Source organism: Gigantopelta aegis, chromosome 15 (genome assembly GCF_016097555.1).
Source record: "Gigantopelta aegis isolate Gae_Host chromosome 15, Gae_host_genome, whole genome shotgun sequence".
NCBI classification, from domain to species: domain Eukaryota; kingdom Metazoa; phylum Mollusca; class Gastropoda; order Neomphalida; family Peltospiridae; genus Gigantopelta; species Gigantopelta aegis.
In genome coordinates this window covers 29,420,002-29,700,125 of record NC_054713.1, presented here as the reverse complement: position 1 = coordinate 29,700,125, position 280,124 = coordinate 29,420,002, and the positions used below count along the sequence as shown (strand labels likewise).

Here is a 280,124-nt window from a genome sequence, read left to right as displayed (position 1 = left end):
AGTCGCTTGAGTGTTCGCTTGAGGTGCTTGTGTCGCAGGATCGAACCACCTCGGTGGATCCATTCAACTGATTGGATTTTTTTCACGTTCTAACTGGTCAGAGCCCGTGGTATGTGTTTTCCTGTCTGTGGGAAAGTGCATATAAAAGATCCCTTGCTGTATTAGAACAAATGTAGGGGATTTCCTCTGACTACGAGTCAGAATTACCATGTTTGACATCCAAGAATCGATGTTGTGCTCTAGTGGCGTCGTTAAACAAAACAAACAAACTTTTCACATACAGTATCTTTTAAATTTCTTTAATTGTTTTTAATTATTTTTATTAAATACATGCGATTTGTTTTTTTTTTTTTTTTTTTTTTTTTTTTTTTTTTTTTTAGTCATGATTCGCTGAATCATCAGACTATGCTGTTTATCTAGGAATAAATTTGTTTTGTTTTTAATTTTAAACGGTTTTCAGCTGCCTTTATTGGTGTCTGGTCTCAAATTAGTGGTCCCGAAAATATTCAGCATCTTAATCAGGGCGGAACGCTGGCACCCACGCACCATGATCAAGCTTACCATAGGCAGGTAACTCCAAATTAAGTTATAGTTAGCGCAGTTACGGTCTCACTACACAGATCACTTCCGGGTGAGAGTTGATTGATCACGGACGGTCCACTATAGTTCCTAATTGTGACACACGTTATGGTTCACATATTCACTTCTAGGAAATGATGAAGAATTAAAACAATATGTATGTTTAATGGTAAGCCTTCTGGCTGTATTTTGTCCATGTTGTTGTGTAATATTGTGCATTGATCTTTTGGGATATGGCTATATAGCGCAGGAGACAGCCGAAGTGAATCGGTTAATGAACCACCTGTTCGGACCGGTACTTCAGCCAGATGCGGTCATATAGCAAAAAAATGAGACGGAAATGTTCTCAATTTTGGAGTGAAAATAAATGCTTATACAATGTATGTTTGCAATGGTGTATGTTGTTACTGCAAATGAGAACCCATTCTATTGGCAATCCTCATTTGAAGTTGGGCAATTTAACATGTGTTTCAATGGCAGATGACATCTGTGTAGTGAGACCTTAACTTCAAATTAAATTTGCTATTGGCAAGTACCTCCAAATTAAATTTACAAATAGCAGGTAACTCAAAATTTAATTTATTATTGGCAAGTAACTTCAAATTAAATTATATTTAGCAGTTAACTTCAAATTAAGTTTACTATTGGCAGGTAAGTCCAAATTAAATTTAATATTAGCAGATAACTCAAGATTAAATTTATTAGTGGCAAGTAGCATCAAATTAAATTTACTATTGGTAGGTATCCCTAATTAAATTTGATTTACTATTGGTAGGTAAGTCCAAATTAAATTTATAACTGGCACGTAACTTTAAATTAAATTAACTTCAAATTAAATTTACTGTTAGTAGGTAACTTCAAATTAAATTTACTATTGGAAAGTAACTTTAAATTAAATTAATTTTAAATTAAATTTAATATTGGTCTTTCCATATTTTCTTATTACCAGATCATCCTGATAATAAAATAATATTTTATTTTCAGTTTGACCTAAGTTACAAAAGCCCTTAGAAGCATAAACGAATATTAATGTTGTAATTTTAATTTATTCAGAACCACCCTTTTCTACATAGCCAGCCTGGTTGTCTTTATTTCTTCTCTGTATAACGTTACTACTGCCTGTATTGGTGAAACTGCAAATTCTACCATTAGTCAAGTGAGTATATTAGAACACTATATGATTTGGCGTTGGATACCATTTATCTTACAACTCGTTGTTTTACAAAACGCATCTATAAGAGAAAAAATCTAGCTGGATACGTTTTTCACGTTATTACGTTATGAGTGTTATCTGACTGACACAGGTTTAGGTCTATTCTAGCCCCCCTCCCCCCCCCCCCCGATCCGCCTCTATATCTGCTATATTCCGTCCCATCCTCCTACAAAGTTATTAATTTCAGTAAAGAAAAGTAAAAGCGTTTTAGAAATTAAACAACAACAACAACAAAAACCCCACAAAAACCAACAAAACCAACTATTTTTGTGTGCAAGTTACAAAAAAAATCGTCTCAGAAATAAATAATTTGTAGTAAATTCCATAGTATGAAAAAGGCGTTCCCCCCGTGTGTGTGTGGTGTGTGTGTGTGTGGGGGGGGGGGGGGTATAGTTAGCTCGTGATTCTGATATAGTTTAATTCCATAATGCTCTAAAATACATCTCCGAGGTGCTAATTTTTCACACACTGTTCCAGGCCCTCCTCTCACCAGCAGGCCATACAGTGAAACTCATCTAAACCGGACACCCTCTGGATCAAGTAAAAAGTCCGATTGTAAGACATGTCCGGTTTAGAGAGGTTCTCTTATGTACAGATATTTAAAAAGGGCCCATGAAAACGTCCGGTTTTGCGGGGATTACAGTTTACAGAGGGTCCGGTTTTGAGAGGTTTCACTGTGTGTGTGTGTATATATATATATATATATATATATATATATATATATATATATATATATATATATAGTGGGTTTTTTTTAGCGAAACATATTTTTTTTGACCTGCAATTTACCAGCAGGCCAGGTTACATTTTATTTCGAGCGCTGTCTTTCCATTAAGACAGCAGTATTTACCAACACAACAGCAAAACACGAAAAACAGCAACGAGAAATGGAAGAAAGGGAGGAAATGTTTTATTTAATGACGCACTCAACACATTTTATTTACGGTTATATGGCGTCGGACATATGGTTAAGGACCACACAGATATTGAAGAGGAAACCCACTGTCGCCACTTCATGGGCTACTCTTTTCGATTGGCAGCAAGGGATCTTTTATATGCACCATTCCATAGACAGGATAGCACATACCACGGCCTTTGATGTACCAGTCGTGGTGCATTGGCCGAAGCGAGAAATAGCCCAAATGGGCCCACTGACGGGGATCAATCCCAAACCGCAAAGTGCGAGGTGCACCCAACTTTTGATAGCGAAGTGAACACCACAAGTCCTGTGATTGGTTATAAATGTGAGTGTGTTGGTTGTAAAAAATAATAGTTTCATCTGGGTAAAAAAAAATTGCAATTTTATTTCATCTAGTACCAATGAAGTAGCCTTGTGCTTGAAACATATGGGGTACCTGTAAAAAAAAAAGCCCAAATTTTGTGCGAAACTAGGGCATAGACGCTACCCGATCGGGGCATCACCCCCATCCCAAAGTGTAAGACCGCGCGTTTATTGTCGGTTGATACGTTGGCAGGTAGCGAGAGCTATTGTCTCACCACTGGGCTATGTCTCGCCCACCAACGAGAAATGGGGTCCCAGGGCTGGAGCAACTCTTTAAAAAAGATAGAAATATTTGGTCAAAATGAGCTTGCCTGAAATCTTTTCATCAGATATTTCCAATATTCTAACCAAAATATTAGTTGTAATCCATGTAAACATATGTAGTGATTTGTTTGCAACCCAGTATAGCCATTTGGCAGTAATGCTAATAGGAATAAATGCTCTCATTCAGATTCGGGCTGGGTTTTTTTTTTTTTTAATTCAGTCAAAAATCAGTCTGCATACCCCCTCCCACCCCCACTCCCTACAAAAATTGGAGTCCGTACACCTAGATGACTTAATTGAGCGCAGGAGAAGAATGTACGCATAGGGGAACGATATTATAAAAAGTATATTTTTTAGTTTAAAAGCACTTTTGTTTTGTCTAGCTGGGTTATTTCAGACCAGGTACGATCTTGACATTTGAAGATTTTCTCTGATCGGCCAGTTTAAGCTCGGTGGCTGATAACTGAAATATACCTACGTAGTTTTGGTTTTGCAGATAAATGGATCCGAGTTTTGCTGTTGGGAAAACGAGGTTGGCGAGCAAGTCTTTAAAGTGTTGTTAATAGATCTAGGCATCAGCCTCTTGGTGGGCCTGGCATTTGACGTCACCAGCGCCATTTTAGCCAAATGCAGAATGCTTTTCAAGGTAAACCTTTCTGGATGGCTGATTATCCGCTATTAAAAATAAAGTGCTGTGAATATATATTAAGCCTCTTTCTTCATAGCTAATATCCGCTATTCATAAATCCAAATATTCTATCCAACATTATTTTAAATTGGTCTAGTAGCAACCATTCGCTAACCCGTTGAATATATTTCGTATAGCATACAGACACATAAAATAATTTATATACATGCATTTAGTAGGCCCACTAACCACAGTTTAAATTTTGTGTATAACTTCTAACCTACAAAGAAGCAAAAAAGGGGTCATGTTTGGTAGTAGAGTACAGTCAGTCATTGTTTGACCAATGTTTTCCATCACAAGATTGAATAATATGGTGTGTTTTGGAGAGTGTTGCCATTATTCTTTAAGTACAGTCAGTCATTATTTGACCATTGTTTTCCATCACAAGATTGAATAATAAGGTGTGTTTGGAGAGTTTTGCCATTATTCTTGTAAGTAAAACGCATGTTTAAAGCCGAGAGCTGGATTGGTTGATTGGTTTTGTTAATGTTATTTCAGTTTGTTTTGTTTTAGTTTCGTATTTTCTATTTTGCTGTCTTGTCGCTTTGTTTAATTCAGTTTGGATATCAAGAATTTGATGTACCTTCCGGTGTCCTTGACCTTATTTATGGCCAGGCGCTGATTTGGTTGGGTCTTTACTTCTCGCCGTTTCTCGCGCTAATTGGAGTTCTGAAACTGATCGTGTTGTTCTACTTCCGCTACGTCATTGCTCGGACGTGTAACGTCCCGCCCGCCAAGGTGTTCCGGGCCTCTAGATCCGGGAACTTCTACATGTTTGTTTTACTGGTCAACTTGTTCGTCTGCGTCTTCCCAATGGCGTATGCTGTCGTGGAGTAAGTCAAATCCAGTAAACGAAATTTATTTGTTAAAATTTGGGTCAAAATTCATCTAACTGGAAATCTAAAACCTTTAAAAGTTTTAAAATAATAATAATAATAATAATAATATGGAAAAAATACATAATTAAAAAGAAAACAAAACAACAACATAAATATGTGTACATAAAATTAAGTTAATCTTTTTTAAAGTGTTTTAATAACACTTTAAAGCGAACAGGTCACAGGCTACATTACACGTCTAGTTCAATAAAACGAATAGTTTTTATAAAGAAAGAAAAAAAGTACAAAACATTCATTTGTTACTAAAACTTATATCGGGCCAAAGTTCTTATACTTGTTTTCCATTTCAATATACCAACGCAAGATTTAACATTCTTTTTTACATGAAATAGCGTATTTTGCCTCTTACGAATATATATATATATATATATTAACATATATATATATATATATATATATATATATATATATATATATATACACTCTTCAAAAAAAAATAAACGCAAAAGGGTACAAATCGGTTATAAATCTCCGATTTTATGTTTCCTACCGGTTCATGATTTGTGAATATAAGGTCATTGCACGTCCCAAACACATTCCCACGGTTACATTCGATAAAACGCAGCTACTGTACAATAAAGTTCCAAAATGTGAATATTCGCAAAAACGCAGCCACGTGCAAACCATGTCACCACTGCACATGCGTTTGTCTGCACGTGCAACATGAACACCGACAGTATAAAAGTGCAGGGTGTTCGCTTGCCTGGCCTCTGTATCTGGCCGACAGTTGACAATCCAGGACATGCCACGTCTCAGTGAACCGCAGAGAAACACGTGCCATCGGCCGACTAGACACAGGCGAATCCAGAACGGCCGTTGCCAGGGCATTCCATGTGTCCCCAAGCACCATCTCCAGACTGTGGGACCGTTACCAGCAACATGGATCAACACGTGACCTCCCTAGATCCGGTCGACCACGGGTCACTACCCCCGGGCAGGACCGCTACATCCGGGTACGCCACCTTCGGGAACGATTGACTACTGCCACCTCCACAGCCGCAGCAATACCAGGTTTGCGCAGGATATCCGACCAGACCGTACGGAACCGCCTACGTGAGGTAGGAATTCGTGCCAGACGTCCAGTTCGAGGTGTCATCTTAACACCACAACACCGTCGACTCCGACTGCAGTGGTGCCAGATTCATCGACAATGGCCTCAAACTGCGATGGAGACAGGTGTGGTTCAGTGACGAGTCCCGATTTCTGCTCCGACGTCATGATGGAAGATGTCGCGTGTATAGGCGTCGTGGTGAACGTTATGCGGCAAACTGCGTGCAGGAAGTGGACAGATTCGGCGGGGGTAGTGTCATGGTTTTGGGCAGCCATCTCACACACTGGCAGAACTGACCTGGTCCACGTGCAGGGCAACCTGAATGCACAGGGCTACATTGACCAGATCCTCCGGCCACACATCGTTCCAGTTATGGCCAACGCCAACGCAGTGTTCCAACATGACAACGCCAGGCCTCACACAGCACGTCTCACAGCGGCTTTCCTACAGAACAACAAACATTAATGTCCTTCCTTGGCCATCGATATCACCGGATTTGAACCCAATTGAGCATCTATGGGACGAGTTGGACCGACGCCTCCGACAGCGACAACCACAGCCCCAGACCCTGCCCGAGCTGGCAGCAGCCTTGCAGGCCGAGTGGGCCACCATCCCCCGGGACGTCATCCGTACTCTGGTTGCTTCAATGGGCAGGCGGTGCCAGGCAGTTGTCAACACACGCGGAGGCCACACCCGGTATTGACTCCAGATGACCTTGACCTTGGTGGTGTGTCCTATCACTTACTCACAATGGACTAGAGTGAATTGTGAACAATCCTGCAACATTTGGTAATTATCGGACTCACCATTCAATAATTAAATCAATTCTCCAAATGTTACGACAATGTGGTTTTGCGTTTCTTCTTTTGAAGAGTATATATATATATATACACACTGGGGCGTAGCCAGTGAGGAAGAAGCGCCGAGGATAATCCAGACCTGTAAAATAAATATCAGGGTCATGGTGAAAATAAAATAAATCTGGGGAACTTCCAGACGAGGCAAGCGCCTCGTCTGCCTCATGCTGGCTACGCCATTGCTATATATCTACTAAATAAATATAAGGGAGTTGTTTAAACATTAGGCTACTATGGTATAACTCTTAGACGTCTGGAACAATTCTTCCCAACCTAGTAGCTGTGGCTAGTTCCTGTTATACACATATACCAAACTAGAAGGCCATCAGCTGAGCTATTTGGTCCGGACTCTTGAACGACTGGCCAATGTTTATGTTTAATCATCGTTTATGCCGAATGAATTTGTCTTTTCACAGAATGCAGCCATCGCAGGATTGCGGACCTTTCAGGGGATTGTTACGAGCCTACTACGTGATCACATCTCGTGTTGGAGGAGTTCCCGATTGGCTGGAAAGCACACTGTTGTATATTAGCACACCAGTCATTATGATACCCGTAATAATTCTCTTACTGTAAGTTTCTGAGGCGTCTTCTTAATGACTGTGAACATTTTGTACATTAATAAAGTTTACAAACTTATCGCGCATCTTCACTTGACAATTAAATAAAACTGCAATTGTATTATTTAGCCTAAAACCTATAGATCTGTTTTAAGAGGGAAGGAAGGAAATGTTTTATTTAATGATGCACTCAACACATTTTATTTACGGTTATATGGCGTCAGACATATGGTTAAAGACCACACAGATATATAGAGAGGAAACCTGCTGTCGCCACTTCATGGGCTACTCTTTTTGATTAGCAGTAAGGGATCTTTTATATGCACCATCCCACAGACAGGATAGTACATACCACGGCCTTTGTTACACCAATTGTGGAGCACTGGCTGGAACGAGAAATAGCCCAATGGGTCCACCGACGGGGATCGATCCCAGACCGACCGCGCATCAAGCGAACGCTTTACCACTGGGCTACGTCCTGCCCCAAATCTGTTTCATTTCAATAATCTATTTATTTCATTATTTAACCTAAAAGTCTATATTTCATTTGGATCATTATTTATTTCATTATTTAACCTAAAAGTCTATATTTCATTTGGATCATTATTTATTCATGCTTATTTCAAATTGAGCTTGGAACACAGTGCACCTAGCAAGACCTTCAACTTAATGTTCGCTTTCATGCAGACTGATACATATTTGATGATTTCATTAATTGCCTTGGTATGTGTAGTAAAATGGAATGAATGAATGAATGAATGAATGAATGTTTAACGACACCCAGCACGAAAAATACATCGGCTATTGGGTGTCAAACTATGGTAATTCAAAACATTAAGTGTGTCTTAAAATGGTTTCGACCCAATGTTTTGAAATAGTGCTATTGGTCTAACTTTTGAAATTAGACAGAGCATGAAATAATATGAAAAATACTAAGGGTATGACTGGAATTATGTATAAAACGTTACAATTATGCAATAATAGTAGTAGTATCATTTTATTCAAATATTTAGTCTTTAAAAAGAATTATAAAAATAGGAAACAAAATCAACTAAATTCCGGTTATGGCGTTTCGGCCCCTAATGAAATACTTGACAAAATTATATATGTATATTGTATGTAAATAAGCCAAAACCATGTTCATAAGTGTACGAGACAGGAAGCGGGGAGGGGGGGGGGGGGGGCAAAAGACCCCCCTCCCAGTGCTGGATCAAAAATTATTCAGATATCCGGGTAAAATGTGCTTAACTGAGACCTTTTTACCATGTAGATCCATCATTCTACCCTCAACATTAGTTGTAATCCATGTAACAATGCGTACAGTGATTCGTTTGTAACCCTATATACTTAGCTGTTCAGTCATAATGCTAATATGATTAAATGTTATTATCTAGTTTTGAGCATTTTCGTTTAATTCGAGAAAAATCCAGCCTAACCCCCAACAAAAATGGGAGCCCTGACGTCTGTGACCATATTGACTCCAGCTAGTACAGTATATGCTACATACCCATCGCTGCACTGTGAAATTTAATTGGTCTATAGTTACATTGCACTATTAAATTTAATTGGTCTATAGTTACATTGCATTATTAATTGACCTGTAGTTGCATGGTTGTATAGTGTTTCAAGATTATTTTGGATAATGAATTAAAAGATATTTATGTTATTTATATGTTTGCCCGACTAGCGGCTAATAGTTGGTTTACAAACATTCTTATTAATTAGTTAAATCGTAATTTTTGACTGTGGGTATCCGCAGGACCGCTTGGTGATCAAATATCACAGGCGTTGATACACAAAAACATTCAACGCTGCAACGCATACCATAGGTGGTCATATTTTCAAAAACTAATTGCCATTTTGCTCCTAAATTTTGCACACCTTCATAATATAATGTTGTAGTACTTACTGCTTAAGTTATGCACTTACTATGTTGTTGAAGTCTAAGGACTCATCTGGGAGCATATAGTTGAACACAAATGGAATCCCTCATCTAGTTATATTAAGTGAAATATTGAATATGAAGTGATTTCACGATTATGCATGTATGTTAATTTATGTGGATTTTGTTTTTCAAGGTTGATAATATTTTACTACGTGGCAAAATATGGATCTTATAAAGCTTTGACAAAATCCTTGAGGAACCAGTTAAGATTTGTAAGTTTATAAATTTTACCAAATCAGTTTGCTAATTTAAAATACTGGCTTTAATTTATTATTTTAAGACCACTGGAATAATTTAACTAGGGCAATTTTAAATACATACTTTTGTTTAAAACAGAAAGTTTAAGAAACCCAATATAATAATGTATAAATTTATTGTATTGTATTTTATTGTATTTTGGTGTGGTGTAGTGTAGTGTAGTCCAAGTGTAGTGTAAATAAAAACGGTTTGTTTTGTTTAACGACACCACTAGACCACATTGATTTAATCATTGGCTGATGGATTCAAACATTTAAGTCTGATACGTGGTCATCAGAAGAAACCCGCTAAAAATGTTCCATGAGCACAGCAAGAGATCTTTTATATGCACTGCCCTACAGACAGGACAACACATACCATAGCCTTTCATATACAACTCGTGGTGGACTGGTTGGAACAGGAATGAAATTTTTTGAACGGATAATTCTATTTATGAATCAGTCTGATGAATGCCTGACGAGAGAAAGAGAGAGAGAGAGAGAGAGAGAGAGAGAGAGAGAGAGAGAGAGAGAGAGAGAGAGCGAGCAGTATATCATTCAATCAACGATTTCATACATTAAATTAGCGCTAAGCAAAATATGAATCATTTATTAACATACATGTACATTATATACAATTCTATATTTATACAATTTAAATTTTTTACATTGTTGAATGATTTTATTCACAGGAAAGACGCGTTGAGAAAAGAAAAGTATTTGCCAGAGCAAGAGCAGTGCATAGTGGGTAACCGTAATTCAGCACATCACATGGAATATCCAGCACTCCCAGCTCCCATTCTGCACAATTCTTCCCAACATGTAATCATGTCCTAATGGTGACCAAAGTATGTTTTCCTTTCGTACAACAGACCGCCATATACTAGTACATTATACTCCTTAGTCATCCTTAAAAGGGTGAAAAGTGAGCCAAAGCCATGATGTCATTCCATTCCTTTGACCGAAAAGCCCAAGAAACCAAGTACAGACGTCTGCTATTGCGTGTATTTGTTAATTTCGAAAGCTCTGGCATCCCCCCCCCCCCCCCCCCTTATAATCAGCTACATTATGTAATGTGCCAGTCAAATGGGAAACGCACTCATAATGCCGTCAGGATTACATTATGAATTAATGTGCCAGATCAAATGGGAAACGCACTCATTCGGCAGTTCGTTCAAAATAGTGCCGTCAGGACGAAAGAAGAAAATATAAAGTGTTTTGGAAGTAACAAAAAAAAAAAAATTGTGCGCAAGTTACAAAACAATCGGCTCAGAAATAAGTAACGTGTAGTAAATTCCATAATATGAAAAAAAGGGCGTTCTCAGTGGGACGGATCATAGTCTACTTTGTGATAATTATTTTACACAAAAAAAGCTTAAAGGGACACGCCCTAGTTGTTAACCATTACGCCGTTGTTTTTCGCTATTAAACCCATTTTCTCACAAATAAAATTGCACTTTACTTACATTTTATTATTTAGAATATACATTTCCATTTACTTGAAATGTTTTTTGGTAATCCTGGTGTTTGTAATACTACAAAATGCATTTTTTGTATTTCTTAAAAACGCACGCGCGTCTGAGAAAAAACGTTGAGCAGACAAGGTCTAATCTATTTTTAGAGGGGATCTTCCCATTTCAACGTCACAGACGTTGATATACCACGTGACCGTTATCATTTTAGTTCGGTTTGTTTTCTCGTGCATGGTTCGCGCAATCAACATCCGATTTGTTATCGTTTGCTTGTCGTTCATTTGTGAGGTTTTCCTTCACAGTTCGTGAAAATTTTCATTAACAATAAAGTTCAGACAAGTAAGTATCTCAATACAAAACGTTACAAACCCTTAAAACAAATAAGTCTTATGATATCTGGAGAGGACAGAACAGTTGGAACATGCCCAGGAGAGGTGAAAGGAACGCACCCCAAGTCTGTGTGCACTCTGGGAAATTTGTCGTGACATAGGCATTTCTGTGCTTCGAGAGACATCTACCGGTGACATCAGAATACTAACTTTCAAAATTATGTCAAGTTATTGGGTCACGGGGATTCCCATGGTATTTATCGATATAAAACCTACTTTTTCACTCTATTTTATAAAAACGTGATCTAAGTGTGTTACAGTTTTGTAGATTAACCAAAATTATAATTAATTTTCGCGGGCTGAAACTAAGGCGTGCGACTTTAAATCTGACGAAAATTTTAAAAATCACATCCCTAACTGAAAGTTTCGTGATACCCCAACAGCAATAAAACATTAGAGTTTAGGCTTTTTTGTTTTCTTTTATATTTGTCGTTTTAGGCGAGTGAGGGTGTGTCTGGTCGATCTTCGTTTCCTACCCTCTCTCTATATACATGAACAACGGCTATAGCATTGCGCGTATCGGTGTTCCATCTACTTGAATTAATCATACACATATATCCGCAAACCAGTACCCGAACGCCCGTGATCTGAACTGGTACGAGAATAGCGGACTACATGGCAACGGAAAGAAGAAAGAAATGTTTTATTTAACGACGCACTCAACACATTTTATTTACGGTTATATGTCGTCAGACATATGGTTAAGGACCACACAGAGTTTTGAGAGGAAACCCGCTGTCGCCACTACATGGGCTACTCTTTCCGATTAGCAGCAAGGGATCTTTTATTTGCGCTCCCACAGGCAGGATAGCACAAACTATGGCCTTTGTTGAACCAGTTATGGATCACTGGTTGGTGCAAGTGGTTTACACCTACCATTGAGCCTTGCGGAGAACTCACTCAGGGTTTGGAGTCTGTATCTGGATTAAAAATCCGAACCCAGTACCTATCAGCCTGTAGACCGATGGCCTAACCATGACACCACCGAGGCCGGTACATAGCAACGGATGAAATCGTAATGTTGTCTCGTCTCAATCCGCTATTCTCGTACGACGCACTCGTATCGTGTGGCTTCGCCTTTAAGCAAACGAGCTTCCATTTGTAGAAGCGACCGACGTGTTCAGAGTGAATAATGTTCAGCAATATTAGCATTGCACTTTCTGCAATCCGACTGAAATCAGCTCCACTGGTAGATTGGCACTTTCTGCAATCTAGGATTTAATTTATGTAGTCTATATATTGTTTGCTGCTAAAACGGAATATCCATGTAACTTTATTTGATCCTTGTACTTGTAAGAGGAGAAGTCAATTTTAAAAATGTAAAGTAGGGGTGAGACATACAGAAAGAGAAGAACAGATGCACTACCAACGAATTTTCTAACAGAAAATTACTGCCATTGCAAGTTTGTAACTATAGCCCCAGTGTTCTCTGAATCATCCGTAGTAGGCTAACATTGATGTACATATACGTGTGCGATTCAAAATGAATGGGGAAAACATTTCTTCGCTTATTTAAGACGAATCTGCTTTATATATTGCAGGCGACACGATGCACCAGCGGGAAGCGTAAGACGATGAGAAAATGGCATACACACAGATGTTTAACACCAGTCTAATATGGTGATTGACTCTTACTGTACCGCAACCATCTCGACGAGTCGATGACGGAAACATTTTTCTTCTTTTTTCTTATTAACGACACCACTAGAGCATATTAATATATTAATCATCGGCTAATGGAAATTACACATTTGGTAATTTTTAGAGAAAAAAAATTTCCATTACGGTTTTTTTAACAACACCACCTAGAGCGTATTGATTTATTAATCATCGGCTAATAGATATCAAACATTTGGTAATTTTGACATATATAGTCTTAAAGAGAAAACCCGCTACATTTTTTCATTAGTAGCAAGGGATCTTTTTATATGTACCATTCCACAGACAGGGAAGCACATACCATGGTCTTTGATGTACCAGTCGTGGTGCACTGGCTGGAACAAGAAATAACCCAATGAGCCCACCGACGCGGATCGATCCGAAACCGACCCCACATAAAGTCAGCACTTTACCACTGGGCTACGCCCCCCCCCCCCCCCCATTTTTTTTTTTTTTACATCTTCATTAAATCTCAGTAAGCATATTCCTACATTTAGTACGATTGTAATCCATAAAGTAGCAACATCGATTTCAAACAGATTGGCGCAATCGATCATTTTCATTTTCATTTTAACATATTTTCGTGCTTCTATCCAATTAAGGTTCAAGCACCAAATCGATAATTGGGCCGAATTTACTAAATAAGCCTACAGTTGTTTTAGCATTGTAAATGTTATAGAATGAATGAATGAATGAATGTTTAACAACACCCCAGCACGAAAAATACATCGGCTATTGGGTGTCAAACTATGGTAATGCAAACAAATAAAGTGATGATCAACATCAATATAAAAATTCAAGATTTAAATAAAAACAGTATAAAGAACTGTGCAAAATACAAATATCACAGATAGATACTGACTTTTACTCAAAATGTGTGCTGTATTGGCCATTCTCAAAGAGAACGTTACACCCCTGCACCACGGTGAGGTTACAGCACGCGCAGTGGTGTAAATGTTATAGTTACACATGTGCAAGTCTAAAACGGGCTGTAAATTCGACCTATAATTATTATACTTTGTTGGCTTTCATTGGTTAAATCTCCTAGGGCAACATCACTTTTGATGGACCGGTGAGACCGTCTCGGGGCAATACCACGATTATGTGACTGGTTTTTCGACCAATAAGAATACAGATATATTCTCATTATGTAATAATATGGTATGTGTCAAAACAGCTATTCTCCCAATAGTCACTGCCTACCTAACGGCGATTCATTTTTGTCTACCCAGAGAAGTTCTATATTTTAACCACCCTCGTTACTGTTGGCTACTTACGGTCCTGGGCCCGGTAACACAAAGCACTCGTAACACTTACGTCAGACGTACAACACACATTATGTATGGTTTACGTCTGACGTAAGTGTTACGAGTGCTTTATGTTACCGGGCCCTGGAGCCATTTTCTGGACCTTCTGACAATGATTCCTTGAGACCCAGGGAACAAACATTGTTCACTAGGCTTTTCAACTTGTTCATATTATCTTGAAATGTTTGTTTAGCCACATAGCGGGCATCTTGATATTTTATTATAGATATACAGAAATATTTGTTTTAAATGGCCACACAGCGGCAATCTTGATAGTTTGTTATAGATATTCAGAAATATTTTGTTTTAAATAAACACACAGCGGCAGTCTTGATAGTTTGTTTTAAATAGCCACACAGCGGCAATCTTGATAATTTGTTATAGACATTCAAATGTTTGTTTTAAATAGCCACACAGCGGCAATCTTGATAGTTCGTTACAGATATTCAGAAATGTTTGTTTTAAATAGCCACAGCGGCAATCTTGATAGTTTGTTACAGATATTCAGAAATGTTTGTTTTAAATAGCCACACAGCGGCAATCTTGATAGTTTGTTATAGATATTAAGAAATATTTTGTTTTAAATAAACACACAGCGGCAATCTTGATAGTTTGTTTTAAATAGCCACACAGCGGCAATCTTGATAATTTGTTATAGACCTTCAAATGTTTGTTTTAAATAGCCACACAGCGGCAATCTTGATAGTTCGTTACAGATATTCAGAAATGTTTGTTTTAAATAGCCACAGCGGCAATCTTGATAGTTTGTTACAGATATTCAGAAATGTTTGTTTTAAATAGCCACACAGCGGCAATCTTGATAGTTTGTTATAGATATTCAGAAATGTTTTATAGATATTCAGAAATGTTTGATTTAAATAGCCACACAGCGGCAATCTTGATAATTTGTTATAGATATTTAGAAATGTTTTATTTAAATAGCCACACAGCGGCAATTTTTATAGTTTGTTATAGATATTCAGAAATGTTTGTTTTAAATAACCACACAGCGGCAATCTTGATAGTTTGTTATTGATATTCAGATATGTCTGTTTTAAATAGCCACACAGCGGCAATCTTGATAGTTTGTTATAGATATTCAGAGATGTCTGTCTTAAATAGCCACACAGCGGCAATCTTGATAGTTTGTTATAGATATTCAGAGATGTGTGTTTTAAATAACCACACAGCGGCTATCTTTATAGTTTGTTATAGATATTCAGAAATGTTTGTTTAGCCACAAGAGCACAGTGATTAACTAATCATCGGCTATTGGATGTCAAACATTTGATAATTCTGACACATAGTCATCAGAGGAAACCCGCTACATTTTTCCACTGGCAGCCAGGTATCTTATATATGCACCTTCCCACAGACAGGAAATCACATACCGCGGCCTTTGACCAGTTGTGGTGCAATGGTTGGAATTTCGAAATTCAATGAAAACAATAAATATCCCTTTGAGCAGGGAGAGGTCGACCCCTCTCCGCTAAATAACCGCCGGAAGCAAGGAGGGAGGATGTACTGCCATCACCCCCCCACCCCCCCACCCCCACCTCTAAAGCTGGAGGGGCTGGAGTATGCGTTTACCCCCCCCCCCCCGAAAGGCATCTAAATATGGATTTGAATTATTAGTTCACAAGAATGCAGCTCATACTCATCCTTGTTGCTAAAAAAATACGACCAGTTGATTACATTCTAAATTGCAGTGTATATATACAGTGAAACCTGTCTAAACTGGATCACGTCAGGGACCTAACCAATCTGATTAAAATTAGCTCTACTGGGTCTACCCTGGTAGATCTAACAGCATTGCGTGGACTCGCATGTTCAGGTGACATTTCATCTATAAATAACAATTCAAATATCGACCAATTACACTTCGCCGTTTATAGCGTTATTCGGGAGCATACAAATTCTAAAAATATCGGGCGAGACTATTTATGCAATAGGCGAACTTGTTGGTCTATTTCAATATTTAAAAAACCCGGGGGAAAGTGCAGTAATAAATTCTGGATTGTATACTAGTATAAACAGATTTTATGGCTATACCATCACGGTTTTTTTTTTTTCGTCTTGAAACGAATTTTATATAAAATTTTATATTGAAATTAGTTTCCGGCATACTTTGTAATTCACCCGAATCATTTCCCGAATGTTTTCAAATTCCTTTCAAATCACTGGCATGATTTTGCAAGTAAGGTTTTGATTGGTCGAATGAAAGGTCAAGTGGACATGAACTCCCAACAGGTTGCTGTTAGATCCACATATAATAGTGGAGTTAATTTTAATTAGATTCGGACCTAACATATATCCTATTTAGACAGGTTCCGGTGTTTAGAGGGTAGTATTTTAGAATTTATGAAATTTGGCCAGTTTTGACAGAATTCAGATTTGTTCAGGGTCCGGTTTAAACCGATTTCACTGTATATAAATAACACTATTGCCGGGATCTTCCGACGTCTGTGCTCTGCACACGCGCCTGATGATGTGTTTTAAAAGCAAACTTTCATATTGCCAATTCCAGAAAAAATTATCACTAAAAACCATCGTATTTTTATTACAAAAATTATTCTCAATATCCTTATTTTCATCCAAAAGAACAAAAGTATGTACACGACCAGGATATGGTAAAACATAATACATCAATTTAGACAACAACGGCATCATATGTCGGGAAATAGCATCTACGAGTCTACTATAAAAAAAATTAAAAGTTGTATTCGAATGTCAGAATTCCGATATAACTACTACTGTGCCAAAATGATAATGGCATCGTCTGAAATCAGCATACAATAAACTAGTTACGGTATTGTAACGGAAACTTTCGCCTACGTCTCGGTTACAGAAGACCGTGTCGATGTCAGCGCTACGTTATCGTATGTAACAATAAACATGCCCTAAAATATATCATGTTTTTATATGTGAACACACAAAGCTGAAGCAGAAGGAATATTGCTCGACGTAAAGTGAAAATCGACTGTTGGAAAGTTGAAGTGCTCCCTTATCACGTCCGTAGGAACCAGGGACCCGAGTTCCCTTTACCACACACTAGGCGCTCAAAACATGTACTTTTTTGTCCTAATATATATTATACCTCTATCACAGCAATGTGCTTGCATAGCTTATACATTACACAAACACACACACACGCGCACATTCATACACCCTTCACACACCGTTCCCACGGGCCTGCTTTCTGTAATATAGCTTAATTTGGAGGCTATTGTTGTCTTGAATCTTAAAACCTTAAAGCACTTATACCTTTTCAACTGTATATATGCATAATTGTAGATTTTAAAATGTGATGCAATTTTTAGGCTTGGTAAAACAAAAAATGTGTACTCAAATGGGTACATAGCGTATAACCAGAACAAATATGTACCCAACTGAAGTTTTTTTTTTTTAACGTCACCACTAAAGCACATTGAGTCTTTAATCATTGGCTATTGGATGTCACACATTTGGTTATTTTGACAGTCTTAGAGAGGAAACCGGGTACATTTTCCGATTAGCAGGAAGGGATCTTTTATATATGTGCTGAGTCTTTAATCATTGGCTATTGGATGTCACACATTTGGTTATTTTGACAGTCTTAGAGAGGAAACCGGGTACATTTTCCGATTAGCAGGAAGGGATCTTTTATATATGTGCTAACCTAAGACCTTTTTACCAAGTATTTTCCCTCAAAATTAGTTGTAATCCATATACAAATTTGTAATAATTCGTTGTAATCCATGTACAAATTTGTAATAATTATGTACAAATTTGTAATAATTCGTTTGCAGCCCTATGTAACTGGCAGTAATGCTAATGCAAAAGCCAGCCTGCCCCTCTACAAAAATGGGAGCCTGTACGCCTATGGATATTTTGCACCTGCCCATAGATAGGACAGTACATACCACAGTCTCTGTTGTACCATCAATTTTAGGTTACTTTCCCAGATTTAACAAAATCACTTCTCGTAACCTAAGCTACAAAAAGCAACACTAGAAATTAGGATACAGTATACCATGACCTTTGATGTACCAGTCGAGGGGCACTTTTTAGGATAAGAAAATAGGCCTATAATTTTAGGTTACTTTTCCAGCTGTAATGCTGGATTTTTTTTTTTTTAACAAGCATTCTGAGAGTACTGCTAAAGCAATACATGTCCCCTTTCGGGGATAGAACTCAAAAATGGATTAATTGCCATGAAAATCAAGCTTGACACCTATAACTACAATTATAGCTATACACACAATTCCTGCTCCATATCTTGAGGCATTGCCAAAAAATAGTCCGAAAAACTATACGAGAGCACTCAACACCAGTCACTAGTGTTGGAAATCAGCTGACATTTTGGGGAGAGACGTAGCCCAGGGGTAAAGCCCTCCCTCGATGCGAGATCAGTCTAGGATCAATCCCCGTCAGTGGGCCCATTGGGCTATTTCTCGTTCCAGCCAGTGAACCTCAACTGGTATATCAAAGGCCGTGGTACGTACTACCCTGTCTGTTGGATGGTGCATATAAAAGATCCCTTGCTGCTTATTGACAAGAGCAGCCCGTAAAGTGGCGACAGCAGGTTTCCTCTCTCAATATCTGTATGGTCATTAACCATATGTCTGACGCCATATAACCGTAAATAAAATGTGTCGAGTGCGTCGTTAAATAAAACATTTCTTTCTTTCTCTTTCTGTTGGCATTTCATTCATCATCGGTTATCACTTTCCACCAACCTATCGGATTTCAATTATACAATCAGTTAGAATTATATGAACATAAGACCGGCCTTGGTGGCCGATGATTAACTAATCAATGTGATCTAGTGATATTGTTAAATAAAACTAACTTTTAACTTTGGAACACACTTATACTGAACAACATTAAGTACGGGCCTGTAGAAAGTTACAGTTAAAGTTTGTTTAACACCACTACTAGAGAACATTGATTAATTAATCATCAGCTATTGGATGTCAAACATTTGGTAAGACGTCATCTTTTATATGTACTTCCCCACAGACAGGAAAGCACATACCAGGGCCTTTGATCAGTTGTGGTGCACTGGTTGGAATGATAAAAAAACCCCAATCAGTTGAATGGATCCAGTGGTGGTTCAATCCTGCGATGCAAGCACCTCAAACGAGCATTCCACCGACTAAGCTAAATCCCATCTCCTTCATGAAAACAAAGCCCAAATCTAACATATTTACATTGTTTCCATTATATAAACTACATGTACATTTACAGTTAACATTTTCCCATACAAACCGATTATGGACTTTTTATAACTGATCATCACGTAGTTTGTTTTGTTTAACGACACCACTAGAGCACACTGATTTATTAATCATCGGCTACTGGATGTCAAACATATGGTCATTTTGACACAGTCATAGAGATGAAACCCACTACGTATTTCCCGTTAGTAGCAAGGGATCTTTTATATACACCATCCCACAGACAGGATAGCACATACCACGGCCTTTGATACACCAGTCGTGGTGCACTGGCTAGAGCGAGAAATAGTCCAATAGGCCCACCGATGGGGATTGATCCTAGACCGACCGCGCATCAAGCGAGCGTTTTCCCACTGGGCTACGTCCCGCCCCACCAATGAATTTTCGATTAGCATTGATCATTGGAACAGCACTAGAACAGACAGACAGACAGACAGACAGATGAAACCTATAATCCCCTCCTGTTGGACTGGTAGGGGACTAAAATAATTACATGTTTGTGTGACAAATATGAGCGTATGTTTTTCCTTGGAGAATTTCTTCTCTCACAAACCTAGTGAAATATTTCAGTTTACACATTCCATTGATGACGTGTCCTTGACAAAAGCTCGCGTCTGGTGTAATGTTCCTTCCATTGTACAGCACCTTAACATAATGGCGGTCTTTCTGGCCAACTTGAGAGTACAACTCGAATACAATTCGGCTTGCAAGGTGCGGCCATTTTCCATCATGAATTCCAAGAGTAACTGCCAATGGAGTTATGGTCGTATCATGGCCTGAAAATAAGGAAAACTTGACCTTTGTTCTATTTTTTATGCTCAAATTCATTTGTTCAAGTACCTTCGCTAAAAAAGGATGCATCGTCACTTGTGAGTAGCGCTGATACGACTTTAAATTATTTAACTTCACGCCATAACCGTCCAACAAATCCCACAACTCTGCTATGACCCAAGGCTGAATGCACTTCCTGTTACTGTTGCATGGCAACGGTTTAACCTTGTTACAGGCATAACCCATAAACACATCCATCATGGCCCACATTGTGGGAAGTTGCTGTGGCTTCAGTCCAAACACATTACCGATATACTTCTGCAGTCTGAAGAGTCTGGTGTTGTTTCTGTTGAATTGTAGAGACTCTACATTGACAGTTTCCTTCAGTCTGTGTAACGCAGGGCAACTGCAGGATGAGTGGACAAACCTCTCGTCACAGAACAGGTTTGAAGTCTGTTCTATGTTCAGCTCGTTGAGATAAAATCGTGGAAGAAAGCTGTATAAGAAGGCAATGGAACTTTGATATGTCCTGGAATAGAGAGTGCTCACAACATGAACCTGTTCACCACGAAAAGACTCTCCAAAGAGTCTCCATTTCCTGACGTATTTCTCATGGAAGTGAAACCCGTTCAGCACGTGCTGCATCGATCCTGAAGGCATCAGCTCTGAGGGGCCGCACAGTTTGCGCTGAGGATAGAGCAACCAGCGAAAAAATGGACTGTTTGGGTTCTGCCTCCTTTCATTGGTCTTCATCGCTCCAATGAAAGACCTGATCAGATTGTTACTCTTGGCAGCGTTGTCGAACTTGCAGCTCAGTTGAGGATTGTGATGGTTCGTGAAGCTGTACATCGGGGAACGAGTACCATGGCGGATCATTACCTGTACGTTAACCAGCCTGTAACCAGGGGGAGCCTCTCCTGTGAAAAAGAACACAAAATATATTAGGAAAGGAAAGGAATGTTTGTTTATCAACACCTCAATCAGGGTTGGAAAAATCTCGTGCCAGGACTACCAGATTCCTAAACAGGCCAACCAGTTTCACCCATGCTGTAAGTCCGGCAGGCTACTAAACAAAAACAAAAATTTTAAAAAGAAATGAAAATCATATTCCGAAATTTTAAAATTAAATCCGAAACAATTAAAAGTGGTCTCGTCTTGAGTAAAATATCTGAAGTATCTAAAAGTAAAAACCATTCACTTACTTAAAGTTTGTTTTGTTTAACAACACCACTAGAGCACACTGATTTATTAATCATCAGCTATTGGAAGTCAAACATTTGGAAATTTGACATATAGTCTCTGGCAAGCCGGGGGTTACATAATACTTACCATGTCACGTCAGTAATTAGTCTTAGAACTGAAGAAACAAACACAATGTTCTGTAATAATATCCATCCCAGTAAGCCAGCAATAAGTATATATCATTTTTCAATACAAAATAAACCACCATTGTCAAAGTGTTCAAATAACTGTATTATGTTTTGTCCATACATTAACTCACTCACATAAATGATTATCAGAGCATTTTCTTAGTTAATTCGTCCTTTTGTTACTGGCCTGTACCTCTGGTTCCTGATCGGCAGGTGTATAATTGGAAGGTCACCAGTCAAGGTGTCTAGACACAAAACAATACACAGGGTATTATGGGATAACCTACCACCCCCAAATTGGTAATGGATTTTATCAGCCGTCTTGCTTTATTACTGTAAATAATTTTGTAAAACACTTATTTAACTTTAAGTAGACTTTCAAGGGATGTCATTAATAGCTGACTCCCAGCGATTTTTCGCCGGCTATCGAATCAATTGTCGCCGGGTATCGAACTTCCAATAAACAATGCTTGTCGACTTTCTGTTGATTAATGGCCACCTATAATTTGATTTTCACCTGCTATTTTTATTTTTAATGACATCACTGCTTTCCCATTTAAAATCACAAAACTGACCAATTATGTAGTCCCAAAGAAAAGAAAATTATCACTTGGGTATTGTGAGTGGTCGTTTTTTGCTCCAACGTACCCTACCAAAAGGCCTAATAATATGCATTTTTTCTTTGGATTGTTTAAGACAGAAAATTGTTGCAAATTGAAATATATTTAGTTAAATAATTTATTATATTATAAAGTCATTTAAGTTGTTTTACAAGTCAGGTTGATGAAAGTGCCTTGCCTTGTCGTAAATGACTGCGTTTGTTTACACTGCACATACAGGAGTTGGTCGCATGTAAAATAATTTTGTATATTGATTTTGCATTATTTACAATGTAGCCGATAGAAAGACCCGTTTAATAATACCAGAAATAAAAAAAGGTGACGTGAACGGTAGCATCCATGCTAGCTTTTAATATATGACCGGTACTTATCTTTGCTATACAAATCGGAAAACACAGGTTTAATGGACATCTTCAAAGACGTACCAATCCGATCAAAACTCTTTTGCCTATTTAATTTAGTATTAATCAGAAACAGTCCACTTTTGTAAGGTAACAGATCACAACATTTGATAAGGCTAACTCATTAATACTGTAGTTGTAAAAACAAAAAAAGGAATTGAATTAATTAGTGGCTTCTGTAGCCTACGCAAATCAGTGAAGTCTCGATTAGTTCATAACTGTTAGCCTACAAAGCTTACGTGAGGTCTCGAAAAGGGCAAGCGTGTAACTTTCTACTTTCTTTAAAAAAGAAATGAAATTTAGACAAAGAGAATTCAAAAGTAGACAGAATAATAAACAGAAGGAAAAGAAATGATAATAGGTATGTAGGAATAGGCCTAGGTCTCGTTTACAACAACAACAAAAAAAGAGTTGTTTTTATGTGTATTATTGTTCTTTTTTTTATATTTAAAAAAACCCCCAAAAAACTTCATTTAAATATTTGTATTTCAGCCAGACATTAATGAATGTACATCTGTTATTTATATATGTATATTTGTGTACAATATAGTAACAGTAAGCAATGATCATAGCCGACTGTTAAATTTTTGTTTGTTTCAATACGATTGTTAGAAAGTCACAGACCATGCGACTGGAACATGATTTGACGCACAGTACTCTGTGGCATATTGACCAGATTATTTTTACTCTTGGAACTCTGGCTGCATGCACACACTGGTCTACATGACAACTTGTTTCGCATTTATGATGTGTCTAAAATTAGTTTGTATATTTTTTATCAACAACATTGGGAACGTTCTAGATCAATAACATAACGCTGACTTGATGATAAATAGGGCCGTAGCTAGCAGGGGGCAAGAAAAAATATCCAGAAAGCATTATAGAAACTTAAAGAAAATTCTCTTCTTAACTGTTTAAGGAGTTTTAGATTATTAACTACTCACTTGCCCCCACAAACAAAAAATCCTAGCTACGGCCCTGATAGATGTCATAGCCGTTTGTAACTGGTAGTGGTAGGTCAAATGACGTGTTACAAAATGTTGAGGGAGGAAGAGTGGTTGCATAATTGTTGAATTAAAAATGCCATGTGAATGTCAATGCCACAACCAACACTGTCAATTAAACCAATTGTAGGCCTACATTTAACGAGTTATTTAAAACATAAAAATAATAATATGAGGGATCTAATTCAGTCAGTAGTTCTAATTGAACCACCTCCTCAGAACCAGTGGTTTTCCCCATCCTAACTATCCTAATCATGTTCGCTGTACATGAAATTCAAAACAAGTTGATTCCTACACGTTTAGCTGCACCTCTATCAAACCATCTAACACTGAAAAGGTATCTATAATTGTGTGCATCAAATTATTTGAATAGTACATATTGAAATTAAAAAATCAAATTATCTGCATCAGTGTATGTCATAATTATATTTCTATAGCGCACTGCTCCTGAAGTTTTCGAATAACTCCATTTCTGAAAGGGAAAAGAAGTCGGACTACACTAATGAACCAAACAACATAAAATTAGAAGAAAGAAAACATTACTGGTTTATTGGTTTAATTTTTGCCACAGATGTCTCTGCATTTACACATACTAATTACTTCACAAGTTAATAATGCTTGGTTTTCACCTGCCTTAGCATTTTCATGATTTTTCACTTGCCTAAGCATTTTGAGGTGTGAGATTTTTCACTTGCCACGGTTTTTCAAAAGCCAAGGACTAATATAAATCCTTGATAACATGTTGACCAGGGTCTCCACGAGTACTCGAGTACTCTGACATGGTCGAGTCTAGCAAGACTCTGTTCACAGGACTCGAGTAGTCCTGTAAGGAAGAGCACTTTCATTTAATTATAAAACGGGGCCATATCTCTGACGCCATATAACCATAATTAAAATGTGTTGAGTGCATCGTTAAATAAAACATTTCTTTCTTTAATTATAAAACATTTACATCATTTTGCCATATGCTTGCAGCTGGTTATATTATAGGGCTAATAGAATTTGTGGAATGTAATACAATGGCATGATTTGGCATCCATATTCAGCACTGGAATTAAGATGCATAATGCTATTTTACTTAAATATTCCTTAGTCTCATTATCACCAAGTGTTGGGTACTCAGGTCTGGGTCTCTCTCTGTGGGATGGTACATATCAAAGATCCCTTGCTGCTAATCAAAAAGAGTAGCCCATGAAGTGGCGACAGCAGGTTTCCTCTCTCATTATCTGTGTGGTCCTTCACCATATGTTTTATGCCATATAACCGTAAATAAAATGTGTTGAGTGTGTCGTTAAATAAAACATTTCTTTTTTTCAGGTCCAGGTCTAGTTCGACAAGTCCTCGAATCCCAATATTTTGGACTCGTGGAGGCCCTAATGTTGACAACATACCTTCTTCTCCAGTGGCATTCATTAACGGCACATTGCAATATTCCCTGATTCGAGCGACAGACAAAGATTCGTTAACATCTCGATGTAACAGTCTGTTTCCAAGTGGTGCATGTTTCCTGACAACCGTTCTACGATCAGAGAAGGCTCTAGAAGCCACATGCTCGCCCCAGTCCGGGTTTCGGGTGGAAACCTGTTGAAATCGGTGTCTGTATTTAATACGGGCCACTTGAGGCACACTTCCAGAAGATTCATCATTCAGGAAAATATCTGTAATCAGAAAAGGAAGGGAAAGTCACACAATGACAGGAATGTTTGCGGGGATCACACTGCCCATACCCAAATTAGCTAATTGTTAGATTTTATACAAAGTGCTTACAACATTTAGTATTTCGCTAATAAAATTATGTTTAAATTAGATACTCTACATATCTAAAAAGTAAAGTTTGTTTTATTTAACAACGCCACTAGAGCACATTGATTTTTTATCTTATCATCGGCTATTGGACGTCAAACATATGGTCATTCTGACACTGTTTTTTAGAGGAAACCCACTGTCACCACATAGGCTACTCTTTTACGACAGGCAGCAAGGGATCTTTTATTTGCACTTCCCACAGGCAGGATAGTACAAACCATGGCCTTTGTTGAATGGATCACTGGTCGGTGCAAGTGGTTTACACCTACCCATTGAGCCTCGCAGAGCACTCACTCAGGGTTTGGTGTCGGTATCTGGATTAAAAATCCCATGCCTCGACTGGGACCCAGTACCTACCAGCCTGTAGACCGATGGCCTAATCACTACACCAACAAGGCCGGTCTCTACATATCTGAAAATTGTCAGTATTACAACGGTCATGTATGTCAACGTCACAATGACACACTAAATTAAAAACCTACAATTATGGTAGGCCATTAAAATGTGTTGAAGGAAGAAGGAAATGTTTTATTTAACGACGCACTCAACACATTTTATTTATGGTTATATGGCGTCAGACATATGGTTAAGGACCATACAGATATGTAGAAAGGAAACCTGATGTCGCCACTTCATGGGCTACTCTTTTTCAGTAGCAGCTAGGGATCTTTTATATGCACTATCCCACAGATAGGATAGTAGATACAACGGCCTTTGTTATACCAGTTGTGAAGCACTGGCTGGAATGAAAAATAGCCCACTGGGCCACCGACGGGGATCGATCCTAAACCGACTGCGCATCAAGCGAGCGCTTTACCACTAAAATGTGTTGAGTGCATCATTAAATAAACCATTTACTTCCTTCCATTAGTAGCAAGTTATCTTGTATATACACCATTCCACAGACAGGATAGCACATACCACGGTCTTTGAAATACCAGTCATGATATCAGGCAAGCGCTTTACTGCTGGGCTATATCCTAACCCCATGTTCATCAAGATAAACCGCGAGCACTTGATTTTGTAATATTTGTTTATGCTTGTAAAAGGAAATGTTTTATTTAACGATGCACTCAACACATTTTATTTATGGTTATATGGCGTCGGACATATTGTTAAGGCCCACACTGATATAGAGAGGAAACCCGCTGTCCCCACTTCATAGGCTACTCTTTTCGATTAGCAGCAAGGGATCTTTTATATCCATCATCCCAAAAACAGGATAACACATACCACGGCCTTTGATATACCAGTCTTGGTGCACTGGCTGGAGCGAGAAATAGCCCAATGTGCTTAATAGCCTTATGCTTGCAAGTAATATCTTTAATACTAATACACATACTTACGAAATAATGATGCAGACACCAATATTGTAAACAGTATCAAAATGGCAATTAATTTTAGCTTGTTACATCGACCATTAAATATTCGACAGTATGACATGATCATTCTCTTTAAATGTAGCATGGCTACATTTTAATAATCTTTCAAGCTGAAACAATGTTTTAATATTGAAGGGGGGTTCGGATCGAACTTATGCCAAAATAAATAAATATATTTTCTGACGGTATCAATTTCATAATGGAATATTATATATCAATGGTGAATTGAAGTATACATAAACAAAGATCAGCTGGCATTGACACGATCACGTGACTGAAACTGGCAATGTTGACAGTGCTGTGACGGTAGAAACTTTTAACTGGTACATTCTTAATAACGATTAATTAATGTAATTGATTTCAGTTCAAATACAGTTATTTATAAACAGTGAACACGTGGTCAGTGATAAACGCGACATGTTTCATAAAGGTTTAAATAAATCAACCCGAACATATCTCCTCAAGGTCCAACAAAACTTAAGAACCGGAAACAACGCTATTTTTGTGAGTGATAACTTTCACCTATCGATAATAACGCTCTACAACTTGAGTTTTCTATTGAAGTTTAAATCACAAAAGTTAAAAAGTTTGTTTGGTTAACGACACCATTAACGCACAATGATTAATTCATCATCAGAAAGAAAGAAAGAAATGTTTTATTTAACGACGCACTCAACACATTTTATTTACGGTTATATGGCGTCAGACATATGGTTAAGGACCACACAGATTTTGAGAGGAAACCCGCTGTCGCCACTACATGGGCTACTCTTTCCGTTTAGCAGCAAGGGATCCTTTATTTGCGCTTCCCACAGGCAGGATAGCACAAACCATGGCCTTTGTTGAACCAGTTATGGATCACTGGTCAGTGCAAGTGGTTTACACCTACCCATTGAGCCTTGCGGAGCACTCACTCAGGGTTTGGAGTCGGTATCTCGATTAAAACTCCCATGCCTCGACTGGGATCCGAACCCAGTACCTACCAGCCTGTAGACCGATGGCCTAACCACTACGCCACCGAGGCCGGTAATTCATCATCAGCTATTGGATGTTCAACATTTGGTAATTCTGACATATCGTCTAAGAGGAAACCGGCAACATGTTCTGATTAACAGCAATTTAAGGGGTCTTTTATAAAAGCTTCCCACGACAAAACAGCACATACCACGGTCTTTTATATTTACCAGTTGTTTGGTACTGGTTGGGATGGGAAAAACGCAATAAAAGCATGGGTCAACTGAGGGGATTCGATCCCATGACCAAAGCACCTCATCATAATGTGTACAGAAACATGGAAATGAAATGATCGGTACTGTAGTAAAGAAATAGGAGTACTTCAATGGGAAAATGCATGATATTATATTTACTATACTTTGACTTTTATACTGTTTGACCTTTCTATATCCAATTAAGGTTCAAACACGCTGTCATGGAGACATATAGTTTAGGATCCTAGACTGTCTTTCAGGTCAGGTCAGAGGGTTTTATGTGCACACTCGGAGCAAGCTGTTGTAGCGCACGCCTGTCATGGGCACAGGTGTCCGTCTTGGACGGCTCTTCTGTCCAGAACAGACTGTCTTTCAAGAACAGAACATATATAAGGGAGGTCTATACTGTAGCGAGCGAAGTTTTTCGGCTGGGGGATGGAGAGTCTGATCATAGACAGAGACGGATCTAGGGGGCCCCAGGCCCCCCCCCCCTAAATTTTGCGATAGTTGTAATTTTATTATATATTAATTTTCTTTCTTTTTTTACGATCCCCCTCCAAACTTCCCCAAAAGTTCCCTTGGCATTCCACCTCATGTCACTGCCCCCCACCCTCAAATAGATTTTTTGGATCCGCCACTGATACTGTCCCAAGATTTGTGTTTTTTATATAGAAAACGTGCTGGAAACGTGGGGGGGGGGGGGGGGGGGGCTTCGACACCCAAAACCCTCCTCCTGGATTCTCGTTGTCACCAGATTGCCTTTCAAGAACAGAACATATATATTGTTTTCAGTCATTCAGTACGTAAACCTAAATATCATTATGAAACCGGTCCTTTTTCCTTTTTTTTTTTTTTTTTCTTTTCTTTTTCTTGTATTTAAAAATATACTTGACGTTAAAAATAAAAAAAAGTCTATACTTACAAACTAAAAACAGCACACTTATCCATACACCAACACATACGAGTAATTTCCGTTTTGTAACATAGCAGACTCGCATGATAAAAGTTGTTTATCTGTCACAATACGTTTGCGACCCGGTACAGACGATCGTACAATAACTCCGATCTTACAATATTTAACACCGATCGTACAATAACGTCGATCGTAAAAACTGCGTCCGAAAAATTGTCTCTTGGGATTCATCACGGCAGGCAAGTACATGCGGGGTACTTACACCGACACACAAATTAAATATTGATACTCGCTATCGGTAACATTCGATAGATATATCCAATACTTCATTTGTTACGGATTTCTTAATTTCTTTATCGACCAATAAAACCAAGATAAGAAATGCCAGTTGCGTGCGCACGAAATGATATTCACAGAGGGAGGTCTAGGGTGTAGCGAGCGAAGAATTTTTTTTTTGGGGGGGAGGGGGGAGTCGGATCATACTCTCCAGAATTTTTAGAATTTTAACATTTAAAATTTTCTTTAAGTAGGAGAGGGGGCTTCGATACTCAAAACCCTCCACTGCACACGCGCCTGAATTCTCATCGCCACCACGCATATCAGCTTCTATCTATCACCACCAGTGTCCACCACCCCCATGCATCATTTTATCCTCTATCAGAATTTGAGTTATACAAAGTTTATCAGAATTTGAGTTATTTTTGAGTCGTAGAAAAAAAGTTCAGTAACGAGAATTACATCCTCCCTCTCTTACCACCCTTAATACACACACTTTTTGTCACGCTGCCTTTGTGTGTATGCCTCCGTCTCTCTACCCTCGTTTCCCTCAACCCACCTCTCTCTCAATCTCTTTCTCTGTCCCTTTATCTCTCTCCCTCTCCCTCCCTCCCCCTCTCCCTCCCTATCTCCCCCCCCCCCCTCTCTCTCTCTCGCTCTCTCGCGGTGTTGTTACAGTAGCCACGGTATTTTGTATTGGGACCCAATATGCCTCTCCTTCAGATCCGCCTCTGCCACTCTATGGGCCTAGGGCGAGACGTAGTCCAGTGGTAAAGCGCCCGCTTGATGCGCAGTCGGTTTAGGATCGATCCCCGTCAGTGGGCCCGTTAGGCTATTTCTCGCTCCAGCCAGTGCACCACGACTGGTAGGCCTACACCAAAGGCCGTGGTATGTGCTATCCTGGCTATAGGATGGTGCATATAAAAGATCCCTTGCTGCTAATCGAAAAGAGTAGCCCATGAAGTGGCGACAGCGGGTTTCCTCCCTCAATATCTGTGTGGTCCTTTACCATATGTCCGACGCCATATAATCGTAAATAAAATGTGTTGAGTGCGTCGTTAAATAAACCATTTCATTTCATTTGTCTATGGACTTGACTCCCAGCGGTCCTTGCCCTGAACGTCAAGATCTACGTGTGGAGAAGTCGTCGGGTTCAACACATGCCCCGTTATGATCATTGGATGCGTTTGAACATAATGCTCGTTAAATATTCAAGTGATTTTCCGCCGGACCACCAGCTGTGTGACTAACGAACGTGGGAAAATTAGACCTCCTAGTAAATCAGCAACTTCCAATGTATTATTTAACGTGAAGTTTCTGGCCTGGGTTCATATAATTAACTTGTACATACGTTTAGACGAAACCATCGATAGTCAAGTATGGGTTATTTTAGGGACCAATTAAAAGACGGAGAAAGTGTGTTTAGTTTCTAATTATAAATACCGTTCTTGAGAATACGCTACGGTACGTTGTAACCCCCACGCACTCACTTCAAACTCATATAAAATTCTTTCCCATCCAGACAGAGCGCAGAGTTGGTTTTGTTTAACGACAATTTATTAATCATCGGCTGTTGGATGTAAAAAAATTGCTCTTTTTGTCTCGTAGTCTTAGAGGAAGGAAGAAGGAAGGAAATGTGTTATTTAACGACGCACTCAACACATTTTATTGACGGTTATATGGCGTCAGACATATGGTTAAGGACCACACAGATATTGAAGGAGAAAACCCGCTGTCGCCACTTCATGGGCTAGGGCCTACTCGTTTCGATTGGCAGCAAGGGATCTTTTATATGCACCATCCCATATACAGGATAGAACATACCACGGCCTTTGGTGTACTAGTCGCAGAGGAAGCCCGCAACATTTTTCCATTACCAGAGAAGGATCTTTATATGCACTTTCCCACAGACAGGACAGCACATACCAATCCTACGAGACGCGCACCATGAGCTACATGACGTACTTCAAATACGGAGCTCTAGCTCAGTCGTTTGTGGAATTGGTAGATACTGTGTAAGAAAATAGATGCTGGCAATAAAAACAATGCTGTCGGTGCCCAGGCTGAATCTAGAATTGAAAAAGTAGGAGAAGTGACTTCTCCCTTCCCAGAAGAAAGGAGAGAAGTGTGCTAAAAATAGGCGTAGTGAACATTTATCGGTACATGTCGTCTGGCTGGGATAAGAAATAACCCAATGGGCCCACCGACGAGGGTCGATCCTAGACCGACCGCGCATCAGTCGAGATTAATCTACTCAATAATTGTTTTTATAGCACACTTCATGTGTGTAATTATAGTAAGCGTAACATATATTATGATTATGAATCAGCGATTTGGATTTTCAAAGACGTATTTCTGCAAAAGCTGACTCAAAAGCAATTTAAGAATAAGGGTCGTGAGGGTATGCAGCATAAAAAAAACCCCACACCCTCCAAAACCTCCCACAAAACAACAACAACAAAACAAACAACAACAATTAACAAACACCAATGACTATTGTGTGTCAAGTAAAGGGAAATATATGAATGAAATGATGACCAACATAAAATTTCAAATGTTATATTAAAGGGATATACCTTAATTGTTAAACACTAAGGCATATTTATTTTTACTATATGAGCCGTTTTTGATAACTGAAATCATACTTTACTTAGTTCTACTGTTTAGATTATCATTTTCCGTACATTCGAAGTCTTTTAGTCATCCTGGTGTTTTTAATATCACAAAATGCATTTCTCATATTTTTAAAAACGCACGTGCGAGGTAACAGTTATGGAGTCGAGTTTTAGTCTATTTTAAGAGGGTATTTCAACATTTCAAAGTCACAGACTCGTGTTTCTCGCAATTGTAACTTTATCCAAATGTGTTACAGGTCTGTAGATTAACTAAACTTAGTGTTAATTTTCATGGGATGAATCTTGGGTTTGTCCCTTTAAAATACAGTGTAAAGAGTGGTGCTAAAAAAAATCAAAATAAAATTAAACTTTTGAGTATCTTTAAAATAATTTATTCATTCTATGCAACCAATTCATCGTTATTTACGTTATTTAAAGTTATTTCTTACACCGTGCTGTAATAAATAACCCATAATATTTTTTTCAACTTATTTTTCGTGATATATCCACTTACGGTTCAAGCACGCTGTCCTGGGCACACACCTCAGCTATCTGGGCTGTTTGTTCAAAACAGTAACTTAGTTGTTAGTGGTTAGTTGTTAGTGAGAGAGAAGAGTGGAATGGAATGGAATGATTGTTTAACGTGCACATTCAGAGCAAGCTGTTGTAGCGCACGTCTATCCTGGGCATAGGTGCCGGCCTCGGCCGGCTCCTCCGTTCAGAACAGGAACGGTGGGGGTGGGTGGGAAGGAGGGGGGAGGGGGGCGCCTGCACTGGCAGGTGCATGGGAGCACCAGCAGTCCGACCCGTAGCCGGTAACATGCAGAGGGTGGTTTGGTGCTATGGAATTTGGAATGTCCCGTAGGATTAAGCCAAAGAGAATGGGTGCGCATTTTGATGATGGAGTTTAGGCGCAATTTTGAACGGTCGATCTAAATGGAAAGGTAGGAAGCTACATGTAGGTTTGGAATTAATAGGCTGAGAGTAGCTCGTTGAGAGAAGAGGGTGTAGTGGTCTTACATCTACCCACTGAGTCGTTAAAACTCGCTCTGGGTGGGAGCCGTTAACGGGCTGCGAACCTTGTACCTACCAGCCTTATGTCCGATGGCTTAAAGAGACAGACCCTAGTTTCAGCCCATGAAAATGCACACTAAATTTAGTTAATCTACAAACCTGTAACACATTTGGATCGAATTACAATTTAGTGAAACATGAGTCTGTGACTTTGAAATGATGTAGACTAAAATTCGACTCCATAACGGTTACTTCTCAGACACACATGCGTTTTTAAAAATATGACAAATGAATTTTGTGATATTAAAAACACTAGGATGACCAAATGTACGGAAATGGATAAATTCTAAGTAAAGTATGATTTCAGTTATCAAAAACGGCTCTAATAGTACAAAATATGCCGTAGTGTTTAAAAACTAGGGTATGTCCCTTCAACGACGACACCACCGAGGCCGGTAATAACCCTTAAATAACCTACGCATCTTGGCTGTTTATGAAATGGGCCCCTGGATTTAGACATCAAATAGTTTGTCACTTAAAGTATATGTTAGCTATGCGCATTCATAATATTGGAATTTGCCATGATGGATTTTATTTGTAGAAATAGCATTTTAGAATAACGAATTTTCTAAAATGCCTCCCGATTTCCAGTCCCTCTTTGACGTAAATGCGCCACCAAATGAATCACCCCAGAGTTCAGATACATTTTTATATAAAGATAAAGTGCTTCATAGTAATTCGATTTTTTGTTATTCGCGATATTTGCTATTGTAACTGTAACGAAGTATTTGATTGGATCGTACAGTTGTGTTTATATATAGTCAACGTATACACTTGCATACAAATGTTATACAGCGTGCCCGGGAGAGTAGGCTTATGTTCCCGACCCCGGTAGAACATGTCAACCAGTCAGCTCCATTGTCAAATATTCACTTACTTTCACCATGCTTGCATATGCTTGTCCATACCTATGTTTTATATATAAAAGTACCAACATATTGTTTCCTCCTTTGAAAAATTCCGGCTGACGCGTATTGGGTACCAGAGCAAACATATTAGTGGCCTAAGGGCGCCAAATACTGAAATACGTCTCTGAATTTATCTTGCTGGTTTTAAAGGTTAGCCTAATAAGGTCAATAATTTTGCGACTTTGTTTTCAGTGTCGTGTTAAGTGAAAATGCAACAAAAATGTAAAAAAGCGCAATGCTTGTGATTCTTTTGGCGTCAAGAACTTTTAATTTTGTGATCAAAACACAAGAAATACAGTGTAAAGTGAAAACTATTATAATGTTTGGAAACTGCAATTTCCCCCCTAGCTGGAACCACCCAGCAGACGGAATTAAGTTATAAGTTTGTTTTCCTTAACGACACCACTAGAGCACATTGATTTATCAATCATCGGCTGTTGGATGTCAAACATTTGGTAATTATCACGACCGGTATAACTGCTAGTAGCAGACGTAAACATGTGTTTGGCATCAATTTCACGCAGAAAATTACATCATTACAGAAGCTGGAGTATTTTAAAAACGAAAGAAAATGAAATATATGTTCTTCTAACAATATTTGTTGAACTATAATAGTAATAAGAATTGTGGTTTTGTCGTAGATTTACGTTTACGTGCAAAACTAGGCTTACGATCTTTTGTGAAATTGGGCCCAGGAGTGGACAAGGGCCCCCTAGCCTCCCTCCTCCTCGCTGCGAACGCCCATGGTGAGAGTGGGTGGGTCGAGTGGATGATTATATAGAATAAAAAAATAGGTTCTACTACTAACTGGAAACATTTAGGATAGGGTTGAAAACGAGTGCAGGGATTCTAGTACTTAGTAGAAAGATTTTGGAATAGGCGGCTAAACATGAGTTGGAGAAGGTTGAATCTGATTAAAAAAATTACAAGATTTTGCCGCCCCCTAAAATTTGGCGGCCTGTGAACTAATACGACTCTGAAGATAACTTGATAGGTAATAGAGCGTAGTTGGAGTGTATGGATTGCCGCCTCGTTAAATTGGTAGAAAATAAAATACAGAATCTAATGTGAAACCTGAAATTCATTACCATAAACAAGACAGGCGGGAAGCTATGAAAATGTTACAAATGTCAAATCAGTTTCATTGACATCCTAAGAGTGTATAAAAGTTGGTAATAATACAGCTAGAAAACTGTTTAATGATATTGATTACAGTTTGGGTGAGCAGATCAAATCAGACCCGTAGCCTGTGTTGGAAGTTGAAGTTGGTAACGATATTATCAGCATCATTATCAGGGCTCGGTAACAGAAAACACTCGTAGAGTCGTAACACTTAGTCTTATGTATGGTGTACGTCTAACGTTAAGTGTTACGAGTGCTTTGTGTTACCGGTCCCAGGACTCTGGACCAGTCTGGTGGGTGATACAATCTCTAACGAGGGGCCACACTCTCTAGTGGGGGGGGGGGGGGGGGGGGTTGTCCTAAAGTACAGCAGATATCTGAAAGTTTTCACTATTTGGGGTGGAACATAGTTCGATGGGACGTAGAAAGTGTGGTTCTTTGTACGTTTGGATATTGTTACATACCCAATATATAGCTGGTATTCGAAATTTGTAGCACCATGTCTCAACTGAAATAGTGCAACAAATGGACACACAAACCAAAAATGTATAACTTACCTTACTCACTAAATCCCGATTGAAGTACTTGCTTCATCAGGGCTAGCTCTAGTGCATGGGGAACATTACGTCAATACTTTTCTTGGCGTGCATGGCGAGTTGCTTCCCTCTACTTAGCACATTTAAAATGGCGGGGATATTTTTTAAGATTGTCGTTGAAGATTTATTTTGTTAATAATGATGCAAGTACTTCAATATGGATTTTAAAAAAAATCATGATCCCCAATTTTTTTCAATCAGCAAACTAGATTCGGAACACACACAATTACGTTTTCTCGGTTTAAAAAGAGAAGAAAACGTTCCTACTTAGCTATCCTATTTTTTTCAAGGATGAAACCTAAAACACATTTCTTTAGGCCTTAGAAGAAATAAAAATTATGAAACTATTATCGAAACAGACTACGTTTATAGGTAAAGTAAGTCGTAATCACTGACAGCCATATTGTTTTACAAACAGCTGGAAAGAAATTCAAATCATATTTTGGTCCTTTCCTTTAAAAAATTAAAATATATAATATTCATATATTTGTGTAAGGCCTAGATTTATTAATTCAGTTTTTAATGAGCTGAAATGAGAGATTGCCCACACAGCTGTGACATGATAGGAAGGACGATTATATCATGTCGGACTTATGGTTAAGGACCACACAGATATTGAGAGAGTAAACCCGATGTCGCCACTTCATGGGCTACTCTTTTCAATTAGCAGCAAGGGATCTTTTATATGCACAGGATAGTACATACCACAGCTTGTTACACCATTTGTGGAGCACTAGCTGAAACGAGAAATACCTCGATGGGTCCACCGGCAGGGATCGATCCTAGACCGACCGTGCATCAAGTGAATGCTTTACCACTGGGCTATATGTGACATGATAGGTGCTGCTATGTAAGTTAAAAGCTTGCCATCTTGTCACTAAAAACTAAATGTTATCCTTTGATAAACCTCAGGAAATTATGTCCTTATGTCAAAATCATGGAAAGAACATTAGAAACTGATTTATGCATATGTTTTAATTAAATAAGCCGTGTTGTTTGTAATTATAAGAATTGTTTATATTTTTTGTGAATTTATTGATGTATTTAATAGTGACAAATTAAGTATAAAATCACTTCGCTATGCTATCCAATTTGTGACTTATGCATCAATAAATTTACAAAAAATTACATTCAGTTATTATAAATTTGACTAAATGTGTTAATTTGTTTTCAGAACAGCTTAAGATGAGGGCTCAGTGCTGCATCTGCGCTGACCAGTTTGAAAACGACGACAACATCAACATCGCTGCCGTGCCATGTGGTCACACATTTCATGAAGTATGCGTTATGAGGTGGCTGAGAACGTCAAACTCATGTCCGCAGTGCAGAACATTCATAAATCAAAGTCAGGTTGGTATTTTAAGGATTTTAATGAAAAAAGAAGGGTTTTTTTAAATTTCAAGGAACATTTTGTTTTTAAAACATTGATTAGCAATATTTTTAGTCCATTAGTTAATGCTTTAGACTTGTGTAGTGATCTCTGAAACTTGCATAGCGAATAGTGGCGCGATACTGAACAAAATGTTCCCTGAATTTGATGGAGGAATCTTATGTTTAAAATGCACAAGCCAAATACTGTGTTTCAGCACAAACAACTTGGTCTAGTACAAGTTCAGGTTTTGAGAGCAGATAGGGGAATGAAAGAAAAGAAAGAAATGTTTTATGTAACTATGGTCCATATATGATGCTAGACATATGGTTATGGGCTACATATAATTTACAGGGTGTCTGCCAGAGGGTAAAACGGGTATGGTGCCATACCCAAAACATTTGCAGATTTTATTTTTTAGTTAACTTTTGACACAATTATGATTTTTGTTTGTTTTAACCCTAACCCTAAAACTAACCCATTTTCTTTCTGGGTGGAGGCCCCCCATACCCTCTGTCGACTGTGGTTGCTTTCAGCACACACATTGTAAATATTCAATTCCATAGCGCCATACCCCAAAATTTCTGTCTGGCAGGAACCCTGAATTAGAGAGGAAACCTGCTTCCATTACTCTGTGGGCTCTTTTTGATTAGCAGCAAGGGATCTTTTATATGTACCAGCCTCGGTGGCGTCGTGGCAGGTCATCGGTCTACAGGCTGGTAGGTACTGGGTTCGGATCCCAGTCGAGTCATGGGATTTTTAATCCAGATACCGACTCCAAACCCTGAGTGAGTGCTCCGCAAGGCTCAATGGGTAGGTGTAAACCACTTGCACCGACCAATGATCCATAACTGGTTCAACAAAGGCCATGGTTTGTGCTATCCTGTCTGTGGGAAGCGCAAATAAAATATCCCTTGCTGCTAATTGGAAGAGTAGCCCATGTAGTGGCGACAGCGGATTTCCTCTCAAAAATCTGTGTGGTCCTTAACCATATGTCTGACGCCATATAACCATAAATAAAATGTGTTGAGTGCGTCGTTAAATAAAACAGTTCTTTCTTTCTTTCTTTTATATGTATTATCCCACAAATAGGAAAGTCCATACCATGGCCTTTGTTACCACAGTTGTAAAGCACAGGCTAGAATGAAAAATGGGGGATGGTGACCTGGATGGGGGAATATATGCTTGGAAGAAAGTTTATTTGCCTCTGGCTCTAACCTCAGGAGGTGGGGGGGGGGGGGGAGAGGACGTAGCCCAGTGGTAAAGCACTCACCTGATGCGTGGTCCGTATATTTTCATTTCAACTTATTTTCGTGTTTATATCCAAATAAGGTTCAAGCACGCTGGCCTGGGCACACACATCTCAGCTATCTAGGCTCTCTGTTCAGGGCGGAGGGTTAGCAGTTAGTGAGAGAGAAGTTGGTGTAGTGACTTTACACCTACCCACTCAGTCGTTAAAACTTGCTCTGGATGGGAGCCAGTACCGGGATGTGAACCCTATACCTACCAGTCTTGTGTCCGATGGTTTAACCACTATGCCACTGAGGCCGGTGGTCAGTATAGAATCGGTCCCCATCAGTGGTCCATTTCTCGTTCTATTCAGTGCACCACGACTGGTTTATCAAAGTCCTTGATATGTGCTATCCTGTCTACCCTTGATACATGTATAAATGGGAAAATGGAGCGTGTTTCGTGTCTAAGACTAGGTCAGAATTACCAAATGTTTGACATCCAATAGCCGATAAGTAATAAATCAATGTGCTCTAGTGGTGTTGTTAATCAAAGCTAACTTTAACTAACCTCTTAGGGGGGCTATTTCTCGTCCCAGCCAGTGCACCACGACTGGTATATTAAAGGCTATGGTATGTACTATCCTGTCTTTGGGATGGTGCGTATATAATAGAATCCTTGCTACTAATGGAAAATAATGTAGCGAGTTTCCTCTCTAAGACTATGTCAAAATTACCACACGTTTGACATCCAATAGCTGATGATTAATAGATCAGTGTGATCAAGTGGTGTCGTTAAACAAAACAAATTTTATTATCAATCCACCGTTGTTGACTGCTGACTTCTGTTCATGTACTTCCAGGTGATAAAGAAACTCTACTTTGACGCTGGAGATGAGCCAGTTACCGATGGCAACGACACGGCCAAGCTGGAGAACCAGCTGTCGACACTTAGAATGCGAGTCCTAGAAAAAGAGAAAAAAACAAGCGAGCTTGAAGACACGGTGCTGTTATATAAGCAACAAGCGAACGAGTGTCAGGAAAATCGGGAGGCCATAAACCTGCTATACAAACAGGAACAAAGCTTAAACACCACGTTACGCAAACAGCTCGGTTTCTTCGAGTGCCAGCAGAGGGCGCTGGAGGCCGAAAAGAACGAGTATAAGAAAGCGAAGAAACAGCTACGAACACTGAAGGATATCGAGGTGCTGCTATCAGGTAATTCTCGGTTTGGAAAGGAAAGGAATGTTCGTTTAACGCAGACCTGGCTATGGATGAGCAGAAACATTTCGCCAAATTATCTGTTAAAATTAAAAAATTGTGAGAAACCCATAGTTATTTTTGAACGAAATCAGGGCTATATCTGGTACTCAGCAAATTCTCCAATTGCAAACTTAAGAACAATTGGCAAATTTTATTTTAATTTGATGAGAACAATTTGTGTAATAATTGATATTTTGTTGGAAAATAAAATAGCTATGGGTTTTATATTTTTGAGATAATTTGGCGAAATGTTTTGAAAATATCCATTACGTGGAATAATTTTGCCAAATTAAAATAAAATTTGCCATTTGTTTTTAAAATTCGCAGTCGCTGAGTGGCAGAGCTAGGCCTTGTTTAACGCCACTGCAGCATATGTTAAGCTACGGCTATTTAGACACTAATAAACCCTTATTATTTATACATATAGTCGCGATAAGAGATGATGCCTGCTACCACCTCATGTGCTACTCCTTTCCTATAGCAGCAAGGGATCTTTTATGTGCACTTTCCCAAAAGACATATGACAACCTTTAGTGTACCGGTTGTGGGTCATTCGCTAGGGTGAAAGCATGGGGGTTCCAGTGAGGGGAATCAATCTTACAAGTAATTATCAAATATTGGATGTCAAACATTGGGTAATTTTTGACATACAGTCTTAGAGAGGAAACCTGCTACATTTTTCCATTAGTAGCGGGGGACAATATTTCGAAATCTGAGGTAACCGGAAGTCAGTTTGTGTGGTTTTTATCTAGGTAACCAATTGTTCAGTTACGTGAATTATATTTGCATAACCCGTGGGTTACCTAATTGGTTACCTTAAAGTTACGTTGAAATTAGATTTCAAGTACATAATTTTCAGCTCAAACATAAAGTTAAAACAAAATACAAAAGGAAACATTTTATAAAACAGTTTCTTTCATGCTTGCTAAAGTTAATAATGTTGTAAAAGGACTAAATATCAGCCCCAGTACTCAAACAGTGAAACCTGTCCTAGCGGCCACCTGTAATCAGCGGTCACCTGTAATCAGCGGTCACCTGCCTTAAGCGGCCACTTTTCTCCCTCCCAAACAATTTGTAATAAGCAGTTGCCTATCTAACGAGGCCAGTGGCCACCTAAATTGGACCCCAAATCTCTAAAATACCTATATTAAGCGGCCACAGTAAATGTTTACTGTTATATAAAAGGGATATTTTAACAACAGTGATAAGGTGCAGCAAATAACCAATCTTCACACCTTCAGGAATACTAATACCCATTCAGTCCCAACATCTCTACTGTGTATCAATTAAGAAAGTTTGACACTGGAATGCATCTAATTGCCTCTGGACAGGCTATGCTTGACATTTGTAGATTCACTTACTATGATAATACACTGCATGAAGTTGGAATTAAATAATTAAATTGAAAAAAATAAAAACCTGTTGAGAACAGTTAAATTAATACATTCCAGGTGCATTTTTACTGATGTCAAAAGTTGATTTATAGTCATCTGTGAAGCACACATCTGTTAATTAGCAGTACATACAGTAAAACAAACAAAAAACAAAGGTCTTAAAGACACTATATGTGGCAACCTGTAATCAGCGGCCACCTGTCTTAAGCAGCCACTTTTATTTACTCGCTTGTGTGACCACTTAAGACAGGTTTAACTGTAGATACGTTTGGAGGAATTCTTTTTTTTTCGTTTTAGTGGCCATTCTACTTTCAGTTTATCGCTGGTACTTCTATACTACAGTGATGTTTCAAATGTTTGTTGTTTAAAGCTCATTATGCGATATTAGTATTTTTCAACTTTTGTGACACTTTTGGATTCCTGTTTACGTTAAAATCATTTTCAACATTTGTAAAATTATAGGCAATCCAATATTATGTCTACATATATTCCTTTAGAGATAAAATAGCAGCAGATAATTAATTTAACCATCCTCAGTAGTTCATGCACATTTCTTTGAAATGTTTGGCTCGACTTTATACTGAGCATTTATAGTTCATCCCACACAGAATACTTTTTTCATGCTATGAAATTTACTACAGAGTTATTTATTTCTGAGCCGATTGATTTGTGAATTGCACACAAACATAGGTTGTTTTCTTTTGTTCTGGCTTTTTTTTTGGTGGTTTTTGCTATTTCCAAAACACTTTTACTTTTGTTCTTACATCAAACCAAACTGAAACATTTGCCGGAATACTAGTAGTCCTATGTCTGCGTGAATAAACTTACTGTAATCGTGAAATTTGCAAGTTTTAATTTCGGAACGTCTACAAGTCACGACATAACCGATTTGCGGTTCGCATAAATTTAATTTTGCGTAACTGACACGTGAACAGAATGGCGGATTGCGTGGAATATTGTTCCCTGTAGTAGTAAGGGATCTTTTATATGTACCATCCCACAGACAGGATAGCACATACCACATACTTTGATATAAGACGTGGTGCACTGGCTGGAACGAGAAATAGCCCAATGGTCCCACTGATGGGGATTGATCCTAAACCGACTGTTCATCAGGCAAGAGCTTTACCACTGGACTATGTCCTGCCCTACACAGGTCTTGGTATTTTAGATTTTATGGGAACCACTTTTTCACTTCCATGGCCTATGATCAGTGGCACCGACTGAAAACTGTTTTTCAATAATTATGGTAATGGTTGACTATATTACTTGATGATGACTAAAACTTTTGGATCCTTAATTGTATCGACACACTACTGGAAACTATTGTGTCCAAGAAATTCAAAGGCCTGAAACAGCAGTAATAGTGTCATTTGTTGTTGTTTTCTATAATATTTAAAAAAATATTTTCAAGAATTTTGTAGAAAGTTTACAAATGTGTAGGGGTGGGTTCGTCCATACAAAATTATTTGTGAATAAAATATATTAATCTTTATTTTTCAGGGTGCGAGAGTGAGAGTGAAACGATACTGTCGCAATATGGTGAGGGTGAGGCGGCTGCGAAACAGCTGGCACGATATTGTACAATCATAAAACGTGAATATGAGAAGGTGAAATCGGAAAAGCGGTCAATAAAAGATCATTGTGAAAAAGTGCGTAGAGAACTAATGTCCAACACCAATCTGTTGGAAAAAAGAACAAAAGAGTTGAGTGTTGTTACAGATCAGCTTCGGGAAACCGAACAGGAATTGACAAACTCCGAGCGTGAGAAAGACGTTTTACGTTGCAAGTTGAGTAAATTGAAAAAGGCCATTGCTAGTCCGTGTGGAAGCTCAAGTTTCATTGAAACGCTCACCGAAGAAAGCCCATCTATGAAGACTCCACAAAGCAGAAAGTTAGTGGACAAACTAAATCTTTCTGAAATGCCTGAACCAAAATTAAATCTTTCTCCCGATCTTTTCGAAGACACACCAAAAACCAAAGTTCGACGACACTGCGAAGATAACAATATTAAATTTGTGAAAATCAGCTCGGCACGGGAACACAAACCGGCAAAGAGACCAAAACTCGAAATTCAGGATACGAATAATTTGGCTTATCTGAGTGGATTAAACATCTTCAAGAAGAAACCGGGGTCAGGCTGTCCGAGTGTTATTCGACAGGGATACGACGGTCTGGGGGGTCACACGACATTCACGCAGCCTCTTGGTCCCCCCAAGTTTGGTGGACTCAAAAAAAGACCGTCAAAGTCTCAACCTTGCAAAAAACCTAAAATGACTTCGTGTCCTCCTCTGCCAACTATGGATGGTTTTCTCTCATGATTTGTGCTAAAATTTGGAAGTAGATTGCGTGGTGGAAACGGGTTTCTCCTTTATATCGTTTGTGTTCTTTTTCTTCAGTAATGTTGATGTTTTATAAACCAACAAGTTGGTTTAAAATATTTTGTATCTTCATAACTGCATGTATTGACATTTTACTATATTCAAATAAGTTATTTGTTCTGGGCACCAGCAATCATAAATATCTTTGAGGGATTTTTAAAAAGGTACAGCACCAATAAACATTTTAAAGTGCTGTTCCAGATGTATGATGTATTGAGCTATATCAATCAAGATATTATTTAATATGATTAGAAAATTAAAAACAATTTTTATAAAAAATTATATACCGGTATATTTTCCATTTAAAAATATTCCCCTGAAAAACAGAACCAGCTGAATTCGTTTCGGGAATTTCCGTAAGATTTGATCCGTGACGTCACGAAGGGAACTCCTTTCGATAGTCAGCGCCATGATTCATTGCTTCTTTTGTGTTTATTATGGTTAAACAGTGTGTTCTTGGCGGCTGTAGCAATACAAAAGCCGATAAATTTAGTTTTCACGCATTTCCTAGTAATGTTGCTGTGAGAAAGCTGTGTGTGAATTTGATTAAAACAACGTGGAAATACTGGACAGGAAGAAAATGCCGGAAACCGTTGCGACAGCAGACACTTTAGTTTCGATTCGTCCGAACTGGCTTGTCGTCTTTAGCGAGATATGGGAATACCATGTGTTATGGCTTTTAAAAAAAGATGCCGTACAAACAATTTTTCTGCGACACAAAACAAATGACAAGAAGCCGACGCCATCCATACCGAAACGACCTTGGGGTGCATATCGTCAATGTCCCAAATTGCGTTATGCTTTCAATTCCGGTCAGTTTGTTTTCTCATGCACGGTTCGTGCAATTATCGAGATCCGATTTGTTGTCGTTTGCATCTCGTTCATTTGTGAGATTTTTCTTTACAGTTCGAGAAAATTAAAACAATAAAGTACAGACAAGTAAGTATCTATAGCGTAGTCCGTCCCATCCTACAAAAATGTAGGGGTTTTTTTGTAAAAAAAAAGAAAGAAAAAAAGCTAGTTTTGTATGCATCTTAAAAAACAATCGGCTCAGAAATAAATGACTTGTAAACTCCATAGTATGAAAAAAGGCGTTCCCTGTAAAACAGACTATAAATACATTAAATTAATTTTACTTTACCTTCCCACAGAGAAAACCTTTTTTCATACTATGGAATGTGCTATATGTTATTTATTTCTGAGCAGACTGTTTTCACAACTGCACACAAAAAAATAGTATTGTTTTCTTATTTCCAAAACACTTTTACTTCTCTTTTTTTTTACGTCAAACTAAACTGAAATTATTCACACAAAAAAACAACATCTTCATAGATGGATGGGACGGACTAAAAGTCGTTTTTGTTTATTTCTTAAAATTAAAATAAGTTATTTATTTCTGAGCAGACTGTTTTCACAACTGCACACAAAAAATAGTATTGTTTTGTTATTTCCAAAACATTTTTACTTTTTTTTTTACGTCAAACTAAACTGAAATTATTCACACAGAAAAACATCTTCATAGAGGGATGGGACGGACTAAAAGTCGGTTTTGTTTATTTCTTAAAATTACTGATATCGGGTCCACTTGACTCGCAGAATTCAAGAGTTATTTATCGTCTTTTCTACTACATCATAAGTATTAGAACATACAGTGTAGCAAAATAATTCTCACGAAAAGCTAAAGAACAAAACAAGAATAAAAGTTATAAATTAGTGGTAAGCTGTCTCCACGACCATTTTCATCGTCATCTGTCAGGCCGGTGGTTCGTCGGAAGATGTTCCAGGTTCAAACTGATGAGGCATTATTTGTTGTGTTGCACAAATATTAGTCCAGTCGTCGTTACTACACTATTCATAATCGAACGAAAAATCGCATGATCAATGAGCTTGGCAGTCACTGTCGGTCCCACTTTCGCTTGCGCTGGAAGTCATCTCGTGGTAGGTTTCTGTGAAGCGCGTTCCCTTCGTGACGTCACGGCTATTTACAGGCAAATGTTTTTACCGAGAATTTTACTCTGTCGTTTCCGGCAGTGTTCTACGGGAGTGATGTTTTAATACTTTTATGGGGCATTTTCGTAATTATTGATTTACATATCGGTGTAAAATATTATTGCAATGAATTAAGAAAGCATTTAATTGTGGAATTTGAAATTTTAGTGTATGGTCTGGCACAGCACTATAGGGTGTATACTACCAAATCAAATCCCATAGACGACAATAGTAACATATGCAGCTAAAACTCCTACCTGCAACGTATCAACCGACATAAACGCCACGGATATAAATACTACCACCCCTTACACTTAAAGTGAATCAGAAAAAAATGGGGGTCAAGCTGCTCGTTTCTGAGATAACGGGTAGCGTCTATGACTACCCTAGTTTCGCACAAAATTCGAGTACTTTTTTTTACAGGTACCCCATACATGTTTCAAGCACAAGGCTACTTGACACATTGGTACTAGATGAAATAAAATTGCACATTTATTTTACCCAGATGAAACTTATTTTTTACAACCAACACACTCACATTTATAACCAATCACAGGACTTGTGGTGTTCACTTCTCTATCAAAAGTTGGGTGCACCTCGAACTTTGACCCAGCCGGAAGTTATTTGGTATAGTACTACCTTTAAAGACTTGTTTATGTGGCAACCTGTAATCAGCGGCCACCTGTCTTTTGCTTACTCCAGTCCCTTGTGTGGCCATTTAAGACAGGTTTGACTGTATATATACAGTGAAACGTCATGCTGATGTGCATTTTACAAGTCTTTGTAAGTTGGATCAACAATTTACTCCTGAGCCTATTGTTTCTTGTAATATCAGGAAGGAATTGTTTGATTCTCCTATCAGTATTTGATTTCCTTACAGTAGCCTGGTGTATCAAACATAATAATTATGTTTTGTGTAGCCTTGAAAAAAACAAGACTATCATGTGATCTGGACACTGGTGCTACAAGGGAAACCGAAATACTGTTGTATTCAGGGATATGAGAGCTACGCGTAAATGCGCTTTTCCATTTAGACTTAAAAAACCCCAAAACATGTTTAATACTGTTGACCACACATGGTTCATTTGCATGTGTTCACAGTTTCAAGTTTATGATGTGTCCCTTATATTATAAGTTATAACCAGTTTAGATTTGTTAGCACTGAATGCAATTCTTGGAAGTTCCAGGGGTTGCAAACAACAATTTTCCTTCAGGGGCCCTTGCGCAGACCCTGGCCGCAGTAAGCTTTTTTGTTCCTCTCTCACATCTCTGTGTATTTCTTTATAGTATCTTGGTGTATTGAACATAATAATTGTGTTTTGTGTAGCCTAAAAAAAAAATCACTATCAAAGTATCATGTGATCAGGACATTTTTTACCAGTGCTTCAAGAAAAACAGAAAGACTATCAAAGTATCATGTGATCTGAAAATGTTTTAACAGTGCTAGCCTGCTACTAGAGAAACAGAAAGACTATCATATTTCTTTATAGTTGCCTGGTGTATTAAACATAATACATTATAATTGTGTTTTGTGTAGTCTAGGAAAACCCCACAGAATGCAGGGTCGTACCCTAATCAAAATCCTAGAGGGGAGGTTGCACTACTCTTTATAAACAAATGAAACACTATATAAATTAAACCCTGAGATGTGTATGCCATTTTCTGGAGTGAAAAAAAAAAAAAAATTCTCAGGGGAGCAACTGCCCCTCCCCGCTGAGGGTACGGCCCTGGAATGACCATCCTGTGATCTGAATATATTGTTTACCAGTGCTGTGTAAAAATAATATATGTGAAATGCAATAATTGTGATAATACCAGTTCTTTCATTTGCAATATTTTGTAATAAATGCTGACAGTATGAGTTTTTAGTTATTTATTTTGATCAGTGTAGTTAATTACCATGTTATTTGGGGTATTTGATTACAGTGGTTTTTGGAGGGTATTTAATTACAATGTTATTGGAGGTATTTAAATACAATGTTGTTTTTTTAAATATTTTATTTAACGACGCACTCGACACATTTTAATTACGGTTATATGGCATCAGACATGGTAATTCTTTCCAATTAGCAGCAAGGGATCTTTTATATGCACCATCCCACAGACAGGATAGCACATACCACAGCCTTTGATATACTAGTCGTGGTGCACTGGCTGTGACGAGAAATAGCCCAATGAGCCCACCGACGGTGATCGATCCCAGACCGACCGCGCATCAAGCGAGTGCTGTACCACTGAGCTACATCCCGCCCATGTTATTTATTTATTAAGTCATAATTCTCTAAATTTCGGAGATCGCTACTAAATTTTAAAACGTTATGGTAAATAAATTGTCAAGTGTTCAGCAACTGTGACCAATTTAAAATTCTCAAAGCAAAATGAACACCCACCCCAAGTGTATTTCATCGTTATCAATGATGCATTTTCTTGTTAAAGGTTAAATTTATAATAAAATTATTAACCATCAGCTATATGCTTTAAATATAGAATATCAGGTTACTACGTTTTTTGATATCGTGGTTATTTGGCGAGGTTTAGATAACGGTTTAACAGGCGAGCTTCATGGGAGTGAATAATGGAGAATCGAAAAATAAGACGTAATTTGATGTTACAGGAAGTGTAAATGTTATATTTATTTATGCAGTCCAACAATTAATGCTGTAAATGAATGTTTGGAAAATGAGAAAACAATCTGCCTGAAAATTGAGCAAACATTTGTCATGTGTACAACTCATTTCCTGACATAACACTTAACACTTCCTAGTAACATGATAACACTTTGAATTATCAGGTAGGGGTCATCAGGTCAATAGGAAGCATGGTTGCATGATAAATCTATTTTACTGTATTATTTTTATTTTCAACAATGAGTAAAATATGTTATTCCTACTTTTGATACAATTACAAAGTGTCTTACAAAGTACTTACGTATGGTTCATACATGTTATTCTTGATAATTTTCAGCACTCATTACATGTGCAGTCGTAGAAAATTGCACAAAATGTGCCACTAATCAAGGGAGTTATCTCATTGGTACTTTGTCATTTTGCCCAAAAAGGAGTTTTAATGCAGGATTTTCAATAAACAATTTTTTTTATATAAAATTGATATAGCTTTTATTGGAAATGAAAATAATCTCATCTTGTAATGTGCTATAGTGTGATAATGTGCTATAGTTTAAGACTGCCAGCAGCTGTGTGTGTGCCAGCCCCATTTTAAATAAACAACAGGAAATATATACATGTATATATCAGGGGTGAGAATTGGTGAACTGTAAACAAAAAAAGAAGAGGAAATCTAGATGGGTCCTGGAAATTCTTGAAATCCTAGGTTAAAATCTGTGCCATCTGACACATTTTGGAGGAAAGAACGATTACAATGCAAGGAAACGCAATGTTCGATGAGAGGAAAACAGCTGATCCGAGGAGAATTTCCATCCCCGATATATTAATCAATGTGGGATTCTTTTAATAATTAATGTTGGTTTTTATAGAAGAAAATATATCTAAAAATAAGATCATATTTAGGCCTTATATACTAGTCGATTGAAAACTAGTTAACAGATACAGACATCAAAATACATCGGGCGTCTTTGCCATACTCACCAGACCCAGATTTTTTTATTTTGGGCCTTATCAATGCATTTTCAGGGCGGAACATAGAATGTAGATCAGTGGCAGAGCACTCAACTGAGATGTACTGGGTTCCATCTCAATTAGTTCCTTATCACTGCTACATCAACTTCAAGGGCTATTCTTCCTGTCTATGAAGTTTTCCAGATTTTTAATCATCTGTAGTGTTTGCTGATTTTTTGTCGTTTGTCCAAAATTTACAATAAGGTTTGGGCTGATGCTTTGCATACATTTTGAAGGGTGGATGGGGATGGAATCCACTTAATTAAAGAATGGGTCTTTAATAAATGTGATCGAACGATAAAAGCACCTCATGCAAGCATGAACACTACCACCCTTTCATCAAAGAACAAAGGAAGTTTTCTGGTCGTACTAAAATGAGTAGGATTTGTTTTATATCTTTGCTGAAATATTGACACAAAGGTAACAAAAGGCATGTATATCAGATGTTTTATTTACATAATTTACACTTATATACAAACATGTTACAATGAAGAAACATTGAGAGGGGTAAAAACAAGTGTCACATGGAGTCTGTTTTAAGAAAAGAAAAGAAAAGCAAAACTACCAGTACAATGTTAGAGACATCAAAAAATGAATATTAAAAATCACTGAGCAATCCAAATGATACTTACAAAAAAATACTATCACAGGGTTGAAAAGAAGAAATAGGTTTAATGATGGAAAGGTGAATGGGTACTTTGAAAATTGGAATATATAGTAAGATCGGAGTAGCACAGACAAACAAATGTGACGGTGAATCAAATTTACACAAATCTTTAATTTTAGAAAATAAATATTTATTAGACACTGGAAATTTGGACACCATCGGCGAATGTTTTAAAATAAATAAGTTCATATAGAAAGAACACAAACGTTTTTAATTTCAGCATTGAATCGTCCTAATGCTTGTTGTAGCTCAGACTTCATTTTATTGCCTAATCAATAGAGATTATTATACCAGCTTGTGTGTCGTACTGATTTTACGAAACGAGTGTCAGGATTGTTGTATTGCCCGAGCAAAGAGTGAGGGTAATACATGAATCCTGACACGAGTTTCGTAAAATCAGTACAACTCGCATGAGAGTGTAATAATATTTTTATTATGCATATTATTGTTGTTGTTCTCTTTATGAATAACAAGACCCAACACAAAATGTTTCGGCCACAACTGGAAGGAGATGACGAAATGACGTCATATTTCAAGTGCACAGTCTGAGCTAGGACTGGTGAAGCGACGTCATAACATCTAAAGCCATGGGATAAGTGATTTTCAAAATTCATTAGCCGTGATTAAAAATCCATTAGTCATGGGGTAAGTGATTTTCAAAATTCATTAGCTGTGATTAAAAATCCACTAGTCATGTGATAAATGATTTAAAAATCCACTAGCCTTTATTAAAAATCTACTAGTCATGTGATAAATGATTTAAAAATCCACTAGTCATGGGAACAGTGATTATCGAAATTCACTAGCCGTGATAAAAAATCCACTAGCCATAGGATAAGTGATTTTTAAAATTCACTAGCCTTTATTAAAAATCCCTAAGTCATGGGATAAGTGATTTTTAACATTCACTAGCCATTATTAAAAATCCCTAAGTCATGGGATAAGTGATTTTTTAAATTCACTAGCCATGATAAAAAATCCACTAGCCATGGGATAAGTGATTTTCAAAATTCACTAGCCGTTATGTCATTACACTTGTTATTACATGTGTGCTTCGTATGATTATTATTAACTCGGTTATGTTGAACCACATGGATAATAAACATTATTTTCCTCTGTGTACGAATTTACTTCAAAAGTAAAATCCAGTTTTGGTTAATTACAAAGACTAGAAGGAGCAAACACTCATTTGATATACAGACACTGGTATTCTAAAGAAGAATTAATTTTAAAATTTTAGTCATTAGAGCAGATATTTTTTAATGTGCGTATATACCATTAAGGTTTCACGCATTGTCACTAGAAAGGATTCGTTATTCAGAGAAACGTGTTACACAGGCAGCATAGTAAGGACAACGGTCTCTTTAACTGAAATTATTGATCTCTTTAACATCTTGGTTACATAATACAAAAGTTCAAAATTTAATCATGATGGTAGTGATCATCGATAGTGTTAATGACCACATGTAATTCTGACATAGTCTTACAGAAGAAACCCGCTACATTTTTCCCCATTAGTAGCAATAAACAAAATTTATGCAGTCTTACAGAAGAAACCCGCTACATTTTTCCCATTAGTAGCAAGAAATCTTTTTTATGCACCATTCCAGACAGGATAGCACATACCACAGCTTTTAATATACTTTGGTGCATTAGTTGGAATGAGACAAAATAAGCATAGACTGTTTCTGTCGGAAAGAAATTTTGGGGTATTACACAATGGAATTGAATGCAATCACAATAAACGGGGCCTCCTCTAGAAAGAAAATGAGTTAAGTTTAGGGTTAGGGTTAAAAAAATCATACAGTAATGGCAAGAGTAATTAATTTTGTCAAAAGGTTAACCATAAAAAATCCAAAAAAAATCTACAAACAATTTGGGTATGGCGCCATACCCGTTTTACCCTCTGGTAGAAACACTGATAGAATGTGGTAACACGTGTACAGGTTGCCATAAATTATGGGCTTGATAACCTGTAGGTTATGACACATTTATCCAGTTTACATCCTGATATGTCTATTTATTCATATCACTGTTTTTGGTTCATGTATATGTATTTTATATTTCAATAACACAACAATGATCCACAGTTAGGCAGTATAGTACCAATATCAACTTTCTTGACATGTTAACTCCCTTACCCTGAACAACCATTCTCAACTAAGGCCCATTTTCCATATACGTGATTTCCAGTGCAGGTTTATCGATGTAATACATTTACATAGTACAGGTATGACAATGACCCTTGATAAAAATCAGCGGAAAGCTTTGCGAACTGTGCGCAAAGTGGACAGTACACGGCCAAAGAAACGACCTAAATGGCTTTCAAATCTGCGGATCCGCGGAAGATTGTCATGCCTGATTAAATGTTTTAAATACAAGTATTTATTTCTCATTCACATCCACCCAGGTTTTGTAAACTTTAGCCAGTGTTGATAAACTTTTATAATAAACTCTAGAATGAATCAAGTCTCCAGACTTAAACTTGATGTTATTTATATGGGCGTGTGTTTGTTAAAGCATTGTAAGGGTGGATCCAGCAAATATTAAAGGAAGAAGTGAAGTGCACATGGACCAACTCCTTGAAAATGGCACTTCAATATAACTTGTAAATAAATTATTCAAAAAGGGAGCACTTAATTTTTTTTAGGGGTGACACTGGTCCCCTCCCTTGAATCAGCCCTTGCGAAGTCTAGACATAATTTTTTAAAAGCACGGGGTCGAACCTTACTAGCCACTCCGACTTCTTGTCTCCACCCAGTTGATCTAACACAGCCAATGATATCACATGTTCAGATGACTTTGAATGAAGGAAGGAATGTTTTATTTAACGATGCACTCTACACATTTCATTGAACATTTGGTTATAGACCACACAGATAAGGATAGACAAAACCTGCTGCTGCCACGCAAATGGCTATTCTTTTTTAATTACCATATCGGGATATTTTATTCTACAAACAGGATAGTACATACCATGACCTTTGTTACACCAGTTGTGCAGCACTGGCTGGAACAAGAAATAACCTAATTGGCCCACCGATGGGAGTCAATCCTAGACTGACTGCACGTCAGATAAGTGCTTTACCACTGGACTACATAATGCCCCCAGATTCGAACGAACCAATCAAAGCACTGCTACATAAATTTGACTTTAAAGTGTGATGCTTTCCAAAATACTTGTTCCCAATAAAGCATTGGTCGATTTAATCAATCTGATTAAAAAAGTCACTTTTGTTTAACACCACCACTAGAGCATGTTGATTTATTAACCGGCTATTGGATATCAAACATCTGATAATTCTGACATGTAATCTTAGAGAAAACCCACTACATTCTTCCATTAGTAGCAAGGGATCTTTTATATACATTTTCCCCCCCACAGACAGGACAGCACATACCACAGCCTTTGATATACCAGTCGTGGGTCACTGGTTGGGCAGGATACACACACCCCTAGAATAGATCCACAGTGTTTGATCCTACACAAGTCGTGGGGCACTCGTTGGGCAGGGAAAAACCCATTTAGAATAGATCCACAGAGGCTGTTAGATCCTACACAAGTCGTGGGGCACTGGTTGGGCAGGGAAAAACCCATTTAGAATAGATCCACAGAGGCTGTTAGATCCTACACCAGTCGTGGGGTACTGGTTGGGCATGAAAACCCATTTAGAATGGGTTCACAGAGTGTTTAATCTTTACCAGTCATGGGGCACTGGCTGGGCAGGGAAAAACCCATTTAGAATGGGTTCACAGAGAGTGTTTAATCTTTACCAGTCATGGGGCACTGGTTGGGCAGGGAAAAACCCATTTAGAATTGGTTCAGTGGGGATTCGATCCTACACCAGTCGTGGGTCACTGGTTGGGCAGGGAGGGTTCAGTCCTATAATCAAAGCACAAGATGGATTTATGAATAAGAATTATGACAAAGTCGGTGTATCTCAGACGGCGGTATTAGGACATTTCGCTTTGCCTCGTCCTCGCAGCTGCCGATGAACCACTTCGTGCACATCCACTGTTTCGGGGGTTTCGGGCAAGCTGGGCTGCAACAAAGAGGAGAATGTGTTAAAGACAAGGTTAGGATAATCTACAACTCTTAACAAATCCACTTGTCATGAGATAAATGATTTTCAAAATCCACTAGCCTTTATTAAAAATCTACTAGTCATGGGAACAGTGATTATCAAAATTCACTAGCCTTAATTAAAAATCTACTTGCCATAGGATAAGTGATTTTCAAAATTCATTAGCTGTGATTAAAAATCCACTAGTCATGTGATAAATGATTTGAAAATCCACTAGCCTTTATTAAAAATCTACTAGTCATGTGAACAGTGATTATCGAAATTCACTAGCCTTAATTAAAAATCTACTTGCCATAGGATAAGTAATTATAAATTCAGTAGCCTTTATTAAAAATCCCTAAGTCATGGGATAAGTGATTTTTTAAATTCACTAGCCGTTATTAAAAATCTGCTATCCATGGCAGGGCTAACTCTGAGTGAACAGAACATTTCTAATTATCTAATAAATTAAAAAAATTGCAGAATTCTAGTTATTTCCAAACAAAAAATCAATTATTACATGTATTTATTTTGTCAAATTAAAATAAAATTTGTCATTTCTTCTTAAAATTCAGCCTTTGATATTTGCCCACAAATGTTTCATTTCTGACCTTAGGCTAACACCTTTGGTCAAAAATGACAAATTTAAAACTCCATATGGTTATCTCCTAATTTGAGTTATAAATCAGTATTGTCTAATTGACGATCTCATGCAAGGCTGTAAACCCAGATAAGCTTCCAGAGACAGTTCTGCGTTTGCTGTCATTGTAACATGCTTTAAAGTTTTTTTAAAATTACATTAAATATATACATTAAATACATGTTCTTGTCTAGAATATCAGTGTCCATGTAACACCCCATAAAATTATTTAACACTTATCAATAATCCCCCAAGACCCCAGCCTCTCCTCCCCGCCCCGTATTCCGTCACTATGATGTAATTTGCCAAACATTAAATTTTCATTTTGTATGTATTTGATTTGTTTGGCAATGAATACCAGATAGAAAACCATTTGTTAAAGAAGAAAAAAGAAAAATAACTGGCCTCATTTTACTTCATAAATAACAATGAGACAAATGTTTTCAATTCATACGATTCATAACTCATAACAAACAACCCTTCCCTCCCCGATATCATTTCATAATACATGCCGCAATAGGCTACCCCTTATCCATAAAACGTGATGTAATTGCTAACCAGCCCCCAAAAGGCTAGGTTAATGGAACGCATTTCAACCAAGGCAGTATTACTAGCAGACTCAGGATAGTCTCTTCACTTTACTAAAAGTATGCGATATTTACTAACCATAAATGGAGCACAGTCAAAGGGTGCAGAGATCTTTTCTTTGTAGAGCTGCCGTTTTTTACTTCCCTTCTTTGGCAACTCGGGAGTTTCATTGTTTTGAGCAGCTGCAAAAATACTATCTACATCAATGTTCTTTTCTGAGCTGTTTTTGCTCTTTCTCGGTTTCAGAAAGTCTGCTTTAACACAGTGCCACATAATTGGGGAAGGAAAGATTAGTAAACGAAGAAACAAAGGAAAATTGAATTAAAAGAAAAGATAACAGAAATGTGAAATGGTTTGTTGTGCAGAAATACCAGCAGGGCAGAAGAACAATTAAAAGATGGTTGGTTCATATTAACAATCATTGGTGTGATCAATGCAGTTACAATTGAAGTCATTGGTTTATCAGTGCAGAAACAATCAGTCATTGGTTTATCAGTGCAGTAACAATCACAGTCATTGGTTATTAGTGCAGTAACAATCACAGTTATTGGTTTATCAGTGCAGTAACAATCACAGTCATTGGTTTATAAATGCAGTAACAATCACAGTCATTGGTTATCAGTGCAGTAACAATCACAGTCATTGGTTTATCAGTGCAGTAACAATCACAGCCATTGGTTACCAGTGCAGTAACAATCACAGTCATTGGTTTATCAGTGAAGTAACAATCACAGTCATTGGTTTATTAGTACAAACACAGGTCACCACCGAGTCCATCCACAAATGCAGACCGGATCCATCAGGTGCAATTGATGAAAAATGAAAAAAACAAAAAAACAAAAACAAACATGTTAGTAAAATGATAACAAGAATTCCACACAATTAAATGACTCGCCTGCCATAAACATATTCAGTCATTGATGGTTGTATTGACAGATATTCATCTCAATGAATGTTTTAAAAATATATCCCATTTTGTTTGTGTTTGCATTTACGTCTCTCAGTTTTTGTTGTTAAATTTGTAATAAAATGCTATTTTAATACAATTCATTACAACATTTTTGACAGAATAAATAGAACTTTTTTTTTTTTTTTTTTAAATCATAGCAATATTTTAAAAAAGTTAGTAAAGTTGTTAATATTGTTTCTATATAAATATAGTCATAATGAAAATAGAAGGTTCTTAAAGAAAAACAAGTGGTTGAGGTAATAAAATTTAAATAGAATAACAAACTCGGTACCAGTTATTATCAAATTTATTTCCCTTGTAAAATAATTTTCAGTTGTCACTCGCTAAAGTTCGTGACAATAGAAAATTATTTCATTCGGGACATAACTTTGATAATAACTGGTAACTTGTTTATTATCCTCTATTTAAATGCAGCATGCATAAATTCAGAAAATAAAACTGAAACATAATAAAACAATTTTGATATGTTGACCAAATGACAAAAAAAAAAAAAAAAGAACATGAATTTTACAAATGTATAACATCATATTCCAACAAATACAATAAGTACACCAACTGAACATGAAAAGAAATGTGATCACTAAATTTTGTCTTAAAGAAAGGATTAACATATATGGATATTCAAGACAATTACACGTTGATATACCATTTATTATTATACAGAACTGAGTGTTTGTCATTATTTAAACCTATTATAAATACATGGAGTGGGATATAGCCCACTGGTAAAGTAATCGGTCTGGGATCGATCCCCATTGGTGACCTCATTAGGCTATTTCTTGTTACAGCCAGTGCACCACAACTGGTATATCAAAGGCCGTGGTATGTACTATCCTGTCTGTGGGATGGTGCATATAAAAGATCTCTCGCTACTAATAGAAAATGTAGCAGGTTTCCTCCATAAGACTAAGTCAGAATTACTAAATGTTTAACATCCAATAGCCGATGATTAATAAATCAATGTATTTGAGCGGCGTCATTAAACAAAACAAACTTTAACTTTTTAACTTTATAAATTTGTACAAACTAACCATAAGCCCGATTTCTTTTCATGTTCAGCATATATCACATTTTAATTAATGGAGAATCCATATGTTAAAATAATACTAAAATTCTGATTAGATTAGCAATCAGACGTGGAATCGTTTTCTTTCTGGGGAAGACAGATTTCAGTTTATTTTTTAAGTTAGAATAATCAAATAACTGAAGTACTACAAAACACCTGGACCCCGTTCCACAAAGCGATCTTAGCCCTAAGATCACCTTAAGTGCATGGCTACCTTATGCACTAAGGTGATCTTAGTGCTAAGATCGCTTCGTGGAACGGGGCCCTGGTTGGCTAGTAATATCTTGATGAAAGTACAAGTTAAATTATGTTGTTGTTTTTTTGTTTTTTTTATCTGACCAACTTATGAATTGATTTTTCAAATAACAAACCTGATCTTGTGATAGGAGAGTTGCTTGAAATGATATTCATTATTTTTCCCTTGGCGATACTGGCCGCCTTTCGCTTCGGCCTTCTCTCTGTACTATCCTCGATCTAAACAGAGAAGCAGACAGTTAAACAGTCGGCAATATGGTGGTTACACTCGGCAGGTCACGGGATTTCAAATTTTATGGTAAACACTTTTGTGGTTCCATACCATATGAAATTCAGAACCAATCAAAAACTGTTTTTCAGTAATCAGGGTAATAGTCGATTATGTTACATAATAATATGATAAAAAATTAAAATTTGTCATGTTTTCCCCTAGATCCTACAAGAAAAGATTGTTTCCATGAAATCATGTGGCCTACTCAGGGTTGATATTAAAGTTCACATAAGATATTTTCCTCACAACCATGCAAGGTGATTAAGGAAAATCGCCTGCACATCAGAGCTTCTCTTTCTTTTTTTAAAACTTATTTTCGTGCTTATATCCAATTAAGGTTCAAGCATGCTGTCCTGGACACACACCTCAGCAATCTGGGCTGTCTGTCCAGGACAGTGGGTTAGTGGATACCTACCAGCCTTATATCTGATGGCTTAACCACGACACCACCAAGGCCGGTACATGAGAGCTATCATCTACCCCAACCCCTTGAATCGTTAAGCTCGCTCTGAGTGGGACCCGGTACCGGGATGTGAACCCAGTACCTACCAGCCTTATATCTGATGGCTTAACCACGACACCACCGAGGCCGGTACATGAGAGCTATCATCTACCCCAACCCCTTGAATCGATAAGATCCGGTACCGGGATATGAACCCAGTACCTACTAGCCTTATATCTGATGGCTTAACCACGACACCACCAATGCCGGTACATGAGTGCTATCATCTACACCAACCCCTTGAATCGATAAGATCACTCTGAGTGGGATCCGGTACCGGGATGTGAACCCAGTACCTTCTAGCCTTATATCTGATGGCTTAACCACGACACCACCAATGCCGGTACATGAGTGCTATCATCTACACCAACCCCTTGAATCGATAAGATCACTCTGAGTGGGATCCGGTACCGGGATATGAACCCAGTAGCTACCAGCTTCAAGTCTGATGGCTTAACCACGACACCACTGAGGCCGGTAATATGGGCACGAAGAAGGCCTGTAGATGTACCAACCTGCTCTGTTTGACCTTCTAGCTGGTGACATCTTTTCCTGAGAGATTTCTTCAGACCTTTGACAGCGCTCGGTGGAGTTGCATTGATGTTTATGTGTCCCATCGTGTCAATTTCATCATTCACAAACACTGGGGCAGGTGGAATACCCTGAAAGACAAATAATGCATTATCATTACAGTAAACTACAAAAAACATTAGGACAAAAATAGCGAAGAGAAAAAGAAGGCAGTTACAGTCACGTGACCAGAATAAGAGGGAGTATGCAGTAGAAGAATTTAGGCCATCCCATTGGTTAAAAAACGACACCACTAGAGCAAAATGATTAATTAATCATCGGCTATTGGATGTCAAACATTTGGTAATTCTGACTAGTAGACATCAGTGGAAACCCGCTACATGTTTTCATTAGCAGTAAGGGATCTTTTATATATGCATTTTCCCCCACAGACAGGACAGCATATACCAAGGTCTTTGACCAGTTGTGGTGCACTGGTTGGAACGATAAAAAAAACCCCAATCAGTTGAACATATGGTTGGAATCCTCTCAGATAATGAGAGACAAAACATGCCACACCCATGCCATGGGCTAATCTTTTCCATCATTTGTTTGTTACCTATATCTAATTACGGTTCAAGCACACACCGTAGCTATCTGAGTTGTCTGTCCAGGACAGTGGGTTAGTAGTTAGTTTAGTGAGAGAGAAGTTGGTGTAGTGGTCTTACACCTACCCATTGATTGTTAAACTAGCTCTGGGTAGAAGCCGGTACCAGAATGCAAACCCAGAGCCTAATAGGCATAAGTAGAGTGGCTTGACCACTACACCAGTCCATTGAGGCTGGTTTTTCGATTAGCAGCAAGGGATATTTTATATGAATACCCCAAGCCAATTGAAATACATTTTATATAATGTTTTCCCAAGCTTGTTTTAGCATGATGCGGTACCATGCCTCAGTAGCCGTGCTATCTTGCCTTAATCAGCGCCATGCTGCCCCAGGGTTCAAAACTCACCAAAAAATATGGTGGCCCAAAAAATTATAATTATGGTAAGCGAACCAAGAGTACAATTTTAATGTGGAATATAAATATTAATAGTGGCTCATATTTTATAGCTCTAAAGAAGATAATGTTATCTGGGTGACTAACGTCATTACTTTTTAATATTAAAGTCGCCCAAAGAGGACCTTGGTCGCATTTGGCGACCTGGGCACAGGCCGTTTCGAGCCCTGTGCCCTGAGATTAAACAAGTCTTTTTCAATAATTAATTATAATATTGCCATTATAAAACACTCAAAAAAGTATTATTAATTAATAAAATATGCTGTTACCGGTATATATTTTGCCATTCATTTATTAAAACACATTAATTACATTTATTTCTATTTCAATTAATATTTTGTCTTTAATAAAAACAAAAAGTGTCCTGAAAATGCCCCAAAAGTGCTTAGTCTACCATGGCTTGCCAGATGTCGAGGGAAAACACTATTCACAGATTTATGCAGGGTTCTTTCCCAGAGTCTCATGTCTGATGCGATTGGGAAAATGATTATGAGTAAATCATACTTGGGATATTTTTTCAGGCCACTGAATTGATGCTGTACACCACTGTTAAATTAATTTATTAGAGCATACATAATTAAATATACTGTATATACAGTGATAGAAATAAGCAGAAATTTTCACTTGTCCACCAGACAAATATATCTAGAAATCTACTTGTCCACCAATATTTTCACTTGTCCACTGGACAAATATATCTAGAAATCTACTTGTCCACCAATATTTTCACCTGTCCACTGGACAAATATATCTAGAAATCTACTTGTCCACCAATATTTTCACTTGTCCACTGGACAATTATATCTAGAAATCTACTTGTCCACCAATATTTTCACTTATCCAAATAAGTTTTTAGTTTTATTCAAGTGCAAGGATATTAGTTTTGATTATTCAAAATGAAACTGCATTAAACATTTTCACTTGTCCACTGGACAACAACCACTGAGGTATATTTTGCTTGTCCGAGCAGATTTTCACTTATCAGGACAAACGGACACGTGCTTATTTTGAACACTGATATATTGGGAATTTTCAGTGCTAATTTCTTTCGGGAAGGGGCCAATGTTCGGACCGACAATCGCCTGGATACATCCCTGCTATTTTACATCTATCTGTGACTGTATATTATTGGCCAGACAGTGACAGCCAGCCGTGACTACTAGTGGTGAGACAACCTGCAGCTTGGCCACCTGTTCTTGAAGCTGACTGTTGGAAGTCTTCAAGTCGCAGATGATCGCCTCGCTCGCCTTCAGGCTGATTTCCGTCTGTCTCTGCAGCGCTTGCCTCTCGTCTCTCAGGTGGTGTACCTGGACAAAAACAAAACACCAGATAAAACCAGGCAGGTATATACTGGCCAGGGAAAGAAAAAAAAAAGAAAATGTTTTATTTAACGACACACTGAACACATTGTATTTACGGTTGTATGGTGTCGGACATATGATTAAGGACCACACAGATATTGAGAGAGGAAACCCGCTGTCGCCACTTCATGGGCTATTCTTTTCGATTAGCAGCAAGGGATCTTTTATATGCACCATCCCACAAACAGGGTGGTACATACCACGGCCTTTGTTACACCAGTTGTAGACCACTGGCTGGAACAAGAAATAGCCCAATGGGTCCGACGGGGATCGATCCCAGACTGACCGCGCATCAAGCAAACACTTTACCACTGGGCTTTGTCTTGCCCCCATACTGGCCAGGGCTTCTAGATGATGGTAGCCCCACTCCCATGGCTAGTGATATTCCATGTTGGGCTAGTAAATAACTACTATTGCCATGCCCCATGGTTAGTGAAATTATTTTTGGTCAAATGCTGCAGTTAAGTCTATTTTGTAAATATGAATATCCTGCCTGTTTTTAAGCTCTATCTCCCTCTTTAGGTGACATATCAGGAGCCTAATTCACTAAACTCTCACAACTTTGCGATCTCGCAGTGCAGTGCTAAATGACTTGCAAAGAGGATGCTTTGTTGTCTAGCAGAGCCTAAGAGACTTTTGTGAATTAGGCCCCTGATTATTACTATTATTTAGTAAAATTGTATTAACTTATAGTGAAGTAGGGCTAGTGAATTTTTAATCGTGGCTAGTAAATTTTTTAAATCACTAATCCCATGGCTAGTGGATTTAACACAAATTCTTGAAGCCCTGACACTGGGTTTAATGTGTGCTCAAACACAAAAAGAAAACACCAGATAAACAGCAGTTAAGTCACATTGTAGGTACATACTGGGTTTAATGTCTGCTCCAACACAAAAATAAACAGTGGTTACATCACCAGGCCAGTAGATACTGGGGTCAGTACATGCTCCATCGACAACACAAAAATAAAATACCAGTTAAACTGTGACCAACTGCTGTTTAACTGGTGTTTTGTTTGTGTGTTGAAGAAGCAAAAGTTAAAAGTTTGTGTTGTTTAACAACAGCACTAGAGCACATCAATTTATTTTTTATCATCGGCTAGTGGATGTCAAACATTTAGTAATTTTGATAGTTTTAGAGAGGAAACCTGCTACTTTTTGTCCAATTAGTAGGAAGGGGTCTTTTATATGCACCATCCCAGACAGGATAACACACACCACAGCCTTTGATATACCAGTCATGGATTAAGAAATAGCCCACTGGTGGGGATCGATCCTAGATTGACCATGCATCAGGCGGGCACTTTACCACTGGGCAACTTCTGTTTAACTGGCATTTTGTTTTTGCGTTGGCAAAGCAATTGCTGTACGTGCCTTGTGGCTTAATGAAAAAAAATCTACAGACCTTTTTCTTGAGTTCTTTAATTTCCACAGCCTGGCTCTTCAGCAAGGTTTCCAGTTTGCCAACAAGTTCATCTCGGTTCTGTCGCCAACTCTGTGAAAATTATGTTAACACACCTGAGGAATGTTTTTTTGTTTTTTGTTTTTGCAGTCATGTGAATTTACAGCGGTAAATATGGAATGATCAATGAATTAGGATGTTCACTGTATTTTAAAATCAAAGGCTGCTTACACAATATTATGAAAAACATCATTAAAAACAGCGGAATTAATTTTTAATGAATATGAAAGGAACATTAGTTAAACGAGACGCAGTCATTTGGTGTATAGCATTGATTATTTTGACTCCTGGATGACAGACAGATATGCAACCTGTTCCTGCTATATGGTATAGAAAAAACAGCAAGAATATTGTATCTCCAAATTTTCAGACACCAAAAATTAGTTCTACTGGTCTACAAGGGGAGATCTAACAGCATTGCATGGACTTCCATGTCCAGTTGACATTTTAGTTATAAATAACAATTTAAATATTGACCAGTTACACATCGCCTTTTATAGCGTTATTCGGGAGCATACAAATTCTAAAAATATCAGGCAAGACTATTTATGCAAGAGGCGAACTTGTTGGTATATTTCAACATTAAAAAAACAGGGGGGAAAGTGCAGTAATAAACTCTGGATTGTATACTAGTATAAACAGATTTATGGCTATACCATCACAGCTTCTTTTCCATCTTAAAATGAATTTTATATAAAATTTTATATTGAAATTGTGTTTCCGGCATACTTCGTAATTCATCCGAATCATTTCGTATACACTAGGTATAATTCCGAATGTTTTCAATTTTTTTTTACAAATTACTGGTATGATTTTGCAAGTAAGGTTTTGACTGGTAGAATGAAAGGTCAACTGGACATGAGCTTCAACAGGGTGCTGTTAGATCCACAGGTAATAATAATTAACCAGTGAAGCTAATTTTAATTAGATTGGACACCACCCAGAGTCTGTTGATATCGATTGATCCTGTCACACAGTTATTGGACTTCATGTTATTGTTTACATCCCACCCCACTAATGTTTAATAAAGTTAGAACATTGTACTGCTACACATAGCTGATACATAGAACATACTCCACGATGTCTCGTGATATCATAATTTATCAGCACGAGTTGAAATCTAAGGCTTAGAGGCAAGATGTAAACAAAACATGAAGGTACAATAATTATGTGGGGTATTCTTTTTATCATCAATTATTATTCTTTTCATTTGCGACAAATGTTAGTGATGTGGGTTTGGCAGTGGTAGACTCGTCAGCTAGCAGAACGACAGTGGCCTGACGTCACTAATGATAGGTTTAGTGCTGAAACATACACAGTGACGTAACAAAAAAAGCGATATCTCCTGGAAGAACATCGCAGGAGATATAGCAAATTATAGTGCCAGCGATATCTCCAACAAAAGTCTTTAATGGATGATAAATAAATGTATATAATCTACAAAACACAAAGAAAGGCAAGAGAATTTTTAAATACATTACACTATTCCACACTGATCTGTAAGTTTGTTTTGCTTAAGGACACCACTAGAGTACATTGATTTATTAATCATCAGCTATCGGATGTCACACAAATGGTAATTCTGACACAGTTTTCAGAGGAATTAGCTACATTTTCCCCATCACCAACAAATGATTTTTAATGTGCACTTTCCATGGACAGGACAGTACATTCCATGGTTCTTTGATACACCATTTGTGAGGCACTGGCTGGGACAGGGAAAAAAACCCCAGGGTTCCATTGAGGGTAAGGCTAGGATGGAGTCGGATATACCAGTAGTGAGGCACTGGCTGGGATGGGCAAAAAAACCCAGGGTTCCACTGAAGGTAAGGCTAGGATGGAGTCTGACCTGCATTTCTTCATCTTTTTCAGACAGGTGTCCCTTAATCAAGGACAGCTGTTTTTCTACATCTGTCTTCTGCTTCTGCAACTTCAGTACCTCAAACGATTTCTCCTGCAAAATAAAACACATCAACAGTGTTAAATACACTGATGACAAGAAATAGGGAAACACATAAAAAAAGTAACAGCAAATACTGACTGCAACCAAAACACTCAACTAAAGCATCAGGAAGTTAATTATGTTACTGGCAGTTAGTCCCGCAGTACTGACATTCAACCCTATATAACCACTCTAGTAGTGAATTAAATTTGATCTTAAATACCATGTGTTTCATCAGTGTACTGTAAAATAAATAAATGAATGGAAAAAAACATACAACCAAATATAACACTTCTTTTATGTCCTAGAGTACATTGCAGAGTTGAAAAATTATCAGTTAAGTTGTGTGGACTAGTCAAAAGCCTACCTTGTTCATATGAAATAAATGATTGTGACGGTTTAGAAGTATGAGGGATGTTATAAGTATATCTATATACTCCCATGGCTAGTGATATTCAATGTTGGGCTAGTAAATAACTATCATGCCCAACAGCTAGTGAAATTGTTTTGGTCAAATGTTGCAGTTAAGTCTATTTTGTCAATATGAATATCCTGCCCCATTCCACCACCCATTGTTAGTGTTTTTAAGCTCTGTCACCCTCTTTAGGTGACATATCTTATTATTACTATTATTTAGTAAAATTGTTAATCATGGCTAGTACATTTTTTAAATCACTGATCCCATGGCTAGTGGATTTTATAAAAATTCTAGAAGCCCTGTAATTCTGACAGTTTTCAGAGGAATCAGATACATTTCACCAAGAAATGATTTTTAATGTGAACTTTCCATGGACAGGACAATACATTCCATGGTTCTTTGATATACCAGCTATGGAGCATTGGCTGGTACGGGGGGAGGGAGGGGGAGAGGGAGGGAGGGAGGGAAACCCAGGGTTCCACTGAGGTTAAACTAGGATGGAGTCTGACCTTCATTTCTTCATCTTTTTTAGACAGGTGTCCCTTCATCGAGGACAGCTGTTTTTCTATGTCTGCCATCTGCTTCTCCACCTTCAATACCTCAAACGATTTCTCCTGCAAAATAAAACACATCAACACAGTGTTAAATATGCTGATGACAAGAAATAGGGGAACACATAAAAAAAAGTGACAGCAAATACTGACTGCAACGAAAACACTCAACTAAAGCGTCAGGAAGTTAACCAGGTTACTAGCATTCAACCCTATATTACATATCTGGATTTTATACAGATATAACCACTCTAGTGGTGAATTAAATTTGATTTTAAATACCATGTGTTTCATCAGTATACTGGAAAATAATTACCTAAAACGATTTCAACAAAATAAATAAATGAATGGGAAAAGAAAACGACAACCAAATATAACATGTCTTTTAAGTCCTACAGCATGTACATTGCAGAGATGAAAAACTATCAGTTAAGTTGTGTGGACTAGTCAAAAGCTTACCTTGTTCATATGAAATAAATGATTGTGATGGTTTAAGAGGTATGAGGGACGTTATAAGTATATCTATATACTCCCATGGCTAGTGATATTCATTGTTGGGCTATTAAATAACTACTATGCCTGATGGCTAGTGAAACTGTTTTGGTTAAATATTCCAGTTAAGTCTATTTAGTAAATATGAATATGCTGCCCCACTCCACCCCCACCCCCCCCACCCCACACACACACCCCAATGTTAGTGTTTTTAACCTCTATCTCCCTCTTTAGGTGACATATTTTATTATTACTATTATTTAGTAAAATTGTATTAACTTACAGTGAAGTAGGGCTAGTGAATTTTTAATCGTGTCTGGTACATTTTTTAAATCACTGATCCCATGGCTAGTGGATTTTATAAAAATTCTAGAAGCCTTGTAATTCTGACAGTTTTCAGAGGAATCAGATACATTTCCCATCACCAACAAATGATTTTTACTGTGCACTTTCCATCAACAGGACAGTACATCCGATAGTTCTTTGGTATACCAGTCGTGAGGCATTGGCTGGGACGGGGAAAAAACCAGGGTTCCACTGAGGATAAGCTAGGATGGAGTCTGATATACCAGTCGTGAGGCATTGGCTGGGACAGGGAAAAAACCCAGGGTTCCACTGAGGGTAAACTTAGGATGGAGTCTAACCTGTGTTTCTTCATCTTTTTTAGACAGGTGTCCTTTAATCAAGGACATCTGTTTTTCTACGTCTGCCTTCTGCTTCTCCACCTTCACTACCTCAAACGATTTTTCCTGCAAAAAACCCCACATCAACACAGTGTTAAATACACTGATGACAAAAAATAAGGGAACACATAAAAAAAGTAACAGCAAATACTGACTGCAACCAAAACACTCAACTAAAGTATCAGGAAGTTAATTATGTTACTGGCAGTTAGTCCCGCAGTACTGACATTCAACCCTATATAACCACTCTAGTAGTGAATTAAATTTGATCTTAAATACCATGTGTTTCATCAGTGTATTGTAAAATAAATAAATGAATGGGAAAAAAAATATGACAACCAAACATAATACTTCTTTTAAGTCCTACAGCATGTACATTGCAGAGTTGAAAAATTATCAATTAAGTTGTGTGGACTAGCCAAAAGCTTACCTTGTTTATATGAAATAAATAATTGTGACGGTTTAGAGGTATGAGGGACGTTATAAGTATATCTATATACTCCCATGGCTAGTGATATTCAATGTTGCGCTAGTAAATAACTACCATGCCTGAAGGAAATTATTTTAGTCAAATGTTCCAGTTAAGTCTATTTAGTAAATATGAATATCCTGCCCCACTCCACCCACCAATGTTAGTGTTTTTAAGCTCTATCTCCCTCTTTAGGTGACATATCTTATTATTACTATTATTTAGTAAAATTGTATTAACTTAAAGTAAAGTAGGGCTTGTGAATTTTTAACCGTGGCTGGTACATTTTTTAAATCACTCATCCCATTCTAGAAACCCTGTAATTCTGACAGAGTTTACAGAGGAATCAGATACATTTTCCAATCACCAACAAATGATTTTTAACGTGCACTTTCCATGGACAGGACAGTACATTCGATGTTTCTTTGATATACCAGTTGTGAGGCACTGGCTGGGACGGGGAAAATGCCCAGGGTCAGGGCTTCTAGAAATTCTATAAAAATCCACTAGCCATAAGATCAGTGATTTAAAAAAGTTACTAGCCATGATTATAAATTCACTAGCCCTACTTTAATAAATACAATCAGATGCAGGTATGTCACCCAAAGAGGGAAATAGAGCTTAAAAACACTTTGATTTGGGTAGGTGGGTGGGGCAGGAAAGTCATATTTACAAAACAGACATAAATGCAACATTTTACAACTTTATTTCTTTCTAGCCGTCGGGCATGATGACAGTAGTTATTTACTAGCCCAACATTGAATATCACTAGCCATGGGAGTGGGGCTACCATAATCTAGAAGCCCTGTCTGGCATGGCAATAGTAGTTATTTACTAGCCCAACACTGAATATCACTAGCCAGGGAGTGGGGCTACCATAATCTAGAAGCCCTGTCTGGCATGGCAATAGTAGTTATTTACTAGCCCAACATTGAATATCACTAGCCATGGGAGTGGGACTACCATAATCTAGAAGCCCTGTCTGGCGTGGCAATAGTAGTTATTTACTAGCCCAACACTGAATATCACTAGCCATGGGAGTGGGGCTACCATAATCTAGAAGACCTGTCTGGCGATGGCAATAGTAGTTATTTACTAGCCCAACACTGAATATCACTAGCCATGGGAGTGGGGCTACCATAATCTAGAAGCCCTGTCTGGCATGGCAATAGTAGTTATTTACTAGCCCAACACTGAATATCACTAGCCATGGGAGTGGGGCTACCATAATCTAGAAGACCTGAGGGTTCACTGAGGGTAAACTAGGATGGAGTCTGACCTGTATTTCTTTATCTTTTTCAGACAGGTGTCCCTTAATCAAGGACAGCTGTTTTTCTACGTCTGCCTTCTGCTTCTCCAGCTTCACTACCTCAAACGATTTTTCCTGCAAAATAAAACACATCAACACAGTGTTAAATACACTGATGACAAGAAATGGGGGAACACATAAAAAAAAAGTAACAGCAACTACAGACTGCACCGAAAACACTCAACTAAAGCATCAGGAAGTTAACCATGTTACTGGCAGACAGTCTCGCAGTAATGACATTCAACCCTATATTACATCTCTGGATTTTATACAGATATAACCACTCTAATGGTGAATTAAATTTGATCTTAAATACCATGTGTTTCATCAGTATACTGTAAAATAATTCCCTAAAAACAATTTCCAACAAAATAAATAAATAAATGGGAAAAGAAAACAACAACAACCAAATATAACACTTCTTTTAAGTCCTACAGCATGTACATTGCAGTTGAAAAATTATCAGTTAAATTGTGTGGACTAGCCAAAAGCTCACCTTGTTCATATGAAATAAATGAATGTGACGGTTTAGAAGTATGAAGGACGTTATAAGTATATCTATATACTCCCATGGCTAGTGATATTCAATGTTGGACTAGTAAATAACTACCATGCCCGATGGCTAGTGAAATATTTTTGGTCAAATGTTGCAGTTAAGTCTATTTTGTAAATATGAATATCCTGCCCCACTCCACCCTCCAATGTTAGCATCCTTAAGCTCTATCTCCCTCTTTATCTTATTATTACTATTATTTAGTACAATTGTATTAACTTAAAGTGAAGCCATGGGAGGGCTAGTGAATTTTTAATCGTGGCTAGTAGTAGTTTTTTTAAAGCCCAACACTGAATCCTATGGGAGTGGATTTTATAAAAATTCTAGAATATTAGGTATTTACTAGCCCAACACTAATTCACTGACAGGGAGTTTTAATCAGAGGAATCAGATACATTTTTACCATCACAACACTGAATATCATTTTTAATGTGCACTTACCATAATCTACAGGACAGTACATTCGATGCTTATTTGATAGCCCCACACTGAATGAGGCACTGGCCAGGGAGTGGGGCTAAAAAGAAGACCTGAGGGTTCCACTGAGGGTAAGCTAGGATGGAGTCTGACCTGTAATTCTTTATCTTTTTCAGACAGGTGTCCCTTAATCAAGGACAGCTGTTTTTCTACGTCTGCCTTCTGCTTCTCCAGCTTCACTACCTCAAACGATTTTTCCTGCAAAATAAAACACATCAATACAGTGTTAAATAGACTGATGACAAGAAATAGGAGAACACATAAAAAAATTAACAGCAAATACAGACTGCAACGAAAACACTCAACTAAAGCATCAGGAAGTTAACCATGTTACTGGCAGACAGTCTCGCAGTAATGACATTCAACCCTATATTACATATCTGGATTTTATACAGATATAACCACTCTAGTGGTGAATTAAATTTGATCTTAAATACCATGTGTTTCATCAGTATACTGTAACATAATTCCCTAAAACGATTTTCAACAAAATAAATAAATAAATGGGAAAAGAAAACGACAACAACCAAATATAACACTTCTTTGAAGTCCTACAGTATGTACATTGCAGAGTTAAAAAATTATGAGTTAAGTTGTGTGGACTAGCCAAAAGCTTACTTTGTTCATATGAAATAAATGATTGTCACGGTTTAGAAGTATGAGGGATGTTATAAGTATATCTACATACTCCCATGGCTAGTGATATTCAATGTTGGGCCAGTAAATAACTATCCTGCCCCACTCCACCCTCCAATGTTAGTGTTTTTAAGCTCTATTTCTATCATGCCCAATGGCTAGTGAAATGTTTTTGGTCAAATGTTCCAGTTAAGTCTATTTTGTCAATATGAATATCCTGCCCCACTCCCCCCCCTCCCCCCCAATGTTAGTGTTTTTAAGCTCTATCTCCCCCTTTAGGTGATTTAATTTATTATTACTATTATTTAGTAAAATTGTATTAACTTAAAGTAAAGTAGGGCTAGTGAATTTTTAATCGTGGCTAGTACATTTTTTAAATCACTGATCCCATGGCTAGTGGATTTTATAAAAATTGTAGAAGCCCTGTAATTCTGACATAGTTTTCAGAGGAATCAGATACATTTCCCATCACCAACAAATGATTTTTAATGTGCACTTTCCATGGACAGGACAGTACATTCGATGCTTCTTTGATATACCAGTTGTGAGGCACTGGCTGGGAAGGGGGAAAAAAACCCAGGGTTCCACTGAGGGTAAGCTAGGATAGAGTCTGACCTGCAATTCTTCATCTTTTTCAGACAGGTGTCCCTTAATCAAGGACAGCTGTTTTTCTACGTCTGCCTTCTGCTTCTCCAGCTTCACTACCTCAAACGATTTTTCCTGCAAAATAAAACGCATCAACACAGTGTTAAATATGCTGATGACAAGAAATAGGGGAACACATAAAAAAGTAACAGCAAATACTGACTGCAACCAAAACACTCAACTAAAGTGTCAGGAAGTTAACCATGTTACTGGCAGACAGTCTCGCAGTAATGCCATTCAACCCTATATTACATCTCTGGATTTTATACAGATATAACCACTCTAGTGGTGAATTAAATTTGATCTTAAATACCATGTGTTTCATCAGTATACTGTAAAATAATTCCCTAAAACGATTTCCAACAAAATAAATAAATGAATGGGAAAAGAAAATGACAACAACCAAATATAACACTTCTTGTAAGTCCTACAAGCATGTATATTGCAGAGTTAAAACATTATCAGTTAAGTTGTGTGGACTAGCCAAAAGCTTACCTTGTTCATATGAAATAAATGATTGTGATGGTTCAGAGGTATGAGGGACGTTATATGTATATCTATAGGTAGCGTTGTGGGTTTTTTCTCCCCATCAAACCACCCACCAGCAAAGTTTACCAATAAATCCAAGTGGATAGGACAACACACTCGCTGATTATAATTAAGTTACATTTATTAGTTATAATGATTATTATCTCTACAGCAGATTAGTTTAAAAATGTAGTTTATGGAAAGAAATAAAAATAAACTACTGTAGGGCTAAATTGTCAATGATAACTATTAATTTCCTCAAGACGTGCCTGGACAATATTTTGTTTTCTTAAATAAATTCAATGCTTACTTTCTCTGAATAATTATCGGCTCCGTCGGTATAATCTCCTGTTCTTGTTTACTTTTTTAACCGTCAACCCAAAAGTTAGGGAAGTCATCCCCAGGTTGACGTTGTAAGTCATCCTGAATTTGACGTCGTAACAAATATTCCCCACCATAAATAAACATATTTTTTTTCTGTACATCACATCATGTTTGTAATATATAAGAATATACAGGCATTGAAATAAGTCGAGAACGGTCGTTCAGGTTACTGGAAGGTTACCACATGTAAAAAAAGTCGAGAACTAAGTTTCATTCTCGACAAACATTTCAACACTACAGTAATTTCATTTCCGAATGTAAACCGGGCAATGCATTCCGGACTTCCGCGTTTCATTTTCTCATAAGGAATTGCATCGATGTTCGCTCGCACTTGTGCAATTGCAAGCAATTTTGGCAATCCGCGTTTAAGCAGCGCACACTAGATAAATCTACTTCCGGATTTCTTTTTTCATATTGATGTCCACGCACACCGATACCATTTCAGAACGTCCATGTTAAAAGTAGTAGTAACAGGAATTCAATTCTAACATTCATATAGTTGTGGTAACCTATAGGTTACCAGGCTATATTTTGTGGTAACCTGTAAATGGGTCACCAGACACAATGCTTATTTCGATGCCTGAATATACTAATTTTTGTTAAATGGACAGTAACACCAAAGAAGTCGTGTACAGAGAAAACGCCCCAGAGAGAAGAGAAACATCTCAGGCTAAATTTGCACAGCCTGTTTTTATCTTAGACATGTTTAGCTACATATTATTATCCACATGTTTTAAGATAACCGGGTTAATACTAATCATACGAAGCACACGTGTAATAACAAGGGTAATGACGTCAGTTTTGGGAAACGACGTCATCACATGACATTGGTTCTCCAGTCCTAGCCCAGGCTGTGCATGTGAAATATGACGTCATTTCGTTGTCTCCTTCTAGTTGTGGTTGAAACATTTTGAGACAGTCCTTGTTATTCATAAAAAAATGTACAATAATAATATGGATAATAAAGAAATTATTACCCTTGTGTGTGTCGTACTGATTTTATGAAACTCGTTTCGTAAAATCAGTATGACACACAAGCTCGGATAATAATCTCTATTTACGTAAAACAGGCTGCATCAATGTGTCCCTTCCCAGTTTTCCTGTTCTATCTTGAATACTGCTATAATTACCTTGAGCTTTTCTTTGAGCGAAGCGAGCGCACCACTCTGTCGATCAACTTGTTTACTCTTTTCTGAACAAAAACAAAAACATGTTTATTAGTATGGATAAGGTTGAAAGTAATATGCTATTGTGAGTATTTATGATGATAGTAGTGTTACAAGCTTTTTTATGGAACTCTGTTCCCCAACCGTAACCTTCTGACTACTGCAGGTGAGATATCTTGCCAGTCAACATACTGTACACTGTATACAGTGCATTCCCCAATTCATATTTTCTGCCGTTTTGCACATGACACTCACCGAAAACCATTTTTTCAGCAAGTATTATCGCTTGACAACAATGGCAGCATGGCGCTGTCATTTTCAGGGATCACTAGCCAATTGTGACAGCTATTTTGATAATAAATTTCATCATTTAATCAAATATTGTGATATGAATCAGTTTTTGTTTTAATATTCTGGTCAGAAAGTGACTGTTATTGGGAATAATGGACATAAATACTGGGCAGCTGGCCACAAATGCCCTTAAGTAAATGCAACTTTTTCTATTTTTGGCCTAATTTTAATCAACATTAACTGATCTAAATTGTTTAAAAAATTAGAAAAATACACGTAAATAATACTTACCAATTCAAATATGAACTTTATTTTATGTATTTATACAACATTCAAGTGAATATATGTGAGTAAAAATTATAAACTTGTACCCACTCAACGTGTTTTTTTTGTCAAAAATTAATCCAGTAGTCTAAAGGTTAATGGCATAGAAGTAAAGCCAATGGCAGGTGATCTTGTCATATTAAAAACCTCATCATAGTAATGTGCTGAGAAAATATGGTCATCCGTTAAAAAGCTGAAAAGTTAAATCCCCATTTAACCAGTGTGTATCTTTATAATAACTGTCCTGTCTATGGGATGGTGCATATAAAAGATCCATTGCTGCTAATCAAAAAGAGTAGCCCATGAAGTGGCGACAGCACGTTTCCTCCCTTAATATCTGTGTGGTCCATAACCATATCATATTATGTCAGACGCCATATAACCGTAACTGTAAATGTGTTGAGTGTGTTGTTAAATAAACCATTTTCCTTCCTTCCTTTATAATAACTGAACAACCAGTTAAATTATACTGATAATACTGGTAATAAATGGCATTGGTGCTATGAAAACACTTGGTTAATCGTCTATTACAATTTAAACCAACACTTTCTAACCCACTGCTGGAGCTACTGATACTGTCATCAAGATCTACTTCAGGTCTTGAACATAATCATTTGTTACCTACAGGAATTTCAAAAAGGTTTTTGCCATAAACAAAATGCTCACATACATCAATCAGAAAGAAATGTTTGTGTACCGACACCCCGGCATATTTTGAACCATGGCTAATTTGCTCCTAACATAATTTATGACTATGTTGACATTTGGTCGATAGAAATACTATTCTTACACACCCATTGGTGAGAACACCATGTGTTATTTAGGATTGCACATACTAATGTGCGTGTGTTAACAATTTCAAGACATACGACTGGCCGCTCCTAGGTGATGACCCGGTCACCCATGCCATACATCCAATGAAAAACTGCACAATGGAAATCAATTAGACATATAGTTAACCTGACATTTGTGTGTCTGTGATGCATAAATTAGCTACAAGTGCAACGGCTGTAAATAACTTTCAGTCGAAAATGTTTTTAAAATTTGCTTAAAACCTGGTTTTTGAGGATATGTAAGAAATAGAATACATTCGTGTCCATTAGATACCTTTTAAAACAACTCATTGTGAGATAAATGGTATCTAACAGCCACTCATGTATTAGTCTCTATATATTGTAATATTGTAAAGTAAACAATAAAAGACTATTTGCCTTAAATCTATTCTCAACTACATACGGTCAAATACATGATAGACATTATAAACAAAAATATCAATGTTTCCAGAAATAAAGGGTGTATACTACCAAATCAAATCCCATAGATGACAATAGTAACATATGTGGCTAAAACTTCCTGCAGCGTATCAATCGACATAAACGCCACGGATATAAATACTACCACCCCTCATCTTTAAAGTGATTCAGACAAAAATGGGGGTCAAGCTGCTCATTTCTGAGATAATGGGTAGTGTCTATGACTACCCTAGTTCCGCACAAAATTTGAGTACTTTTTTTTACAAGTACCCCATACATGTTTGAAGCACAATGCTACTTGACTCAGTGGTACTAGATGAAATAAAATTGCATATTTGTTTTACCCAGATGAAACTTTTTTTTTTTTTACAACCAACACACTCACATTTATCACCAATCGCAGGACTTGTGGTGTTCATTTCTCCATCAAAAGTTGGGTGCACCTCAAACTTTGACCCAGCCGGAAGTTATTTGGTTTAGTTTTTGTTTTGAGATATTTTATTGATCACAAAAGAATCAAAAGGATTGCACAACAGGCAGAGCCTATATAAGTGCTCTCCTAAACAAGATGGACATCAGACAATATACCGGCCTTGGTGGCGTAGTGGTTAAGCCATCGGACTACAGGCTGGTAGGTACAGGGTTCGCAGCCCGGTACCGGCTCCAACCCAGAGCGAGTTCTTAAGGGCTCAATGGGTAGGTGTAAGGCCACTACACCCTCTTCTCTCTCACTAACCACTAACAAACTAACAACTAACCCACTGTCATGGACAGGCAGCCCAGATAGCTGAGATGTGTGCCCAGGACAGCGTGCTTGAACCTTAATTGGATATAAGCACGAAAATAAGTTGAAATCAATCAATCAAATCAGACAATATTCATAATCATATATATCTAAAGCATAATAACAATGTCCAATGGCATAAAATATTTAACATAATTAATATTTTTTAATATACAGTAATAAAAGGTAGAGAGTAAATAAAATAGAAATGGGATAGTCGCGAAAAAATATGATAGTAATGATCCTATTGTTGAAGCTAACCTTATATGGGGCAGTAAGATCAGAATAATAAGTTAGTTCAACTCAAATCTTACTTTCAGCTATATATTTATGTACTGCATTAAAAATTAAATTGTTTTCTTCAATTGGTAGGTTTATTGACCCGGATAGTAGTAAATCAATGTCTAAGATATCAAGGTAATTCCGTAACGATGCAAATAAAGCATATCTTTGTCTGATGAACAGAGGGCAGACATAAAAATAATGAAAATGATCTTCACAGTTATCTCCACATGCACAGCTTGGGCTATCAGAAAGATGGCTTAAAAATAAATGATAGTTTACGTTGCTAGCCTAGTTGGTTTAGTACTACCTATAATGTGACCCATTAAAGCCGCGGGTTACCTTCTTGCAGAGACTGAACCTCTTCATCCCGTGCTTTCAGAACAGCATCCTGGGTTTGCATGGTTTCCTCTTGTTCATTTATAAATGTTTTCAGGGTCTCCATTAGATTTTCATTAGCCTTAGCGTCTGTAAACACAAAACATCAGGTCACGGAATACATCAGTTCAAATGATATGCAGAGTTTAAGCTTCGGAAAAATATATACCAGAGATAAAAACAACAGTGGATGAAAAATCCGGAAATTGTTGCAGCTTCTTGAAAAGTAATGGGGTAACTGTGAGCGTATTCAACAAACAAACAAAATAGAATTTTGTGGTGTCGAACTCGGAAGGGTTGAATACACATAAAACGCTCGAACCAAGAACGAAAGAATGAAAGAAATGTTTTATTTAACGACGCACTCAACACATTTTATTTACGGTTATATGGTTAAGGACCACACAGATTTTGAGAGGAAACCCGCTGTCGCCACTACATGGGCTACTCTTTCCGATTAGCAGCAAGGGATCTTTTATTTGCACTTCCCACAGGCAGGATAGCACAAACCATGGCCTTTGTTGAACCAGTTATGGATCACTGGTCGGTGCAAGTGGTTTACACCTACCCATTGAGCCTTGCGGAGCACTCACTCAGGGTTTGGAGTCGGTATCTGGATTAAAAATCCCATGCCTCGACTGGGATCCGAACCCAGTACCTACCAGCCTGTAGACCGATGGCCTAACCACGACGCCACCGAGGCCGGTGAACCAAGAACGAAATCCCGAGTTACACTTACATGTATATGATGTGTACGTAATGGTTAGGTCGAACTACCTGATGGGTCGAACACTTTCTCGAGCATTAACGAGGTTCGAACCAACGGGATTCCATTGTACATGTATATTCTAACCAATTGTATAATCGAGAGTTGATCAGTTGGTGCATACCAATTATAACCCATAATCAATGATGAATATAATTATATTCCAACCGATTCCCACCACTACTGTACACTCTGTACAACCTTGCATTGCGGGTTATATAAACGTATACAGTACACAACATTTATTTCTTTATTTCATACCTGCATGAATGAAAAAAAGAGTTCCAGTTCTTATAATTAAATTTAATTGACAGTGTGTAATTAAAAAACCCACACTGGAATATTCTAGTTAAAACTGAATATGTTCGATGTATTGCTTTATAATTACAAACTTCCCGCCATTACATGATCAGGGCTCGAAACATCCTATGGTCAGGTCACCAAATGCAACCAATGTCCCGTTTGGGCGACTTTAATATTTAAAAATAATGGTGTTAGTTGCCCAAATAATATTCTTCTTTTTTAAACAGAGTATGACAAATATTTTGAAAAGTCACTAGCCACAGGGCTAGTGGGTTTGTGAAAACCACTAGCCCACCAAGATAAAGCACTAGCCCAAATTCCTGATCAGTTATAACTGGATTTTTATATAATTTTTGTAACATTACACATTTACGAGTATAACAGTAAAATAAAACAAACACTTATAGTTATAAATCATGTTGTAACTTTCAGTTTTTTGTCGTGTTGTACGTTTGGTTTTTTGTAAAGTGTGATCCATCGCCATTGTTCCGTTTTCGCTTTTGCCCTCCCCCCGGGGAAAAATAATTGAGAAAACTCATGGTTGATATTTAAACCCACTATCAAAATAATTAAATTTAAATGAGGGTACGACAGTGTGACACACGGTAATAGATGGTTCAGTGTATTCGATATTGGGTTATACATTTAGGGCCCTATTATTTATGTCGCCAGGAACGGTGATGTCAATTGCTCAAATACAGGGCATTATTCCCGTGTTAGACCGATATCAAAAGAATATAACGGTGACATCTAATCCGTTGTTAATTGATGAACAAAAAATGTATCATCTTGTATCGGCAGCTGTGACGCATTATCCAGACTGCTACACGTAATAAGCCAAGCAGTCATTGCATGTGCGGTTACCATTAAAGTAAATTGTTTTCCTGATTGCCGATAACCACATGTTAACGAAGTGTTAAATTAGAAAACAATAGGTAAATAAAACAAACACTGAAATTCAAAGCATGACTGGGGTTTACTTGATTGAGATTAACCTGTCGTCGCGATTGGTGATTTCCAAGTTCTCAGCCTAAAACATATGTGCCAGAAACTTGAAAGGGAAAAGTAAACAATGCATGCTGTAACTGTGGCGATGTAGAGATAGCATGTTACTGCAGTTTGCAGACCTAGTTCAAGTGGATTATTATTATATACTGATTGCGTTGATATTATTCGATGACAAACGTCACAATCAAATTTATTAAACAAAATTTCACCCGAGAGAAAAACAAAAGAAAAGAAGAAAAAAAACCCGATAAGGAGGGGGGTAGAAACCACTAGCCCGAACTTAAAAATCACTAGCCACGGGCGTCGGGCTAGCGGATTTGTCGAACTCTGCTTTAAAGTTATAACATATGAGCCACTATTAATTTATTTTTATTTATTTTTTTTGATCCCACTGTCCCCTTTCCTTTCTCTCTTTTGAATTCCATCTCAATTCTTCCTGATCTGGCAACTCCTCCTATCTTTCAACTTCTTCCGCTGTCCACCTCCACATTCCAGTCCTTATCTCTCCAACTGCAACAGGTGATTGTCTCTTGTGGCTGTCCGTGCCACACACCTGCCATTCCCCATCAGCTTTTAGCTGTGGGCTTAGTCTGATCACTTCGGGGAGTATTCAGTAGTTACTTCTGGCATTGTTAAGAGGCACTTGTAACCACCTACTATGCACCCCTACTACCAGCGGTCGTTAGTTAGTGCTGTGGGTCAGACCAGCTTTATTAGCGGCAGAGGACGAGGATGCCAGGTGGGTGCAGGGAAATACACAGAGACTGCACCCGTGGAGGAAGTTGAGACTACTATTAATATTTGTATTGCATATATTTATTCCACATTAAAATATTGCTTGTGGTTCGTGGTTCGCTTACCATAATTTGCAATATCCATTATTATTTTTTGGGCCACCATATTTTTTGGCGAGTTTCGAGCCCTGACGATTAATTCTATTCTGATTGGACGATGTCATTAAAAACCTGAATGTTACCCTTCGATAAACCTCAGAAAATGACGTCATTATGTCAAATGGGATGTCATTACATAAAATAGGTAATGAAAAGGACGTTAAAGACTGATTTATGTGCATTTTACCTGAATAAATCATGTTGTCATTATTATAACCAAAAAAATGAGTAATTTATTGTGAATTTATCGATGTATAACAGTCATAAATTTAGTGTAAAATCACTTCAGTAAGCTACGAGATTTTATAAACTTTGTGACTGTTTACAATTTGTAAATTCTATTAAGATTTTGTGTAAATATAAAAGTTGTTACAAACCTTTCAAGGCAAGTTCAAATCTCTCCCTCTCCGACTCGAGCGTGCGTTCGAGATCCTTGACCTTTGAACTCTTCACCTCTAACCTTTCACTCTTACGTTTAAGTTCCTCTTGTAGCCCCCTCATCTCTTCATCCAGTTCACGTGATGCTGACTCTTTCTCAGCCTATTAAAATGACAAGTAAACCACAGGAAGGAAGGAAATGGTTTATGTAACGACGCACTCAACACATTTTATTTACGGTTATATGGCATCAGACATATGGTTAAAGACCACACAGATATTGAGAGAGGAAACCCACTGTTGCATTTTAGAATTAGATGATCGCATTTTAGAATTTAGGACATTTGGGACCATGAAACGTGGTTCATTTCACAGGATTCTGGTTTGTTCAGGGTCCGGTTTAGACAGATTTCACTGTATATTTAACAGCTTGTATTGAGAAACGTGAAACATTTGCTAATGTGTGTAACTTGGAGAAATGTGGTAAACCCTTGGAGGAATGCTGGTAATGTGACACTTGGAGGAATGTGAAACATGGTAATGGTGACACTTGGAGAAATGTGAAACATGGTAATGGTGACACTTGGAGAAATGTGAAACATGTGGTAATGGTGACACTTGGAGAAATGTGAAACATGTGGTAAATGGTGACACTTGGAGAAATGTGAAACATGTGGTAATGATGACACTTGGAGAAATGTGAAACGTGGTAATAGTAACACTTGGAGACATGTGGTAATGGTGACACTTGTAGAAATGTGAAACATGGTAATGGTGACACTTGGAGAAATGTGAAACATGTGGTAATGGTGACACTTGGAGAAATGTGAAACATGTGGTAATAGTGACACTTGGAGACATGTGGTAATGGTGACACTTGTAGAAATGTGAAACATGTGGTAATGGTGACACTTGTAGAAATGTGAAACATGGTAATGGTGACACTTGTAGAAATGTGAAACATGGTAATGGTGACACTTGGAGAAATGTGAAACATGTGGTAATGGTGACACTTGGAGAAATGTGAAACATGGTAATGTTAACACTTGGAGACATTTGGTAATGGTGACACTTTGGTCAAGAGTTAGACTGAGGTTATATGAATCTAATTGGATTTTGGGCTTAAAGAAATATTAATGAAAATCAGATTCTTTGAGTCCCATTAAAAACAAAGCCCTGAACATGTTTTTAGGTTGGTGCGATGAAGACAAGTTCACGTTACCAGCAGAGTTTTGAGTCTGTCGTTCAACTCTAGAATGGTCAGCTCCTTCGCAGACAGACTTTCTTCGAGCTCGGTGATTTTATCCATGTTCTCCATCAACTTGCCGCTCGCCTGCTTCAGCTGCTGGCTTAGCTTACTCTCGCGGTTCTGACTCTGTCAACACACATACATAATACACAGTTAGAACTCAAGGGCCTAATTCACTAAACTCTCGTAACTTTGCGATCTCACAGTGCAATGCCAAAAGACTTGCAAAGAGGATGCTTTGTTGTCTAACTGAGCCTAAGAGAGCTTTCTGAATTAGCCACAAAAAAAACCCTCAGACCAACGGGGCTCGAAATAGTAGCTTGCAAAAAGCAGTCCATTTTTACATAGAATTTCACCTGCTAAAAAAACTACCAAAATATCGCAGGTAATTTTTTAAAGAAAGAGATATACAATTATCTCATCTATTATTTAGCTTGTGATTCTGTTAAAGGTACATTCCTGAGTTTGCTGCAATTTTTAAGATGTTATCGACGAACAGAGACTTTTTAACGATTGTAATTACAGTAATATTAGTGGCTGTATATTAAACGTGTTTCTGATCGTTCTAATATTTGGACTAGATTAAACTTTCATTTTATTTCCTAAAATTTTTTTTTTTGGCACGTACAAAATTATTTGAAGACAAAATCCAGTTTCGGCTTCTTACAAATATTAAAATGATCAGAAACACATTGAATATACAGACACTGATATTCGAAACAAAAAAATATATTTAATATGTAAGTTTAATCGTAGAAATATTTATTTAGTCAGAAACATCTTACGATGCTGCAAACTCAGGAATGTCGCTTTAAATTTTAATTTCATAATGCTCTAAAATACATCTTAGGGTCCTAATTTTATCACACGCTGTCCCAAACCCTCCCCTCAACCCGTAAGCTGTCTTACTTCCAGCAGGCCATATTTTGTTCTTAACAGGACATATTTCTGTCGATCTGCTATTTTAAAAACATACCAGCAGGCCATATTTTACTACCTATTCCGAGCCCGGGACAACCAAACATCAGTACAGTCATTCATAGAAACATGTGGAGTAAATGTTTGTTAACCATACATGTATCGGACAAATAGATCCACTTTGGAATTTTTGACACCCAAGACTGACAACCAACAGGGCTAGCTCTGGCACTCGACAAATTCACCAATTGCAAATTTAACAAACAACTGACAACTTTATTTTAATTTGGCGAAATAATTTCATGCAATAATTTATATTTTGAGAGAAAATGACAAGGTTTTTCTGTAATTTTTGAAGTCTAATGGATAATTTGGCAAAATTTTCTTCTACACACTCAGAGGTAGCCCTGAACCAGGGCCTGTATTTTCATAGTTATCTTAGCACATTGCTATTGTACAACCATTGGGGGCTATGATGTGTGTCGCAGTGACACGGCCTTTGATGTACCAGTCGTACTGCACTGGCTGGTTTTTACAAAAGGATTAAATATCAATGCTCAAAAAGGTAATATCTTAAATGGCTCCCGGTTATTAAAGTTAGAGGAGAAATTAAACACTCCTCTGTAAAGTGATTATTTTCAACAACAAAAATAATAATATTCTGAAAATGTTTACAAATTATATAGCTTAACATCACTTATATAAAATGTATGCAAAAACAAACACTATTCATTTAAAACAAACATAAAAAAACCTAAATAGTCTCTACTCGTCACCCTCAATATTCATAAAACAAATATTTAAAGTCATAGACCCTAGTTTTTTACTAAATTGGAACCATTTTTGCTAATTGAAATTAGACGTTACTTGTATTTTATGGTTTAGATTATCCATTTCTGTACGTCACATGCATACAATTTGTATTGCGTTGTCATGACATTGGTGTTTCAGACTCTATTAGAGTCTCGAGTCTAGACTCTATAAAAGTTTTATAAGCACCAGGCCTGGTGTTTGGAACACCACAAAGAGCATTTTTTTTATAATTCTAAAAACGTACGTAGCCCTGAGAAGTAACAGTTATGGAGACAAGAAGCTTTAGTCTATTTTGGAGGACATTTCCCCTCACAGACTCTTGTTTCACTCTACTACAACTTTATCCACATGTGTTACAGGTTTGTAGATTTGTAGTTCGTAACCAACCTTCAAACTAGGGTCTGCAAGTTAATAAAACAGTTGAAGAACACCGAGAAAGATTTCTTTACTATGAGAATTCTTACCTTCTGTAGTTCATCATTGATCAAGGAATCTGACGAGGAAAGCGCACTCGGTGTGGTCGGTCTGGAGATCTCAGACAATTCCCTGTCCTTGGCACTTGCTCTCACTGATTGTACTTCCTCCTCAAGGGAGAGCACTCTTTTCCGACTGGCTGCCAGCTCCTCACATTGGCTGTTAACTTCACTCTGCTTCGCTGCAAGCCGATGCTCCAGTTCTGCTAATCTGTAAGTAGAACATACACACATTGTACAGTATATATGTGCCTAATTCAACTTAAATTCATATTTGGTGATTTAACAAACATAAACTAGGGCTTCTAGAATTTTTATAAAATCCACTAGCCATGGGATCAGTGATTTCAGAAATTTACTAGCCACGATTAAAAAGTCACTAGCCCTACTTTACTTAAAGTTAATACAATTTTACTAAATACTAGTAATAATCAAATATGTTACTTAAAGAGGGATATAGAGCTTTAAAACACTAACATTGGGGGGTTGGGGTGTGGGCAGGATATTCATATTTACAAAAATAGACTTAACTGCAACATTTGACCAAAAAATTCACTAGCTGTCGGGCATGGCAATAGTAGTTATTTAGTAGCCCAACACTGAATATCACTAGCCATGGGAGTCGGGCGACCATAATCTAGAAGCCCTGCATAAACCCTGCCTAAGTGACAGTGATTCATTTATTGATTGAAACAGATTTTATTGCTTTTTAAAGAACAAATGGATTAGGCACAAGTTATACAACTTACTGGGCCGTGTCCATTTATGGTCCCAGTTATGAGTTCTTCGTCTTTTTCTTTAAATTACAATATAAACTGTCTACCGACCAACCCACTACTCAGATTGTGTGCTGGGTTACAAAAATAAAGAAAAATTTAAGGATGGCCTGACTAGCATTTATTATACATTTATTAAACATTTATTATACATATCTGTCTTGCTTTATCCCTTCATTCTTTGTTAATTTACTTAGCTTTGAGTGAGGTTGTTTTTGTTTGTTTTTTGGGGTTGTTGGGTTTGGGTGGGGTTTTTTTTTGGGGGGGGGGGGTTATTAAGGGGGCTGATGCTGTTTTTTCTTTTTTTTTCAGGAGTATGGAGGGGGGGGGGGTGGTCCATGAAAGGTGGTTATCTGACTTCACAGAGGTCAATGGCCAGCTATTATTGTAATGCAGTAGCTAAAAACTTGATAAGTAACCAGGCTTCTTAATTAAATTTACACATTTTAAAACAAATTACTGTCAATATTTTGTCAAACAAAAAAGTAGACTGCAACGACTTACTTTTATTATAAACTACACGATGAGTTCATCCTACAAAGTATATAATATTTAAAAACACAAAGTATCAATTGGCAGGATTCAAACCTACTGCACCAGAAGAAAATGTTTTATTTAACGACGCACTCAGCACATTTTATTTACGATTATATGGCGTCAGACATGTGGTTAAGGACCACACAGATATAGAGAGAGGAAATCCACACACTACTTCATGGGCTACTCTTTTCGTTTAACAGCAATGGATCTTTTGTATGCACCATCCCACAGACAGGATAGTACATACCACAGCCTTTGTTACACCAGTTGTGAAGCACTGGCTGGAACGAGAAATAGCCCAATGGGGCCACTGATGGGGATCGATCCTAAATCGACCGCGCATCAAGCGAGCACTTTACCACTGGGCTACGTCCCGGTCCCACTACTGCACTAATTCACATGGCATTAGACATTCAGCAACGTTAACTACTCGGCTACTGGGTCTTGCACAACAACAAAAAATGAAAGCCCAATAAATTGTAGTTAACAATGTGTGCTGTCAAACACTCAGTTAGGAATCATGGAACTATGGTATATATATACAGCAATTTTTAAATTGCAATGAGGCTAACAGACCTATAAGACACTCTAACAAATATTAACAAAACATTTCTGTAATAAATCCTCACCTTTCCTGTAGCTGTTTCTCACTGGCCGATGACGAACTGCACAGACCAGATTTCTTCTCACTCGCTGTTCGACTTTCAAGTTTGGACTTCAGAAGTTCAAGCTCATGCTGCACATTCATCAGCTTCAACTCGATCTCGATCTTCTCTTTACGCAGTCTCCGACTACTGCCGGGCAGCATGTCCACCTCCTCACAGCGGTACGACTCCACCATCCGCTCTAGTTCAGCGTTTCGCTTTTTCTCAATCTCCAGCTCGGATGTAAGCTCCGATAACCGACCCTCTTGAGCACCGGATGAAACCGAACTACACTGTGACTTCTCCGTGTCTTTCAGTCTCTCCAGATCAGATCTGTATGAGTCTGACGTCTGCTTTGCCAACAGAAGATCTTCATTCACTCTGTCCAGCTCCATCTGTAGCGAGGACACAGCCTTCATCTTGTCTTCCTTCATGGAGACGAAGTCGGTTTTCAGTCGACCGATCTCATTCCTCATGTTCTCCAGCACCTCGCGTTCGTCATTCAGTCTCTGCTGAAGAACGCGACATTCATCACTCATCTTTTGCTGAATATGTTCGCGGTCGTCATTCAGCCTTTGCCTAAGTATTTTGTTTTCTTCATTCAACTTTCTCTCCATTTCTCTCCACTCATTCTCAGCACTTGTAAACTGTTCTTTCAACGCCGTAAACTGTTCTTTCGACGTCGTCAGCTCATCGAGAAGCAGTGTTTTCTCATTCAAAAGTGTCTCCAGTTTAATGCGTCTAGCTTCACTTTCATTCACTTCGTGTTCGAGTTTTTCCTCCAGAGTTGTCGTCTCCTGTTTGTACTTGTTGTGCAGGGTCTCCTCCATGTGCAGTGCCGACCGGAGTTCTGCGATCTCTAAGACTGCACTGTTCAGCTGCTGCACGTGGGCATCTCCATCACTTAACTTGCTCTTCATCGTGTTCAGAGTCTGGTGGACATTCTCCAACTCGCGTTCCTTTGAAGACAGTTCATCCTGCAAACGGAGAATCCTTCGTTCAGAATCATCCTTCGACTTGAGCAAGGATTCCTGGACACTCTCCATCTTGTCCTTAAACGTCTGCAGTAGTTTTTCGCTCTCCCTGAACATGTCTACGTGCTTTTCCTTTTCCTTGACGATCTTCTCGATGGTAGCCTTCTTTTCTGCCAGTTCGTCTTGAAGCTGCTTTCTGCTGTCTTCCAGATCCATACACTGCTTTTCTTTGCTAGAAATAGACGTCTGACTCTTCTGGGAAAGATCTTGTTCCTGCTTGACAAGATCCGTCTGCAACTGTTGAAGCTCAACCTTCAGCTCGCAACACTTGCGGGCCAAGTCAGAATTCTCAGACGTTTTCTCCTCAAGCCTGGACTTCATCTCGCCGATCTGGCCATCAAAAGAAATCTCCTTTGTCTTCAGTGCCTCAATAACATGGTTGGCCTTCGACAACTCCACTTCCAAGTCTTCACACTGCTTTACCTTGTTCTCCAACTCTGATTTAACGGCAACACGTTCAAATTTATCTTCCTCCAACAATGTCTGCATGTGTTTGACTTCTTGTGAAGCAGCTAGCCACTTCTTTTCAATATTCGCCGTCTCCTGTTTTATCCCTTCAAGATCCTTAACAATTCTGTCATAGTCGGCCAGTTTTTCGTCAAACTCCTTATTCTTCTGAGTCAGAAGGTTGCCGAGTTGATTCTGCTGCTGATTGAAAGCATTGTGGAGTTCCTCTTCTCTAGTGACGAGTTTTAACTCGATCTCCTTCACTTCCTTTTCTTTCAGAGTCATCTGCTGACTGAATTCTTTCTCTTTTGAGATCAGCTTGTCCTGCAGGTCTTTGATGGTGGCTTTAAATTGATCATCCATCTCTTTTAGCTGTTGAGTAAATCTGTTATGGATTTCCGCTTCCTCGGAGGACAGTTTCTCTTTCACCACCAGCAGCTTCATGGACAGTGACTCACATTCCATCTGTTTTGATGTCAGACTCGATTTCAGTTCGTGCACTTCCAATTCAGTCCGATGCAACTTGTCACTTTTGTCCTTAAACTGACCCTCAAGATCTTGGTGCTGTGCAAGTAGCTTCTGGTGCTGGTCCTTCATGTCGGCATCCTTACTGTTCAGAACATCCGTGGTTTGGCTGATCATTCCTCGAAGCTCTGTGTTCACCACAACAAGCTCTTCCACTCTCTTTTCCATCTGTTCAATTTTTGAATCCTTTTCAGTCAGTTCTGATTTCAACTTGGACATGGTTCTCTCGAAGTCTTCTTTATCACTGTCTAACTGGTTTTGCTTCTCAACGACCTGCTTCATCAGATTTTCCATCTCCGACTTCAAGATCTTGTTCTCCTCTTCAAAATATTCAAGTTTTGCCTTCAGTTCTTCCAGTTTGAAGTCGGCTTCGACCAGCTTTTCATTTTTAGAAGAAAGACTGCTTCCTAGCTCTTTGACCCGCGTTTCTAGCTCCTGATGTTTCTGTGTCATCACTGTCAACTCTTCCAGCCTCTCTGAACTGACCTTGCTCATCTCCGACAACTCCGTCCTCGTCTCGCAGTGACTGGTACACTCTGCCTCCAATCGCTTCTCAAGATCATTCAGAGTGGATTTGGAGATTTGCGTCGAGTGCTCGTGCACGGCAGATGCCAAACCGGTCTTATCAAGCTCGGCCTTGAGAGCACGGATCTGTTTGTTCAAATCCTCCCTGATGCTCTCTTCCTTACGAAGCTTGTTCTCGAGCCCGACCATTTTACTTTTGAGCGTGACCAGCTGCGACTTGTGCGAGTTGATTTCAGCCGTGTAGCCATGGATAAGAGCTTGGTCACGCTTCGCCGACTCTTCTTCCTCCTTCTTCAGCTTCAGCTTCACCTCTTCCAGCTCCAGGTCCTTGGAAGCGATGATCTTGTCCAGCTCCCCAATTCGTCGCTCTTTCTTCTCAATAAAGCCGTCAAGCTCCAGCGACTTCCTGGCAACATTGTCATGCTCCAGATGATCCAGCTGTCTCTGCAGTTCATCTACCTCATCTGAAAGATTAGGTTAAAACTTGATACACTATGGCTTGTTTAGTTCATCTGAAAGTATACATTAAAACTTGATACACTGTGGCTTGTTTAGTTCATCTGAAAGGTTAGGTTAAAACTTGATACACTGTGGCTTGTTTAGTTCATCTGAAAGTATACGTTAAAACTTGATACACTGTGGCTTGTTTAGTTCATCTGAAAGGTTAGGTTAAAACTTGATACACTATGGCTTGTTTAGTTCATCTGAAAGTATACATTAAAACTTGATACACTGTGGCTTGTTTAGTTCATCTGAAAGGTTAGGTTAAAACTTGATACACTATGGCTTGTTTAGTTCATCTGAAAGTATACATTAAAACTTGATACACTGTGGCTTGTTTAGTTCATCTGAAAGTATAAGTTAAAACTTGATACACTGTGGCTTGTTTAGTTCATCTGAAAGTATAAGTTAAAACTTGATACACTGTGGCTTGTTTAGTTCATCTGAAAGTATAAGTTAAAACTTGATACACTGTGGCTTGTTTAGTTCATCTGAAAGATTAGGTTAAAACTTGATACACTGTGGCTTGTTTAGTTCATCTAAAAGATTAGGCTAAAATGGGATATACTTTAATTCATCTAATTTAAAAGATTACATTAAAACTGTTATAATATGTCTCTAATCCTGTTCAGCTAAATGATTAATATTTTTGATTCCTGACTTTATATACAACCATCTCATCCTTGACATTGTTCGGACACCACCATGAGGCGAGTAAAGGTATCTACTGATGTTTCAAGCATTCTGTAGTATATGTTTTATGTTAACAATAACATAACATGGTGGAAGCAACAGGTAAAAGTGAACTATTCAAACAGTAGGTACTACATAGAGATTATTATACAAGCTTGTGTGTCGTACTGATTTTACGAAACAAGTGTTGGGATTCTTGTATTGCCCGAGCGAAAGCGAGGGTAATACATGAATCCTGACACAAGTTTCATAACATCAGTATGACACACACACGAGTGTAATAATTTCTTTATTATTCATATTATTTTTTTTAATTATTTATGAATAACAAGGACCGTCTCAAAATGTTTCAACCATATCAAGGAGACGACGAATGCAAAATGCAAAGTCTGAACTAGGACTGGAGAAAACAACGTCATGTTATGACGTCGCTTCCCACAATTACGTCATCATACTTTCTATTACACGTGTGCTTCGTATGATTATTATTAACTCGGTTATGTTGAACCGTGTGGATAATAAAGAACAAGCATAAACACTCCGAACTGAACTCAAATCGAACAATTCGTACCAACTAAATTTTGTTGCACTCGCAAACCATGTGCGATGAACTGGACACAACCTGATATTGCTAAAACTTTCAGTCTATTTAACTCGATTGTGGCGATGATGAAATCACAAATCCCGAAAAAATAGCCCTAAAAATCAAAAGACACATCAGAAACAAGGGACTATGTCGACTGAATGCATCGGCATTATCGGAAGCCGACATTTTGTTACATGATGCAAAACCCTGGCTTTGAAGTGTGAATTTGAAAAACATGAACTCCAGGAAAGAATACTGGAATTGTTAATTGCCAGTACACCATTTGAATCATTTCAGCATGACCTTCTTGTGAAACCATGAGGGTATGAGCTTCATCTTGCACTAGAGGAAGCCAGACGATACGAGGCTATCAGTGCAAGCCACATTCAAATAAAAGGTTTAACAGGTTCAACAACTGTAGAATCTGACATTCATACAGTAAAGGTTAGAAATCTCAAACCATGTCCAAACTGTGGGTTAAAAAATAAACAAAAAACGTGCCCAGCTTACTTTGATGAGTGTAGGTATTGTGGTGTGAAAAGCCACTGGGAAAGTATGTGTAGGAAAGCTAACCATGATAAAACTAAATCACGAAATGAACATAACCAAAGACACGGTCGATCTTATAGCCGTCACCGAAATGAACACAGTAGACAACAGTCTGGAAATCGCCATCGCCAACAAATTAATGAAATTGAGACAAACGACCAAGAGGAAGCTACATTCAGTTATCATGGCATAATGGTTTCCAATCAGTGCATGGACTCTTACTGACAAAACTATGTGAGACAGTGCACACACCGAACTAAAAGTCCAAGTTCCTAACATTAAAGATATTCACAACTTGAATTTAAAAATTGACACTGGAGCATCAGGAAATACACTTCCAATTCGAACATGCTGTCAAATGTTTGGCGAAAAACCGTTCAATGAGGTACTGAAACCAGTGAACAACATTACACTATCAGCATACAATGGCCAAACTATCCATTGTGTGGGAAGTATAACCTTGTGAATACAATTTCAACAATCCAACTTCATAGATGCACTATTCTATGATGTTGATGTACCAGATTCCGCCATAGTTGGTCTTCCAACATGCAAAGCATTGAAACTAGTCACAATCAACTGTGATGAAGTTAATGTGACATCCTATCACTCAGTGGATGGTGTAAAGAAACATTTTCCAACACAATTTTCCAACACAGTTTGATTCTATTGGAAATTTCAAGACAAAAGCCAAGCTTATTCTCAAACCAGATGCTGAACCGTACTGCGATCCACCAAAAAAATACAGTATTCATCTCAAGGAAAAAATCAAAGAAGAATTAGAGAAAATTAATAAGTGTGGAGTTATTCGACCAGTGACTGAACACACAGATTGGTGTCCATCCCTGACATATGTCAAGAAAGCAGACGGCTCTTCGAGAATCTGTATCGACCCATATCGACTCAATCAAGCTCTCAAACGTTGTCCAACCAAAGTTCCAACACTTGAAGAACTAAACCCAACTTGTGCACAGGCAAAGTTCTCCTCCAAACTTGATGCAAAAGCTGGATGTTAGTCGGTACATCTGGATGACGACAGCCAGTTGTTAACAACATTCCACACACCATTCGGAAGATATTGTTGGATGAGACTCCCATTTGGATTAACTGTAAGTCAAGATATCTTCCAGCAGCAGATGACAGAAATTCTGGAAGGTCTACCAGGTGTTGTTGGAATCACTGACGATGTGTGTGTCATTGGGAAAACAAGAGGAAAAGCATGACCAAAACTTGACAAGACTGATGCTACACGCAAAGGAGGGAGGTCTAGTGTTCAACTTGAGTAAATGCATTATCAAGAAACAGTCAATTCCATTCTTCGGAAATCTTTACACAGACAAAGGCATTGTACCTGATCCACTCAAAATACAAGACATCCGCATGAAAGAAAGAAAGAAAGAAATGTTTTATTTAACGATGCACTCAACACATTTTATTTACGGTTATATGGCGTCAGACATATGGTTAAGGACCACACAGATTTTGAGAGGAAACCTGCTGTCGCCACTTCATGGACTACTCCTTCCGATTGGCAGCAAGGGATCTTTTATTTGCGCTTCCCACAGGCAGGATAGCACAAACCATGGCCTTTGTTGAACCAGTTATGGATCACTGGTCGGTGCAAGTGGTTTAAACCTACCCATTGAGCCTTGCGGAGCACTCACTCAGGGTTGACATCCGCATGATGCCCACACCTGAAAACAAAGAAGATCTACAGAGATTCTTGGGTCTTATGACATGCCTAGGTGCATACATACCAAATTCCAGCTCCGCTAAGAGATCTACTGAAGAACGAGTCACTGTTCATATGGGACATAAATCACCAAACCTGCTTCGAACGACTGAAATCGCTAGTCAACGATGAATCCTGTCTGGCCTACTACGACATGGATAAACCTCTCATCTTGGAAGTAGACACATCAATGAAGGGTCTAGGTGCCGCACTGATACAGGATAAACCTATTGCATTCGCATCCAAATCACTGACATCTACTCAAGCTGCCTACTCGAACATAAGCTACCAACTAAGCTAAATCCCAGCCCTGAAACATGTATCTGTGGAGAAAATTAATATTCCTATGGAATTATTCACCTACTTCGTAAACAGTATTACTGTTATTAGGGGGCTGTCTGGTCAATAGGCTGAAAGCCTACATTAAGACTTGTTTTAACGTGGCTGCCTAATTACTAAAGGAAAGTTTGTTTTTTGTTTAACACCACCACTAGAGCACGTTGATGTATTAATCATCGCCCACTGGATCGTCACTGAACGATAATAATCACCAACTTGTGTGTACTAATTTGGGCATAACAGGCAATTTTGTTTTTTCTGAGTGCAGGAAGGTCGTACTGTCATTAATAGCTGCTGTAGAGTTGTCAATATTTATTTTATCGCCTCGACTTTGATGCAATCTAAAGCCCAAGTGTTTAAACATCCACTGAGCTACCTTGAGCAGTTTGCGTTTGTTCAAACAGTCATTAGAGTGGCAGTCCTCCTAATTAATACAGGCCTCGGTGGCGCAGTGGTTAAGCCATCGGACTACAGGCTGGTAGGTACAGGGTTTGTAGCCCCGTACCGGCTCCAACACAAAGCGAGTTCTTAAGGACTCATTGGGTAGGTGTAAGGCCACTGCACCCTCTTCTTTTTCACTAACCACTAACCAACTAACAACTGACCCACTGTCCTGGACAGACAGCCCAGATAGCTGAGGTGTGTGCCCAGAACAGTGTGCTTGAACCTTAATTAGATATAAGCACGAAAATAAGTTGAAATGAAATGAGTCTTTCTAATTAGTAGGAAGGATGTATTCACAGGCTAGGGAGTGGCAGTCATGTCACAGATCACTCTCCTAAGATGATGCCAGACAAGCTGTCACAGGAAGTTTCAAATGAAATTCATTAAAAAGATACTCTTCAAAAAAAGTTGGGGAATTTAAACGGCAAATGTCATTACCAATGACTGGAACAGGGATCAGCTTTCAAAAATGACTGTCTAGAAAAGAACGTTCACGACTGCACAACCTAACACCAAACACAGACGAAAATGTGCACGTGCAACACGCAATAGGGAGTCATTCGCGATTTTGACACTACACAGAGCGGTCGATAAATCAGTTTGAGTGATTACTACTGCAAAATTCAGCTCAAACAGCGACTTAAATCGCTACAGTTAAACCAAGCTACTGGGATCCGAGTGACAAGTCAGACGATCAGAAATCATCTGATCACATCTCATCAGCATGCTTGGCAACCACGTGTTGTTAACGCATCGCCACATGGTAAACAGGCACCAATGGTGTACACAGCATAAAAACTGGGGGAATCGTCGATGGTTTCGTGTAATGTTTTCTGACAAGTCTAGTTTCACTCTGGCCCCATGATAGATTTGGTGGTGGTTCAGTTATGATGTCGGGTGGCATCACTATGACTGACAGAACACCACCCCATCTTGTTCAAGGGAGGGTCACTGGTCAGTACTACCAGGATAACATACTGGCACCGATTGTTGACAATGCTCGGGCCTATCAGCAGCAAAACGTTACCAGAATGCCATGGCCAGCAATGAACCCTGATCTTTCCCCCATAGAGCATGTCTGGGACATGATCAGGAGACATGTATGGCAACGGCAACGGCTGCCGGCTACTTTAATTGAACTTGGCTAAGTGCTGCAAGAGGAATGGGATAGACTTCTTCAAATCATCATCATTGGGAGATTGATATATAGCATGCCACATTGAATAAATAAATGTTTGATAAATCGTGGGGGTATTACCCAGTATTGATCAAAAGACATGAACGTTCAATTTTCACGTCATCCCCATCTTGTTTCAAGGTCGTTTGCAGCCATACAATCTGCTGCCAACATGAACTGTTGGTTGTCATTTCTTCCCAATTCCTTCATTATTATCATGCATCTATTCATATACAGTGATACCTCTTGATACTTCTTTAATTGGTTGTTATTTCCTACATTCCTTCTTTTTTTTAAGTGTTTATCATTGCAAGGCGATCAATTTGCAGCAGTCCTAAAATTCTCCAGGGAGTGTTGTGGAAGCGGGAGTAATCGTTCACCCATCCTGGTGAAGACTGTATTACTGTATTATTCAACTACCCACTGTACGTCAAGCGAGTGTTCTAGTACTATATTACTTTTTATATACTGACAGTGACCATTGAAAAAAAAAAAATTCACTTACAATAGATATTTGGTTTGGTTTTTATTTGGCAAAATAATTTCATGTAATGATTAATATTTAAAAAAAAAAAAAAAAAAAAAAAAACCACCTAGGTTTCTGCAGTTGTTGAGGTTTCCTAGATAACTTACCGGTAGTGGATTTATCTGCTTACAATTTTATATTTATTTTTTTTTAAGGCGAGCTAGCCATAACATTATCATATAGCTCACATTTATATTGTTATTCACACTGACCATGAACCAATAACCGATGATCGATAAATCAATGTGTTCCAGTGCTTCTCTTTTTTTTCACCATTAATTTATGTATACGCGAAGATTAATAAATGTTAATTATATATCCATTGTATGTGTATGCTGCAAATTTACCTTACCTGCTGCCACTGGTAAAATAATAAGCAAAAATCGGAAAAACAGAAAATGACAGTAACCGGAGGACCCCATTAATTTGATTTTCAACTGGGGGAGTCAATGCATTATCTTGTAGAGTACCATTGTTATTAACTTTTAAAGTCTTGACTCAAAACTACTGTAAAGCCATGACAAAAACAAATTGTATGCGTGTAATGTCATTAAGAGATTTGTCTAGACTTATAAAACACTGGACCAGTAACAAGACATCTATCCATCCATCCATTGTCAGTGTATCTGGCTTTTCAAAACATGCTAACAGCAAATTACAGAATTGTAAAGTAATATTTGCCACCATTTACAAGAAAATATTTCAACTGCATCATAGATTAATATCATGTGTTTGTAGGGCATTGTGCTTTACGAACTACTGTACAACATAACTAACGTTCATAGACTGGATTATGTGACTACTAAATGGCTTTCAAAAAGAAGAAAAACCCAAACAATACTACCTTGTGAAATACCAATAGCATTTGATAGAAGTCATATTATTCAGCTGAACCTTGCATTACCTCAAAGTTAAAGTTTGTTTTGTTTAGTGACACCACTGTAGCAAACTGATGTATTAATCATCGGCTTCATTTAGTCATTTCTGCCATGAAATTTTTTTTTTGTTCAACAACACCACCAGAGCACATTGATTAATTAATCATCGGCTATTGGATGCCAAACATTTGGTAATTATGACTCGTAGTCATCAAAGGAAACCAGCTGCATTATTTCTAATGCAGAAAGGGATCTTTTATATGCACTTTCCCACAGACAGGAAAGCACATACCACGACCTTTGTCCAGTTGTGGTGCCAGAGTTGGAACGAGAAAAAACCCAATTAGCTGAATGGATCCACTGAGGTGGTTCGATCCTGCGATGCAAGCACCTCAAGCTTTTTGGCATGAAGTCTTAGAGGAAGCCCTCTACATTTTTTCCCAAGGGAGTAAGGGATCTTTTACATGTACTTTCCATCAGGACCGCACATACCACAACTCTTGATATACCAGTTGTGGTGCACTGGTTGGGACAGGGAAAAACACAATCAGAGAATTTACTTTAAACAATAATGTTAATAAACTCCACCAGTTGGTTGTACCAAAAAGGTTGGGACAGTGTATATATATATATATATCGTTGTCAGCCATTGAAATGGAAGAATTCATTTTGCCGGGTTTATAATCCAATTAAGGTTCAAGCATGCTGTCCTGGCACACCACATCTTAGCTGTCTGTCGGTGAATATGAAAAGGGTGTGGTGGTCTTACACCTTCCTACTGAACTGTTAAACTCGTTCTCAGTACGAGCCAGTACCGGGGTATGAACCCGGTACCTAGCAGCCTTAAGGTCAATAGTTTAACACTGAGCCAAAGGGAATAATTATCAGACTAGTTGTATAATTTACCAGCACTACCACATGGTAGATAACATCACTTTGGATTTTTTAATAGACCCTTTTGTCAGTTTTGGTCCTACAGTATTAAACTCTGGATTCTGGGTAAAATCCTAGAACTGACCATCAGTGACAGGAGACTACTGTCGGTATCCCTAATAAATGCCGTGACAAAGTTCATGTTGACACTCTCACACCTCCCAGCCACTTGTATATATTAAAATATAGGAAATATAGGAATTTGCATACCAAAATATAGCAGTTTTATACAAATTTTCAGGTCAAATATGGAAGTTTTATAGGAAAATTTGGATCGATTATCATGATTATAGGCTTTTTACAAGGATTTCTAAAGACGTTTACATTACTAATGGTATGTATGTACACAACATACCATCTACTACCTCAACAAATATATACCAAGGCTTGCCAGCAGTCCATGCCAATATCCAGGATACTTTGAAAGTTGGTGCATCTTGTATCAGTAATACATCCTCCTCACCTCATCAGGTGAGCAGGATCTTGACTGGCACTTGATACAGATCTCCCACATTCAAAGCATCTTCTGAATTTCTGACAGGCTGGCTGCCTTTCACTGCAAATATATTTCAGTAACATATTGTATTCATCGGCATTTTGGCAAAGCAATTGAGTGAAATATAGGAAATGAATCTCAATATAGGCATTTTTGACTTGGATTCTGGCATTGAGGTTCAAAGAGACTCTCACTGAAAGATGTTTCTGACTAATAAGGCCTTTTTAACTACTAAAATTACAAATAAATGTACTTCTTTAAATTCAATCTGTTTAAATGATCATCTTGATGTTTGTAGTAACTTAATCTTTTATTTATTTCCTAATATGTATTTTTAGAACGTACAAAACAGGGCTTCAACTTAAGAATTTGCTTTCCACAGCAATTTTTAAAAGAAATTTCAATGGTAAAGCTGACTGCAATTTTGAGTCTGCCTATAGCAATTGTTAAAAAGTGACATTTGCAGCAAATACACATGTGATTAAAGGGTTATTTTGCTGTATGTAGACATATTTCAAATGTTAAATATTGGCAGATAATGTACACCAGATGTATACACTTTGCCAGTACTTACCAGCCTCAAGTCCGATGGCATAACCACTACACCAAAGAGGCTGGTTTTAATGCAAAAGTTGATCACTGCTGCCCTTGGAAAAATAATGCCTATATCTCACTTTTTTACTTTTAAAAGTGAGACAAAAAGCTCTACTAGTCGGGAACATGTTAAAATAGCAAACTCAGGACAGTCTCTTTAAGACCCATTTCTTCCAAATCTACTATGAGTGAAATTAAAGTCACTGCTCTCTACTGTAACATCTAGTTCATATGCACGTTGAAAAAAAAAAAATGAGGACATTTCAGTCTGTTCAAGATCAATATTTGTGTAAACCAATGAGAAAATGATAAAACACAGTGTTTGTATGTGTGACCATTACTTCATAAAACTTATAAACCAACAATAAAACCTAGGTACTGCAGCACTTTACAAAACATATTCAAAAATGAGCAATGTAATACATCGAATTAATCAACTATTTCTTAAACTAATACATTTTAATATTTGTTTAGAAATATCACTTCCCCTCCCATCCATATCCTAAAAGGTAAAAAAAATAGAATTTTTGCTGTGAAAATGCTGCAGTACTTTGATTTTAAACACGTTCATCTCCCAGATGATGGCTGTCACAGTTGTCTCCCTTGCCAAGTATGTTACCTCACTGGTGACTTTAGCAAAAGTAAACGCAGAAGCGAAAATAAAAATGCCTTGAAATATCTCTAAAATGAACGACTTTTAGGGATTTTGAAAGATTTCCAACTCTTTGTTTCATCTTAAAACAACAAATCTTTTCTTATTGTAGTTCACCTTGGAGATGTTTCACTTTAAAAGCTAGCCCCATGTTTATAAAACCTGCATCTTTACATAAATTCTAGCTTGAAGCTAACTTTTTAAAAATCAATTAATACTATGTTTTATAAATATGGGTGCAGGGAAAGTAATTTACTAAAGTCACCAGCAGGAAAACATATACCTGCAACGGAAACAAAAGGACAACCATTAGTATGCAAGAGTGGTCGTCTCTTGTTATACTCTTCCATCTGAAAGACTACAATAAAAACAAATAAGTATAATTAATTTACAGTTTATTATTTATTATACAATATTTACAAACCCATGATATCACAAAAAAATTAGTTACAATGGTTCTATGCCAGACAGAAGTCAAAAACTAATTTTGAAAAAACTTTAAATGCACATGACACAAAAAATGGTACCCAAAGAAATAGCTTGCATTCTCGCAACAAAAAAAAAGGTAAATTTCTGAATGAAAAAAAAGGTGTATAATTAATACAAATGGTATGATTGATGTTTTATACACGTTATATATTATAAAAACAAATAAATAAATCCTTGTTTTATCTTCAGTTGCCATTTTTCTTGGGACTTATATAAATGTAAAAAAGATATGTTGTGAATTTTGTTTTTAGTATTCATCTCAAATCACGGTTTTGGATGTCATTTAGGGTGTCAGGTACTACAATACAAAATATGCTAACTTCATCCACATCTTTCTCACAGGCTGGCTATTATAAAATATAATAACAGAATGAACATTTACACCTGGCTAATTGCCCTGCTCATCAACAACTAATTGACAATTATCATGATATCCTGAAGATGAGACATGGATGGATGGATGGATGGATGGATGGATGGATGGATGGATGGATGCAGCATATGTCTGCTTTGTAAGAACATTATGGCTGAATTCTGAATTGTAGTTTGGAAGAATTTAATTATTAATGTCATGATTAAAATTAAAATAACAATTATAATAATAATAAATATAAACCAAATTATTTTACATCATTTCTGTAAAGCACATCTTCGAACAAAGTACCCAACCTGCATATCTGGAAACTGGTACTAGAGAATGGTTATCACAATATGGAAACAAAATACGTCAACTAAACATTCTAATATCACAGCAGTTTGTTTTCTCAGATACACATAATTTGAATCGACATCCAAATGCTCTCATCATCCCAAGTTCATCACCCAATACAACTGATCATGATATCCTGAAGATAAGACATGGATGGATGGATGGATTGATGGATGCAGCAAGAATATTTATTATTCAATAAAAGTGAATGTCATGGTAATTAATGTCAAATGTTAGTCTTCAGAATGCCATTATCAATTCATCTCTACCAATTAACTGGCACTGCCAGCATGTAGATGAAAGACTTAAGTTTTCTTTAAAATTACTAAACAAACTGCTGGTAAAAGCACTATAATGAGTCTTAAAGATGAATATCGCAGAGGGGTTCAGTACCATTTCCCGTCTTAGTCCATATATGATGTGACATGTTATATACGGCCAGAATGTCAAAAAGCCTAACTAAGACCTCGGAAATATCACTTCTATTCCTAGTCTTTATTTTATTTATTTTTTTCATTTTCATTTTCATTTTCATTTTCATTTTCATTTTCATTTTTATTTAAAAAACATTAAAATATGGATGTGGTAAATATGACTGCATCTTTAGCTATGTATAATATACGTATATATGCACGAACATGCAAGTCTGAACTGGGAAAGTGATGTTCTAAAAACATTAAAATATGGATGTGGTAAATATGACTGCATCTTTAGCTATGTATAATATACGTATATATGCACGAACATGCAAGTCTGAACTGGGAAAGTGATGTTCTAAGAAAACCTAAACATTATGATTTCCAAAGCCTTGTGTGGTTATGCATGTGCACATATTCAGATTATACGTATTTACAAATTTACAATCACATTTGACCTGTACATGCAAACCTCTGCCTCACTCCCTATGTCTAAGATTATATTCTCGTTTTTTCGCACCCGACTTGCGCCTCAACCTAGATATACTCAGTCTCTTTCTGATACCTTTAGACTTTTTGCCACCTTTCTCCTCCTCTTCTTTGCCAGTGTCGCCAAGCCGACACGTTTTTTGCGTGAAGGGGGAGTTTTCCTTCCCGTTGTCTAGCTTGCGCTTGCAATCCTTAACCGTATCCCCCCTTTTCAGCGGACTCCTCATTCTCATCAGACTGGTCTTAGTGTGTTTGGCAAACATTTGCAACGGGGTTACCACTACCCTAAGAACCCTATTTTGCTCCGTCCGCTTAACGTAGTATTCCGGCAGGAGGTGTTTAGAGTGTGGGGTGGGAGAGGCTGGCAGGACATCTAAGTGTGAGATATCGGTGTGCCGGCTGGCCGGCGTGTGCACGCACTTGAGAGCCGGCCCCGGGTTGGTGCAGCCAGATGTACCTTGTTTGACCAGCACTTGGTTCTCGAGCTGGGCCAGTCTCTCGTTCTTGTTACCAAGGCGAGTCTTGCTCTCTTCCAGGGCCTCGTTGCTGTTTGCCAAACCAGTGCGCAATTCACGCAGGGCGTCCGCCTGAAAACAATAAAACAGCTACATTAAATAACATGGTACTAAATACAAAGTGCAAAGGAATAATATCGCTGACTGACAACACTGAGTTGGAGCGGGACGTAGCCCAGTGCTTCAGCGCTCGCTCAATGCGCTATCGGTGTGGAATCAATCCCCGTCGGTGGACCCATTGGGCTATTTCTCTTTCCAGCCAGTGAACCACAACTGGTATATCAAAGGCCATGGTATGTACTACCCTGTCTGTGGGATGGTGCATATAAAAGATCCCTTTCTGCTAATCAAAGAGAGTAGCCCATGAAGTGGCGACAGCGGGTTTCCTCTCTTAATATCTGTGTGGTCCTTAACCATATGTCTGATGTCATATAACAGTAAATAAAATGTGTTGAGTGTGTCGTTAAATAAAGCACTTCTTTCTTTTTTTTCTACCAGTGTCCACTGAGCTACATCTTGTCCCCAGACCTAAGGAGTACATTTTCATGGTTTATACAGAAATTTCAAACCTAAATTTAGGGGCTATTTAGGGACTTTTTAGGGTCAATGTAAGTAAAATTTAGGGACTAAAACTTTGCTGTCCGCCATTTGCAATGACCTTCAAACTTGACAAAATAATGGGAGTGTTTAAGCGGTCCGTCGGAATCGACAGAGAACTGTCCTACACATTTTCATAAACATAAATACGTAGAATCCACATAGGCATAAATGTCTGATTCAGTTCAGATAATTTTAGAATATTCCGTTTTATTTAGTTTGCACCGGGATTAAGACTTTTGATTGGTATTTTAGAAACGTGTTTCGTTTTAGAATCACCAATCAAGCACTCTCCGAAAGTTACAAATGAATCCTTCTACGAACATTGATTATGTTTTACGAATGAATCGTTGATATCATTTTGACATTGTTTACACACCAACATTCGAGCGAGCACAGAGATCAACAAATGAAAGTAGATATCGATGTATTTTTGGCAAATTTATTTAATGTTTCCGGAAGAAGAAAAATGTCTAACGATTTTAGGGCTTATATGGCCAAATTTAGGGTCTTTTGTGAACTTACCCGTAAAATATAGGGCTATTTAGCGCTAGATCATCAAAATAGAGACTTTTTAGGGCAACCCTTCAAATTTAGGGCCTTTTCAAGCGTGTGCGAACCTTGATTTTAAGCAAAGCCTTATCAGACATTGGTTAAGGTAGCAGGCAATGTATTATATTTTTTTAATGTGTGATGGGTTTTTCACATCTTCGCCTTTATACAAACATGCTTTGGAGCATAATAAAATAAACCATAGATATTATTTGTAAATACTATGAGATCATTTGCACAATAATGGATTGTCCACATTGAGTAATAAATTTAAAACATTTACAAACTTTACAGTTTTATATGGTACACATGAACTGTTTTACATGAGCACACATAAATTTTTTTTTTTTTTAAATATCTCTCCTCCCCCCCCCCCCACCACCCACTATGATAACTTTTGGAACAGTCCTAAGGTATAAGAAACCTCCCGACCTGTTGCTGCAGTCTTTCCTCATCGTCCTGACTGGCGGCCTTCAGTTTGGCTATCTCCTCCTCCTTCTCCTCAAACGTCTCCGCCGCCTCCTCCAGCATCTCCGTCAAGTCCTTTATCTTAGATTCCTGAACACATAAAACATGACAGTGAGTCAAATCCTTTATCTTAGATCCCTAAATACATAACACATGAGTCAAGTCCTTTATCCTAGACTCCTAAACATAAAACATGACACCGAGTCAAGTCTTTTATCTTAGGTTCCTAAATTAAATAGACAACATAACACTGAGTCAAGTCCTTCATCTTAGACTTCTAAATACAACACAACACTGAATCCAGTCTTTATCTTAAAGGAAACATGTCACGTAAACCATATTTGGCACCAACCATGTACAATTAATTATAAATTGAATCACCTAAAAAAAAAATTTATAAAAAATTAATTACTTAAAATATCTCCATAAAAGAACCCCAGATACGAGCTCTTAGCGGAAATTGCCGATCTTTAATGAGCAGGGCAATCACGAGGTCCGTGACGTCAGAGACGCGTCGCTTGATCTGAAGCCTTACACTTAAAAGCATTAGTCCGTACCACTCATAAAGAATCTAAGACTTGCACAGCTTACCAAAACAATGAGTGTTCGTTCGCAAAACGTTTTGCCGTATCAATATGAGCTGTTAGTAAATGAAGAAAGACACACATTTACTTACAACAGTGATACTGATGAAAAAACGGATAGCGAGTCGGAGGGTGGAGAAAAACTGGTGGTGCCAGACCAGACCGGTCGACCAATTTACAGCCCGGAGCCCGAAAGTAACCCGGAGACAAAACCAAAACTCGGATGCTAATGCCGAGGTGTATACTGTTCATATTTAGCATAAAGATACACCTCGATATGATGTATTTAAATATGTAAAAAATATAAATGTAGGACAAACATTTTTTGGTGGGTTTTTTTTAAAGAAAATATCGCATTTTTTATGTTCGGGCTGTACATAATGAAATCTGTATGCACAGTGTAAACAAAACGCTCTAATTTACGACAAGGCGCTTCACTTTCATTAACCTGGCTTGTAAAACAACATAAATGACTTGAGAGTATAATCAACTTTTAAACTAAATATATTTCTATTTGCATCAATAGAACGAAATGGGGTTATAGTATTTTTCTCTCATAAAAAAGTAGCATATTATTAGGCCTATTGGTAGGGTGCGTTAGAGTAAAAACGACCACTCACGATACCCAAGTGATAATTTTCTTTTCTTTGGTACTACGTAATTGGTCAGTTTTGTAATTTTAGATGGGAAAGTCTACTTAATCAAGGGTTTTACAGCATTATTTACAGTAATGAAGCAGGGCGGCTGATAATGTCCATAACAGTGTACTATAGTCGCGATAGGTTACGCCACAATACCCTGTGATCTTAAAAAAACTGGCACGTATTTTGTACGTATGTCTAGACCGTGGTAATCACTTACCTGGTCGATACCCTGCAATATACACCTGCCAATCAGGAATCACATGTGCAGGCCACGGAAAGAAAGGACCAATTAACTAAAACAACACTCCGATTCTCAAGTCAGCCCGTGGATAAACATAATAGTTATTTCGACACCGACAGTAGTGTTTTATTTTGTATTGAACTTCGTGTTGCTTTGGGGCTTCGGGCGATGAGGAACGTTTTTGTGACGTATTCCGCCCGAGATTAAAAACTTATTTAAAATTATTATTGTTTTCTACATGTTTTTTTAAAAACATATTTAAATACATCGTACTGAGATGTATCCTCATGCCAAATCCCATGTTTGTATATGCCATATTTAATTACTTGTTGACGTTTCCTTCTTCGGACGGTGAATACAGATTTTGTTATGTAGGCCTACAGCCCTAACATGAAAAATCTTCTTTTTTTTGCAAAAAAATAAATAAATAAAACATTCTACATTTTTTGTTTTAACATATATAAATACATCATGCTGAGGTGTATCTTTGTGCCAAATATGTACAATGTACACCTCGGCATTCGCAACCGAGTACTGTTTTTGTCTCCGGGTAACGTTCGGGCTCCGGGCTGTAAATAGGCTGACACCAAAGTACTATGCGGTGTTGGTGTCCAATCTTTTCTTTTGCGATAAAATACACGCGTCTTTCTTCGGATACAATCCTTTGGAAAACCATAAAAAGACAATCCCGATCGTTTAAACTGTTTATTTTTACACCCAAAGGCCGCGCAGTACGGCACTGTTGGACTGAAAAGATCGTAAGCCCCTTACTCCATATATAAACAGTTAACAACAATGGAAGAGTACAGCGGCTCTGACGTCACTTCCCTTTTTTTCCGAACGCTCACGAAGAAATATGCATAAATCGTACTTTGATACTGATTAGCGTAATTTCTTCATTTTAAGTTAACTACACGTATTTTATTGTTATAAAGTTATTTGTATATTATTTTTATATCATTTTTCTTTTAAAATGAGCTATAATATGGTCTCGTGTCATGTTTCCTTTAAGACTCTTAAACATAAAACATGATACAGTCAATTCCTTTATCTTAGATTCCTAAACACATAAAACATGAGAGTCCAGTCTTTTATCATAAGACTCATAAGAGAGGTGTGTGAGAGAGTGAGAGTGAGAGTGAGAGAGCGCTCACTGCCATTCTGCAAGATAGAATACTCCTACCCAAAAAGCAATGAAGCTCGGGTTGGGACGGATAAAAACAATGACAGAGTCCATCAAAAGAATTATATCAAGGTATATAGTGCATTTTCATAAAGATTGTACATGACAACAAATTTATTCAAAACAGTAAAAAGAAAAACTAATCAAGTGGACAAAAACTAATGAAGTGGACAGCTTTTATCCACAATTATTTTCTGAAAACATTAGCAATGGCTAGTTATTTACATCATCATTTTTCATCTCTACAGTTCCATAGACAAAAAAAACCCTACTGTTTTCTTAAAATAAGGTTTGTAAGTGGTTAAACGAGATCACTTATTAAGCTAGACATTTCCGAATCAAGCCATATTCAGAAGTAATGTGTTCTTGAAAGTGGAAGTTGACAAACCTGCTCCAGAAGAGTGTTATTGATCACACTGTTCTCCTCCAGTGCCTGCAAGAAATAACAAAGGTCTGAATAACACCGATATGAGTGGATCACTTATATCACACACAAGCAGAGTCAAAGAGTATATTAACTCCGCCTGATGCAGTCATATTCATCACTAGTCCATACAGAAAAAATGTGTTAAACATGCATTCAATCTAACTTTCAAATACATGTCTAAAAAACTATTATCTGTCCAACAAAACAATTTCTTTGTCAGCACATAATCAACAATTATTGACTAGAAGCAATAAACCTTTTATAAAGGTATTTCAAAACAGGACAATAGTCACTCAAAGACATTCGATAAGCACGGAGCATTGTTTGGAATAGGAAAAACTGAAGATTGACCCAATAATTTCTTAAAACTGATATTAATGCTCATTAACTGATGGAAAGTCTGTTGTGTAGGATATAAATTTTATCACCCATATGGTTAAAAATTTAAATATAGTTCATATAAAAGTGTTGTCAAGTGGGACTTAAACTTTGACATCATATGATAATGCCGTATAATTGGCGCATTACAACAATACTGTACATTAGTCAAACAAGTTCAGTGATAAAAATTTAAATCGATTATCGATAATAAATAGGATATTAAAATTGCTACTATTTCGTATCATGGTTTTTCCCTTTGTGAAATAATTGAAAATGATACGAAATGGAAGCATGTTTAATATCCTATATAAATGTATTAAGTCTCTCACCTTGTTTAGCTGCTCTTTAAGTTCTTTCACCAGGTCACTATCTATGGCCGAATCAGAGGTCACATGCTTAAAAACAAAGAAAAAAAAGGGTTAAAAACATAAATAATAAACAATGTGTGTATGATGCAGTTCAGCATGTTTCATTTGAGTCAGTTTGCAACTCTGAAATAACATATAAAAACCAGAACTTTATCACAAAATTTTATTAATATGGCTTATTATGCAGGAAAACTACTATTACTTAAGGCTTTAGAATCACAATGTAACACTGAACAAAATTATCTTGAAATTCAAACATATTTTACACTAAAAATTTGTTTATTTTGTCAGTCTGCTACAAAAAAAAAAAGTTAAGAGGAAATTTTGCTAGTTATTAAAAACAATGGGTCGAACTTACAAAGCCTGTTTTTGTCTACATATATTTACAATGCATGAACATGTGTATTAAAAACAAACACCCAGGTTTTGTAACTTCAGCCTTGTTTGTTCAACTTCTATCCACTTAAAATGAATTAAGCTTGTGACTTTGGTGCAAAAATGAGCTAAAATGCCACTAAAAATTAATCAATATTATTTTTAGCAGATGTTGCTGATTAAAAAGTTAAAGTTTGTTTTGTTTAACAACCCACTAGAGCACATTTATTTATTAATCATCAGCTATTGGATGTCAAACATTTGGTAATTTTGACATGTAGTCTCAGAGAGGAAACCTGCTACATTTTTCCATTAGTAGCAGATCTTTTATATGCACCATCCCACAGATAGGATAACACATACCACAGCCTTTGACATACCACTGGTGGTGCACTGGCTGAAACGAGAAATAGCCCAATGATACCAAGGCCTTTGACATACCAGTCATTGTGCACTGGCTAGAATGAGAAATAGCTCAATGATACCAAGGCCTTTGACATACCAGTCATTGTGCACTGGCTAGAACGAGAAATAGCTCAATGATACCAAGGCCTTTGACATACCAGTCATTGTGCACTGGCTAGAACGAGAAATAGCTCAATGATACCAAGGCCTTTGACATACCAGTCATTGTGCACTGGCTAGAACGAGAAATAGCTCAATGATACCAAGGCCTTTGACATACCAGTCATTGTGCACTGGCTAGAACGAGAAATAGCTCAATGATACCAAGGCCTTTGACATACCAGTCATTGTGCACTGGCTAGAACGAGAAATAGCTCAATGATACCAAGGCCTTTGACATACCAGTCATTGTGCACTGGCTAGAACGAGAAATAGCTCAATGATACCAAGGCCTTTGACATACCAGTCATTGTGCACTGGCTAGAACGAGAAATAGCTCAATGATACCAAGGCCTTTGACATACCAGTCATTGTGCACTGGCTAGAACGAGAAATAGCTCAATGGGTCCACCAATGGGAATCAAATCCTAGACTGTTCTTTACCACTGTGCTATGTCCTGCCCCCCTGCTGATTAGACTCAGGGTTTCTAGATTATGGTAGCCCAACTCCCATGGCTAGTGATATTTAGTGTTGGGCTATTAAATAACTACTATTGCCATGCCAGACAGGGTTTCTAGATTATGGTAGCCCAACTCCCATGGCTAGTGATATTCAGTGTTGGGCTATTAAATAACTACTATTGCCATGCCAGACAGGGTTTCTAGATTATGGTAGCCCAACTCCCATGGCTAGTGATATTCAGTGTTGGGCTATTAAATAACTACTATTGCCATGCCAGACAGGGTTTCTAGATTATGGTAGCCCAACTCCCATGGCTAGTGATATTCAGTGTTGGGCTATTAAATAACTACTATTGCCATGCCAGACAGGGTTTCTAGATTATGGTAGCCCAACTCCCATGGCTAGTGATATTCAGTGTTGGGCTAGTAAATAACTATTATTGCCATGCCCGACGGCTAGTGAATTATTTTTTGGTCAAATGTTACAGTTAAGTCTATTTTGCAAATATGAATATCCTGACCTCACTGCACGCCCCAATGTTAGTGTGTTTAAGCTCTATCTCCATCTTTAGGTGACATATCCAATTATTACTATCATTTAGTAAAATTGTATTAACTTAAAGTAAAGTAGGGCTAGTGAATTTTTAATCGTGGCTAGTACATTTTTTAAGTCACAGATCCCATGGCAAGTGGATTTAAAAACAATTCTAAAAGTGCTGTAGACTACAAGGCCGAGTTTCTCCCCGGTATTACCTTGTGTGATGTCCGCTTGACATCGGCCAGCTGAAACTGGAGCGAGGTTTTCTCCTGTGTTAACGTCTCAACGTCTTTGTTCAGTCTCACAATCTGCGACTGAAGTTCATCAAGTTTCTTGTTGCATTCCTGTTGGGAAAAAAACCCATGTTCAAGTCACCTCAGTACATAACAAAAATATGGTTATTTGGTGTCTAATATGGTTATTTTGACTTTGGTCAATAGATAGAAAGGAAACCCGATGCCAGCACATAGGCTACGCCTATCAATAAAGTAGCAAGGGGAAGCTACACCGTGACCCGCCGTACCTCAGGAGAGGGCTCCATCACTGAGCTACACCGTGACCTGCCGTACCTCAGGAGAGGGCTCCATCACTGAGCTACACCGTGACCTGCCGTGCCTCAGGAGAGTGCTCCATTACTGAGCTACACCTTGACCTGCCGTGCCTCAGGACAGTGCTTCATCACGGAGCTACACCGTGACCTGACGTGCCTCAGGACAGTGCTCCATTACTGAGCTACACCTTGACCTGCCGTACCTCAGGAGAGTGCTTCATCACTGAGCTACACCGTGACCTGCCGTGCTCTATCACAGAGCTATATCATGACCCGCCGGGCATCAGGAGAGTGCTCCATCACTGAGCTACACGGTGACCCGCCGTGCTCTATCACAGAGCCACATCATGACCCGCCGGGCCTCAGGAGAGTGCTCCATCACTGAGCTACACCGGGCCTCAGGAGAGTGCTCCATCACTGAGCTACATCGTGACCCACTATGCCTCAGGAGAGTGCTTCATCACTGAGCTACACCGTTACCCGCTATGCCTCAGGAGAGTGCTCCATCACTGAGCTATACCGTGACCCGCCGTGCTCTATCACAGAGCTACATCATGACCCGCCAGGCCTCAGGAGAGTTCTCCATCACTGAGCTACACCGTGCCTCAGGAGAGTGCTCCATCACTGAGCTACACCAGGCCTCAGGAGAGTACTCCATCACTGAGCTACATCGTGACCCGCTATGCCTCAGGAGAGTGCTCCATCACTGAGCTACACCGTGCCTCAGGAGAGTGCTCCATCACTGAGCTACACCGGGCCTCAGGAGAGTGCTCCATCACTGAGCTACATCGTGACCCGCTATGCCTCAGGAGAGTGCTCCATCACTGAGCTACACCGGGCCTCAGGAGAGTGCTCTATCACTGAGCTACACCATGACCCGCTATGCCTCAGGAGAGTGCTCCATCACTGAGCTACACCGTGACCTATCACAGAGCTACATCATGACCCGCCAGGCCTCAGGAGAGTGCTCCATCACTGAGCTACACCGGGCCTCAGGAGAGTGCTCTATCACTGAGCTACACCATGACCCGCTATGCCTCAGGAGAGTGCTCCATCACTGAGCTACACCGTGACCTATCACAGAGCTACATCATGACCCGCCAGGCCTCAGGAGAGTGCTCCATCACTGAGCTACACCGTGCTTCAGGAGAGTGCTCCATCACTGAGCTACACCGTGCCTCAGGAGAGGGCTCCATCACTGAGCTACACCGTGCCTCAGGAGAGGGCTCCATCACTGAGCTACACCGTGCCTCAGGAGAGTGCTCCATCACTGAGCTACACCGTGCCTCAGGAGAGTGCTCCATCACTGAGCTACACTCCACAGCAAAATTTAATTTCGAAGGCTCAACAGTACTATTTGATTAGTAGGATATCAATCTTATCACATTACAAGTTTCCAGTCAGATAAATAAATTTGACGTCAACACCTATGATGTACCATGTGGTTATTAAATATTGTAGATGGCATTAACATTTTATTACACCATTTCAAAACTTAACAACAATTCTGCAGAATAAACTGATGCATGTTAAAAAAACCCAACTGGAAATCCAACTTTAAAGTTCCCTCTTTATTCACCTCGACTTTCACTTGCTCTGCGTGAAGCAGCATGGAGGAAACCATCTCGTCATCATCGTCATCGTCGTCTTTCCGGCGCCGCTTACGCTGGTGAACAGATGACATGAACAGTTTAACACGCATTTCTTCTTTCTCCATCTCCTTCTCACGAATTCGCTCACTGTAACAAAACCAGCAAATAAAAGTAAAGTTTGTTTTATTTAATGACGCCACTAGAGCACATTGATTTTTTATCTTATCAGGGGCTATTGGATGTCAAATTTACGGTCATTCTGACACTGTTTTTAGAGGAAACCTGCTGTCGCCACATAGGCTACTCTTTTACGACAGGCAGCATGGGATCTTTTATTTGCGCTTCCCACAGGCAGGATAGCACAAACCATGGCCTTTGTTGAACCAGTTATGGATCACTGGTCAGTGCAAATGGTTTACACCTACCCATTAAGCCTTGCAGAGTACTCACTCAGGGTTTGGAGTCGATATCTGGATTAAAAATCCCATGCCTCGACTGGGATCCGAACCCAGTATCTACCAGCCTGTAGACCAATGGCCTAACCACAACGCCACCGAGGCCGGTTAAACCAGCAAATAGTTATATAACTTGCATTCATCATACAAAATAGTGATCCCCAAATGATAAAATCACCCAACTCATTTTTCTCAGCAATAATTTTCTTTTCTTTTTTTTTAACATTGGGAAATTGAAAAAGAATATAATTCAATTAGTATTCATTAGCAACTCAAAATATGACTGAAAATCTGGAAAAGCCGAATCTAAAACATTGTCAAAATAACAATATAATAATCAAAGTATCAAATCCCCTCGGTGGACACGGGTCTCTTACTGGGTTTTACCTCGTCCCAACCAGTGCCCCACAACTGACAAAAGTCATGGTATGTGCTGTCCTGTTTGTGGGAGTACAAAAGAAACCTTACTGCTGATGAAAACATGCAACAGGTTTCCTCTGAAGATCATTACAACATCTAATCACAGATGACCAATAAATCCATGTATTCTAGTGGAGTTGTTAAAACATACTTTTTTACTTCTTTTTTTTGTGCTATTCTAAATGACTAAATAAGAAACTTTTCTCGAGGCTGTAGCTTTAAGTGATAAACTGCAGCTTTAAGTGATAAACTGCAGCTTTAACTGATAAACTGCTATTGTCCAAGTTTTATCACCTGCATTCGTCTTCTATCTCAACTATCTGCTTCATCATCTCCTCACACACCTCCTGGCGAACTCTCGCCTCAAGTCGAAACTTGCTGTGTTTCTCCTCTAACAACTTATTCTCGAGATCTCTGATTGTAGCAAGTAGATCCTAAAATAACACAAACAACATAATATCATTCAACTTGTTCTTGAGATCTCTGATTGTAGCAAGTAGATCCTAAAATAACACAAACAACATAATATCATTCAACTTGTTCGAGATCTTTTACTGTAGCAAGTAGATCCTGAAATAACACAAACAACATAATATAATTCAACTTGTTCTTGAGATCTTTGGATTGTAGCAAGCAGATCCTGAAATAACACAAACAACTTAATATCATTCAACTTGTTCTTGAGATCTTTGGATTGTAGCAAGTAGATGCTGAAATAACACAAACAACATAATATCATTCAACTTGTTCTCGAGATCTCTGATTGTAGCAAGTAGATCCTCAAATAACACAAACAACATAATACCATTCAGCTTGTTCAAGATCTCTGATTGTAGCAAGTAGATCCTTAAGATATTTAAGAGAGGACAGGTCTACGTCCACGGTAAAGAGAGGACATGTCTACGTCCAACGTAAAGAGAGGACAGGTCTACATCCACCGTAAAGAGAGGACAGGTCTACGTCCACGGTAAAGAGAGGACATGTCTACGTCCACGGTAAAGAGAGGACAGGTCTACGTCTAAAGAGAGGACAGGTCTACATTCCTACAAAAGTGTAGTGTACCCACGGTAAAGAGAGGACAGGTCTACATCCACGGTAAAGAGACGACAGGTCTACGTCCACGGTAAAGAGAGGACAGGTCTACGTCGACAGTAAAGAGAGGACAGGTCTACGTCCACGGTAAAGAGAGGACAGGTCAACGCTGACAGTAAAGAGAGGACAGGTCTACGTCCACGGTACAGGCATGTTACTGACCAAAAATGTTTTTCAAGGAAAAATTGTGCCATAGGTCCAGGGGAAGAGCCCCGTACAGGGGTCAGGGAGCAGCGTCCCCTGAAGCTATTGAAGTTACAGGATTTTAGAGGCATTCTGAAGCTTCTCCTAGCAGGTAAAGTTAATCTTGAGAGATAAAAAATCCATGCTTTTAACCATAACATTAATTATGAATAACAAATGATTATTACTTCTGTCTTCCCACCTCATATTCATTGAAACAGTGAAAACCACTTCCTACAAAAGTGTAGTGTAAATCAGATTTGTGAAGGCATGCCTATCATACAAATTACGTTCATATTATTTTAAAAAATAATTTAAAAGCAAAACATACCCAACCAACAACAGAATGTCACGTAAAGAGAGGACAGGTCTACGTCAACAGTAAAGAGAGGACAGGTCTACGTCAACACATCTTCATAAATCAAGGCTAATATTCGTTCCTCGTATTCAGCCTTGATACATGTCGTCAAGAAATCGTGCCACAAAATGCTTAAATTTCATTGGATGCGATGAGATCTGATTGCAATGAATCGCAACGCTCCTTATAGATTCCCTTGTTATTGTAAACAAAGATGGCAGCACCAGCGTCAGGCGGTTAATTTTTTATATTGCTTTCAAGATTGTCACATGTTACCAATGCTGTGATTGGTCAGCGATGTCATCGTGTAAGGGACATAATCGGTGTTACAAATTTTCTTCCAATAGAGGGCGCTAGTAGTGGATATCAGTAATCTTGACCACATGTATTAAGGCTGAATACGAGGAACAAATATTAGCCTTGATTTATGAAGATGACGTCAACAGTAATGATAGGACAGGTCTACGTCCACGGAAAAGAGAGGAGAGGTCTACATCCACGGTAAAGAGAGGACAGGTCTATGTCACAGTAAAGAGAGGACAGGTCTACATCCACAGTAAAGAGAGGATAGTTTTACTAACTTGTATTTCCTGGTCAGTCTCCTCGAGATCGCTGTCATCATCGGGGAGCAGAACATTCTGGCCCATCTGTAGATCACTGTTCATCTTTCTCATAGTGCGGGGGGTTGGGGCCTCCCAAGGAATGGATGGACGAATTGCCGGGTATTCCTTTACACTGGGTTTCGGTACCACTTTTGGCTTCGGATCAGGCTTCTGAACGACCACAACCTGAAGGATAAACAAACTGTTGCCAGACAACTCTGAAATAATGTACTCCACCACCACCCAGAAAAGGGTGGGGTTTTTATTAAAGGTTTGCATGACCATGGGACGAATTTTCAAAAGTTATTTATCTCTTAGTCATAGACCTCACCATTTAAGACGGGTCTCGGTGGCGTCGTGGTTAGGCCATCGGTCTACAGGCTGGTAGGTACTGGGTTCAGATCCCAGTCAAGGCATGGGATTTTTAATCCAGATACCGACTCCAAACCCTGAGTGAGTGCTCCGCAAGGCTCAATGGGTAGGTGTAAACCACTTGCACCGACCAGTGATCCATAACTGGTTCAACAAAGGCCATGGTTTGTGTTATCCTGTCAGTGGGAAGCGCAAATAAAAGATCCCTTGCTGCTAATCGGAAAGAGCAGTAAGTATTATTTTCGTGTATTTTTCTAATTTTTATGTTAATTTAGATCAGTTGTTGATTAAAATTAGGCAAAAAATTGGGAAAGTCGTGTTTACTTAAAGGCATTTGTGGCCAGCTGTCAGTATTTATGTCCATATTCCCAATAACAATGGCTTTTTGACAAGAATTGTTTTTTAACCTTTAGACTACTGGATTAATTTTTAACAAAATCCACGTTGAGTGGGTACAAGTTTATAATTTTTACTCACATATATTCACTTAAATGTTTCATAAATACATGAAATAAAGTTCATATATGAATCGGTAAGTATTATTTTCGTGTCTTTTTTTGTAATTTTTATTATTTTAGATCGGCTAATGGTGATTAAAATTAGGCAAAAAATCGAAAAAGTTGCGTTTACTTACGGGCATTTGTGGCCAGCTGTCCAGTATTTATGTCCATTATTCCCGATAACAGTTGTTTTCTGACCAGAATTTTTTTTTAAACCCGAACTACGATTCATATTGCAATATTTGGTAATTTTCGTTGTTAGTAAAACGATCAAATTTATTATCAAATTAGCTGTTACAATCAGCTATCGATCCCTGAAAATTACCGCGACGTGCCGCCATTGTTGTCAAGCGAAAATACTTGCCGAAAACCACTTTTTGAACTCAAAATTTCAAGGTATTTTCAATTGAAAAAATCAAAACAAAAACCACCATTTTGAAAAAAATTCTTTTTTCTTTAATTATATTTCCGTTTCTGGTGAGTGTCGTGTGCAAAACGGCGGGAAATATGAATTGGGGAATGCACTGTATACAGTGTACAGTATATCGACTGACGTGACGTCGGGCGAGATATCTCGCCTGCAGTAGTCAGAAGGTTAAAAACGAACTATGATTCATATCCCAATATATAGTGATTTTCGTTGTTGGTAAAACAATCAAATTTATTATCGAATTAGCTGTCGCAATCAGCTATCGATCCCTGAAAATTACCACAAAGTGCCACCATTGTTGTCAAGCAAAAATACTTGCCGAAAACCACTTTTTGAACTCAAAATTTCAAGCCATTTTACAGCGAGAAATCTAATTTTAAAGACACAGGAAGCTAAGTTGTCTTTTGGTTCCTGTTAATAAATCGTTTGCAAAACGGCGAGAAATATGAATTGGGGAATGCACTATATACAGTGTACAGTATGTCGACTGGCGTGACATCAGACGAGATATCTCGCCTGCAGTAGTCAGAAGGTTACGGTTACGTATGGAAAAAAAGTCTTTTTTATGGGGAGAGTGGATGAGGGAGTTGCAGTCTTACCTGTTTGGCAATAGCAGAGAACTTCAAAACGTTGAGAGTTTCATCAAACATGCTGCCACACTGGTTTACATTGACAATCATGGCCGCCTTGCCTCGGCCACAGAAGAAATTCTGAAAGAGTCTCGTCAGTTTGCTCTCTCGAAATGGAACAATCTTTGGATGTTCTCTGTAAAAGATAAATATTATTCACAGTTATTAACACTACACAAATAAATTGCATAAATGGAGAATGTCCATGTACACTAATTTCAATGAATAACAAAACAGTTACATCATGCAGTTTTTTAAAATAAAATTATCTATCAGAATCACATACTTTGACCTTATACATCAGGTGTTAATAATAATAAAACAAAAATTTTAATTAAATATTACAATGCATAGGACTATGCACATAGATATATCTGACTTATTGGCTGATGAAATTGCTTTAGAAACCAGAGTGAATTTTAAATTTAAAAACACTTAAAACTGACAATTGGTAATCAAGAGAACAGCAAAGTCACTATGAGGAGTTAAAATTATTTGCTCCTCGTGAATTTATCGGGGACAGATAATTCACAAAATTTTCCTCATTGCTTATTAAGTTATTCACTAAATGCCTGATAACCAAGGTCAACATGAAATGTAATAAAGCGAATACAAACTTATGCATCTGGTTGTGTCGAAGAATGTCGATGCACCGTCCCAGAGTCATTAATGATGTGTTGATGTTCCCTGCTTCCTTCAGCCGATCTCCTGTTGCATGTGTTTTCGAACTTCGCTCTGAACCGGCCAAGTCACACAGAGAAAGCCTTGAAAAACAAAGCAAATATATCATACACCTTCAAACAAACATGTGATGTCAATGCCATTGCTTTTACTTAAAACAAATTGGTTTCTGTATTGTTTGCACAGTGATGCCAATGACAGTTTTGCCATGAGCTAGGCAAGAAATTACGTGAAATTTCAGTTAAAATGTATGGAACTTTTTATTGCAAATTGATCTGTTTGTCACTCAATTAAAACTTTCCAGGCCTTTCCTGGCAAAGACTGAATGACATTGCATAAAATATCTACCTATTAAAGGCTATTTCACAAACTATCACACTGATGTGGGATAATGTCATAAAGAGACCATTCCTACCTCTTACAAAAATAAAAATTCTTCAAATTAAATAACATAATTCCAGCAATGATTTTGTCAATAAAAACTAAAAAATACAAACAGACACAGACACAGACACAGAGAAATGCAGGATGCCTTCCATCCCATATTCCCGTATGTTCATGTCTGGAATAGCTTTAAAAAGTAGAGAAAAACTATGTCCCTTAATCAAATTTTTATGGATTAAGGCAGACTATTTTCCTCATCCGATACACTGAATACCCTAAAACATCTGCATCACAGTTAACTAGTAATTAACTTAACCCACAACAGGGGTAGCTCTGGCACTTGCCAAATTCGCCAATTGCGAATTTTAAAAACAATCGGCAAATTTTATTTTAATTTGGCAAAATAATTTCAAATATTAATAGATATTTTGGTACAAAATAACTGGGTTTCTGTAAGTTTAATAGATAATTAGGTGAAATTTCTGCTAACCCAGAACTGGCCCTGCAACAAGATATTTTACTACTCTGTGTACAAGGAACTGATTTCAGATCTTTCAGTGACAACAACAAAATTTTTTCCAGAGAAACATCCAGATAGCCTAGGCATTATAATTTGAAATACTAGGTAGCAATGTTCCAGTTAATCAAGTTAGTTACCACTGCTCATTTGTCCCATTTGATTATTTATTTGAATAACAGTTGAGTAATCAAGTAAAACCTTATACCATCCATGTGGAGTTCAACTGTTACTTCCCTTCTACTTTCACAATCCTTAGAAACCCAGTGAACAAGTTAACTGTTATATTCAGTTTACATTTACTCTTTATTCAACAGCTGGAGACACATATATATACATTTAATATAAAAAGTACACATACCTTGCTATTTAATAACTAATATATCTTAGAAAATTAATCAATATTAGAAATATATAAACATTTTCATTACTTCTGAAGTGTTTGAATAAAGTGGCTAACAGATTCAAGCTCTATATATATGTACATTTAAATGATTTAATCCTGCAACCACGTTTCTATTGACAGAATATGATGAAGGATAAAGCAGTCACATCTGTATAGTAGTGAGGTTATGACTTTTGACATCACTCATGTGACGTCCCACGCATAGCTACATTACAAAATTACTCATTTCACCTCTAGGTTATCGTACTATGTGGCTGAAATAACAGAAATAGCTTTTCCCCTGAATTTTTATGGTCTGCAGGATAAAGATAATAAGCAGTTATTGATGTCGGGTATCTGCTTTATCCTGTTCATGCTGAATGAGAAATTCCGCGAGGCTCTGCCGGAATTTCTCATTCTTACAGTCACAGGATAAAGGAGATATCTGACATCATTAACTAGTTATTCTCTATATTGAGCACTGATCAGCTTGTATAAACCGATCATCAATCACAAAATTTTGAATGAAAAAAAAGAAGTTTGTTTCGTTTAACACCACTAGAGCACACTGATATATTAATCATCGGTTATTGGATGTCAAACATTGAATGTCACGGTCATTTTGAGTCATAGAGATGAAACCCGCTACATTTTTCCATTAGTAGCAAGGGATATCAGACAGGATGGCACATACCATGACCTTTGGTATACCAGTTGGGGAGCACTGGCTGGAGCAAGAAATAGTCCAATGGGCCCACCGACTAGGATAAAAACATTTGACTGATTCCCAACACTAAACCTAGGTAACTTACATGCTCACTCGGGCAAAATGAGGATTGTGGCAGTCACTCACACGGATGATCTTGATGTTGAATATGCAGTGACTGAAAACATAAACAGGGGACACATTATTAAACAGTGATACATATTTAATACGAAATTGTTTTGCTTGTGTCAAAATATGCAAAAATGTTGAAAACGTTTTTTTATATTTATTTATAGATTTTATGTGACAAACCTTCGTGAGGAATTGTGGTTGAGTTTGGTGCAAGCCATTTTTAAATTCTTCTGTCCTACAGTCAGCAACTTGTAAGCTTCATCAGCATTTGTTACACAAATCTCTTTTAAACCTACAACAGAGAAAACAAATCTCTTTTAAACCTGCAACAGAGAAAACACAGATCTCATTCAAACCTACAACAAAGAAAACACAGATCTCTTTCAACCTACAACAGAGAAAATACAGATCTCTTTCAAACCGACACCAGAGAAAATACAGATCTCTTTCAAACCTACACCAGAAGAAAATTGAGATCTCTTTCAAACCTACAACAGAGAAAATACAGATCTCTTTCAAACCTACAACAGTGAAAACCAACATCAATAAACCGACCAGGCCTAGAAAACGTTTACTGTTCCCACAATTTTGTAAGAGACTGGTATCAAATATTTGAGGGCTAACAGGTGGAAATGCCCACTGCTTGACAAAATGAAAATAGTCTACTATTTCACCCTTTTTAAAAAGAAAAATTGTTAGTATTTTTCTGGGTAATAGGCGTTTTCAAGATTTGTCCAAACATTTAAAACATGTTTTTCTAAAAACAATCATGGTTTTGGACAATACAATCATGGTTGGTAATCCCTCGATTCTTACCTACCAATAAAGCACTTAGAAAATACATGATCCAATACAAAGAGTTTTTTAGAGTGAATATGGGGATAAGTAAATGCTTAGGCCAACCTCCAACTCTTTTTTACATTGTACCGATTCCTTCCTTCTTTCTCGCTCTCGCACCTCTAAAACTTTCTACATTGAACAAGCTGTCATCACTATGCCACACACCAGTGATGTCACAGCCTACGATGGTTTTATGATATCATAGTGCTAAGATAGCTTCGGAAATATGGGCCCAGTTTATCAAAAAACAAGGACAGAAACAGTTTTCGAATACCATAGTGCTAATATCCAGGCAAAAGATTTTCAAAGCTATTTTAGCACTATAAAATCGTAAAAACAGCATAGGTTATGACATCACTACAGCACATGCCTTAGATACGTCATAGCCTACAATGGTTTTATGAATTTGTAGCACTAATATAGCTTTGACAACATGGGCCCAGAATTGTGGACAAATTGTGAGGCTTTATCATCTCAGTATATTGTACACACCCTTGATGTACGGACTGCCATTCTTGTCATCTCGCAGGCCCAGGATCGGTCTCCTGGCGTTCTTCTTCTTCGGAATGGGTTCCAGCAGGTCAAATATCTGCTCGTTGTATATTTCAGCAAAGCTGACCCACACCGAGAATCGAATCTGACCCTGGTCTGTCACACTGACGGCCGTCTCTTCGCGGACACGGTTCTCCAGATCCATGAATAAATCACTCGTACTATCAACAGACTCTGAAATGGAGATTAAGAAACCAAATGTATAAACATCAATGTTTTAGATCATACATGTACCTGTACTTCAAACAAATCACAACTGGTACATCAAAGGCTGTGGTATGTACTATCCTGTCTGTGGGATGGACAGGAAAGGAAATGTTTTATTTAACGATGCACTCAACACATTTTATTTACAGTTATATGGTGTCGGACATATGGTTAAAGACCACACAGATATTGAGAGGGGAAACCTGCTGCCACCACTTCATGGGCTGCTCTTTTCGATTAGTAGCAAGGGATCTTTTATATGCACCATCCCAGACAGGATAACACATACCACAGCCTTTGATATACCAGTCGTGGTGCACTGGCTGGAGCTAGAAATAATCCAATGGGCCCACCGACGGGGATCGATCCCAGACCAACCGCGCATCAAGTGGACGCTTTACCACTGGGCTACGTCTCGCCCATCTGTGGGATGGTGCAAATAAAAGATCTCTTGCTACCAATGGAAAAATGTAGGTTCCTGATTATGTCTATGTCAAAATTACCAAATGTTTGACATCCAATAGCCGATGATTAATAAATCAATGTGCTCTAGTGGTGTATTTAAACAAAAAAAACTTTTCAAACAAGTATTTAGTTCATAACTTTTAGCTTTTTTTAAGTTAACAAGAGGGTTATGGATTCTACATTTGGTGGAAAAAAATAATAACATAAAAAAACATTCCTGTTCATGATACATCCAGTAGTACTGTCATCTTAAAACTGTTCAAGTATTGGTTGCTTTCTTTCCTTTTAAAGGGAAAGTTGAACAAATTACGTGAATTCAATTATATAATGTCTCTTCAGCAAATATTTTCTATCAAAACAATTTTGCACCATTTAAATGAACAAAGTTGGCTTTCCCCCCGATTTATTTATGGCTACATAACTTTACTTCAATTAAAATTTATATATTCAAATATTGATAACAGATGGGATATGGCGACCATGTAGCTGTCTGAATGAAGTATCTTTTGGGATAAATTAAAAGTATATATTTCCAGGCAATTGTGGTTGGGTTATTTATTAATTAATTAACTACCATGTGACACTGTCTTTGTGTGATCTCACCTTTGACCGCACTGGAAATGTTGGACGACTCGGAACACGTTGTCGAATTAATCACAGACATATCTGAGGCATCTTCACCTAAAAGTGTCATCACGTCATGGTCCTTCAACAAAAAATAAACAAATATTCCAAGATTAGTAATGACATTATCTACCCCATAGATAACAAATGGGGCACACTCCAAAGCAGCATTAATATATGCAGGCTTTACACTTTGTTCTTAACCAAACATGTCTTTTTAAAGGTATTTTCATTTACTTTTAAGGGTTTCTAAGGATCATCAGTAATCTAGTGTAATAATTTTACAATATTTTTATGCAAATTGCCAAACTTCTTTTTTTTTATTTTTTTTTAAAGAGAATTTGTATTTAAATCAGTACCAATTTTTCACATTCCATAACTTTCCACGATACAAATCAAACTCCATGACTCTTCTGGCTTGAAAAATGACATTTGCAAATACCATGACTTTCCAGGATTGCCACAATCAATATGAAAGAAAGAAATGTTTTATTTAATGACGCACATTTTATTTACGGTTATATGGCGTCAGACAAATGGTTAAGGATCACAGATATTGAGAGAGGAACCCGCTGTCGCCACTTCATGAGCTACTCTTTTCAATTAGCAGCAAGGGATCTTTTATATGCACCATCCCACAGACAGAGTAGTACATACCATAGCCTTTGATATACCAGTCATGGTGCACTGACTGGAGCGAGAAATAGCGCAATGGGCCCACTGACCGTGCATCAAGCGAGCGCTCTACCACTGGGCTACGCCTCGCCCCTCAATCAATATGAAACCGCAATTCGTAACTTGTAAAAACTGCTGAGGACCAATGGCTTACATCTTCTGTACACATCTTGAGAACTTGTTCCTTGATCTTCTTCTCGTCTTGCACCTGGGATGCGGTCAGTTTACTCACGTCCATGAACATCATGGGTTTGTGATTGATCACACTGCACTGCTTGTTGTCAATGCTGTTGAAGAGAACATCCAGCGTACGAGGTAAGACGCCAGCATCCCGTGGCTTACCTGAAATAACGAGACATTTCAATACAGACATGTACAGCAGGGCTTCTAGATTATGGTAGCCCCACTCCCATGGCTAGTGATATTCAATGTTGGGCTAGTAAATAACTACTACTGCCATGCCTGACGGCTAGTGAATTTTGTTTTTGTTAAATGTTGCAGGTCTATTTTGTAAATATGAATACCCTGTCCCCACCCGAAGCCCCCAATGTTTTTAAGCTCTATATTCTTCTTTAGGCGACATATCTGATTATTACTATTATTCAGTAAAATTGTATTAACTTAAAATAAAGTAGGGCTAGTGAATTTTTAATTGTGGCTAGTGCATTTTTAAAATCACTGAAAAATTGGAGAAGCCTTGTGTACATCATGTAAACATCTTAGTTATAAGTAATTTGAGCAGGGATTCGCTCTTGCAATTCCATTGTCAGAGCTACATGTATCTCTGTATTAGTAGAAAATGTTATTAAATTATTTATCAACTTTTAAAAAACTGAAGAACCCCAGTTAATTCCCAACAAAATAAGCATTCTGAGAGTACTTTTCAAGCAATACCAGGCCCCACAAATTTTCATATCTCCACAGGTCAAGGGCCATAACTCTGTGCACAAGTATTCTGAGAGTACTGCTAAAGCAATACATGTCCCCTACCAGACACCACAAATTTTCTGTGAGATATAGGCATGGCCCTTGAAAAAAATTCCCATTAAAGTCACTTGGATCTTGCTACAATTCTGTAGTTGGGACTAATAACAAACAATTAATTCTGATTCTGTCCCAGACGACTACTGGCTATCCAGAGGCCAGGCCCGGCCCGGGATGGACATGCCCGAAACCTTAATGGTATAGGGGAATGTTAAAAAGGGTTGTTTTTTTCTCTCTCTCTCTGTCTCTGTCTCTCTGTGTGTGTGTGTGTGTCTCTGTCTCTCTGTCTCTCTCTGAGAGGTATGGAAATGAAGAAATGGGCAAGCACTTACTACGGTAGTCTACCTGTAATTAATTAGAATTAAGATATTTTCTGTGAACTTAAAATCTTTGGACATGTGCTTTAATGAACCCACCTTGTATCGTGTATGTTTTTCCTGAACTCGTAATACCATAAGTAAACACCAGACAGTTCTGTCCTTCAATAAAATTCTGCACAAGTCCAAGCATAGATGTGTCAAACAATAGTTTCTGAGTGGTTTCTTGTGGGAATATTTTGGAGAATGTGAACTTGTGTGATGTTTTTCCCAATCCATGGGCAAAGTTTCGATAGGTGTGCGAGTCTTTTGGTGCAGAGGTGATTAATGTGTACTCGTTCTCAATCTTAAAGCAGTTCTGAAAAGAAAAAAAAGCATTATCCATTTTTAATAACCATGACAATTTACAAAAATAAACTTGGTATTATTTCAGTAAATGTGTTTTCCAAATAAAAATATACCTTAGGTGGTAATGCAAACTTTCAAGACAGTTCATCTACCATACATTTCATGCAGAGATGATTTTCCCTCATAGATACATAGAGATTATTACATGCACTTGTGTGGCGTACTGATTTTACGAAATGAGTGTCAGGGATTCTTGTATTGCCTGAGATAGAGCGAGGGTAATACATGAATGCTGACACGAGTTTCGTAAAATCAGTACAATTCACACGCGAGTGTAATAATTTCTTTATTATCCACATTATCCAAAATATTATTTTTATGAATAACAAGCTAGGACCATGTCAAAACGTTTGAAACTTAACTACAAAGACACGACGAAATGTCATTTTCCGAAATGACGTCATTTTTTATAAGCGTTTACCCTGGAGAAGCTGCATTAAGTTATGACGTCGCTTCCCAAAATGACATCATTTGATGTGCATGTGAAATCATTATGACGCATATGGGTCATACTGGTTATATTTCCCTGAATATCTTGAACTATGTGGATAATAAAAATTGTTATTTGTTAAACACTAAAGTCGTCAAGTTTCATTGCAGAAATACATCCATGTTACCTATTTCCGTTTTGCTTACCATATCCATGTAAATGGTGCTTGACATTTTGCCCCCAAAAAGGGGTGATGCAAAATTGGATTTGCGGGAACAACCTGCGAACGAAGCAACTGTTCTCACAATATTCAGAGGCCTGCATTGTTTCGTGATATACTATATTTAAACTAACTAAAAATACACTTACAATGTTACTCTCAAGTTTTCATTAACTGGTGGTGTATCCATTATACCATATAGTACATTTTGCAATAAAGCACAGAGATTCAGAGATTGGTTTATATTGTTTTGATAATGACACATTTGAAACAACTCGAACATTTCATTCATACTCACACTTAGGCCAAAGTATTCTGGGTGAGTTTCTTTCTAACTACTCCCCCCCCCCCCCCCCCCCCCCCTACTTTTTTGTTTTGTGCACATTTCTTTAAAACGTTTGGCTCGAATCTATACTGAGCATTTAGTTTAGACTGGTCGCAAGTTACAACTGTTGCAATATAACGTTGTCTACTGGTTTGCTGTGCATCAAGTATCTAAAAATCAGTATAAAACATTTGTCGGAATACTAGTCCATTTTAGGGTCTCGAAATTACAATACTCAATGGTATAATAAACTTCCTGTAATCATAAAGTTTGCAAGTTTTAATTTCTGAACGTCTACAGGTCACGAAGTAACCGATTTGCTGTTCACGTAAATTTAACTTTGCGTAACCGACATGTGAACAGAACGGCGGTTCACATGAAATATTGTGCTCTGGATTAGTACATTTTTTTTGCTTATTTCTATCACTGTATATGGAAAAATATTCACAAAATGTGAGGGAAAGACTCTTGGAGTAGTGATAATATTTGTAGGCTAATGTATTTCAGGGCTTCTAGATTATGGTAGCACACTCCCATGGCTAGTGATATTTAGTGTTGGACTAGTAAATAATTACTATAACTAGCCCGACGGCTAGTGGAAAAAAAAAAACTTGTCAAATGCTGCATTTACATATTTTGTAAATATGAATATCTTGCCCTCTCTTTCCACCCTCAATCTAAGGATTTTTAAGCTCCATCTCCCTCTTTAGGGGACATATCTGACTATTACTATTAGTAAAATTGTATTTATTTTAATCATGACTAGTACATTTTTAAAATCACTGATCCCATGGCCAGTGGATTTTTATAAAATTCTAGAAGCCCTGTATTTGTATATTTACTAACCCAAATGACTAGTAACAAATTTGTTTTTAATAGATCCACAAGCCTGGTACATGATTGTTCTATAAACTGTTCTTGTTTTAGCTTTGCAAAGTTTTCTTTAAAATGTCAATAAAAACAAAACTGTACTTTTTTGTCAAAACCGAAATCCAACACCACATTTCATCACAGCACATCACTAAGTCTGAACAAAACAAAAAAATTCATGTCATAACGACAGCTTGGTGCTGACAAAATAATTAACTTGCCAAAAGATAAATCAACTGAGTAAAAATCCACTTGCATATATGCACCCTATCTTAATTTGAAACCAAGGTGTCATTAAACAGTTATTTTGTCAGTCTTTCCAGTTATTCCTTTTCATATTTTACTGGACACCAACCTATAATGAACAATGTACCTGGTTATCATTTCTGTCGAAATCTGCTTGGAAAAAAGGTCTGATCCGCAGGTAAACTTTCATGTGTTCTGCCAGATGCAGGAGTTCATTTTTGTCAAATGTCTCCAGCAGATTCTTCTTTGCGCCGACAAAGGTGACATCATCTTCAACGACGGACTGGCTACACGGATCCTCAAGAATATCCGTAAACATCCGCTTTCTTCCAGACATGGTGAACCTTGGTTCTGTCAATCTGAAAATAAAACACAGAAATTAGTTTTGTTAAAAAAAAATTAATTAAAAAAAACAAAACAAAAAAGGTCTACTTACCCATCACCTGTGTCAAAATTAAGCAAAAAGGGCTGTTTACATGTTGCTGTGTTTTAGTTTCTCATTATTGTAGACCAAGTTTTATATTTAGTCACTGAAATATTACCTGCACCAACATTTTGGCTTCACACGCAATAAAAAGTAATTTTTAATATGATTTGACAAATGGTAATTCCAACCCACCATCTTTTTAAACATAACCCTTTCATAGTATGACTGCACCATCCAATTTAATAACATTATTGACATGACAGTATCCTTCACATCACTGTTAATTTGACATCAAAAACAACCCTCAGCCCTGTTCACGTTTTATTTTTACAATAAGTCTATATTACAACATACACATAAAATAGGTGAAAATACTAGTACATGTATATAAATAGGTTAATTTAAAACAATATTTTTTTTAATTTAATTTAAGAACAGTGACAGTGTGATAATTGTAACAAGTCGCAATATCGTGTGTGACTGAGGTGTCCAGGTGACTATAAATATATAATGGGGGTGAATCGACTCAGTACGAATAGGATTTAGGATGAACCAACCCTGGGTGAACGGGACTAAGGGCGAAATAACATGGTTCGAAATGGAACGAAGGAAGGTTTATTTAACGACACACTCAACACATTTTATTTATGGTTATATGGCCTCGGACATACGGTTAAGAGCCACACAGATATTGAGAGAGGAAACTTGCTGTCGCCATTTCATGGGCTACTCTTTTCAATTAGCAGCAAGTGGACCTCTCATAGACAGGGTAGCATATACCACAGCCTTTGATGTACCAGTCATGGTGCATTGGATGGAGCAAGGAATAGTTCCAGGGGAAACGACCCAGATTCCTCTGCTATCTTGGCTTTGGGTACCAGACGTTTCACCCTCCCCAGCCAGTTTGCCCCCAAATAGGATGTCAGTTCGCCCCCACGTGCATAACCAGTTCGCCCCTACAAAGGTACCAGTTCGCCCCCAATCAGTTCGGGTTATGTTCCTGGCCTGGAAAGTCATGAAAATTTTATATTGGTCATGGAACGGCCTGAGTGTAATAAAGTTCTGTTCTGATATATCCATACGTTTGTTCTGTGTTGAATACAAATGCCAGGCTAGGCAGGTCAGGTCAGGTCATAGGGTTTTACGTGCACAACAAGCTGTTGTAGCACACGTCATGACAGGCCAGGCTAGGCTGGTCGTACGCGCTTTTATGGCCATTATCATGTGTTAACCTGTTAACTGTAATCAGTCAGTGTTTTTATGGTTACTAATTAGTGGCCAAAAGAATCCCCGCAATAATCCCTCAAGTAGAATAATGCTCACCAGAAGAGGCCATATCAAATTGCAGTTCAAAGCCCTCTTAGGTATTAGCCGAAGATGTATAATCAGCATCAAGGTTATGTAGCTGATTAACCATTGTTTTATTTCTTTCTTCTTAAAACAGATCATATCTGGCAGGAATGGATGTTTTAATAAATGTTGATGATGTGGTTTGTGAAAAAATGTCGGTGTCTATGCTTATTCGTAGAGGTGTGTGGTATTACTGGTATACCGGTATACCGGTATTTTTTTCTGTCGTGGTACGTACCGGTACTTTTTTTACTGTACCGGTATACTTCGGGACTTTCCGTGGCCGATGACTTTACGGACATTTCCGAGAAATAAATTATCAGTGTCATGAACCAAAATACATAATTTCGAGAAATTATTTAAAAAGCATCCAATGTTAATGATTGTTTGTGTTCCATTAACAAATCTTTGAAAAACTAACGGAATTTCCCAAAGTATCTAGAATCTCAAAACGTTGTCTCTAACAAAAACATGGTAAATGATGAATTTGTTGTTCGCAACACACGTGCGATATTGGTCATTTGCAGGGTTCGCCCTGTTGTTCGTCAATTACGAAAAATAATAAAAATTGGCAAAAGAATTTTCGACTTGGCGAAAAAAAATTAAGAAAGTTTTTTAATGTCGATTTTTAGTCACCAAACATTCTTTCAAACAATTTTGTTCGACAGATATGCCTCGCGGTATGCATAAGTGCCATTTGCATGTCCGGGTGACAGTCTACTATTCAACAGTGAACTGCTTCTCATAAAGCTACAAAATGCGATAAAATAATATGAAATACTGTTCAAAACATGTTGCATTGTTGATACTGAATGTTTTATTACTAGCTACAACAAGGTTCACTTTTTATTTGTCACGTTTTTAGCGTTGTGTCATATCAGATAATGTTGTAAAATCTAGGTCACGTGGTTGAGTTCATTTTACTGAAGTGGGTGATGAGGATTACATATTTTTTCTCACATATACACAATCATTATTAGTTGAAATTTTCAAAGTTTACAGATTTAATTTTAAACATATTCAGTGGGGGAATTTCAATTTATTGACACTATGTCTACTTATATAATATTAGCACAGGCATGATACATCCTTCTGCCCCTGGTAGATAAACATACAAAAGTCTCGGATCACGTTGCAATGAATTTATGAAACTGAAAAAGTTTTTTTTCCAGTTGTTAAAGTCTGAAAGACGGTCACACGCCAGTGTTTTGAGAACAACAGGGTTCGTACAACTTGGGCTGTTAAAATTTCGATAACTTTTCCAAAACTTTGCATAGCCCACAAATCCAAATTTCCAAAACCATTTCCAAGCAAACTCAATCACAACAAAGTGTTTTTTGCAGTTTTTAGACATGTTTGTTACAGTTAAAACTTTTTTCTTGACTAAGCTGCGTGGTATACATGTAGGATTACTAGTAATAAAAAAATTAATGTAATTTATTTTGGCGTTTTAAAATGCAGTTTTATTCTTGGAGTGGACATGACACTTTCCGGGCATTTTAAATGGAGTCAATAGGTGCAATGGTCATTTAAATCATAGATACATCAAACTCGCGGCAAACTCGTGATGATCTGTGCAAGCGCAAGCACAGATAGCCTGAGTTAATCTTTCGGGATCAGGCTAAAACGGAACCACTACCAAAATGGAACCATTTTCGCTGGCTAGGCTATAATGGCACCTCACTCGGGACGATCTGCGCAAGTGCAAGCGCAGATAGCCTGAGTTAATCTTTCGGGATCAGGCTAAAACGTAGCCCGAGTAATCTGACTGTAAGAGAGCTAGACGGACATTTGGACATCAATACGCTCTCTTTACAGTCAGAGACCAAGCTATGTATTTTTTTGGCAATTCCTGACAACCAAAAAGTTGGCAAAGATTTCCGCTATAATACCACAACAATCCTATGTTTGACGTCAAATACCTTTACATCGAGTATTTTCGAGTTAACCGATCCACATATCCGCATATTAATCACTAATACACATACTACAGAAAGAAATCCGACAACACCCACATTCAGCTACGCTTCGTGACACTCCGTCGCAAGAATTACAAAGCTCGGTGACCTATTTCGTGATGTAGATCACATGATCGCCCACTGGGCGATTCCGCCTTGTGCAACAGTTACAGGGGCCGTCTCATACCAAGCGACGTTACAACATGGAAAAGTTGGCTAATGGTTTCCTCTCTAACACAGTGATAAAATTACCAAATATTTGACATCCAATAGCTGATGATTGATGAATCAATGTGCTGTAGTGGTGTCATTACACAAAACAAACTGAGTGGGCAATCATGTGACACATCGTCACGATATAGGTCGGCGAACTTAGAATTCTGCTGTCCGGAGTTTGCCGAAGCTTAGCTGAATATGAGTGCTGTCGGGTTTCTTTCTGTAGTGTGTGTATTAGTGATTAATATCTGAATTTCTTTTAATCAATCAACTCGAAAATGATCGATGTAAAGGTATTTGACGTCAAACATAGGATTGTTGTGGTATTAGAGCGGAAATCTTAGCCAACTTTTTGGTTGTCGGGAATTGCCAAAAAAATACATAGCTTGGTCTCTGACTGTAATGAGAGCGTATTTATGTCCAAATGTCCGTCTAGCTCTCTTACAGTCAGAGTACTCGGGCTAGCTAAAACTGAACTACTACCAAAACGGAACCATTTTCGTTGGCTAGGCTATAATGGCACCTCATTATATTGGCTAAAATGGGGCGTTGGTTCGGGGCTAAATATTGGTGAAACAAACCAGTCTTTCATACAATTTTATTTACGGCAAGGACATAATTTTCCATAACTTTTCCATAGCCAAGGTAACAAAACCTGATTTTCCAAAACTTTTAAGGTCCTGGAAAACACTGTGACGAATTTCCAAAACATTCCAAGACTTTCCAAAACGCATACGAACCCTGGAACAATAACATAATTTATAATGACGTTTTCTTTGTCTTTGTTTTGGGTGACTGGCTATTCTCTTGAGTTGGATACGAAAACAATTATAAACAGTATTCAGTTTAAAACATACATATAAGTTAGGACGAGGGGAGTTACGTACTTAAAAAAAAACCCCACGAAAGCCCAACTATTTCATTTGCATTCATAAAATAAAACCCCTGCGCATGCTGTAACCTCACCGTGGTGCAGGGGTGTAACATTCTCTTTGAGAATGGCCAATACAGCACAAATTGAAGTTTAGAGTAAAAGTCAGTATCTTATCTGTGATATTTGTATTTGTATTTTTGCACAGTTCTTTACGCTGTTTTTATTTATATCTTGAATTTTTCTGTTGATGTTGATCATCACCTTGTTTGTTTCCATTGCCATGGTTTGACACCCAGTGGCCGATGTGTTTTTCGTGCTGGGGTGTCATTAAACATTCATTCATTCACAAAATAAAATACTGCCAGTGTGGCTATTTTGTTTCTAAATTGTTTTTCTTCTTTAAACATGAATTCATTATCAAAGAGATTAAAGATACAGGCCCATAGCATATAGCTTATATATAGGGCCCATTGGGCCTGTGGAATTGGCACGATATCTGGAGGGTTGGGGACGTATGCAGAGCTTCTAGTGGGGTGGCACAGGTTACATTTTTTTTATCTTTATATAGAGCAGAACAAAAACATCAGCTACTGGATGTCAAACGTTTGGTAATTTTGATATATAGTCTTAGAGAGGAAACCCACTACATTTTCTCATTAGTAGCACATACCACGACCTTTGCTATACCAGTCGTGGTGCACATACATAAATGAGAAATATCCTAATGGGCCCACCGACTTGGATCGATCCTAGACCTACCACGCGTCCAACCGAGTGTTTTACCACTGGGCTACGGCCCGGCCTAGACATCAAGGGCCATTCAAATATTACGTATCTTTGTCATTTTCATTATTTTCCAGTTTAACTGAAATGATAACTAGGGAATTTATTCATGTTGTTTATTTCATTTACATTATAAGGTCTTAAAATACAACAAGGCTCTACAACTATGTTCTACCTATAAGTATTGGCTATTCTCTAAATGAGAATTTTAGTCCTGCTTAATGCTTACTCAAATTTAGAGGAAATAGAGTGTAAACTGAATCAGTCAAAATCTTTACTGGTAGGTATTTCATTGTAGTATGTCATATGTGTTTGACCCCTAAGTTCAAAGGCACATAAATGACATCGTATGTTGAGCAATTATTGTATCACTGAATCGCAGTGATTAGTATGCTGTAATTACCGTGGTATACAGTGGTACATTACAAAAAAACGCGGTATACCGCGGTACGGTTTTTTTCGCGGTACCCAACCCTACTTATTCGGCACCCTACTTTTAATTACATCTGAAAAAAATATAACCCCGTATTACAATTCTTATGATTCATGATCAGTCCAAATTGTGGAAGGACAACAACCCCTCCCCTTTAAGAAAAGAAACACACACAACACACACACAGACACACTTTAACATCCTCTAAGGAAACAGTACAATAATATTAATTGTTTAAAAGTAACAAATAATTGGGGGCGAACTGACAAATATTTGGGGGTGAACAGGCAAACAGTTGGGGGCGAACTGGTACATGGGGCAAACAGGTCAAACTGGGGGCAAACTGACCGGGGACGAACTGGCTGAGGGGCGAAACGTCATGGAATGATGGATTCCTTGGCTTAAGTTAGTGTCTTGACTTTTTAAAAAGATAATTTAAATGTTTAACTGCGCGAATATTTTATTTTTCTGACATTCTGAAGGATACATCAAAAGAACAATTCTACAACCGACTTACTACATAGGACACTGGCAAATAGGTCTAGCGAACTCAGAAATTGTCCGTCGAGTGTGAATTATTACCATGCAAGTTGCTATCACTGAAAGTTTCAGTCCGAATTTGGGATAATGATGTAGTAAATAAAATAAAAATCTGATAGTGATATGAACACAGAGTATGGCTATTTGCAAATTATAAGTATGAGCATAAGGGATATTATAATTGCATTATCTTACCAAGATAATCACAAAATATGTAACAAAACATCGAAAGTCCAATTACATCTTTCGCGCTGTGTCTTTCAAAATAAACCAATCAGAAACTGCGATGTTTCTCAATAACCGGAAAAGCCCTAAAGTATCGTAAAGAGCCGAAAGTTTAAAGCACTGCATGCATTTCATCCACGTTTTGTTTTGTTGCACTATAAATGTGGTTATTGTTGCTTTTAATTACTGTATCTTCAGAAGTCGGGATATTTTGCATATTTATCCAAATAAATATACGTTTCTTTATAACAATAAAAAAGAAAAGGTTTACATAACCGATCTAAAGACCCCAAAATCCTCTTAAATAATGATTGCAATATTATTTATAGTTTTTCTGGCCGTATTATTAAATGATTTTAATATATCATTCAAATAATATCTTCAAGTGACTGGACAGATTGAGTTGATTAAATATCGGGGCGAATTTATATGAACTCAGTGGGGCGAGTTGGTATGAAGTGCATTGTATTGAGTTAAGACGATTAGCATTTCTACATCCGGTACTCATGGTGTAAACATGTCGTCGGCACCTATTGCAGAAAGAAATCAAGGTTTGTATTTAAGAAAACGATATAAATAAAAACAACACTTATAATGATGGATCTAGACTATTGAGAGGTTTATGATAATAAATCAGGAAAGGGGATTAAATAAGAGAGTAGATTTAGAAGCTAACTCGAACTAAAAAATCGGGGAATGAATGGGGCATTCTATCCCTTCAACTCTGTAATATTAAAGTGCTGTTCCAGACCATACACTCAAATTTCAAATTCCACAATTAAATGCCTTCTTAATTCATTGCAATAATATTTTACACCAATCAGTAATTACGAAAATGCCCCATAAAAGTATTAAATCATCACTCCCGTAGAACACTGCCAGAAACGACAAGTAAAATTCTCAGTAAAAACATTTGCTTGTAAATAGCCGTGACGTCATGAAGGGAACTCCTTTCACTGAAATCTCCACGAAATGACTTCCAGCGCAAGCGAAAGTGGGACCGACAATGACTGCCAGGCTCAATTATCATGCGATTCTTCTTTCTATGATGAATAGTGTAGACTACAGTAGTGATGACAACTGGATTAATATTTGTGCAACACAACAAATAATGTCTTATCAGTTTGAACCTGGAATGTCTTCCAAAGAACCACCGTCCTGACAGATGACAATGAAAATGGTCGTGGGAGACCACTGAATGACACATTTTATTCTTGTTTTGTTTTTTAGCTTTTCATGTGAATTACTTTGCTACACTATATGTTCTAGTATTTGTGATGTAGTAGAAAAGACGATAAATAACACTTTAATTTTACGAGTCAAGTGAATCCGATATCAGTAATTTTAAGAAATAAACAAAAACGACTTTTAGTCCATCCCATCATTCTATGAAGGTGTTTTTTTGTGAATAATTTCAGTTTGGTTCGATGTAAGACGAAATGTAAACGTGTTTTGGAAATAACATAAAAATTACATTTTTGTGTGCAATTTACAAATCAATTGGCTCATAAATAAATAACTTGTAGTAAACTGCATAGTATGAAAAAAGGTGTTCTCTGTAGGACAGACTATAGGTGAAACCTAAAAGCGAGCACAAATGTGATGAATTAAATACACTGTATAAATATGTGTGTGTGTGTGTGGAAAGAGATGTGTTTGTGTGTATGTGGAGAAAGATACACATGCGTTCGATTCCTGGTGAATGGGTAATTAGTACTACTCTATGGAACAAGTCATGAGTACGCTGTATTATTGTATATATACTATAATAAATACAAATATAATCTTTAAAAAAAGTAGGGGAACCTGAAATATTAAAACATACGTTTTGACCACAGACATCCTAGTAAAAAACGTTCAGATCTGTTTATCAACACACCGAAACACATTCCATAGTTGGCACATGCATCACATAGTTGCCCCGTACACGTGTGTGGGGTGTCATTCTCGGACGAGAAATAGCCCAGTGGTCCCACCGATGGGGATCGATCCCTAACCAACTAGGGTCTGTCCCTTTAAAGTATAACATTAAAGTTTCGTATTTGCCGAAATAATTTTATGAAATAATTGGTATTTTGTTGGATAATTACTTGGGTTTCTCCAGTTTTTAAGGTTTGATAGATAATTTGGCGAAATCTTCTGCTGATCCAGAGATGAAATTTAAAGGAGTAATTGGAAAGGTTTTTTATATTAACATAATGGTAGGCAGAGGGTGATAAGATGAGAAAGATGCATGAAAGTGTTCCTGTGTTCCTGACAAAACGTCACAAAAAGCAGATACTGTCCAGTGTCGCCTATCAGTCAAAATCCAGTCTTGTAGATCGGCTGCAAATGTCCCGTGGTACAGATTGCCTTCAGGTGTTTTTGGTTCACTTGTTGAAACCATCTGGCATTTTATATATCTGTACCACAGATTTCACATATTTTATGTTGTTAATTCATGTTGATATAAACACTATTAAATTATCAGTATTTTATTATTCAACTTCAGCAATGGTTATAAGGCATACAGTGTATGTAACTGATATCAGAAGGTAAATGACAATTACATAATACTCTAGGGGTGATATTGTCTTGAGGTGAATTACATTTAACATATGGTTGGGGGCGGCAGGGCCTAATTAGCCGTCAAAATAAGTGGCAAACAATGGGTCTCGTATCGGTTTCAAACTAATTATTAGGCTTATTAACATGTTCATTGGGAAAGGCCCTACAAATCAGTAATTTTACATTTGAATTTTTTTTTATATATATTAAATATTTCTTTTTGTTATGTACACATGAAAACAAACTTAAACCCTAGCATATTTACATACATATAATCCATCATTAAAACTGTAGGGACAATTAGTTAAAATTTCCTGCGACAGTCAAAAATGGATTTTTGTAGGTGATCATCAGAACATAGAGCCCAATCAATATTTTAAAAATTGTAATCAATCATAAGAACATCACTAACATTAATTTACTGCTGAGAAAGTTGAAAAAATATGCCTCTTACTTTCAGATGCCACTGTGTACGTTGGCGGGTTGGATGAAAAAGTCACAGAGGCAATTTTATGGGAGCTGTTTCTTCAAGCGGGACCCGTTGGTAAGTAGCTAAATGTTTGTGTTTGTCATACACAAATAAATATCACACTGGGCTCCATTTTATGAAGTGATCTTAGCACAAAGATCACCGTAAGTGCATAAGGTAGGTATATACTTCAGGTGATTTTAACTCTAAGATTGCTTTGTAAAACTGGGACTAGGGGCCTAATTCACTAAACTCTTGCAACTTTGTGATCTCGCAGTGCAATGCTAAAAGACTTGCAAAGAGGATGCTTTGTTGTCTAGTAGAGCCTAAGAGACCTTTGTGAATTAGGCCCCTGGTCTTTTTTCTGGAATTCTAGTTTTATCCCTACCCGAAAACTGTTCCTCTTCTTATTCTTTATAAAAAATCATGAAAAATCTTGGAATTTGCAGATGACATTTTTTCTAGGCCTGGAAAATCATAGAATTTTGAGTTGGGTCATGGAAGATAAAAAATTGTTGATTCTTAATTTTTCACAGGAAGAGATTAACATTTCACATCAAAACTCAAATCTTAATTTTATTAGAATCTTAAATTGATTAACATGCTTGAAAATCATGACAAAATGATCATGCAAAAGTCATTAAAAAGTTACAGCATTTCATTGATGAAGTTTATGAACCTTCTGTTTAAAAAAGAAAAAATCTTTATAGCTTTATTAAAATGAGTCTTGGACAAATGGGTTGTCAAGATAAAAGTTTTGTGGTTTAAATAAATTGAAACCTCTTGTTTTTCAGGGTAACTGTAACATCAAGGCTGTGTACATGTATTTGTTAAGTTTTTGGACTTTGTGTATTATGTATCCATGTATCAGTTTTGTGGTTTAGATCAATTGTTTTTCAGTGAATGTACGAATGGACAAGGTGACTCAATCACATCAAGGCTACGGATTTGTTGAGCTTCTAAGACTTTATGAATTATTAGTGTTACAATTTTGTGGTTTAGATAAATTAAAATGTCTTGTTTTTCCGTGAATGTACACATGCCCAAGGACCGGGTGACTCAGTCACATCAAGGCTATGTATTTGTTGAATTTCTTGGACTTGATGAATTATCAATGTTACAATTAAGTGGTTTAGATAAATTTAAATTTTATCACCAAATTGTACACATCCCTAAGGATCAGGTGACTCGGTCACATCAGAGTTTCTTAGACTTGATTAATTGTCAATATAACAATTTTGTGGTTTAGATAAATTTAAATGTCCTCTTTTATCAGTGAAATGTACGCAAATGTCTTGTTTTGCAGTGAATGTACACATGCCCAAGGACCGGGTGACTCAGTCACATCAAGGCTATGGCTTTGTCGAGTTTCTTGGAGAGGAGGATGCCGACTACGCGATCAAGATCATGAACATGATCAAGCTGTATGGGAAACCAGTCAGAGTTAACAAGGTGGGTGACAGGAAAGGAACTTTTATTTAACACACCTCAGTATGTTTTAAACTGTGGCTCTTTGGTGTCTTTCATGTGGTTATTTTAACACATGGTCTCTATAACACGAGATGATGGGGGTGGGGGGGATTTAGCTCAGTCGGTTGATGACCAATGTTTTACATCCAGTAGCCGATAATTAATTAATCAATGTGCTCTAGTGGTGTCGTTAAACAAGACAAATTTTGTTGTATATTTTCTCTTCTCGTGATTTCCAGGCCTCGGCACATCAGAAGAATCTGGACGTGGGAGCAAACATCTTTATTGGAAACCTTGACCCTGAGGTTGATGAGAAGCTTCTGTACGACACATTCAGTGCATTTGGTGTCATTCTACAAACACCCAAGGTAATCATGTCTGATGAATAAGGTTTATTCAAGGCATTTTTGTTTCACCATTACAAACTAAAATGGCGAGATGTAGGTATCACTTTTTTGACAGCAGCGTCAACTTTGCTTTTAAAGGCGCAGACCCCTAGTTTCAACCCGTGAAAATGGACACTAAGTTTGGTTAAGTTACAAACCTGTAACACGTTTGGATAACGTTACAAGAGAGTGAAACAAGAATCTGTGACATTGAAATGGTGAAATGTTGTTAAAAATAGACTAAAACTCGACTCCATAACTGTTATTTCTCAGACGCACGTATTATTATTTTTTAATATGAAAAATGCATTTTGTGGTATTAAAACCACCAGGATGACACTTCGGTTGTATGGAAATGGATTATATAAAAAACAGTGATCATAAACATATTTAATAGTGACAAATATGCATTAGTGTTTAAAAATTAATATCTGTCTCTTTAAAGTATAACATTAAAGTTTCGTATTTGGAGCAGGTTCTCCCAAACCATAACTCCTAGATGAGTGAAACTTGGTTTATAGTTGTATCTGTGGATGTTCATCACAGTGCATCAAATTTATTTATGGTAGGCGAGACATTTAATTCTGCAGAAAATCGGAATTCTTGTTCATATATTCCAGAGTTGTTAGTCCCCTACCAATCCAACTAGAGGGGACTATAGGTTTCATCACCATCCTTCTGTCTGTTTGTCCGTCCGTCCGTCTGTCTTACATATAGTTTTCCACATGGTTTTTTTTCCACAGTACCTCAAGGTACTGAGTGTATAGCTTTATCATGTACTGTTACAGATCGGGTTTAACTTTCATTGCAGTTTACCCATTTTTCACAGAGTTATGGCCCTTGAAGTTGAACATTCCTTTCCTTTCACTTTTTCCACAGATTATGCGTGATCCAGACACGGGGAATTCCAAGGGCTATGCGTTTATTAATTTCGCTAGTTTCGAGGCCTCTGATGCAGCTATTGAGGCTATGAATGGACAATACTTGTGTAATCGCCCAATCACAATATCCTACGCTTTCAAGAAAGATTCCAAGGGAGAACGCCATGGCTCCGCTGCAGGTCAGTCTTTCAGCTTTTTGCAACTCCTGCAAATAACAAAATGTCCACGGCAAAAAAAAACATGTTATTGAAAAAAAATTGAATCTAGTCCAAAGCAAAAAAAGTGCCATGGAGAATTAAAAACTCGACGGCATTGCTGATTGCCGTGGGCAATTGCAGGGTGCTGTTTTTGTAACACATCAGTAGAGTTACTTCCCTTTAAATCTATATTGATGTATATATTTTTTAACCTAAAGCTTTTATTTTTCACAAAAACTTTAATCTCTAATTCAAAAGCTATTTTAAAAAGTGTAAGCATAAGCTATGTTATTAATTTCAAGGTAAATTTGCATGTTCCCTCAGTCACAACTAGTGGTGTACTTAGTTTTATGTAAGATAAATTTGTATATTTTCAAAAAGAAAACAATCTCAACGGTGTTCACTTTGAAGAAACTTTATAAAACATATCTAATATGATATTTTTGTAATTATGTCTCATCCTATCCATTTCAATATTAGCAACAACATTTAGTCTTTTGCTAATAAAATTTTCTTAAAGGAACCACGTGAATAATTTTAAAGAAAAAATCTACATACTTGAAACTTGGCTAAACCAAAATCCTTTCCGGTATTGACCCTGGACTTCATTGGGGGTTTTAAAAAAAATAAAAGATTGGGGTTTTTAACATGCTGAATTCATTTCATTAAATAGATTACTTCAAATCATGTGCATAAGTAACCATTGAAGCTTGCTGCACTAAATCAAAGTGCTTCTCACACATAAATAAACAACATATATAACTGTTAGACATTAACATAAACTTACATTTTGTTACAAAACACTGGGTTGTTTTTTTTGTCAGCCAATTTGTTACTAATTTATTTAATATATATTATTTTTCCAGAACGCTTGTTGGCAGCTCAGAATCCACTATCACTGACCGATCGACCTCATCAACTGTTCGCTGATGCCCCGCCCCCGCCTGTTCAACCTCCAGCACCCACAAGTCTCCCAGCCGTGGTTCCCCCACCCCCTCCCCCCACAAATCTTGCACCCCCAATGATGACACCAGTGACTCCAGTTTCAGGTAAGAAACCTTTATTGTCAAAAAATTGTTCTGTTGAGGATATACTCAATGTTAGAGCTTTACAGTACATGTCATAACATTTATTTAAGAAGTTGCATTATATAGCTGCCTATCAAATTTCAGTTTCACTGCATGTTGTATATGTATATGTATATGTAAGAAATGCTTATTAAGATTTTTTGTTGTTGATATCTCCAGTGTATTAAATATCTAATAACCACTGATTAAACTGCTAAATATTTATTAAAAATTTCTTGTGTTTTTTGTTTCAGCAAACTCTGTGGCTCCATTACCCCCACCACCGGTTCCACCTCCATCCATGTCGATGCCAGTTCCACCACTTGGGATGCCTCCATTTCCTCCTGGGGGGATGCCACCACCCATGCCTTCAGGTATTTTACAGTATGACAAATTGTGGACGAGTTCATACAGACACACAGAAAGGGATGTAGACCAGTGGTAAAGCACTCACTTGATGTGTGGTCAGTCTAGGATCGATCCCAGTCAGTGGGCACATTGGGCTATTTATCGTTCTAGCCAGTGCACCACAACTGGTATATCAAAGGCCCTGGCACATGCTATCCTGTTTGTGGGATGGTGCATATACAAAATCTCTTGCTACTATTTGAAAAATGTAGCAAGTTTCCTTTCTTAGACTATATGTAAGAATTACTTAATGTTTGATATCCAATAGTTTTTTTTTAGTTTTTTTTAAAAACATTTTTTGGTTTTGGTTTTTTAACTTTATTTTTTTCTTGACCATTCCCTTGGTCAAGACATCCAATAGTTGATGATGATTATTAAATCAGTGTGCTCAAGTGGTGTCGTTAAACAAAAACAAACTTTAACCATACAGACACACATACACAGATGGCTTTGATTAAGATGGAGTAAAAGAAAAAGACGTCAGAACCAAAATAGTAATGGAGAAAGAAGGAAGTTACAGTCACGTGATCAGAACAGGCAGGACTCCTCATTGGAAAAATTGTAGGCCATCCCATTTGGCGGTAGGGATGTTCAGACTAGACTAATATCCTTAGTTGAGGCCAGGTGAAGTATTCTAAACAGAGAAAACACCTCAAGCTTTCTTCAGAGTTTAACAACACCACTAGAGCACTTTGATATATGAATCATCGGCTGTTTGCCCCTGGTGGGATGCCAACTTGTATGCCTTCAGGTATTTTACTGTAAACCACTTCATGTGTGAGTCCAGACAGACACACATACAGTTAAAAGTTTGTTTTGTTTAACAACATCACAGTGATTTATTAATCATCTGTTTTGGATGTCAAACATTTAGTAATTCTGAAACAGTCTTCAGAGGAAATCTGCTGCATTTTTCCATTAGCAGCCAGGGATCTAACATAATTTGCTGTATTAAATAAACACCAAATATGTTTTAATTTACAACTTTTAATCCTGAAGTTTTGTGAATTTGGCCACAGTATTTTTTATTCATATTAGCACAAGAAATAACCAAGTACACATTAAAAGCAATATTACTGAAACTGTGTTGATTCTTAGTACGTTTATGTTATTTTGTCTTAAAAATGACTTTTGTCTTAGTACATAAATTTTGTAATTTTTTCATTTCAGGTCCAAGCAGTGTTCCTTATAATATGCCTCCTCCAGTGAGCAAACCACAGTACACGAATTCTAACCAAGGTAAAAATACACTTGTTCCCATCAGTGATGGGGCACTGGTTGGGTTTTCATGATTCAAGTCTGGCATAAAACAAAATGTATAATCGCATATTTGTGCAGTGAGGGTAAATTTTTTGTAAACAAAAAGAGGAAATTTTAAAAATATATACCGACTGAGGGGGGGGGGAATAACAATTTAAAAAAATAAATATATATATATATATATATAATATTATTTATTACCACCATGGTCTATAATAAACGGTTATATAAATACTGTTTTTATGGCATAGGTCTTAGTAATACACTGAAAACTGTTATTTCACACTTCTGACTATCACTATAGTTGCTATAGCAGCTGCTAGCTTGCGGCAGTCACGGCTATGATAGTGACATCATTCGGCATTAGTTGACATCGTTGAATGTTATTAAAATTGATTGTGAAGCGGTTACAATCATATTCACCTATATTTACTGTACCACATTGCTTCATTTTATTGAACGCTGAAATAATTAGAAAATGTTGATGTTTGTCTACTTCCATCATTTACAGGTATGTCAGGACCACCACCTCCTGGAATGATGTCTCATTCTGGACAGCAAAACAACTACCCCCCTCCACCCCCCGGGCTAAGACCCCCTCCACCAGGCTGGAGAGGACCTCCCCCCAGAGGTCCACCACCACCATTTGGTAAGTGGTAATTTGGGCTTAGATTTACTTCTTTATCACCATTTGAATTCCATTTTTCTTTGCAAATTAATTTGACCTATGGCACTTCTCCCCATACCCTTTAAAGTGGACTGGTCCAAAGATCCTAACAGCCAATTGGCTAGAATCTTCAAGAATTCCCAGATGAAAGAGATAGGAGTGAGAGTCCTCTTAAATGGCAAGATCTGGTCGTGTTAATTTCTGTTGCTCTAGCAATTGGCTTTGAACTGAAACATATACAGTAAAGTTTACTTAGAACAAACTGATCGTAAAGTCCTGTTTTATCTCCCTTTACATGAATGACCAACTTACGCAAATATGTACAACGAACTACTGCTATAACAAACTAACTATCATGGTCCCTGTCCCAGTTTGTTGTGAGAGTACTTTACTGTATTGCACAAGCAACGGTAGACATTGATTTATTGTTATCCTTTTTGTTTTCACAGGACGACCCCCACCCCCAGGAATGAGAGGGCCTCCACCCCGTGGTATGCGAGGGCCCCCACCTAGGGGCATGAGAGGACCTCCCCCGCCAGGAATGAGAGGGCCTCCCCCACCGAGATACTGAATACTTTTACCATGTTGACACTGAACAGTTCATCAGAAATGATGCAGTTGATTTGAAACCATACTTCTCAAGGACTTGAAGATCCATTATTACTGATGAAAAAACAAAAGAATTCCACTTTTGTAAACCGTAATAATTGATCTTTATAATGGAAGGAAAATGTGGATGTTTGATGAAGTATGTCTTGCTAGTTTGTGTTAGCCAGACAAATGCAACAAAATGAATACCAATGAAGCATGGTAATTCCAAAATTAGAAAGGTTTTTCAGGGCACAATATTTCATAAAACTGTCACACTAACTTCACCATGCAAAAACTCCTAATGGATTGTGTGATCAACTGTTATATTCCAAAATTAAACCTGGCAGAGTTAGGATCACAAGAATTTTATTTGATGTATTCAAAAAATTCTAATTTAAAAAAGCTTAGTTTGTTTTGTCTGGAGCACATGATTTATTATTCATTGGCTATTGGATGTCAAACATTTAGTAATTTTGACATACAGTCTAAGAGAGGAAACCCGCAAGGAATCTTTTATATGCACCATCCCGCAGGATAACACATATCACAGCCTTTGATATACCAGTCGTGGTGTACTGGCTGGAACGAGAAAGATTTTGAAATATTGTCCCGTTTTTTGGCAGATTAATTATCAAACGTCAAATCGAATATGATTGAAATGATTTGGCAACAGGTTGTTATGTATTCATGATTTACTGGCTGACTGTCCATGTTTGGTTACGATTGATTGTTATCAGTTATCATGTATGTCAAAAGCGATTGATAGTTATCATGTACCATGTATGTCAGTATGTCAATAGCAGCATACAGCTGATCCTTTCAGTTCATATATTCACAATCTGATTAAAATTAGCTCTACTAGGGTCTACTAGTAGATCTAACAGCATTGCGTGGACTCCCAGGTGACATTTGATCTATAAATAATTTAAATATCGACCAATTACACTTCACCTGATATAGCGTTATTCGGGAGCATACACATTCTAAAAATATCGGGCGAGACTATTTATACATTGAAAAAATGGGGGGGGGGGGGGGTGCACTAATACTCTGATTTGTATACTGGTATAAACAGATTGTATGGCCATACCATCACAGTTGTTTTTTTCGTCTTGAAACGAATTTTATATTGAAATTAGTTTCCGGCATACTTCGTAATTTACCCGAATCATTTCGTATACCCTCGGCATAATCCCGAATGTTTTAAAATTCTTTTCAAATCACTGGCATGATTTTGCAAGTAACATTTTGATTGGTCGAATGAAAGGTCAACTGGACATGAGCTCCTGCGGGCTGCTGTTAGATCCACATGTAATAGTGGAGCTAATTTTAATTAGATTGATATATTCATTCACCACCTTTAGTTGGGAACAAGTCTGTATACTTCAATTTTATCATCTGTTACAATCCATCACATTGTCATCATTGTTTTTTTGTTTTTTCTTTTTATGTAAATAAACTGTGTTTAATATGTAATGTTGTATTTGAGATTGTCCTTTCATTAATTTTTAAAAAGCACTATTATCTTTGTACAATGTACCAACCCTTTTGAGATACTGGTAAATCTAAGGGAAACATACATGGGTGAACTAAAGAAACAGTACAGGTCAAATTTTTTTCTTTTCTTAAACACAAGTGTTTAAGCATTGTAAATGTATATACAGTAAAACCTCTGAAAACCGGACCCTGTATACACTAGAATTCCCGCAAAACTGGACATTTTTTTAAAATTCAGTACAGAACTTGACTTCTCTAAACCGGATACCTGTTAACACTGGACATTTTACTTGGTACCGAGGGTGTCCGGTTTAGAAGGGTTTCACTGTAGTTACACGCATGTAAGACATAAACAGGCTTTGTAAATTTGGCCCTACATGTCTTAAAGTATTAAATAGATTTTATCGGTTTAAATACATATCCAGAAATGAAATCGTATGGTAAAATGTTTGTTGAATATAATGTTGACTTAAAGTGATGTTGGTTGTCATTACATCATCAATGTAAGTTCACTTGTCATCATTGTGGGGATGGATGCATCGTGGTGTGGGGAGGGATAGCAGAAAACAAAGCACATTGGCTATTGGAAAGTTTGTTTTGTTTAACAACACAACTAGAGCACATTAATTAATCATCAGCTTTTGGAAAAGAAAGAAAGAAATGTTTTATTTAACGACGCACTCCACACATTTTATTTACGGTTATATGGCGTCAGACATATGGTTAAGGACCACACAGATTTTGAGAGGAAACCCGCTGTCGCCACTACATGGGCTACTTTTCCGATTAGCAGCAAGGGATCTTTTATTTGTGTTTCCCACAGGCAGGATAGCACAAACCATGGCCTTTGTTGAACCAGTTATGGATCACTGGTCGGTGCAAGTGGTTTACACCTACCCATTGAGCCTTGCGGAGAACTCACTCGGGGGTTTGGAGTCGGTATCTGGATTAAAAATCCCATGCCTCGACTGGGATCCGAACCCAGTACCTACCAGCCTGTAGACCAATGGCCTGCCACGACGCCACTGAGGCCGGTCTCAGCTTTTGGATGTCAAACATTTGGTAATTATGATTCGTAGTCATTTGTGGAAACCCGCTAAGTTTTTCCTAATGCAGCAAGGAATCTTTTATATACACATCCCCACAGACAGGAAAGCACATACCACAGCCTTTGTCCAGTTGTGGAGCACTGGTTGGAACGGGAAAAACCCCATTGGCTATTGGATGTCAAACATTTTGTAATTTTGACATATAACCTTAGAGGGAACACGCTACATTTTCCCCCCATTATTCCAAATTCCAAATTGTTTAACATGCACATTCAGAGCACAAGTACCGGCCTGAGCCGGTTCCTCCGCCCAAGACAGAAAAGGGTTGGGGAGGGTGAAGGATGGACTGCCTGCACTGGCAGGTACAAGGGAGCACCAGCAGTCCAACCATAGTTGGTAACAGGCGAGAGGTGGTATGGTGCTATGTAATTTGGAATGTCCTGTAGGATTAAGCCAAAGGGAAATGGTTTGCATTTTAATGAAGGAAGTTTGGCACAATTTTGATGGTCGTTCTAAAAATAAAAGGTAGGGAGCTACGTAGGAGTCTGGATTTTTAGTAGGCCGAGAGTAGCTAGTAATTAAGACCTCATTGATTCTGAGGTGTCTCCCTAAGTTGCTCGTAGGGCCCTTAAAAAGGGCCTGGTAGCTTCTGATCGTGGCATGACAACCCAGGGGAGACTCGGCCCAATTGTGTATGTCTAGGAGGTAAGGTCGCCAGTCCTGGTGTTTCCCTGGGTTCTGTCTCTTGGCACTCTGTTCCATATGTTGAACTCCTCTTCCATTTCTCCTGTTGTTGTGCCCTTGATGATTGGTTTGATATTGTAGTGCCACATGTTTGAGGTTTGATCCCAGCTCTCCTGCTGTTTGTTGATGTAGTGGTTCCTGGCTTTGGCCATAATCTCTGTTGTGCCTAGTGATACATCCTTTATCATCTTGTCTTTGGTGATGGAGAGAGCTGTCTTTGCCCCGTAGTCCGCGATTTCACTGCCAATGATTCCCATGTGTGCTGGTAGCCATTCAAACGTTGCCTTAAGGTTAAGTTGTTGGATGGCCCTAAGTTCAATATGGATGGCAGCTATAATATCAGGTCTAGTTGATTTATTGGTTTGGAGTGTTTGAATAGAGCTTAAGCTATCAGAGAAAATTACACTTTTTGAGTATTTTTGATTTTTTTTATCCAGACAAGTGCATATAATAAGGCTGTCAGTTCTGCTGTATAAACTGATAGGCTATCTGGCAGCCATGCATATTTGACTAGTTTAGAGTGCCTGGAAATTTTTCCTTCTACCACTGCGAAACCAACTCTGCCATTATCTGGATTTTTTAGATCCATCTGTGTAGATATGGATGTGATCTGGGTAATTTTCAAGGGTGGAAAAGGCATTTTATCAGTTGTTTGATTAAGTAAGGTGTGTGACAATCGATAGGTTGGTTGACATGGTACATTGCCACTGGAGTATTATCTATACCAACTGGATTGAAAAATATTGAGAGGGATTAGTCCTATATTGATCGAGCGTCAGGAGAGTGCTTTACCACTGGCTACATCCTACCACTGCAGAAAAGAAATTGAAATGCACAGAGACCGATACCACATATTTAATTTTACAGCAGCCAGCGGTGGAACATTTCAGCACGACAGTGCTCACTCGAACATCACACCCAGTGTTGCCATGGAGTGCAGAAGACTAGTATCCCCATACTAGATGAAATCTCTGTGATAGCATCTGTGAATCACTGGGGGGGGGGGGGGGGGGGGGGGGGATTTAGCTGTCGGTCGAGTGCTCACCCGAGGTGCTTGCACCACAGGATCGAACCACCTCAGTGGATCCATTCAATTGACTGGGTTTTTTCTCGTTCCACCTAGTGCGCCACGACTGGTGTATCAAAGGCCATGGTATGTGCTATCCTTTCTGTGGGATGGTGCTACTAATGGAAAAATGTAGTGGGTTTCTTCTCTAAGACTATATGTCAAAAATTACCAAATGTTTGATATCTAATAGCCAATGATTAATAAATCAATGTGCTCTAGCAATGTTGTTAAACAAAACAAACTTTTGATGTACATCAACACTGCAGTACAAAAAAATATATGGCTACCTGGAATTCTTGTACACACATGCACGTACACAATACACACAACACACACACTAACGCACACACACAGATACACCAAGTTTTAAAACTAGTTTTGTTTTCATGTCTTAAATTAAAATAAAATATTTAGTGTGGGCTCGCATAAAACATGACAAATGTGCTGATGTATTTATCAAAGTATATAATTAGTATTAATTTGATGTGGAGAAAAACCTGTATTTTCGTTGCACTAATAAGTGTAATAAATATAATTACAAGTAATGAACAGTAATTGCTTCTCTTAACATTAAAATGTAACTTTTTCTTTTCAAGCAAGGCACTAAAAGTGGATAAAATCATTCTTCTCCTGAAGAGGTTAAATTTGATTTTAAGACTTAAGCCCAGGACTTAAATCCAGTGATTCCCAGTATAGCTTTTCCATGTTCATCAGAAGATAACAGTTTAATAATAAAACAGACGGACCACTGCATTAACTGTTGACATTCAACATTTTATTAGTCAAAAGTGAACAGTGAGCATGAAATGAAATGAATAACATAAATCGAAAAAGTAAATAAATCTTAAATTATATCACAATAATCAGAACAAATGAACCGCAGACTAAAATATAAATAAATGAAAATGATTTCGCGAGCATACTTCTCGAATACTAAAAAATAATACCGCATTATGACCAAGTATTTCCCACAGCAATAAGTTTAATACCAAAGGAAGATACATGTATAACAAAGGGACAAATATTGTTGACTTATTTTAAACCCATATAACACTGTTTTATAAATATATTTCCCAGAACACCCCTCTACATCTGCCCTTGAAAACACCTATGAAATAACATAGCCACAATGAACCAATAAGCAACAGAAAAACTGGAAGGTTAAAATAAGGATAGCTTGTACGATATATGCATAACAAAATCTATTTGAATGTGAACAAATTTCAATACCACAAAAATATTTTACATGCCCCAAAAAGCAACTGCTTCAAAAAATGGTTTGACAACAAGTCAACAAACTGCATTATTACTACAATATATTCAAATTTAATATTTTTAACTCCAAATTCCCAATAATGAAACAGAATCGCCTTCCTTTACATTTAAAATGTCAGGTCAGGTCAGGTCAGGTCAGGTCAGGTCAAGCCAGGCCAGGTCAGGCCAGGCCATGGGGCTTAACATGCACATTCAGACAAAGCTGTTTTAGAACAGGCCTGTCACAGGCACAGGTGTCAACTTAAGCCGGCTCCTCCATCCAGGACAGGTTAAAATATTACTGTATGACATAAATAAATTACATTTTAACACTTTCACTTCAGGTATATAGTTATTGAATGCACAGGAATGAAAATCAGTAATTATCAACATTTATCAATTAAATATGATGTACTTTGATGCAATACTGGCATTTATTGTAGCCATTTCAAGTCAAACGTTACGACTTAATCTAGCCATGGACATTAAGACTCCTAAAGCAATATCAAAGGGCTGATTAAATAAATAAATACATAAATAACAAAAGAGGGACATTCTTAGTAAATAATGATGAAAAACAAACATCTGAAAACAGAATCCCATCACTGCACCCGTATGTTTGCTTGATGGGGAGGACTTGTACTATATTCGAAAATAATTTTAAAACAAATCAGATCAAATTCAGTCTACTTTGTGAAAATTCAGTCGAGTGGCTACAAAAATCACATCCCTATATATAAAAATGTAGAACATCAAATTTGGTTCTATTGTTTTCAAATAACAGATGAATGTGTAGTTTTGTAATGCGCTTGTAATCAATCTATCTGGGCTGTCTGTCCAGAACAGAGGGTTAGTTGTTAGTTGTTAGTTGCTAGTGGTTAGTGAAAAAGAAGAGTGTGTAGTGTTCTTACACCTACCCATTGAGTCGTTAAAACTCGCTCTGGGTGGGAGCCGGTACCGGGCTACGAACCCAGTACCTACCAGCCTTATGACCGATGGCTTAACCATGACACCACCGAGCCTGGTTTAGATATTTTAACCCATAGCTGGTTTCGGACCCGATCAAAAATCTATAGGCACATTTGTTATTTAAAAACAATAAAACAGTGTTTCTGTTTGTAGTCCTCGGCAAATTAATCCACAATACAAGCAAAATTAATATCATTCCTGCTAACAACTTGTCAACACTAAAACATGTTAATTCAAAAACATTTGGAAAATGTCCATTAAAAATAGGACATTATATATAGGCTGTTGCATATAGTAGTTATTTCACAGAGGTGGCAATGTCATTATTTCACGATGGAATAAGGCTTTATTTAAAAATCAATTTTGTCATATTATAATTATGAAAAAGGTGAACACCCATTTGGTAGCAGGGGAGTAGGAGAGGGATTCATGCTCCCTTAGACATCCTGCTCCCATGTGATGTACTTATGAAGCAATCTTGAGAAGAAAAAAAACTGGATCATGTTAGATTTGTTTTGGAGAACACAACTTTAAATTTTTTTTTTTTTTTTTTTTAAAGGGCGATTAGTCACACTAACTTGTCACATGTGATCGAATCATACTGTCAGAACACCTAAATCGGAACGACATTAGTCTAATACGACAAGTAATGCCAGGAGTCGTACCAATTAGAACATGTCCTATTTCTAAAAAAATAAAAATTCAAAATCACATGCGACAAGTCGATACGACAAATCGCAAAATGAGAATGCCTCTTTAACCAATCAAGCCTGGACTTTGTAATATGACGTTTGTAGACAAGGCACAGAAGCGAAAGGCTAATGTGGAGCAAGTTCAACTATTCTGAACCAAGTTAACTTTCGTTTTGTTTAACGACACCACTAGAGCACATTGATTTATTAATCATCAGCTAACATTTGTTATGTTTAACTTAGTCTTATAAAAAATTTGGTAATTGTTTCTTATAATCTTAGAGAAAATCCTCTACATTTTTCCAATGGATGGATGGATGGAATTGAACGTGCACATACAGAGCAAGCTGTTGTAGTGCACGCCTGTTCTGGGCACAGGTGCTGGCCTCGGCCGGATCCTCCATCCAGGACAGGAATTTTTCCAATAGCAGCAAGTGGTGTTTTATATGCACTTAACCACAGACTGGACAGCACATACCACAGACTGGACAGCACATACCACAGCCTTTGATATACCAGTCTTGGAACACTGGTTACTGACATCCAATACAAAAATAGCCAATGATAAATAGATCAATGTGCTTTAGTGGTGTCGTTAAACAAAACAAAGTTTGGAAAACCAGTTGAGACAGGAAAAAACCAACCAAAGAATGGGTCCACCGACGTGGTTTGATCCTACGGTGCAAGCGCCTCAGGCCACCAGGACTCTACCAACTGAGATAGATCCCTATTGTGAATATCATGAAGGAACAGTAGAATGACATCCCAGGATCAACAAAATACTGGATACTGGTTTTTTTAAAGAAAAGGCAAGTAAAGCAAGAAATGTAGAAAGGAGATAAGGCCAGTGTTTTGTAGCTGCTGTTGATGATGATGATGTTGTTGTTGTTGTTGTTGTTGTCCATTTTAGATTGAAAAATCTACCATATACTTTCCCATTTTAAGTTCTAATTATCTTCAATGACCCATTTAATGACATTCACTTTAAGGTCCAGGGCCCCGTTCCACGAAGCCATCTTAGCCCTAAGGTTACCGAAGCGCATAGCTACCCTATGGACTTAAGTTGATCTTAGGGCTAAGATCGCTTCGTGGAATGGGGCCCAAGGGGCAATTTCACAAAACATCATAAGTTTACCTCCAAGACTAGCAGTTATACCGGGCATACATTTACAAGTGTTTGGCATCTAGTTCACGAAGAAAATTACACCATTAAGAAAAATGAGAGCATTTTAAGGACAAAAAAAAAGAAGAAATATGTGTTATTCTGACTAGATTTGTTGTACTATAATAGTAATAAGAATTGTGGTTTAGTTGTAGATTTACGTTTACGGGCAAAACTAGGCTGACAATGTTTTGTGAAATTGGGTCCTGGGCCCTGTGACCTACCAAACATCTTCATTCGTGGTTCAGCACTATTAACTTCAGCACTATTAACGAATTCAATGACCTACCTAATACTTATCACTATCCAAAAATCTCAAGCCAGTCACATCTATACAATTAAATATATATGAAGTATTATCCTATATAAAAATAAACAAGAATTTTCATTCCATTAGTACAAAAGAATTTTAAAAAATACAATAGCTATCTAAATCTGTCAATGTAATAAATACTATAGCAATAAAAGGGAAACAAGAAATGTTTTATTTTACGACGCACTCAACACATTTTATTTACGATAATATGGCGTTAGAAATATGGTCAAGGACCACACAGATATTGAGGGAGGAAACCCACTGTCGCCACTTCATGGGCTACTCTTTTCGATTAGCAGCAAGGGATATTTATATGCACCATCCCAGACAGGATAGTACATACCACGGCCTTTGATGTACCAGTCATGGTGCAATGGCTGGAGGGAAAAATAGCCTAATGGGCCAGCTGATGGGGATCGATCCCAAACCGACCACGCATCAAGCAAGCGCTTTACTACTGGTCTACGTCTCGGCAACAAAAGGGATACCGTAGTTACTTCTCTACTTGTCAGTTACTCCACATTTGATTTTGATACCATTAATGACCTTTTACACGGATCTATATAGTTTAGACAATACGGGATGAATACACGAAGCCCGTTTTTCTTAAACACAGGTATTTAAGCATTGTAAATAAATGTACTTACACGACACGTGTGTAAGTGTGTGTAAGTCAAAAACAGGCATTATAAACTTGGCCCATAAAGTTGGTTGGATAATGGGAAATAACTCTAGAAGAATTTATATTTCGTAGGATAACTCTAAAACAGTTTGTACCAGGGCTCGAAACAGCCTGTGGCCAGATTGCCAAATGCGACCAATGTCCTGTTTGGGTGACTTAATTATTAAAAAATAATGGAGTTAGTCGCCCAAGTAATATCATCTTTTTTTTAGAGCTATAACATATGAGTCATTATTAATATTTATATTCCACATTAAAATCTTGCTCGTGGATCGCTTACCATAATTTGCCAATATGCATTATTATTTTTTGGGCCACCATAATTTTTTGGCGAGTTTCGAACCCTGTTGTACATGCAGATCTTGAATGCACAAAAAAACTTTAAAGGCATACCGTCACGGATTTAAGGACCTTTTTTTCTCTAAAAATGGATAATATACAAAAATTACATTAATTGTTGGAAACCAAATCTAGCTATCGCATCAACTTAACTGAACCATGATGGAGTGAAATCCATGTCAACCCTCTCGGCAATTTTAGTTTTTGAATTATGTACCATTGCCATAATTCAATTATTTTTACAAAATATTAATAAATGGAGTATGGTGGTTATGAAGATGGTTGAATAAAGTACATTTAGGGACAAATCAAATTATTTTTGTTCAGGTAATACTTTGTTAGACCATTAAATAGGTCAGTGGTCTGTGACAATATGCCTTTAAATAGGTCAGTGGTCTGTGACAATATGCCTTTAAATAGGTCAGTGGTCTGTGACAATATGCCTTTAAATAGGACAGTGGTCTGTGACAATATGCCATTAAATAGGTCAGTGCTCTGTGACAATATGCCATTAAATAGGTCAGTGGTCTGTGACAATATGCCTTTAAATACGTCAGTGGTCTGTGACAATATGCCTTTAAATGTGAATGTTTTTCATCTTCCTGGCTCGGACTGGCGATGTTTTTTGGGGACTCTTCTGCTTCACTGCCAGACCTCTGGAATTCACAAAACTTTTATTTTGTACCTTTGACACCGAGTTTGGTTTCCGCTTCTTGAAAACAGTATCTATATTAATATTAGGACTAGGACTCCTACTGCGTCTATCCTGGAACAGTCGCTTTATTGCTTTGCACTTGGGTGAATTTGGCGATTTGCCTGTAGGTTTCCCTTGCCAATTTGAGGCCACTTCATCCAGAGTTTCAGAGATGGTGCATTTAGCACCAGATGCAAGCTTCTTGGGTGATTTTTGGGGGCTGGCTATTGACTGGGTTTCGGGGGTCACCGACAACACACTACCACAAAGCATGTTAGCTGGGACCGCTGTTCTGGGGCTGGGTTTTCCTTTCTGTTTCCCAGATGCCAGTCTTGCCTTGCTACAAGGAGAAAGCTTGGTCCTGCTGGCAGTTTTACAGGCAAATTTTGATGTCAATACCAACTTGGTTTCACTGCAAGCAGATGTGGCAGTTTGATCCGAAGTTTTATCACATTTTTGAAGCAAGGAGTCGCCCATATTGCTACCATTACTGAAAGAACCTTCTTTATCCTCAGCCAATTCATCACCTACTATCTCCAATAAATTGTCTTTCAACTGTAGAATTTTTTTCTTAGATTTATTCACAACTGGACTTTTCTTCCTGGAAATGCTTTTAATCACTGTGGGTGTGCTTTGAGACAAAACCTTCAATCTCTTTTTCTGTCCTTTTTTGGCAAACAATTCATTTGATGTATCAACCTTAAAAATCTTTACAACTGATGTATTTTTATTTTTTGCAATAATGACAGGTAGTTCATGGATGCTGGAGTTAGAAGGATCAGGCTTCTGTGTCATATCTGATGATGCCTTTTTCTTTGGAACTGACTTGATCTGTTTTGTCTTTGTACCTAAAGTTTTTTTCAAAGTCTTGACAGAAACTATCCCTTCCTCCACAAAACAATCAACCATTTTCTGGATGCCACCACGAGCATTTTTAGATTTCTTCAGAATGTTTTTAGTACAATGCAATTTATCAGCTGTCTTCTTCTTGGAAATTGTTTTATTTTTGGTCTTTTTTAACAACATTTCTTCAGAAGTGTCATCTGCGGTGTCAAGATAATTATTTTCAACTTTTGGGAGGTTGCCATGACCTTTTGACAAGGATTTCTTTCCTGCACCAGCAGAGAGAGGTTCAGTTATAGAATCTGGTGCATTGACTAAAGGTAATGTATCTACTTTATCTTCAAGTTTATCTTCATTTCCATTTCGATACTTTTCTTTTTTGATCTTTAAACTGCTTGCAGATTTGTTTCCTAAACGTTTCTTCTTTTCAGGCAACTCGGAATTTAGAAGACTGCCAATTTGTTTGACTTTTTTCACTGGTTTGGATTTGACAATTTTTTGCTTCTTCTTGTTCCCAATCAAAGGTTCATGGGTAGGATCCTTGGACTTAGCACCAACTTCAGAACTTGTGTTGTCTTCTGCACTAAGCTTGTCCTCCGTGTACAACTTCCTTGTAGCACTTAAACCAGGAGACTTGCCAGTACCTCTAGAAACCTTCTTGGTTGATTCTTGAAGATTCTTTTTCATATTTGAACCTTTTGCTTTTGAAGCTGATTTTTTCAGAGTTACATTCTTTTGTTCTGGAGTTTCCTGCATATCACTGACAGTAATATTTGTGGACGATTGCATCTTGGACACATCATCATCATCTTTGTCCATGTCTGTCTGTGATTTATTTACCTCCTCCTCCTTAGGCTCATCAGTAGCAAGCACCTCACTGTAGTCTTGGTACAGATCCAGATTCCACAGTGGACTGGATATAATTTCATGAGCTCCCTCACTCTCCGGAGAGCTTGGTTTTCGTCTCTTCACAATTGTCCATGTCCTCTTTTTCCGTCCTTTCTTCCTTTTCATTCCTTTTGGCCAGCCACCTTTTCTCTTCTTTCCATCCGTCTTGTCCTGCTCCACTTCCTGTTCCTGGGATTCCAACTGTGTTCTCGCCTGCTTTTCATGATCCAGATCATCGTCAGTTATCTGCCCGTTACGTCTCTTCTCCTTTCTCACGGGACAGAAAGCCCTGTAGTGATTGGCCAGACTCTTAAGGTAAATAAAGTGTTTTGAACAGTAGTGACAGATGTGTCTCCGTTTCTGCGTGACCTCATCAATGAACTTGTTCTGCACTGGCTTCAGGCTCTGCAGCGTCTCCTTGTTGGAGCACTTGGTGGCGTGGCGTTCCAGCAGGTGCAGAGTCTTGAACTTGGCCTTGCAGCCGCTGCACTGATGCGTGTCCAGCAGGCTGATCATCTCACGCCGTCGCACGTGGTTGTGTGGATTGTACAGCAGCTCGTAGTTTCTCTTCTTTCGGATCTTTATCACAGCGTCCACGTTATTCCTGATCATTCTTCTCTTCCTACAACCTGTGAACCCCCTGGGCTCGTGTTTCGCCTCTCTCTGACTCGAATCTGTCAACATTGAATTCAAGTTATTTTGTACCTGAGCTTCTTTTTCTTTAAACTCAACCATTTTCGCTCTCATTCTTTTCTGAATCCTTTTCTTTTTGCTGTTTGGGATCACAGGTTCGCGGTTTGGGTCACAGTTTATGATGTGAACATGCAGACGGTTGATGTTTTTGAACTTGCTGGCACACCTGGTACATTTGTAGATGCCTAGACTCCGGTAGTCTTCAGCTATAGGTAAAGCTGAGGCCAACAGACCGAAATTACACGGCCATGGGAAGTACAGGAGATCAACATCACTTCCCTGTTCCACTTCAATGAATTTGAAATCGATCGATGGGTGTTTCTTCCAGTGGTGACGCAACAGCAAATCAACTGACAAGAACTGTCTCCTACAAATAGCACACACACAAACAATCTTTCCTTGCTTTCCAAACATAACGTGCTCATAGTTCTGTAAAGGGTCTTCAGTGGGCCGGAGGAAGTGCCGGAACATGTTTGAAGTAGACAAGATGGACGCAGATTCTAGACCAGAAACACTGTCGTCATTAGTAACAATATCTGCTTCTGTACTGGAATTAGCAGTACCATTCTGCTGCAGATATAGATTCTTCAGCAAGTTAACACGCTCAAACTGCAACTCATCTGGTACTGGTTTCGACATTGCATCAACATTTTCCACTAGATCAATACTCTGAATGTTTTCCATATTACTTCCAACTTTACAATCTAAATCAGACAGTTCCGTTCTTGCAAATGTACACTCTTTCAACGTTTCTAATAAACAACTATTACAACACGTTTTTTCTCCGACAGCCATGTCATGTTCATGACAATCTTTGCTGGGATTGTTTTCAACTAAATTGTCATTAGCACTTGCATCACATTTACCAGAAAGGTGAATGACTCCAGAGGTAGATGGGTCACCTCTAGGTACAAGAGAAGAGTTAGAATCTCCGAGAGATGGAGGATCAGCAAGGCCACACATGGTATGTTCGTTATCACTTAGTTGATCTACTTTATCTTTCACGGAGTCACCTTCAGAGGCATGTGATTTTAAAGAATCACCATCTATAGAATTATTTAATTTATTTTGAGAGTCACCATCTATAGAATCAGGTAATTTCTTTTGAGAGTCACCATCTATATAATCATATAGTTTCTTTTGAGAGTCACCATCTATAGAATCAGCTAGCTTTTGGGAGTCACCATCTATAGAATCAGATAGTTTCTTTTGAGAGTCACCATCTATAGAATCAGATAGTTTCTCTTGAGAGTCACCATCTATAGAATCAGCTAGCTTTTGAGAGTCACCATCTATAGAATCAGGTAGCTTGCATTGAGAGTTGCCTACAGATTGAGGTAACTTGTCTTTACAGTCACCTATACTCTCAGGCAGTTTGTCAATACTCAGTGAGATCCTGGAATTACCTGTGGCAGTCACCTTATTACTAGTCACCTTATTACTAGCTAAAGAATCAATGTTTTTGTTCTGATGTAAATTGATTGGAATGCTGTTTGAAGTTTTAGTTTCAAATGATATGGACTTATTGCATAGTTTCTCATTGTGTTCAGACTCGCCCGGTTCACTGGTCTCGTCTAAGGGTAAATCTTTGTCCAATGTATGTGATTCAAATGAACTGGAAGATTCACTGGATTTATCTGCAGGTAAATCGCTGTCTATGATGATTGATTCAGATGGACTAGAAAGCTTGTTGCTGCTTTCAACTGGTAAACCTTTTACAAGTGAATCTGTGTGGATGATAGAAGATTCAGATGAACTGGACATGTCGTTAATTTTTTTTATAGCTGGGTCTTTGTGGATGACAGAAGATTTAGGTGAACCAGAAAACTCATCAGTCATTGCTAGTAAATCTCTTACAGGCAGATCTTCATGGATGAGAGAATTGTTCTTTTCTAGTGGTAGATTTTTATGGATGGCAGAATATTCCAATGAACAAGAAGATCCATACGTCTCTTTTACAAAGACATCTTTGTGAATGATACTAGACTCTGATGAAGCAGGATTCATGTTGGACATTTTCACAGATACATCACTGTTCATGATAGAATGTTCAGATGAACCTACAGTTTCCAGTGGCAAGTCTTTTTCGATGGTCGATGATTCCAACAGACTAGATGTATGACTAGTCTTTTCTAACAGTACATCATTTTGAATGATAGATGATTCAGTGGCTTTTTCTATGAGTGAACTGTTGTTGATGGTGGATGATTCAAATGGATTATCACATAGTTTGTTACTGCTTTCAAACACTTTCTTTTCACTTGAGAATGTTGAAGCAGAAAGACAGTCTAGTTCTTTGGCATCACTAAAAGATGGACCACTGTCAATGTTTACAAATTCAGATGATGTGGAATGATCTTCGTCCACCTTAAAAATATTTTTTGATCGACTCATCTCTTCTTCAGGCTGCTTGGAACAATTGTGCTTGAGCAAGATGGAATGTGTATCTGATGCCTGCCTTGCATTAGTTTCTAATTCACTGTTCTCAGATTGGGTAGTCCTTGCATTCTTGGCTTCAGAATTTTTTCTTACCAATTCATTACTGTCTTCAGAGAGTGACCCAGTTGGACTTTCAGGTACTGGAACAGCCACATTGTTTTCTTTAGAGGGAGGAAACTGTGACTGTAAGTTCTTCTCACTAAATATCATGGATATTACACTATTTGATTCGAAATTCTGACATTTTAATTCATTTGGCAAGTTTTCCAATGTTAATGCAACAACATTTTTGTTGTGAGTGTTTGAGTCATCAGATAATGGAGTCACAACATCATCTGCACAATTCTGATTATCAGAATCTGTTAATGATTTTCTGCATGGCTCATTCTTGTCAGATATCACAGATGATGTTAATATTTTATGGCAGTCGACCAACAGACAAACAGAATCTCTATTTGAGCTATTTTTGAAACCCAATTTTGCTTCCCTCGTGGTATCCATCTTTGTGTCAGAGCCACAAGTACATCTATTGGATGCATTTGGCACTTTGTCATCAGACTCTAATGAAGGAATCTGAGGAATCATTTTTGTGGAATCTGGAAATAAATTATTCTGTTCATGTTCTAAAGACAAGGTGGCTTCTTTCTTCAAGTGGTTCCTACAGTCATCATTATGATTGTTGTTATCAGATGGTTTCCAAGTGTTATTTTCATTAGAAAAATCCACAAAATCTAGCTCATTCTTCTTCAAAACACATTTTGTAGTTTTCGATGTTACCTCTAGTTTGTTCTGTTCTAATAGTCCGTCAGAATTGGTTAGATTATTTATCTCAATGACTTTTTCAAAAGGTTTATCAAATACATTCTCATCTTTTACTACAGAAGAACTTAAACCTTCATCATTTCTTATTGCCATGATCTCATGTTCTTTTGAATCTCTATTTTGGTCTGCAACCTTTGTATCCCTATCCAAAACAGTCACATGATCAAACAGTTTTTCACAAGTTGTATTTTTGGTTGTATCATCCTCATATATCTTGGATTGTTTAAACTTATCATGATCAGGACATTTGGAAATCATGTCTACATCATGTTTCACTTCATGGTTATTGACAGAATTAGATTTCTCGGCGTCTGCTAGAATCTTGTCTACAGTTTGTGATGACACTTCAAGAGCATCTTTCTCTTGACAATCACAATGTTTAAACAGATATTCCACTTCATTAACCCGAGAAACAACAGCTCCATCATTTTCTGATTGCATAGAACAAACATTTTTGGAGCAAACAAAATTACTTCCATTCATTGATGGCTCCTTTGTTGTTTTTATATCTTTTCGTTCTGTGTGCGATTCAGTAGCCTTCATTTTTTCAACTATTTTTTCTAAATTTATTGCTTTGGACATTTTACTCTTTTTCTTTATTACAGGATGTGAATGCAATTTGTATCCTTGACATCTTTGTTTGTTATTTTGCTCAGAGACTCGTATCTCCTGACTGTTTTGGTTTACAACAGAAAAGGTATCATCTTTCATGGCAGTAACAGAACAATCGCTGGAGGTACCTTTAGTAGTGATGGTGTTATCTGTAGTAGTCAGTGAATCACTGTTGGCAGATGTATCTTTACCTTCAGTAGTGATGGTGTTATCTGTAGTAGTCAGTGAATCACTGTTGGCAGATGTATCTTTACCTTCAGTAGTGATGGTGTTATCTGTAGTAGTCAGTGAATCACTGTTGGCAGATGTATCTTTACCTTCAGTAGTGATGGTGTTATCTGTAGCAGTCAGAGAATCACTGTTGGCAGATGTATCTTTACCTTCAGTAGTGATGGTGTTATCTGTAGCAGTCAGAGAGTCACTGTTGGCAGATGTATCTTTACCTTCAGTAGTGATGGTGTTATCTGTAGCAGTCAGAGAGTCACTGTTGGCAGATGTATCTTTACCTTCAGTAGTGATGGTGTTATCTGTAGTAGTCGGTGACTCGCTGTTGGCAGATGTATCTTTACGCATGATGCAGAGAGAATCATTGTTGTCATTGGGTAAGATGGTATCTTTGCTTTTAGTAGTGATGGTGTTATCTGTAGTAGTCGGTGACTCACTGTTGGCAGATGTATCTTTACGCATGATGCAGAGAGAATCATTGTTGTCATTGGGTAATATGGTATCTTTGCTTTTAGTAGTGATGGTGTTATCTGTAGTAGTCAGTGAGTCACTGTTGGCAGATGTATCTTTAGGCATGATGCAGAGAGAATCATTGTTGTCATTGGGTAAGATGGTATCTTTGCTTTTAGTAGTGATGGTGTTATCTGTAGTAGTCGGTGAGTCACTGTTGGCAGATGTATCTTTACGCATGATGCAGAGAGAATCATTGTTGTCATTGGGTAAGATGGTATCTTTGCTTTTAATAGTGATGGTGTTATCTGTAGTAGTCAGTGAGTCACTGTTGGCAGATGTATCTTTAGGCATGATGCAGAGAGAATCATTGTTGTCATTGGGTAATATGGTATCTTTGCTTTTAGTAGTGATGGTGTTATCTGTAGTAGTTAGTGAGTCACTGTTGACAGATGCATCTTTACGCATCATGCAGACAGAATCATGGTTGTCATTGGGTAAGATGGTATCTTTGCTTTTAGTAGTGATGGTGTTATCTGTAGTAGTCGGTGAGTCACTGTTGACAGATGTATCTTTAGGCATGATGCAGCGAGAATCATGGTTGTCATTGGGTAAGATGGTATCTTTGCTTTTAGTAGTGATGGTGTTATCTGTAGTAGTCGGTGAGTCACTGTTGGCAGATGTATCTTTAGGCATGATGCAGCGAGAATCATTGTTGTCATTGGGTAAGATGGTATCTTTGCTTTTAGTGACCAAGGAAATGTCTTTGGTTCTATATTCTGCTGAGGATTCAGTCTCTACAGTTTGATTCATGTTGATACTTTCACAAATGTTATCCATTTTGCTTTGATCATTTGTCGACTTTCTAGCATAACCAGCAAGTATTGCAGATGCTATAAAACAGTCACTTTGCTTCTTGACAATTTGTGTTGGCACGAAAGGATTTTTGGCAATATTGTCTTTATCTCCACTGTCATATTGCTTTTCCTTCGTGGAATGATTTTGAATATGATTGTCCAGAAACAAATGTCTATTTAAGTTTTGTTTGCTGTTAAAATCACCATTATCAGTTGAATCACATGGATATGTCCTGGTAGATGTTTCCTCTTGCTCGCAGAACTTGATGAAAGTATCTGCTGCTAGATTTTCTTTGGCACTCCCTTCTAGTTCAAAATGGTTATTCACGGTGTCATTAGCTGTGTTTCCACTAGACTGTCTCGGCTGCAAACTACTGTCTTGTGATCTATTCATAGATGAGATTAAGTAACATTGTTCATTACTCAGTGAAGGCTGATCACCAGAAGTTAAATCAAGAGGCAGTTGTTCATTTTCTTTCTCTGCGAGTATCCTTACATTAGAACCTTTTTCTTTATCAAATTCAACATCTTTTTGCTTAGTATCCAAACATTCTTGATTTCTGTCACTCTGTGACTGAAGCTCATCATCTAGTTCTTTTGGTGACAACAGAGGAGGTGGTGAACCAAAGCTTCCTTCATCTGAAGAATCTCCCGAGCTATGCCGTCTGTCATTTCTAACCATAGCTGGCATCAACAAAGGTGGACCATCACTGTTCTGTCTAAAAAAGATATTTTCAGTTTGAGAATTATCCAAAGGTTCCATACTTGCTGCTTCGCATATATCCTTGGACATTACTAGAAATTCAGATGAAGATGCATCATCATTTTGGCAGGCTGTACTCTTAATATTTTCTTCAATTTTTACAAGTTCTGCATTGAAAGTTTCTTTTACCTCCTTGTTTTTAACAATAACTGAAGTCTTAGATTCAGATTCAGAAGGTAGATCATCCAGATCAATAGCAGCTTCTGAAGCTTTCCACACAGTTACTTCACCGCCTTCACATTTAGTCACTGCCTTAACCTCCTCATCTTCCACCTTTACAGACTTGGGAACAGATCGCTGATCGCCATCTCTAGCAGTTTCTTCCGAAGCTTTTCTCAGAGTTACTTCACCGCCCTCACATTTAGCGACTGCCTTAACATCCTCATCAAGGTCTTCCACTTTCACAGGTTGTACAGACTTGGAAACAGATCGCTGATCGCCATCTCTAGCAGTTTCCTCATCACTCAAAACAGTTACCTCACACTGATGACCTTTACTTTCATTCTTATGAATGTCATCATCTTCTATCACATCATTCTTTTTTGAGATTAAGTCCAAACAGCCAGATACTAAAGCCTGTTCACCACTAATCTCAGATTCACTTATCACAGGTGGTTCTGTTTTGGTAGAAGTAGTTGTCTGAGCATTTTGTTTTGCAGCTGCATCAGCCCTCATTGCACAATCCTCCATATTGTCCTGAAATTTAACAATTGCACTTGGAATCCATTCTGTGGCAGATTTAGCTTCAGTATTGCTTGGATTCTCCTTCTCCAAACTTTCACATACACTTTTATCTACTTTCATGTTTGGCACATTGTCAACACTGCCGTCAGCTTCAAAATTAGCCACTCTACTGTTTTTGACATCACTTGAATTCTCTGAACAACTCTCCTCTGGATTAGCCCCCCTACATTTGCGACGGATATTCCGTCCCTTAGCAGGCTTGTCAATATCGAGATCATCATACACTTTCAGCAGCTCCTCATCGATATCGTATCCAACCACTCCCTCCCAGGGTTGGAAACTACTAGGAAAATTAAACTTTGTCCATGTTACCGTCCCTGGCATCTCTCCTCTGGATTTGAGACAAGAATTTGTGCCAAGGGTTTTGATATATTTATGACATGATGCTATCGCATCCTGGCCACCATCAAGGTAATGGTTTAGATTAGTTGCAATATTTTCTGCGACGTTTGCATAGTTCATTTCCGGGGGAATAGGGATGTAGTCGCTGACGATAACAGTATCTCGTAATTTAGCTGCCTCTCGTTGACATAAAAGAGTCGGTTGACCGTATTTCCGTGTCCTGTGTGCTAACCTTCTGTGTCGACACATGTTGACGTAACAGTTGAATTTTTTCTTGCACACAGTACAAGCGAAGTTAAAACGTGATCGCTTCCCAGATTTTGGCGACTTTATTTCTCCTTCCCATAATTCCACTTCACCAGTCTCTTCACTGTCATGGTTTGGCAGGAAACTTTCAACAGCCGTATCATCACATTCTACTGGGCATTTCTTCATCACATTTTTTTCTTCTTCCTCTGCATCTTGCTTATCGGGTAAAACTGGCGACATCTGCTGTGCAGGTACAGAAGTGATATTTGCTTGTTTCACCTGAACAGAAGAAGTACGCTGCTGTTTGTCACCATTTGCATCTCGAATTAGGACACCATTCTGTAAAGATTCTGGATGCACTCTTTGTAGATGTTTCCGGTAGCAGGCCAGTTTCACGTGTTTCACACTGCAGAATCGACAGGTGTACACTCGATCTTTGTGGTAACTCTCGTGCATCTTCAGCCTTGCTTCATTGGGAAATGCTTTGCCACAAACTTGACATGAAAATGGTTTGTCAACTGAAAAATACAACAAAATACAATCTGCATTATTTTATTTTTTAATTTTAAATAAAACTTTCTAAAGTTATTAAAATGGTCACCTGTTAATTCAGAAAGCATGTTAATTTTTTTAATGAAACTTTCTAAAGTTATTAAAATGTTCATTCAGAAGGCATGTTAATTTATTAAAATGAATGTAGAAGGCATGTTAATTTATTAAAATGAATGTAGAAAGCATGTTAATTATTAAATGAATGTAGAAAGCATGTTAATTTATTAAATGAATGTAGAAGGCATGTTAATTTATTAAAATTAATGTAAAAAGCATGTTAATTTATTAAAATTAATGTAGAAGGGATGTTAATTTATTAAATGACTGTAGAAGGCATGTTAATTTATTAAATGACTGTAGAAGGCATGTTAATTTAGGCAGAAAAAAAAAAATTACTTGTTTCCTATTACATGCTGGAAAAATATAGGGTAGGTAGGTAGGAAAAATATTTTATTTTGGAAAATAATTTTATTTATGGATATTAAATAAAGGTATTGACTACCGGTATCCAAAATAACATCTGCATGTATAGAAATGCATTATGCAAACTAACAATACCATTCATCACAGTGTTTTCCCTAGAAATGAAAGAAAGAAAGAAGTATTTTATTTAACGACGCACTCAACACATTTTATTTACGGTTATATGGCGTCAGACATATGGTTAAGGACCACACATATTTTGAGAGGAAACCCGCTGTCGCCACTACATGGGCTACTCTTCCGATTGGCAGCAAGGGATCTTTTATTTGCGCTTCCCACAGGCAGGATAGCACAAACCATGGCCTTTGTTGAACCAGTTATGGATCACTGGTCGGTGCAAGTGGTTTACACCTACCCATTGAGCCTTGCGGAGCACTCACTCAGGGTTTGGAGTCGGTATCTGGATTAAAAATCCCATGCCTTGACTGGGATCCGAACCCAGTACCTACCAGCCTGTAGACCGATGGCCTGCCACGACGCCACCGAGGCCGGTCCCTAGAAATGAAGTAAGGCATGGTAAAGTGACGTTTTGGGGGCATATTTTATGTGCAGTTTTAAATATAAGTGGGTTTTTTTCCATTATACAATTTTCAAAAGGACAAAAACCGTATGGCCATTTTATTTTCTATATCTATTTCATAACTTAATTAAAAAAAGGAAATACAAAAAAAAATGTATGTAGTACTATCCACATAGGTGTGTTTAAAGGCTTCTTTTTACATGGGCAACTTATAAATTTATAAAAGCCAAGGCATTTTGATTTTGAAGGCAACATGGTGCTAACCTATTTGTGGGAGAGTACATACAAAAGACCCCTTGCTGTTTAATAATAGGCAGGTTTACTCTCATACTAACACTGAACTTCTGTACTGGTCCAGGACAGACTTGGTTGAACCATAATTGGATAGAAACCAGTAAATTCAGTAAAACTCATGGTCATTCTGACACTGTTTTTAGAGTAAACCCGCGAAGTTCCCAGTGACCACTTAAAAAAAATAACGAAACTCATCGAGATCTTACTGACATATTTAATCATTTGATTTGGCAGTAAACTCCATCAGTATCGGTAAACATTCCCTCCCCTATTTTATCAGAAGGTCACTAAATTTCAGTAAAACCACCGATATACATCCGCAAATCGGAAAACACAGTAGGGTTATCCCCTAAATGACACCAAATTAGTGCTTGTGATAGTTTTGGAATGTTTTCGTGGAAATCGTTGTTATATTAAAAAAACAAAAATTGGATATACAAAAAAAGTTTTAGGGTCGGCAGGTTCAAATTAGGGTCGGTCGGGTAACCGGAAACAAACAATATTTTATGATACGCCTTATTAAAATGAATGTAGAAGGCATGTTAATTTATTAAAATGAATGTAGAAGGCATGTTAATTTATTAAAATGAATGTAGAAGGCTTGTTAATTTATTAAATGAATGTAGAAGGCATGTTAATTTATTAAATAAATGTAGAAGGCATGTTAATTTATTAAAATGAATGTAGAAGGCATGTTAATTTATTAAATCACTATGCTGAGTTTGTAGCCATTTTAAAAGGTTTTCGGCAAATAAATATCTGCCTTATTAAAATTAAAATTTACTTACATTTGTTTGCTTAGAATATGAATATCACAATAACCAATACCTTTCTAGACATCATAATGTCTTTGTAGTATCTCAGTATTGATATTTATAGAAAATAATTGCATGTATAAATTCAGTATTTCTTCCTATAATCAAACGAAATTTGAAATAATTCAGCCAAACATTATTCCTGATGTATTTATCTGTGTAATGCTGATGATACCCCTTAGTATGATGTATTGTACTATAAAAACAATTGTATCAATAGTAGAAAATTTGTAAAGACCACCTGCTGTTAAACTTCTTTTTCTTTTTTTTTTAAATATCTATTTGTTTGTGAAGACTGCTCCAGAGAATCATAATACCAAGTTTCAGAACTATTCAATCAAAATTCTAGCAGAATATATACTTTTAAATGTTCAATGTTAAATTTCTATTTAAAATGTTTGAGTTTGATACAAAAATCACAAATTCTAAAATATCTCTCTATTAGTTTACAAAGATCACCCCAGAGAATCATAGTAACAAGTTTCAGAACTATCCAATCAAAGCTTTAGAAGATACAGTTTTAAATTTTAAATTAAATATTTTTTTAATTAAATAAAAATTCAAAATGTCCTAAGTATTTCCTCTATTACTATTAGTTTATAGAGTGTACCTCAGAGGGTCATTGTACCAAGTTTCAGAACAATTCAATCAAAACTGTAGAAGATAGATAAGACATCAAAGGAAAAATTGACATATGGACTGACAGATGAATGCTGGATAAATCTGTATTAAAAAAACTCCACTGACGAACATCATAGTGGAGCTAAAAACATCAATGTACACAAAATATTTATTATAAAAATAATGTATTCTATTTCCATGCTGTTAAAAACTGGAAAATGGAATACCATCGGAGAAAGGGGCAATGAAACGTAAGCCTGGGGATAATTTGGACTTTTACATTGTTCGTATAATGTCCCTCCATAAGACATATTTAACTATGTAAAAATTGCAGTGAGGTAAATAATGTAAGGACAAAAAATAAGTGACAGCAATAGCTGTCGAAAAGAAATCGCAGCATGTCGTCTACTACTGAAAAGACAGAAGGGATTAGTACCAGAAACAGAATTCTTGTCAAATGGCTTGCTGGAATGTTGCATCAATTTCATCTTCCTATTTTTCTTCTTTCTTGATTTTGCTGTTGCTGCTGTTGTTGCTGCTGCTGTTGGTTTGATGGACGCTTCATCCACTACAATAGCATCAACTACTACCACTGCAGAATTCATTTCCGCCTCAGTCTTTTGTTTGTTGTGCATTTTAAACTTTGACTTTGATGATTTCATCACACTTTTCTTTAAAATACCCACACTTTGCTTTGATGCCGAGTGTATATGTTTGTTACTGGTGTGTTTCAGAAGTTCTGTGATGCTGGAAAACCTGCTTGGACACACCTTGCAAGAGAAGTTGTTTCCCGAATGGAACTGGGTGTGTTTTTTCATACTTGTACTTGACATAAATGACTTTCCACAGATTTTGCAAGGGAACGGGGTGTCAATTCCTTCTGGAAAAATAAAATATATAATTTTTTAAATTGTTAAGAAAAATTAAAAATAAAATAACCTAGTAATCATCATCATGTATGTATGATATAAATGTATATATGATATAAATGTATGTAAATACATATGTGTATAAAAGTTAGTTGGTTAGTGTTCTAATAACAATTAATGGATATAAATTTGGCATTTTTTAGATATCCAATTATAAAAGGAGTTACTTCCCTTTAGTTGCTAGACAACTTTAAATATCTGCACATTCTATACTGATTTTTGTCACAATGTAATCAAATTTTTCTGTTTTGTTATTTGACATATTTTAAATAAAAACCCTAGTGTTATTTATGCTAAATGAATGTATCATTAAACAAGACAAAACCTGCCAAGTTTGAAAAAGAAAGAAATGTTTTATTTAACGATGCACTCAACACATTTTATTTACGGTTATATGGCATCAGACATATGGTTAAGGACCACACAGATTTTGAGAGGAAACCCACTGTCGCCACTACATGGGCTACTCTTCTGATTAGCAGCAAGGGATCTTTTATTTGCGCTTCCCACAGGCAGGATAGCAGTTATGGCAGGCAGGAAACCAGTTATGGATCACTGGTTGGTGCAAGTGGTTTACACCTACCCACTGAGCCTTGCAGAGCACTCACTCAGGGTTTGGAGTCAGTATCTGGATTAATGCCAAGTTTAAAATTCGTAATTTAAATTGTTGTTCCCCCAGTAACCCAATACGTTTCCTACTGAGACAGAATATGGGGATCAGACATGTATCAGAAATAATTACGAAGTTCAGTTAAAAGTTTAGTTTTTGTGTAACGACACCACCAGAGCACGTTGATTTATTATTCATCAGTTATTGGGCGTCCAACATTTGGTAATTCGAGGAAACCTGCTCTATTTTTTCCTTTAAATGCACTTTCAGATAGGACAGCACATAACATGGCTGTAATCGAATTTTAAATAAATTAAAGAAAACTAAATTAATATTCATGAGTTTCGGGTTTTTTCTTCAGTATATAATAAAGCATCTATAGTACATCCCCATCCTCCTATAAAAAATGTTTTTTTGTAAATAATTTTGGTTTGCGTAAAAAGCAAAGTAAAAGTGTTTTGGAAATAAAAAACAAATTTTTTTGTGTGCAATTGACAAACTATTTGGTTCAGAAATAAATAAAACTGTAATACATACATAGAAAGAAAGTGATGCTTCAGCGTTAGGGCCGCCATTTTTAGTTTTATAGCTTTATTTGATGAATTTTAACTGCAGAGGGAACAACAAGAAATAATCAGAGTTATCTCATTATAGCAAGACTATACCAGTCCATAAACCAAAATGGCGGTCATAACGCTGAAAGTGTCATTTTCTTACTTTGGTTTCTATTAGTTTTATTTATTTCTAAACCAATTTCTTATTTTATTTGCACCTAAAAATGGTTGGGGGGGTTTTATTTAAAAAAACCTTTTACTTCTGTTTTTATGTCAAACCAAACTGAAATTATTTATAGGAGGATGGGACGGATTATAAGTGCCCATTATTTAAAGTTACAGTCTGTCCCTTGGTAGTTTCTGTATCCACCTATGAACTAGAAATGCAGAAAACGTACCAGTGTGGCTTATTGTGTGTCGAGTGAGATCAATCTTCAGTATGAACTTGAGCGGACACACTGGGCAGCAGTGTAACTTGGACGTATACTTTTTGTCACATTCGTGTTTCCTCAGCTCCTCGGCAGCATCGAACAATGTGGCGCACACAAAACACCTATACAGACCGGGCATGTCAAGGTCACCCGACGACGGGATGCTTTTGGCCTTTCTCGTCTTCTTCAAGTTGCATTTCACTTGGACGTTTTTCTCCTGCTGCACCACATTGACCATGCAGTTGGTGATGTCTGCCAGGGTCAGGTATTTCGCATTTATGTGCTGTCTGATAACATGTCGTTTGAGGCTAAACATCCTGTTGTACGGAGCACCACAGATGTCGCACGCATACATCGTTCCTCCGTTTTTAGTTTTAACCTTGTGCTCGTTGCGAATAACAAACTGATAAACTTTGTCAGGGGAATGCTCGCTATGAAGGATCATGTCCGGAGTTAACCAGGATGTATGACCTGTGACCTTTGACCTCGGAGTCACCTCTGTATCAGACGTCATGCTCACGTTTGCTTTGGCTTTCTGAACTTTTTCCGATGGCTTTCTGTCACTAGTAGTTTTAGTTTCAGATTTTTCTGTGTTCAGTTCATTATGATCTGATTCCGTCGAAACCTTGGGCTTCTTTTCGGTTTTCAACTTGTTCATTTTCCCATCTTTTGTTAGGTATTTGTAAAGTAGAAGAGATTTCATTTTTTCATCAAAATGTTCATCAGATTTTCCTTTCTTCTTTATTTTCTTGGTCTCCTTGACACCTGAAAATAAGCAACAGAAAAACATGTTAATGATCACAGACTATTTGGAATTGTCGCTTATTTTGTGTGCTCTAATTTCAATATGGTCTTCCTTTTTGTGGGGGTGGGTGAGTGGGTTTGAGATGCAACTTTGAATCAAGTTTCAATGAACCGGGACTTACAGTTTGTGGGAAACTGATCTAATGCAAAACCGTAACATTAAACTTTAATGCAAAAGTTGACGTCGCCGCTACCAAAAAAGTAAAACTTGTATTTAAAATTTTTACTTCAACAAACGGGATAAAAAAAGGTTTCTGGTGCTATTAGTTTGTTTCCAGACATAAAATACCCATCTACTGAAGGAAAAATCAAAACATGTCTTACTTTTTTTATTATGGGCTAAGGTTGAGAGTATGGTGAATACTGCAACTACTAGCATGACACAGCAATAACAACTTACAACTACAGTAGAATCTCATTGGGTTGAACTCGGAAGGGTTGAACACACCGGAACGCTTGAACCAAAAACGAAGTCCTGAGTTACACTTACACGATATTGACCGAATGGTGAGGTCGAACTACCCGATGGGTCAAACGCTTTTTCGCACACCAACAGGGTTCGAGCCAACAGGATTCAACTGTATACAGTTTTTACAGTTAATAGCTCAGAATTTAACAAACCTGAGTCATCCAGCACCACTGGTTTCCGTCGGTTTCCTTGACGTTTACTTTGGCCACGAAAAGGAGCATACCATGTTAGAAGTTCCTCTCCAGCAGATATTGGCTGTACAAAAATCAAGGTAAAATGAGGTTAAAAAAGAGAAGAAATAAATCCAAGTATTATAAATATGTAAAATACTATAAATGTCAAAAATAACATGTGTTGGTTGTTGTTTTTTATTGTTGATTTTCACAACCTGACATAACCAGTCAAACAAGACAAGAATATTTATTAAGTACATTTTCCAAACATCAGGGGTTTTAACAAGCATTATCATTTCTCCCATTGTAAAAACATAAAAGTTTAAAAGCTAGAATGAAAAAGTAAATATTTAATCAAGAATTACATTCAACATATTTACCTGTAATTAAAAAAGGAATTTTAGACCCAACTATGCATTAGGAATTATTGTTTTACAGACACACTGGCAAAAACACTGTGTACGATTTTGTTTTTAATATCAAGTGCAATGATCTTGACTCCAATGGCACCACACTTGTGATGACCTGGATGCGAGAGCCAATCCAATGAAATTATCACGATCAAATTCACTGCTTTATGACATATTTAAGTCAATCACAAACTGATTGCAGTGCAATAAGTTTTAGTTGGAAAAGACATTTAAATTTTATTTAAACCTTGATTTTGAGGATAGATAAGAAATAAAAAACTACATTCATATCTATTAAATACTATATCTATTAAATACTATTTACCTTCCAACTCACTGTTTAAAAATGCATCTTTTCACAAACATTTAAATCTAACTCAGTAATAAGCCTCATAATTAACTCCAATACGACCACAGTACTAAGTAAAAGTTTAAGCGCAGCATACCCTGATAGCCTTTTAGAAAATCTCACAGCAGTTTAAATCTAACTCTGTAATAAGCCTGATAATTAACTCCAATATGACCACAGTACTAAGTAAAAGCACAGCATATGTGGATAAGCCTAATGATTAACTCCAATAAGACCACAGTACTAAGTAAAAGCACAGCATATGTGGATAAGCCTAATGATTAACTCCAATAAGACCACAGTACTAAGTAAAAGCGCAGCATACCCTGATAGCCTTTTAGAAAATCTCTCAGCTGTTTAAATCTAACTGTAATAAGCCTCATAATTAACTCCAGTATGACAAAGATAAAGTGTAGCATACCCGGATAGCCTTGTAGAAAATCTCACATCCGTTCTGCACGGACACGATGTTCTGCTCCTCGAAGAAGCGTGCACAGTTGACGTATCTCATCCAGTTGCCACTCCGCGGCTTCGTGGCGTTGATGATGTGCAGCAGCTTGTTCGTCTTCTGGTCGTACACCTGAGAACAAGAATTAAAAAATATATATAATACTGTAAGGCCAACCCAAAAAAAGACAGTCTCTGGTGAGACCAAAGTTTCAGAATTGATGCAACAATGCAGCTTTCTTTCTTTCTTTCTTTTCACCTTTTTTTTTTTTTTAAAGCACAGAAAAGGTGGGTATATTTAATATCGAAATAAGGGGCATAGTTAAATTAAATAGTTCATGTGCGATGGCATTTTGGTTCCAAATGCGATTTTATGTCATAGCCCAGCAAAAATTGATGTCATACCGCAGGAATTTTGACCAGAAATTTATTTTGTTTGACCTAACAAGGGCTAATTTTCTGGTCATACACCTGTAAACAAGAATTTAAAAATATATATAATACTGTAACAATAGCTAGTTTTCTGGTCATACACCTCCAAACAAGATTTTTGTTTAAATATAACACTGTGACAATAGCTAGTTTTTTGGTCATACACCTGCAAACAAGAATTTTTTCTAATAAAATACTGTAACAATGGCTAGTCTTTTGGTATTCCCTGAATTTCAAAAAGGTCTGGACACTTTTAGTTTTTGACATCACTAATCAAATCCAAAATTAAACGTGCTTGATGCGCGGTCGGTTTGGGATCGATCCCTGTCGGTGGGACCATTAGGTAATTTCTCGCTCCAGCCAGTGCACCACAACTGATATATCAATGGTCGTGGTATGTGCTATCCTGTCTATGGGATGGTGCATATAAAAGATCCCTTGCTGCTAACTGAAAAGAGTAGCCAATGAAGTGGTGACAGCGCGTTTCCTCCCTTAATATCTGTGTGATCCTTAACCATATGCCTGACGCCATATAACCGTAAATAAAATGTGTTAAGTGTGTTGTTAAATAAAACATTTCCTTCCTTCTTCCAAAATTAAACAGTGGTTTCAGACACAGCTCTGGGATGCCATTAACAATCTATAAGACAATGTGATAATATGCAAGGCTGTTTTAACAGTTTCCAGTCATTCTGATCATTTCTTCTCTTTTGATCCGCACTGCCGACAGCCTTCTTTGTACTTGTCCAATACTGCACTTCACAAGGATCTTTTTGTACTCTGATTCCGTCGAATACCATGTGCATATCATGCTAAATATTACATACAAAGATGAATTCTATAAGTTCAGCAAGAAAGACCCAATCCTAAATTTTAATTTAAAAAAAATAGATATGTAGGTGAAAAAATACATACATACATAACATTTTACATAGACCTATAGAGCCGATTTCATATGTCTAGGTTATCAGTGGGTTTTGGAAACATATGGTTTAAACCTAGGTTAAACCCTGGGTCATGTTTACTGTGCATTTCACATGTCGGGTTTTCAGTAATCCTAGTTTAACACTGGGTTACAACTGTATTGCTTGTTTAAACCTTCCCTTGAGGTGGTTTTTCGCTGGGTTTGCTCAAAGTAACTTTTCTTCATGGATAATTTCGGCAGTATTGCAGAGCCATGAAATGTGAACATATTTTAGAGATTATTTGAAGCCACTACAGAAACAGTGGCCATGCCCCCCCCCCCCCCCAATCCCGGCAAAATTAGGGGTGATCAGTGGCGTACTCAATATCATTGTTTACTTGGCTGCCAGGTGCCTCCCCCCCCCCCCAATACAAAATCCTGCCTACGCCATTGTACAGAAACGAACACAGGGTGAGGGTAGGGGGGTTCGAACCCCTCCCCCTTTAGACAAGATGCCCTTTTGCCTGTTTTTTTTAGCACGACTGTATAATTAGATCCACCCCTTCACCATGTTCGTGGCGAATGAACAACAAAGCTCCTGAGATATATAGAGGATAATAAACGAGATACCAGTTATTATCAAAATTATGTCCAGAATCAAATAATGTTTAGTTGTCGCGAGCTTTAGCGAGTGACAAATGAAAAGTATTTCACTCGGGACATACATTGATAATAACTGGTAATGAGTTTGCTATTCTATTTATTACCCCAGCTATGTTTTCTCTAAACGCCTTTATTTTAGGCGCACATGCACGTACATGTAGGCTATAGAAACAATGTAAACCACTTTACACACTGTTCTGGGTATTGCTATAACTTTGCATTTTAATCACGTTAATAGATAATTTTCAAAAACAAAAGTTATCGCTATTCTGCTAAAAATATAAATAATGAGTTCGTTAAAATGACATTTTGTTATAAATTTAATATTAAAACAGTTGTGAACGCAAACTCATTAAAATACATGACGTCATTTTGTGTGTCTGCCAAATCGCGATGATCTTATATTTAGTACCAACAAAGTCATTTGTTTGTAAGCGTCAAATCATCCAGTAATATTGTACATCACAACACTGCATAATATTTCTCATTGAAAAAATACGGAAAATATTTTCCCTGTTATAAGTGGTCACTGGGGGTAATAAATATAGTTATTTATTAAATTAGTAAAAATAAACATTTTCTTCATGGTGTATGAACTGCACGAAAACAGTGAGTACTAGTAATGAAAGTTGATCGGTTACAACCGGTATCACAGCAATAAACGTCTATCATAGACTGCAGTCTTATAATGACATACTTTCGTGTTTGTCTCGTCTTAATAAAGGGGGAACAAGGCGGTACAGGCCCACAGTTTTGAAAAGTTGACCATACGTTATCTCGGTGCCCTCAAGCATACGCGTCCCATCTTTTGTTTTTTAATATTATGTTAGAATTAAAGGGAAATGCCAGTAACAAAACGTTTATTCATATTTGCATTATTACCAACAGCTATGTAGGGTTCTGTAAGCATTTTTGCATTATTACCAACAGATATGTAGGGTTCTGTAAGCATTTGACATGGATTATAACTAATACTGTGAGTAAAATGATGGAAATACATGGGGAAATATTTTCAGGCCAGCTCATTTTCCCAAATATGTCCATCATTTTTGACAGAATGTGAAGGTTTGCTCCACATTTGGGGGTGGGGGGGGGGAGGGGAGCAGGAAGCTAATCCCCCATCTCGAACGCAAATGCTAATAATATACCGGTAACGAGTTTCAACTACAAAGTGATGAAGTGTAAGCTATTCCTTGCTTATGTCCCTTTCCAAATCTGCGGGTAACCCATGTAAAAAGCGTGGTTTTGTAAACACTGGTAAAACACACACATGTGAAATACACCACGGGTGTATGTCTTGGTCAGGTTTTTCAGCGTTTTACGTAAACCAGTGTTAAACCTAGGTTTTGATATAACCCGGTGTTTCGAAACCCAGACATAGGAAATCGTCTCATAGGGTTTTATGTAGTAGGGTTTTATTTTGTTTGGTTTTTTGGGGGGTTTTTTAAAAATATCCTACCATACATAACGTTTTGGTGGGGGGCACATTCCTCAAAACAATTTTGTTTTATACCCAAGTCATATCATTTGTAAAACAGTTTACTTACTTCCCAGGCAAATCTGTAATTGACCTCTTCATCATCGCCCTCGAGAATTACCTCTCCTGCAAATGGCCCAAACAGCTGGCTTTCAGCTATAGGGACAGTGCAATACACACCTGCAACATATCAACATATGCAATAGGTAAAACTCAACTTCTCTCAAAAATCTTTAAGTAGTGGGAAAAGTTAAGAAAAAACTAAATTAAATGTCATAAAAAAAAAAAAACTAATGAAAAAAATAAATATTCTGAGAGTACTGCTAATGCAGTATTATGTCCCCTACTGGGCCCAAGAACTTTTTATATCGCCTAACCGGCCTTGGTGGCATCGTGGTTAAGCCATCGGACATACGGCTGGTAGGTACAGGGTTCGCAACCTGGTACCGGCTCCCACACAGAGCAAGTTTTAATGACTCAATGGCCACAACACCCTCTCACTAACCACTAATAATTACCAACTAACCCACTGTCCTGGACAGCCAGCCCAGATAGCTGAGGTGTGGGCCCAGGACAGCATGCTTGAACCGTAACTGGATATAAGCACGAAAATAAGTTGAAATGAAATGAAATGAAATATATCGCCCAAGTTCAAGGGCCATAACTCTGTCAAAATGGGCCAATCTCTAACTCTATATGATAAAGCTACACAAAACATGTCCTGAGACTTTGTGGAAAAAAAGTCCAAAAAACTATGTGACAGATGAACAGACAGACATACAATATCAGTATTTCTGCCAGAAATACATTTTTGGGTATGGCGCTATGAAATTGAATATTTACAATGTGTGTGCTGAATGCAACCACACATGATAGGGGGTATGTGAGGCCTCCCCCGGAAGAAAAACGGGTTAGGTTTAAGAAAATCTTACAGTAATGATAAAGAGTCATTCATTTTGTCAAAAGGTCAACTATAGTCCGTCTCACAGAGAACACTTTTTTTCATACTATGGAATTTACTACTGTAAGTTATTTATTTATGGGCCAATTGTTTTCTAAATTGCACACACAAAAAAAGTCATTTGTCATTTTTGTCATTTTCTTCATACGTCAAAGCAAACTGAATTTTTTTTTTTTAAATTGCCTTTCAACCAGTGTAATTTTCAGTTGGGTGAGGTCACTGCCCCCTGCAACCCTTCCTGCTTGTTAAATAGCTTCTTAGATATTTTTCATTCTTGAATATAGATCTGCTACTTTTTTTTAAAGTAATTATGACAGACCTGGATCTAACATCTCACCTAATGCCCCTTTGTGCACCATAGAAGGATTGAGCTGAATTCCGGGTGGGGTGATCATGTGTCTAGGAGTCGGCTTTCCTGACGACTGCTTAGACATTGTGGCTGTTTTTCAGACCACCTGTATCAATGAAAATCTGGAGAGAAAACAAACACTGTATGTTACTGGAATCGAAATAAGCATAGTGTCTCTCAACTATTGTACAGGATACCATAAAATATGGGCCTGGTAACCTATAGGTTAAGACATACATTTCCATTATTATTTCTATAAAATCGTTTCATAGATAAATTGATACTTCGTCATTCATTTATATCAGGGCGGGATTTAGCTCAGTGGGTTGAGTGCTCGCTTGAGATGCTTGCGTCGCAGGATCGAACCACCTCGGTGGATCCATTCAGCTGATTGTTTTTTTTTCTTATTCCAACCAGTGCACTACAACTGGACAGAGGCCATGGTATGTGCTTTCCTGTCTGTGGGAAAGTATATATAAAAGATCCTATAAGATAAAATGATAAAATGTAGCAGGTTTCCTCTGATGACTACGTGTCAGAATTACCAAATGTTTAACATCCAATAGCCGATGATTAATAAATCAATGTGCTCTAGTGGTGTCGTTAAACAAAACAAACTTTATTTCATTCATATCATTGTTCTTGTTGAATCAATACTTGTACATACAGTGTATCTCATATTTAAATAAAGTTAAAGTTTGTTTTGTTAACTACACCACTAGAGCACATTGATTTATTAATCGTTGGCTGCCGAATGTCAAACATTTGGTAATTTTTACACAGTCTAAGAGACGAAACCTGTTACAGTTTTCCATTAGTAGCAAGGGATCTTTTATATGCACCATCCCACAGACAGGACAGCACATACAAGGCTAGCTCTGGGTGAACAAAACATTTCACTAAATTATTTCCAAAACAAAATAAAACAGTTATTTTCCAACAAAACACTAATTATTATATGAAATTTTTTCACCAAATAAAAATTAAATTAGTCAATTGTTTCTAAAATTTGGTGAGTGCCAGATCTAGCCCTGAACATATGATACCACAGTCGTAGTATACAGGCAGAAATAAGAAATAACCCAATGGACCCACTGACAGGGGGCGATCCCAGAACAACCATGCATCAGCAAGCACTTTACCACTGGGCTACATCCCATACCTTGATTTAAATAATAGTACTCAGTGTTCTACGTTTCGCCAATGCGACCAAAATGTTGGCGTGGCGACTGACTGAATTTATTATCGTCGCCATCTGGCGACTGACTCCAAAAACGTCTAAGTATTAAATTATTTGTAATGTGCGTTCAGAGTCCTAGCAGCGAAAACAAATGAAATTTGTTGACATTATTGTGCAGTCGGAACATTTCACTATTTACGAAGTTGTCCGATTGATCACTGTGAATTCCGTATTAATTGTCGGTACAATTCGGAACTCATCGTTGATTTTAGTAATTTGGCGAAAACAATCCAGATACTTACAACACATTCATAAATGATACAAAATGAGTAGTGTCGCACTGTGGCGAGTAACATTTTAAGCTTGGCTAGTAAATTTTGTTTGTCCACTAGCCAAAGAAGAGTAAGTTATAAAACCGAGTGTAGAACATTGGTACTAGAACACGACTGATCAACATTTACATGGTGGAGTTTTTATTCAAATAGTTTGTGGTAAATGTAGTATTTTTCTAAATTTTCTTAGCACGTGGGAACTTTCTAGTAACCTGAACAACCATTTATTTACTTATTTCATTATCAAAGTTTTCACCATTATCAACATTTTTCATTAAATATTAACATTTACACAATTATCAACATTTTCACCAATCTAACATCAAAATCTTTCATTCTAAACATCATAAAAAGATTTTAAACTGATTTTAAAATGAACTATCTTAAAAATACAATGAAAGTTATAGCTCTGTGAAAAGAACCAGTTAACAGGACAACTAGAAGAAACTTACATGCATAGTCATCAAACATACGCCTTGCTTTAATTAATTAATATATTCAACAATTTAATCTTCGCACATTGACAATCTCTGTATTACAATTATAATTCTACAATTATTGGACGAGAAACTCTTGTGTTATCACTTTCAATTGCAGAATTTAATATATAGGACTAAAGTTTAGCACAGGGTTGGGAATTGGTGAACAGTGAAAAAAGAGGAAATCTAGGGGGGTCCTGGAATTTCTTAAAATCCTTGGTTAAAATCTGTGCCATCTTGACACATTTTGGAGGAAAGGATGATCAAAATGCGAGGAAACACAATGCTCCATGAGAGGAAAACAGCTGATCCGAGGAGAATTCCCACCCTTGCTTAATTAAATATGGTTAAGTACCACACAGATGAGACAGGAAACCCACTGTCACCATGCAATGGGCTTCTCTTTCCAATTAGCAGCAAGGGATATTTTATAAGCATCATCCATAGACAGGATAGAACACTAGATGGGACGAGAAGTAGCAGAAAATAGCTATATTCCCACGGTTGTTAGATAGAAATGAAGTGGGAAAATGGTTCTACATACCTGAAAAATGAAGTTTGGCTATCTTAGACTAATGATGTCCATCTGTCAGACCGCTCACAGCATTAATACTCTGCTTGCATCACCGATAATCTGCGAACAAAGATAATATACATGAGAAGTAAGAACCAGATAAGTAACTGTTACATCACTTCTTAGTATCAAACAAGTCTGTGCAAAGCAGAGATTACAGTATTCATCAACCGAAGTTGGTTTTTGTACCGTGACCACAATCCACATAACTTAAATCCATGGCAGCTATCACACGTCTCATTGAAAATTGAGGAGAGACGTAGCCCAGTAGGAAAGTGCTCGCCTGTTGCGAGGTCAGTCTGGGATCAGTTCCTGTCTGTGGACCCATTGGGCTATTTCTCATTCCAGCCAACGCATCACGACTGGTTATCAAAGGCTGTGGTATGTGCTATCCTGTCTGTGGGATGGTGCATATAAAAGATCCCTTGCTACTAATAAAAAAATGTAGCAGGTTTCCTCTCTAAGACTATATGTCAGAATTACCAAATGTTTGACATCCAATAGCTGATGATTAATAAATCAATGTGCTCTAATGGTGTCATTAAACAAAATAAGTTTTTGTTAACATTGTAAAATTGTTTTTGCAGTGACAATTTTATCATTATTCAGGCATTCCGCCAGAAATTAATTCGAGGATACTAGGGTCTCCACGAATACTCGAGTATGGGCCGAGTCTATCAAGACTGGAGTCCGTTTACAGGACTTGAGTACCCATGCAAGGAAGAGCACTCTTATTTAATTATGTTTTAAAATATATAACATAATTTTGTCATATGCTTGCCTCTGGTTACGTTATAGGACTATGAAACATGTAGGGGAAACAGAAGTCGAATATGTGTAATGCAATACAATTGCATAATTTCACATACATTTTTTAACGCTTGAATTAAGATGCATAATGCTATATAGTCTCATTATTATCTAGTGTAGGTGTCGGTTACTCAGGTCTGGGTCGAGTTTGACTTGGAGTCCAAATATTTTGGACTCGTGGAGGCCCTAGAGGGTACATAACTGAAATAAAACAGATTACAAGTGTCTCTACTAGCTGGTTATGGGTTTGAAATATTTTGAAATTGAACACTGCATTTCATAAATTGTATGGTAAACAGAATTTCTTTTATTATAACCTTTCTAAAAAATTATTAAAATGTATCCATTAATTTTCAAGATTTTAGGTTGAGTAATTTTACCATTTAAAGCTTCTGGCAGAAACCTTGTTATTGGTATAAATTTATGTTTTTTTAACTTATATTTTTATATACTTTTAAAAAAAACTAAATCACTTGAAATTATCCAAAGTTTAAGACTTAAGTGGGAAGTCTTTTACTAGGAATTCAAGTTAACTTATTTTAATATAATATTAATAAAAGGAGCTGCCTGGATTTTTATTAGTAAACTGGATAAAACTGTCATATAAAATTGTAAGCCATGACATTTTTTGTTTGTTTAGTTATTACTTTTCATTACTGTTTTTCCAGTTAGTAATTTACACTAACAAACACATTTTTTGCATTTTAAAGATAGCTGAAAAATACAGTGTAAAAAACTTTTTTTTTTAATTACTGGTATTGTTGTTATTATTACCGGCCTTGGTGGTGTCGTGATTAAGGACATAAGATACTGGGTTCGCAGCCCGGTATCACCTCCCACCCAGAGCAAGTTTTAACGACTCAATGGGAAGGTATAAGACCACTACACCCTTTTCACTAACAACTAACAACTAACCTGACAGACAGACCAGATAGCTGAGGTGTGTGCCAAAGACAGTGTGCTTGAACCTTAATTAGACATAAGCACGAAAATAAGTTGAAATGAAAATGAAATATTATTTTAACTTTACAACCAACTTTACTAGGTTAAATAGTGTATCCAGAATTTATGAATTTAAATTTTCATGTTTTTCTCCCATCCCTGCATCCTTCCCCATGAGATGAAATCCATTATCAAGTACTTCTAGCATATATTATGAAGATGCACCAACACAACCCCACCCCACCCTCCAAATTTTCAGGGTTATACCCAGTGCTAGACATGGAAGATTCAACAGCCCACTCTCCCTTTCAACAACAACAACAACAAAAAATTAAAAAAACAAAACAACATATTAAAAGAAACTTTTTAAAATTTAAGTGCTCATTTTGTCTATCTAGAGAAGCTACTAATTTATGGTGTCCTGAGTCATTTTTCATCATCCCTTAGTTGTTTTAGTCTATGGCCCTAAGTTGCATTCACAACTGAGAGAAAGAAATGGTTTATTTAATGACGCACTAAACACATTTTATTACGGTTATATGGTGTCAGACATATGGTTAAGGACCACACAGGTATTAAGAGAGTAAACCCGCTGTCGCCACTTCATGGGATACTCTTTTCAATTAGCAGCAAGGGATCTTTTATATGCACCATACCACAGACAGGGTAGTACATATCACACTTTGATATACCAGTCGTGGTGCACTGGCTGGAACGAGAAATAGCCCAATGAGCCCACCGACAGGGATCGATCCCACACCGACCACGCATCGAGCGAGTGCCTTACCACTGGGCTACTTCCCGCTCTGTGTTTATAACTGTATCACAAGAATCTGCCATGTAATGGAAAGGTTATAGTAAACACATTTTTTAAACAAAACATATACATACATAAAAATAACCACTTGTTTTGTAAAAACAAGAAAGAAAGAAAGAAATGTTTTATTTAACAACGCACTCAACACATTTTATTTACGGTTATATGGCGTCAGACATATGGTCAAGGACCACACAGATTTTGAGAGGAAACCCGCTGTCGCCACTACATGGACTACTCTTTTCGATTAGCAGCAAGGGATCTTTTATTTGCGCTTCCCACAGGCAGGATAGCACAAACCATGGCCTTTGTTGAACCAGTTATGGATCACTAGTCGGTGCAAGTGGTTTACACCTACCCATTGAGCCTTGCGGAGCACTCACTCAGGGTTTGGAGTCGGTATCTGGATTTAAAATCCCATGCCTCGACTGGGATCCGAACCCAGTACCTACGAGCCTGTAGACCGATGGCCTAACCACGACGCCAGTTTGTAAATACAAAACATCAGAACATGCATGAGACAGCAATGCCTGACAACTGGTCATGCCTAGTCATGATTTTCTTCTCTTTTTTTAAAACTAGCTTTAACATTTTAAAAAATGCTTTAAACATCGGAAAAGAAAGCAATTTTATTTATTTAGTCAAATTATGTGAGTCCTTCTTTTGAAAATGTTACCTTTTTGACCCACAAATGCTTCTATAGTTGAATACACAATTAATTAGACAGTAATTTAGTCTCAATACCCACTAAAATATTTTATGGATATGCATGTACATGTATGTGAAACAGATAAAAAATAATAATATCAGATCACAAAAAATATTCGTCAAATATTCAAAATAATTAGCAAAATATTAGGACGAAAATTGGGACATTAGAAATTACCATTGTTTTAATTTTGAATTTTATTCACATCCAGCCTGACGATAAAAACCCACCACCAATTGTTTTTCTTGGCTTTTTTTTATTTTATTTTTATTGATTTGCGATATTTCCAATGTTCTGGAAATATAAAACTAAAAAATATTTCAGCCCTCATCCCTTAAAAAAACTAAAATTGGGATGAAAATCTAACATTTATTTCTTATGGCCTTAAGGACATTAACATTCAATGAACAACAAATCAGAACCTTTTAAACTACTTTTTCTCTATGTAGTCCAGGGGCGGTAAAGCCGAGTGGTAAAGCATTTGCCTGATGCACGTTTGGTCTAGATCAATCCCAGTTGGTAGGCCCATTCCTGAATGGTATATTAAAGACTGTGGTATGTGCTATCCTGTCTTGAGGATGGTGCATATAAAGATCCCTTGCAGACCTCTGAGAATTGAATATTTATGTAAACCATTTATGGGCAGGGCTCGACACCCGCCAAAATATATGGTGACCCAAAAATAACAGTAGATGTTGGCAAATTCCCCAGAAAGAAAATGGGTTAAGTTTAGGCTTAGGGTTAAGAAAATAATACAGTAATGATAAGAGTAATTAATTTTGTCAAAAGGTTAACTTTAAAAAATAAAATATGCGAAAAATTTGGGTATGGTGCCATACCCGTTTTACCCTCTGGCAGAAATCCTGGAACTGATAGCTCTAAAGAAGATTGACCAAATACTATTATTTGGGTGACTAACATCATTATTTTCTAATATTTAAGTCACCCAAACTGGACATTGGTCGCATTTGGCGACCTGGCCACAGGCCATTTCGAGCCATTTTCGTTTTGCATAACCTGTTATGTCCATGTAAATAATGTGCTAACTGTAACGCGCATATACAAAATAGGTTACGCTAAAATTAGATTTGTGTGAACAACGTGCGAACGAAACGATCGTTCTCGCAAGTTTCAGAGGTCTGTTTTGCTAATGGAAAAATTAAGTAGGTTTCCTCTCTAAGACTAAATATGACAAAGTTACCAAATGTTTGACATCCATGTGTATAAAAGCAATGTGCTCTAGTAATGTCATTAAACAAAGCAAACTTTCACTGCCAAATCGCATGAAGGAAATGTTTTATTTTATTTAACGATGCACTCAATACATTTTATTTACGGTTATATCGCATTGGACATATGGTTAAGGACCACACAGATATTGAGAGAGAAAACCCGCTGTCGCCACTTCATGGGCAATTCTTTTCGATTAGCAGCAAGGGATCTTTTATATGCACCATCCCATAGACAGGATAGCACATACAGTGCCAGTGAGAGAAGCCAAATTGCACGAGTTCAATAGCCGCAAATTTTGTTATCAGGCTGTGAAGTTAGCATGATTCAGTGCTTCCGAGAATCCAAGATTTTAGGTCAAAAGTGTTTAAGATTATAAGATATCCTAAAAAGAAATGCCCAAATTCAATGCTTGGCTACAGTGACACTTGGTCTAGAGTATAAAAGAACTGAGCTGCGACATGACCTAAATATACTCTTCCAATTCCAAATAGTTTAGTATGCACATTCAGAGCAAGCTGTTGTAGCGCACGCCTGTCCTGGGCACAAGTACCGGCCTCGGCTGTTCCTCCGTCCAGGACAGGAAAGTGTTGGGGGAGGGTGAAGGAGGGACCGCCTGCACTGGCAGGTACAAGAGAGCACCAGCAGTCCAACCGTAGTTGGTAACAGGCGGGAGGTGGTATGGTGCTATGTAATTTGGAATGTTCTGTAGGATTAAGCCAAAGGGAAATGGTGCGCATTTTAATGAAGGAAGTTTGGCTCAGTTTTGATGGTCGTTCTAAAAATAAAAGGTAGGGAGCTACGTACGAGTTTGGATTTTAGTAGGCCGAGAGTAGCTCGTAGTTAAGACCTGCGGATGATGAGGTGTCTAATGTACTCTTACAACAAGGAACCTTTTATATGTACTTTCCCACAGACAGGGCAGCACATACCGTATCTGTCATGAGACACTGGTTGGAATGCCCCCCCCCCCCCGCAAAAAAAAATCAAAAAAATCAACTGACCCATCTCGTTTCAAATGGTTACCCCACTTCGCTTCCCATGCACTGAAAGTCAAGCATACACAGGCAATGTTATTAAAATGTTTTTCAAAGCAATTCTTTCCACCACCCCACCCCAAAATTATTTTATTTATTAATGCAAATAACATATAAACTAATTGTGTTTTTTGAAGGGTGAAATGTCATTACCAACAAATAAATCATCATTATTTTCGAGTGTAATAACAAAACAAAAAAAAATCCGTTTACTTCCTTGTCACAAATGTATGATATGAGAAAAGTCAAAACATAATTAGTAATGTCCTAAATAACAAAATATGTATCAGATTATGTTATTATAACCAACTACCACCCCTCTACCCATTTTCTATAAACTTGGCCTACTGACTCACATTATACATTCAGTATCAAAAGAACACTGACAAAGTCCTTTGTTTGAACAGTTTGTCCTTGTGTTTAATCAAATATCCAGAAAACATTTAACTTTCTGTGAACCTCATGAACATTCCATCAATACACAGTCAAGTATAATAAGCAAATAAACATATAACGATTAGTTAGGCTGACCTAGAAAACAATAATTCACAGATAGAAAGAAAGTCATAGACGACGAATGGAACGCCTGTCTATTTGCACGTTTATACGGCCTGCACGATAAACCTCGCCGATACTTAAATGGCAGAAAACTCGCTACAAACAACGAGCTATTTTTAATTCGCAGATAATTATACTACCGAGCTAGATTGTGTTTTATATATCATAAGCCTCCAAATACATCATTCTAACTAGTGATAACGAACATTTTGAAAACAAAACACCAGAAACCCTGTTTTTCGTCGATTAATGTACCTATGGTGAACGCAACCAGCCACCGTTCCTCGGCCGCCATATTGAAATGAACATCTGTGGCAATCGGAGCACAGTACACTTTTCACACTGCAAATTTGACATAGGTTTGTTTCAAACCCAACCCAAGAAGTATGATATCAAAGGCAAAGCTTTTACCTTCAGGTTTAACCAAGTTCAAGTTAATACCTGTAAAATCTACGAACAATTATCCATGACGCTGTAAGGCAAACTTGAAAGCTTTAGTTGATGCCTTTAGTTGTGCGTGTGCCCGGGCTACGGTATATAGAGGTGCGTGCCACCACACGCACTAACCTGTACAATTGTATTTTATACTTTGTCCTCTCATAATATATTATGCTACAAATCACAATATTATATACTATTTATCATTATCATTTGGTTTCGTTTAGTTTAAAATATGATGTAATTTATTAATTATGAATTATTTATTTTATCTTCTTCTTTTTTAAATGTATTCCATCTACTCTTTTTAGCAGTCTTGAGATTATTAGCCTAAAATATTTATTTTTATGAATTAACAAATATTCAAAAATAAGTTATTTATGTTTCTTAAAAATGTACATACATTTCTTAATTTTTATCAAGTTTAAACTCTACCTTAAAAGTGGAACAGTTCCAACTTTTTCAATGTACCTGGATCATTTAACCTTTCAATGCTCAATCATTTTACTGAGTGATCATGCTCCCGTTTCGACGACTTATTTTCGCATGTGGAATGGTCGTTAAGGGGGTTCGCTTTGGAACAATTATTGAGATGTATTGAACAATTGTAACAGTGATGGCAAACATGTTGTGAAACTCAGTATGAATTACATACCACGCTGGGTACGTGCTGTAAATGAAAAGCTACATGTCACACAGCCGTTCAGTGATAGATCTTATTTACGGCAGTCGTCACTTTTCAACCTCCAACGGAAAATGGACTCGCCCAAAGAATACCGTGTTCATTGAACAGTATCACGTAGATAATGTAATTGTTTGTGTGGATACTATGGGGTATACCATCGTCCAAAAATGCTCTATATAATCATAAAAACAATAACACCATAACAATTTTCAAAAAGAACAAAGATTAAATTTACATGAAAGAAAACGACCTTTGATGACCTTGTATCGGTCTGTTGTTTGGACAGCATTTATGAGAGTAGGCTATCCTAAGGTATCGAATAGAAGTCTGCATAAAATGAACATATTTAATGAATTCATAAATACTCAGCTAAACTCTGAAGATGTAAAGAATTAAAAATCAGCGGTGCTGTAAAATAATATTAAAAAAAAAAAAAAATCAAGTTTTATACTCTTGTCGAACCTAACGAAAATAGTTCGTGAAACTCATGTGCACTGAACGAATTCCGTTTAGATTGTAGGCCTATTGTTAGGTCTATTTTATTAACTAGTAGAATGAAATTGAACAAAATAGGTCTAAATGTACAATGCGAACAAAGAGATGGGAAGAAAGCGTTAAGACACAAATTGCTTTGTAGACGAGGAATAGGCCTACACTTCATAAATCAATATGAACCAGCTAGGATGATTAACAACAAAATACCAGTGTCCTCGCACCATCCCTCACAGTGTGTGTTAAACACGCAGAGTTGTTAACCCGCACAAGCGCTAAAATATAGGTTCACTGTCCCCTAGAAACAACATATATGTTTATAAATATATCATATAACATTAATTTTCGACAAGCGATTAAAACGAAACCTTTGTAGGCATCTGCTATTCTTTTGATTCCATGGTTTATTTATGAATACTTCACAACGACATCCGTGTTTGTTTTCAACATGGCCGCCACCACTTTTAGTATAGCGTACTGCCTAAATATACACTATTGAATTTCGTGATTAAATACGTTACTTGTATCATTTCATAATCATTGATCGAAACATTTCCAATATATGAATTTCAACTATTGCTGTACGCGGGAAAACACCAAGTGCGATCATGCTATCTGTGATTCAGATTATATAGGTGTACGACAACGCCTATATCACTGTATGCGTGTACGTGTACTGGCGCGAGGGTGGTGGTTAGTGATACGAGACATTAAGTATGTCACGTAGCTATAATACCTATAGCTTGCTCTACTATACCTACTTTGTGTTATCCGTTCGGTTATACAGGGTCGAACTGAGCCGAAAATAACTGAGAGTGCACTTTTAAACAAAGTACTAGACCACAGTAATATACGACAAGGAGAACACTTTTAAATTAAAATCAGTAAATGGGCACTTTTTGGTATTTTGGGGGGGGGGGGGTGACTGTCCACTCCACTCCCATCCCCCACCCCCATCCGCCAACCCTAGCTGGATACGGTTATATCCAGCTTGCTTGCACTAGCTGGGATGCAATCACAATTAAAAGTATCAGACCACAGTAAAATATGTTATTTTCCAACTAAGCAAAAATAACACTTTTAAACAAAGGGTACTTTTTGGTATTTTTTGGCGGGTGGAGGGGGGAAGGGACTGCACACTTGACCTCCCCTCGCTAGATATGGCCGTACCCAATTTAAAATAGCTGCGGATCCAATTTTGAAAAAAAACACAACCAATAAACAAACAAAAAAACATCCCCAGGTACAAGTGCATTTGTAATAATATACGTCTTTTCCGTTTAGACAAAATAGCATCAATTTCATAAATTAAAAGTGCATTTTGTGATTTTTTTTTTTTTTTTTTTTTTTTTTGGGGGGGGGGGGGGTCTGTCAACTGCTCCCATACCATACTCTCACCCCCATCCATTAAGCACAGCCTTGATGCACATTATATAGTACCAGGCTTGTTGGAGGGAAGCTAAGTTTTATATGTGGTTAATTTTCTGACACTGTAGGTTAAGGTTTTGGTTGAAGTAACTATTTTTACTACTTATGTTATTCCTTCTTTCTTTCTTTTTTTCATCAGCAACACATACAGATGGTCAGTCGGCTGAATGCTCGCTTGAGGTGCTTGCATCGCAGGATCGAACCACCTCGGTGGATCCATTCAGCCGATTGCGTTTTTTATCGCTACAACCAGTGTACCACAACTGGACAAAGGCCGTGGTATGTGTTTTCCTGTCTGTGGGAACGTCATATAAAAGATCCCTTGCTGCATTAGAAAAAAAAAATGTAGCGGGTTTCCTCTGATGACTACGAGTCAGAATTATCAAATGTTTGATATCCAACAGCCGATGATTAATTAATTAATTAATTGATGTGCTCCAGTGGTGTCGTTAAAAAACAACAACATACAGATGGATATGCAGTACAAGTGAAAATACAATTAAATCTTAAATATATTATCAGAGCTCCCCATCACTCACCCGAAAGAAGCACATGAAAAGCAAGTTTTAGCTTCCCTTAGTATGTGAATTTATATGGTGTCGGGGCGGGACGTAGCCCAGTGGTAAAGCGCCCGCTCGATGCTCGGTCGGGCTATTTCTCGTTCCATACCAGTGCACCACGACTGGTATATCAAAGGCCGTGGTGTGTACTACCCTGTCTGTGGGATTGTGCATATAAAAGATCCCTTGCTGCTAATCGAAAAGAGTAGTCCATGAAGTGGCGACAGCGGGTTTCCTCCCTCAATATCTGTGTGGTCTCTAACCATATGTCCGACCTCGGCCGGCTCCTCTGTCCAATTTTGATTATCAGAAAGGGATCTTTTATTTAGTACTCCATTCTGCTGACAGGATAGTACGTAATTACACCAGAGCGGGATCGAACAGTCTGTAGTGCGCTCGCTTGAGGTGGTTGCGTCACAGGGATCGAACCACCTCAATGGACCCATTGTCTGATTGTTGCCCCACGACTGGTACATCGAAAAATCTACCAGATTTTGACCGAAGACTACGATGTATGACGTTCAGCAACCGATGATTAATAAATCAATGTGCTCTAGTGGTGTCGTTACACAAACAACCTTTGTTACACCGTTTATGGAGCACTGATAGGAACGAGAAATAGCCCAGTGGACCCACCGACAGGGATCAATCCCAGACCGACCGCGCATCAAGCGAACGCTTTACCACTGAGCTACGTCCCGCCCCCAGGTTATGGAGCACTGATAGGAATGAGAAATAGCCCAGTGGACCCACCGACAGGGATCGATCCTAGGCGAGCACTTTACCGTTGAGCTACGTCCTGCCCCAGTATTGGATGGAGAAGAAGTTTGTTTTGTTTAACTACGCTACTAGAGCACATTGATTAATTAATCATCGGCTTCTGGATGTCAAACATATGGTCATTTTTGACAGTCATAGAGAGGAAACCCGCTACATGTTTTCATTAGTAGCAAGGAATATTTTACATGCACCATCCCACATACATCATAGTATGTACCACGGCCTTTGATATACCAGTCATGGTGCACTGGCTGGAACGAGAAATAGCTCAATGGGCCCACTGACGGGGATCGATCCCAAAGCGACCGCGCATCAAGCGAGCGCTTTACCACTGGGCTACGTCCCGCCCCTCTCAGTATTATATGAGTTAGCGACGAAGAATCCGTTTGAGGATGACCGGCCTCGGTGGCGTCGTGGTTAGGCCATCGGTCTTCAGGCTGGTAGGTACTGGGTTCGGATCCCAGTCGAGGCATGGGATTTTTAATCCCGCAAGGCTCAATGGGTAGGTGTAAGCCACTTGCACCGACCAGTGATCCGTAACTGGTTCAACAAAGGCCATGGGTTGTGCTATCCTGCCTGTGGGAAGCGCAAATAAAAGATCCCTTGCTGCTAATCGGAAAGAGTAGCCCATGTAGTGGCGACAGCGGGTTTCCACTAAAAATTTGTGTGGTCCTTAACCATATGTCTGACGCCATATAACCGTAAATAAAATGTGTTGAGTGCGTCGTTAAATAAAACATTTCTTTCTTTCCATTTGAAGATGAACCCAACGATCAATTCATACATACACTGATATTTTAAACAAGAAAATATATTTAATACATAATTTAACGCTATTTCTGACGTTAAAAGAGGCGGGACGTATCCCAGTATTAAAGTGCTCGCTTGATGCGCAGTCGGTTTGGGATCGATTCCCATCAGTGGACCCATTAGGCTATTTCTCGTTCCAGCCAGTGCACCACGACTGGTATATTAAAAGTCGTGGTATGTGCTATCCTGTATGTGGGATGGGACATATAAAAGATCCCTTGCTACTAATAGAAAATGTAGCGGGTTTCCTATGTAAGACTACATGTCAAAATTACCAAATGTTTTACATCCAATAGTCGATGATTAATAAATCAATGTTCTCTAGAGGTGTCGTTAAACAAAAAAACAACAAAAACCTGTATTGGATAAACACTGGCCAGTAGATGTTGACAATAATACTGAACGTAGAATCAAATACCTATTTGATGATAACACCAATGAGCAGAATCCAATTAACAGTTAAACAGTAAAACACAAGTTACAGAAAGGAAAAGAAAGAAAAGAAAGAAATATTTTATTTAACGACGCACTCAACCCATTTTATTTACGGTTATATGGCGTCAGACATATGATTAAGGACCACACAGATTTTGAGAGGAAACCCGCTGTCGCCACTACATGGGCTACTCTTTCCGATTAGCAACAAGGGATCTTTTATTTGCGCATCCCACAGGCAGGATAGCACAAACCATGGCCTTTGTTGAACCAGTTATGGATCACTGGTCGGTGCAAGTGGTTTACACCTACCCATTGAGCCTTGCGGAGCACTCACTCAGGGTTTGGAGTCGGTATCTGGATTAAAAATCCCCTGCCTCGACTGTGATTCGAACCCACTATCTACCAGCCTGTAGACCGATGGCCTAACCACAACGCCACCGAGGCCGGTTTACAGAAAGGCTGCAGTGAATTATGTTTTAGAAAATATTACGTTAATATTGTGTGTTAAGAACCACACAGATAATGAGAGAGGAAACCCGCAGTCGCCACTCCATAGAATATTCTTTTTGATTGGTATTAAGAGACCTTTTATGTGCACCATCCATAGACAGGATAGTACATACCATGGCCTTTGTTACACCAGTTGTGGTGGAACACTGGTTAAAACGAGAAATAGCTCAATGGGCCCACCGACGGAGATCAATAACTGTAGATCGATCGCGCATCAGAAGAGCGCTTTACCACCGGACTATTCCCGCTTCCTGTTCCGATGAACAATATTTGCTTTCGGCCGGTCTCGGTGGCGTGATCAGTGGCGTAGGCAGGATTTTGTATTGGGGTTGGGGTGGGGGTGGGGGCACCTGGCATCCAAGCAAACATTGATATCGAGTAGTGGGATATGACACAGGAACCCTTTTAATGTTATTAATAAGCGAAAAGGTAAACATTTCCCGGGATTTGGGGGGGGTGGTCCTTGCCCCCGCCCCCGCCCCCCCCCCCAACACCGGCTACGCCACTGGGCGTGATAGTTACAGCCAGTGGCTTTAAGGCTATTAGGTACTGTGTTTAAATCCAAAAACGGATCACTGGGTAGGTGTAAGACCACTAGACCGACTTCTGTCTCAATAACCACTAACAACTATTACCCCCTGTCCTGAACAGACAGCCTAGATAGCCGAGGGTGTGTATGTCCAGGACAGCGTGCTTGAACCGTAACATGATATAAGTACGAAAATAAATTGAAATGAAATGAGAAATATGTTCCAGGACAAAACAAATCATACACTTACTGATGGTTCTCTAACAATTACATAAAAAATAAAATTGAAAATATCCTTCCCAACCAGGGTTTCAGCAACTATAGAAAATCTAATGGGCATCATTTCAAGCAGGACAAATATTGCTTGCAAATTCTGATATGTCTTTTTCTGCACATTATGGCTAGGTGTGACAAGATAGCTGGCTCCACAAATGAATATTGTGCTGTAGGTACCCAAGATGTACACCGAACTTGTGAAATGTGCCTTAAAAAAAAAAAAAAAATTCTGTAATTTTAACTTATTATGTACACAGTTGCAGTGGCGTAGCGTGAGCGGCGCCACCGGGGCGGTTGCCCTAGGTGCAAAATTCTGGACTGGTGGAAGGGACTCGGGGTGTGCTAACGGTCCACTGGTTAGGGGGCGCAATACTTGCCTTGCCCCGGGCGCTGGCAACTCACGTTACTCCACTGCACAGTAACTGTTGTGCTCACCTAGTGGGCAGTGTGCCTCGGTCACCGTCTACAGACAATTCACAGTTTGAGTTAGCATAATGTTTCACTGAAGCTAGCAACATGTCCGTTAAACTTATTCGTTTATTGGATCCGTTAACGTATGCGTTAAACGGATCCGATAACTTTGACACGTGCATCCGATTACGATGGGGAGGTGGGGGCTTGATGAATTAATGATATTTCCGCGGCGGATCCAGAAAATCCATTTACTGGGGGGTCCCAATGACAAGGGATTCCTCGGATTCTGCAACTTAAAAAATAAAAATAAATTAATTAAAAATATACTGTCGCAAAATTTAGGTGTGGGGGGGGGGGCTCTTAGATTCGCCACTGATTTCTCATATAGTATTTAACTTCAGAAAAATGAAAAAGAGGAGATTCTGGGAACATGACAGTGGGAAAACAAGAAGAGAACAAGGAGCGCTTCAGAACTTAGTGATAAGAGATCTTTACGATGATGTGTGCCCTCCTGTCTATGGGATGATGCATATAAAAGATCCCTTGCTGCTAATCGAAAAGAGTAGCCCATGAAGTGGCGACAGCGGGTTTCCTCTCTCAGTATCTGTGTGGTCCTTAACCATATGTCCGACGCCATATAACGGTAAATAAAGTGTGTTGAGCGCGTCGTTAAATAAAGCATTTCGTTCGTTGTGGGTAGGGACCTAACGGTGCTAACTGTGAGTCTTCAAAGACAATAACAATTTTCAAGCCGTTATCAGTTTCCCAGCAGTAAGATTAGAAAACTACTATTTCCTAAGATAGGGTCTTTCCCAATATGACGTCATAATATGGGAATCCCTGCTCCGTTAAGGGACCATTTTCCAGCACTGTTCGAAACATGCGTCAATCATGTTTACAAGTTTATTTATTGCCTTAAGTTTTACAACTCATTAGCATACACAATAAGTACACGTGTGTGTGTGTGTGTGTACACACACACACACACACACACACACACACACACACACACACACACACACACACACACACACACACACAATAATGGTGGGGAATATTTTTTTTTACATAATATGGTAAATGTCAAAAACACAATACAAATATAACTAGATTAAATCAAATTATTTCTTAAATTATTTGCCCGAATTAAATATTTCCCAAGGTTATTGAGCTCTTTAATGTTTTTAGTAGTTAGTAGTTGAATTAGCTTAAAACACACTAGGTTGTCTATAATAATACACTTTAATAAATTTTTGTCTCAGATCATTATATCGGTGACATTGCTGCATAAAATGGAACTCATCTTCGATTTCTTTGGAATTACAAACTGTACATAGTCTTTGTGTTTTGTTCAACATTTTTATATCTACCAAATTCTATATTTAACTTATGGAAAAAGAAAGAAAGAAATGTTTTATTTAACAACGCACTCGACACATTTTATTTACGGTTATATGGCGTCAGACATATTATTAAGGACCACACCGATTTTGAGAGGAAACCCGCTGTCGCCACTACATGGGCTACTCTTTCCGATTAGCAGCAAGGGATCTTTTATTTGCGCTTCCCACAGGCAGGATAGCACAAACCATGGCCTTTGTTGAACCAGTTATGGATCACTGGTCGGTGCAAGTGGTTTACACCTACCCATTGAGCCTTGCGGAGCACTCACTCAGGGTTTGGAGTCGGTATCTGGATTAAAAAACCCATGCCTCGACTGGGATTCGAACCCATTACCTACCAGCCTGTAGACCGATGGCCTAACCACGACGCCACCGAGGTCGGTATATTTAACTTATGAGCATATATTCTAATCTTTGTTAATTCTTTTAAATAAATAATTGCTATAGTTTTTGTTGTTTTAGGGTGGGTTTTTTGGTTGTTGTTGTAGTGGGGGTGGGGAGGGTGGGGGGGGGGGGGGGTAATTTTTTTTTATTCTGCTATAGCATTCCTGCATAAATGCATCCCGTAATCTTTCTTTTATTAATCGGATCCGACAAATAAACGTTACGCATGCGTTAAACGGATCCGTCAAACCATGACTCATATATCCCAAATAATGTCCGTGAAACCAAGGATTATTGAGGACACCTCTCAAGATTACCACACAACTTAACACCAATAACACTTAGTGAAAACGGTTTTTATTATGTTCGAAACTACAGGAATACATAAAACATGCAAGTAAACAAAGTAAACTGGTCTGATAAGGTTTCATGTTTGACCTCAGGTCAGAGAACCTAACACGGTGCTAATTGCGAGTCTCTGCAGGTAAATGATAACAATACCATAGGCATTGTTAAATCCCAGCACCGAGTGTAGAAAATGTCGATTTCCTAATACAGGGTCTTTCCCATTATGACGTCATAATATGGGAATCCTTGCTCCGTTAAAACTGGTGACACGTATATCCGTTAACGATCCGTTTATCGCATCCGTTTGTCGTCCGAAAAACGCATCCGATAACGGATGATTTCGAACCAATGCTTTTTAATGAAGACCGACACATTTGTCCGTAATGTTTATTTGTCGGATCCGATTGTAGCACGTTTCGGACATTGCTCAAAAGTGATCCGTTTACGGAGCAAGGATTCCCATATTATGACGTCATAATGGGAAACACCCTGTATTAGAAAGAAAGAAATGTTTTATTTAACGACGCACTCAACACATTTTATTTACGGTTATATGGCGTCAGACATATGGTTAAGGACCACACAGATTTTGAGAGGGCTACTCTTCCGATTAGCAGCAAGGGATCTTTTATTTGCGCTTCCCACAGGCAGGATAGCACAAACCATGGCCTTTGTTGAACCAGTTATGGATCACTGGTCGGTGCAAGTGGTTTACACCTACCCATTGAGCCTTGCGGTGCACTCACTCAGGGTTTGGAGTCGGTATCTGGATTAAAAATCCCACGCCTCGACTGGGATCCGAACCCAGTCTGTAGACCGATGGCCTACCACGACGCTACCGAGGCCGGTCCACCCTGTATTAGGAAATTAATTTTCTCGTCTAGATGGTATTGTTATCATTTACCTGCGGAGACTCACAATTAGCATCGTGTGAGGTTCTCTGACCTGATGTCAAACATGAAACCTTATTAGACCAGTTTACTTTGTTTACTTGCAAGTTTTATGTATTCCTGTAATTTAAAACATAATAAAAACTGTTTTCACTGGGTCTCAGTTGTGTGGGAATATTGAGAGGTGTGCTCCGTAATCTTTGGTTTCACTTACATGATTTGGGATAGGCTATATGTGTCATGGTTTGACGGATCCGATAAACGGATCGATTTACGGACATATGTGTTTCTAGCTTGACGGTGCGTAAACGGAGCATTTTTTAGCACTATCCGAAACATACAGCAATCGGATCCGACAAATAAACGTCACGGGCATACTGTGGCGTAGGCCTTACCTAGGGTATGACAGGCATGGCTCGTGCCCTGGGCGCCACTTGAAGGGGGGGTCACTGAGCTGTTTCTATTAAAGTCAGACATTATCTAAAAGATGGATGTCAGATGTTTGGACAGGGGTGCAATTTCAGTGCTTGCCATAGACGCTATTTTCCGTAGATACGCCACTGCGGGCATATTCTTTAAAAAATATTGATTTGAAATCATCAGTTATCGGATGAGTTTTACGGACGACAAACGGATCCAATAAACGAATCGTTAACGGATACATGTGTCACTATCTTAAAGCGCTCGACTGAGGCACGGTCGGTCTAGGATCGATTCCCGTCGGTGGGTCCATAGGCCCAGTGCACTGGTCAGGACTGGTATATCAAAGACCGAAGCATGTGCCACTTTGTCTGTGGGACGATACATAATTATAAAAGATCAACTGCTACTAATGGGAAAATGTAGCTGGTTTTCTTTCCAAGACTATGTTAAAATTATCGAATGATTGTCATCCAATAGCCGATGATTAATAAATAAATATGCTCTACTTGAAATATAACGTACTGATTAGAATAAGCTATCGGCCTCGGTTGTGAGGTGATTAAGACTTAAGGCTGGTAGGTACTAGGCTCGCCTCTCAATATCGGCTCCTACCCATAGCGAACTACTCAATGGGTATTTGTAAGACCACTACACCGACGTCTCTCTCACTAACCACTAACACCTAACCACTAACCCACTGACCTAGACAGACAGCCCAGTTAGCTGAAATGTGTTCCCAGGACGGCGTGCTTGAACCTATATAAATACGAAAATAACTATAAATGAATGAAGAGCAAGTCGTTGTGTAATATGCCCTTAAGCACACGTTCTGGTGTATTAAGTTGTGTGCTCAAGCCGGAAAGTGTGGGGGGTTTTTTTTTCTTTTTTCTTTTCATTTTCATCTTTCTTGAAAGAAGGAGAAGAAGAAAAAGAAGGAGGATGAGGTGAAAAAGAAGCAGAAGGAGAAAATATGGAGGGGAAGAAGAAGGAGGAGAAGAAAAAGAAGGAGAAAAAGAAGGTGAAGAAGGAGGAGGAGAAGAAGGAGAAAAGGAAAAAAAAGGAGAAGAAGAGGTAGAAGAAGGAGAAGGAGAACAAGGAGAAGAAGAAGAGGAAGAAGAAGAAAAATAAATATGTGCTCAGACGTCGTTAGACAAATATTAGTTTTCTTTCCTATTCGTCAATATCTTTTACGTAAGTAAATGTAGTACTGATGCAGTGTAGTGTAGTGTAGTATAGTGTAGTGTAGTGTATGTGGTATATGGTATGGTGTGGTGTGGTGTGGTGTGGTGTGGTGTGGTATGGTATGGTATACAGCAATAGTATATAGGTATAGTATATAGTATATGGTATATAATATATAGCTATGGTATATATAATATATAGCTATGGTATATAGGTAATGGTATAGGTGGAGTAGAGTAAAATAGCATAGAATAGAGTAGAATAGAGTAGGGTAGGGTAGGGTAGGGTAAGGTAGGGTATATAGTAATAGTATTTAGGTATAGTATATAGTATATGGTATATAATATATAGGTATGGTATATGGGTAATGATATAGGTGGAGTAGAGTAGAATAGCATAGAATATAGTAGAATAGAGTAGGGTAGACTAGGGAAATGTAGGGTAGGGTAGGGTAGGGTAGGGTAGGGTATACAGTAATAGTATTTAGGTATAGTATATGGTATATAATATATAGGTATGGTATGTAAGTAATCGTATAGGTGGAGTAGAGTAGAGTAGAATACCATAGAATAGAGTAGGGTAAGTTAGGGTAGGGAAATGTAGGGTAGGGTATATAGTAATAGTATTTAGGTATAGTATATAGTATATGGTATATAATATATAGGTATGGTATGTAGGTAATGGTATAGGTGGAGTAGAGTGGAGTTGAATAGAGTAGAATAGAGTAGGGGTAAGGTAGGGGTAGGGAAAGGTAGAGTAGGGAAAGGTAGGGTAGGGTAAGGTAGGGTAGGGTAGAGTAGGGTAGAGTAAAGTAGATTACAACTGACCTGAACGTAAACAGCAGCCAGGTGTTACGAAGTCACAGTTAGATGATGTGTCACTGTACGGCTTGTCGCTTTGACTGCATGCAGAATATTAAACGACAACAACCCAAGACTAGGTGCCTGACATCCTTTACAAGTGTATCACAGCGGATACAAACATAACAAAACAGAGCTCATGGTCATGGGTGTGGCTGGCAGAGCGTTCACCTGAGGTGCTTGTTGTCGTAGGATCGAACCACCTCAACAGACCCCCCCCCCCCCCCCCCCCCCGGTCCCAACCAGTGCTCCACGACTGGTATATCAAAGACCTTAGTGTATGCATATAAAAAAATTCTTGCTATTAATGGAAAAATGTAGCGGGTTTCTGTCTATGATCAGACGTAGCCCAGTCGTAAAGTGCCCGCTTGATGTGCGGTCGATCTAGGATCGATCCCTGTCGGTGGGCCCATTGGGCTATTTCTCGTTCCAGCCAGTGAACCACGACTGGTATATCAAAGGCTGTGGTATGTACTACCCTGTCTGTGGGGTGGTGCATATAAAAGGTCCCTTGCTACTAATGGAAAAATGTAGCAGGTTTCCTCTCCAAGATTAAATGTCAAATGTACCAAATGTTTGACATCCAACAGCTGATGATTAATAAATCAATGTGCTCTAGTGGTGTCGTTAAACAAAACAAACTTTAATTTATAGAGCTGTTTACACTGTTTTATTCATAAGTTTAGAAGGTTTCAATTTAAATGTGAATCATTATTATTCTTTGTTTGATACCCAATAGCCGATGGATGTTTAGTTTTTGTTTATTTATTTTTTTAGTGTATTTGTTTGTTTATATGTTTGTTTGCTTGCTTGCTTTTTTTTTTTTTTTTTGCTTTTTTTTTGTACTGGGGTGTACACTCACCCACCTATTCATCAATTCTAATAAGCGAAATCGATACGTTTTAAAATAATTAGTAACGGTCTCTATGTCATAATTAAAAATGTCTTTGTCTTTAAAAATAATATGCTGAAATTATTCGGAAATGTTTTATTTAACGACGCACTCAACACATTTTAATTAATGTTATATGGCGTCATCTGAAATTATTCCGTCTTATAGACAAAAGGTCTATAATATCTGAAATTATTCCGTCTTATAGACCTTTGGAGGAGACGGGGTGGCGGTGATTTAAACGATTTTCGAACTAATAGCTTTTCTCAAAAAGTCTCGTAAGACTGAGTGCACAATAATCGCGTACCGTCCACAAACGTAAAATGTTGAACGTAAAATGTTAAAAGTTACAGTTTGTTTTGTTTAACGACACCACTAAAGCAAATTGATTTATTAATCATCGGGTATTCGATGTCAAACATTTTAGTAATTTAGACATATAGTCTTAGATTTACACAGAGCCGGTTTAAGGATCCACGGGGCCTGTAGCACAAATAACATCGGTTTTTCCTTCCCAGGATATATATATTTTGCAACCCCTTCGTGAAATAAATGTACACATCACCGCGGGGCCCCTGAAGCGCGGGGACCATAACACGTGCTACTAGGATAAACCGGCTCTCCTTAGAGAGAAAACCCGTTACATTTTTCCATTAGTAGCAAGGGATCTTTTATATGCATCATCTATAGACAGGATAGCATATACCACGGCCTTTGATATATCAGTCATGGTGCACTGCATGGCTAGAACGAGAAATAGCCTAATGGGCCCACCGACCCCGAGAAAGAGAGAGAGAGAGAGAGAGAGAGAGAGAGAGAGAGAGAGAGAGAGAGAGACGGCATAAACTGGTTTTCTGGAACAATATCGGGCGCCGTGTGCAGGAAATTGTGATGGTGTGTGTGTGTGTGTTTTTGGTGGGGGGGGGGGGGGGGGAGGGGAGAGACTATGACGATCGAGCGACCTTTTTAAATGGGGTCGGGTCGTACACCCCCAGAAAATACATTTTAAAAACAGAAAATTTGCTTTGTGCAGGGGAATCGACCCCCATGCAACCCACCCCTGCATACGCGCCTTGAAATATATATAGAATTCACAGAAAATCGTCTTTGAGTTTCCATTAAAATTGCAGCCACGGAGCCAGGTCTCATTATTTTTTGTGGGCATGTAATTGGAGGTATATACATAATCTTTATATTTCACAAGAAAAATTAAGATTTATTTTTGGTCATTATGCAACATTGATATTGCTCCTTTAAACTTACGTTTGCAACTTTGTACAGTTCAGCCAGACCGAGCAAGAAAACGTCATCGAAACTGGTTTATGCGCTTTACAGTAAACCAAATTGTCACGTCGAGAACCAATCAAATAGTTTGCGAACGTCAGCGAAACATTTGCTGGCTGAACTTGTCCCCGGTGATTGCACGTGCAAGTCTTCTTGAAGGCGAAGGACGCTAGACAGTGCTTGTTAATAAGGTGTAAAATTGGTTTTTGTTGTTTTTCACAATGCAAGTCGAATTTTAAAGTAGTAGCCTATATTAATTAAGTGGTGTTCGTTGCTGTGTGATAATAGGAGGTAAGTTATTGTACAACAAACATGTACTAGTATACATTAATTTGTATCCTTCCGAATCCAGCCTTAACAGATGTTATCGGTCAAAGCCCGAGAGGCTAGGCCCGTGGTGTTTGTGCGGCCTTATTTATATATTTAAGGTCTCTCCCGAAGCGCGATCAGTTTATGATCGTTGGACCCATTGGGCTATTTGGTTCCAGCCAGTTGTCGCTTCCAGGCGGTGCTCGACAACTGGTTATGTCCGTGGTATGCATTATACAGTCGGGATGCTGCATATAAAATACCCCGTGCTGCTAATCCAAAAGAATAGCCCATTACTTGACTACAGCGGGTTTCCTTTTTGATTAGGTAGGACTTTCCTTTGGCACTTTCATGTATAAAGAACATTATAAATACTTATAATAATTAGGTTTAGGGTTAGTGACAGTGCTAAAGGAAAGTCCTTCCTTTCATTAGCTGTGTGGTCTTTAAAGGGATAGTAAACTCAAACATGAGCCTTATGTGTTGGAAAGATGCTTACCCAGACCCTCAATGACAAGACTTCCGAACGTTCCAGCATTCAGTTTATTCAGGTTTAGGATTAGTGATAGTATTAGCATGCATACTGGAACGTTCAGAAGTCTTTCCCCATCAACACATACTGACACTAATAAATGAAAAACGCACAATTTTAGAGTTAATAAAAAAACCCGTGATTATTCCTGCTAACTAGGTGCAGCCATTTTCTTTTGTTTTCGGTGTGTCTGGAATTCTAGCTTGGAACGAAGTGACGTCAGCTTCGATCAACTCCTGTATGCACAGTGTAAACAAACGCAGTCATTTACGACAGGACACTTCGTTTTTATCAACCTGACTTGTGAAACAACATAAATGTAAGAACCGCGGACACTTTTTAAATATGACAAGAATGATAACGATTTTTTGCTGTACTGATGGAATACAATTTAAAGAACTATTTTCAACAACAACAATTTTTTTTTTAATTGCCCCAGCCCCCTAAAATGGAAATTTTCCATTAAAGGGAAATAACTGTCTAGCAAAATTGTCAGAAGACCTAAAGAAATTGGCACAGTGAAATGATTTTAAATGTAAGCCTTATTTTGGGTTTTAATACCTTTATTAGCATTTACTAGTACCCTATACATATTTTCACTAAATTGTCATTAAAATAGTCCCAAATGTTTTTAAATGCCAAAAAAGGACCATTCACTTGTCTCAAGTATATGGTATATAATTCTGTTTAAGTATATCCCTTTCTCTAAGTTTTCTAAATTAATTAAATCAAAGTCTTTTGACATTGTAGAGCATAATACATATACAGTATAACCTCGATTTACCGCCTACTGTGGTACCTACGTGATTTTGGTGTTATATCGAGTTGGCATTAAAGTGAGGGTGCCAAGGATGCGCCACCAAACATATTTTCCATTTGATACATCTGCATGTACTAAATGTCATACAGTTTGTTTAAAACTACCTTTGTTGTTGGTCGTCATAGAGAGGGATCGATCTGGCAGCATGCGGTAGAAGAGACCAGTTTCATCAGTGTTGTAGACATCTTTTAAGTCATACTGCTTGATAATCTCACTGGTCTGGCTCTGTCCGTCTGTAATCAGTTGTCTGTCAACACCGGCACTTTCACCTGAAATGACATGCTGGGCAATGTTGTCTTGCTTTGAATCTTTGAAGCCACCCGTTGGAATAGGCGAAGTCGGCAATGTTAAGTTCAGCTCCAAATAACCTGGCTTTAACTCTTAGAATTTCGTCAGTGATAGGGACCTTTTGAGCACGCGCATTACTGAACCACAAGAATAATGCTTCTTCCAAATCTGTATGCTTTGCCAATTTTTGTTTTTTCCGGGCCGGTGCAACGTTTTCATCTTTCCACTTTTCCTTCTGTAGTAAAATATCGCCCACTGTTCGTCGTTTCACTGAATACGCCCACAAAGCTGAAAAGTGGTTGGCTTTTAGATGAATTTAACTTCGAATATTTCACGATTTCTCTCTTGTGAACTGGATCTAATATGACACGTTTGCGTTTAGAATCCATTTTACTGCAATGGGATGGGATGGGAACTCTATTTACGTGCCCATATCCACAGAGGTTCAGGCATGCCCACTTCGGACTTAGCCTCTGACTTCGCCAGTGACCAATTCCGGGCGGGGGGGGGGGGGGGGGGGGGGAGATAAGTTTGAGGTGGGCAGAATTTGGAAAAAATTTAGTAAGTTGAGAATAACCATGTCTGGAATCAATTAGAGGCCAAACAAAATTAGACTGCTCATCCAAAGTTGAAGGTGATTGGAGCAGTTTAGACGGACTGCCAAAAAATAAAGGGTATCAGACTATTTACATAAAAATAAACAAAGTTTTTGAAATGACGGCCGAAAAAGTTCAAGACTGATTAAGTCCATACTCGCAGAGGCAGAGGATGTTGGTGGGGTGGATGAATTCTAGGGAGTCCAGATAAAGTTGGCGCTGTCAAGATGCGGGAGGTACTTTCGGTACGGGTCGGACGCCAGTTGTCTGGTGAGTGGACGGTAGTCTGCCCCCGCGACTGTCTTCATGATGCAGTGAATAGTCGGGTTGTCCATCTCTTTCATGAGCAGTCCTTGTTGGTAGCGACCCGCACAGCGAACGGTGATGACAATCACGTCGTGTCCCTCCTGCAGCTTGACTTTATGGAACGCGAACTCCTCGTCTTGGCTCGATGGAAGCTGTTGGTAAGCTTCATGCTTTGGTGCACTAAGTAACTGTCTGACGTCATCCACGTTGGTCTTAACGAGCTGCTGGTAGCGTTGATGTGGTCTGCCGGCCTGCAGTGACCATTTTTCAGCTCGTTGGACATCGGGTTGCGGCGGTTGAGAAGATTGTCGGCTTGGCGGTTGCCTTCCGCTTCATCACGGCTATCTACCAGGCCTGGGCCTCAACGGTTGTCGCCTGTTTAATTGGCGACAAGTCCGGAAGCGTGGAAGAGGCAGATGGAGGAGCCGGTCGTTGATATGGCAAGTCGCAAATAGCGGTGTCTAAATCATCTACATCGGCCATTTGTGAAGTTGAAACATCCGGGGCCTGCGCCTCAACGGTTGTCGCCTGTTTAATCGGCGACAAGTCCGGAAGCGTGGAAGAGGCAGATGGAGGAGCCGGTCGTTGATATGGCAAGCCACAAATAGCGGTGTCTAAATCATCTACATCGGCCATTTGTGAAGTTGAAACATCCGGGGCTGGCGCCTCTTCAGTTCCAGTCTTCTTCTGTGAGTTGGCGGCGTTGGGCGGCGAAGCAGAAGAAGCCGGTTTTGCCTCCCCCTGGACCGCCCCTGGCGCACGTCTCCTCTTCCTCCACCTTCCTTTCTTCTGAATCCTGTCTCCGTACACCAAGGTCACGGTCGCCCGTGACCTGGTGTATGAGACTCGGTACTCTAGCAGCGAGTCGTATGTAACAATTAATCCCCCCAGGTGGGGGAGGGGTAATTGCACAGCGCAGTCAACAACGTCTTGTTGGATTGGCTTCATAACTGAGAATGTTTACTGCAATGAAATGCCTGATCGGTACCATGATATTTATCCCAAATGCTGAGTTGAAACTCGCATAGAGGCCCTGCTCTTAAAAAAGCTTTTCAATTTTCAATTCTTTATTCACTTTGAGCTTTGCAACTAACTAATCGGCTTATACAGCTTACACACAATAACAGTTAAAAAGGATGTTTCTTTATTTATTAAATGCGGGTCATACTTGATTAGGACTAAAACAACTGATGTTACGCATTTACCCAGAATGGCCCGATCAAATGCACCGATCAAATCCCTTATTGTCACGTGATCATCAAACCGGCTTTTTGTCTGGTACCGCTACTTCTTTGAACTGCGGAATCACTGCACTGACAACGAACAGAACAGAACAGAACTTTATTACACTCAGGCCGTTATGCAAGGGCGTAAGAGGAACATACATAGTCTGATTTTGACAAAATGGTTGACAGGAGGATACAAATAATAAGAATACATTGCTTGGTACATATATGTGGTGTTGTCAATCATTAGACAATAACAAAAGTAACAACTCCTGTAGAGCTTAATTACGGCCAATGTACTCCTGTCGAGCCGCTTGATTACAGCTAATTGGAGCACAGGCGATACATTCGAGGGGACTATAACATCTAAAATGCATTTTGTTCAAAAACATGTTTGGTGGATGGCGGATAGCGAGGGTGGCGCTAAATAGAAGGAATTAACCAAGAAAACAAACGGTACTTGGAAGAAAGTTGGCGATACGAGAGGTTGGCGTTAAATCGGGGGGCAATAAATCGAGGGTATACTGTATAATAATCAACCACGGATCCAAGGGAAAGGTTTTAGGGGGTGCACCCTTACTCCATTTTAAAATGCCCGGAAAATCCACTGTTTAGTGTTTAACAGATAAATACATACAACGTAAAAATAATAAAATTAGTGAGGTTATGTAATATCTTGGTCAGCTGGATGTTTTTGCAGAAGTCTATTATGTAATGCAAGTTATTGTAATTTTTACTTTGTTGGGTGCTACCGGCCTCGGTGGCGTCATGGTTAGGCCATCGGTCTACAGTCTGGTAGGTACTGGGTTCGGATCCCAGGCGAGGCATGGGATTTTTAATCCAGATACCGACTCCAAACCCTGAGTGAGTGCTCCACAATGCTCAATGGGTAGGTGTAAAGCACTTGCACTGACCAGTGATCCATAACTGGTTCAACAAAGGCCATGGTTTGTGCTATCCTGCCTGTGGGAAGCGCAAATAAAAGATCCCTTGCTGCCTGTCGTGAAAGAGTAGCCTATGTGGCGACAGCAGGTTTCCTCTAAAAACAGTGTCAGAATGACCATATGTTTGACGTCCAATAGCTGATGATAAGATAAAAAATCAATGTGCTCTAGCGGCGTCGTTAAATAAAACAAACTACTTTACTTTTTTTTTGTTTGGTGCTCTTTTTTCTACATTGCATCTACACTACTAGTATACTATAGCTTCCGTTTTTAAACCTTGCAACCTTTCCTAAAACAAAAACATGGATCCACCCCTGATAATATACATTATATTATGTATATGGTCCAGTTCAAGAATACAGTGATTGATATTACCAACATTTTAATATACTTGTACCGTTGAGTTCAACTGCAGATGTTTAAACATTGAAGATAATAATGTCTATTAATAAAAGCTCATATTGAAATAATATGTATGCTGACCCAACAGGTTTTGTTAAAATAGGTAATTTTTGGATGGTTAACCTCATCAGGTGGATTAGTTATTTGAAATTTAGTACTTAATTAAAACATAAACAAATGTCTGCCATTTTGGACCCACAAAAAATGCACCAACAAGGCGATGTGTGACATGCCATCAAAGTTATTTAATAATTGTAAACATCTAAATTTTGTTTTGTAGTCGATCAGTAATGGATTAACAACAATTATATCATGAAATAGACACTAGTCACGGTGACAACACCACTGTTTTTCAATAACTAATGGCGGTCTCCTTAATTTCTGACTTTGCCACTGAATAAAATAAAAAATAGCAATTAAAATGAGTTCTGTGTTTTGCACAAAGCCATTTCAATGTATTTTGTACCAGTTACTACTACTGATACTTTTGTAGTACTACAGATAAATGTTGTATAACGTGTGGTACTACCAGTCTTCCTATGCGGTCTCTACATTAAGTATAATGTGAAGCTGACATTTTGACCTGGGTACATTTTAATAGGTGACATTTTTAACTTGACATACTTTCCACTGACATTTTGTCCTACATCCGTTAATAATAAATTTTGGTTATAAGGTGTTATTTTTATGTGATTCTCTGACAACAGATGTATTCATAATAACAAATCACTGTTGTGAGGTATAGATATGGCAATTCCAACCTGAGGAACAAAATGTTTTTTTTGTGAGGGCTGAGGATTGGAATTGCCTTATCTATCTCACAATGGTGATTGATTCTTTTTCTTGACCATTTAATTACAGTAATAAAACATTGATTGTGTATGCTACGGTTTGTTTATTGTAGAACGATACATAAACATTTCACATACAAACTCAATTAATCATACACAACAAAAAAATATAGTCGACCATATACAATGACATAAAACTGCCAATAAATATAAAGTTGAAAATATTAATTTGTTAAAATATTTTTAAAAAAATGATACAACGTGAAATGGCAAAGAGAATTATGTAAACCATGAGATATGACGTCAATCGTCGTAAAACGTGACTGCTAGACAAATTATATCTAGTACAGTGCAAAAGCTGGCTAATTTAGGAAGTGTTTTATTTAACGACGCACTCAACACACTTTATTTACGGTTATATGGTGTTGGACATATGGTTAAGGACCACACAGATATTAAGAGAGGACACCTGCTGTTGCCACTTCATGGGCTACTCCTTTTCGATTAGCAGCAAGGGATCTTTTATATGCACCATCCCATAGACAGGATAACACATACCACGGCCTTTGAGGTACCAGTCATGGTGCACTGGGTGGGGTGAGAAATAGCTGAATGGGTCCACCGGCGGGGATCGATCCTAGACCGACCGTGCATCAAGCGAACACTTTACCACTGGGCTACGTCCTGCCCCCTGGCTTATTCAGTCCAGTGGGCAAGAATAAAAACGATGCCCCTTTATGAAATGGCCCAGCGTGAACCTGTGAATATATACTCAGGATCACAGTGTACTCTGACACTAAGAGGGACCGGCCTCGGTGGCTCGTGGCAGGCCATCGGTCTACAGGCTGGTAGGTACTGGATTCGGATCCCAGTCGAGGCATGGAATTTTTAATCCAGATACCGACTCCAAACCCTGAGTGAGTGCCCCGCAAGGCTCAATGGGTAGGTGTAAACCACTTGCACCGACCAGTGATCCATAACTGGTTCAACAAAGGCCATGGTTTGTGCTATCCTGCCTGTGGGAACCCTTGCTGCCTGTCGTAAAAGAGTAGCCTATGTGGCGATACCTCTAAAAACAGTGTGGTCCTTAACCATATGTCTGACGCCATATAACCGTAAATAAAATGTGTTGAGTGCGTCGTTAAATAAAACACTTCTTTCTTTCTGACACTAAGAGGGGTGAGAGACACTAAGGGGGGTGAGACACACTAAGGGGGGTGAGGCACACTAAGAGGGGTGAGACACTAAGGGGGGTGAGACTAAGGAGGGGGGTGAGACACACTAAGGGGGGGTGAGACGTAGCCCAGTGGTAAAGCGTTTGCTCGATGCACCGTCGGTTTGGGATCGATCCCTGTCTGTGTGCCCATTGGGATATTTCTCGTCCCAGCCAGTGCACCACAAATGGTATATCAAAGGCCGTGGTATGTGCTATCCTCTGTGGGATGGTGCATATAAAAGATCCCTTGCTGCTAATGGAAAAATGTAGTGAGCTTAAACAAAACTTAAAACAATGAACTGTGGTGTTGTAAGACCAGTTTTCCTTTGCTTTACCAATAGCTGCTAAATAAACAATTTTAATGTTCTGGGGTGTCATATTAAAACAGTTCTTACCGTTAATAGAACAGCTGAAAGAACAGAGTGCTTAGTGTCTTTATATAAAAACACTCTAAGACTATTTGTCAAAATGACCAAATGTTTGACATCCAGTAGACGAGGGGCGAGACGTAACCCAGTGGCAAAGCATCCGCTTGATGTGCAGTCGGTCTAGGATCGATCCCCATCAATGGGCCCATTCAGCTATTTCTCGTTCCAGCCAGTGCACCACGACTGGTACATCAAAGGCTGTGGTATGTGCTATCCTGTCTATGGGATGGTACATATAAAAGATCCCTTGTTGCTAATTGAAAAGAGTAGCCTATGAAGTGGCAACAGCGGGTTTCCTCCCTCAATATCTGTGTGGTCCTTAACCATATGTCCAACACCATATAACCGTAAATAAAATGTGTTGAGTGTGTTGTTAAATAAAACATTTCCTTCCTTCCAGTAGCCGATGATTAATAAATCGACACGTTAAATAAAACTTTTTTTTACTAATATCTGCTGAATAAACAATGTGCTGGGTTGTCATTATATTAAAACACAGTTCTTACCTTTACTGGTAACAACTAAATGAACAAAGTTCTAAAATACCTTAATATATGAAAACAACATTCGTATACTAATATCTGCTGAATAAACAATGTGCTGGGGTATAAACCAAACATTCCTTTCCTTGGAATAAAGAACAAGATAGTTACCGTACCTAAAGAAATGAACAAAATGTATTTCATGATTTACTGTATACTCCAACATTATTTTGCTATGCTGTATATTTACATTCTGAACGGGAAAACATAAAACATCAAATGGGTTCCAAGAATGTTTTTCATTAACAGCCTCTAAGCAAGTCTTGCGATATGTATTTTCGCCTTTTTTTCTTCTTTTTTTTTGCTCTGGCAGCACTGTTCCATATTTCACAGTTGATAGCCATCTAACACTGCCTTCTGCTTGGTCTAGTTTTCCTCCTGGTGGCAGCTTCCCTCCCTGCTCCTTTCACTGGCACAACTTATCTTTTATACTGTCATTAGACTTCCAGAGTTCCGCCACTGGTGCCGAGAGAAGCTCGATAGCTCATTCCTTTAAAGTATTTTTTCTCTTTGAAACAATTACTTGCTGCATCTGCAGGTTTGTGTATGTAACTGGTTGCCAGTGTTGTGGATTTACTATGAATTACAGTACGTATATGAGGTTTTATTGTACGAGTTATTATACGTAACAGATTAGATTAATTACATTTTAACTATGAATTACAGTATGTAAAAGTTTTAGTGTATGTTTACATAACAGATTAGGTTAATTGACTTTTAACTATGAATTACAGTAGGTATGAGTTTTTATTGTACGTTTTTGTAAAAGATTAGATTAATTGCATTTTAACTAGGAATTACAGTATGTATGAGTTTTTAGCGTACGTTTACTTAACGGATTGGATTAATTACATTTGAACTATGAATTACAGTATGTAAAAGTTTTAGTGTATGTTTACATAACAGATTAGGTTAATTGACTTTTAACTATGAAATACAGTACGTATGAGTTTTTATTGTACGTTTTTGTAACAGATTTTAATTAATTACATTTTAACTATGAAATACAATACGTATGAGTTTTTATTGTACATTTTTGTAACAGATTGGATTAATTACATTTTAACTATGAATTACAGTACGTATATGAGTTTTTAGTGTACGTAACAGATTAGATTAATTGCATTTTAACTATGAATTACAGTATGTATGAGTTTTTATTGTACGTTTTTGTAAAAGATTACATTAATTGCATTTTAACTATGAATTACAGTACATATGAGTTTTTCGTGTACGTTTTTATAGTAGATTAGGTTAATTGCATTTTAAAAGTTAATCAATTGTGAGAAGTAAGTTATAATTTAGGTATCGTCAGACATTCACTTTCTTAGACAGTTGGAAACGGGCCTCAATAACACATACCGTTTTGCGATAGACTCCCTAAGTACATTTTTGTGATGTGTACAATTTGAAAACAACCATTTGTGTCTGCAATGCATATCTGTAGTGAAAGTAATGCATGCATATACATTTTGTGACAAGGTGAAGTGTGAATTAAACAACATTTATATGCAAACATTTTGAGTTAAATGATTGTATTGGATTAGCCTATGTAAGCAGTTGTCAGCAACTCGAAAAGATATATTTGGTCAGAGAAATGTGATGGAATCTTTTCGATTCCATCCAGAACTTTTATTACAATTTCTTCGAGATACTGACTTTTATTGTAAATTTTAATTTGATCTATCTGTGATATTTGTATTTTTGCACAGTTCTTTACACTGTGTTTTTATTTAATTGTTGAATTTTTATATTGATGTTGATCATCACTTTTGTTTTGCATTAACCATAGTTTGACACCCAATAGGCGATGTATTTTTCGTGCTGGGGTGTCGTTAAACATTCATTCATTCATTCATTCATTCAGGGTGCCGCGAATAATACCCGTTTTACAGTATATAAAAGATCCCTTGCTGCTAATGAAAAATGTCAGGGATTTAATTATACAGGTGTTGTGTGGGTCCGAACAAAGGACCCTTCCTAAAAGAAAGTGGCTCTGGAAATCCCCAATTACCATGCTAAAAATTCCCAGTGTATATATATATATATATATATATATATATATATATATATATATATATATATATACTGATGGAAAGAAATAAAGGATCACACAGATTACAACAAGAAATAATGACTGCATCATAAATCAATTCATATTGTCAGAAGTGGAATGGGAACATATAGGCAGCACATTCAACACTACAGACATTCAATCCCACATTACAACTTGGTATGAAATACAGACATTACTATGCTAGTAGTGAATTAAATTTGGTCTACAATTTGATGTATCTCCTTATTTCTTTCCATCAGTATATATATATATATATAAAATATATATATCTGTTCTAATAAATTAATTTTACGGTGGTGTTCTGCATTATTCAGTGGCCTGAAAAAAAGAGAGAATTTTTCAAACTAATTTTCCCAATCCCATCAGACATGGGATGCTGGCGAAATATTCTGGATAAATCCCTGAATGTAGTGGGTTTTCTTTAAGACGGAGTCAAAAATTACCAAATGTTTGACATCCAATAGCTGATGAATAATTAATCAGTGTCCTCTAGTGGTGTCGTTAAACAAAACAACTTGAACTTGATGTCTGAGAAATTAAAGATGATTAATAAAGCAGGGGCAGTTTGAAAGATTTTTATTCTGAAGACATTTGGACAAGGGAGACAATAAATATAAATGATTACAATTGGTAGATTCATGCTTTTAATTTTTTTTATATTGAGGTGAGGCACTGTCCAGCCCAGCCCCAGTTTTTACTATTATGTGGGGTTCACTACCAAACCAGGGCAGTGTTAGATGGCTATCAACTGTGAAATATGGAACAGTGCTGCCAGAAACACATTGAATATACAGACACTGATATTCTAAACAAGAAAATATATTTAATATTAAATTTAAGCGTAGAAATAGTTTATTAGTCGGAAACATCTTAAAATGCAGCAAACTCAGGAATGTCCCTTTAAGACAACCAGAAAGACATTGAATATACAGACACTGATATTCTAAACAAGAAAATATATTTAATATGTAAGTTTAAGCGTAGAAATATTTTATTAGTCGGAAACATTTTACAATGCAGTAAACTCAGGAATGTCCCTTTAAAAAGGCTAGATATTAGCCTCACAATGGCAGCAAACTCTTTAAAGGAAACATGACACAAGACCATATTATAGCTCATTTTAAAAGCAAAATGATATAAAAATAATATACAAATAAGTTTATAACAATAAAATACGCGTAGTTAACTTAAAATTAAGAAATTACGCCAATCAGTATCAAAGTACGATTTATGCATATTTATTCGTGAGCATTCGGAAAAAAAGGGAAGTGACGTCGGAGCCGCTGTACTCTTCCATTGTTAACTGTTTATATATGGAGTAAGGGCCTTACGATCTTTTCAGTCCAGCAGTGCCGTACTGCGCAGCCTTTGGGTGTAAAAATAAACAGTTTAAAACGATCGGGGATTGTCTTTTTACGGTTTTCCAAAGGATTGTATCCGAAGAAAGATGCGTGTATTTTATCGCAAAACAAAAAATTGGACACCAACACCGCATAGTACTTTGGTGTCAGCCTATTTTAGTATTTACAGCCCGGAGCCCGAACGTTACCCATAGACAAAAACAGTACTCAGTTGCGAATGCCGAGGTGTACATTGTACATATTTGGCACAAAGATACACCTCAGCATGATGATGGGTTTTATTTATATATGTTAAAACAAAAATGTCGATGTTTTTATTATTTTTTTCTTTTTAAAAAAGAAGAGAGATGTTAGATTTAACAAAATGTGTAGGCCTACATAGACAAACGTCTGTATTCACCGTACGAAGAAGGATTTGAAACGTCATCTCATAATGTATTTAAATTAAAATAATGGCATATACAACATAGGATTTGGTTCATGAGGAAAACACTACATCTCAGTGACGAATCGGAGTGTATTTAAATATTGTTGTGTGTTGCAAAAAAATTACCACTAAATAATAATTTTAAATCATGGGATTTTAATCTTCGGGACGGAGTAATGTTACAAAAACGTTCCTCCCTCTTCCCTGTAAGCCCCAAAGTAACACGAAGTTCAATACAAAATAAAATTACAAAACTACTGTCGAAAAAGAAAATTATGTCGTGAGTGGTCGTTTTTACTACCGCACCCTACCAATATGTTTTTTTTTTAAGAGAGAGAAATACTAGAACCCCGGATGCTGACTTATTTAGTTAAAAAGATTATCGGAGTGTTGTTTTAGTTGGAGGTTGAAAGTGAAGCCCTTGTCTTTCCGTGGTTTACCTGCACAGCCCGAACCCCGAACATGAAAAATGCGATATTTTCTAAAAAAATAAAAATAAAAAATGTTTGTCCTACATTTATATTTTTTACATATTTAAATACATCATATCGAGGTGTATCTTTATGCTAAATATGAACAGTATACACCTCGGCATTAGCATCCGAGTTTTGGTTTTGTCTCCGGGTTACTTTCGGGCTTCGGGCTGTAAATTGGTCGACCGGTCTGGTCTGGCACCATCGGTTTCTCCACCCTCAGACTCGCTATCCGTTTTTTCTTCAGTATAATTGTTGTAAGTAAATGTGTGTCTTTCTTCATTTACTAACATCTCAAATTGATACGGCAAAACGTTTTGCGAATGAACACTCATTGTTTTGGTAAGCTATGCAAGTCTTAGATTCTTTATGAGTGGTACGGACTAATGCTTTTAAGTGTAAGGCTTCAGATCAAGCGACGCATCTCTGACGTCACGGACCTCGTGATTGCCCTGCTCATTAAAGATCGGCAATTTCCACTAAGAGCTCGTATCGGGGTTTTTTTTTTTATGGAGATATTTTAAGTAATTAATTTTTTTAAATTATTTTGTTTAGGTGATTCAATTTATAATTAATTGTACATGGTTGGTGCCAAATATAGGTCACGTGACATGTTTCCTTTAAGGCTTTTTCCCTCTCAGGGTCTGTTCCCACCTTCTACTGCAGGCGGTCCCTCCTCTCCTCTTCTCCCTCCCCCCCCCACCTTTCTTTTCATGGACGGAGGAGATGGCCAAGGCTGGCTCTTGTGCCCATGACAGGCATGCGCTACAACAGCTTGTTCTGAATGTGCACGTAAAACCCTATGACCTGACATGACAAGGGTCTGTTAGCTGGAAACATCTAACAATGGCAACAAACTCTTTTAAAACATTCCCCCTCTGTGGACCCATTTTCTGATTTTGTTTCCCCCATCCCAACCAGTGTCCCACGACTGGTAGATCAAAGACTGTGGTATGTACTGTAGTGTCTGTATGAAAGGACATATAAAATATCCCTTGCAGCTAATGGGAAAAATGTAGCGGGTTTCCTGTAAGACTTACTGTCAGAATTATGAAATGTTTGACATCCAATATGTGTTCTAGTGTGTCATTAAACAGAACAAACTTTTAACCTTTTTTGGTACATGGAATTATATAAGAATTGTCTGTTGTTTGGGGGGAGGGGGGAATTTATTGATGTATAACAGTCACAAAGTGTATAAAGTCACATAATGTAGCAAAGCGATTTTATACTAAATTTGTGATTGTTATACATCAATAAATTCACAAAATAGGTATAAACAGTTATAAACAGTTTTTATAGTTACAAACAATCCAACTTATTTTGTTAAAAATACACATAAACAAGTTTTTAACATCCTTTCTATGACATGTTTTATGTCCCATTTGACATAATGACATAATTTTTTGAGGGATGGGACGTAGCCCAGTGGTAAAGCGTTCGCTTGATGCACAGTCGGTCTGGGATCGATCCCCGTCGGTGGGCCCATTGGGCTATTTCTCGCTCCAGCCAGTGCACCACGACTGGTATATCAAAGGCCGTGGTATGTGTTATCCTGACTGTGGGATGGCGCATATAAAAGATCCCTTGCTGCTAATCGAAAAAGAGTAGCCCATGAAGTGGTGACAGCGGGTTTCCTCTCTCAGTATCTGTGTGGTTCTTAACCATTTGTCCAACGCCATATAACCGTAAATAAAATGTGTTGAGTACATCATTAAATAAAACATTTCCTTCCTTCCTTCATTTTCTGAGGTTTTTCGAAGGATCACATTCAGTTTTTTAGTGATGTCATCCAGTCAAAATACAATATATCATATAACAGTGAGAAATTTGTAATTATGAGATAAACGTCTCAAATTGTAAGGTTTGAAAATTCATTTATCAGTAAATGGACTAGCTTTGACACTTGCCAAATTCACCAATTGCAAATTATAAGAACAACTGGCAAATTTTATGTTAATTTGGTAAAATAATTTCGTGTAAAAATTGATATTTTGTTAGAAAATAAAAGGGTTTCTGCAAGTTGCGAAGTGGTAAAATGTTCTGCTCACCAACAGCTAGTCCTGACAACTGTAAACATTTCGATTATTTGGTACACTATATATTTTGTTTTGGTATTACCAGTATATAAAATGCAGAGTTCTTTGATGCCCACAGCTGTTAAAATGTTCAGTGCCATTGAAGTGGAGGGCAAGGTTATCTTTAATTCCGATAGAAACGATCTAGAACGTTTTGGCATGGCCTGACCAATTAGATGGCTACAGATTGCAGTGACAAGAGAAGGTGTTTAAAGATGTATGTATGAATCTGGCTGCAGTTGGAACTTGCTGGAATTGTTCCATTTCTGTTTTAATGGATAGAAAAATCCCAAAAGAAAAGGAATAGGTGCTCACCTCACCTGTTCAATGTGATAATTAAGAAGAAGAAAGGAATGTGTAATGATATCTCGGCACATTTTAAGTTTGATGTGCTAATGGTTATTTAAATATAGAGCTGGGTGGTATTGAAATTTGAGCTTCGGTACTGGTATCGGTATTTTTGGGGTGATTTATGGTACGGTATTTGGTAGTGACACAGTACCAATACCGATACCGATATCGATGGTATTTTCAATATACTCTGCCTTAAATGCATGCCTGAGTTCAGGCTCACCTGCTAATTTTATCTTTAGAAATAAAAAAATTAAATTCCATACACAAGGCTCTCATCTGATTTATACCCAACTCATGTTGTGTTCATCAGATATATTGTTAGTGCTTTACTAAATGGTAGGAGACATTTTTCGATTCCAAAATTTCAGTATTTTGAAATTTGCTCGGTACGGTAAATCAGTATTAACATGATGCTGATACCAAACAGTAGGCTATATACACCCAGTGGGTTTCTCATCTTCTAAAAGAAGTGTTGAAATAATCACATGTTGCACACCAAACAGCCGCAGTTTAAAATATGCTTACTGGGTAGATGTCATTAAATAAATTCTTTCCTTTCTCACAGGGCGAGACGTAGCCCAGTGGTAAAGCGTTCACTCGATGTGCGTCAGTCTGGGATCGAACCCTGTCAGTGGGCCCATTGGGCTATTTCTTGTTCCAGTCAGTGCACCATGACTGGTATATCAAAGGCCATGGTATGTACTACCCTGTCTGTGGGATGGTGCATATAAAAGAACCCTTGCTGCTAATTGAAAAGAGTAGCCCATGAAGTGGCGACGGTGGGTTTCTCTCTCAGTATATGTGTGGTCCTTGACCATATGTCTGACGCCACTACACCGACTTCTCTGTCACTAACAACTAACAAAGTACCACTAACCCTCTGTCGTGAAGAGAGAGCCCACATAGGTGACGTGTGTGCCCAGGATTGTATGCTTGAACCAAATGAGTAGGTGTTAGGCCACTACACCGACTTCTCTGTCACTAACAACTAACAAAGTACCACTAACCCCCTCTGTCGTGAACAGAGAGTCCACATAGGTGAGGTGTGTGCCCAGGATTGTATGCTTGAACCGTAATTGGTTAAGAATTTTGAGGACTTGAGTCAAACATGGATTAAGTTTCTGATTTATATTATCACTCTTGAAAATGTGGAACGTTTCTATATATCTGAAATATTGTGGAAGTAAAATAAGGCGGAAAGCAAAACTTATCAGGAAGCATGTTGTTACATTTTGTGTGATGTTTGCTGTTTGCTCCCTGTCAATTTGGGGTCGGGACGTGGCCCAGTGGTAAAGCGCTCACTTGATGCGTGGCCAGTCTAGGATCGATACCCATCGGTGGACACATTGGGCTATTTCTCATTTCAGCCAGTGCTCCACAACTGGTGTAACAAAGGCCGTGGTATGTACTATCCTGTCTGTGGTATGGTGCATATAAAAGATCCCTTGCTGCTGATTGAAAAGAGTAGCCCACGAAGTGGCGACAGCGGGTTTCCTCTCTCAATATCTGTGTGGTCCTTAACCATATGACTGACGCCATATGACCGTAAATAAAATGTGTTGAGTGCATCATTAAATAAAACATTTCCTTCCTTCCCTGTCAATTTTGAGTCCTGTTCACTAACCATTAAGCCACAATGATACTCCTGTGTACAACTGGAATGTAAGAGTGAGTTCTGTATTTATGTTGAGAGGAATGTGCACATGTGGAAGACATTGACAGTGAAATGTGTGTCACACTTACACTCCATTACAGGTGCTGTTCAGGTACGCTGGGAGAACTCGGAACAACATTGCTTCCTCCCCATGCCGACATCTGGTACCCATTTACTCCCTTATCCATTAGTAGTAATATGCTAATATCCTTTATTCTGATATTGTTATGGATTGATTTTAAATTAGACTGTTAATGTGATCTTTGTGAAGAAAATCTTAAATGGATTGGTCATTAACAAGTGAAAAAGGAATTATTATATGACAATGAGATGATGATTTTATGTCGGGCATCCAAGACAATGTGCTAAAGGGAGACTACTCCTGCAGCTCAGCATACATAATAATTTTTGTAACCCAGAATTAAGTAAATAATCCATTTATGTGATGTTTTCTTCTTTAAAAAAAAAAAAAATCCATTTAAGGTTTAAGCATGCTGTCCTGGCACACACCTCAGTTGTTTCGATTGTTCACAATGGATTAATTGTTAGTTGATGACAGTTAGTGAGAGAGACTTTGAAGCACTGGCCTTACATCTCCCCATTGTGTGCCATTAACACTCACTCGTATCAAGGCTAGGATCGATTCCCATTGGTGGGTCCATTGAGCTATTTCTTGTTCCAGCCAGTGCACCTCAACTTGCATATCAAAGGCTGAGGTATGTACTACCCTGTGTGGGATGGTGCATATACAAGATCCCTTGCTGCTAATCGAAAAGAGTCGCCCATGAAGTGCCGACAGCGGGTTGCCTCTCAATATCTATGTGGTTCTTAGCCATATGTCTGATGCCATTTAACTGTAAATAAAATGTGTTGAGCGTCGTTAAATAAAACATTTTTCTTTCTTTCAATTATGATTCTTCAACATAGGAGATATACATTTTTTTAATTTAACAATACTCTCAGAAAAGGAATATTTAACTTCACATCCGTACAGTTTAAAAATACAGCTACTTGGTGTCTAACATGTAGGGTCATAGAATCAACTGGCCCAGTGTCCCATGTCTGGTACATCAAAGACCATGGTATGTACTGTCCTGTCAATGGGAAGGTGCATCTAAAAGATCTCTTGCTGCTTTTTATTATTAGTAGTACATGTAATAGGCTATATGGTGTCTACAGGTTGCCTCTCTTACCCATCCCAACCAGTAGCCCATGTCTGGTACATCAAAGACCATGGTATGTACTGTACTGTCAGTGGGACAGTGCATCTAAATAATCTCTTGCTGCTTTTTATTATTAGTAGTACATGTAATAGCCTATATGGTGTCTACAGGTTGTCTCTCTTACCCATCCCAACCAGTGCCCCATGTTTGGTACATCAAAGACCATGGTATGTACTATCCTGTCAATGGGAAAGTGCATATTAAAGGTTCCTTGCTGCATTTTATCATTAGTAATAATAATAATAGCCTATATGGTGTCCTTTCTTTCTTTTTCTTGATTAAATGTCAAAATAACCCTATGTTATGCACCAAATAGCAAAGGTTTAAAAATGTGTAGTGGTGATATTAAACTTAAATTCTTTTCCTTCAGTAATAGCCACTGATTGATTACAGGTCTTGAACTTATACATTTGTAACCCATGACACCCAGTGGTAAAAAAGCGCTCACTTAATGTGCGGTCAGTTACGGATCGATCCCTGTCAGTGGTCCCATTGGGCTATTTCTCGCTCCAGCCAGTGCACCACAACTGGTATATCAAAGGTTATGGTATGTGCTATCCTGTCTGTGGAATGGTGCATATAAAAGATCCCTTGCTACTAATGGGAAAATGTAGCGGATTTCATCTCTATGACATACCGGCCTCGGTGGCGTCGTGGTTAGGCCATCAGTCTACAGGCTGGTAGGTACTGGGTTCGGATCCCAGTCGAGGCATGGGATTTTTAATCCAGATACCGTCTGCAAACCCTGAGTGAGTGCTCAACAAAGGCCATGGTTTGTGCTATCCTGCCTGTGGGAAGCGCAAATAAAAGATCACTTGCAGATAATCGGAAAGAGTAGCCCATGTAGTGGCGACAGCGGGTTTCCTCTCAAAATGTGTTGAGTGCGTCGTTAAATAAAACATTTCTTTCTTTCTCTATGACTGTCAAAATGACCATATGTTTGACATCCAATAGCCAATGATTAATAAATCAATGTGTTCTAATGGTGTCGTTAAACAAAACCATTAAGTCTTCAGTGTTCTTCATGTCAAGGTCTGCATTTGCACTGTCCCATAGTTAAATCAGTACCATTGAGTCCATTGAGGAAAATCTACCACTGAGCTGCATTGGGGCTATTTCTTGTTCCAACCAGTGCATCTCAACTGGTACATGTATATCAAAGGTCGTTATATGTGTTTTCCTGTCTGTGGGAAAGTGCATATAAAAGATCCCTTGCTGCATTAGGAAAAATGTAGCAGGTTTCCTCTGATGACTACGTGTCAGAATTACCAAATGTTTGACATCCATTTAATTAATCAATGTGCTCGAGTAGTGTCATTAAACAAAACAATCTTTTAACTTCGCATCGCTAGATCGAATCACTGTTCTCTGATTGGTTTTATCCCGATCCCAACCATTGCTCTGCAACTGGTATATGAAAGCCATGGTATGTGTTGTGCTGTCTGTGGGAAAGTTGATATAAGAGCTCACTTGCTGCTAATGGAAAAATGTTTCCTTTGTGTAAAATGTTTTTCAAATGTTTAACATCCAATAGTCAGTGATTAATAAATTAGTGTGCTCTAGTGGTGTTGTTAAAGAAAACAAATTTTAAACTTTTGTTTTTTACTTAGCATTGATTATATTCATATACAGTGAAACCTGTCAAGACTGGACCCTCTGTAAACCAGATGTTTTACAGATTCCCTTCTATAAAGCCAGTATAGAACTTAACCTCTCTAAACCACATCCCTCTTTAAACCAAACATTTTTATTGGTCAGAAGGGTGTCCGGTTTAGAGGGGTTTCACTGTAGTCATCATTGATTGTATTTTAAAAAACATTTTAGTTGAATGCACATATTTTTTGGTGCTGGGGTATCATTAAATATTCATCATTCATTCATTCACTTGTTGAATATACTATGCATTTGTCTAATTTTAACACAATTCTATACATTAATTTACCATGATGCACCAAATAGATGATTCCCAATATCTCGGTGGCATTGTGCTTATTAAGGTATGCGGTGGCGTTGTGGTTAGGCCATCGGTCTACAGGCTGGTAGGTACTGGTTTTAGATCCCAGTTGAGGCATGGGATTTTTAATCCAGATACCGACTCCAAACCCTGAGTGAGTGCTCCGCAAGGCTCAATGGGTAGGTGTAAACCACTTGCACCGACCAGTGATCCATAACTGGTTCAACAAAGGCCATGGTCCTTGACCATATGTCTGACACCATATAACCGTAAATAAAATGTGCTGAGTATGTCATTAAATAAAACATTTCTTTCTTTCTATAGTTGATATGGAATTGGTGCACCAAGAATTTCAAACACTATCAGGAGACATTCTTTAAAGTAAAAAAAACAAAAAAAAAGTTAATGAAAAAAAAAGAAATGTATAAACCACAAAGTTGCTTTCATGAATGAAAATTGAAAGACCAGCTGCCAGTGTGATTTATATCAGCGTAAGCCGTTCCCAGGCTTACATATATTGACGTTTCAACAGCTGGAATCGGCAAGGAAATGCTTTGAAACTTATGGTTTAGCATTTCAGTGATGGCATTCTTTGCATTTCAACCACTATGACATAAATATGTAAACTAACAGTAGACTGTTCTTTGGTCTTTTCATTAAACCTATTTTGTTTTGAGTGGATTTTTTAGGTTTTTTGTTTTTTGTTTCTGTTAAATGTTTTGCTATAGTAAAATCTATTTTGTTAGTCCAAGCGCAGGGAACTATAGGAAGGAAGGAAATGTTTTATTTAACGACGCACTCAACACATTTCATTTACAGTTATATGGTGTCAGACATATGGTAAAGGACCACACAGATACTGAGTGAGGAAACCCGCTGTCGCCACTTCATGGGCTACTCTTTTCGATTAGCAGCAAGGGATCTTTTATATGCACCATCCCACAGACAGGGTAGTACATACCACAGCCTTTGATATACCAGTCGTGGTGCACTGGCTGGAGCAAGAAATAGCCCATTGGGTCCACCGACGTGAATCTATCCTAGACATCTCCATCCTGTCTGTCTGTCTGTCTGTCTGTCTGCCTGTCTGTCTGCCTGTCTGCCTGCCTGCCTGCCTGCCTGCCTGCCTGCCTGCCTGCCTGTGTCTGTCTGTGTCTGTGTCTGTCTGTCTGTGTCCATTCATCTGTCTGTTCCTTCCGTCTGTCCCACCATATAGTTTTTTAGATTTTTTTTTTTCACAATGCATAAATGTTAGCATAGTTGGAGTTAAATTAACACATCCTAATCACAGAACACTGTAATGAAACACATTAAAAAAAAAATTGATTCACACACCAAGCTAAATATATTAAAGCGCAACACATTTTTAAAAAAATGATTCACGCACCAAGCTAAATTAAAGTGCAAACAAAAAGTCAGGAACAAATTTTTGAAAAGCAGTGGTCTTGCACACATGTAAATGTTAGCACTGTCTGAGTTATATTAACTTGCCCCCTGCGACAATCGGCCTCTCACTTGTATGATGTGTAAAAATAGCATTACCTCTGTGCTGTGCTTGAGAATGTCAAACAATTTCATCGCCTCACAGGTACTAATCGGTCTGAGCGACAGCATGTAGCATGAATGTGAGAAAAGTCTAAGGAATGTTGATTATCAGTAAGATTTTAAATTTAATTTTACATTTATTTGTATTCATTTTTGTTTTCATTTATATTGCATGTGTAGGCATATAGGAACACAGGGAATATTTTGTTTTCAAAATCTTGATTAGTGATATTTCTAGTCGACTGAAAATTGATTAGCAATTACTGTTGAATTAAATTGTTTTAAAATTGTGTAGCGATCTCTCAAACTTGCATAGCGAATTGCGACGCGATACTGAACAAAATGTTTCCTGGAATAATGTTTGAAGTTAAGGGGCACAATCTCAAATGGGAGGATTTTATCGTTATTTATATAGAGTAGGACAAAAAAACATACATTTTCGTTCTCATGTGGGGGTAGCGGAAGCCCCCTAGGCCCCCCAGTTTCTATGGTTTGATGAATTTAAGCCAATTATTGTATTGTTTTAATTTAAATAGAATTATAACATTTCGTGAATAGACTGTAATACTATTTTATTTAAATATATATTTATAATTTATTGCATGTGTTTGTAGGTTATTTTGTATGGTTTTAATGTCTTAATATAGCATTTCATTACTAGACTAATAATATTTCATATTTGTATGTCTAGTGGTTTTCCCAAAAATTATAACCAAACTGAATATGGAATTATTTAAAAAGTATGGGGACTATAACTGTGATATTTCACACCCATTACTATATGGATGTTTGCCACCTTCAGTGAAAGCTTAGGCCATAGGTAAAATATTCAAAATTGTAATAAAAAAAAATACAATGCCAGAAAGGAGGACAGTAAGTGCAATGGGCGTCACATTGTTTTTACTTACAGTTCTGAATCTGTTGCTATATTATACTATTTTACCTATGGGCCTAATATTTGGAGTGTTATAAGTGAATAGAGCTTCCTTCACTCCCTCATTTTCATATTTTGTTAGAAAGATAAAAAGGTATATAACATTTATTTCAAAATTTTGGTATCTGTTTTTGCAATACATATATAGAGATTATTATATGAGCTTGTGTGTCATACTGATTTTATGAAATGAGCGACAGGATTATTGTACATGAATCCTAACACGAGTTTCGTAATATCAGTACGATTCACACACAAGTGTAATAATTTCTTTATTATTCACATTATCAAAAATATTATTTTCATGAATAACGAGCTAGGACCATGGCAAAACATTTCAAACGTAACTAAAAAGAGACGACGAAACAACATTGTTTCCCAAAATGACGTCATGTTGATAAGCTTTTACACTGGGGAAGCCGTATTAAGTTATGCTGTCGCTTCACAACATTACGTCATTTGTTGTGCACGTGAAATCATTATGACACACGTGGGTCATACTGGTTATATTTCCCTGAATATCTGGAACTACGTGGATAATAAAATGTTTAACAGTGCATAATCTATGGAAAAGGCTTGCTAAATATGATTAAACAAAACCTGTATAAAGGGGTACCTCTGTATATAGGTTGTGAGTTATGAAAGTTGTACAATTTTTTTTTAACAACACCACGAGAGCACATTGATTAATTAATCATCAGCTGTTGGATGTCATACATTTGGTGATTCTGACACGTAGTCGTCCGAGGAAACCCGCTACATTTGACCTAATGCGGCAAGGGATGTTTAATATGCATTTTCCCACAGACAGAAAACCACATACCATGGCCTTTGACCAGTTGTGAGGGGCAGGATATATCCGAGTGGTAAAGCACTCTTTTGATGCGCAGTTAGTGTGGGATCAATCCCCATCAGTGGGGCCCATTGGGATATTTCTAGTTTCAGCCAGTGCACCACGACTGGTATATTAAAGGCTGTGATATGTGCTATCCTGTCTGTGGGATGGTGCATATAAAAGATCTCTTGCTGCTAATGGAAAAATGTAGCTGATTTCCTCTCTAAGACTGTCAAAACTACCAAATGTTTGACATTCAATAGCCAATAATTAATAAAACAAACTTTGACCAGTGTGGTGCACTGCATCCTCTGCAATTAAGAAAATGTCCATGGCAAAAAAACATGCCATTGAATAACTAAATTGATAGTCCAATGCAAAAAACGGCCGTAGAGAATTAAAAACCAATTGCTGTGGGCAATTTCAGGGGTTGCACTGGTTGGAACGAGCTAAAACCCCAATCAGTTGAATGGAAAAAATTGTACAATGTTCTGCATTGTTGACTTGATCTAAAGTAAAGTTTGTTTTATTTAACGACACCACTACAGCACATTTATTTTTTATCTTATCATCGGCTATTGGACGTCAAACATATGGTCATTCTGACACTGTTTTTTTAGAGGAAACCCGCTGTTGCCACTACATGGGCTACTCTTCCGATTAGCAGCAAGGGATCTTTTATTTGCGCTTCCCACAGGCAGGATAGTACAAACCATGGCCTTTGTTGAATGGATCACTGGTCGGTGCAAGTGGTTTACACCTACCCATTGAGCCTTGCAGAGGACTCACTCAGGGTTTGGAGTCGGTATCTGGATTAAAAATCCCATGCCTCGACTGGGATCCGAACCCAGTACCTACCAGCCTGTAGACCGATGGCCTAACCACGATGCCACCAAGGCTGGTGACTTGATCTCTACCTGTGTTAATTAAAAATTCTGGTCATGCTTGCGTAGTCACAGAGAATATTAGCTTTCGACTTCCTCACTGAAATGCTAACATTGAAACAAGCTGCCACACAAAGCGAACCAGTACATGTACTGGGAAATAAGCCATGCATCTTTCTCATACAGATTACAAACATGCTTAGCATTTCCCATGCTCCACACAATATACTATAGTGGACTGGTTCACACACTGCTTATATAGTAAAGCAGGTCACACATTTATAGTGGGGTATTTGTCTCAATGAAATACCATAAATCACATCTTAATAGTAAAGTTAACTGTAGTTTTATTCATAGTGGTTATTTAAGTAAACCAGTTACATACAGTAAATCACTGTGTTGTAGTGGCCGTAAATCACATGTTAATTAATAGTAAAGTTAACTGTAGATTTATTCATAGTGGTTATGTAAGTAAACCAGTTACATTTAATAAACCACTGTGTTGTAGTGATAAAGTATAAAAAAAGGATTGCAGGCAACTTATGGGAAGTGTGTCCTGGATGGAGAAGCCAGCTAGAGCAAACACCTGCACCCAGGACATGCGTGCACTACAACTGCTTGTTCTGAATGTGCACTTTAAACACTATGACCATTACCATCATGACCACTTGTTGAAGTAAAATGTTTTTATTAACATTCTCCTATAACCCTGAAAGTTAAAGCATATCCATCCTGGTTAGTTAAAGTTTGTTTTGTTTAACGACACCACTAGAGCACATTGATTAATTAATCAATGGCTATTGGATGTCAAACATTTGGTAATTGTGACTCCTAGTCGTCAGAGGAAACCAGCTACATTTTTTCTAATGCAGCAAGGGATCTTTTATATGCACCATCCCACAGACAGGAAAGCACATACCACGGCCTTTGTCCAGTTGTGGTGTACTGGTTGGAATGAGAAAAAAAACAATCAGCTGAATGGATCCACCAAGGTGGTTCGATCCTGCGATGCAAGCACCTCGAGCGAGCACTCAACCGACTGAGCTAAATCCCAGGATAGAATGACATCTTGTTTGAAATCTTTCATTAAAATCTTCTTGCATATTTGAATTTAGATCTGTTAAGTTCACAGGGTTTTAGAATTTGATTTTACATATTGTGGGTGATAATGGAAGGAAAAAGAATGTTTGATACTTTGACATATTTCAGTATATAGTTGAAAGAGTGACGTAGTTAAAATTTTGTTTTTATTAACAAGACCACTTCCATTCATTCATTCATTTATATCTATTTTCTATCTATCTTCAGCCTGAACAGGATAAAGCAGATATCCGTCGTCATTTAACCAATTATTATCTTTATCCTGCAGACTCTAAAAATTCAGGGAAAAAGGGAAAAAGCTATTCTTTCTGTTGTTTCAGCCACATTGTACGATGACCTAGAGGTCAAATGAGCGATTTTGTAATTTAGGCTATGCATGTGACGTCACAAGGGTGACGTCAAACGTCCTATTCTGCTAGTAGCAAGATATGACCTCTTTATCTGTATTCATATTCTGTCAAAAGAAACGGTGGTTGCAGGGTAAATTACGTTAAATTTTAAGTTAAAGATGAAAGAAACAAAAAGTGCTATTCATCAAATACAGTGTTTGAAATAAGCACTTATTTGTTTGTCCCGACAAGTGAAAACGTATTCGAACAAGCAAAAATGTGCCTCCGTGGTTGTCCAGTGAATAAGTAAAACATTTCAGTGCAGTTTCATTTTGAGCAATCACATCATCCTTGTACTTGAATAAAACAAATCTATTTATTTGGACAAGTGAAAATATTGGCGGACAAATAGATTTCTAGATGTATTTGTCCGGTGGTAAATGTTTTTGCTTATTTCTATCACTGAAATATATTTAAAAATTACATTTGCATATGTTAAATTTGCTGGGTACAAGACCAGAACAAGGGTGTAAAAACTGACTGTCATTGACCTTGCTGTCCTATTTGGTTGAGGTTGCAGATATCAATAATTCACATTTTAGCAAATTAACATCTGCTCATGGGATTATTCCATGTATTAGCATTCACAGAATTACTGTGAAACCTTCCTGTGTTTAGCCCCTGTCGTGAGTCACAGAGAAATCTCATCTTTCATACATTATTGATATGAAGACCAATTTCCTCCTCAGTTCCCTTTGTTTGGGAGACAGGAGGTTTGTGAAAGACATTGCTTAATGTATGGTATTTCTTGCTGTACATGTTGTCACTGTTATTCTGTGGTGTGCAACAGAGCGGTGCGCCCATTCCTTGTTATTTCATCTTGTAGTGGACATAAATAGCCTGTCTCCAGATTCAGTGAGTGTTAAAAGAGTGAGTAAAAATGGATACTAGTTATTTCTCATTACATTTCAACTTGTTTTGGTGTTTATATCCAATTAAGGTTCAAGCACGCTGTCCTGGGCAGGCACCTCAGCTATCTGCGCTGTCTGTCCAGGACAGTGGGTTAGTTGTTAATTCGCTAGTGGCTAGTGAGAGAAAAGTGGGTGTAGTGGTCTTACACCTACCCATGGAGCCCTCAAGAACTCGATCTGGGTTGAATCCAGCCGGTACTGGGCTGCGAACCCTGTATCTACCAGGCTGTAGGCCAATGGCTTAACCACTGCACCACCGAAGCCGGTATTATTTCTCAGTGTAATTTACTAATGGTTATTTAATATTAAATTAAGTAAATACTTGATAAACATTTTTTTCTTTCCCATTTTCCTTTTCTTTCTCTCTCTTTTAAAAGATTTGATGGCACATATTTTCACAGTGCCAACTCTAGTGGTGCTGTTAAACAATAACGTAAACAAGCTTTACAATCCATATATGTTGCAAAGAGATTACTGACCCAGTCATTTAGGAACATTTTCCTTCAAAGATTAAATGAATTTATGAATTCAGTTTATCATGGCCATAACTAACAGGTGGGGGGCAAGGATGGCAGTTGCCCCCCTAACCATTTCAGTAAAAATAATTGAAACTTAAAAGGAAATCCTCTTCTAAAGTCCAGCCAGTACACCACGACTGGTACATCAAAGGCTGTGGTATGTGCTATCCTGTTTATGGGATGGTGCATATAAAAGATCCCTTGCTGCTAATCGAAAAGAGTAGCTCATGAAGTGGTGACAGCGGGTTTCCTCCCTTAATATATGTGTGGTCCTTAACCTTATGTCTGACGCCATATAACCGTAAATAAAATGTATTGAGTGTGTCATTAAATAAAAAATTTCCTTCCTTCTTCCTCTTCTAACGTGTTTGAAGAGTTTTAGGTATGCGCAGAATGCATCTCTTCCCCCCCCCCAAACCCCCCCAAAAAAACCCCCCAAAAAACCAAAAGAACAAATTCCTAGTTACATCTCTGATTATAATACACTTATTATAAGCACATGTTTAAAAATGTTTGAATGTAATCAACCCCTACAGTTGCCCATATAGCAATCAGCAATGGTGTGGATATTGCCGCCAAGTTTTGAATTCTCTACTGGTACATATTTATGTATTACATTTGACTTCTTTTTTTTTTACCGCCTCGGTGGCGTCGTTGTTAGGCCATTGGTCTACAGGCTGGTAGCTACTGGGTTCGGATCCCAGTCGAGGCATGGGATTTTTAATCCAGATACCAACTCCAAACCCTGAGTGAGTGCTCCGCAAGGCTCAATGGGTAGGTGTAAAACCACTTGCACTGACCAGTGATCCATAACTGGTTCAACAAAGGCCAAGGTTTGTGCTATCCTTCCTGTGGGAAGCGCAAATAAAAGATCCCTTGCTGCTAATTGGAAAGAGTAGCCCATGTAGTTGTGACAGCGGGTTTCCTCTCAAACTCTGTGTGGTCCTTAACCATATGTCTGATGCCATATAACCGTAAATAAAATGTGTTGAGTGCGTCGTTAAATAAAACATTTCTTTCTTTTTTCTTTCTTTTGACTTTTTTTTTCTCCACTTGGCATGTTTTTTCGCTATGAACATTTTCTTAACTGCAAGGGGTTGTAGATTAATTCTTTTTACGCATATTTAAAACCTTTATAAAGTATTAAACATTCCAGTAAATTCCATACAGCGTTAACAAAAATGTTTCTTTGGCAGAAAGTCAAACACTTTTCTTTACAACTGACCATGACTTTAATCATGTGTAATTCGGCTGGCGGTGAACTCCTGTGAATATGTTTTATATCAACACGTATCGAGATTGGAGTTTGTTTCTCCGCATAGTGAGATGTCGCTTTTCATCCCAGCCCACAATGCCTTTTGTTTCGTACAGTGTTCACAAACACACACGGTTCGGTAAGGTATGGATTTTAACTCCAGTGGGAGATTAGCATGGATTAGGGTAGGGGAGATGACTGTGAATGGAAGCCCAAGTTCGGCAAGTGGGACGCAGAACCATGGCCGAACTTCTCACGGAATGTTGCGTTTGGTTCCTATGGAAACTTGAATGATCTATTTGTGTGTGATGTACATTAATAATGTAAGCTGAGCAGAATTAAGTTAAGTTTTCAAAGGTATGTTCCAAACTGTTTATATAAAAAAAAACACGAATATTTTAAGGCTCAATTTACAAAGCCTATTTTTGTCTTTAACGCCTTTTACATGTATAATTATATATATTTAAATTCTTGTGTTTCAGAAAATGGCTTTGTAAATTTAACCTATGTTTTTTTATCTCATAGGCATTAATTGTGAATTGTGTCACTGTTAATTGTGTAATGTATTTCTCATTTTCAGTTAGTGTGTCACTATGTGATTGACATATCTAACAGCATTAGCTTAATGATGTATGCCAATTAATTTAATTAAGGACTGTTGGTTGGATTATAATACATATATATTTTAATTTAATTTATTTTATTTCAATCTGCTCTTATATTTGTATGCATTTATAAACTATAATAAAATAAATACTGTAGTTATCAATGGTAATACACTTAGTATATATATTTTAATTTGTTTAAAAATGCTATGGTTTATTTTATTATGTACTTTATATTTGTATACCTTTTAAATACTATATTTAAAATAAATACTCTATTTATTGAAGGTAGCTATTTTTCCGAGTCTCATGAATAATAATGACAATAGAGAAAAAGGACTTTATAAATTTCATGTTAAAGTTTATAAAAGCTGTTTTAATGTATTTATATGTATATGCATAAATATTTGAACATTTGGTAGATAACGACATAATAAGTATTGTAAATAAAATTTCTTTTATTTATATACCTTAGGTGTCCTAAAATATTCTTTGACAAAAAAAAACAACTTCATACTTGATAATTTCTTTCTGTTCCATTTACTGGTAATACTCTATAACTTGCATGTGGTTTAGGTATTCATGTACACATGTATTTCAATCTGGTATCATCAGATGCTTTAAAGGCATACTGTCACAGATTTAAGGACCTTATTTCTCAAAACATTGATAATAAATAAAAATTACATTAATTGTTGGAAACCAAATCTAGCTATCACATCACATCACCTTAACTGAACCATGATGCCAACCCTCTTGGCAATTTTAGTTTTTGAATTATGGACCATTGCCATAATTCAATTATTTTTACAAAATATTAATAAATGGAGTATGGTGGTTATGAAGATGGTTGAATAAAGTATATTTAGGGACAAATCAAATTATTTTTGTTCAGGTAATACTTTGTTAGGCCATTAAATAGGTCAGTGGTCTGTGACAATATGGCTTTAAATAGGTCAGTGGTCTGTGACAATATGGCTTTAAATAGGTCAGTGGTCTGTGACAATATGCCTTTAAATAGGTCAGTGGTCTGTGACAATATGCCTTTAAATAGGTCAGTGGTCTGTGACAATATGCCTTTAAATAGGTCAGTGGTCTGTGACAATATGCCTTTAACTAGAGTAATGAAATGTTTGTTTAAAGGGACATACCCTACCTGGTAATTTCAACCCGTGAAAATTAACATTAAGTTTCGTTAATCTACAAACCTGTAGCACATTTGGATAAAGTTACAGCTGAGTAAAACATGAGTCTGTGACTTTGAAATGGTGAAATACCCTCTAAAAATAGACTAAAACTGTTACTTTTCAGACCACGTGCGTTTTTAAAAATATGAGAAATGCATTTTGTGATATTAAAAACACCAGGGTGACCAAAAACACTTCAAATGTACAGAAATTGATCATCTAAACAATAAAATATAAGTAAAGTATAATTTAAGTTATCAAAAACTGTTATAATAGTAAAAAAAATTGCGTTAGTGTTTAAAAACTAGGGTATATGTCCCTTAAATAAATACACCTAGCATATTTTAAATTATGGCTCTTTAGTGTCTTTGTAGGTTGCACTATTTAAAAAAATATTAAAACAATTCTAAGATATTTGATCTATGCTTGATATCATTAGTTATAATATATCGCCTCTTTTAATTAAGTTCAACTGTATAGCTTACTATAAACAAGCTTCCAAAGAACATGTGAGGTAGTCAAACATCTGAGGTTAATGTGCTTTTAATAAACTCACCGTTATATCAAATACAGCACTGAAAAACATCCTGAAATGATCATGTTTATAATTTAGTGATGTGACTGAAGTAATAATGTGCTTTTAATAGCTACATATTTATTTCACACACATGATTCTGATGAACATCTTGAACTGATAATATATAGTTTAGTTACATGATTGAAGTTGATAATGTGCCTTTAATAAATACAGCTTGGTGCCAGGGGAACATCTGGAAGAGATCATCAACATAATAACACAAGTGGCAGGTTAATAATTGCAATGGGTTATGTGAAGACTTTTATGTCAAGTACCGAGACCATGCTCAAGTACCATGCTGTTTGGTTAATTATTATGATAGGTTATGTGAAGACTTTCATGTCAAGTTAAGTCTAAAGTTTATTTTGCTTAACGACACCACTAGAGCACATTGATTCATTAATCATTAGCTATTGTATGTCAAACATTTGGTAATTTTGACATATAGTGTTAGAGAGGAAACCCGCTACATTTTACCATTAGTCAGGTTAGGTCAGGTCAGGTCAGGTCAGGTCACAGGGTTTAACATGCGAGGCGTAGCCCAGTGGTAAAGCTCTCGCTTGATGCGCAGTTGGTTTGGGATCGATCCCCGTTAGTGGGTCATTGCACTATTTCTTGTTCCAGCCAATGCACCATGACTGGTACATCAAAGGCTGTGGTATGTGCTATCCTGTCTATGGGATCCCTTGCTGCTAATCGAAAAGAGTAGCCCATGAAGGGAAGGGGACTTCTCACTTATGACTTGTGCACTTGAAGAAAATGTAAATCCACTTTTTCCATTAGTAGCAAGGGATGTCTTATATGCATCATCCCACAGACAGGATAACACATACCACGATCTTTGATATACCAGTCATGGTGCACTGGCTGGCTTCATGTCAAGCACACAGTATGTTTGTTTAATTATTGCAGCGGGTGAGATCTAGCTCAATAGGTAGAGGGTTCACCCGAGGTGCCGGTGTCATAGGATCGAACCCCCTCAGTGGACCATTTATCTGATTCTTGTTTCTCATCCCAACCACTGCCCAATGACTGACGTATCAAAGTTGTGGTGTGTACTGTCCTGTCTGGTAAATTGCATATAAAAACCTTGCATCTAATGACAAATACAGCAGATTTCCTATGACTACAGGTATGTCAGAATTAATAACTGATGATTAATAAACCAGTGTGCTCTAGTGGTGTGGTTGAACAAAACAGACTTTAACTTCATATGTCAGAATTACCAAATGTTTGACATCCAGTTACCTATGATTAATAAACCAGTGTGCTCTAGTGGTATGGTTGAACAAAACAGACTTTAACTTCATATGTCAGAATTACCAAATGTTTGACATCCAATTACCTATGATTAATAAACCAGTGTGCTCTAGTGGTATGGTTGAACAAAACAGACTTTAACTTCATATGTCAGAATTATCAAATGTTTGACATCCAATTACCTATGATTAATAAACCAGTGTGCTCTAGTGGTATGGTTGAACAAAACAGACTTTAACTTCATATGTCAGAATTACCAAATGTTTGACATCCAATTACCTATGATTAATAAACCAGTGTGCTCTAGTGGTATGGTTGAACAAAACAGACTTTAACTTCATATGTCAGAATTACCAAATGTTTGACATCCAGTTACCTATGATTAATAAATCAATGTGCTCTAGTGGTATGGTTGAACAAAACAGACTTTAACTTCATATGTCAGAATTATCAAATGTTTGACATCCAGTTACCTATGATTAATAAATCAATGTGCTCTAGTGGTGTCGATTTTAGAAAGATATTTTGGAAAACGTAAGGTACGGTAACGTTTGATACTGGCTCTTAACTTGTTGTGCCTGGTATAAATCAATGTGCTCTAGTGTTGTCATTAAACACCACAAAGTGTTCAGTTTTAACTTTTTAACTTCCATTAAAGCAGTGGGTTATGCGAATACTTCCATGTCAAGTAGGTGGTATAAAGCTCATTCTGTTTGTGTGTCGAGGAAAACACTCTTAATATGTAAACTAACAACTTAATTCTTTTGCAGCCATGAACTTCGCTAAACTTTCCAAGCATTTTCTGCATTTCTTGGAAGTTGTACACATTTCTTGCGTTTCACTGTTGACACACGAGAAGTCCCAACATAGGTTTAAGCTGAAGTAAGATGGGTGGAAACAACAACTTGCTTAGCTAAGTTGTCAAACAGGAACAGGCCACAACAAACATTCTACAAGCAGTTTTAGCTGGCCCAGTGGAACCCTCTCACCCTTGTTTGAGAAAGAAAGAAAGAAATGTTTTATTTAACAACGCACTCAACACATTGTATTTACGGTTATATGGCATCAGAGATATGGTTAAGGACCACACAGATAGAGAGAGAAAACCCGCTGTCGCCACTTCATGGGCTACTCTCTTTGATTAGCAGCAAGGGATTTTTTATATGCACCATCTCACAGACAGGATAGCACATACCACTGCCTTTGATGTACCAGTTGTGGTGCACTGGCTGGAATGAGAAATAGCCCTTGTTTGAGAGCCAGAGATATTGCCTTTTAAAGAAACAAAGATAGTGTGTCATTAAATAAAAAAATGTCTTTATTTTTTTCTTTCTTTAAAAGGTAATATCTCTGGCTCTTAAACATGTGTCATGGACAGAACTCTGTGGTGAAGTCACAGGTTATGGCTCATGACAGGCATGCTTGAACAATTCTCTGATGGAAGCATTCCAAACATTACCCACACCCATGCTCTTAAACACAGGACAGCACATACCATGGTACTTGATATACCAGTTGTGGTGTACTTACGAGCATAGGAAGGTGCCAGAAAGTGGAGGGGGCACACTTATATATTTACACACTTTTACACTATTATAAAGCAAATATAAAGCTTCGTGCGCCAGTGATACTGGTTGGGATGGGGAAAAATATGTGTCGGGGATAGAAAACTCTGAAATCGGCGGTTGTGCCCATGACGGGCATGCTTGAACAATTCTCTGATGGAAGCATGCCAAAAATTACCCACACCCACACCCATGCTTTTAATTAACAGGACAGCACATACCATGGCCCTTGATATATATACCAGTTGTGGTGCACTGGTTGGGATGGGGGAAAACCCAATCTGAGGTGATTCAATCCAAGGAAAGAAAGAAAAAGAAATTTTTCATTTTACAACACACTCAACTTATTTTAACTACGGTTATAAGGCATCAGACATAGGGTTAAGAACCACACATAAGTAGAGAAAAACTTGTTGCCACCATTCTATGGGCTACTCTTTCCGATTAGCAGCAAGATATCTTTTATATGCACCATCCTACAGATATGATAGTACATACGATGGTCTTTATTAATATTACCAGTAGTTGTGGTGCACTGCCTGGAACAAGAAATTAGCCCAGTGGACCCACCTATGGGGCTTGATCCTAGACCTACCACGTATCCAGTGAGCACTTTATCACTAACTACATCGCGCCCCACCCTTTTTTTATTAAGCTGCTATAACAAGTAACGACATGACAAATGGTGATGTGGTGCCTTAACATAGAGACTGTACGAGTCAAAATTACCAAATATTTGATATCCCAACTGCTGATAATTAATAAATCAATGTGCTCTAGTGGTGTCATTAAACAAAACTAACTTTTAAGTTAGGCAAGTGCTCTGTCACTGACTGACTGTATGTGCAGTAGGAATGACAAAAACATTGAATGCTGAGCACGTAAGTTTCTGGGGCACCTCGAACTTTGACACGGAACTCTAGTATTTGGTACTCCTCAATCTTAATGAAATAGCTGTAAAAAGTCTTGTTTTGACACAGTATACCAGAAGTAAACATAATGCTTTCTAATGACTTTTTTACTTGTTCTCTGGTATTCAGGTTGTTATTTCAGTGGTCATTACAAGAGAGAAAGAAATGTTTTATTTAATGACGCACTCAACACATTTTATTTACGGTTATATGGCATCAGACATATGGTTAAGGACCACACAGATTTTGAGAGGAAACCTGCTATCGCCACTACATCGGCTACTCTTTCCAATTAGCAGCAAGGGATCTTTGCTGAACCATTTATGGATCACTGGTCATCGATTGGTGCACTACCCTCTTACGGGAACGTCGACCAAATAAGTTGAGTGATATAAATTAAGATGATTATGGCTTGCTACCATTTTGTATCATATTTATGTCCCTTGGTGAAATAATTTTCATTGTCACTCGCTAAAGTTCATGACAACTGAAGATTATTTCACTTGGGACATAAACATGATACGAAATGAAAGCTCGTTCAACATTCATAGTTTGGTAATTTTAACATATAGTCTGAAAACCCACCACATTTTTCCATTGGCAAAGGGATCTTTTATATGCACTTCCCACAGATAGAACAGCACATACCACAGTCTTTGATATATCAGTCATACGGCACTGGTTGGGATCAGGAAAGAGGTTGTATCCTATGAACCAAGCACTCTACCAACTGAGCTAAGTCCATTCTCTCTGACCTAGGAGACAGGATGTAACTCAGTGTTAGAGCAGTTGACCGACGTGTGATAGGTTGCTGGATCAAACACCCTCAGTGCCTCAGGTTTTTTCCTGTCCCAGCCAGTGTGCCATGACTGGTACATCAAAAGGTCTAGGTATGTACTGCCATGTATGATAGAAGGTCCATACAAAAGATAAAGTACCTTTCTTCTTTTAGGTACAAGTAGCTTGTAGGTAGAAAAGCCTTGGTATGTACTGTCCTGGTTGTGGGAAGTGCATATAAAGGATACCTTGCAGCTAATAGCAGGATGTTGCAGATTTCTTCTAAAACTGGGGCAGTATTTAGCTCAGTTGAGTTATTGCTTGAGGTGCTTGCATCACCGGATCACTTCAATGAATCCATTCAACTAATTGGGGTTTTTTCTAGTTCCAACCAGTACACTACCTGGTCACAGGTCATGGTACATGTATGTGATTTTCTATCTGTGGGAAAGTTAATATAAAAAGTCCCTTGTTGCATTAGGAATATGTAGCAGGTTACCTCTGAATTACCTGTTAGAATGACCAAATATATGACATCAATAGCCAATGATTAATTAATAAATGTGGTTTAATCTTCTAAGACTTCAGAATTATCAAATGTTTGACATCCAGTACGTGATTATTAGTAACTCTAGTGGTGGTGTTAAACAAAACAAATGTTCACCCTCTTTATATTGACCCAGTATCAACATAACCAAGTAGCCATAGTTTATGAAACGTTCATCCTCTTTATATTGACCCAGTATCAACATAACCAAGTAGCCATAGTTTATGAAACGTTCACCCTCTTTATATTGACCCAGTATCAACATAACCAAGTAGCCATAGTTTATGAAACGTTCACCCTCTTTATATTGACCCAGTATCAACATAACCAAGTAGCCATAGTTTATGAAACGTTCACCCTCTTTATATTGACCCAGTATCACATAACCAAGTAGCCATAGTTTATGAAACGTTCACCCTCTTTACATTGACCCAGTATCAACATAACCAAGTAGCCATAGTTTATGAAACGTTCATCCTCTTTACATTGACCCAGTATCAACATAACCAAGTAGCCATAGTTTATGAAACGTTCATCCTCTTTACATTGACCCAGTATCAACATAACCAAGTAGCCATAGTTTATGAAACGTTCACCCTCTTTATATTGACCCAGTATCAACATAACCAAGTAGCCATAGTTTATGAAATGTTCACCCTCTTTACATTGACCCAGTATCAACATAACCAAGTAGCCATAGTTTATGAAACGTTCACCCTCTTTAGATTGACCCAGTATCGACATAACCGTTCACCCTCTTTATATTGACCCAGTATCGACATAACCAAGTAGCCATAGTTTATGAAACGTTCACCCTCTTTATATTGACACAGTATCGACATAACCAAGTAGCCATAGTTTATGAAACGTTCATCCTCTTTACATTGACCCAGTATCAACATAACCAAGTAGCCATAGTTTATGAAACGTTCACCCTCTTTATATTGACCCAGTATCGACATAACCAAGTAGCCATAGTTTATGAAACGTTCACCCTCTTTATATTGACCCAGTATCGACAACCAAGTAGCCATAGTTTATGAAATGTACTAAGGTGTCATTAAACAAATATTCCAATTTTTCCTGCAACCACCGTTTCTATTGACTGAATATGATGACGGATAAAGCAAATTCATGTCCTGCTACTAGGAGGATACGACTTTTGACGTCACCCATGTGACGTCACATGCATAGCTACATTACAAAATTACTCATTTGACCTCTAGGTCATCGTACAATGTGGCTGAAATAACAGAAATAATAGCTTTTCCCCTTAATTTTTATGGTCTGCGGGATAAAGATGATGTCTGGTTAATGACATCGGATATCTGCTTTATCCTGTTCAGGCCTGAATGAGAAATTCTGCTCGGCAGAGCCTCGTGGAATTTCCCATTCTTATCTTCACAGAATAAAGCAGATATCCGACGTTGTTAACGAGATATTCTCTATTTGTAGCAGTAAGGCAGTATCATCATGATTTATCTCCATTTTGAAGAAAGTCACTCAAGCTGTATAGTCATTTTGTTCTTGATGTCTTATCTAAAAAGTATCACTATTTATTTTCTTATTGTTTTTTCTTTCATATTCTTTTGTATATGGTTATCCTTGACTGTTTAAATGTATTTTAAATTTACAGCTTTGTAATATAGGTCACCATGTATATTGTATGTACTAGTATATAGAAGAGGGCCTTGTAAGTTGTCAAACTTGAGCCCAATTCTTTTGTTCTTTGTACAATAAAATATGTTTTCAATCAGTCAGTCTAAAAAGTAAATACTTTATGAAATTGGAATTTGTTTTTATACATGTATATACTTAGTATTTAGTTGTAACAAGTTAACTTTAATTTTGATTTAAATTATAAAAATACATTTTGTGAAATAGTTAATGTGGTCTTAGATGCAACAACATACATATATACGTGTATCATTCAGAAATTATTATATTATTGTCTCCAAAATATGGGCCAAATTTGAGAAGTCTGTTTTTTACTTGCCTGCATACTACATACATTTACAATAGTTAAACATCTGCTTTTAACAAAAACAAACTTCTTAAAATGGGCCTTACGTTTTTAGAAGTCACATGATTTATTACTAATAATATGGATAAAAAAACACAGTACTTTCATATAACATCGATGCTCTCTGGTTTTTCACTCATTACACGACTGGAAAAACCATGTTATGTGTTATCCTGTCTGTTAGTCATAGCTTATGTCTGCCTGCCTTTCTGACTATCTCTCCCTCCCTTTCTCTCTCTCTCTCTTTCTCTCTCTCTCTCTCTCTCTCTCTCTCTCTCTCTCTCTCTCTCTCTCTCTCTCTCTCTCTCTCTCTCTCTTCTTCCTCTCTCCATCCCTTTCTCTCCCTCTCTCCCTCCCTGTGTCTGTCTCCCTCTCCCTCCTCTTCTCTCTCTCCCTCTCCCTCTCTCTCTATCTCTCTATCTCTCTCTCTTACTTTTTCTATCTCTTCACTTTCTCACTTTCTCTCTCTTACTCAAAGAAATTGAGAAAAGTTAATAATAATATAAAAAAAACTTAGATTTTTTTAAATAACAGTTATACTCTCTATCATTTCAGCCAATGGCAGGATGGAGTATGCGGTGCGAGGCACTAAGAGCCCCTGTGATGATGGATACTACCGGGACCCCTGGGTGCTACCGGATATCCGGTACTGGCCTTTCGTTCCACCATCACCAAAAAACAGTCCCAGAAACAGTCCCAAAAACATCTCTTGTAGAGAACAGGAAGACATTTCGTACAGAAAAATGGCAAATACAACATACAGAGAACCAGAAAAATGTTTGTATAGAGAATCGGAAAATGTTTTGTACAGAGAACCGGAAAATATTTTGTACAGAGAACCGGAAAATGTTTTGTGTAGAGAACCGGAAAAGATACGAGGATTGGAAAATGTACGAGAACCGGAAAATGGGTCATACAGAGAACAGTATTACTACAAAAAGTCTGTCTCTTGGCAGGATGGCTCAGCCGACAGGACCAGGGGAAGTAACTCTTCCTGTCATACATACAGTGAGTCTTAGTATGATCTAAAATGAATGTAAATCCCATGTTCAGGAAATTGTTACAAATGATTATTACATTAATTATTTTTAGACTAATAATTCATAATAATCTATTTTTTTTACATGTTCAAAGAGTAGTCTTTTTTATTTGCTATCAATGATTAGTGAATAAAGTGCTAAACAATAGAAAAGCCCGCCATGAGGTATGATGTGTATTACATCTACTATAAATATATCAGTGGTTTCATCCTAAGCCTCTCAACATGGCCTATGTAATGTACATAAAAATGTAGATTTTGCAATAGTCTAATAGGAGGAAAGATGTGTACTATATCTACTAGCCTAAAATAGATAGGGGTGCTGTTAGAAAAGGATTAGGCCATAGTGATAGTCTTCCCCCCCCCCCCCCCCAGTAGCTATAACCCTAAAACGGTGTACATCAAAGATTAATGAATGAAGTATTAAACAATAGAAAAGCTCAACATGAGGAAGGAAGGAAATGTTTTATTTAACAACGCACTCAACACATTTTATTTATGGTTATATGGCATCAGACATGGTTAAGGATCACACAGATATTGAGTGAGGAAACCCGCTGTCGCCACTTCATGGGCTACTCTTTTTCGATTAGCAGCAAGGGATCTTTTATTTGCACCATCCCAAAGACAGGATAGCACATACCACGGCCTTTGATATACCAGTCGTGGTGCACTGGCTGGAGCGAGAAATAGCCCAATGGGCCCACCGACGGGGATCGATTGCGCATCAAGCGAGCGCTTTACCACTGGGCTACGTCCTACAATCACCCACCATGAGGAATGATGTGTATTATATCTACTATAAATGTAACTGTGCCCCCACTAAGACAACCCTGAAAATGGTGTATGGAACATCCATGATTAGTGAATGAGTCGTTAAACAATAGAAAAGTCCACCATGAGGTATGATGTGAATTATTCCTACTATATACCGACCTTGGTGGCGTCGTGGTTGGGCCATCGGTCTACACGCTGGTAGGTACTGGGTTCGGATCCCAGTCGAGGCATGGGATTTTTAATCCAGATACCGACTCCAAACCCTGAGTGAGTGCTCCGCAAGACTCAATGGGTAGGTGTAAACCACTTGCACCAATCAGTGATCCATAACTGGTTCAACAAAGGCCATGGTTTGTGCTATCCTACCTGTGGGAAGTGCAAATAAAAGATCCCTTGTTGCTAATCGGAAAGAGTAGCCCATGTAGTGGTGACAGCGGGTTTCCTCTCAAAATCTGTGTGGTCCTTGACCATATGTCTGACGTCTTATAACCGTAAATAAAATGTGTAGTGCATCGTTAAATAAAACATTTCTCTTTTTCTTATTCCTACTATAAAGAGAACTGTGCCCCCACTAGGACAACCCTTAAAATGGTGTACGGAACATCCATGATTAGTGAATGAGTTGTTAAACAATAGAAAAGCCCAACATGAGGTATGATGTGTATTATTTCTACTATAAATATATATATATATCAGTGTTTTCATCGTAAGCCTCTCGACATGGCCACTTCCTCCACATGGGATGCGTGTGTAAGTAGGAAACACATTTGACAGGTCTCGGATCACCCATTTTGAAAATCGCCACCAAGTTTCCTGCTTAGTAATGCACTGAAATAGTTTCTCACACCATCTCTCGAGTTTCACTTCAGTTTATTAGTATTTACTGGAGGGAATAACAATGGCCAAGTCAGGTTAGTGTTCACGTTTTGTTGTCAGTGTCCTGGAGGGGAGAATTTGGGGGAGGGGTTGGGGATCAGTCTTGAGTCCATCTGTACGTCTGTATTTGTTTGTCTGTATTTGTTTGTCTGTGTGTGTATGTCTGTTTGTGTGTGTCCGTGTGTTTGTCTGTGTGTGTATGTCTGTGTGTGTGTGTCTGTGTGTGTATGTCTGTATTTGTTTGTCTGTGTGTGTATGTGTGTGTGTGTGTGTATGTATGTCTGTGTGTGTGTATGTCTGTGTGTGTGTGTATGTTTGTGTATGTCTGTGTGTGTGTGTGTATGTCTGTGTGTGTATGTCTGTGTGTGTCCGTGTGTGTGTCTGTGTGTGTGTGTGTGTGTGTGTGTGTTTGTGTGTGTGTGTCTCTGTGTGTGTTTCTGTGTCTGTGTGTGTTTCTGTGTGTGTGTGTGTGTGTCTGTGTGTGTGTGTGTGTGTGTGGTGTGGTGTGTGTGTGTGTGTGTGTGTGTGTGTGTGTGTGTGTGTGTGTGTGTCTGTGTCTGTGTGTGTGTGTGTGTCTGTGTTTGTGTGTGTGTGTGTGTGTGTGTCTGTGTGTGTGTGTGTGTGTGTGTCTGTGTGTGTGTGTGTGTGTGTGTCTGTGTCTGTGTGTGTGTTTGACTGTCGGTGTATATGTGTGTGTGTGTGTGTGTATCTGACTGTCAGTGTATATGTGTGTGTGTGTGTGTGTTTGACTGTCGGTGTATATGTATATGTGTGTGTGTGTCTGTGTGTCTGTGTGTGTGTGTGTGTGTTTGACTGTCGGTGTGTATGTGTGTGTGTGTGTGTGTGTGTGTGTGTGTTTGACTGTCGGTGTATAGGTATATGTGTGTGTGTGTGTGTTTGACTGTCGGTGTATAGGTATATGTGTATGTGTGTGTTTGACTGTCGGTGTATAGGTATATGTGTGTGTGTGTGTTTGACTGTCGGTGTATAGGTATATGTGTGTGTGTGTGTTTGACTGTCGGTGTATAGGTATATGTGTGTGTGTGTGTTTGACTGTCGGTGTATAGGTATATGTGTGTGTGTGTGTTTGACTGTCGGTGTATATGTATATGTGTGTGTGTGTGTGTGTGTGTGTTTGACTGTCGGTGTATAGGTATATGTATGCGTGTGTGTGTGTGTTTGACTGTCAGTGTATAGGTATATGTGTGCATGTGTGTGTGTGTTTGACTGTCGGTGTATAGGTATATGTGTGCGTGTGTGTGTGTGTTTGACTGTCAGTGTATAGGTATATGTGTGCGTGTGTGTGTGTTTGACTGTGGGTGTATATGTATATGTGTGTGTGTGTGTGTGTGTTTGACTGTCGGTGTATATGTATATGTGTGTGTGTGTGTGTTTGACTGTCGGTGTATATGTATATGTATATGTGTGTGTGTGTGTGTGTCTGTCGGTGTATAGGTATATGTGTGTGTGTGTGTGTGACTGTCGGTGTATATGTATGTGTGTGTGTGTGTGTGTTTGACTGTCGGTGTATATGTATATGTATATGTGTGTGTGTGTGTGTGACTGTCGGTGTATAGGTATATGTGTGTGTGTGTGTGTGACTGTCGGTGTATAGGTATATGTGTGTGTGTGTGTGTGTTTGACTGTCGGTGTATATGTATATGTGTGAGGTGGGACGAAGCCCAGTGGTACAGTGCTCACCTGATGCACGGTTGGTCTAGGGCCCATTGGGCTATTTCTCATTCCAGACAGTGCACCATAACTGGTATACCAAAGGCTGTAGTATGTACTATCCTGGCTCCCTTGCTACTAATGGAACAATGTAATGGGTTTCCTCTCTTAAGACTATATGTCTGAATTACAAAATGTTTGACATCCAGTAGCCAATGATTAATTAATCAACGTGCTCTGGTGGTGTTGTTAAACAAAACAAACTTTTTAAGTCTGCATCTGTCCATCCATCTGTCCATCTATATGTCATGTAATAATTTCATATTCATGTATCAATAATACTTGAGCATGTCTGCCACTTTATGGAAGGAAATGTTTTATTTAACGACGCACTCAACACATTTTATGTACGGTTATATGGTGTCGGACATATGGTTAAGGACCACACAGATATTTAGAGAGGAAACCTGCTGTCACCACTTCATGGGCTACTCTTTCCAATTAGCAGCAAGGGATCTTTTATATGCACCATTCTATAGACAGGATAGTACATACACTTTGTGGTGGCACTGACAGTACCTGCCATAACTGTAATATGAATTGCCTTTCATATATACTTTGTGGTGGCACTGACAGTAACTGCCATAACTGTAATATGAATTGCCTTTGATATACACTTTGTGGTGGCACTGACAGTAACTGCCATAACTGTAATATGAATTGCCTTTGATATACACTTTGTGATGGCACTGACAGTAACTGCCATAACTGTAATATGAATTGCCTTTGATATACACTTTGTGGTGGCACTGACAGTAACTGCCATAACTGTAATATGAATTGCCTTTGATATACACTTTGTGGTGGCACTGACAGTAACTGTCATAACTGTAATATGAATTGCCTTTGATATACACTTTGTGGTGGCACTGACAGTAACTGCCATAACTGTAATATGAATTGCCTTTGATATACACTTTGTGGTGGCACTGACAGTAACTGCCATAACTGTAATATGAATTGCCGTAAGTCCAGGGCTTTACTGGTGTTAGTCGGTCTGGGATCAATCCCCATCAGTGGGCCCATTGGGCTATTTCTTGCTCCAGCCAGTGCATCACGACTGGTATATCAAAGGCTGTGGTATGTGTTATCTTGTCTGTGGGATGGTGCGTATAACTTATCCCTTGCTGGTAATCGAAAAGAGTAGCCCACGAAGTGGCGACAGCGGGTTTCCTCTCTCAATATCTGTGTGGTTCTTAACCATATGTCTGATGCCATATAACCGTAAATAAAATGCGTAGAGTGCGTCGTTAAATAAAACATCTCCTTCCTTCCCAATAGCCGATGTGTATTTTTGTTCTGGGGTGTCGTTAAACATTCATTCATTCATTCATTCATTACAAGTATTGTTTCCTATTTTTGAGTTTGTGACTGGAGAGAATGTATTTCCAATTTGTTGCTATAACGTGAACAATTTGATGACTTCACTATGATAATTACAGAAGTGTTATTTTTGGCTGTGAATCACGGCTAATGTAGATTCACATCGTGAGTAAATACCAGTGCAGATACAACATTACAGTATGTGGGGAAAGGATTGCCAGTGTAAAGTGTGTGATCTCAATGCGTGGTTTGTCTTACTAATTCCTGTTCTCTTCCTTAGTAACTGCAAACTGATGAGCAAACAGGAAAACAACTGTTTATATAAAATAAATTTTCATCCGGGATTTAAAGGAAAGGAATATTAGTTTTGCGACACTTCAGCACATTTTAAACTTTTAGGATCGGGATGTAGCTCAGTGGTTAAAGCGCTCACATGATGTGTGATCGATCTAAGATCAATCCCCCATTGGACTATATCTTGTCCAGCCAGTAAACCACAACTGGTATATCAGAGGCCGTGGTATGTGCTATCCTTTCTGTGGGATGGTGCATATAAAAGATCCCTTGCTGCATCAGGAAAAATATAGCGGGTTTCCTCTGATGGCTACTTGTCAGAATTACCAAATGTTTGACATCCAATAGCAGATGATTAATTAATCAGTGTGCTCCAGTGGTTTCGTTAAACAAACACTTTTTTTGAGGGTCAGGACGTAACCCAGTGGTAAAGTGCTCGCCTGATGCATGGTCAGTCTAGGATCGATCCTCGTCAGTGGGCCCATATGGCTATATCTCGTTCCAGCCAGTACTCCATGGCTGGTATATCTTGTCTGGAATGGTGCATATAAAATATCACTTGTTACTAATAAATAAGAGGGCTGACTATATGTCAGAATTACCAAATGTTTGACATCAAATAGCCAATGACTTATAAATCTATGTACTGTAAAATAAAAAAAATAAAAAAAAGAAGAAATGTTTTATTTAATGACACAATGAACACATTTTTATTCACGATTATATGGCGTCAGACATTTGTTTAAGGACCAAACAGATATTGAGAGAGGAAACCCGCTGTCGCCACTTCATGGGCTACTCTTTTCGATTAGCAGCAAGGGATCTTTAATATGCACCATCCCACAGACAGGGTAGTACATACCACGGCCTTTGATATACCAGTTGTGGTGCACTAGCTGGAATGAGAAATAGCGCAATGGGGCCACCGACGGGGATCGATCCCAAACCGACCGCGCATCAAGCGAGTGCTTTACCACTGGGCTACGTCCTGCCCTGTTACTAATAAATAAGCAGGTTGACTGTATGTATGTCAGAATTACCAAATGTTTGACATCCAGTAACCAATGACTTATAAATCTATGTACTGTAGTGTTGTCATTAAACAAAACAAACTTTTAACTTCTAACTTTAACTCTTATACCGGCCTCGGTGGCGTCGTGGTTAGGCCATCGGTACAGGCTGGTAGGTACTGGGTTCGGATCCCAGTCGAGGCATGGGATTTTTAATCCAGATACCGACTCCAAACCCTGAGTGAGTGCTCCGCAAGGCTCAATGGGTAGGTGTAAACCACTTGCACCGACCAGTGATCCATAACTGGTTCAACAAAGGCCATGGTTTGTGCTATCCTGCCTGTGGGAAGCGCAAATAAAAGATCCCTTGCTGCTAATTGGAAAGAGTAGCCCATGTAGTGGCGACAGCGGGTTTCCTCTCAAAATCTGTGTGGTCCGTAACCATATGTCTGATGCCATATAACCGTAAATAAAATGTGTTGAGTGCGTCGTTAAATAAAACATTTCTTTTTTTTTTTTCTAACTTTAACTCAGTGCATGTTAAAATAAATTAGTGGGTTTTTTTGTTGGTTTTTGGAACATGCATTGTAAGATGAACATCAATGGATGCAATCATCATCCACACCAAATAAGTTAATGGTAGAAAAGATATTTAATCGGCAGAATTCCTGTTTTACTGAGCACTATGAATCTTTATGGAATTCACTAAATTCACTAAATTCAAAACGAAGTTGCTGGTAAAAAAAATTCCATATTTTCAGGCAACGATTTGGATCTTGGTACTCAGTTTAATATGCGTGACCGTTCACCTGGTATCTCACGGCAACGACCTATGACCTGTCCCCCTCAGCATGGTCGTAACTCGTATACCAGCCCTGGCTCGCCCACTCAGAAGGCACGCAAGAGCTTTTCGCCGTCCTTGCTCCGGAAAACCCTCTCCCCACGATCTGTGCGACGCAAGAAGTTAGAGCAGTGCCAGCGGATGTGGTCACTGGAGGACCGCTGCAATGGGTGTGGCTTCCCCATGAATGACGAGCGGGTTTCTGTGAAAGGAGATTTGTACCATTTGACGTGTTTTAAATGCTCAAGGTAAGTGGGGTTTTTTGTGACTGTATTTTTAAAACATTGCTGTGAAAGGAGATTTCTACTGTTTGACATGTTTTAAATGCTCAAGGTAAGTGGGGTTTTTTGTGACTGTATTTTTACAACATTGTGTGTTAGGATGTAGCCCAGTGGTAAAGTAAGCTTCTGAAAATTGCGAGAGCGATAATTTCGTTTTCGCATCGCTCGCGTAAGTATGGTTTTGCCTAACCCATTTTTCGTTCACGCATTGAATTTATGACATTTACATGGTCAGCGGATAAAATGTAGCCTAGTGGTAAAGCATTCACTTGATGCATGGTCGGTCTGGGATTGATCCCCGTCGGTAGACTCATTAGGCTATTTGCACACCACGACTGATATACCAAAGGCTGTGGTATGTGTCTTTGGGATGGTGCATATAAAAGATCCCTTGCTGCTAATCGAAAACGGTAGTCCATGAATTGGTGACAGCAGATTTCCTCTCTCAATATCTGTGTAGTCCTTAACCATAAGACTGATGCCATATAACCGTAAATAAAATGTGTTGAGAGTGTCGTTAAATCAAACATTTCCTCAAACTGCTGACATTTCAAGCTTCTTGGTTTGGTCCTTTCAGCATAGAGATAACAAAATTTAACTACAGGGTATATATATATATATATATATTTTACACCACACACTATAATGGATATGTTAATTATTCATTTAATTTGTTTGTTTGTTTGTTTGTTCATTCTTCCGTCTGTTCGTTCGTTTGTTAATTTTGTTTGTTTATTCATTCATTTGTCCATCAATCTATCCATTCATTCGTTTGTTTGGTTTGTATGTTTGTTCATTCATTCATTTGTTCATTCGTTCATTCGTTCATTCATTCATTTATTCATTCATTTATTCATTTGAGACGGGACGTAGCCCAGTGGTAAAGCGCTCGCTTGATGTGCAGTCATGGGATCGATCCCCATCAGTGGGCACATTGGACTTATTTCTTGTTTCAGCCAGTGCACCATGACTGGTATATCAAAGGTCGTGGTATATGCTATCCTGTCTGTCGGATGGTGCATATAAAAGATCCCTTGCTACTAATGGAAAAAATGTAGTGGGTTTCCTCTCTATGACTGTCAAAATGATCATATTTTTGATATCCAATAGCCGATGATTAATAAATCAATGTGCTCTAGTGGTATTGTTAAAGAAAACAAACATTAACTTTTATTAATTTGTTTGTTCATTTGTTTGTTTGTTTGTCTATTCATTCTTCCTTCAAACTTAACCGGCCTCTGTGGCGTCGTGGTTAGGCCATCGGTCTACAGGCTGGTAGGTATTGGGTTCGGATCCCAGTCGAGGCATGGGATTTTTAATCCAGATACCGACTCCAAACCCTGAGTGAGTGCTCCGCAAGGCTCAGTGGGTAGGTGTAAACCACTTGCACTGACCAGTGATCCATAACTGGTTCAACAAAGGCCATGGTTTGTGCTTTCCTGCCTGTCGGAAGCACAAATAAAAGATCCCTTGCTGCTAATCAGAAAGAGTAGCCCATGTGGCGACAGTGGGTTTCCTCTAAAAATCTGTGTTCCTTAACCATATGTCTGACGCCATATAACCATAAATAAAATGTGTTGAGTGCGTCGTTAAAGTTTCCTTCAAACTTTTAAACACTTGTGACCTAACTGAAAAAAACAAACATGAATCATGATGAAACTGCAACATGAGAGGTCTGTTTCACAACATCATATTCTATTTATGCTGCCAGTTTAGCGAAACCTGCAGTGCGTGCTGGGTAATATCCTCTCTGTATAGAGTCATACTGTTAAACCTCCTGTATGGTGCAGTGAATGAAATGCCACAGAGTTTTCACGACAGAACAGAACAGAACAGAACAGAACAGAAACTATATCTACATTTGAGAAAGATGAGAAAATATACATTTTGCAGGTCAGTAAGTTATGGGTCGACATCTATTGATTACTCCATGCAGTTCAATACAATTTAGATGTCAGAATATATTCTGTAAAAAATACAACAGTGGCCTAGGAAAGTGCCAAAAGGTGGGGTGTGGGGGTGTGGGGTGTGTGTGTGTGGGGGCACACTTTTATATTTACACACTTTTACACTATTATAAAGCAACTATAAAGCAAAATATCTGAAAAGTGAGGGGGTCACATGTCCCCCTTGCCCTCTCCCCCCCACCCCATTTCCTATGCCAGTGAACACTATAAAGAAGGCTACGTAACTGCTAGTTTTAGGAAGTACTTCCCCTTGACAACTACATTGTAAAAAAAAATCAAACATAGGTTATTCATATAATTTATCAAGTTAGCCACCCGTATGCTAAAGTACTGTCATCTCATTTTGCTGTTACCGGCCTCGGTGGCATCGTGGTAGGCCATCGGTCTACAGGCTGGTAGGTACTGGGTTCGGATCCCAGTCGAGGCATGGGATTTTTAATCCAGATGCCGACTCCAAACCCTGAGTGAGTGCTCAGCAAGGCTCAATGGGTAGGTGTAAACCACTTGCACCGACCAGTGATCCATAACTGGTTCAACAAAGGCCATGGTTTGTGCTATCCTGCCTGTGGGAAGCGCAAATAAAAGATCCCTTGCTGCTAATCGGAAGAGTAGCCCATGTAGTGGCGACAGCGGGTTTCCTCTCAAAATCTGTGTGGTCCTTAACCATATGTCTGACGCCATATAACCGTAAATAAAATGTGTTGAGTGCATCGTTAAATAAAACATTTCCTTCTTTCTTTTCTCATTTTGCTGTTATACAAGTTGGAATAAATCACTTGCACAGTTGTTATTGGTTTGTACAAATTTCAAAGTTCGTCAGAGGATCCAATCACTTCATTTCACCTATTATCTGTTTGGGTTTTCTCCCCATCCCAACCAGTGTACTATGACTGGTATGTGCTGTCCTGTCTGTGGGAAAGTTCATATAAAAGATCTCGTACTGCTAGTGGTAAAAAATGTTAGCAAGTTTCCTCTATGACAAATGTCAAAATTAACAAATATTTGACATCCAATAGTAATAGTCTTATTCTGCAGCGGAATAGGTGACTCAGGTTGTATAGCATAGTTGTTGTGCTAGTACTAGGTAAGTATGAATAATAACGAAAATTAGAAACAAATTTTCAAAATCAGTGTGTTCTACTGATGTCATTAAACAAAAACAAACTTTAAACTTTCTTTAGCCTACACTTTGTTTATAATACATGAAGCACGATGATTGGAAGATGACTGGTGAAAATAATGCTGCAGTTAGAAGGATCCATAATAAAATTGGATAAAACTCTGGCAACTGAATGTTTTTTAAAATGTTGCACAGAAATGCACTACAGTTGTCTTGAAACTGAGAGTTAGTCTAAGCCAAATATATAATGAAAGAAGTTTAAAAAAAAACATGCTTGTCCATCTGTCTAGCCATTCAGTTTTACCATCCATCCATCCATCCACCCATTCATCCACCAACCCACCCATCCACCCACCCATCCATCCATCCATCCATCCACCCATCCATCCACCAACCCACCCACCCACCCATCCATCCATCCATCCATCTATCCATCCACCCATCCATCCACCAACCTCCCACCCACCCATCCATCCATACATCCATCCATCCACCAACCCACCCACCCATCCATCCATCCATCCATCCATCCACCAACCCACCCACCCATCCATCCATCCATCCATCCACCCATCCATCCACAACCCACCCACCCATCCACCCATCCATCCATCCATCCATCCATACATCCATCCATCCATCCATCCATCCATCCATCCAGTCAGATTGCTCCAAATCTGAACATTAGTGGTCCTAGATTTTCGCTACCATCCACATTTATTGGACTTCATTAAATATTTTCTTTTCTTCATTAAATATTTTCTTTTCTTTAATAACTGATACCAGTTAATTATTAGGCAAAGTAATTTAACACATACACAAAAAGAGATTTTAAGTAAAAAAATCATAATTTATTGGATTAACTTTGTTTTCTACTTAATAAAACTGAATGAAACTAAAGTGACATTAAATAAAACTTTAAAATATAATTTCAGAAATTTGCCTGAGGATTATTATAAAAACAAATGTTTGTTTTTTTCAAAAAAAAATATTTGAACATGGCCCAAGGTGTTTAAAAAATGTATGCTTTACACGACACATGAGTGACATGGGGCTCATTTATTGGTGATTGGATTGATCAACATCAGTAAAAAAAATTGTCGTGTTGTGCATCTTATATGAAGTTTCATTTGTTTGATTTCCTAGGAGAGGCAGAGGCCCTTTTGAGGTTGCTTCTTATAAATATTCAACTTATAAAATGTAACTAACGTAGATTCTATTCAGGCTTATTTTGTCAGAATGGATGAAATAATCATTGGATGGATGCATCGATGGATGAATGGATGCATGCATGGATGGATGGATGTATGGATGGATGCATGGATGGATGCATGGACAGATGGATAGACAGATGTGTGGATGGTTGGATGGATGGATGGATGGTTGGATGGACAGATCGACGGACAGATAGGTGAATGGTTGGATGGATAGATGGACTGATGGACAGTTGGATGGATGGACAGTTGGATGGATGGATGAATGGATAGACTGATGAACAGATGAATAAATGAATGGATGGATGGATGGATGGACAGAAGGCTGGTTTATGAGTGGATTGATGGATGGAAGGGTGGACTAACAGATGGGTGGGTGTATCATTAGAGAGGTAGATGGATGGATGGATTGACAGATGTGTGGGTGGATGGGTAGAGAGGTGGATGGATGGACGGGACGGACAGACGGATGGATAGATGGATGGATGGATGGACAGAAGGCTGAGTGGACAAAAGGCTGGGTGATGGGTGGAGAGGTAGATGGATGGATTGATGGACAGATGGTTGGATGAGTTTGGATAAGTGGATTTTTCCAATCAGCCAAATGAAATAAATTAGTGGAAAGTGACAATCCCAGCTGTCGGGTAAATATTAAGTACAAGCTCAGTGAGGTGGGATGTAAAGTGCTCACTTTGTGCGCGGTCGGTCTGGGATCGATCCCCGTCAGTGGGCCCATTGGGCTATTTCTCGCTCCAGCCAGTGAACCACAACTGGTATATCAAAGGCTGTGGTATGTGCTATCCTGTCTGGGATGGTACATATAAAAGATCTCTTACTACTGCAGAAAAAATATAGCGGGTTTCCTCTCTAAGACTATATGTCAGAATTACCAAATGTTTGACACCCAACAGTTGATGATTAATAAATCAGTGTGCTCCAGTGATGTTGTTAAACAAAACAAACTTTATTTACAAGCTCAGTGAATGTTAAAATGCAAAACAGTATAACAAATTGTTGATAGACAAATGGAATGGGCATTCCGTCTTGTCCTCCCCCATCCACACCCCACACCCCCCACGTTCTTATGACTTTCAAAATTAAACAACAAAGGTAAACGATAGGAAAGAAGTTCAACTCATTACCCTTTGTTGATTGTTATCCTTCAACCACTGTTTCTATTGCCAGAATATGATGACAGATAAAGCAAAGTCATATCCTGCTATTGTGATGTCACACACATTGCCTACATTACAAAATCGCAGCCTTTGATATACCATTTGTGGTGCACTGGCTAGAGTGAGAAATAGCCCAATGGGCCCACTGACGGGGATCGATCCCAGACCGACTCGGCACAAAGTGAGCACTTCACCACTGGGCTGCTAATCGATAAGAGTAGCCCATGAAGTGGCGACAGCAGGTTTCTTCTCTCAATATCTGTGTAGTCCTCAACCATATGTTGGACGTCATATAACCGTAAATGAAATGTGTTGAGCGTGTCGTTAAATAAACCATTTCCATCCTTCCTGATTTTTAAATGTAATGACAGAATGAAGTGTGTTTCATTTTATTTCATTTATACCTATATCCAATTAAGGTTAAGGTATACTGTCAGAGCACACACCTTAGCTGGACCATCTGACCAGGATAGTTGGTTAGTTGTTAATGGTAAGTAAGAGAGAAATCTGTACAGAAACCTTACATCTACCCACTAAGTCATTAAACGTCCTATGGCTGATAGCTGACAACAGGATGTGAACCCAGTACCTACCAGTCCTAAGTCTGATGGCTTAAGCACTACACCACTAAGCCTGGTAATGAAGTGTAGTGAAACCTGTTTAAGCTGGATTATACCGGGGACTTAATATGTATCCTATACCGGCCTCGGTGGTATCGAGGTTAAGCCATTGGACATACGGCTGGTAGGTACTGGGTTCGCAGCCCGGTACCGGCTCCCACTCAGAGCGAGTTTGAATGATTCAATGGGTAGGTGTAAAGCCACTACACCCTCTTCTCTCTCACTAACCACTAACCGGCCTCGCTGGTATCGTGGTTAAGCCATTGGACATAAGGCTGGTAGGTACTGGGTTCGCAGCCCGGTACCGGCTCCCACTCAGAGCGAGTTTGAATGATTCAATGGCCACTACACCCTCTTCTCTCTCACTAACCACTAACCGGCCTCGCTGGTATTGTGGTTAAGCCATTGGACATAAGACTGGTAGGTACAGGGTTCGCAGCCCGGTTCCGGCACCCACCCATAGCGAGTTTTAATGACTCATTGGGTAGGTGTAAGGCCACTACACCCTCTTCTCTCTCACTAACCAACTAACAACTAACCACTAACCCATTGTCCTGGACAGACAGCCCAGATAGCTAAGGTGTGTGTGTGTGCCCAGGACAGCGTGCTTGAACCTTAATTGGCTATAAGCACAAAAATAAGTTGAAATGAAATGAATATATCCTATTTAGATGGGATCCGGAGTTCAAATGGTTGTATTTTAGAATTTACAAAATTAGGACCATGAAACGTGGCCAGTTTTGACAAGATTCCGTTTTGTCCAGGGTCCAGTTTAGCCAAGTTTCCATGTATATTTGTTGGGCTAGGAAAATAAGGGGAAACTCTGCAACAAGTGTTTGTCAAAACATTTTTAGTAATATTTGATTCCTCACAAAACCAATATTTTCATAAACCTTTTTTTTTTTTTTTTTAAAGTTTATTATATAAATTCTGACATAAAAATTACTCATTCTTGTGATTCATTCTTGTGATTCATTCTTGTGAATGAGATGCTAGTGTAAAACCAGGAAATCCTGTTGTTTCAATTGTCTGCCGTCTTCCAGAGAGGAATTCCACGAGATGTTTATGACAACACGATGACACGAGCACAGTAGATGGCGACATGCCAGACATTATCATTCTCTCTTCTGTGGGTTTAATCAAACAAGTTTATTAATAGTTCCATTGCTGGAAGCAAACTTAAACAAAAGTTTTAGATGAATGGGAAAGCATGTAACCAGAAATCTTTTTTAATTTCGTGAAAGTATTCATTAACTTTTTGTTAAGGAAATATTAAAAACAGATGGCGTTTATGTAAGACAGATGTTATTTAACAATATGTAAATGCTTATTTTGCTACTAATTTATTCATGGCTGAGGCCTAAAAAAAATGGGTTTCCTGGACTATGCAAAAACGAAAAATAGGGGAGGTCAGCTTTAAAAAACACCTTTTTTTATTACATAGGTCCAAATAAAATGTAATGTCTATCAATTTCATCTACATTTTAATGATAATAATAAAAAATAATTTTAAAAAAAACATCAAGAAAAAAGAATGGTCAGCTTTTTTTTCTGGTTACCCAAGGTTTTGAAATGTTGTCTCCTGAACCTAGTCACTCACTCACTTAATCAGTGACTTGTACACTTGCTCAACCACTCACTTGCTCAATGACTCACTTGCTCAACTGCTTGCTTGCTCACTTAACCACCCATCCACTCAATTACTGACATGCACTTAATCACAATTGGTTATCATTGACACCTGCCATCAACACCCCTCAAAACTCATTCTGGCACTCGCTCGCTCACTTGCTCACTCGCTCACTCGATCAATAACTCAATCACTCCCTCACTCACACTCACACATTCACTCACTCACTACACATTCACTCACTCACTCACCCACCCACCCAACACCATTCACTCAATTACTCAGTCGATCTGATTAATTATCAATCAACCAACCACTCACTAGCTCAACCACTTACTCACTAAAAACCCACCCAGAACTCTCCCAATGAAAAAATGCACATACCTACTCAATCTCTCACCTACCCCACCCCATTAAGGCCCCACCATTATAAAATTAAAGAATTGGGTATATAAGCTGTGTATCAATAATGGAGGGAGGAACCTGCAGGCAGACAGGTGTTGACAGGTCTTCATTAGCACTTGATCTCTGCTTGGGCAGGGGGACTTCAGTGATTCCCCTGTTGATTCTCCCTGTTGATCTTCTTGTTAAAAGTTCCTCCCTCCAAAGAAGTTATATTGTTTTTTCAAATCACCGTATTTGTCGGCAAATATTAACATCCACAATCAATAGAGGAAAAATAGAAAACAATAGGAGAAATGCGCCGTTACTCGTCGTTGCGTTCTTGGCACATGTGTACTTCCTAAACAACAAGCCATTACGTTACGTTTAGATAGTTCCTCACAGTGCGTTTTGGAAACACAGTTTGTTGCTTTTTCCTATTGGTGCAGGACGTTTTTGGTGTGACTTTGTTGCCGTTTCCCTCCCCAATATCCATATTGTAGATAAGGTGTAGCTGCTATCGCTACATGTTTGTAAACTAATTAACTTTGACCTTGTAGTTGTGTTTGCAAACTGTGGCGGTACCGTTTCCTGAAACTAAAAAAAAATGCTAGTCCAGAAGGTTGTAAATCATTTCGTTCATTGACCATTCCAAGATACGGAAGTATTGGAAACTGAGACGAAATCTTTGTGGTTGGTCCTTGTGAGCGTGGAATGGTGTTCATGAATTCTGTTATAACGGGACTTTTATTATTGTGATTTCTAGATTCAGGTATTGAACTGAAATTGGAATTCCATTTCCAGCGAAAGGAAAAGATATACTTCTTCCAATGTAGATAGGATTTTTATTATTGAGATTTCTATATTTATGTATTGAACTGAAATTGGAATTCATTCCCGGGGAAAAGATAAAAAGTCTTTTCTATAATATACTGTGATTTTATTTGAAAACATGAGATTCAAATTTGAATTAATTCACAGCTGAAGAATCTGGTTTTTTGTTTTTTTTTAAAAGAAGACTTTATACACCAATAAAGAAAATATATCCAACGAACAGTGTGATTTCAGTGGTTTCATCTCACAAAATGCAATTGTGAAAAAGCTGTCTCGACCTATTTGATATCCCTGTTTTATTAAGCTAGTTAAGTGTGACTTGTGTGAACTAAAAGTTGAATTAATTCATTGTTGAAGAGGAAAACCAGATCCACTTTGGACACTTGTTGTATAGAGTTTAGTGCATTTCCACTATACGTTAGTATTGAGATTTGATCGGACAACATGAGGAAACGGTCGTACTCATTGCTGGACAAACGGTCATCTGGGTCACCTCTTCTTGATTCTGTGATGGTCTACACAAGAACACCCAAATTAAGGTGGGTTTTTAACTTAAACTTCATTATAGTCAAGTATGTTATCATGGGGGGGGGGGGGGTAGAGGAGCTAACAAACAACCTTTTCGAAAAAAAAATTAAATCCACTTTTTCATCTTTATTATTTTTTTATTATTATTTTATGCAATATTATTATGAAAAGGAACTCTAGTAGTTACACAATTCCTGGAAGACACCCGTGTTAGTTCATTTGTCCATTCTGTCTAGTGTTCCATGCATGCTTGGTACAGTGTTTATCAAAAGCAGTGGAAATCAGCATGGACAAAATGTAATGATAATCAGAATGGGATAATCTATCTGATTCCAGAAGTCTGAAAACATCAATTTTGGACAACATGAGGAAATATTTTTGGTTCTATTTACATAAATACTCATACTTGTACATGTACACTGGGTGATGATAATTTAATATTTTCTTGGTAACAGTACATCTTTAATATATTGCCCAGGAGGATGTGCTTGAACCTCTTGTGGATCTAAGCATGTAAATAAATATCATTTTAATTAGATTTTTTATGTTTGTATCCATTTAAGGTTAAAGCAGGCTGTCTAGACAGTGGATTAATGGTTAGTGATAATGAGATGGAACTTCGCCTTAAAACCTTTTTAGTTGAACCATTAAAATTTACTCTGGGTGGGAGCTGGTACCAAGATATGAACTCAGTTCTTACCAGCCTTAACTCTTAACATTCACCCTATATAGGATAAATATCATGTTCATGGTACATTCATTAAAGGTTGACTTTATGATAAAATTGTTAACTTTTAGTTATACAGTTCAAGTCTGTTTTATTGTATACTTTGTATTATGTTATTCTTAACACTGCTTTCATGTAAGTGCCGCAAAGCGTTTTACAAAATAGCTACACTATATGTTCCAAATGTTATTTAAAAACGAGGATAACAATGTTATTCATACATGACATCATTCTTAATAATTTTTAGAACGTACACTATACAGCTGCAGATGGGGAAAATTGCACAAATTATGTCATTATTCAAGGGAGTACAAGATTGTGTTCAAAGGGGGGGGGGTAGGGTTTCAGAGGTTGAAACCCTTCTGTGCTCGAGCAAAGTTTCCTTTTTTCAATATATTTTCGAGGAGAGTATTACTCAACCCCCCACCCACCCCCCACCCACCCATCCCACCGCCACACACACCCCCACCGCCACCCCCACACCCCTATAAACTTCGCTTGTCATGGTCTATACCCCACTTTGCTAAAACTCCTACACACGCGCCTGGAGTCAACTCAACTCGTGACATTTAAAAAAAAAAAAATTCATGAAACTGAAACTGCCTTTATTAGATATAAAAACACATATGTAAAATGTCATCTCCTATAATTTGACTATAACTTGCAAAAAAAAAAAAAAATTGTTTTGGTTTTAACTTTTCTTTATTATAAAGTTAACCTTTTAGTATGACAGGGAAAATGTGGTTGGATGAGCATTAGATTCATAATCATGTAAATAAATATTACATGGACGTACATTGATATATCACAGTATTTACACTCTAATGGATGTCCCGACTGTTTGGCTTGAGGCATATTAGTGTAAAGTCTGTGATATTACATCTATCAGTTGAAAGTATGTGTTATTACAACTAGCGGTGGAAAGTCTGCATGTGTTAGTACAACCGGCTAAGGTGAGGTGTGTCGTTAACCAGCTCAGTAATTAACAAACATCACTGGTTGACGTAACCAACCACTCTTCCTGGTCCAGTGTTGGGCACGTGCGGTCTTGTTAGCCGCAGAATAGGACATCTGACCAACCCTTGTAGTGTCTTGAATATCACTTAATCTTTTCTAAGGTATTAAATGAACAGATGTAGATCTTACACTGGATCATACTTGACTAACAAAAGTACATCAACTATTTCTAAGGTACTGATGTACATTGTATGTTTAATCATACTTGACTAATGCAAGTGTATAAACTGTTCCTTAGGTATTAAATAAACTGATCTCTTACATTGGATCAGACTTGACTAATGAAAGTGTATAAACTTGAAAGGAGTTATCTGTATACGTCTGTGGTGTAAATTCGTGGATTTAACAGAAGTAAGCCTTTAAGTAACGTTTTGATTGTCGGCTACCTATCCAGTTTTTAAACCTGACTAGTAGGTATGTATATTTGTTTATATATTTGTTTTCCATTTAACTATAAGACACACATGTTGGTTAACCAGTGAATTAAGTGTTTTAAGTATCGGTTAATCTTTTGTAGATATTAAATTAATTGATATATATATACAGTATTTGATCTCCAGTTGTATACAGGATATCTAAGCAGATGTGGGTGTATATTATAAATGAAAAAGGAGCTGATAAGTGTATGGTATAAATTCATTGCTTTAACTGAAGTAGGATCAAAGTCACATTTAGGGTTTTTCTTAGCTCCCTAACTATTTAAACTGGGTAGTAAGTATATAAGCTTGTTTTTTTACTTGTTTTTCAGTTAATTACCAGTATAATATGCATGAAAAAAAAATTCTACTGTTTATTTCAGTAGACTCTTTTTTTTATTTATAATCCACTAATTATAAAGTGTTTCTTATTATTTGTTTTTGTTTAACTACATGTTTAATGTAATCTTTTGTACTATCCAGCACTTAATGTGATCATACTTTTTATTGGTTACATGTAGTGCTGGGAATTGGTTGAAATATATCGCCATCTGTCATTGGTTATAATTGGTTTGCATTAACCATCAACTTTTAATTTTAAAATCAGTGGAACCCTCAAAATTAGTCTCTTTGTAAACCAGGGGGAGGATTTAGCTCAGTCGATTGAGTGCTAGCTTGAGGTACTGGGCGTCACAGGATCAAACCACTTCAGTGGATCCGTTCAACTGATTGGATTTTTTTCTCGTTCCATCCAGTGCACCACAACTGATCAAAAGCCATGGTATGTGCTTTCCTGTCTGTGGAAAAGTGCATATAAAAAATTGTTGCTGAGCACTAATGAAAAAATATGGCAGGTTTCTTCTAAACACTACATGCCCCACAGCTGGTATCAAAGGCTGTGGTATGTGCTGTCTGTCTTTGGGAATGTGCATATAAAAGATCCCTTGCTGCATTAGGTAAAATATAGCGGGTTTCCTCTGATGACTATGTGTCCGAATTACCAAATGTTTGACATCCAATAGCCGATGATTCATTAATCAGTGCTTTAGTGGTGTGGTTAAGCAAAACAAACAAACTTTAGATCGATCGCGCATCAGGTGAGCGCTGTACCACTGAGCTACATTCCGCCCCTGTAGTAATTAGTGCTGTCAATTCTAACACGGGACAACAGTGTTGGAAATATTCTTTGATGAATTACTGAACAATTACTGGCAATTCACCAGCCTTACTTTGAAGTCTGAATAAATAATTCACCACACTTTGCATGCTGTGTTTAAATACAGTGAAACCCATCTAAACCATTTCATTTCAGCTTATTTTCGTGCTTATATCCAATTAAGATTCAAGCACACTGTCCTGGGCACACACCTCAGCTATCTGGGCTGTCTGTCCAAGACAGTGGGTTAGTTGTTAGTTGGTTAGTTGATTAGTGAAAGAGAAGAGGGTGTAGTGACCTTACACCTACCCACTGAGCCCTTAAGAACTCGCTTTGGATTGGAGCCGGTACCGGGCTGCGAACCCTGTACCTACCAGTTTGTAGTCCGATGGCTTAACCACTGCACCACCGAGGCCAGTCATCTAAACCAGACACCCATGGAATGAATGAATGAATGAATGAATGAATGAATGAATGAATGAATGAATGAATGAATGTTTAATGACACCCCAGCACAAAAATTGACATTGGCTATTGAGTGTCAAACAAATGTAAGTACATTATCATTATTTTGAGACACCCATGGAACCAAAGTTAAAAAGTTAAAAGTTTGCTGTGTTTAACGACACCACTAAAGCATATTTCTATAGTAATAATAAGCTGTTGGATCTCAAACATTTGGTAATTTTAACATATAGTTTTAGAGAGGAAACCTGCTACTTTTAGTAGCAAGGGGTTGTTGTATGCACCATCTCACAGACAGGATAACACATACCACGGTCTTTGATATACCAGTCATGGTGCATTGGCTGGAATGAGAAATAGCCCAATGAGTCCACCGATGGGGATTGATCCCAGACCAACCGTGTATCAAGCGGGCACTTTACCACTGGGCTACATCTCATCCTATAGTTTTAGAGAGGAAACCCACTACTTTTAGTAGCAAGGGATCTTTTATATGCACCATCCCTTAGACAAGATAACATTGGCTGGGATGAGAAATAGTCCATTGAGCCCACTGATGGGGATTGATCCCAGACCAACCGTACATCAGACGAATGCTTTACCACTGGGCTATATCGCACCCTCTCCCATGGAACCAAGTGAAAAGTCTGGTTTTAAAGGGCATCTGGTTTAGAAAGGTTATATTCTGTACTGATATTTAAATGGATCTGTTAAAAAAAAAAATTTGAAGGTAGCCTATTCTGGTTTGATTTAGGAGAATAAAAACATGGCCTTTAATGACAGGTGGCTGCTTAATACAGGTCAGTTTATACCATATTAGATTTGAGAAAATATTAGTGTGGTGACAACACAGGTGGCTGCTTAACACAGATGGCTGCTTAATACAGGTGGTTGCATAATACAGGTCAGTTTATACCATATTAATTGATTTGAGAAAATAATAGTGTGGCGACTTAACACAGGTGGCTGCTTAACACAGATGGCTGCTTAATACAGGTGGTTGCATAATACAGGTCAGTTTATACCATATTAGATGATTTGAGAAAATAATAGTGTGGCGACTTAACACAGGTGGCTGCTTAATACAGGTGGCTGCTTAAAACAGGTGGTTGCATAATACAGGTCAGTTTATACCATATTAGATGATTTGAGAAAATAATAGTGCGGTGACTTAACACAGGTGCTTGCTGAATACAGGTGGTTGCATAATACAGGTCAGTTTATACCATATTAATTGATTTGAGAAAAACAATGTGGCATCTTAACACAGGTGGCTGCTTAATACAGGTCAGTTTATACCATATTAAATGATTTGAGAAAATAATAATGTGGTGTCTTAACACAGGTGGCTGCTTAATACAGGTGGTGTCTTAACAGGTGGTTGCTTAATACAGGTGGCTGCTTAATACAGGTCAGTTTATACCATATTAGATTTGAGAAAATAATGTGGCATCTTTACACAGGTGGCTGCTTAATACAGGTGTCTGCTAGGTAGCCGCTAGAACAGGTTTGACTGTATTTTACTTAGGGCGAGATGATCTGGGAGAGATAATCATCTGACTAGACTGTTAGATCACTATAGTCCGTCCCACAGGGAACGTCTTTTTTCATACTATAGAATGTACTACAAGTTATTTATTTCTAAGCTGATTGATTCGTAAATTTCACACAAAAATAGTAATTTTTTGTCATTTCCAAAACATGTTTACTTTTCTGCTTACGTCAAACCAAACTGAAATTATTTTCAAAAAACATTTTTACAGAATGATGGGATGGACTATAGAAAATCTGTGCACATTTAAAAATCTGTCCGCCTCTTGTGTTGGTGCATCGATCCACCCACAATACATCATTTAATCATAAGAAACGAAAGACTTGAGCACAGTGATATTTAAGCATATATTCATTATTAATATAACTCAATATATACTGACAATTAAAAGAAACCCATCTAGGACATATCCGCTGGGAATTTGGAGAGTTTGCCCAAGACAGACGTGCTTGAACCTTCAGTGAGAGTCATTATTAATATAGCTCCGAATATATACTGACAATTGAAAAAAAAACGTCTTGGACGCGTCTGCCAGGAAATTCAGAGAGTTTGCCCAAGACAGATGTGCTTGAACCTTCAGTGAGTCATTATTAATATAGCTCTGAATATACTAACTATTAAAAGAAACCTGTCTTGGGACATATCTGCCAGGAATTTGGAGAGTGGGCCCAAGACAGTCGTGCTTGAACCTTCAGTGGATGCAAGTAATGGGTATGTGTCAAATGGTAGATTGATTGATTGATTGATCAAAAGAAAGTATATAGATCAGTTTTTCAAAATAATACAAATGGCATGAAACACAGCTTGATGAAAGTGATGTATTTTGCAAGTATAATAATTTGGTGATATATCAACACAGTATACAATGATAATTACCATCAAATGTGAACATCACAGATCACAAACACCACAAATGTGCCATTTCATTTAAGGATTGTGTGTTATTTCTTTTACATTCATTGAGGTATGTTACTGTTTGCATTTACCATAGTTCCGACACCCAATAGCCGATGTATTTTTCGTGCTGGAGTGTCGTTAAACCATTCATTCATTCATTCGTTCATTCATTCATTCATTGGGGTATGAACAAAAAAATCTTTTATAAACTGAATCAGCGAAGCTGTTCAGGCATAAATTTCCAAATAATATTGACATATAGTCTCAGAGAGAGGAAACCTGCTACATTTTTTCATTAGTAGCAAGGTATCTTTTATATGCACCATCCCATAGACAGGATAGCACATACCACAGCCTTTGATAATACCAGTTATGGTGAATGGGTCCACCGACAGGGGGTTGATCCCAGACAGACTGCGCATCAGTCGAGTGCTTTACCACTGGGCTAAGTCTTGCCCTATGACCTGTAAAGGCTTGATTTGTTTTGTTCATAGCCAGATGAACTTAAAAAAAAAAAAAAAATGGACATTTTATTTTGAATAATTTTTTTTGGTTCTTAAACAATAACGCTCAGTAAGACAAAGTACCGATATAAAACGACGTTACCTGATGATATAATTTTTGTGTTCATTGCGAAATTAACAAACTCACGTTGCTACGTCTGCACCAATGGGATGACGTCGTATTGTAATGAATGTAATAGAAATTTAATTATATAAGCATTGTCTGTTGTTTCTTTTATGTTCATCAGAGTATTAACAAACTCGTGTTGCTATGGCTGAACCTATAGGATGACATTATATTGTAATAAATGTAACAGAAATTTAATTACATAAAAATGTTTTAGTGTCCTTTCTTTTGATTGTCAGTATATTATTACCGGGGTACTATATCTGGAGCAGACATAATTGTCTGGCATCTGTGGAATTGTGGCTGGATGTATAAATATACCTGAGACAGGTGATTCATTTCACTTCAACTTATTGTCCTGCTTATTAACCATATTAAGGTTCAAACACGCCTTCCTGGGCACACACCGCAGCTGTCTGTCCAGGACAGTGGGTTAGTTGTTAGTTTGTTAGTTGTTAATTTGTTAGTTGTTAGTTTGTTAGTTGTTGTTAGTTGTTGTTAGTTGTTGTTAGTTGTTAGTTTGTTAGTTTGTTAGTTGTTAGTTTGTTAGTTTGTTAGTTGTTAATTTGTTAGTTGTTAGTTTGTTAGTTGTTGTTAGTTTGTTAGTTGTTAGTTTGTTAGTTGTTAGTTTGTTAGTTGTTAGTTGTTAGTTTGTTAGTTTGTTAGTTGTTAGTGAGAGAGAAGAGGGTGTGGTGGTCTTTCACCTACCCAGTAAAACTTGCTTTGGGTGGGAGCCGATACCGGGCTGCGAACCCTGTACCTACCAGCCTGTAGTCCGTGACACCGCTGAGACAGGTGACAGGTGATTGCCTTTTATGTACTTTTATAGAATGACTGAACAAAATGAAAAGAACTCCGGTAATTGTTAAAATATATTTATTGTCATACTGTTAAATCTGTAAATGAATAAATAGCATAACTCCACATATTTTTGGATTTTAAGTTTTGCATGCTTTACAATTTCAGATATTTAATTTGCAACTATGATAATCATATTTCTCGTTCCAACCAGTGCTCCACAACTGGTGTATCAAAGGCCGTGGTATGTACTATCCTGTCTGTGGGATGGTGCATATAAAAGATCCCTTGATGCTAATCGAAAAGAGTAGCCCATGAAGTGATGACAGCGGGTTTCCTCTCTCAATATCTGTATGATCCTTAACCATATGTCTGACACCATATAACCATAAATAAAATGTGTTGAGTGCGTCATTAAATAAAACATTTCCTTCCTTCCTGTGATAATCGGTTTGAAACTTTGATTAACCACTATATAACATTTTAGAATTAACTGTGTAGTGATCTTTGAAACTTTGTAGCGAATCCTTGCATGGTGCGATACTGAACATTATGTTCCCTACATTCTGATTGTGTGCAAGAATTGTCTAACTCAACTTGTAAATGTGCTTATTATATAGAGAATATTTAGAAAGAAAAGAAGAAAAGAAGAAAAAAAACCCCCACAAGAAACCTCTATCATGTAATATTTGGTACTGTGGAGTTGGGACCATATTGAATTACAATTTCAAGACTTCATGGCTACAGTTTTTTTTAACCTATTTTATCGCTATATACACCATAGCCTACGACAGTTTTACAATATCATAGTGCGAAGATATCTTTGAAAATATGAGTCCTGTATGGTTTAAAATATAAATATTACAATATGGTGAAGAAGATCTGTTGTATATATTAGAAAGTTTGCAGTGAAACAGTTGATAAAAATTATGAAGTAAATTGTATAAGAAAAACTACAGTTAAAGATGTCCATTTATTACCCATATGGTTCAAAATATCTTGGTACATATCAAAGTGATACGTCCCACTTGAACGCCAAGTGGGACGTAACACTTTGATATCACATGACGATGTCATAGGTTGGTACCGGCCTCGGTGGCGGCGTGATTAGGCCATCGGTCTACAGGTTGGTAGGTAATGAGTTCGAATCCCAGTCGAGGCATGGGTGTTTTAATCCAGATACCGACTCCAAACCCTGAGTGAGTGCTCCGCAAGGCTCAATGGGTAGGTGTAAACCACTTGCACCGACCAGTGATCCATAACTGGTTCAACAAAGGCCATGGTTTGTGCTATCCTGCCTGTGGGAAGCGCAAATAAAAGATCCCTTGCTGCTAATCGGAAAGAGTAGCCCATGTAGTGGCGACAGTGGGTTTCCTCTCAAAATCTGTGTGGTCCATAACCATGTCTGACGCCATATAACTGTAAATAAAATGTGTTGAGAGCGTCGTTAAATAAAACATTTCTTTTTTTCTTTCATACGTTGGTACACTACAACCTTACAGGAATGTCAACTAAACGAGTTGGGTGATATAAATTAAGATCAATTATGGGTAATAAATAGGTTGTAAACTTGTTTTGTATCATGTACCATTTCGTACCATGTTTATGTCAATCATATTTCTTCAAAAATTATTTCACTCTGGACATAAACATGATATGAAATGGAAATTTGTAGAAATGAGAAATAGAATACAAATGCAATGCATTTTTTTTTTAATGTGTTAAAGGAAAAATACTGGTGATAACATATTACTAGCCCAAAATAGTCTTTATAGTTTATCTGCAGAATGTATTTGATCATATTTGTACACTGGTGTTTATATAAACATTGATTGATGTTTGCATTTCGTGTGCATCACTTTTTTTTTCTACCCAGTACCTAAAATATTTTTCACTCACCCACCCACCCACTCACCCATTCATTCACTCATTCACTCACACATGTACATACACACACATTCATGCATTCATTCATTTTGTAAGTCAATAATGCATTCATTCATTCATTCATTCATTTATACTTTCCCCATGTACCAAAAAAAAACAAAAAAAACTGTTTTGAGAAAACTGGATGTAAATTAATTGTTGATCAATTTTGATAAACATGTAGTCTTTGTTGTTATTATAAATGGATTAATATTAACTTGTTAACATTAAATGTGGCACTAACTGGACATTGTTTAAAGATTACCTATATTTAGACGTGATTTATTTGTTTGGTGAGGACAGTGGTCAGGTTGGACCTGTCTGACTGACCACTCTCTCTCTCTCTGTGTGTGTGTGTGTTTAGTTCGCATAGTGGGAACAAACAGCGGATTCGTCTTGTAAACACTGGTAAATGGAATACAAACATGTTGAAGCCGTTAGACTGGTTCCCATCTTCAGCTCATCTTTGGTGCACCGGTCTATGTTTTTCCCCTGTTGACCATTCACATTAAAATTGGTGTTAAGCCCCTGACTGAAATCTCCCGAATTCCAGTCCGCACACATTCATCAGATTAACCTGCCGATCGGCTTTAAGTAATAACCATGTTATTTTCCCGTTCTTGCCGTTTGAACTTCGTTCACAGTTTGTTCGCGGTTTTCGAAGCTCGTACTTAAACCAGCTTTAGTAAATAACTTTTTTCACACACGGTTCAAGTAACGTTACTACGTGGAATTTCGTGACATGGAAAAATGAGCTTGTTATGTTTTGTACCACTGGTCGACTTCATTTGAGGCTGGTTGGGGAGGACATGCGAAGATGAAATCTCTCATTTACAGCTTGTAGCTAATCATTGAGTTGGTTTAGTGTGATGGAATGTAGCAAGGTGATGTACCGGTACTGTGTTTGAAAAATTCACTGTGCTGGTTTTTCTATATCTTCCCACTTGGAGCGAATTCAGTTGGACATTTAAAAAGTTCATCAAGGAAACGTTTTGTAATTTTAAACAATGAAAGTTTTATTAGTGTTTATTCTGAGGATCATGTCTTTTCATGTGTGTGGAGCGTCAAGTACTTTTGTGGAAAAAAATTGGCTTTGTTCGTGATGATTTAATGGAAGTAGAAAGTTTATTCAAGTGATGCAACGTGATTTGTTTATACAACGGTTTATAATGAGATGGCAAAATGTTGTTTTGTATATTTTAGATAAGTGGAATGCTTAATTTGATAAAATTCATCATCTGGATGAATTTAAGTTATGAACTGATTGTTTATATATGAACTTAATAATAAGACAACCAAATTAAACGTTCACATATATTTGATAATTTTTAAAGTGGTATGTTACTTTTAAATGATTAATGACTAAAGACTTAGGGGAAAAACATTCTGCCATGGCTTTAAAATTATAAAGTGTTTTTTTTTTTCTCCATTTTTATGGTAAAGCAAAGAATTAATGCACTGGCTTAACATTAAAGGTCAGTTTTATGTTGATGCTCCGAAATATAATTTTCTTCCTTTGCTGATTGACAGTTTTACCTTCAAAACTTTATATTTGGTTTGTTAATGACAATTTGATGTGCCTTTTTTTTTTTAGTAAAAGGGTTACGAAAGTGGGTCAGTTAAAAATTATATGTAAATAGAATACATCAGTTTTACAAACAGGGATGGACATACATATATGTGACTGACACCAGAAGTACTATAAATATTGCCATGATTCTCTGAATCCAGTTGACAAACAGTTGCCATGATGGGGATGGGGACTATTTATGTACTCTGTGTGATGTCGCACTAAATGTTTGTATTTAACTTAATGCTGGAATTAATGCAAGAGATAGAAAAAAACCAACAACCCAAGTGATATTTAGATAGATTTGTGGTATAGAAAGGTTAACTTGCAACGGGAGCAAATATCATAATTGTGAGACTGGTTATCGAGGGTTTATCCGCAAGGTGTGAGGGAGGACATGTGTTCATATCGTGTGTATGACACAGGACCTAGGTGGATACGACCAAGACAAACTGCATGCCACTTAGTGACCTGCTCCAGTGTGTTTTCTTCGTGGATATATATATATATATATATATCATTAACAGGATGAAATGTTTTATTTTCTCTAAAACTGGGATGACATTTGTGTTATAAATCAGAGAATGTGTTTGTATTCACACACCTCCAGGAAATACACAGACATACATATTATTTATATCACGTATGCAATCTTGTGTCATTAGCTTTAAAAGTGATGTCAACTTTTTTGTCTTTGGATTCTTGACTTTGGATTTCATCAATGTGGATATCTCCATATGGATTTTATCAATGTGACTATCTTCAAATGGATTTTATCAATGTGACTATCTTTGTATGAATGTTATCAATGTGGCTATCTTCATATAGATTTTTATCAATGTGACTATCGTCATATGGATTTCATCAATGTGGCTATCTTCATAGTGGTTTAATTGACTGCATATTTAGAAATATCTATGTTTTAAGTGTTTCATCATTGAATGTATAAGAAATTGTTGATGAGGATTTGTTGAAAAAGGTAGACCATGATGAACAGATATTTATGGATAGTCATCATTGTTCTAAATGGAATCTGAAAAACAGTAAAAGGTCATTCAAAGAAGCAAATACAATATAAATATTAAATAAATACAAGTTAAAGACTCAACACATTTTAATTGCTATTTTTCAAAGGAAGACCTGTCAATAGTTGCATAATAACAAATCTATCAAATTACCCAGAACCTGCTCCAAGCATTTGCCACATATGTTATGGTAAATGTCATGAACGTTTGACATATTAGATATCTGTGGAAGGTGATTTCAACTGATTGAGTGGACACGGTTGAAGATTCATTCATTCATAAGGATACCTAATACAGCAAAGGAAGTCATTTTTGTCTGTTGGAATTGTTTTGTTTTAACCTCTTGTCTGGTGGATATGAAGTCAAGTCATGCTGGAGACCATGTTGAATGCTTTTATTAAATTACCAAGGTGAGTTGTTCTGGGTTTTAAAACTCTTGTTTTTAAAACTCTGCATGTACGGTTTTACCATTTATTCTGTATGATATCTTCAACTTTGATTCAACATACAGTGGTTTTACTATTTATTCTGTATGAAAAGTCTATCATGTTCAGAAGTCCACATGCAGTGTTTTTACCATTGATTTCACATGCAGTCCTTTCCATTGATTCCACATGCAATCCTTTCCACTGATTCCACATGCAGTCCCTTCCATTGATTCCACATGCAGTCCCTTCCATTGATCCCACATGCAGTCCCTTCCACTGATTCCACATGCAGTCCCTTCCACTGATTCCACATGCAGTCCCTTCCACTGATTCCACATGCAGTCCCTTCCACTGATTCCACATGCAGTCCCTTCCACTGATCTCACATGCAGTCCCCCTTCCACTGATTCCACATGCAGTGTGTATACCAGAAATTCTGTATCAAGAATCATTGGTATTGATTCCCCAATCTTTACCATTAAATCCACATACAGTGTCTTTTACATGGATTCCACATGCAGGTGGGGGTTTTTATCATTGATTCCATATATATTTTCTACCATTGATTCGACATAGTGTCTTTTCCATTAATTCCACCCACTTCCACTTAAAATGTCTTTTCCATTGATTCTACATACAGTGCCTTTTACACTAATTCCACTTAATGTCTTTTTAATTGAATCGACATACATTGTCTTTTCCATTGATTCCATGTTAAGTGATTTTTCCATTGATTACACATTAAGTGTTTTTTCCACTGATTCCACATTGTTTTTTCCATAATTTTGTTCTACATATTATGTCTACCACTCATTGCACATGTTTTGTTTTTATTAATAATGATCATGTGTACAATTATTTTACCATCAATTCTACATACAGAGCTGTAACCATTTCATATCAAGTTTGTGTCCTGTGTGTCAGTTACTAAAATATGTACCATATGAAAATGATTTCACTTTAGACAAATACTTGATAAAAAAGGCGAGCGGGATTTAGCTCAGTTGGTTGAGTGCTCGCTTGAGGTGCTTGCATCGCAGGATCGAACCACCTGTGTGGATCCATTCAGCTGATTGGATTTTTTCTCTCATTCCAACCAGTGCACTACAACTGAACAAAAGCCATGGTATGTGCTTTTCTATCTGTGGAAAAGTGCATATAAAAGATCCCTTGCTGCTAATGGAAAAATGTAGCGGGTTTCCTCTGATGATTATGAGTCAGAATTACCAAATGTTTGATATCCAATAGCTGATGATGAATTAATCAATGTGCTCCAGTGGTGTCATTAAACAAAACAAACTCTTCTTTTTTTTTATATACAAAAGGTTATAAATGTTATATTATAATTCTGTGATGTTAATGTGTGGGTTGAGAAGGGTGAAAACTGTTAGTGATTGAAAGTGGATGTGAAGTGTCGTAAACTAGCTGATTGTAAGCAAAGATGTTATAAAAGACTTGGCAGCTGTGAAACAGGAGATATTCCAATGGTTTTAATTACTCGAGCCTTGCCAAGAATCTCGGCAATTCAAATTGTAATTAATATCAACAAATCATTTATCGTAGTTGTTACATTTGTCATTAATACCTCAGATAATCTCACACATGCGTTGTTGCCTGTATACATTTAAGTTGAAATAATCTGCTGAATTGGCGAGAAAAACAAAGTTCTAACCCAACATGTTTTTGGTCTCCATTGTTGAGACAAAAATCTTGCTGATACAAAACACCACAAAAGACTGGATCCATGAACACGCCCTTCGATAAACAAGTCGAGCAGCAATACTAATAGTAACTATTTTGACTTTGATCTTTCTTATCTGTCATTCTAGCTGACTCTTTACGTACAGCAAGCTGTGTGAAGTGAACTTGAAAGTTGTTGTTTAAAGAACGGCTGTGGATATGCCTCGTAAGAAGTGGTAATTTGGCGTATAACAACTCAAAAGACATCAACCTTTGACATAGCTGGATTGTCCTCTACATAGATAGCAATGTCCTGTTTATAACTTGGGTCATGCTTTGTATTTAAAAATTGTCAATTTCAAAATTTGAGACTACTAAAGGGTCATTAAATGCTGTGTGAAGTTTGTTTTGTTTAACGACACCACTAGAGCCCGTTGATTACTTAATAATCGGTTACTGGCCTTACCTTCTTCTCACTTCCAGGTAGTACTAAACCAAATAACTTCCGGCTGGGTCAAAGTTCGAGGTGCACCGAACTTTTGATAGAGAAGTGAACACCACAAGTCCTGTGATTGGCTATAAATGTGAGTGTGTTGGTTGTAAAAAAAATTACTTTCATCTGGGCTAAAAATGTATGCAATTTTATTTCATCTAGTACCACTGTGTCAAGTAGGCTTGTGCTTGGAACATGTATGGGGTACCTGTAAAAAAAAGTACTCAAATTGTGTGCGGAACTAGGGTAGTCATAGACGCTACCCGTTATCTCAGAAATGAGCAGCTTGACACCCACTTTTTTGTGATTCACTTTAAGGGTGAGGGGTGGTAGTATTTATATCCGTGGCGTTTATGTCGATTAATACGTTGCAGGTAGGAGTTTTAGCCACATATGTTACTATTGTCGTCTATGGGATTTGATTTGGTAGTATACACCCTCCAGCACTTAATGTGTAAATTTTAAAAAACAAAATGGTCAATCTCATCTACCAATTATTGTTTTTATTTGTGGCTTTCAACTTCTTTTGAATGCCGACCATGTGTCTTCATTTTCTGATAGATTGTTTTCCTGCAACCACCGTTTCTATTGACAGAATATGATAAAGGATAAAGCAAAGTCATAGTAGCAGGATATGACATTTGACATTAAACGCATAGCTACATTACAAAATTGCTCATTTGACCTCTAGGTCATCATACAATGTGGCTGAAATAACAGAAATAATAGCTTTTCTCTTTAATTTTTATGGTCTGCAGGATAAAGATAATAACTAGTTAATGACATCAGATATCTGCTTTATCCTGTTCAGGCCGAATGAGAAATTCCGCGAAACTAATGCCCCATTCTTATCTTCACAGGATAAAGCAGATATGTGACATCATTAACTAGTTATTTTCTATATAAAGTTAAAGTTTGTTTTGTTTAACAACATCACTAGAGCACATCAATTTATTAATAAATTTGTTTTTTTTTAGTAATTCTGACATATAAGACTTAGAGTGATAACCTGATAAATGTTTCCATTAGTAGCAAGGGATCTTTTATATGCACCATCCCACAGACTGAATGGGACATACCACAGTTTTTGATATACCAGTCATGGTGTACTGGGTTCAGTGAGAAAACCCCCAGTGGGCCCACTGACAGATATTGATCCCAGACCTACTGCACATCATGCGAGTGCTTTACCACAGGGCTACGTCCCCTGATAGAATTATAATGCAGCGGTGTTATAGAATCACTGCCTCATGACAGATATATCAAAGGCTATGCTGTCGTATCTGCAAGTAAAGTGCATATAAAAAATCCCTTGCTGCTAATGGAAAAATGTACCAGGTTTTCCCTGAAGACTACGTGTCGGAATTACCAAATGTCTAACATCCAATAGCCGATGGTTAATAAATCAATGTGCTCTAGAAACAGAATAATAGAACATTCACCCGAGGTATGACAGGTTGTGGGATCAAACCACCTTCATAGATCTTGGTCCCAGTCGGTGGGCCCATTGGGCTATTTCTGGCTCGTGGGATCAAACCTCCTTCATAGATCTTGGTCCCCGACGGTGGGCCCATTGGGCTATTTCTGGCTCGTGGGATCAAACGATCCCAATGGTGGGCCCATCTATGGATCTTGGATCCCCGTCTGTGGGCCCATTGGGCTATTTCTGGCTCATGGGATCAAACATCCCTTCATGGATCTTGGTCCCCATCGGTGGGCCCATTGGGCTATTTCTGGCTCGTGGGATCAAACATCCTTCATGGATCTTGGTCCCCGTCGGTGGACCCATTGGGCTATTTCTGGCTCGTGGGATCAAACATCCTTCATGGATCTTGGTCCCCGACGGTGGGCCCATTGGGCTATTTCTGGCTCGTGGGATCAAACATCTTTCATACGTCTTGGTGTTTTCCATTCTAACTAGTGCTCCCTTGTGTGATATACATGTAACAAAGGCCATGGTATGTGGTGTCCTGTCTGGAGAAGTGCATATAAAATATTCCTTGCAGCTTTTTAGAAGTCTGTGTAGTGACAGTGGGTTTCCTCTCTCAGACTCTTTACATACCAAGTTTCAAAATAACCATAATGTCAAACTGTCTTTGGTTTAAAGAGACAGATGCTAGTTTTTAAACACTACAACATATTTTAGACAATTACGAGCCATTTTTGATAATTAAAATCAGCTATTACTTAGATTGTATTGTTTAGATTCATCCATTGGGGGCTGTACATCTGAAGTATTTCTGGTCATCCTCGTGTTTCTTATACCATGAAAGAAAGAAATGTTTTATTTAACGATGCACTCAACACATTTTATTTACGGTTATATGGCGTCAGGCATACGGTTAAGGACCACACAGATTCTAAAAGGAAACCCGCTGTCCCAACTACATGGGCTACTCTTCCGATTAGCAGCAAGGGATCTTTTATTTGCACTTCCCACAGGCAGGATAGCACAAACCATGGCCTTTGTTGAACCAGTTATGGATCACTGGTCGGTGCAAGTGGTTTACACCTACCCATTGAGCCTTGCTCAGGGTTTGGAGTCGGTATCTGGATTTAAAATCCCATGCCTCGACTGGGATGCGAACCCAGTACCTACCAGCCTGTAGACCGATGGCCTACCACGACGCCACCGAGGCCGGTCTTATACCATGAAATGCATTTTCATATTTTTAAAAACGTACGTACCTTTGAGAAGTAACAATTATGGAGACGAGCTTTAGTCTATTTTTAAGACTATTTTCCCTTTTTTCACAATTGAAGATTCTTGTTTCACTTCATTACTGGCCTCAGTGGTGTTGTGGTTAAGCCATCGGACATAGGACTGGTAGGTACTGGGTTCGCAGCTCGCTACCTGCTCTCACCCAGAGCGAGTTTTAATAACTCAATGGGTAGGTGTAAGACCACAAAACCCTCTTCTCTCTCACTAACAACTAACAACTAACCCTCTGTCCTGGACAACAGCCCAGATAGCTGATGTGTGTGCCCAGGACAGCGTGCTTGAACCTTAATTGGATATAAGCATGAAAATCAGTTGAAATTTATTGCACCTTTAACCAAATGTTTTACAGATTTGTAATATGTACATAACCATACTTAATGTCGATTTTCAAGGGTTGAAACTAGATTCTGTGACTTTAAACCTGTCTGTGGACCCATTGGGCTATTTCTCATTCCAGCCAGTGCACCACAACTGGTGTAACAAAGGCTGTGGTATGTATTATCCTGTCTGTTGGATGGTGCATATAAAAGATCCCTTGCTGCTAATCGAAAAGAGTAGCCCATGTAGTGGCGACAGTGGGTTTCCTCTCAAACTCTGTGTGGTCCTTAACCATATGTCTGACGCCATATAACCGTAAATAAAATGTGTTGAGTGCATCGTTAAATAAAACATTTCCTTCCATCCTTCTTCCTGTGACTTTAAAAGATGCTAAATGTGCTGAGGTGTTGTTTAACAGATAATTTTCAAATATCCGTAATTTTAAATGGCTAGTAATATTCAGTGTTGGACTAGTAAATAACTACTATTGCCATGCCAGACAGGTCTTCTAGATTATGGTAGCCCCACTCCCATGGCTAGTGATATTCAGTGTTGGACTAGTAAATAACTACTATTGCCATGCCAGACAGGTCTTCTAGATTATGGTAGCCCCAATCCCATGGTTAGTGATATTCAGTGTTGGACTAGTAAATAACTACTATTGCCATGCCAGACAGGTCTTCTAGATTATGGTAGCCCCACTCCCATGGCTAGTGATATTCAGTGTTGGACTAGTAAATAACTACTATTGCCATGCCAGACAGGTCTTCTAGATTATGGTAGCCCCAATCCCATGGTTAGTGATATTCAGTGTTGGACTAGTAAATAACTACTATTGCCATGCCAGACAGGGTTTCTAGATTATGGTAGCCCCAATCCCATGGTTAGTGATATTCAGTGTTGGACTAGTAAATAACTACTATTGCCATGCCAGACATGTCTTCTAGATTATGGTAGCCCCACTCCCATGGCTAGTGATATTCAGTGTTGGGCTAGTAAATAACTACTATTGCCATGCCAGACAGGGCTTCTAGATTATGGCAGCCCCACTCCCATGGCTAGTGATATTCAATGTTGGGCTAGTAAATAACTACTATTGCCATGCCAGACAGGGTTTCTAGATTATGGCAGCCCCACTCCCATGGCTAGTGATATTCAATGTTGGACTAGTAAATAACTACTATTACCATGCCAGACAGGGCTTCTAGATTATGGCAGCCCCACTCCCATGGCTAGTGATATTCAATGTTGGGCTAGTAAATAACTACTATTGCCATGCCAGACAGGGTTTCTAGATTATGGCAGCCCCACTCCCATGGCTAGTGATATTCAATATTTTGGGCTAGTAAATAACTACCATAGCCATGCCAGATGGCTAGTGAATATTTTTGGTTAAATGTTGAAGTTAAGTCTATTTTGTAAATATGAATATCCTGCCCCATCCAACCCCCCCCCCCCCCCCCCCCCCCCCCCCCCACGGTGTTAGTGTTTTTAAGCTCTATCTAGTATCTCCCTCTTCAGGTGACATATTTGATTATTACTAATATTATTTAGTAAAACTGTTAACTTAAAGTAAAGTAGGGCTAGTGAATTTTTAGTGGCTATTAAATTTTTAAAATCACTGATCGCATGGCTTGTGAATTTTATAAAAAAAATATCTAGAAGCCCTGCATAGTTTTAAATGTGCTGAAATATCATGAAGCAAGCATTCTTTTCACTTTCTAATCCGCTGTTGTTATTTTTTGTCTTGTTCACTGTTTTTTATTAGTTGAAGATTATTCAGTATGGGTGCCGTGTCTTTTACTAATTGCTATTTTCAAAATGCTGCCCATTTTCAAACCCCCCCCCCCCCCCCCCCCCATATATCCCCAGTCAGGCCATCGATCTTATTGGAGATCAGACTCAGGATGGGCGTGTTCGAAACCCTAGTGGTATTCGAACACGTTAAACTAGTTATCTATCTATCTAATTTCTTTTTGACTGCCCAATCTAATCTTGCGACCAGATTTAATACGTAGAATTTTTTTAATTAATTATGTTAATTAGAGATGCACATCAAAATCTTTAAGGCCCACTATTTAATTTTTGGATGTAAATTTCAAAATTGTCCCCTTAATTTTTTCTGTCCCAGAGCAAGTCACTGACTATCCAGAGACAGGCCCCAGGACGGACATGCTCGAAACTCTAGTGGTATGAGCATGTAAAAATTATTCGCACTCGCACTCGCCGTGTCTAGTTCTCCGAAGACTACTCAGTGTGGGTGCTATTTGCTTGGTTCCAGTCCAGTGTTTGTATTTCACTTGAACCAATTGTTGTCAAGTATTGATTTTTATTTCTACTTTATATTAACTACAACAAGCCTGAAGCTGAGAGATCGATGTTTGTATTAAACAATTTTTCTTTATTCTAAACACTATCTAAAATTAGAAACATCTTCACAAAGAGGTCTTTTTTTTCTCTTTTTTTCACCTAAAAAAAAATCCCCCATCTTTCTAAAATGACTTGCTGTAGGCTTGCATCTGTTTACAAAATTTATTGAAAACTTATTTAGTATTAGCATGCCTGACTTTGCAATTGACAGAAAAAAAATTAATTGGAGAAAATTTCACTTAATTTGTTTTGTAGTAGTTTTTGTGTAGCAGACTATTTGAGGAGAATTTAGTTTATTTCTTTTGAATCTGTATTTAATGACATTCCAGCACATTTTAGACTTCGTCTTTCTGGTATCTAACGTGATTATTTCTTCAATTGGTTTCTTGCTGCTGATAGCAAAATGTAGCAAGTTTCTTCTAAACACTAAATGCCCCACAACTGGTATCAAAGGCCATGGCATGTGCTGTCCTGTCTTGAAAAAGTGCATATAACAGATTCTCACTGCTAATGGAAAAATATAGCAGGTTTCTTATAACGACTACATGCCCCACAACTGGTATCAAAAGCTGTGGTATGTGCTGTCTGTCTTTGGGAAAGTGCATATAAAAGATCCCTTGCTGCATTAGTAAAAAATGTAGCGGGTTTCCTCTGATAACTACGTGTCAGAATTACCAAATGTTTGACATCCAATAGCTGATGATTAATTAATATGCTCTAGTGGTGTCATTAAATAAAACAAACTTTAACTTTTTTCTGAAGACTACATGCCCCACGATGGGCATGGTATGTGCTGTCCTGCCTTTGGGAAAGTTCATATAAAAGATATCTTGCTGTCCATGGAAAAATTTATCTTTTATATTCACCATCCCACAGACGGGATAACACATACCACAGCCTTTGATATACCAGTCATAGTGCACTGGCTGAAATGAGATCATTACCTATGAGTACTAATATTAGGTATGTAAGACTTAAATTACATACTGAAATTATTTTAGTCTGCCCACCTTCACTCGCATTAATTTCATGTCGCATTTTAGTCTGTCCACCATCACTCGTTTTAATTTCATGTTGCATTTTAGTCTGTCCACCATCACTCGCATTAATTTCATATTGCATTTTAGTCTGCCCACCATTACTCGCATTAATTTCATGTCACATTTTTGTCTATCCACTGTCAATCGCATTAATTTCATGTTGCCTTCACTTGTATTAATTTAGGGACGTGTTAATTTCAGGATCTACAGTATTCATTCGATAATGCAGATGTGTGGCTTCGGGGGGCTGTTTACTAAGTATGAGTTCAGTAATTTATGGGTTCAAATACCTGACAAGATCACACAAAAAGTTCTAATTTCATTGTTCACAGCTGTACATTCTTGAAAACTAATCTTCTTAGAACAATGCTGTGATGTCACACGGGTGGATTAGACGAATGTAAAACCACTATATCACCTTTAAGTATCTGAACTAACTGGTAGGGTGGAGCCTCGTGTTTGCGGTCATTTGAGTTATTTCATATCACCCGAGCATGGCAGAGGTGAGATGTATGAATCTGTAGTGAAAATTATCCCCCTTGTTAGGTCATAAACTTGGAGAAGACACACCCATAGTTAACTGCACCAATGAACACTGACATACCAAATGAAAGGAATGGGGTTTGATTATTATTATAATATACCGGTATATATATAAATATATATAATTAAACCTGTTTTAAGCAGCCACCAAAGGGAGTATCAAAATTAAGAGGCCTTTTAACACCAGTGGCTGCTGAATGAAAATGAGGTCTCTTAACACAAATGCCTGCTAAATACAGGTTTGTTTGTAATATATTAGATGATTTGGGAGAATAAAAATTAGTTCTCTTAAAACAGGTGTTTGCTTAATACAGATAAGTTTGTAATATATTAGGTGATTTGGGAGAATAAAAATGAGGTTTCTTAACACAGGTGGCTGCTTTATACAGGTGGCTGCTAGAGCAAGTTTCTGCAGTTGTTAAGATGTTGCCAACTAACAGACATATTTTAACGATTGTAATTTTATATTAAATATATCTTTTTGTATAAAATATTAATGGCTGTATATTAAATATGTTTCTGATACATCCTATATGTAGGTCAAACTCCATTTTATCTCCTAATATATATTTTTCTTAACAGACCAAATCCAGTTTGAGCTACTTACAAATATTATGACAATCAGAAACAAATTGAATATACAGACACTGATGTTCTAAACAAGAAAATATATTTACTCTGTAATTTTAATCTTTAAAAGATTTTATTAGTCGCAATCATCTTACAATGCTGACAACTCAACACAGTCCCTTTAAGAAGATACTTTCAGACTGTCAATCAAGCTAAATCAAATAGTCTTCAAAGACTGTGACCACACGTTCAGTATGTAAAGAAAAATAGTAACATATGTCAGACATTTTGTTTGAAACTGTATATGACCACCTCATGTGACCTGTGTGTATCAGATGATAATGTTTTATGCAACCGAATCCTTTCATTGCTTTCATGCAGGAACACTTAATCCTACCCTGGGATTCAGTCCATAATTGGTATTTTAAAAATGTGCCGAGACGAAATTAAACAAAAGACCCTTTTCCTTTTAACACTTTTAAAGATTATCTTTTAGAGCAAACATCCATCCATCCATCCATCCAAAACCCACCTACCGAAAACCCACTCACTCACTCACCCACCCACCCACTCACTCAAACTTGTACACACCCACCCACCCACTCACTCACTCACTCACTCACCCACTTACCCACTCGCTTACTCACTCAAACCCACTCACTCACTTGTATACTTGTTTTTCTAAATATTTCATTCATTTATTCACTCGTTCATACATTCATTCATTCATTCATTCATTCACTTCATTTTCATATTTTCCTTGGTTTGACACCCTGTGGCTGATGTATTTTCCGTGCTAGAGTCCTTAAACGTCCAGTAAGTGAATGAGTGAATAAGTGAATGAAAATATTAATAAATATGATGCGAGAGAGAATGGATGAATGAATGAATGAATGAATTTTTTCACTCCCTTATTCATTCATTCATTCATTCATTCATTTCATTCATTCATTCATTCATCCATTCTCTCTCGCATCATATTTATTAATATTTTCATTCACTTATTCACTCATTCACTTACTCATTCACTCATTCATTCATTCATTCATTCATTCATTCATTCATTCATTCATTCATTCATTCATTCATTTATTCATTTATTCATTCATTCCTATCTATCAATTCGAAGCCACCGAATGATGTAGCCAGTGGTGAGATAGTCCTGATAGACAACAAAGGATGTGTGATTGTAACAGACACACAATACTATGCAAGGGACTCACACAATATTCACTGTAATTAGCCACATTGTGTTTTCTCCATTCCTAGGGCTCTAATGGCTTCTCAAAGTCTGTCTTCTATTTTTTTGCTTCTTCTTTCAAAATGGAATCATTTGGAATTTTAATGGACGTGTTGATATTTCATTAGTCATTTTCTGAAGCTGCCTCTGTGCAAGGATGTATTAACTTGTCACGATAATAGAGCTCTCACAGTTTTTAACTCCCCTGTGTTATGGACTAGGTTGAAGGAGGGGGGGGGGGGGATAGGGTGGCAGGGAACGTATTCATTACACAAGTGTTGGGGCAGAACATAGCCCAGTGGTAAAGTGTTTACTTGATACGTGGTCGGTCTGGGATCGATCCCCGTCGGTGGACCCATTGGGCTATTTCTCGCCCAAACCCAGTGCTCCACAACTGGTGTAACAAAGGCCATGGTATGTACTATCCTGTCTGTGGGATGGTGCATATAAAAGATCCCTTGCTGCTAATCGGAAAAAAGTAGCCCATGAAGTGGCGACATCGGGTTTCCTCTCTCAATATCTGTGTGGTCCTTAACCGTATGTCTCACACCATATAACCGTAAAAAAAATGTGTTGAGTGCGTCGTTAAATAAAACATTTCCTTCCTGATGCCATATAACCATAAATAAAATGTGTTGAGTGCATTGTTAAATAAAACATTTCTTTTTTCCTTACTTCACTATGCAAGTTTCAGAGATCCCTACACAATTTTAAAGCATTAAACAGTAGCTGCTAATCAATAGACTAGAAATTTCATTAATCAATATTTTGAACACAAAATGTTCCCAGGGTGAGTATCAGTAGAGTTCTCAAGGGCAGTACATACAATATAGCTCAGTAGTAGACACTGTCATAGTCAGGGGCGGGATTTAGCTCAGTGGGTTGAGTGCTCGCTTGAGGTGCTTGTATCACAGGATCAAACAACCTTGGTGGATCCATTCAACTGATTGGTTTTTTTTTCTTGTTCCAACCAGTGCACCACAAAGGCTGTGGTCAAAGGCTGTGGTATGTGCTTTCCTGTCTGTGGGAAAGTGCATATAAAAGATCCCTTGCCGCGTTAGGAAAAAATGTAACAGGTTTCCTCTAATGACTACGTGTCACAATTACCAAATGTTTGACATCCAATAGCCAATGATTAATTAATCAATATGCTCTAGTGGTGTCGTTAAACAAAACAAACTTGTTTCTTTCTTTTTTTCTCATTGAGTAATTGTTAGATTTCACCTTATTTGATGGTGGGTAATAAATAAAATACCACACTCATTTTCACTAGATAACATTTATATGCAACTTGTGAACTTCCCATGGTATCTGACCTCACTTTCGTTTGGTCGGATACCATGGGGAGTTTTCTCATTTCGAAACATTGTATCTAATCTTGTGTAGTATTCTATATATTTGAACCAACCTTTAAAAACATTTCTTTACTGTCATCCTAATGACTCATAAATATATATACCACATCTCGTATTTCATTTCAGCTGTATATTTCTTTCTTTCTCTCTTGTTTTTTAACTCACTGGCCTATTACATAACTCGTGAGTCAGCTTAAGGTGCAGTAAATTACTTTTTTAAGCAAACGTTTATGTTGTTTAATGACAACAGAGCACATAGATTTGATTAATCATCGGCTGCTGGATTTCAAACACTTGGTCATTCTGACATATAGTCTTGGAGGAAACTCACTATGTGTTTTCATTAGCAATAAGTGTGGGATGTAGCCCAGTGGTAAAGCGCTCGCTTCATGCGTGGCCAGTCTGAGATTGATCCTCATCTGTGGGCCCATTTGGTTATATCTCGTTCCAGCCAGTGCACCACGAGTGGTATATCAAAGGCCGTGGTATGTGCTATCCTGTCTGTGGGATTGTGCATATAAAAGATCCCTTGGTGCTAATTGAAAAGAGGCATGAGTAGCAACAGTGGGTTTCCTCTCTCAATATCTGTGTGTTCCTTAACCATATGTCTGACGCCATATAACTGTAAATAAAATGTGTTGAGTGCGTCGTTAAATAAAACATTTCCTTCCTTCCTTCCTTCCTTCATCGGCTATTGGATTTCAAACATTTGGTCATTGTGACATATAGTCTTGGAGGAAACTCACTTTGTATTTTCATTAACAGTGATTCTCGCTCTAGCCAGTGCACCACGACAGGTACATCAAAGTCCATGGTATGTGCTATCCTGTCTGGGATGGTGCATATAAAAGATCCCTTGCTGCTAATTGAAAAGAGTAGCCAATAAAGTGGCGACAGCGGGTTTCCTCCCTCAATATTTGTGTGGTCCTTAACCATATGTCTGACACCATATAACCATAAATAAAATGTGTTGAGTGTGTCATTAAATAAACCATTTCCTTTCATTAGCAGTGTGGGATCTTTTATATATTATCTTTCCAACAGACATGACAACACATACCACAGCTTTTAATATACTAGCTATAGGACACTGAGCTTTTAATATACTAGCTATAGGACACTGGTTTGGACAAGACAAATCCAATCAGTAGTAACAGTAGGGA

At 37.9% G+C, this 280,124-nt stretch overlaps 7 protein-coding genes across 14 annotated transcripts in view; 4 read left to right on the top strand and 3 right to left on the bottom strand.

Moving 5' to 3' along the window:
• LOC121390432 (transmembrane channel-like protein 3) overlaps nucleotides 1-13,222 on the top strand; it is a 24,002-nt gene extending 10,780 nt beyond the window's left edge. The window contains exons 11-18 of one of the 2 annotated variants that reach the window (XR_005960211.1): nucleotides 461-570; nucleotides 1,633-1,735; nucleotides 3,835-3,984; nucleotides 4,585-4,859; nucleotides 7,250-7,405; nucleotides 9,472-9,550; nucleotides 10,267-10,422; nucleotides 12,977-13,222. Coding sequence is in view for 1 of the 2 variants with exons in the window: in XM_041522246.1 (XP_041378180.1) it covers nucleotides 461-570; nucleotides 1,633-1,735; nucleotides 3,835-3,984; nucleotides 4,585-4,859; nucleotides 7,250-7,405; nucleotides 9,472-9,550; nucleotides 10,267-10,318; nucleotides 12,977-13,005 (954 nt within the window). In the remaining variant the exon portion in view is untranslated. The remainder of the gene's footprint in view (nucleotides 1-460; nucleotides 571-1,632; nucleotides 1,736-3,834; nucleotides 3,985-4,584; nucleotides 4,860-7,249; nucleotides 7,406-9,471; nucleotides 9,551-10,266; nucleotides 10,423-12,976) is intronic. The other variant, XM_041522246.1, reaches the window with a different exon arrangement.
• Nucleotides 13,223-19,871: 6,649 nt separating this feature from the next.
• On the bottom strand, nucleotides 19,872-27,456 carry LOC121390758 (2-phosphoxylose phosphatase 1-like). The gene is made up of 3 exons (XM_041522666.1): nucleotides 26,939-27,456; nucleotides 25,178-25,444; nucleotides 19,872-21,308 (listed from the first exon to the last, which is right to left on the bottom strand). Exons 1-3 carry the CDS (start codon nucleotides 27,057-27,059, stop codon nucleotides 20,110-20,112), a joined length of 1,587 nt encoding a protein of 528 aa, XP_041378600.1. The 5' UTR covers nucleotides 27,060-27,456; the 3' UTR covers nucleotides 19,872-20,109.
• Nucleotides 27,457-36,868: 9,412 nt separating this feature from the next.
• Nucleotides 36,869-43,474, top strand: LOC121389642 (E3 ubiquitin-protein ligase TRAIP-like). Its single transcript, XM_041521285.1, has 3 exons — nucleotides 36,869-37,036; nucleotides 39,148-39,502; nucleotides 42,445-43,474. Exons 1-3 carry the CDS (start codon nucleotides 36,872-36,874, stop codon nucleotides 43,260-43,262), a joined length of 1,338 nt encoding a protein of 445 aa, XP_041377219.1. The 5' UTR covers nucleotides 36,869-36,871; the 3' UTR covers nucleotides 43,263-43,474.
• Nucleotides 43,475-49,381: 5,907 nt separating this feature from the next.
• On the bottom strand, nucleotides 49,382-131,300 carry LOC121389870 (kinesin-like protein KIF20B). 5 transcript variants are annotated; one of them, XM_041521525.1, is made up of 36 exons: nucleotides 131,250-131,300; nucleotides 124,601-124,832; nucleotides 122,074-122,332; nucleotides 120,828-121,015; nucleotides 119,978-120,080; nucleotides 118,643-118,876; nucleotides 117,491-117,602; nucleotides 117,285-117,356; nucleotides 115,123-115,269; nucleotides 114,476-114,641; nucleotides 112,554-112,760; nucleotides 110,634-110,773; nucleotides 109,452-109,611; nucleotides 107,538-107,666; nucleotides 105,345-105,410; nucleotides 104,596-104,640; nucleotides 101,520-101,645; nucleotides 99,500-100,010; nucleotides 84,675-87,684; nucleotides 82,721-82,940; nucleotides 80,499-80,651; nucleotides 79,276-79,438; nucleotides 75,893-76,018; nucleotides 72,581-72,642; nucleotides 70,509-70,613; nucleotides 69,351-69,455; nucleotides 68,198-68,302; nucleotides 66,411-66,515; nucleotides 65,233-65,337; nucleotides 64,213-64,317; nucleotides 62,307-62,396; nucleotides 60,717-60,848; nucleotides 58,485-58,631; nucleotides 57,313-57,415; nucleotides 54,984-55,159; nucleotides 49,382-53,656 (listed from the first exon to the last, which is right to left on the bottom strand). In XM_041521525.1, the coding sequence occupies exons 2-36, from the start codon at nucleotides 124,808-124,810 to the stop codon at nucleotides 53,555-53,557; spliced, it is 7,989 nt and encodes a 2,662-aa protein (XP_041377459.1). In that variant the 5' UTR covers nucleotides 124,811-124,832; nucleotides 131,250-131,300; the 3' UTR covers nucleotides 49,382-53,554. The 5 variants fall into 5 exon arrangements, with proteins under 5 accessions (XP_041377459.1, XP_041377460.1, XP_041377462.1 ...); XM_041521526.1 differs by having other exon boundaries at nucleotides 54,984-55,156; XM_041521528.1 differs by having other exon boundaries at nucleotides 54,984-55,087.
• Nucleotides 131,301-131,782: 482 nt separating this feature from the next.
• On the top strand, nucleotides 131,783-141,710 carry LOC121390036 (splicing factor 3B subunit 4-like). Its single transcript, XM_041521740.1, has 10 exons — nucleotides 131,783-131,830; nucleotides 134,287-134,370; nucleotides 135,602-135,747; nucleotides 136,005-136,133; nucleotides 137,031-137,211; nucleotides 138,096-138,278; nucleotides 138,551-138,670; nucleotides 139,875-139,943; nucleotides 140,476-140,613; nucleotides 141,081-141,710. The coding sequence occupies exons 1-10, from the start codon at nucleotides 131,797-131,799 to the stop codon at nucleotides 141,200-141,202; spliced, it is 1,206 nt and encodes a 401-aa protein (XP_041377674.1). The 5' UTR covers nucleotides 131,783-131,796; the 3' UTR covers nucleotides 141,203-141,710.
• A 9,751-nt stretch (nucleotides 141,711-151,461) lies between these two features.
• On the bottom strand, nucleotides 151,462-177,474 carry LOC121389750. The gene is made up of 8 exons (XM_041521398.1): nucleotides 177,399-177,474; nucleotides 174,852-174,985; nucleotides 173,624-173,733; nucleotides 170,052-170,210; nucleotides 168,851-168,953; nucleotides 167,393-168,190; nucleotides 165,338-165,781; nucleotides 151,462-162,134 (listed from the first exon to the last, which is right to left on the bottom strand). Exons 2-8 carry the CDS (start codon nucleotides 174,946-174,948, stop codon nucleotides 151,573-151,575), a joined length of 12,273 nt encoding a protein of 4,090 aa, XP_041377332.1. The 5' UTR covers nucleotides 174,949-174,985; nucleotides 177,399-177,474; the 3' UTR covers nucleotides 151,462-151,572.
• A 66,754-nt stretch (nucleotides 177,475-244,228) lies between these two features.
• Nucleotides 244,229-280,124, top strand: part of LOC121390418 (rap1 GTPase-activating protein 1-like) — a 204,363-nt gene continuing 168,467 nt past the window's right edge. For 2 of the 3 annotated variants that reach the window (XM_041522224.1, XM_041522223.1), the window contains exon 1: nucleotides 244,230-244,521. In XM_041522224.1, the coding sequence (XP_041378158.1) occupies nucleotides 244,265-244,521 (257 nt within the window). In that variant the 5' untranslated portion in view covers nucleotides 244,230-244,264. Of the gene's footprint in view, nucleotides 244,522-280,124 lie in introns of all 3 variants that reach the window. The other variant, XR_005960208.1, reaches the window with a different exon arrangement.

Coding starts and splice junctions, on each gene's coding strand:
- LOC121390758 (XM_041522666.1), bottom strand. CDS start 27,059: ATGCTACATTTAAAGAGAATGATCATGTCATACTGTCGAATATTTAAT. Junction 25,445..26,938: donor GGTGTCTGCATCATTATTTC/GTAAGTATGTGT, acceptor TTCTGATTACAG/ATATTTTCCTGAATGATGAA. Junction 21,309..25,177: donor GAATGCCACTGGAGAAGAAG/GTATGTTGTCAA, acceptor TCTTTTTCACAG/GAGAGGCTCCCCCTGGTTAC.
- LOC121389642 (XM_041521285.1), top strand. CDS start 36,872: ATGAGGGCTCAGTGCTGCATCTGCGCTGACCAGTTTGAAAACGACGAC. Junction 37,037..39,147: donor CATTCATAAATCAAAGTCAG/GTTGGTATTTTA, acceptor ATGTACTTCCAG/GTGATAAAGAAACTCTACTT. Junction 39,503..42,444: donor TATCGAGGTGCTGCTATCAG/GTAATTCTCGGT, acceptor TTTATTTTTCAG/GGTGCGAGAGTGAGAGTGAA.
- LOC121389870 (XM_041521525.1), bottom strand. CDS start 124,810: ATGTCTGGAAGAAAGCGGATGTTTACGGATATTCTTGAGGATCCGTGT. Junction 110,774..112,553: donor AGACTGACCAGGAAATACAA/GTTAGTAAAACT, acceptor GTGTTATTTTAG/GATCTACTTGCTACAATCAG. Junction 53,657..54,983: donor TTGACTGTGCTCCATTTATG/GTTAGTAAATAT, acceptor TCTTTGTTGCAG/CCCAGCTTGCCCGAAACCCC.
- LOC121390036 (XM_041521740.1), top strand. CDS start 131,797: ATGTCGTCGGCACCTATTGCAGAAAGAAATCAAG. Junction 135,748..136,004: donor AACCAGTCAGAGTTAACAAG/GTGGGTGACAGG, acceptor CGTGATTTCCAG/GCCTCGGCACATCAGAAGAA. Junction 137,212..138,095: donor ACGCCATGGCTCCGCTGCAG/GTCAGTCTTTCA, acceptor TTATTTTTCCAG/AACGCTTGTTGGCAGCTCAG.
- LOC121389750 (XM_041521398.1), bottom strand. CDS start 174,948: ATGTCTAAGCAGTCGTCAGGAAAGCCGACTCCTAGACACATGATCACC. Junction 168,191..168,850: donor AGTGGTGCTGGATGACTCAG/GTTTGTTAAATT, acceptor GCTTATTTTCAG/GTGTCAAGGAGACCAAGAAA. Junction 162,135..165,337: donor TGACAAGAATTCTGTTTCTG/GTACTAATCCCT, acceptor TGTATTTTTCAG/TTGACAAACCATTTTCATGT.